Source organism: Panthera tigris, chromosome A2, assembly GCF_018350195.1.
Source record: "Panthera tigris isolate Pti1 chromosome A2, P.tigris_Pti1_mat1.1, whole genome shotgun sequence".
Classification (NCBI taxonomy): Eukaryota; Metazoa; Chordata; class Mammalia; order Carnivora; family Felidae; genus Panthera; species Panthera tigris.
This window is the reverse complement of record NC_056661.1, coordinates 64,393,055-64,631,267: the sequence shown is the minus strand read 5'-3', so window position 1 is coordinate 64,631,267 and position 238,213 is coordinate 64,393,055. Positions and strand designations below refer to the sequence as shown.

Sequence of the window (238,213 nt, the reverse complement as noted above, 5' to 3'; positions counted from 1 at the left end):
CCTGGCAGGGGATGAGGTCCTGTGTGCCCACAGAGGGCGGGCGGTGACTCAGAGATGCTCTGATCCTGTCACCCACCTGGGTCTGGCTTGCCAGTGTGACTCACCCCTGGGCCAGCCCCGGGAAGCCTCTGCGGGCCCTCCTCCACAGGACGGGAGCTTCCTGTCACTGGGTCACCAGGCTGTGGGCTTCTCCTGCACAACCCACAGGCCTCGTCACCTCCCTGGGTCAGGGCGGACTAGCTATTTTTAAGCGGCGATCAGTTGCTGGAGGTCCAAATCAGTCTTGGGGGTCGGCTGTCCCTCTGTTCTTGGGGGCAAAACAGTGTGATGGGCTTTCCAACTAAGACAGTCAGCATTTATCCAGTAATAGTGAGAGAAATCTGTGAAATCTAATTTCCTGGAGACAGAGTGCGTCTCTGCTCAGGTGATGGTGACGATGATAAGTCACCTGTTCCCCCCTATTCTGTGACTATGGATGGGGGGGCCAAGGTGGGGTAGGATTTGAGGGTCCTGAGGAATAAGGAGAGGGCCCAGCAACATGGCGGCCATGCTGGGCCTGAGAGCGAGCCGCAGGGGTAAGGCTGAGCCATGCCAGGACCCGGAACAGCTGCCACCGGCTTTAAATTCTCCTGTCTACATTGCAGTCCTCTTATGTTAACCTCAGACCTGAGGAGCAGCGTTAGAAATGACAGTCTCAGGGCACCAGGATGGCTCAGTCGGTTAAGTATCCGACAGCGAGGAACCTGCTTGGGATTCTCTCTCTCTCTCCCTCTCTCTGCCCCTTCCCCCACTCGAGCTGTGTCTGTTTCTCTCAAAAAAGAAAGGAAGAAAGAAAGAAAGAAAGAAAGAAAGAAAGAAAGAAAGAAAGAAAGAAAGTTACAGTCTCAAGTTTCGCTGTACTTTGAGGCTAAGAGGAGTGAACTTGAACAGCATTTCCATGGAAAGTGAACTGGAAACTTCCAGAGGCTAAAAGCCCGTGGCAGGGAGGGCCCAAGGAAGGCAAAGGTTTGGAGGTGGGGGCTGCCCAGGTGCTTGCTCAGGGGATGGTGGAAAAGGTGGGGGTTCCTAGGGGGAGGTCGGGTTACACTAATTCTCATCAACTTCGTGCCATTCTAGAGGAAGTCCATCAGAGATCAGATGTCATGGTGTCCTGAGCTTAAGGTCAATTCATAAATAACACTGGTACAGAAGCAGGATTAAGAGCACATCCCTTGAACATCAATTCAACCAGAAAAGCAGACACACCCAGAGGCCCCGGGGGGAGCCCTGAGAATGGAAGGACAGGGGTGTGTGGCCGAGGACCCCTGGGGAAGGAGAAGGGCCAGACCAGAACACTGCAGATTGTCTGTGGCTGGAATTAACCTGTAACCCATACTTAAATATCAACTATATGGCCTCAGCAAACTGACCTTTCCACCTAAGTTAATCACCAAGACCTACTGTAGAAATGGAGTGTCCACATCTTCACTTGATGCAATTGTTAATTATATGTGTCAACTTTGCTAGGCTATTGTGGCCAGTTTTGGGTCAAATGTCACTCTGGACACGTCTGTGAGGGTGTTTTGCTTTGCTTTGCTTTGTTTTGAGATGAGATTAACATTTAAACCAGTAGACTTGTAGTGAAGATTACCCTCCCTATGTGGGTGGGCCTCATCTAATCAGTTGAAGGTCTTCAGGGAGAAAACTGAAATCCCTCAGGGAGAAGGAATTCTGCCTCCAGACTGTAATCAGACTTGAGCTGCAACCCCAGCTCCTCTCTGGGTCGCAAGCTTACTTACCTGCCCTGCTGATTTCAAACTTGCCAGCCTGTAAATTCACATGAGCCAACTCTGTAAAAAATAAATCTCTCCCTATATATAGGCGCATCCAATTGGTTCTGTTTCTCCAGAGAACACTGGCTAATACACCAAATATCTGTTACTTTCCCTGGTCTGTCCCTTGTGCCCTTGACTGTACTTTTCTCGATCTTTATCTCTCCTTGTCCTCCTTTACTTGTGCTTAAGACCCTCCCTTGTCCCCTTCCCTATACACCCACCTTGTTGGACGCCCTTTCATGGAGTGTGACCCACCTGGCATAGGCAATGCCCATATCAAATGACAGGGGATTGGGGCTCCAAGCTTGAGTCTGCCATGAACTAGCACATGGCCTTGGACATACCAATGCTCCAAAACTCACTTTATCAACAAGGTGAGAAGCTCGGACCAAATCAGAGGTGGTCAACGTGGGTTCATGAATCTCGGAACTTGTGTAGGAAAGTTTGTGTTGTTTCCAGATTTTTCTAGGGAGAACAATCAGGGTTTCATCACAGTAGAATCATCAGATCCATTAATCTGAAGAAATAGAAACAGCCATTTCCCACAATTAGAGGATCCAGCGATATGCACTAATTTCCAGGAAAATGAAACTTTCAGTGATGTATGCGTGCATGTGTACACAAGTTAATGAACTTGTGCTATTTTGAAATTTTGGGGTTGAATACGTTGGATGAATAAGAATTTAAACTGATGACAATAAGAAGTATTGGGGGCAAGGGGCGACTGGGTGGCTTTGTCACTTGACTGTCCGACTCTTGATTTCGGCTCAGGTCATGATCTCACGGTTGGTGGGTTCGAGTCCCATACCGGGCTCCAGGCTCACCAGACAGAGCCTGCTTGGGATTTCCTCTCTTTCTCTACCCCTCCCCCACCCAAGCTTGCGCTGTCTCTCTCCCTCCCTCTCTCTCTCTCTCAAAATAAATAAATTTAAAAAAAAACAACAACACTTTTGGGATGAGCACTGGGATGGAAACCAATTTGACAATAAACTTCATATATTGAAAAAAAAATAAAATAGAATAAAAAAAATTTTTAAAACGATAAAAAAATAAAAATAAATAAAAAAAACCAAAAGGTCGGGGACAATATTTTAAAACCTGATGTATGTGCAATAGCACGCATACACACACACACACACACACACACACACACACACACTTCTCCATGATAATAAAATAGCCCCGAAGATGGCTGGACACTAATCCCTGGAACCTGTGAGCATGATTCACTACAAGGCCAAAGGAGATTAGAGAACATAACACAATGGTTGCTAATCAGTGACCTTTTTTTTTTTTTTTAAGTTTACTTATTTATTTTGAGAGGGACAGCACAAGCTTCAGTGAGGAAGGGGCAGAGACAGAGGAGAAGAGAGAATCCCAAGCAGGCTCCGTGCTAACAGCACAGAACCTGACGCGGGATTCAAGCTCACAATCTGTGAGATCATGACTTGAGCCGAAATCAAGGGTTGGACGCCTACCCGACTGAGCCACCCAGGCGCCCTGCTAGTCAGTGATCTTAAATAGGGAGCGTAACCGGATTTAATCATGTGAACCCTTACGAGCAGAGAACGTTTTCTGGGCAGAGGCAGGATTTGGCCCAGAAGAGGAAGTTGGAGAGAGAGTAGACGTATGCGGGGGGGCCTTGACCCTTGTGGATGGAGGCACCTGGAAATCATGAGCAGGAATCCAGCAGCATCTAGGAACGAAGGTTGGCCTCACTGACAGCCAGCAAGAAACTGGGAACCTCCGTCCTACTACCACAGAAACCGAACTCTGCCAACAGCTTGAATGAGTTGAATGCAAATTCTCCCCCAGGAACCTCCAGAGAGCCCAGCGCAGATGACACCTTGACTTTGGCCTTGGGGTGCACCTGAGCAGAGAAAGCCATGAAGATTCTGTTCCAGTCCTTCCAGGCGACCCCGACCCACCCCCTTCCCCAGGAGAGGTCTCACCAGGGTGGTGAGGGGCTCCAGCCACAACCCAAAGGGCACGTTCTGCTCTCATCTAATAAAACCTCTTGACACAATATTGTGTTGACGGTATTCAGCACCATGCCACGTTGAAGCTGCTTTTTTCTGCGGGCCTCTGTGGACCTTACATTTATGCGTTCCCTCCCATCTCGATTCCTTTCCATTCTCTGTGTCCACATGGAAACATCGTTGGGCCCAACATCTCTAATCTGGGTGTCTCTCTTCCATACCTTCTCTCACCTGAACTTCACCCACCTCCATGGATCCAAGTACCATGTTGGTGCTCATACCCCCAATTCTGATGGGCCAGATCTGGGCTCTCCTGGAAATCCCAACTCATACTCCCCCTACACACCTGGAATGTGTGTGGGGACATCTCCTGGGCTTCTCCATGTATCACGGCCCCAGAGGAGCCCTCGGCTCTCAGCTGCAGCGAATGGACCTTCCTGTCTCGAGAAACAGATCCACCGAGGCGCTCAGGCCATAAACAGGCATCATTCTTTCTTCTTTCCTTCTCTACTTGAATTCGTAACACCTCTATTGAGATATAACTCCCTACCCTGAAATTCACTTATTTAAATGATACGATTCAGTGCATAGTTTTTTAGTATAGTCACAGCTGTGCAACCATCAACACAGTCTAAGTTTAAAATATTTTCATCGCCCCTCAAATTAAGTTCCTACCTACTGGTGATCACTCACTCCTGCTCTCCTCCCCTAGTCCCCAGCCACCTGTAACCCACTTCACAGTTCTACAGATTTACCTGTTCCACACATTTCATAAAAATGGAATCATATAATATGTGGCATTTGTGTCTGGCTTTTATATATATGTGTGTGTGTGTGTGTGTGTGTGTGTGTGCGTATACACACACACACATACATATGTATATATTTAATGTTTATTTATTTTTGAGACAGAGAGAAATAGAGTGTGAGTGGGGGCTGTGGGGAGGGCAGAGAAAGAGGGAGACACAGAATCTGAAGCAGGCTCCAGGCTCTGAGCCGTCAGCACGGAGCCCGATGTGGGGCTCGAACCCACAAATTAGGAGATCATGACCTGAGCTGAAGTCAGACGCTTAACTGACTGAGCCCCCCGGGCGCCCCTATTCATTTATATTTTTATTTGAGAGAAAGAGAGAAAGAATCTTAAGTAGGCTTCATTCCCAACACGGAGCCTGACACAGAGCTTGATCTCACAACCTCGAGATCAGGACCTGAGCCGAAATCGAGAGTTGGACGCTCAACTGACTGGAGCCTCACGGCTTCCTTCGCGGACAATCATGTCTCTGAGGTTCATCAACGTATTGACACTTCTTTCCTTTTGCTGCCCAAATAATACTCCATCTTGTGGCTAGACCACACATTCAGTTATCCGTTCATCAGCTAATGGATATGAGGGTTTTTTAAATACTGTTTGGCTGCCGTGAATTGTGCTGCTATGAACGTTTGTGCTACAAGCTTTTGTGGAGGGGCGTTGCTGGGTCACGTCGCAATTCTGTGCTTAACCATTCGAGAAACAGCCATACTCTTTTGCCCCACTTTGCACTCCCACCAGCAGTGTCTGGTGGTTCCAACTCCCCTGCATCCTTGCCAATGTTTGTTATCGTCTGTCTTTTGATTCGCGCTGCACTCTCGGTGTGACGGCTTTGGTGTGTGCCATTAACCGGATACTTGTGCCCAGCCCCCACCCCGAATTCATGCGTTGAGATCCTAACCCCCCAATGTGATGGTGGTAGGAGATGAGGTCATGAATGAGATTCGTGCTCTTATAAAGGAGCCCCCCGAGAGGGTCCCGGCTCTCTCTCTGTCACGTGAGGACACAGGAAGAAGATAGATGTCTACCAACAGAAAGCGGACCCTCGCCGAATGGCAAGCCAGCTGGTACCTTGATCTTGGACTTCCAGCCTCTCGAACTTCAAGGAGTACGTGTCTGTTTTTTAAGCACCCTGGTCGATGGCGTGCTCTCGACTGAGCAGACAGCGTGCGATGCTTTACTGTTCCAACCCCTGCCGCCCACGCTGGGGAAATGGTCACGCACGGAAAATCGTCACCCACCAGCGATGTCTCCTGAACGCCTACTCTGGGTAAGTCATTCTGTCGGTACTCCGAAGAAAAGAGGCGACCGAGACACCACCCTTGCTCCGAAGTGACTTCCAATCTTGTACACTAACGCATTCATCCTGACGGGGGTTAGGATCAGATCGTACAAAATCCGGTCGAGGGAACCAGTGGAGGATTTTTCCAGGACTTGGCATCTGAGCGGGTGTTGGAGGCTGGAGGACATTTCGGTAGCTGAGGATGGGAGGGGAGGGCGTTTCCGGAGGAGGGAGGAGGGTGAGAACCCGTTCACCCTTCCACAGGGTTTGGCTCCGACAGTCTGGGTCCAGCGTGGGACCCTCCAATGGCATCCCGCCGCCTGAATTTGGAGGCTGCCTCCCCAGACGTGCCGCCACCAAGACGGCCATGCCGACGGCTTCCACAGTGGGGACATGTCGGTGCTCATTGCGGTTCTGTCCCTGACGCCTTCCCCGTCTTGCATCTCACCTCGTTATCCGACTCCCACTTCCACACTGCGCCTTATCCTCGTCCGGCCCCGTCCCCCACCTCACAGCCAGAAGTCCTGCGTGAGCTCCAGCAAACAAGTGGCAAGACTCATATTTAGGGTTTCTCCCCAAAGACCACATAAAACAGATTACGTCTATAAAATGCCACTACCCAAAGCTCTCGCTTCAGGTCCTTCCTGAAGGAGGGCATTGAAGGGATTGCCAAGCTGACGGGGAAGTTGCCCTCGCAGAAGGTTCTGGGTTGGGGGGAGGTGGGCTGGCGCTATGCTTCAGAAAACTGACCTGGCAGCAGAGAAGGATGGTCGGAGAATCAGGGCGAGCAGGCCAGGTAAGGAGCTGCCGTCCCAGCTCAGGTGAAGTTCACTGGACTCTCATGGGGAGGGCAGGACGTGACTCTGGACGGGCTGGGCTTGCGGAGGGATGGGAAAGCCCAGAGGATGCCTACCGACACTTATTTTTCTGTCACGTGTAAGGAGGCACTACTGTTTAAAACAGTGGCTAGCTGGTTTTTAAATCTTATTTATTCGATAGCCTCTTCCTGTGGCGGAGGCAGGAATCCACCTTGGAAAAGATCTGCGTGAAAGAAGGAGTCATATGAGTAAAATCTGTTAAAATGCAGGAGGATATGGTGTGACTTTTGATTTGACTTCAAACCTGGTCCCCTCCATGTGGGTTCAGAGCCCAGGAGGTGATGATATGGGGTGAACTGGCCAGATGTCCCGTTCTCCATCCCTCTGCTTGGAACGTGGATGCGAGACTGGCCCCTTGGACCACATCAGCCTCAGTGGGGATCTTCTTGCTCATAACAGCAGGTGGGGAGCTCAAACAATCAACAAGGAAGTGACTCAATCTGTACCCCAAGCTGAGAAAGCAAGGCCAGATAGCAAACAAGAAAAAAAAAAGCACAAGACACTCTCTTCTACCCCAATATGTACAAATAGCTTTGCTTCTTAAAATGTAGCTAATGGACCACGGTCACTCATGATCTGTGGAAAAGGTAGTGGAAAGTCTACTTTTTTTAACATTTATTTATTTTTGATAGACAGGGAGAGACAGAGCACGAGCCGGGGAGGGGCAGAGAGAGAGGGAGACACAGAATCCGAAGCGGGCTCCAGGCTCTGAGCTGTCATCACAGAGCCCAACACAGGGCTCGAACTCATGAACTGTGAGATCATGACCTGAGCCGAAGTTGGACACTTAACCGACAGAGCCACCCAGGAGCCCCAAGTCTACTTTTTTTTTAAAGTTTATTTATTTGTTTTGAAGAGAGAGACAGAGAGAGAGCGATCAGGGGAGGGACAGAGAGAGAGAGAGAGAGAGAGAGAGAGAGTATCCCAAGCAGGCTCCACGCTGACAGCACAGAGCCCGACACAGGGCTCGATCTCACAAACCTTGAGATCATGCTCTGAGCTGAGTCGATCACTTAACGGACTGAGCCACCCAGGCACCCCAAAAAGTCAGCGTTCTTACATTTTGTATATTGTGCGAGGGAATCATCTGTGGGTACTGACTGTAGAAAGCTAAGGAGGGACTAAAATCCGAGCTGGCTGTGTGCTGCCTTTCTCTCCCCGGATGACACCCCTCCCCCACTGGCTGGGTGGCTTGAAGCCCAGCCCCCACCTTCGGGCCCCCTCACTCTGGGGTGCACCGTATACATGGGGCACAGGTTCCGCGGCTCTTTGTCCTGCACCTGCACCATTCTCCTTGTAATGGCCACATCTTTGCTATCAACAAAGAGGCCAGCCTGAAAATCGGTCCCCAGGTTGATGGTCACGGTGTTTATTGTCTGAAATCTACGCGAAATGATATCCTTTCACTGGGCTCTGCTGTCTGCATTGAGGGGATGCGTGAGGCTCAATGAGACAAGGAGAGGGGATCACCTCCCTTCTCACATTACGGCCTGCTTGGAAATAGTTTGTCAAATTGTATTTATGGTTAGACAGGTTCGCGCAGTGCCTTTAGAGTTACCCGCCTGGAACTATATTGGAAATGGAAACCGAGGGAGCAAGAGAATAATAAAGGGTCAATTAAGCCTCCAGGGAAGAGAGGAGGAAAAAAAAAAATCAGAAAGAATGTTAAAAGGAATCAGAATTTTTTTATTACCAATTTAAAATATCAAGGGGAAGCAAGGCACAGAGAGAAAGTGTCTCTGTCAGTAAGTGGAGAAACCAAACAGAGGGCAGTCAGCAGGCACGACGCTCGCTGTACGTGTACCGGAGCCCGTGTTAGCGTCCCAGTTTCGCAGGTGGTGACAGTCGGGCCGGGGAGTTTGAGTAATCTGCCCCGATTTACCCAGAAGTCCCTGGTGGGCTGGTATTCGAGCCTATGGCTTCCGCTCCTAAGCTTTGCGGTTTCCACTGGGCCACTGCCTCCCAAGTGGAGGACAAGAATGGACACGCTGTGGCCACATGCTGGTCCTTCCTGTATGCCATTTGGGAACACCACGGAGCCCCGGGGCTGTTAGCTCATGGGAATCCAGCAGTGGCACAGGTAGGGGTGGCCAAGTCATCTTCGGAGAGAGCCCGCTGTTCCAGGGAACCAGCCCAGATTTCCAGCAGCCCGCAGAGGGAGGCAGGCAGAAGCAGGTGATGTCAGCAGCCCCGGTGGGAAGCTGGCTTCTGGCTGTTGGCAGCGGCCGGGGGAACAGGCAGGCGGCTTATGGGGTGGTAGGAGCTAGGACACAACGGGTGTTGGACACCCCTGTTACCAGTCCAGGAGGAGACAGAGTGACGTGTTACCCTCCAGGAGAGTCCTCTCCCACGAGACGGTAACTCCCACCCGGCTAGAGGAAGATCGGGGGAAAGTGGTCAGCATTGCCTGCGAAAGCTCCGAGTCATTTCCAGGTTGGGCCAATAAGTCTTGATCACATCTGCACAGGGCTTCATAGTTTATAAAGTGCTTTCACGCCCACTATGTCGTCCCGTCCTCCTGGAACTCTGTAAGTCGCTGCTGAGAGCCCTGTTGCACCAAGGAGAAAACTGAGCCCCCCGCCTCCCCCCAAAGGCTACCCCACTGTTGAGGGAGGGAGTACAATTCCAGCATTCTTCTCTACTAAGCTCGTGTACCATTTGCCCCTCCGTGCATGTGTTTTTCCAGATGTTAGTGAGGTGTGTTTGCAAACACAACGCATCCCCGTTGCACGGGGTCGACTGAGCAAGCAGTGTGCCCTGAAATGTGCGGCTGGGGGTTTGGGGAGAGGAGAGGGCGATGGCGTAGGTCCTCCCCAGAGGAAGGCATTCCTCATTCTCTGTTCTCATTTTGCATCCCGACCAGACAGTGCTCGATTAACGGCATTGCAAAACAGAGTCGTCTGTTTGCAGATTTCACGGCTGATTTTGTGTACCATCCTGACTCACGTACCGCATCTCTTTCCTGAGCACCTGGTACATGCCAGACGCAGGTGCCCGCTAGCGTCCGTAGCTCCATGACAGCCCTTACAGCGTGGGGCCAGCGTCCCCGCTTTGTGAATGCAGAGGGGCTGAGTGTTCCCCAGGCACATGTGGCCAGCAGCCGGCTGGCCGGGGATCTATGGCGAGTGGTGGTTCCACCTTCCCTTTGGAGAGAGAAGGAGTGGAACACCTTTGGGAGAAGTCACCCCTCCCTCTTTGGGAGGAAGCTACTTGCTCCTGTGGAATAACCGGTACCTCTGTGCTGGGAACAGTGTTCTCTGCCTCTACCCTCGTGTTCTACCGAGGCTGTCCCCCGGCTGGAGCCACGGGCCATCATTGCCACGAAGTATTAGCTTATGTTTATTGAGCACATACCATTTTCCTAGATCGTCTTCTTTATCTCCCAAGATGGGTGTTACTATTGCTTCCATTTCACAGACCAGGAAACCAAGACTTCCAAGGGGCTTCCAAGGAGCGCCTGGGTGGCTCAGTCAGTTAAGCGTCTGACTCCTGATTTGGGCTCAGGCCGTGACCTCATGGTTCATGGGTTCGGGCTCCTCATCGGGCTCTGCGCTGACAGCACGGGGCTTGCTTGGGATCCCCTCTTTCTCCCTCACTCCCTGTCCCTCCCCATGCCTCTCTCTCAAAAATAAATAAAATAAACATTTAAAAAAAAAAAAAGGAGTGGGTGATGTGATTGAAGTTTTGTTCCAAAGGATCACTGGTCTCGGGGTTGAGCGGGGACAAATGGGTCCCTCTCCATCGGTCGGCAGGTGTTGGGTTTGTCGGGAGGAGCTGCGCTGAGCTGTGGGTGCTTGTTCTCAGTTGCAACAGGGCCGGCAGTAGAGGCCGAATTCCCACGGACTAGAAGAGCCCAGGAACACCACACACTTGTTAGCATTTAGGGGGTGGAGACTAGCGTTTCCTGAGCATTTTCTCACCGCGGCTCCTTACGTGAGAGATCGTGCGGACCCCTCACTGTGCCTGATCTCACGACTGCCCTGCAACAACCCTGGATGTTAGCTGCGTTCGGCCAGTGTCCACCTCAGGCGTTGAGTGCAGAGGTGGAGGGTCTGGTCCGCGAAACTTCCTCCTCTGGAGTTTCACTAAGAGGAAGACACCTGAGCGTGTGTCCGTGTGGGTCTGACACGTCAGGGAGCCGGCACGTTGTCGGAAAGGACAGAGTATTTTAACAGGCGTGTATCGTGGGTACGAGCAGTTTACTGGATAGTGGGAGACAGAGGGTCTAGAGTGATGAGCAAGTTCCCCTCTGGCACCTTCTCTCAAATAGGAGGTAGGTGTGTGCGTAAATAACAAGGGAATGCGTGGGGCAGCAGGGCCAGGGAGGAACTGACATATACCTTCCTAGGTTCTAAGCCGTGGCCACCCCAGCTGATGGCTGGGAGAGGACAACCCCCTGAAGATCTCAGCCAGGGGCCCTTTGAAGGTCTTTGGGCATTATAGACCCATTGCACATTAAGACCCCATGCCTCCTAGATTTTAAGAATTCTCTCTCTCCACAACCGTTGGAAGGGAAATCATCATTCTTATAAATGCTACACATTCCCAATCAGGCCGTGAGGCTTTGCCAGCTGATGGTCTGTGTTCTTTTTCCCTCCTAAGACGAGAGATTACAGACGCAGGTGTGACTGGTCTTAGCCTGATTCTGGAGGATGAAAAACTTTCTAAAAACCTCTTATTCAAAATCGTGGCATTTGAATAATTTTGGAGCCACCGAACAGAATTTATTTAGGCTAGTTTAAAGGCTAATTGATCCAATTTCAATTTCAAATTGAAACACTACTTATCATGCATTGTCATTCACCTTAATGGGTGTTAATGTGGAAACATAATTTGAGACTCTTGGAATAAGAGCATCGTTAACCTCGTTATTGCTGATCAACGCGAGGAGATGTGCAAACACGGCTGCTTGTCCAGTGTGATTGGAAGCACAACCTGGTACCTCCAATTACAAGGACTTCTGGACGGAGAAGGAGCCATCCAAATACTTAGGCATCTCACCCTTGGATGCTGAAGAAATAAACAAGAAAACACGGGAAGCGCCCAGCATCGCGCCTGGGACACACAAAGTATTCAATAAATAGCTTCTGCTTCTCGAGTGGCGTGTAAGTTTTAGTGCTCTTCTCCAAGAGTTATATTTGTTTATTTTTCCTGAGACCCTCGGTGATGCCCACCGGATCTAGAATATATATTAGAATATATATTAAGCTACACAGAGCATCTGAGAATATGTATTCATTACAATTGTCACAAGCTGTTGAATTTTCTGGTGCACAACATAGTGATTCGACAATTGTCCACATGTCGAAATGCTCATCGTGCGAAGCGTAGGTACCACCTGTCACCGCACCAAGTTATTACAGTATCACTGACAACATTCTCTACGCTGTACTTTGACACTGAGGTTTGAAGGTGTTAAAAAGTCCCCAAATTCACACGGGGTGCCTATTAAGTGGCGGGGCTGAAATTTCATCTGGCACCGTGGCCCGTGCTCTGGACGATGACACTGCCAGGCACCTGGAAGGATTCCCAGGGACGGTGGGTGGACCAGTTTCTGCCTCTGGCCAAAGCACATAGACGCCAGGGTTTTCACAAGAGAAGAGTGAATTCACCCGGGCTTGCTCTCTGTCGGGACAACCACTGCCTTCTCACTTCCCTTTGCCTCAGACCTCCTCCACCCCAGGGGCCCAAGCCCACCAACTGTGACCATTTCCCTGAATTGACAACCCACTGCTTCCTCACTGTCATCAAGGTCTTGGAAGGTTCCAAGTGTCAAATTCTGAAGCATTCCTGAGGACTCAAACGGTAGGGTTTATCTTTCTAGATAGTGTTTTTGAAAGTCTCTTCGGACAGCAAGGGCCACAGCGCATGGGGATCTAACCCTCACCCTCTGACGTCTTCTCATGCTTGTTGATGAGGGTGGCATTCAATGCCCCCTCGTGTAAGCTGGCCAAGCCTGGCTTCAACGAACCACTGAACCCACGTTTCTCCACAGCGTGTTACATAGCATGGCTCCCAGCTCTGGACACATGTTCGTGGAAAGATACAGCCTCTGATATGGAGCAGATGACTATAGTGGAGGACAGAAGTGCAGGTATAAACAATACAATGCCATAAGATAATTGCCGTGATAACAATATTTAGTCTTTATTGAACACCATGTGGTAGGTATTGAATGCATGGCTTCAATCAGCCCTCGCAGTGAACCCTACGAAGTGGGTACTGTTACTGTACCATTTTACATGTGGGGAAACTGAGGTCTAGATAGGTGAACGGACTTCCTCCGTACCATTTGGCCATCAGGTGATAGGGTCCGGATGTGTATCTCCTTAGTCTGACCGCAGAGCATGAGCCTTTAATGGCTCCAGGGTGGATGGGGGACAGAGGGCAAGTACAAAGGGAAAAATCAGAGGAGGCTGCATGGAGGAAGCAGCATTTGATCGGAAGCTGAAAGCGTGAGTGAGAACTCAACGCAGTGAATATGCAGAGATGAAAATTCCCAGCTGAAGAAATAAGTATGCACTAAAGCCTGAAGGTCAAGGTCATCTCATGTTTTGGGAACCTCATGTGGTGTTACCCAAGTGAACTTCCTGGTAAGGGGTGGGGCAGTAAGACAGGGAGAGAAGGGGAAGTGGCAAAGCTGATACGGGGGTCAGGTCACAGAGGGCCCTGTGGGCTCTGCAAAGCCTGGAGGTTTGATCCTGCTCACTACAGAAGCCCTTGAAGAAGGTGGGAACTCGGACGTGGGGTGATCAAATGTGCACGTTAGGAAGGGCACCGAGAGAGAAGATCGGCTTTTAAGGCCGATTTCATGGGTAGAATGACGAGTCCTTGGTGAACGAGTGGATGTGCGGGTGTGGAGGGGGATGGTTTTGAAGGTGTCACGCTCTAATGACAAGCAGCAGAAACTGACTAACTCAAGCCGAAAAGGGTCTGTGTCTGAAGGCGGCTGGGTGCACAGCTCAGAGATAGGAGGAGTTGAAATCCCCATGTCAGGGGGCATGGCCAGAGCAGCTAAAGCCCTGGGGGAGTGGGGGAGAGTGTGGTAGATGACTTTCTGGTCTTGCTCACGACTGGACTGGGTAGGAAGCTCCATTCACTTGGACAGAACGGACAGATAACACGTCTGTGGGAGGCAAGGAGGGCATGGAGAGACCAGCGTTGAATCAGACTGGGTAGAGGATTTGACGGCGTCCAGCCAAGGGTCTCCCGGGATTGGGATCCAGCCCTTCCTCCTAGGAAAGACCAAGATGGGCTTAAAGCAAGATAAACAGCCTACTCTCTAATGAGTGAAGAGAGATTTAAGATTTAGAGCAGGTGAATATTATCTCTGCCTGCAAAATACAAACCAATCTCTAGAATTACTGCCCACTCCCAATTTAAAGGGAAGTTCATCCACGGCAGAAGTTCTCAGTGTTGTTGAGTGTGTACTGTGGCTCTTTCCGGGACTGGGGGCATCAGCTCTCTGGACGATGCCCATGGAGTGTCCTATACCCAGTAACTGCAAGAATCAGAGGACCGGGGGGCACGACCGACCACAGTCAGTGTGTGCGATGCATGGGGCATGGGCGTAGTGGGATATGCATACGACAGATCTGGAGTCAGTGAGCCTGGGCTGTCACTCCAGCCCTGACACTTCCTAACTGTGTGCTGTTGGACAAAACTACTTAAGTCTGAGTGTCAATGTCCTCAGAAATTTCAGCAGATACTTCTGTTCCAGACCCCACCTCCTTAGCCTCTGATTCAGTACGTTGAGTTCCTAAAAAGTTGCATGGGTCACAGGATGAGAACAAGGATGGAGAACTGATGGACAGGAAAACCCGAAAGCAATCATCTTGCAAACTCGTTTATTCATTCATTCACTCATTCATTCAGTCCTGTTTTCCAAGCACCCACTACAGACCAGGGTCTGTTCTGGGCGCTAGGACCACAGTGACGGGTGAGACAGGACCCATTCCCTCGTGGAAGTTAATGCCTCAGATGCAGCTGTCAGTAAATGAGCCCAATCAGAGAAGGAAATGCCATCACATGGGTCCAGGGTGGTTTCTGGCTATCACCAAGCTTCCTTGGAATCTCCTTAAGTCCTAAATTCCTAATCATTTTTTTGTTGGCAATTCTGGACCTAGGAACGGTTTCGGTGTGCTACAGACACCCCAGGTCACTTCAGTGGCAAAAGAATACGACAATCTTCGGCTCTCACGTGTCACTAGTGGGCATTTCAGAAGACACGAGCAGGGGTGGGAAAACTTGGGTCTTAACTGGGGCTCTCTTTCCAGCTCACCGTTTCTCTGCACGCAATTTTGAAACCCTAGTGAGACACGACAGTCTACCCGCTCTGACCGTGATGCCCATCTGGAACAGAGAACTGAGCCTTCTCACAATCAGGAAACCCGATGGTAGCAAACTGGACTCCCGAATGAATCCAGCGATGAGATGGTTAACCGGGAGCCATATGCATTTCTGTGGGGGCAGAAGTCAGGAGCCACACTCTGGAAAGAGCCTGCCCCGGTGAAAAGAGGAAGCCGTGCCTTGTGCCTGTGTGGTCGGGGGAGGGCGGGGCAGGGAGAGCCAGGAAAGCAGCGGCCAGGACTTGCAGGAGTCAGTAATAGTTTCAGTGACAAATGAAGTGATTGGAGAGACTAGACGTTTTAACGCAGGTCCACACGACCATGTGTCCCCTGCAGGTAACGCATGAACTGTGTTCCGTTGGATGATTTTTTTTTTTTTTTTTTGGTCTGGCGTCCCTGAGGGTTCTAGCATCCTCGGTGCCTAGCGTCTGACCTCTGGCAGGTGTCGGGAGCCATTTGTGAATAACTACCTGGCTGGCTGGTTGGAAGGATCCAGTAAATCATAGAGTCCTGACTATAATAGCATCTAGACAAAGCAATGCCAGCTGTCACAGCTGGCTTTGGGACACTGTCAAAGCAGTTGGGATCCAGGTGTGGTGATGGCCCAGCCCTCCCTGCGGCACAGCCTAGCGGCTCAGAACATGGACCCCCGTGCCCGCCGTCTTGGGTTCAAATCCCAGTTCTGCCACTTGCTAACTGTGGGGCCTTGAGTGTGTTACTTTATTCTCCGTACTTGGGTTTTCCCAACGGGGTAATAACAGTACTGTGCGCGCGTGTGTGTGTGTGTGTGTGTGTGCGCGCGCGTGGGCATGCGCACATGTGCACGAGCACGTGTATGAAAGGAATCAATATATATGTGAGAAGCTTAGAACCATGTCTGCTTAGCGTAACGTCTCTGAAGGTATTGGCTTTCGTTATGAGTTGTAACAGTAGCTGTATTTGGACGCTTATGTAACCTAAGCCCCAGACTTCTCATCTGCACAACATGTATCGTCATATCCTCATATCCGCCTCACAACGGGGCTGCAAGAAATAAATGAAACACTGTGGCCAGCGGGGGCCCGGCACAAAACCTCCCTTCACGTTTATCACTGGACTGTTTCAGGCAGAGCGCCTGGTTGCCATCCCGTGTCGCCTGCGTTTTTGCTTCCTTTGTGTCCCTTGCAGCTTACAGATAAACACAGGCGAGTGCAAATGTGTTCTCAAATAAGATTATATTTAAGATTTCAAAGAACAGAGCAACTCCCAGAGAGAGGTGGCCGTCTAGCAAGGGTCGAACGCACGGTTCTCCTGTCGGATAATCACAGTGTTTGGGACATTTTGGGCATTTATTCTCCCGGTGGGCAGAGCGGCCCTCCCTCCCAGGGGCCTGCACAGTCGTGGCAAAGCACCCCGATTTTGGCAGAGGTCGGCACACACGCAGCCTCAGTGTCCACCCTGAACCGCTGGGAAGGATGAAGCCACGTCTGCAAGGCAGAATTCCAGAAGCCTCTGAGGCAGGACCACCGCAGAGGCCCACCCAGCCCCCAGCTTCCTCAGCCGCGGGAGAGGGGGAATTTTCGGTCGGGACCCTTGGGCAATCCCCCGGCTGTTACCCAAACAGTCACAGGGCCTGCCGCGGACACAGGACGCCGAGGGCTTCTCTGAAAGCCTCTCCTCGGAGGAAATGTGACAGGGCAGAGATGCTGGATAAAGGGAACTTCTGGGCTGGCTTTGTCCAGAAATTTCCTGTTGAGTGTTTCACTTCACGTTTAGGAAAGGATTGAGGAACTCTTGGGAATCTAGTTAACGAGGTTAGATGCGGTGAAACGAAATTCTACCCCCAAGTCTCTGTGTCCGGGGGCCTCGGGGACGCACGGCCTCCCGCGGGCCAGCGCGGAAGAGACAGGGCCTGGCTTCCAGAAGGTCCCGGGCTTCACAGCTTGTCTCTGTGCCTCAGCTTTGTGGGGATCCTAACCTTGCACCTGGCACTGTCCTCCCCCCAACCACACCACCACCCACGCCTTGAAAAGAAAAGCAGGAAATACCAGAAGTGGTCTCTCTCTCTGCATGCACACCCTTGATTTTGCAGGGGACACCAAGTAGCCTCTGTCACTCTGTCCCCAAACGCTTTCCCACCTCTTCCGGTGCTTTCTCCCAAAAACTTCCTCTGAGCAGCACCAGTTGAAAGAAAAGAACCAGGCCCGGCTGGTTAATAAAATACTTATATCAAAAGGGTGCGTTACAAGAGCACACAGGGAAAAAAATAATCACAGTTTTCAAAGTGGGCATCTTCTCAGCCCTCATCCGTGGGTGTTAAAGAGGAGATTTTGGAAGACAGGAGAGGGAAAAAAAAAAAAAAGCACTGGATTTTCTTTTCATTTCATGGATCCTTAACCCATATTTAATGCAGACTCTGGATTTTCGACACAGCTAGTGTGCTTGTAATTATTTCGAACAGTTAAAAAAGCTAGTTAATGATGTTCAACATAAGTAATCATGTTAAATAGTAAAATTTAATTTCTTAAAAACTTAAATCCTCATATCTTCTGGAATGCATTGTACTGTAGGATGTCTGAGTAAATTAAATTCTCTCCCGCACACTAAAGCATCAATTTCCTTATGGTAATTATCTGCTAGATTGGATCTGTCAGAGGCAGAGAAGCAAGGCTGACATTATACCCTCTTTACAAAAAATGATTACAAAAAATTAAGACGAATGAGTAAAATTAAGGCTGCGGCTGGTAAGCCTCTATAAAGCTCTCATGGATCACTCTACATAAGATACCATTGTGCCGGGGACTAAGCTTTTAATGACTAGCCGTATAATCGGGGGAAGTCCATTAAAGGACAGCAGAAGTAACCGATCACAGAGATAACCACGAGAAATGATTTTCCGCCAAAGAGAGGCAATTTATTACACACAAAAACGCATTGCTAACGGAAACGCCCGGATAGTGGAGAAACTCGCTGGATAGTCGGCAGGATTCCCGTCCCGGGAAGTTGGACACACGTGGCAACACGTGGGGTCCGGTGGGGTCGGCGGGTGCCCTCGGGGCTCCCTGGGGGGGTTCCGGGGTTCAGAGGCTGGGAGTGACCGGGGTCTGCAGAGCATGCTGGTTCCCGGGTGACCCCCGCTCCGGGCTCCCTGGCCAGGATTCCGCAGGAGCCGGTTCAGACGCGGGGAGCCTCGGTGCTGGAAGGGACTCACACGGGCTGCGCCGGGTCGTTAATCCGCCGCCGGTGGGAGAGCCAGCCATGTGTGAAAGCACCCGGGGGCTATAATTGCTCGGCTATCATGGCCAGCACATTAGTTTAATTAACTCTCAGGCTAAGGAAAAGGCAAAATCCCCATGGAATCTCACGGAAAGCTGCCCCATCTCTAAGCATAATCTTGGCGTTCAAGGCCCCGGAGGAGCCACCGTCCATGTTGCCTCCTGCCCTGCCCGCCAGCCCTGGTCATGCCTTTGTCTGGGCTTTCCCTTCGGCCCATTCATTTCAAAGGACACCCTCTTCCCTTTGCAAGGACGGGGGCTGCTGGTTCAGTCCCCGCTCTGCTCCGCGTCTGTCTTCTGCACGATTTTCTGCGAGTTACCTATCTTCCCTGGGGCCTCAGTTTTCCCATCTGTACAATGGGAGTGTTATGACAGCACAACCTCTCGGGCATGAAGGGAGCACCGGGCCTGACTTGCGGGGGGACGTACCAACCCCAGGTGCGGTTCTTGGCAAACCGGGCATCGTCTGGCTTCGTCACCAGGTGCACCTGTCACCCGCCCGTTCTCCCATGAGCTCTGTGAACAGAGAATGTGCTTTGCTTTTCATTGTGTTCCCAGCACCAAATACAAACACTGACAGGTGGGAGGTGCTTTAAAATGATTGTTGAGGGGTCTCTGGGGGGCTCAGTGGGTTAAGCCTCCGACTCTTGATTCGGCTCAGGTCACCATCTCACGGTTCATGGGATGGAGCCCCACATCGGGCTCTGTGCTGACATCGCGGGGCCTGCTTGGGATTCTCTCTCTCCCACCCTCTCTCTCTGTCTCTCTCTCAAAATAAATAAATAAACTTTTTAAAAAATGATAAAAAAAAATAAAACGATTGTCGAATGGCAAAGTGAAGAACTGGAATTTTTCTCGTCTTGAGTGAAACCCAGGGGCAACACGTTCTCATTCTGAAACCTCCGTTTACCTGCGTTTTGAACACCCCGGAAAATCTGGTTCATGCCTTTCCTGAGGGTCTGGCACTATCTGCACCCAACAGTTTGTGAGTGACCCACACGCCCCGGCCTCTGGCCTGGGCAGAGAAAAGCTGCAGCCTTGATCATTTGGGACCCCAAATCTTATTTGTCAGGGGCACACGCAGCAGTTCCCGAGGTGAGCCCTGGTGGCATCGCGTCAGGCCGGGCAGCCAGGCCCAAGCCACAGGCTTCCTGCTCATTCTGCAGCTAACTGTCTCCATGCCGGCCTCCCTGGGCTGCTCGGGAAAATAAACTGCCTTCACCGAACTCCGTTTAGGTTCCCAGGAGAGCGGTGACGAAATTATCGTGCCGGCTAATTGGCTCTGCACCTGTCTCCCCAGGCAGTTAGCTAGGGAGGGCACAGGGTGTATTTTCTGTTCTCCATTTATACCCAGATGGTCGGGAAGCCTGTCTTGGTATAAACCAGCACCCAAGAGAAACATCAGCGTACTCTCAGGTGCCCACGAATGTACCAGGCATCCAAGGGATGGTGTGAAATACGTGCGTACCTGCTGATCAAGCGAGACTCCTTCCCTCTAAACCCTGGCCCCAGGGACATCTGCCCACTGCTCTCTGAACTTCTCCCCTCTGTCTTCCTGCTGCCAATATGGATCACATCTCATAGCGTAAGCTGTTTTTATTGTGGTAAAATACACATCACGTAACATTTGCCATCTTAACCATTTTTTATTTTAAATTATTTTTTAACATTTATTTATTTTTGAGAGACGGGGGGGGGAGAGGGGCAGAGAGAGAGGGAGACGCAGAATCCAAAGCAGGCTCCAGGCTCTGAGCTGCCAGCACAGAGCCCGATGTGGGGCTCCAACCCACGAGCCACGAGATCATGACCTGAGCCAAAGTTGGATGCTTAACTGACTGAGCCACCCAGGCGCCCCTGCCCATTTTTTAAAGTTATTAAAAAAAATTTTTTTTTACATTTATTCATTTTTTAAAGACAGAGAGAGACAGAGTGTGAGTGGGGGGGGGACGGGGAGGGGCGGGCAGAGAGACAGGGAGACACAGAATCCGAAGCAGGCTCCAGGCTCTGAGCTGTCAGCACAGAGCTCAATGCGGGGCTTGAATTTATGGACCGCGAGATCATGACCTGAGCCCAAGTTGGACGCTTAACCGACTGAGCCACCCAGGCGCCCCAATTTTTAAATTGAGTTACTTATTTTGTGGTTGTTGAGCTCTAAGAGTTATTTATAAATCCTGGATATTAACTCCCTCCCAGATATGTGATTTGCAAACATCTCCCATTCTATAGCTTGCCTTTTTCACTCTGTCCATCACATCTTTTGACGCACAGAAGTTTTTTATGTTGCTATGGTCCCACTTATCCACTTTTAATGTATTTTTTTTTTTGCCTGTATTTTAGTGTTCAGTCCAAGGAATCATTGCCAAATCCAATGTCGTGAGGTGTTTTCTTCTAAAAGTTTTCTAGCTTAGATTTTATATTTAGGTGGCTCATCCATCTGTGGTAACTTTTTAAATACGATGTAAAGTCAGAGTTCAGCTTCTCTCATAGCGGATGTTCTGTGCTAACAAGTGGTAATCGTTATTTTATTTTATGTTTTCATTTACAAGATTTCATTTACAGCTTAAAGGAGAGGAAAGTTTAAAGATGAGACGAATGTCCTGAGGGACAAAGACCGTCTCACCCTGCCATATTTGTATCCACCAACACCCAGCTAAACAAACCTTCGTACAGAGTACAGATCGAAGTTGAGTACAGATCGATATGGGGCTGAAGAGAAACTCATGTGGTGTGTTTGTAACATAGTCTACTCTGCTCGAATGCCTTGCATTTGGACCAGAAACTTGCTCCTTAACAGGTATTTCTGCCAGGTGAACACTCCCATCAACCTCGTGGGGCCGGGGCATGAGCGGGGAGTGCCCTTTTCCAGAAGGTCTGAAATGGGTGACCAGAATCAGTGAACACAAGCCAAGTTCCTTGAGACTTGGAGAGGATTAATGTGAGTTGCTGGTCCACAGCATAGCAGTGAGACTGGAAACAGGAGGGGGCCTGAGAGTGGACAGCTGTGAAGAAGCAGGAGCCCATCAGAACAGGCCAAGTGGTTGTGTGCTGACCGCGGGAAAGCCCACTAATGCTGCGCCCTTGTGGGCACCTCTCCAGGAAGGTGATGGGCACCAAGCCCTTGGATCCTGGGAAAGATGGCAGGGGCAGCTCCAGGGATCAGAGATCTGACCAACTGGGCTCCAGGTCTGGGCACGGGTTCTCGAGAACCGCTGGCATATAAACACGGCTGAAGCTGACTGCATACCCCCACTTTTCTCTCGGCCGTCCCGCCCCCACTCCTCAAATCCCCACTCAGTGACCCATTGGGTGGGGCTTGGGCACCCTTAAGATCGTGACCTATGCCCTGAGGATGTATGAAACTGACATCCAAGTTCAGTGAAACTCTGTGGCCCAGCTTCGTAGCCAGCGTGCTGCCTGTGAACTCCTCCTGCATGATTCTGCTTCGGGAAGTAGATGGGTAATCAGAAACAGGACAGACATTAAAGTAATCATTGGCCACACGTATCTATAAGCCCGACAGGCACCTGAAGCGGGCCATATAATCCTTACCGGTGCTTCCTTACAGAGTGGCTGTTATGGTCAGGGTGGATATAGATACTGACGGTATCCTCAACATAGAGATGGGCAAGAACTTCGAAAATCCTTGAAATCGCACCCTCAATCTGCACAGGGCAGCTGAGGCCCGGAGGTGCCCGGCGACTTGCTTGAGATCATGCAGCTGGCTGATGGCAGACGTTGCTGACCCGGGCCATCTTTTCTATGTCTTTTGTGCTCCTGTGATTCCTTATAAGCCAACTAACTGGCAAGATGTAAGAATTTCTGAGGCCACCATAAAAAAAAAAAAAAGCATGCTTATCATAACAAACACTCTGCTTAAATAATTGTGTGCTATTTACCTAAGTTGTAATTATTTAATTGACTTTAAAGCATTTTAACGGGGGAGGGGGCACCTGGGTGGCTCAGTCGGGTAAGCGTCCGACTTCGGCTCAGGTCACGATCTCACGGTTCATGGATTCTAGCTGTCATGTGCTGACAGCTCAGAGCCTGGAACCTGCTTCAGATTCTGTGCCTCCCTCTCTCTCTGCCCCTCCCCTGCTCATGCTCTGTCTCTCTCTATCTCTCAAAAATAAGCAAACATTTCTCCACAGCTAACTTGACGATAAATTATCTACCTATATAATAAAAAAAGAAAAAAATGGAACTGAAAGATATGTGTCTCAAAAGTGAAAGACTGCCCTAGTGCCTAGAACAGTAAATAAAATATGTAAAACTAAAATAAACAAACATTAGAAAATTAGAAAAAAAAACCATTTTAACGGGATGGCTAGGCACACAAAGTACTCCATTGTTCTGCAGCCAAGCTACTAACAGAGAAGCACAAAGTGTCTTCAAAGTGAAGTCCAGAATGGTCTAGAATGTTCAGAAGGGCTCTTGCCTATGACAGGAAATCAAGGGAGCTGGTTTCCAGCTAATGACTGCAAGATGGGACTCTTCTTTTGAGTTAGAATAGCAGAAAAACAGCTGTATATGGAAGGATATGGATGGATACGCCAAATTCTCCCACCTGAACCACCTGTGAGCTGTATGTGAGAAAGTGACCCTTGGTGGCGGTACGAATTCTTGGGGCATACAGCTGGTATCTAGCCATGAAATCCAATTTCCCCAGCAGCGCACGGCATCTGAAACCAAATGCATTATATTTTGATTGGCTTCCTCTTCTGACCAGCTCTCTCTGCCAGACTCAGAGGGGAAACTCCTCTATTTTATTCTAAAATAAGCTAAAGCAGGGGTGTGTGGGTGGCTCAGTTGGTTAAGTGTCCGACTCTTGATTTCGGCTCAGGTCGCGATCTCATGGTTTGTGAGTGTGAGCCCCACGTGTGGCTCTGCACTGACAGCATGGAGCCTGCTTGGCATTCTCTCTCTCTCTCTCTCTCTCTCTCTCTCTCTCTCTTTCTCTCTCTCTCTTTCTGTCCCTCCCCCGCTCACATGTGCACTCTCTCTCTCTCTAAAATAAATAAACTTTAAAAAATAAAAAAATCAAAATTAAAATAAGCTAAAACAGCAGTTACGGTCGGACAGATTTCACAACCGCCCTGCCTGTGACCCTCTACCCACGGACAGCCCATCCCTTCCCTGTTTACACCTTCATGAGCACCTTCAACATGCAAACGTTGACAATTCAGTACACAATTGTCCATTCCACGCAAAATCCTCACATGCTTGCATATATGGCCCCAGGTCAGCCTTCTTTCTAGCCACGGTGTGTCTCAGGGCTCATTTCTGTCTGGGTACAGAATATGGGGCAATTTTTCCAGGCGACTGTGGGTTTTTAATAAGTGTTTCCTGAAGTAGTGACAGATTGAAGGAAATGCATTTGTAGTGTTTTCCACTCATCTTCAATGTCCTAGGGAATCACGTCAGATAAGATGGTGGAGGTGTAAATGGATCCCTCCTTCTATCTTTCATGCCTACGAACTTCAGTTGACTATTTCTAACATGGGTTGTGTTCCCAATATGTGTCAGGCAATGTTTCTACCCTTATGGGACATAGTGTCCAGACTTATGGGCAAACAGGCGTATAGATAAACAATTATGAAACAATTCATTAGGCAGATAGCTATAGGTACCAAGTGCAATAAAAATGACAAGGACGGAAGAGTTAATTCCCCAGGGGGTTAGGGAGACCTGGGATATTATCATTGGCTCTTTAAGGTTACGGTGAGGGCTTTGGCAGGAAGGGCAAGAGAGTCTGTGAAAAAGTGTGGAATGAAGGCTGGCAGCCTGCAGGGCAGCAGTGTGGGATGGCTTGGTGGCGGGCAGAAGATGAGCCTGGAAAGAAGGACAGGAGCCATGCCGTGCATGAGCTCCGCTGAGAGCGAAGGACTTCTTCTGGGGCTTCCGGGGCTCTCTCTGAAGGTAGAAGGATTTCTAGCAAAAAGTTACATGGGCAGATGTGTATTTTAGGGCCAGCTTCTAGCACCACTGAGGAAGATGAATTCGCATCGGGCAGAAGGAGAGCAGGAGAGTGGGTGAGAGAAACCATCAGAGGACCGTTACAAAAGCGCCAAGAAGCAATTGATGGCCTGGGCTGGAGGCAGATGAGAGGTGGGAGTGGACGGAAAAAAGACACTGAGAGACATTAGGAAATGCACTCAGTGGAACCCGGGGCAGCCCTCGCATGAGTGTCGGTGTCCCGGGAGCAGAGGCGGGGGTTTGGAATGTAGGACCGTGCTCAGGTAGCCAGCCTAGGCGACTCCGTGCAGGATGACACACACACCCTCCACCTGCGAAGTGAAGGACAGAAGCCGATTTGAGAAGAGCGGGGATTGGGAGGATATCAGGCCAGAATATGCAGAGTTGAGTGGCGTGCATGACAGCCAAGTGGAGTCGTCCAGCTCAAGTCAGGAGAGAGACCCCGGGCCCCGACTAACGGATTGGATCCCTGTTTTTGTGGCTCATGGGATGTCTATTCAAAGCATCCTGTACCCCAGTTCAAGGGAATCTTATAACACACATTTGTTCACAACCTTCACTGCCTCTGTGATACGGGGAAAAGTCCCACGTCCTTATGCCTGCCCACTACGGGCCCTTGGGAAGGACAAGGCAGTGCTACAGAATGGCCATTGCCCCCCTTCCGCCTCTAACTCTGGGGAGAAAATTTCCTTTATAGCCCATCCTAGGAGGACACATTCAGGGAGAGGAGTTGACAAAATGGGCGACGGACCAACAAGCAAGTTCCGCACCGTCAGCTCAGAGCCCAGCTCAGGGCTCGATCCCATAAACCGCGAGCCCGTGACCTGAGCTGAAATCAAGAGCCGGACGCTTAACCAACTAAGCCACTCAGGCGCCAGAACCCTGCAACTGATCTCGAAGAAACTACCACTCATGGATTTTTAACAGTGAGCCAATGAAAAAGAGCACAATGTTCTAAAAAGGCTGTTAAAACACACGTCTCCTTACCAAATATCTATCTTCACAACTTTCCTGTACTTCAACCAAAGACACCTATTTCCACAGATTTGCAATGCAGAAGTAGATGCAAGAATCCAGCTCTCTTTTAGCAAGCTGGACACTAATGAGATTTGCAAAAATTAAAACAATAAAACACATTATTTTTTGGTTTTTTGAAAGATATAGTTACTTTTCATAAAAAGTGGGTTATTTGTGTTCATGTCTAATGGCTTTATTTCTGTGGTTTTAAAGTGAATTGGGGGCACCTGGGTGGCTCAGTCGGTTAAGCGTCTGACTCTTGATTTTGGCTCAGGTCATGATCTCATGGTTAGTGGGATTGAACCTCACATTGGGCTGGGTGCTGATGGCAAGGAGCCTGCTTGGGATTCTGTCTCCCTCTCTCTCTGCCCCTCTCTCATCTCTCTCTCAAAATAAATAAAAATAAAAACTTTAAAAAAATAAAATAAAATGTATTAGGGGGCACCTGGGTGGCTCAGTCAGTTAAGCGTCCAACCCTTGATCTCAGCTCAGGTCTTGATCTCAGAGTTGTGAGTTTAAGCCCTGTGTTGGCCTTCATGTTGGGTGCAAAGCACACTTAAAAAAATTTTTTTTTACTTAAAAATAAAAACAATGAATGAATACAGAATTTTAAATTTCTCACTTTTAATTTCTAATACAATAAATATCAACGACTTAACCCATGTGAATAAATACAGAACCTTAATCATTTTCAAGAGTGTCAAGGAGCCCTGAGACTACTGTTCTGGAGAACCGCCAGGCCACACAATGGAGGAAGTCATCAGTTTGGGTCTCCAGTCCAGCCACATATGTTCCTTCCTTGCTCCGGCTCCCATGTTGCCTAGAAGGTTCTCCCCTCTCTCCCCTTAGTGAATTTCATGGCATTCTTCAGGGCTCAGCTCAAGGTCATGATCCCTGGAAGCACTGTCTACTCTCTCCTCTGTTAGAGCTCCTTAGTCACACCTTGTTGCGTCTAGAACCCTGTCTCGCCTAATGCTGTTTATCTCTACAACTGGGACGTATCACACCCTCCCCCCCAGGAACCCAGCTGCACTGGAATGAGCCCCCGCAGGTGTGTTAACTGAGTAACCAACCAGACCAGTTGGCACTGTGCCCTCAGATCTGTGCTAAACCCTGAGACACGCACTGGAGCTTGATTAAAGACAAAGATGGTGGATGTTCATAAATTCCGGCTGGAGGAGCTTACTCTCAGAGAAGCAAGCTGAGGACAGTCATTTTTCTTGAGATGGAACACACAGAGTAAGAGGTGGCTGTTTGGAAGGAATTCGACAGTTCCGTCTGACTTAGGAGAAATCTGAACTGTAGGGTATCTTCACAGAAATGGTTTCTTCTCTTTCAGTCGTGTTTAAAAGGAGTGGTATTTGATTAAATATAGTTCATAGTAATTTGCAATCAGAATCTCAATTATCTGAGCCTGGTTGGAGGCAGCCAACCACAGAGGCCAACGGTTCTGAGGAAGTCCCACCTCGGCTACAGTCTTCATCCTCCATGAGTTAGTGTGCAACCCTGGGCACCTGTCTGAATTCCAGTTCCTCATCTGTAAACCATACAAAAGAATACATACCCTGTAGGTAGCTGGAGCGATCAGATGAAATATTACTTTGACCTCGTGCACAGGCATGTTAAAAAGGTTTCGGCTTCCTCGCTTCCCTTCCCTTCTGTCTGCCCAGCCCCTCGTTGAAATTGAAGTCTCTAATTAGTGGGTTCTGCATGCACTTGTGATGTTGTTTGTATCTTCACTTGGCAAATTCAGAGGAAGTGTAACAAAATGATTCAAGGATCCTGAGAATTGGGTCCAAATAGTGAGATTGTACTGGACACGAAAAGAAAATCTTTAGAAATTGACTTTGGAGAACTTTTTGTATTTGTTTTTTATTTGAGAGAAAGAGAGCAAATGGAGAAGGGGCAGAGAGAGAGAGAGAGAGAGAGAGAGAGGCAGAAACCCAAGCAGGCTCTGTGCTGCCAGCACAGAGCCGGATGCAGGGCTGAGACTCATGAATCGTGAGATCATGACCTGAGCTGAAATCAAGAGTTGGATGCTTAACCCACTGAGCCACCCAGGCGCCCCAACCTGTTTTTGTTTTCATTCAGGTTTTAACTCCACATCTTCATCTTACACAGTCTCTCCCAGCTGCCCTGATCTACAAGTTTCTTTATTTTCTCTGAGGCTCTAAAATGTGTACAGTCTACACTACACAATTTATCCCTTAGTGGGATATCATCTCATTGACAACCAAGATTCTTCAACTAAAGTAGAAGAACGTGATGTGTTCTGTGTCCCAGTAGAATGCATGTGTACATGGAAAAATGCGTGTGAACCATCATCCATCCAGCTATCCATGTGTCCATTTGTCCACCCATCCACTTATCCATCCATCCATTTGTGTGTCTATCCAACCATCCATCCATCCATCCATCCATCCATGTGTCTATCTATCTATCTATCCATCCATCCATCCATTCATCATCCATCCTTCCATTCATTCATTATACAGATACTTTTAAATAGCACCTAATAGGTGCCTAGCTAGGTATAGGACTCTGGCTGATACTAAGATAAATAAAACATGATTCCAGACTACAAGGAATGAAAAAGAAACTATATAAATGGATCTTCTCATCACAAAAAGATAATTGCTATCATATTTTACATTAAAAAACAAACTAAGGCAATATCAGGAGTCACGGAAGTAAGGGGACTTATTTGACAGCTATACTGATAGAGAGACAAAGTAGAATCCAAAGTAGATGTAGGATGACTCTCAGCTTCTGGCCTTGTCACATGGGTGAGTCCTGGTGTCACTGGCTCATCAAGACTGACTGAGGGTGAACAGGGTCAGGGGCCATAGGACATAGGGCACAGGTGCTTATTACATGGATAGCACATACAGCAGAAGAAGGGGAGCCATGATCTGTTTCAGAGGAATGCTATTTTTAATAATAATGGTGTCATTATGTATCGAGTGTCTCTAATGTGTCCGGTATTTATGTATGTTCTCTCCTTGAACGTCCTCAACAACCCAACATTTTTCTAATATGAAATGGGAGAGCATCAAGGGCATAAATCTCCTGCCATAAGTCAAGGTAAGTGCAGGAGTCTGTGTACCTCCCCAACCTGCACTTGAGGGGACACTGACTTCAACATAGGCCCATGAGTCGGCTACAAGAGTAGGGCCAAAGCATACAACCCCCCTTTCTAAGGGAAGAGGTCACAGTCTTCATGGGACATCCATGTGACTTTAGAAAGTTAGAGAATTAGGAAGATAAATATTCCAAATGAGGAGAAAGCTTTGACCAAGAGTAATCAAATACCCTGGTCCCACATTCAGCGGCCAGACCCCAGAAAGGGCAGTGGTGGGAATTTGGGGTCCCTCCATACACGAACGGCTTCTCCCCGTTTACCCCTGTGAAGTCCCTGTCCTGCCTCTCCCTGTAACCCTCTGCTTCAGCACCCACTGCTTTCTCCTCAGGCAGGAAGTTAAAGTGAGCAACTTCCTCCCAAGAGGTGCTTCTGATGGAAAGACCACATCTCTAGAGGGCCTGGGAGGAAGGAAGGGGCTGAAGCTTTCTCTGAAGAGTAGAACCTTCTTCCAGGAGCCCGAGACTCCAGGCACCCTCAAGGACAAACCATAAAGAAATCAAAGAAGCTATGGTCAAGCCACAGTCCACATGAACAGCATCACTCCCTACCTTAGCTAGTGTCACCTTTTAAGCAAAAGAGGCACAGGGCTTTGCAAAGATCCCTGTGCTTTGGAAAAATACCAGGAGGTCTCACCTCCATGGTTCAATGATGTCTACTCCTGAGCTCTTGGTTCCTTCTCCAGGGACATCCTGGCATTTGGGGGCATGGCGAAGCCTCCCACACAGGACTTTATAGACCCCAGGCTCTGGTTGGAGGGGCTGGAGGGCTCCCCCACTGTTCTGTAGAGCCATGAGCTGACTTCACTGCATAAAAGATCAGAGCCACCCAAACAGGCAGCGGCCAGACCTCCCTGGGTGACATGGAGCCCCATCTGTGTCTGCTGACAGGAATCACATGTGGGGGTGTCTCCGCCAGACTTCCCCTCCAGAACACGGGGAGTAGGGCACACCCCACACCTGCTAACCCGCCATGCACCTTGCAAGCTCTTCTTCCTCACATGCTCCTTCAGGAAACGATTTTGCCGTGTCCCTGGGCTGTGAGTAAGGTCCAGATCATTTGGGGCCACCGCTTACCCCCCAGGGTGTGTGGACATCACTCACCTGTCCCCTTGTTCTCAGAAGCCTCCTTGAAAGTCCACAGTCCCTGTGTGTATTTCACTGCTATGTGTATAAGGCTGACTCCAGAGAGGTCCTTTTATTTCTCAACTGGTAAATTCATTATGAAATAATCCTTGGAGAGATACAGGCCACTGGTTTTCTGCAATTTGCAACACCACACTTTAACTTGTGTTGAAAGCTGAGCCTTTTGGTCCTCTTGTCTTAGAAGTATATTAATATTTCCGTGACCTTTACTAGATGGCAGTTGAGACATATTCTTTTAAATAGCAAAACCCAGAAAACCAATAACCTAAAAACATATTACTGACCCTCATTTGATGAGCAAATTAGGAGAGATAAGTCTTTTCCTAAAGGAAAGAGAAAGTCAAGGGAACCTGTAAAGTTTAAGTAGAATGATTATAGATACATGGATGGGATGGATGGATGGATGGATGGATAGATGGGTAGGTGATAGATTAGACAGCTAGTAGATAGATAGATAGATAGATAGATAATAGATGCACTTATGGATGGATGGATGGATGGGTAGGTGATAGATTAGATAGCTAGTAGATAGATAGATAGATAGATAGATGATAGATGCACTTATGGATGGATGGATGGATGGATGGATGGATGGATGGATGGACAGATAAACAGATGGGTGGGTGGGTGGATGGATGGATGGATGGATGGATGGATAAACGGACAGATGCATGGGTGGGTAGATAGATAGATAGATAGATAGATTCCAATATTTTCATACAAGGATTCAGATTCTGATTTGCTGTAGCACTTTAAATACCTTTAAATTCTAGATTATTTTAGGTAATTTACTTGAGTTTTTAAAGGATTATACATTTAGTGTGTATCTAGATGACAATAAAGGTGAGAGCAGAAAGCCATCTGTCAGAGTGCCAGGCAGCTGTATTGCCACGGGGCATGCTAGCTTGAGCATGTCACTGGCTTTGAGGCTGAATGCCCCTCCATTTGCATTGGTGTTTGTCATGGCGGTTAGTACCTCATAGGTCCAAATCTGCCCTCGAAACATGGTCGATGTTTAGAACCGTGAACCTCCTCCCAAGTCGTTGAGTGCCAGCATTTTCTCCCACCAGGTCCACGTTGTGGGCAGAGTCCAGTGTAAAGTGGATGGAAGCCCCTAGAGCTGAGCCCAAGTGGAGGCCACACCACCCAGAATAACGGAGAACAGAGAGGACAGAAGGACTGTTGTTCCCTTAGAAACCAGTCTGCATCCTCCCCCTCTGGCATCAAAAGCAGTTGTGGATCTTGCCCTCTTAGTCTTCCTCCAATGTCTGAATGCGGCGTCTGCCATGGCTCACAGTGGCCTCATAGCCATCTCAGGAAGGACCCACAAGACCCCTGGCTCGAAGCGCAGTGACTTAGTAACCCTCTCAGGGAAGATTTTTGCTGCCTTTGTCATCTTAAGTAATTGAGTATATTCAAGTGGCCCTAAACCATTAAATGCTGGGGGTGTTTACCCAACATGCCAGTTTGGGTTTGGACTCTCTCATCTGCAGAAATTATGCCACATGGTTCCAGGACCTCCTCTTTCCAGTTCGTCTGACTGGGTTTTCCCTGGCCCTGCTTTGACCTGCCCGGAAGCTCCCAACCCTGCCTGGGGGCCTGCCTAGACCTGGATCACCCCCCCTCCCAACATCGATCTTCCCTGCAGACCCCCTGGACACTTCCTGCCAAGGACCTTACGACCCCGGGGACCCCGCACCGGCCCCCTCTGAACCCCCCAGCACATTGACGAGCCTCCTCTATGTTGTATCTTGTGGCGCTGCCTACAAAAGACACATGAAAACAGTCTGCCAACACTGGAAACATAGATTTCTACTGACACTTCATGGCTTTTATGTCCAAAGTGTGAAAGCGAGGCGGTAAAGCTGTTTTCATTTACGGTTGACAAAGTAGAAGATGTGGGGTTTGCCCCGGAGACCCACTCTGGGTGGGCGGCACAGGAAAGCAGCCTCTTCCTGTTCATCATGACCAGCGGGTCCCGTGAACAGGGCGGCACGACCTTTCAGTGTTGGTTTTCGCTAGAGTGTGAGGAACCAGCTTTGAAAGATGGGATGTGCTCTGCAGAGGGCACTTGTGAGCACGTTCAAAACCAGCCAGAAGGAAAACATACAAGTGCTTCGAGAAGACCGCAGTAGAGCATCTAGATAGAAAGCATAAGGATTTGCCGTGAACACAAAGTCAGGAAAATGGGTCTGTCGGGCTGCTGTCCTTTTCTTCTCAAAGGCTGTGTCTCGGGGCAGGGAGGGGTCACCTGGAGAGTGTGGGAGCTGAGACTTGGAGCCCATTCAGGCTGATTCTGAAACCTTCTTCACTGAGACTGGAAATGAGAAAACACCGCCTTCGAAGCAGATGTTTAGAAAATTGATGCTGGGGCGCCTGGGTGGCTCAGTTGGCTAAGCTCAGGTCATGATCTCACGGTTTGTGAGTTCAATCCACAAGTCGAGCTCTGCGCTGGCAGCGAGGACCCTGCTTGGGATTCTCTCTCTTTCTCTCTCTCTCCCTCTCTCCCTGCCCTTCCCCACACACTCTCTCAAAATAAATAAATTAACTTTAAAAAACAAATTAATTAAAATTAAAATTGAAAATTGATCCTGAAAATATGTTTTGCAGAGAAACACACTGGTCCCTTAGTTAATTGTAACTATTTATTTATTTACTTTTTTAATATTTGTATTTTGAGAGAGAGAGAGAGAGAGACAGAGTGTGAGTGGGGGAGGGGCAGAGAGAGAAGGAGACACAGAATCCAAAGGGGGCTCCAAGCTCTGATCTCCGAGCCCGACACGGGGCCAGACCTCATGACCTGAGAGATCATAACCTGAGCCCAAGACCGACGCTTAACCTACTGAGCCACCCAGGCACCCCAGTTAATTGTAACTATTTAGCAGGTTTCTTCTTTAGCGGTGTATTGATTATAATGCAGAACTCTGTGATTCCCAGAGATGAGAATAATTCGTTCTGGCCTAGACTAAGGGGAACAAGTAGAGCTCATTTAGAAAATTTTCATTTAGGGGTGCCTAGGTGGCTCAGTCGGTTACGCATTCAGCTCTTGGTCTCGGCTCAGGTCATGATCTCATGGTTTTGTGGCTTCTAGCCCCACATCAGGCTCCTCTGGGCTGACATCGCAGAGCCTGCCTGGGATTCTCTCTCTCCCTCTCTCTCTCTGCCCCTCCCCCCCCCCCACTCCCACTGTCTCTTTCAAAATAAATAAACTTAAAAATGTTTTTAAAAAGAAAATTTTCATTTATTACAACATAATCCTGGGTGGTCAGTTTAGGCCTCCATCAGGTAATCGGCACCTCTCCTGGTGACAACCTCCTCCCAGCAGCATCAGGGCGGGAGGGTGATGGACCACGAAGACAGTGGGGTAGTTTTCACTGCACTGCCCAGGCATGGGTTTTCCTTCCATGGGTCAGTGCTCCCTCTGGTGCGGGGAAACACTAACGAGAAACACGTTAAGCATGTCTAATGTGATCTGTGACCTATCGATTTCCCCCAAGGGTTAGGCATCTCCTAATATCAGGGGGATCTTATAATCGAAACAGGAAAATCTGAAACTCTGTGGTGAGGGGAAAAAGCAGGTACGGAGTCAGGTTCTCAGACGGCAGCACGTCCCAGAATGACTCAGGAGGCTCCTTCGGCTCTCAGTTTTGAACGTGGAACCCTGACTTGAGTTTGTCAGCATCTCTGAGTTAATCTACTGATTGAATTCGGCCTTGGGCTTCCTGGCAGACATGGGAAAATGGAAGCACTTTCCATTTTAGCATTTTCCATTTAGGGTAACTATGTAATTTCACACCTACCTATATGACAAACCACCAAATTTTAGAAAAGGTTGATGTAGGTGGCTTACATAATTCTCCTACTCGGACACCAGTTCTGCAGGAGGGACAAATATCTTCCTGGTACTAAATTCATAAAGGAAAAATTCTCACAGTTTCTGTTTTAAGGGGTTTTGGAGAGTTTTAGGGATAGGGTCTTACAACTTTTCAAATTTTCCAGTTTTAAAGAAACGCATGTCACTACAACAGTATAAAAATACAGAATTACTACTAATGTGTTTTACATCTCCCCACATTATTCTGCATAGCCATTTGAAATGAAAATGAGATAATTAAATATGTACTATTGTAAAATATGCTTTTAAAATTATTTATTACTGTTTATTTATGAGAGAGAGAGAGAGAGCGTGAGCGGGGGAGAGGCAGAGAGAGAGAGAGAGAGAGAGAGAGAGAGAGAGAGAGAGAATTCAAGCAGGCTCCAAGCTGTCAGCACAAAGCCCAACGTGGGGCTCAGACCATGGACCGCAAGACCATGACCTGAACTGAAATCAAGTGTCGGATGCTTAAATGACTGAGCCACCCAGGCGCCCTTCTGTAAAATCTGCTTTTTACAGGTACCAATAATTGCATGTATATCTTTCCATGATAATATAGACGTCCACTATCTTTTAAACACATATATTTAGTTTATTCATGTAGCACAATTTATTAAATTTTCTCTCAATTGGTATTAAGTTGTTTCTAATTCTTCTCTGTCATAAGTTGCCACACTTTCAATTTCTTTATATAAACATATTTACTCACTGGCGTAATTACTTGCTTGACAAAATCCTAAAAGGAAAATTGCTGAGTTTGAACCTTGGCCACTTGGAAAACTCTGGAAACATCTTGCCAAGGGCCCTCTGGAGAGGGGCTTAGCTTTGTCAAATCCTACTTACAGAAAACAAAGCTATGGGTCTTTTCTTACCAGTACTGATCCGTGGGTGGAAAATGAAATACCACATTTCTCTAATACTCCTGAAGGGTCAATATTTCTTTGTCCATTGGCCATTTATATTTCTTTTCTTCTTACTGTTTACTTATTTTGAGAGGGAGAGAGAGTGTGTGAGCAGGAGAGGGGCAGAGAGAGAGGGAGAGAGAGAATCCCAAGCAGGCTCCATACTGTCAGCGCAGAGCCTGACGTGGGGCTCAATCCCACAAACCGTGAGATCATGACCTGAGCCAAAATCAAGAGTCTGACGCTTGGTTGACTGAGCCACCCAGGCACCCCGCCATTTATAGTTGTTATTTTTTTAATGTACTTGTTAATGTCTTTTGCCTTGGTTGCCTTGTTTCTATTGGTGTAGTCTTTTTCATTCCCCAAACATGGACTGTTTTTACAGTGAGGATATGAAATTTTGTCTGACATATTTTGTCAACAAGTTTTTCTCAAAAAGATTTTGGTGTTGTTTTTTTAAGTTAAAGTAGTTATTTTTTTTCTTCATAATTTCTGGCCTCAGTGGTCTTTGGAAAAATTTTCCTCCACCTAATAAACCAATTCTCCTGAAATTCCAGGTAATCTGAGGCTGTAAATTACCCATTTGAAGCTCTATTTTTGATTTATGGGCGCAACTTACTTTTGACTTACGGGTGGGACCTGGATGGATCTATTTTTCTGTTTTGATTCTATGTAGTTGTCTCAATATCATCTATCCAAACAAATATATCCTGTACTCGGGGGGTTAACATAATTTCTTTATCCATTTGTTTCTAGATTTCCTCTCCTCTATCATGGGTATCATACTTTTCATATTATCGAGCTTGAGTAATGTATTTATAATAGTTTATAATTGTCATATCCTTTTCTTCTAAAATATGCATTTTAGCATGCATTTTCTGTTATGGGTGAAAGATTTAAAATTTTTTGAACATTCTCTGCCACCTAAGTTTTATGGAAACTTTAAGGTTCTCTGTGTTTGGTCCATCCCTGGGGATAGATAAAAGCCAAGAGAGTAATGTAGGGCATCCTGTGCTGTAAGGAAGGGAGCCAAGGGAAATGGCTCATCTAAGCAGGTGTAGATATGTTGGCTCCCAGTGCATCAGAATAATCCAAGACCAGAGTTCAGATCTTGAAGAGCAGGTGACTATCCCTGAAGCCATTGCCCTTGATTTTTATGAGTTTCCACTGAACTCTGACCAGGGAAACCCAAATAATACAACTTACCCTCACAAGCACAGGCCAGGAGTTTCTAGCAGCTGGTATTTCTATGTCGGCCTGGGATTCTAGATCTGTGGTGAGCAGGATTTTAATTGTCTTCATGAGAAAGCAGACTGAGCTAGTTTTTGTGCAAACAGAAGTGCTTCCTCGTCTCTCGTGCTGGCTGTTGCCTGAAGATGCCGCGGACAAAGCCAGCATCGTTCTAGAAGCAGCTTGGAAGGTGCTCGGCGCTCTGATAGGTGTCCGGTTACCTGCACTGTAGAGGATGGAAATGGTTATCGTAGCCTGCAGAATGCCAAGATCAGGTGCCACTGGTGCTCTGCCATAGAAAAGCCCAGAAGAACAAACAGGTGCCTCAGACTTTGAGCGATAACGCCTCCTGACAAAGTGGCCTGCCAGGGATGTTTACCACAAAACGTAATCTCTGATACCTGCATTAATCTATTTCCTGGACAGGGCTAATCCTTCCCATTTGTGTTTGGGTGAGAATCTTCCAGAGATGAAGATTTCTGTTTTGGTCTGATTTTTTTTTTTTTCAAACAGAATTGCTTGTTCTGAGAATAATTAGGCCACGAGATTAGGTTCAGGTGAAGTCATTCCTTTTCTGTGAAAGCAAGTCAACTTCCCAGGACAAATGGACGCGTGCCTTCCTGCCTGTTCTGGAAGGAATGGCAGCTCATACAGAGGGTCTGGGGAGCCAACATCCAGATCTGTAGAGGTCGACTGAGGCAATACCCCATCCCCAAACAAAAACAGCCAATTTTGCCCTTTTTCAAAGGAATGAGCAGAGCTTATACACGTTTGCTTGACGTGCTATCTCTTGGAAGCCCTTGGAAGAAGAAAGCAGGAAGAAACCCTGAAAAATCCTTCTGAAAAGCCTAGGAACATATAGGAACATAGGGTGAACTCCCCACCCCCCCGCCTTTTTTCTGTTTCTCTTTGTTTCATCAAGTAGCAAGGTATTTGTAAAATGCCTGCTGCAGGGGGTTGTGGGGTAAAATGAGCTAAGATTTGAGAGAGCACGTTATAAACTCTTGACAGGACCTATGGATATGGGTAGGCAGATATAAATAAACTTTACATGTATACCAGTAAAACTACATTTGGGAGGCTGGAGGGGTCCTGTATGGCCCACATTCACCCTTGAGTGATTCTGGAGCTGGTGCTCTGTCTGGCCAAGGTCCACACACTGACCCTAAAGTAGATGGGACTGGTCACTTCTGTCCCTTGGGCCTCATGGAGCCTGCGGGGATGCTTTTTTTCTTTCTCTTTTTCTTTATAAATGTTTTTTATTTTTGCATTTTATTTATTTTTGATAGAGAGAGACAGAGCACAAGTTGGGGAGGGCAGAGAGAGAGGGAGACACAGAATTGGAAGCAGGCTCCAGGCTCCGAGCTATCAGCACAGAGCCCGATGTGGGGCTCGAACTCACAAACCACGAGATCATGACCTGAGCCGAAGTCAGACGCTTAACCGACTGAGCCACCCAGGTGCCCCTGCTTCTTTTTTCCTGAAAGAGAAATACAACAGCCAGGCAAGGGATGGTTCTGTCCTTTATCCTAGATCTTGCCCCCGTGTGATGCCCTCTATGGAAGGAACACCCCCACTTTCTCTCCCAGCCACTCAGTTTTCCCATTCAGAACATATGGGGTTTTGATTGGATAGTCTATGGTAACCAACTTCGTGATCTATGCTCTACAGTTACAATCACTGCATTAACTTGGTCAAGACATGAACCCTCTAGGTAGGCCTGGCATTCCAACTCTAAAGAGGAATCTTCTAGAAATAGAACCATTGCTACTGATGGCTTCCCGAAAACCTTGGCTGCCGTCATGGAGTGCTGGCATTCCAAGCCCTGGTCAGGCAAGGAACTGAGGTTGGGGTCCAGGACACTCTGCCTCAGGCAGAAAAGAACACCGGATTTCATCAGACCTCTACAGACACACCCAGAACATGCCTGGGTTTTTTTTATTTCCCCATTGCACCATGCACAGTGCCTCCCCAAGGCTGAAGATTGTAAGTCCCATTCAGAGGGCAGGCATTTGTCAGTAGCCTACACTTTCCTTGTCCTTCTTATTGAAGGGATTGTAGGGTTTTACAGTTGTGACCATTCGAGACAGCGGTGCCTGGTGACGGAAGAGGTCAACTGCCATTTCTTTCCGTAAGATGCTGTCACAGGGTGGCAGGGGAAAAAAAAAGAAAGAAAATGACCCATACGATAAACATAAAAACACATAACCTTATCTATTTTCCAGTGAGACACATGTTCAGGGTGGAGAATGAGGGTCAGGAGAGCACACGGAGACTGGGAATGATTCATCCTTGTGTGCATCGTTTCGTTTATTTCCTTTATTTGCCTTCGGTTTCATTTGTTGCATTATGTGCGTAGCATTGCAATCAGTTTCATCGACTGAAAGTCTACTCTGTGCCTAGAATTACAGTAGGCACTAAGAATATAGAAAATGTAGTCAAAAGGAAGTAATCAAAAGTTACAGCACGAAGCTTCTGTGCGGGTGAGGCTGGGACAACGGGAACAGAGAGGAAGAGTCACCTCTCTGGGCTGGGGAAGGAAGTCCTCCCCACCTTCCCCTCCCACAGTCTATGTCAGGGAGGAGTTAAGTGGGTTGTGATGAAAGCAGGCTGGTAGATGAAGAAGGGGTACAGGGAGAGTGGCGTGGGAGGGCACAGGGCTCGTGGGGAGAGGCTCAGGGCAGGGTGGGACCGGCCACACGCAGGGCTGGGATTCGGTTTCCCCCTGCCAGCAGGGTTAAGCTGACTGCTCTCACAGGACATGCTCAACCTCACATGTGTCTTCGTTGGCTCATTTACCCAGCGGGAAAAATGCTCTCTGTGTTGCAAGAATTGAAAGAAGATAACTAAATACGTAGAACGCTACACAAACAACGCTTTCCCAATCACTGTTCATGCCCAGAGGTGGTCTTCCCAGGGTGGACACAGGCCATGCTAACTCTCTTGAATGACTGCATACAGCCAGGGTCACTTTTGCTGCCGTTTGAATCACACACACACACACACACAGAATGCGGTGTTCATACGTGGCAAAAGTTACGGAGCGCACAGCAACTCAACCCAAAGTGGCTTTTTAAAACACGCTATGATAGGGGTACCTGGGTGGCTCAGTCGGTTGAGCGTCCAACTTCAGCTCAGGTCACAATCTCACGGTTCGTGAGTTCGAGCCCTGCGTCAGGCTCTGGGCTGATGGCTCAGAGCCTGGAGCCTGCTTCTGATTCTGTGTCTCCCTCTCTCTCTGCCCCTCCCCCATTCATGCTCTGTCTCTCTCTGTCTCAAAAATAAATAAACATTAAAAAAAATTTTTTTTTAAACATGCTATGATTATCGCGAAATCATGGTTTTTTATTGTGTCGTGGAAAATGGCTGCTGGGGTGCAAACTCAAGCTTCTGTGAAGGTGGCCTTGCGGCATGAGGAAACGCACAGGGGACGCTGCCCTGTGATGGAAGCGGCAGGCAGGAGAAGCCCCTGTGTGCTTTTTCATGCTCTCCGAATGGGAGATTCACAACCCCTGTCTCATCCACCCCTGCGCTCTCCCGCACTTCAGTCTCGTCCACTCCTCTCCCTCCTTTCTGTTCTGCGTCTCATCTCAATATCACTCTAAAATGCAACTGGGGGCCTGTACACCTGGCTCAAAACCTGTTACCGGGACCACATGGACGTCAGCCCCTTGGCATTGGCATTCAAGGCCTAGCTCACTTAATCCCAACCCGGCACAATGGTCTCCCACCGGGAACTCTGCACCATGAGGGGTGCACGGCCCCTCCTCTCCTGGTGGTCTTAACCAGCCTGCTGTCTGGGGGCAGGTGCATTTTGGTTGACAGGCGATGTCTGCATGCAGACTGCAGGAGCATGAGGGAGAGTGGGTGGGGAGGGTGTGGGAGGCAGACTGGAAAGGGAGACTAGGTGTTTCCCTCCGAAAGAAGCTTAGAAGTGAGAGGAAGGAGGGCAGAGAAATGTCTGCTCAGAGAGGACATCTTTGATTTCTACAGCACAGAGGTGGCTGGGGTGGGGGGTGGGGCGGGGGTGGGGGGAGGGGGTGAGGGGGTGGAGGAAGGAGCTGGGGTGGGGAGTGGTGGCTGGGTTTCTCCTCAAGCAAGAGTGGGGGGGCAGGGCTAGAGAGGGCCAAGCGCTCCGAGGGAAGGATGAAGCTTTTGGAAGAAAGAACTCGTCTTGGAGAGGGAAGGAGATGGAGGCCCTGGTGGGAGAAAAGGCTCTGATGTGGGAGTGGGGGAAAGGCCAGGGGACCGGCTCGCCTGGGGGTGGGCTGCAGGCGCCCACGGGGCAGCGGCAGAGGTGGGCTCCAGGCCGGCAGGGAGGGTGCATGCCGGAGCCGGGGTCCAGGAATGCCCAGCACGTGCCCGTGTGCATGCAGCCTCTCAGAAACAACAGAAAAGACGCAGAGGGTCAGGCAGACGCCATCAGGAGGAAGTCAGCTCACTCAGTTCTCAAGATACTCATCAGAGACCTGACCGGGACTCGCACTTCCACAAGAAAGTTCTAGCAAAGTTACAGGACATATGGTGTCACAAAATTGAGAGGACATATTTCATGACGGAGAATCTCCAAGGTCCGGTTTTCTCTGATCACGGGTGCCTCCTCATGTTACAGAATGCTTTCTATCTTCATTTATTTATTTTTATTTTTTCAATGCTTATTTATTTATTTTGGGGGGGGGGAAGGGGGGAGAGAGAGAGAGAGAGAGAGAGAGACAGAGAGAGAGAGAATCTCAAGCAGGCTCTACACAGTCAGTGCAGAGCCTGACATGGGGCTTGAGCAGAGATCAAGAGTCAGATGCTTAACCCACTGAGCCACCCGGCACCCCAGAGAGTGCTTTGTAAAATCTGAGCACCCCACCGCTTCCTCACTGCCAAGCCCCAGTGCCTGCAGGTGCAGCCATTAGGGGTGGGCACAGGGATGGAGATTTGGGCACCTGGCCCAACAGGAGTTGGTCGCTTCCTTGTCACCCTTGGGTGCTGCCTCTGTGTCTCCAGAGCCTCTGTGAACCCCAAGAATAAGAACCCCAGAGAAGCTGCCTCGGAGGGTCCTCGGTCCCCACTCTGAGGCAGCAAGATGACAGTGGTGTGTGTGCAGGATATGGGGGGCGAGTGTGGGGGCTTCCCGGGGGGTCAGCAAGGGGCCTAAACCTGGGCTGGAGGGTGTGGCCGAAGACTCAAGTTCTTTTCTCAAGTAGGAACAGCAGTAGTAACATTAGCAACAGCAGGAGCAGCACTGGTAACACTAGAAATAGTCATAACAGTAGCAGTAACAGTGGAGGATGTTTTCCACTTAGAAATACAGGCTTCAGGGCACCTGGGTGGGTCAGTCGGCTAAGCGTCTGACTTCAGCTTGGGTCATGATCTCCTAGGTTGCGAGTTCGAGCCCCCCGTCATGCTCTGTGCTGACAACTCAGAGCCTGGAGCCTGCTTCCGATTCTGTATCTCCGTCTCTGTCTGCCCCTCCCCTGCTCATGCTCTGTGTCTCTCTGTCTCTCAATGGTAAATAAACATTTAAAAAAAATAAAAAAAGAAATACAGACTTCTTTGGGACATAGTAGAACACTGGACAGCTAGATCCTGTGGCTGTGGAAACATGCTATACCAACAGGGCGTCAGGGATGCGGCCCGAGACGTTTGGGGAGAGAAGGTGGATCCTGAAGGAAGAAGGCAAGAGATGAATAAGGTTGGCATTGCCCTGGGAAAACATCATCAGGCCTCTCCTCCATCATTAACCGCTCAGACACGGTGTGTTTTTCCAGCCTTCTGGGAGCTACGTCTTTACGACAGACATTAGGATGCATTTAATTGTGCCATTGCTTCCTTGGGCCCTTCAATGAAATAAAATTACACTAATTGTCTCAATTTCTGTCAGTCCTGCCTTTGCGACTGGACCTGTGACCTTTGAAAATGTGTCTTGAGAGAAAACTGGTTGGATGCAAAACACTAGCCTAGAAAGCCAATGTCCTCCTTCAAAATGCATCTCGTCAGATGGCCCAGAGCCTAAGCAATCAGCAAACCCAGAATTTAGATCAGTTGAGGAAGCCCTGTGTCAGCAGGCACGTCCCCCTCTTGGTCCCTGCCTGAGGAACCGGGTCCTGTGCACAGGGTGTGGAATGATCTGGGTGCCTCAGACACAGGGCCACACGAGGCTCTCCTGTGGTCCACAGTTGCGTAGTGAGGGCCTTTGTGTGTGGGATCCCTGGAGGAAGCCAGCCTTGCCACACGCAGCCTGGCCCCCCAAATATCTATGAGACCAAGGGCCCTCATCCAAAGTAACCCTTCCTCCATGAAGCCTTCCTAGAATTCGCCTAGAACCTTGTGTCTGCCTCCCTTTCCTCACCCATAAAACGGGAAAACAAGAGCATCTTCCTCACAGGCTTTCTGGGTTGGGGAGGTGGGTCAGTTAAGCGCAAAGCACTTGGGTAGCCCGGTGGAGAGGAAGAGCTCACCCACGTCAGGGACACGATTGTGGTGACACTTGTCATTCTCAGACTCCAGCGGTGTGTTTCTTGCTCACCGCTAGCCCGTGAGCTCCATGCAAACTGGGTCTAACTCCTGTGACTTCCTGGGGACTAGCACACAGCCATACCAACTGCCCACCTGGGCCCAGGAGTCCCTTTACCCTTGCTGCCTTTCAGAACAGGTAAGAAACCCGGGAGGACACCCACCTGAGGGTCACCTCCTCAGAAAGCCCTCTCTGACCGCTGAGCTAAATCAGCACCCTGTCCAGGCACTGGCTACAGCATCTCCCCGCCTTTTCTCCTTCACTGCACTTGCTGAAATCATCTTATTCCCCCAGTGACTTGTGGGCGTCTGTGCCCTCCGTCGGTCACACCGGCACATAAGGTCCTGAAAGCGAGCCTCGTGTCTGTTCAGCCCGTGCGCTCAGTGCCTCGAACAGCGCCTGGGCCCAGAGCAGATGCCCAATAAATGTTTGCTAAGACCAAAAGGAGAAAAGGCACCCTCTGGGGGGTAGCGAGGGAGCACCGCCTCCCTCCGCCTCCAGGATGCACAGGGACCTACTGGGGTAGTTTATTTCTTTGCGGGAGCCAGCGACTGGACCTGGTTAAGACCTCTGAGTTTGCATTTTTCAAAACCGTCATCTTGTTTGTGAGGCCGGGACTTCCATCAAATGTTTTCAAATTTGAGTCATAACGAGCAGCAGCGCGCAGCTCCTCTCGGGAAGCTCCAAATGACGGGGTCGGCGATAACCTTCTATCCAACGTCTCCGGCTTTCAATTTGCGAAACGATGTTTAAAACCGTATGTCGACTTTCGACAGAATGTTGTCTCTTCTGAAACGGAAGGCGGCGATTCGGGGGAAGCGAACGTGCGTCTCATGGGGTGTGTTCCATGCACCCAGGCGTGTTCCGGTGTCGATGCAGGAGGGTCGTGTGTGTGCAAAGCTGTGAGTCCAAGAGGCAGGCCTGCTGTTTACCTAACACGGTGGAGTGTCTTCCTACGGGGCTCCTTTTCGCCACCACAGCAGGGAAATGAACTCTTCTGTCTTTTGGATTTGACACCCTGATGTAAATTTGCTCTTTGTAGTTAATTGTTCTTTAGCGGAACGACCATAATGAGGACCCTCCCCCGCCCCGCCCGGAGTCTCTGAACGCCCTGAGTGATGGGACTTAATACTCACCGGTGCACTCCTGAGTCTGGCGATGGCGCCGTTGATGGAATATCAGAATTTGCTGGGTGGCTGGCTGTGAAATGAACCTTACCGGTGTATCCTGGAATATTGGCAGAGCTGAAGGAAAGAGTTAAAAGGGAGGGGGAGAGAGGGAATGAAAACAGGCATTTGTGAACGAGTCCTTGTCACCAGCACCCACGTAGAAAGGTGCAAAGGAAGGTGCTGGAAATCGGGCCGGCAAACAGGAAATGCTGACTTGGAGATGCCCCAATAGTGGCCCTACTCTAGGACCGTAGAAACTTCTTTCCAGCCGTGTTTTCCTAGTCTTTGAACTGGCATGTATTTTACAGACGTGATTCGCGGCTGAGCTGTCTCCCGTTGAAGGCAGACGTTGGTTCTTTGCAGGACAGCCAACCTGTGCCCCACACGTGACTCTGTCGTGCTGACTCCAGCACTAGGAGACACATGACCGTGATTTGAAAATAATATGTTCTTGTCGCTATTATACTGCATTCCTGATTTCATGAAATTTCGTTTTCTTTAATTTATGTTGAGAGAGAGGGTGAGTGAGCAGGGGAGGGGCAGAGAGAAAGGGAGAGAGAGAATCCCAAGCAGGCTCTGAGCTGCCAGCGCAGAGCCTGATGTGGGGCTTGAACTCACAATCCCTGACTTCATGACCTGAGCTGAAGTCAGACGCTTAACCGGCTGGGCCACCCAGGTGCCCCTACACACAAGTGCCTTTAAGTAAATTATTTGCTGAGGGAGAGGTGAGGCTGGAGCGGGGCTGTGTGGGTTTAGTTCCCCCCTGCTGCTTAAGACCTGTGGCCTTGGCCTCAGGAGCGAGGGACAACAGGGAATTTAAACTGTATTTCAAGGGGGCGCCTGGGTGGCTCAGTTGGTTAAGCGTCCAACATAAGCTCAGGTCATGGTCTCATGGTTCATGAGTTCAAGCCCCGTGTCAGGCTTTGTGCTGTCAGTCTGTACTTAGACTCAGTCTGTACTGAGTCTGTACTTAGATCCTCTGTCCCTCTCTCTCTGCCCCTCCTCCACTTGTGTTCTCTGTCTCTCGCAAAAATAAATAAAACATTTGAAAAATAAATACATAAACTGTATTTCAAGGAGCAAGAACCTACTGTGTGCAAACCTTGGCTCTCACTCAAACATGATCTTTGTGGACTCGAGTTCCGAGCATCCTTTCAGGGCTTAAAGGGAGGGAGGACGATCACCACCACTGATGTGCTGGAAGCAGGGACAGGGCCAGACAACAGGTTGCCCTTCTGCTCACTCAGCGGCTGGCGTTTCCCATCCCTGGGCCACTCCTTTGAGAGTATGACAGGATGTTGGCGCGGTCCCTCATTCTAGATGGACGCACAGACGCAATGCAATGCCGAGCCTCTGTCCCGGTCAAGGGAGCGGTTCCTCCGGGCGCATTGCTTGCATCTGGGGCCTTCCCACAAACCCAATCAACCAAAGGAGATGTCCAGGAACCATTTGCCTGAGGAAAAATTTTCAAAGCACGGGGCTTCAGGGACGTTGTTTCTTACAGTGGCAGGGGAGGGGGCAGACGGCGGAGAGGGGGCGGCGACGCGGGTGTGTGCCCGAGGGTCAGGGCCCAGATTCGAACCAGGGGAATCGGCCCATCGGCTCGCAGGTCTGGACCGGAGACGTGATCTCTCGGTGCCTTAGTGCCTCCGCCACGAGAGGGGGTGAGGATGCCAGCTATAGATGTGTTTGGTGGGGACGAGATAGCAGTTCCCACTGCAGATGTTGGGTGTCCCCCCCAACCCCTGGACGTGGGTCGTAGTGTGGCCCCTTGGTATCTCCCCTCTAACAGAGTGAAGGGAATTTACGTCGATGGCAATAGCAGAAGAAACCGTACACGTTACTGGATCCTGGGAGACTAGGTAAATGAGGTGATGGAAAAGCACGGGGACCCAGGCCTCCCTTCCAAGCCTGACGTGCCCCTTAACCAACTGTGAGATTTTCCTCCAGCGAGGGAAGCCCTCCAGCCTGGTCACCTGCAGCAGGGATAGGACACCATTCACCTCTTTAAGGCTCCTCCGGGATTCAAGGGATTCAATGAATGTGAAAGCAACCAGAGGATCTTCAGCACTTAGGTGGGGCTCAACTCATTTCAGTTGAAATACAAGATTTTAAAGCAATGAGAAATTTCTAAAATAGGAGCCCGGTAGGTGGAGCCTATGAGGTTTATCCAGCAGAGGCCAACTATATAGATGTTCAGACAGTGGTTTCCAAATGTCCCCACATACTGGAAACTCACGGGGATTTTTCAAAGGTACCCATGCCTGACTCCCAGCCCCCAGACGTTCTGATTTCACTGGTGCGGGTGGAGGGGGAGGGCGGGAGGTGACTTGGGAATCAGGATCTTCAAAATCTGTCTAGATAATTCTAGATAAGCTGTGCATGGAGGTTTGGAAATCCCTATTTCAGAGTTGCATTTTCAGGTCTGTTGGAGGGACTTGGGTGATCAAATCAGTGCTGCCAAATTCTAGGAAGTGCCCTTTAGGATTTGCTGGAATTTTCTTCAAGAGTAGCTGTATGTCAGGGAGAGGTAGCAAAAACCGAGGCAGAATTATTCATGCGTACGTCTTTCCCCCAAACCTTCTTTAAAGCTTCCATGCATGTTACAGAGGAAATCCCCTTCCTCTGTGTGAGATATTTTTTTCCACTGCCCCTAAAAACACCTGCAGAATTGAAATGCCTCTAAAGTCATAGCCCTTCCATTAGAGCAGTTAAGAAGTCAAAGATGGAAGGGAACGGTTTTGTCAATCGAAAGAAGAACTTGATAGAAAACATCATACAGCTATACGTGCCTTGTGGCGCACGGGTTATTGACGCCAAGTGGTATTAGACATTACATTATAATAATGACATAATGTTACGTTACATCACATCCAATAACAACAAACCATGAGCCAGGAGGCTAAATTAAAGAGAAGCCGCTTAGGCTTAAGAAAAGAATTCAGCTGCTCAATACACTGCCAAATATTTGAAAACGAAAGTCCTCACCCACTCCGCTTCTAAATCTGCTCAAATTGCCCCTTTTCAGGGATATCACAAGGGGACTTTTTTCCCACCTTGAGTGCCACATGTTGACCTTCTGGCAAGAATAGAGTCGCCTCCGGGGGACCCGGCCCTGCTGCTGACAGATGACATGATTTTCTAGGGGCAGGAGACATCTATTCAAGGTGCTACACTATGCAGGCTTTCGCGTGGACTTCTGGGTTGGTTCCACGTTCAAAGACCCCCTTCCGCCACTTAGGGAAAGCAGAGAAAAGCAGGAACTCATTTAAAAATAAGAGAAGTAGAGGGGCGCCTGGGGGGCTCAGGTCATGATCTCACAGTTCGTGAATTCGAGCCCCGCGTCGGGCCCTGTGCTGACGGCTCGGAGCCTGGAGCCTGCTTCGGATTCTGTGTCTCCCTCTCTCTCTGCCCCTCCCGCCTTGTGCTCTGTCTCTCTCTCTCTCTCGTTCTTAAAACTAAATAAACATTTAAAAAAATCAAATAAGAATAAAAATAAGAGAAGTCTTCATTTTTTTATCTTTCTCCACAACTTCTGGTCCTTTAAACACCTTCTTCCGTACCCCGGAATAAGCCTGGATTTTGTCCATTAACGGGCACATGTGAAGAAATTATTGCCTAAGTTTGCAACTAACTGCTTTGGCTCAACCTGGCATGATAAAATACAAATTAAATAATTTTAGAACGTAAGGAATTTAGTGAGCCTCTTAGATAAGAAAGCACAGATGGTGTGTAATTAAAAGTTAAACAGCAAATAAAGAAAACGCAGGGACAGCGTGTTGTATGTGGCACACAGGCAGGGTGTATGTGGGTTGGGATTTCAGCACGCAGACAGCTTCTTCCCCGTCCACAGACAGGACCAAAGCCCTGTGAGCGCGCGCTGTGTCCCAGCCACTGTTTTAAATGCTTGTGCAAACGGACTTAATTCTCGCCAGACCCTGCGTTGTGGATCCTAAGGATCATGCCTATCGTATGGATGCTGAAAGTGAGGTTTTAGAGAAAGTCTAAGTCCCGGGTCGTAGCAGGTGGCAGAACCAGCTGGACCCAGGAGCCCCGGACAGATTGCTGGGAGATGCCCCTGTGCCCTCACACCCAGGGCCCCCAGCCCAGGCGGGACAGCTCAGCTTCCTTCCGCTGCTGGGCATTTATTCAGGGTGTGGGTGCACGTTCAAGTTCAAATTGACCCGACAATCTTGCCCTGAGAGCCGTTCTGTGTCAGGCACACATCCAGGCAGAAATCAACCAGGCCCATTCCTGATGGCTTTCGCATCAATGAGAACACTTTTAATGCACATGTAGAGGTTGGAAAAACCCGAGTGGGGCAAAGACCACCGATGAAAAGTAAGGCGGGGGTGGGGGTTCGTGTGAGAGGGAGACAGAAGGCAGCACAGGGTCAGAGGTCAGAGAGGCTGGCCGTGAACTTCAGGGCCGCCCCTCCCAGCCATGTGACCTTGGACCACTGAACTGAAGCTCTCTGAGCCACACTGCGCTGTGGTCAGGGGACTGTAGCTCCCCTGTAGGGGGCGGGGCACGGTGCAGCAGGAGGGGCAGAGGCTGGGCAGGGTCAAGGCTGGGCCCTCAGGGAGGGCTGAGAGAAGGCGGCTGAAGGACCAGGATCATTTTGGTCACGGGGCCGTGTTTCTCAGAGCGTAACACGTCATGGCCCCAAGATCTGTTCAGCAACTGTAGGTTTATCATTATCCTCGTCAAGTGCCTATACTTGTTCTTTCTCTGGTCTTCGAATCTCTCCAAATGGAAGCAGACACAGAAACAGCCGGAAGGCTTCGTTTGTCCACAGGCTGGAGCCCCGGAACCGCTACTTCCCCGGAGGCAGAGGGCGTGTCCTTGTGGGAAGAAGGCCCCCCCCACCCCCGGAGCTCGCCCGGGGGGGTGGGGGGTGAGAAGGATCTGCTCTTGGCCCCTCCCAAGATGACTGACCTGTGGCTTTTTCACATCCTGCACTCAGGCCTCGGCCTCCTCATCTGTGAAATGGGGAGAGAACCTGTTGGCACACCTCTGGCCTCCCCACACTAGTTTGAAAATCAAATGAGAGCGTAGACGGGAAAGCCCTCCGAAAAGGCAGAAGTGTCGGCTGGCCAGCGTAAGGAACTACTATTCATAGCCCCATTCTCTAACCTGGATTGTGGTAAGGCTTTGGGGGTTTTTTGTTTGTTAAAGGTGCCACACGCCACGGCAACGGGCAGGAAGGCACCACCCCCCCCCCCCATACACACACCCTCTTCCATGTCAGACCTTGGCCAGCACCTGCCTGGGGATCCATTTTGGACAAGTGCTCGTTATTTGCAAAGGCTTCATCGCAGGGATGATTGGGTGAAGGCACAGTAAATGTGAAACCCTGCAAAGTTCTGAAATGAAGGATTACAGCCTAGTGGAAGACAGCCCAGTCGGGGGGCGGTGGGGGGTGCCTGGCTGCTTTAGGAAAACAGGCCAGCGGTGTCCGGAAAGCATCAGGCGTGGGGGCGGAAGGCACGGGTTCATGGCCAGCTCGTCTCCAGTGGGCTCTCCCACCAGGGCATGCGTGTCTCCTCCCCTGCGCCTCAGTTTCCTTGTTGGTAAGACAAGGGGCTGGACCAGGTGAGATGCAGGACAGGGTACCCCAGGAGCTCCAACAGCTGGTCCACTGCAAACCCATTTCCAGCCGCTCTCTCCATTTTCTCAGGAAAGGGCAGGGTTTTGGATTTTGGATCCTGACTTCGCACAGGCTGTTCCATAGCACGCCGATAGTTATGTGCTTCGAGTATGCTTTTGTAAGACAGTTTGGTCCTATTTTTTATCATCACTAATTTTTCTGTATTTTTTTTTTTTTCTGTAATGATCAGATCTGGTTCTACAATAGCTTTTAAGCTTTTTTTTTTTTTTTTTTTTTTTTAACGATGAGTACAATCACCAGCAATTTGAAAACCCCGGCCATGTCAGATGGCTTGGTAGCCAGGAAACAAAATCAATTAATGAGGGAAGTTTGACAAACCTTTGCTCTTTTCTGGGAGATCGGTGATGCCAGCAATGGAACCACCTGAACTAGGAGTCGGTGGCCTTGACTGTCTGAAACGTGGTTTCATATTTCCACCATGACTAAGTATCATGAATTGTGGGGAGAATCCTAAAAATAATATCAGGAAGACATTTTTCTTTAAGAAAGTTTATGATGAGAAAGTAAAGGAAGAGTGATACTTGCTTTTGAATAGGACGGTGCTTCCACATCCTCTCCTTAGCACAAAGTTAGTAAGTTTATATGTTTCTGGGTTTTGGATTTTATGCAAATGGCATCATATTGAATTGCCTTTTGGCTCAATGCGGTATCGTAACATCAACAAAATGTTTTATGGGGCACCTGGGTGGCTCAGTTGGTTAGGTATCTGACTCTTGATCTTGGCTTAGGTCATGATCTCAGGGTTCGTGAGTTCAAGCCCTGTGTCGGGATCCGTGCTGACAGTGGGATTCTCCATCTCCTTCTTTCTGCCCCTCCCTTGCATGGGGTCTCTCTCTTTCTCTCTCTCAAAATAAATAAATAAAACTTAAAAAAATATATTTTGTTTAGACATCTACATGTATGTAGTAAAACTAAAAAACAAAGTAAGGAAAAGCACAAAGACTCGTGGCTTCTGGGTTGGGAAGCGGGATCCGGTTGGTGAGGCTGGGAGGCACCCACACATGGCTTAGAAGTCATTAGTAAAGTACTAAAATAGTCAAATACTATTTCTTTAGCGAGGCAGGAAAACACATACTTTTATTTGTTATTTCACTTTATATGTTACCTATGACACTACATATTTATGTATCTATTAATATTTCATAATAAAAGTGAAAACCATTTCTTTGTGTTAAAAGGTTAAGAGGACCTTAAACATGGAAACCGGATTCGAAACAAACTTTGCGAGCCTGGTGGCCCTCTAGTGGCCAAATCGGACAAGTGCAACCAACGTCTTCAATTTCTTTTCCGGGAGCCACGCTTAATTTCACTTCCTCAGAAACAGAAATCCACAGCAAGCCGAGGTAGACTGGCCCAAAGTTATTCAGGCTAAATAGGATGTTTTACATCAAATTCTTACAATGCTTGCCAAACCCCTCTTCATTCTCTTGGAGGAATGACCCAAGAGAATATGTTTGGATTCTTTGGCCAGCATGTCTCATAAAATGTTGCAGAATTTAAAGGCACATTTCAAAAGAAAAAAACAAAATAAATCTTTAGACCTTTAGACCTGTAGGATATTTTTAACGTGGTTCCATCCTCATATCCTTTTAAAATCTTTAGAATTACTCTGTTTAATAGCAGTAACTCCCTTGCAAAATTTATGGAAGAATCACACCAACTGATCCTTCCTCAAGACTCAGCTCAGACGTCACACGCATCCCGTGTGTCTCACGAGTGAAAGTGACCTCTCTGTGCTACTGAGCTTTGAAAACGCTAAGCTAACTTTTGGGGGGAGTTCTTTCATCCTGCTTTTTATCGTAATTATTTGTGTACAGCATTTATCTGCCCTTCAGATTCTTAAACTACGTGAGGGCCAAGTCTTTGTCTTTTGTATCTTTATGTTAACCACAGTTCTTAACACAGTGCCTGGAGCATTTTACAGGCTCTCTTGCCTTTTCCTTTGGGTGTGTTATGTAGAGAGTTAAGTGAGATAAGTTACACAACTATATTTTAACACCAAAGTTAGATTCGAAACATACTTCATAGTTTGCCCAAGTGGTCAAAAACTTTACGTAGTCCGAAAAGGTAACAGGGACATTTAAGACCATTGTGGGAGACGGCATTGCTTAAATTTAACCGGCAACAGAGTAAGTTCCAAGGACAGCTGGTGCGAAATGCAACTTGTTTGTCTCATGGGAGCAACTGATGTTTAAAAAACAAACAAGGAATCAATTAACATTGAAAATACTGTCGTAGTTCACACTTTGGCTTTGCATGAAATCTGCACGTTTGTCTGTCTCTCCCCGCAGAAACTGCTGGGATAATATCCATGGCAGTCAGCAACTCAGTGGCTTATGAAAAGAGCACAGGATTTCAACTTTCAGCTGTATCTGGTGAGTCCTAGGGAAGTGACTGACCTCTGAGCCCCCATATTCCCATTGGTGAAAGCAAATATATATGTATATGTATCTATAGATATCTATAGATATCTATAGATATATATAGATATATATAGATTATACATAAACACATTATATATATAGCTTAAAATAGTATACATTAAATGTAGTTATATATTATATATTAAATATATTTTGTATTTATTTTATATAAGATATATACTATGTACAATATATTATATAATATGATATATGTTTTATATATAAAGTTATATGTCATCTTATAAATTTCATATATAATATATTATAAATTATGAGTTATATATTATAACTTTATGTTATATCCTTATGTATAATATATTGTATATCGTAAATTATAAGTTATACATTATCACTTTTAAATTATATTATATCATATCAAATTAAATTTTTATATATAATATATATTACATGTTATAAGTTATATATTATATAAGTATATTATATAGAAAAATATATTGTTGTATATATTATTTGTATATTATAAAATATAGATGATATAATATACTTATACCATATATAATATTTTGTATATTATGAAATATATAAATTTTAAATATACAAAATATTTAAAATATATAAAATATATAAAATTTATATTTATAAAATATTTAAATTTTATAATATATGAAATGTCTTTATAGCTTATGTGAATATATTTTTTACATGCATGCAAAACATGGAATATTAGATATATTACATTATTGTGCATCAAGGCACCCCGGTCCGTCAGTGCACAGAATTATGATCTCATTTGTGGGGAGCTACATTTCTTTTGGGACAGCAGGCGTCTTTCTTCTTAAACTATATTCGATGGCAGGCCATCTTGTATTCCCTCATTTATGATAAAGCCCATCACCATGTTTCACCCCAAATGGCACTATAAGGGGAGTAATTACAAGTGGAACTCACCGACTTGTGTTTGTATAAAGAATCCTGGAGCCCCGAGGCTTGGCGAGAGATGTGATGTCTCCAAAGGGGTTGTCAACATCATCGGCATTTGTAGACTGCACACAACCCCTGTTTGCGTGACAAGAAAAGAAAACGTGTGTTTCTTCATAAGAAAAACAGAAGAGGTAAACAGTGCCCTAACATTCAAAGGGAATCTTATTTGCTAAAATCGGTGAAAAACTGAAACAACAACAACAGCAACAATAATAATAATAACCATGATGGTAGAACAATTTGCCTTAAAAAACTATGAAAAGAGATTTCCTCTTTTACAGAGTAACACCTGCCAGGCTCTTGTGATCTGAAGTTTGGGCCAGAGTGAGAGGAACAGGTGGGTTGTGTTCTTGTGCAAAGAAAGAAGCTGTTTGTGCAGCCCAGGAAGGCTCCTTCACAGGAGGCTGGCCCCGGGGGGCAAGGCAGGGACCGGCATCCGCCAGAACCAACCGGGCTCCTGTTGGAGATGGGAACCTGGGCAGGTGCCCGGGAATCCGGGGCGCCCAGCCATGTGCCTTCAGGGCCCTGAGACAAGGCGGAGGTGCTGTCAGCCAGAGGGCGTAGTGTCCTTGTCCCATTGCTGGGGCCACTAGTTGGAAAGAGTAGTCAGCTCCATCGTAGGGCAGAAGAGGCAACAGTAATGGCGGCAGCAAGGCCAAAGATTAAAGGCCCAGGACCTCCATTTTCTTGGATTTACTCTGTTCCAAGGCACCATGACCTGAAGGTTTATGCTCCTCCCGTATTCCTGTGTTGAAATCCTAATGTCCAAAGGTGACGGGAGCAGGAGGTGTGAGGAGCTCAGGTCACGAGGGCGAAGCCATCGGGAGTGGGATTAGGGGGCCCACACAGCCCTACTATTGTGAGGACACAGTGAGAAGTCTTGCGACTTCTCCATGGAGAGCCACATTTAAACTCAGAAGAAAAAGGAGACACATTTTTCCGTACTTAGTGTTAGGGAGCACGTCGTATCTTCCGCATCGAGTATAAAAGCCTTTCTGGTTGACAACACCCAATATTAGGAGCATCCAGGGTATTTTACTTCATAAAATAACCAATTTGGGGAAACAGAAAAAATGCCGCTCCCCCTTTCTTTCTTTTATCATAATCTTTAACAAATCTGTGATGAAAGTCCTGACATTAAGCAGGCTCTGGGCTGGCAAAACGTTAGAACTCTGTTCGAAAGTATAAATTGTCTTAAACAATAAATTACAGACATGACTGAGCTGAAAGCAATTACAATTTAGATGTAAATCTAGTAATTTTTAAAACATTAAGAAACGGTATCACTTACGTATAAAGAGGGATGTATTTGCTTCTGGAACTTGGGCTCACACTTAGAGAAAGAGAAAATGTGCACAATGGAATTAGTGATGTTCACTTAATAAGCATCCAAGGGTTACAGTATTTCTCTTATTGATACCTCCTGGGATTTAATCTCTTTGGAGATACCTCCTGGGAATTAACCTCTAAAAGTTTGTAATGTAGGGGCACCTGGGTGGCTCAGTCAGGTAAGCATCCGACTCGGGATTTTGGCTCAAGTCATGATTCCACAGTTGTGAGTTCAAACCCCATGTTGGGTTCTGTGTTGGCAGTGTGGAGTCTGCTTGGGATTCTCTCTCTCCCTCTCGGCCCCACCCTAGCTCGCTCTCTCTCTCTCTCTCTCTTTCAAAGTAAATAAATAAACTTAAAATAAAATAAAATAAAATAAAATAAAATAAAATAAAATAAAATAAAATAACATAAAATAAAATAACATAAAATAAGATAAAATAAAATAAAATAAAATAATAACATAAAAGTTTGCAATGGTAAACAGAGGTGATTTAAAGATGTAGTTTTAAGTGAAAAGCCAAAGCAGGATAAACTGACTCCAAGTGTCATGGACACACATGTCTTTGCTTGCTCTCTTTTTTTTTTTTTTTAATTTTTTTCAATCTTTATTTTTGAGAGAGAGAGACAGCATGTGAGCAGGGGAGGAGCAGAGAGAGAGGGAGACACAGAATCCGAAGCAGGCTCCAGGCTCTGAGCTGTCAGCACAGAGCCCGACACGGGGCTTGAACCCACAAACCGTGAGATCATGACCTGAGCCGAAGTCGGACGCCCAACCGACTGAGCCACCCAGGCGCCCCTTTGGTGGCTCTCTTTAGCCCTATTTCAGAGGCTCCCCTCTTGGGTTACCCCCACCCCCTATTTTTTAAGGAGGCTTCACGCTTAGCACAGAGCCCAACATGGGGCTTCAGCTCATGACCCTGAGATCAATGCCTGAGCTGAGATCAAGAGTCAGACACTTAACCGCTTAACCGACTGAGCCACCCAGGCGCCCCCTAGGTTTCCCTTTTGCTGCACACCTCCTTAGTGATTGGTGGGGCAATATTTGGCAAAGCCCCTGGTTTGCTGAGACACAGAATCTTCACGTTGAGTGGATCCTACTGACCATCCAGTCTAATCCTCCATGGTGGAGATGAAACGGCCATAGCACGGAGTTCAGTGACTTGCACAAGATCCCCGTTATTTACAGCCTCACAAGGAACTCCAGGTCTGTTTTGTATTTTCCCCACACCCACCCCAGAATCAGCCATTTCTCCAAGGGTCTCACAATTTCTTTGATCGGAGAATGGTGATTCAAAGCCAGCATGTGGGTGCTAGATATGGTTGTGGCTGCTGGGGTGTCCCTGCTCCCAGGTCCTCTGAGCGGACAGAGCTAGGGATGGGTGGATGTGTAGGAGTCTGTGTATACCCGCATATTTATGTCTATTTCTGTATCTGCTATCTGTGTTAAAGTAAACGTGAGTTCACAGGATACGTCCTGATCATCTCTTAGCCTTTCTCCCCTACTTACCCGTATTTCCTCCTGACAGCGTGAAACTTGCCTCCTGTTACCCACCAAAAGTTTCATTTTGTTCAACCCTATGTCAGAAGTATGAGAATCACCAACCCACTTCCCTGCGGGAACACACCCTGCGGGTACACACGTACCACCTGGAGTATAGCGCTTATATACCATGCATTCCTTTTGTCTTTGGCCTTACATTTTTCGGTCAAAATACTATTTCCAAATTTACTAGGGCCCAGCCTTTTTTAAGACCACCCAGTTTTGCCCCCATCCACTCAAGTGTAGTCATGTCATTTATTTGTAGCACAGATTCATTTGTCACAATCTGCATTCCATCCTGGATTCCCCCAGCACCCTGGGCAGGAATGTATGTAGATACGTATCGGTGTTTCCATGTACGTACTTAGTTCACGTTGCCTTCAATAAACTTTGTTCTTTGTGGTGGTTAGTTCTCTGGGTTTCACAAACACAAAGAGTCATGTGGCCACCATCACAGAACCATACAGAACAGTTCATGACCCTAAATGTTCCCCTTATAGGCTCTCCATGCACATCCCTTTCCCCCTTCCCAACTCCTGGCCGCCATTTTTCTATCCCCTTCCTGTGGTTTTGCCTTTTCTAAATGTCATATAAATGGAGTCATACAATATGTGACCTTTTCAGTGTGGCTATTTTCACTGAGCAAAATGCATTTAAGATTCACACACACCGGGGCGCCTGGGTGGCTCAGTCGGTTGAGTTCAACTCAGGTCATGATCTCTTGGTCCATGAGTTCGAGCCCGACGTCGGGCTCTGTGCCGACAGCTCGGAGCCTGGAGCCTCCTTCAGATTCTGTGTCTCCCTCTCTCTGGCCCTCCCTTGCTTGTGCTCTGTCTCTGTCTTATAACTCTCTCTCTATTAAGAACAAATAAACATTAAAATATTGGTTGTATATTCATGTATATGTTTATCCAGTGTATACTTTTCCACTGGCCTGTTGAAAGATAACTTTGTTGTTTCTAGGTTTTGGCACTATGAGCATAGCTGCAGAAACATTCCCATACAGGTTTTAGTGTGGGACCCTCAGTGCAACCTTTGCATAGACGAAGGTTGCAGGATGAGCGGCATTCTTGAAAGTTCAGAGATGTGGCCTACCGACTAAGACATAAAGCTTTTCATTCATCGGATGGTTTCTTATTTAAAAAATGCAATGATTCGTACAAACCGGAATACAAATTTTTATCATCTGCGTGAGTGATCTGCCATTTCACCACATGATGTAAATAAGATGCTAATAAGGTATTTTTGTTAGCGCTCATGTAATGTAAGAACGGGTACCAATGCCTTCCATCTTTATTCTTTTAAAAGATATTTGAATATGATCACCAGCAACATCAGCTTGCTTTGTTTTTGAGAGTCTTATATATTTTTTTTTTTTTTTAAATTTTTTATATTTATTTATTTTTGAGAGAGAGAGAGACAGACAGCGTGTGAGCAGGGGAGGAGCAGAGAGAGAGGGAGACACAGAATCCCAAGCAGACTCCAGGCTCTGAGCCGTCAGCACAGAGCCTGACGCGGGGCTCGAACCCACAAACCGTAAGATCATGACCTGAGCTGAAGTCGGATGCTTAGCCGACTGAGCCACCCAGGCGCCCCAGAGAGTCTTATATTTTTTGAGTGTCATACTCTTTTTAAAAAAAATGACTGCCATTCAACATATACACTGGAATTTATTTCTTATATTGAGATGTTTTACACATTGGCAAAACATATTTTAAACGATCCTTATCAAGAAAATTACACATTATTTTTGGAATACGGCTCGGCAAAATCTAAGTTTGCTGACAAGACAACATTTTTCTCAATATTGTCACTATTTGTAACAGTAGACGCGGCAGATCAACTCGATTATAATTTGGCACACTTTCACCTCATCTTTTTTTTTTTTACTGATATAAAAATTCATTTTTAAAGGACAATTTATTTTTAAATAGTTGTGGTATATTTCATAGTCTAAATTTTAAGGAGGTGTAAGAAAAGGCAGACAGGCATTGCTGAGCAACTGAGACAGATTTGGGTTCTCTTTCCTGTCCCAGGGATGGAAGTCTGAGGTCTCTGGAATATTCTCCAGAGGATACGCCCCTCAGCCCCTCTCTCACCCGTGGGCTGGAGCACCAGACATATTTTTTTTTAATTTTTTTTAAATGTTTATTTATTTTTGAGACAGAAAGAGACAGAGCATGAGCAGAGGAGGGGCAGAGAGAGAGGAAGACACAGAATCTGAAACAGGCTCCAGGCTGTGAGCCATCAGCACAGAGCCCAACGCGGGGCTCGAACTCGCAGACCACAAGATCATGACCTGAGCCGAAGTCGGACGCTCAACCGACTGAGCCACCCAGACGCCCCATGGAGCACCAGATATATTAATGACAAAGATGTTTTAGTGAAAAATTTAGTAACGAGATCATGAGGAGATAAAACTTACAAAGTCACTGGCTTGATGGGTACCAAGAAAGATCTTGTTTGAAATCTGTCCCAGAGTCCACCAACCATCTAAAATGGGCATCAAAATGAAGGACATAGTTAATGAACAAGTTACCGTAAATTCTCGTATATAATCTCCAGCGCTCTTAACAGTCCCCAGCGCATCAATGGTAAGCCCCAGGCTCCCAACAGAACGCACTCCCCAAGCATCCTTAACACTTTGGGGGTTTGCCCCAGAGCCCCTCTGGTCTCTGCTCTGCTCTCAGACCCACAGTTTCCTGGTTTGTTTTCCCACAGCTGGAATCTGCCTCATCCAACTCCTTTGGATTGAAGTCCTGACAAAGGTCTCATTTTTTTGTTTTTGACATTTTAATTTATTTTTGAAAGAGAGAGAGATAGAGCATGAGTGGGGAGGGGGCAGAGAGAGAGAGAGAGAGACGCAGAATCTGAAGCAGGCTCCAGGCTCCGAGCTGTCAGCACAGAGCCCGATGGGGGGGCTCGAACCCCCAAACTGTGAGATCGTGACCTGAGCCAGAGTCGGACGTTTAACCAACCGAGCCACCCATGTGCCCCAGAAAAGGTCTCATTTTTGTTTTCATCCCAGAGATTATGTTTCACTTGGATCCACCTAGGTTCACTCTCTGCGGCCCCAGGCTGGTCTCCCCTTTTCAGTCCTGCCCAGACCCTAAGCTTTGAACCTCATCTTGCCGGGGAGAACTTCCGATCCTGGTATGATTAATTAAATGCCAAAGATACGTTGAAAAAGTGACTAATTTTCAAAAGATGTAAAAATATTTTAAAGTAGGTGAGAGATTCTTAAAAACAGCCGTAAGAATCAAGGCACGTGCGAATCCCGTGCCGAGACTTTATATTATTGTAGCCATGTTTTTCCTCTCTCGCTGCCATTTTTCTCTATAAAAGCCAAAAAAGTTTTTCAAAATAATGTGGGCTTCTCACCCTGTGGTTCATGAACCTCTTAAGAGCCCCTGGTTAGAACCGTATGTCAATAGAATAATCTTCCTCTTTAGTGCTATGCTATTTTACATCGGAAAGAGCTACATTATGAGAGGTGGCCCCAGTGCTTGTCAGACTTCTGCAGGGCGAGGAACAGAACCAAAGGAAGAGAGGTCAATGGAAGGAGGAGCTAGATGCTTTGCAGGCACAGAGCAGGGACATCTAATCCAGGGTTGGAAAGGTAAAAGTGAGGTCCAAGATAACACCTGAAAGATTCACGGGATTTAGCCTGGAAAAAAATGGAATACTGAAGGCAACGGAGCCCTGTTTGCAAAACAACATGGCGTGTTGAGGAAGAGCATGGCCCATGAGGACTCCACTGAGGTTCCGCGTAGAAAGTGACGCGGTAGAGCGCGGTGTGGGGGTGGGACTGGAGAAGCAAGAGGAACACAATGTCGGGGGGCGGGGCGGGGGGGGGAAGAGGGGAGGCTGAGTGGGGGCAAATAATAGAACTGGAGACATGGCCTGTCAAGGAGCGTGGCTTTCACTTCATAAAAGTGATGTGTTGGCTCAGTTGGTTGAGCATCCAAGTCCTTGATCTCGACTGAGGTCATGATCTCATGGTTCGTGAGATCGAGCCCTGTGTCTGGCTCCGCACTGTCATGGAGCCTGCTTGGGATTCTCTCTCTCTCTCTCTCTCTCTCTCTCTCTCTCTCTCTCTCTCTCTGCCCCTCCCTCGCTTGTGCCGTGTGCTCTTTCTCTTTCTCAAAATAAATAAACTTTAGAAAAAAGTCCAACATAGACAATGTTAAAATATCAAAACAGGGAACTCAGTTCCATAAGTGTACATATTTATGCGTGCTTTCCATATTTCTTACAATAGAATGAGTATTAAAGTTTTGGACTTCAGCTTAGAAATAAATGCATGGTTGCGAAAATGCAACTTTATACATAGGAAAAGGAATGATGCCTGTGCAATTAAGGTCCCTGATCACTGACCTGGGTTATTGCTGGTACCCCTTCATATCTTTTCCGTGTAAAGCACTGTGAAATCGGGTCAGCAGCTTTTTCCACCGTTGTTTCTTCTGGATCGAGTTTCGGTGGTAGCATCTTATCCCAAAGAACAACTTCATAAGCTCTGTGAAATTAAATAATGATATTTTATGAAAAATGCATATTGCAATTGGTATGAGTCATCGTGGTCTCATGGCAGGCAGGTAATTCTAAGGTGTCCCCTAAGATTCCTGCCCCCCAGGGGTCCATGTCATATATAACTACCTCCCGTCTGGCGTGGGCAGAGCGGGTAAGTATGACAAGAGGTCACTCCTGCGATACTTTGTATGGCAACTTTATATGGCAAAGGGATTGTGCCCATGTGATTAAGTCCCCTAACTGGTTGACTTTGAGTGAATCCAAAGGTGGGCTTTCCTAAGTAGGTCTGACCTAAACAGGTGCCCCCTAAAAAGAGACAAGAACACATCAGACACTCTTCAGCTGTCCTTGAAGACACATCTCACGAGCCCAGCAGCTGGAACGAATGGAATTCTGCCAACAATCTCAGTGCTCCTGGGAGACAAGGATCCAGCCCCCACTGACTCTCCAATTCTAGCCTGAGAAACCCCAAGTCTTGAACCCCGTTGGGGCACGCTTACATTCTGACCACAGTCTTATGGTCTAAAGCTGATTTATGTGTGGTCATCTGCTATACAGCAGTGGAAAACCAATGCACCTATTTATATACATCTTATAGTTGACAAAAAAGAAAAATCATTTGACCTTCGCAGCAGAGCCGAAAGACCATTAACAAATAAACAAACGATGGCTTAGAGAATGGAATTTGTTTGCTCAAGGTCGCTCAGCTACTGGTGGTCGACGTCAGGATGCAAATGCAGATTATCCGCCTCTGAAGAGTGAGCCACGTTCCCGTTGTCCCACCACACCAATGGTACAAGGAGTCCAGCCATCTTAGTAAGTGCGAGGATTGTATACGTAGGATTTAGATCTAAAGGTACCATCTTTAGATGGTATTTCAAGTTTTGAAAGTTCTGCTCTTTTTGACAGATATACATGACCGATGCAGTGAAATAGACTCCAAACAAATATTTATTTGGAAATTACTATATTTCAAGCACTGTGCTAGGTGCTTGGGATAAAAGAGCAGATAAGAAACAACATACAGGGGCTCCTGGGTGGCTCAGTCGGTTAAGTGTCTGACTCCGGCTCAGGTCATGATCTCACAGTTCATGGGTTCAAGCCCCATGTCAGGCTCTGTGCTGACAGCTCAGAGCCTGGAGCCTGCTTCGGATTCTGTGTCTCCCTCTCTCTCTGCCCCTACCTGCCCCCCTCAAAAATAAATAAACATTCAAAAAAATACAATAGGGGATAAAATCAAAAGCCAGAGAGGAAATCAGAGGCCATTTAGTTGTAATCCTTCATTTTTAAGATGAGAAAATTGAGGGCCCAAAAGACTGCAGGCTGCCAAAGCCCCAGAGATGGCAGGTAGAACCGGCGATCTCACCACCGGCCCCCAGGCTGTCGACATCTTCTCCAGAGCTCTTTTCTCAACTTGCTCCATGGTTCCGGAATCCAGCTCCATATCATGTATTTCTTCTTTTTTCAATGTCAATGAAGTTTATTTGGCTTTTTTGAGTAGTGCTCTTAAAGCATCGCAGCTTGGTAAACAGTATAAATTAGTACGGTCATCTTCATTAGAACAGTCATATGAATTAGTACAGTCATTTGTTTTCTCATGAGTTGCTAAAAAGATGCAGCCTATTTTTTTTTAACGTTTATTTTAATTTTGGGAGGCTGAGAGAGAGAGAGAGAGAATGAACGGGGGAGGGGCAGAGAGAGAGGAGACACAGAATCCGAAGCAAGCTCCGGGCTCTGAGCTGTCAGCACAGAGCCCGACACGGGGCTCAAACGCATGGACCGTGAGATCATGACCTAAGCCGAAGTCAGACACTTGACCGACCAAGCCACCCAGGTGCCCCAAGATCCAGCCTATTTTAACAGGATAGATATTTTTACCACTTGGAATTAATGAAGGCTCACACACGAACAACGTTCTTTGTAAGGAAAATAAGAAGCTGTGGCCGAGATACCAATGAAAAGAACTGTGCGGAAATGAAGGTTCCCGTACTTTTTGAAGTCGTTTTACAATGGGGAGACAATGCACGTGATCTTGTTGCAAACTTGCCATACAGACTTGTAACACCCATGGTCTACACAAGCGATTTAGGCCAGGGGGCGCTGACTTCAGACAATGCGGCATCCTAATCCCAACAACGAGTTAGCAATTTTGCTGACTCATTATCTGTTGTAGGCTGAAATAGGGGTTAGAACGAAAATCATCCCTAATTAAAAACTGGCACTGTTCACAGAAAAAAAAAAAAAAGTAGGATTTTGCCTTTGAATCTGCAAGTGTATGTTCAAATCGAATTTGCCTCTCCTCCCCACAGCTCAGCCGCAAAACGGGCTTGAGGTAACATTCTTTACAAAGCGTTCATTTTCAACTCGATGCAAGCTAAGCAAAGATGATTGAAACCCAAGCTTGCACAACGGACGGGTATCTCCCAGAACATTTCTTAGGCACAAAACACACAAGAGGAAGGGCTACTCAGTGACATTTTCATGAACAAAATGGCATCATGTTCGTCAACAAATACCCCGATGCTGCTTTCTTCTGCTAGCAAGAGTTGCAGAGAAAGAGAGAGAGAGAGAGAAAGCATGATTCTGATTTTGATCCCACGTTTCTTATATACTCTTTATATTTTTATAAGCCGCCTGGGAAAATATCCGATCATATGTATATTTCATGAGCCTGTTGGGTGCTGGGTGTGCCATCGGTAGGAAAGAAAACCACGAAGCTGGAATCTGCAGCACGTCAGTGGGGTTCAGCACAGCGTCGGGAAGGAGGGGTTGGGGAGGCGGGTGGAGTGCTTTGCTGGGTGCATACACATCCTTGTCGGTTCTCCACTCTCTGTGGCCCTGCTGACTTCAAAAAGCCCACTGGGCAATTGCAATCACCCCTTCCCAGTGCTCGTCGTACTCGGCCATTTGCAGTTTCACTCCCTACACCCTTTGCGTGCCTGCCAGTTCACACCTGTCTCTAGGCCATGACCCCCCCCCCCCCGCCCCAACACACACACACACTTATTTCTCTAGCTTGGACCTTTCTCCCAAACCCTAGACCCACACACCCCACTGCCTACTTGCCTTAGCCACTTGGATGTCTCATGAACATCTTTATATTCAGCACTTCTAAAATGTGCTTCTGACCTTTCCCTCCGAACCCGCTCCCCTGCTTCCAACCGTGTTGAAGGAATGGCAATCAATCTCATGTCCATCCGGCTGCTTAGCCCGAAGCCTTGGAATTGTTCTTGACTCCTATTTCCCTGACACTCACGACCTCCAATGTGGACATCGTGTCGGCTCTACTTTTAAAACACATCCAGGAGCCAGCCATGGCTGACACCTTCCTACCACCTTCCCAACGAGCCGCCCTTACCTGACCTCTAGAGATGCCTCCCAATTCTCCCTGACCCAATCAGTTGGCTGGGGACACAGCGGCCACCATGTTGCTTTCCTGTGCAAGTCTGATCTTGCCGCTTCTCTGCTAGACCTTCACTTCCCTCACAGGTAAAGCCCTGGTGTTTACAGTTGGTTAAAATGTCGGGGCCCCTGGCTGGCTCAGTCGGTTAAGCATCCGACTTCAGCTCAGGTCATGATCTCACAGTCTGTGAGTTCGAGCCCCGCGTCAGGCTCTGTGCTGAAAGCTCAGAGCCTGGAACCTGCTTTGGATTCTGTGTCTGCCCCTCCGCTGCTCATGTTCTGTCTCTCTCTGTCTCAAAAATACATAAAAACATTAAAAATTAAAAAAAAAATGCCCCTGGACATCTGCTTCTGGGCACTCCCTGCTTTTTGCCATCTTCTCTTCCTAATGTCCCCCTTACTCTCTGTACCAGGTACCCTAGCCCCCCTCTCTTCCCTGACCCTATGCACACTTCCGACACAGGCTTTCCAAACGGCTGTATATTCCCTCTGCCTGGAAAATGCTCGTTCCAGACATCTGCAAGTCAGTCCCTTATGTCTTCCGAGCTGCTCTCAAACCCCATCAATTAAGGAGCCCCCCCTCCCCACATCCTATTCACTACGGAAGCCTACCGTCCATACACAGGACGCTCCAGATGCTTCTTCCCATTCTACCTTTTCTCTTCTATGTTTCCACAGCCTCATCATCTTCTAGGATATGAGCTATTTATGTGTTATGTCAGTCCTTATTGTCCGTCTGCCTTTAGAATGAGAGCTCTTTGAGAGCAGAGATCTCCGTCCGCCTTATTCCCTGATGAGCCTCACAGCCTAGGGCACAGACACATCGCAAAAGCTGAATATGGTTTCTGACTGCGTAAATGAACCCCTTCAGGCTTTCTCTGCTCTTGTTTTCTATGATGCTGTACTCTTATCTCCTCCTCTCACTGACCATTTCTTTTATGTTTTGGTTTTATGCTTCTATTACCCGTAGATTTTCTTTAAGACTCTCCCTTGACCTGTTTTATTTCAGCCATCAGTGTGAGTAAATATCTGTGTCTGATGTTTTCTGAATTACTCACAGCATCCAGGACATTGTGGACACAAAGGGGGACGTGTCACAAAAGATGAAAGAAATACCTTATTTTTAATTTTAATTTTGTTATTTTAGAGAGAGAGAGTAGGGGGAGGGGCACAGGGAGAGAGAGAGAAAGAGAGAATCCCAAGCAGGCTCTGTGCTGAGCGCGGGGCCTGACTCGGGGCTCGATCCTACAACCCTGGGATCATGACCTGAGCCAAAATCAAGAGTCAGGCACTCAACCGACTGAGCCACCCAGGTGCCCCAGAAGAAATACATTTTTAAATCAAAACTCTACTGGGAAAAATGCTTACTTTTGTGTCGAGGACTTGTAAAATGAGTCCTTTGCGTTATATTTCCTGTTTGGCTGTAAAAGTGATTCTCCATCCTCCTAGAAGTTGTGAATAATAAGTGAAAGGAGATCAGATACACATGGGAATTGCTAATGTTTTCTACAACCATGCTTTCTTTTTCCCTTGTTCTCCATTTTTCTCCTTTCATAGCACCCCTTCCACAGACCAGGCTTAATGCTTCCCTACTTTCTTCAATTGTCTTGGAAACTTACTTTCTATGTATGGTCTCCTAAGTGATTAAGCTAAAATTTACAACATGTGTATTCAAGTTAATGGAAAGGCACATTTTTATGAGAAAGCTCTTGAATTTTAAATGCTGGCAAATGATGTTTTTAGCACCATGTAAATAAAACATCTTAAAAAGTCTAGGGGCGCCTGGGTGGCTCAGTCAGTTAAGCGTCTGACTTCGGCTCTGGTCATGATGTCACAATTCATGAGTTAGAGCCCAAAGCTTGCTTTGGATTCTGTGTCTCCCCCTCTCCCTGTGCCTCCCCCACTTATGCTCTGTCTGTCTCAAAAATAAACATTTAAAAAAACTTTTTTAAGTCTTGTGTGACTTGTCTTTTAACAATAGGACATTAGCTCTGATACACTTCCCCTTTCCTACCTTTTGTCTTATTTCATTGAAATTCGTTGATTATTATAATTATTAATATTAATTTTAACTATATAATATATATTATATTATATAATATATTTTTATATAATATATATTATATATACTATCTAATATAATTATTATATTTTAATAATATATTATATATGTAATTAAATATATAATATATTATTATTATATTGTAATTGTCATTAGAATCTTTAAGTATTACTATTCATTTAAATTTTCCACAGTATTTTACCAGTGGTTCTTTGTCTACTTCTGCTTCTGGTACCCAATTTGTTCTTTCCTGGTTCCACTCTCTTTGGCTGGAGTTCAATTTTCAGTAATTCTCTCAAGGATACAAACTTCTAGCTTTGTTTCTTAACTAACTCATCCTCACTTTTTAATACTGTTCCAGGTGAATTTAGAATTCTAGTTTAATGGCTATGATTCTTTGGTAAACTACCTACACCTCATTGGCTTCTGGATGGTTATTGTTGCTTTGGAAGTACACGGAGTATAATTGTCTGCAAGTATTCTGCGTCCCCGTCCCCACCCTCCGGCAATATTTAGGATATTCGTCTTGATTTTCCCACGGAGAAAATGTGTTTAGGAGAAGGTATATTTTTTCAGCTGGCTAAAGACTCGTTATGTTTCTTTAACCTCAGAATACATAACTTCCCCCAATTTGGACAAATCTCCATTGTTACCCAATCCATTGTTACCCAATCCATTGTTGCCAATGGATTCTCTTTATTCTCTTCTTAAGAAGTTCCCATCAGGCAAATACTAGACTTTCTCATTCTGTCTGCCATCTTTACCTTCCATGCTACCACTGTCCACTTTCCTGTTCACAACACTTCCTCCTTCCCCTATTTCTAGTCTCTGTTTAAACCTGTTTGTTGTATTTCTTTAAATTTCATTAAAGCTACATCCAGTGAGGCGCGCCTGGGTGGCTCAGTCGGTTAAGCGCCCGACTCTGGCTCAGGTCATGATCTCGCGGTCCGTGGGTTCGAGCCCCGCGTCGGGCTCTGTGCTGACAGCTCGGAGCCTGGAGCCTGTTTCAGATTCTGTGTCTCCCTCTTTCTCTGACCCTCCCCTGTTCATGCTCTCTCTCTCTGTGTCTCAAAAATAAATAAACGTTAAAAAAAATTTTTTTAAAAAGCTACATCTAGTGAAATCATGTAATCGTTCTGTTGCTAGGCTGAATTCTCTCTATATATTTTTTTCATTTAGAAATTGTTTTTAATTTTAATATTTTAGTAATTTTGCTGTGGAAAATAAAATTCCATCTTAGAAGAAAGAGAAAACTCCTCAAGACCACTCTCTGGCATCTTTATTTATGTATTACAGTGGGCCAGCCAGTGAAAATCCTGGGCCTTCCATATGGCTCATGGCTTAGTCATGATATTGATAAAAGAGGGTTTAGTTGTGTCTGCCACGCTCTGGCTCAGTGAATTTTGGAGTTCTTCTGGCGCTTGTACAAGATACTCTTTGCCTCTAAAAAACACAGTTATAACTCGCTTATAATGTGAGTTTGGCAGAAGACAGACTGGAGGGGCCACTGCAGTAGCATCTCCAAATATTAACATTTCGTTCCAAGCGTCCGCGCCGACACTTTGACAAATTCCATTGTGAATCACCACCAAAGGTACGAATGGCAAGTTGTGCCTGCAGATGGTTTCCACTTCGGTGCAGAAGACCCCAATACACTGTCTCCTTCCACGCAGAAGACCCACTGCCCTGGGCTCTATCTTGGCCAACGTAGAGGCTGCAATGGCCAATCCCAAACCGGCTCCCATCGTTCCCAAGGTGCCAGCAGCAAGCCTGTGACGAGGAAGGGCATTTGGAAGCACAGTGCGTCCAGCGTCCATTATATTTGCTCCTTCATGTACCACAAAACAGTCTCTGTGCACCTGTTCTTGCACATGGGAGAAGGCTGTGTAATCACCCACAGGCAGGGATTTGGGAGAAGCTAATTCCTGTGCTATTTTGGCCCGTTGGAGGTTATACCCAGCATGGAGGAGGCAGCCCCCTATATTCCTCCATCAGACAAGACAGGCAGATTCCTTCCATCCTACATTAACACATTTCTTGGAAGCATCTTCCCTGCTCTTCATTTTTTTTTTTTTTTTTTCCTCCCAGAGTTTTCCACCACTTGCTCTCTGGAAGACACTGCCCTGGTGTTTCTATCAAATGGTTCTAAAAGCTGTTTGGTGAACATTGGTGACTCCCAGCAAAGTCACAGCAGGCCTTATCTTATCCCCCAATTCTTCTGTACAGATATCAACCATGTGATTTCACTCACAGGTGGAATTTAAGAAGCAAAACAAACAAGCAAAGGGGGGAAAAAAGAGGCAAACCAAGAAACAGACTCTTAACTATAGAGAATATACTGATGGTTACCAGTAGGATGAATTATTACTGATTGAGTTTTGAACGTTAAGGAAATATTTTCACTCTTGACATAAACCTCCTTTGATCATAATATACTGACCTTTTTATATATCACTGGTTTTGATATGTTAATGCTTGGTAATAATTTTTGTGTCTCTGTACATGAAGAATATTAGTCTGTAATTTCCTCTTTTTTTATTTTTGTAATGTCTTTGTCTGGTTCAGAAATATTAGTTAAGTCAGACCTCTAAAACTAGTTGGAAAGTGTGCCTTCTATTTTCTGAAATAACTTACATTAGACTGATGTGATTTCTTCCTAGGATGTTGGACAAAATTCAGCAACGAAATCATCTGATTCTAGGGTTTTCAGTGTGGGAAGATTTTTGATCAGAAAAATTAAATTCCTTTAATAAATCGGGGGCATTCATTTCATAATCAATCGGGGGTGTTCCATTTTATTTAGTATCAATTTTGGTAAGTTGTATTTGTAAAGAAATTTGTTCATTTAACCTAAGATGCTAAACGAATTGGCAAACTATATAGTTTAGGATATTTTCTTATTTTGCTTTCAGGATCAGTAGTAATAAACTCTTTAATTTCCTATGTTGCTAATATGTGTTCTCTCTCTTTTTCTTGATTGTACTAATAAAATGTCTTTTATTGATCTCTTTCGTTGATCTTTCTAAAGAAACAGCTTTTGGTTTAAAGTTTTCTCTCATGTAGCTTTTCTCTTTTCCACTGATCTCTACTCTTTAATTCTCTTTCCTTTTTAAGAAAATTGTTTAAAATGTTTTTTTTCTTTTTTTTGAGAGAGAGAGAGAGAGAGCACAAGGTGGGGAGGGGCAGAGAGAGAGGGAGACACAGAATCCGAAGCAGGCTCCAGGCTCCGAGCTGTCAGCACAGAGTCCGACAGGGGGCTCGAATTCACAAACCATGATATCATGACCTGAGCCGAAGTCAGACGTTCAGCTGACTGAAATACCCAGGCTCCCCTCTTTCTTCTTGTTTAATTTAACAATTCTTTTGTCTTAATTATTAACTACTAATTTTCAGAACCTCCTTGTTTTCTAATATAAGGATAAAAGGCTAATATTGTTCTTTTCAGCAGTGTTTACTGCATCATACAAGATTTAATATGTTATAGTTTCATCATTGTTCAGTTTAAAACATTTTCTAATTTTTCTTGTGATTTTTTTCTTTGGCCCATGGATAGTTCAGAATTGTGATGTTTAATTTTAAAACATTTGATGCTTTCCTGAACATCTCATGGTGAATTATTTTTAATTTAACTCTGTGGTGGTTTGAGAACACAAGTAGAATTATTTCAATACATTTAAACATATGAAGATTTGTTTTATGCTACACATATGATTACAGTGAATATATCACGTGCATCTAATATGCTTTCTATTCACTTACTTTCAGCTGATCTGTATCTTCATACTGAAAGCGTACCTCTTGTAAATAGCATATAGTTGTGTCTTGCTTTTTTAATCCATTCTGATCATCTCTGCCTTTCAGTTGAAATGTTTAGTATATCACCATTTTTTTTTTTTTTTAAGTAACCTTCACCACAGTGTGGAGCCCAACGCAGGGCTTGAACTCATAGTCCTGACATTAAGACCTGAGCTGAGATCAGGAGTGCGACGCTTAGCCAACTGAGACACCCAGGCCTCCTTGACACATTCTTTAAAAATCAAATGACAATGTAGTAGATGGCTCCGTTTCTGGACACTGTTTTCCATTGATGGGTTTGCCAATCACTTTGCCAGTTGGTGCTGATTATTTCAACTTCACAGTCAAACCTAAAATCAGAGAGCACAAATCCTCCAACTTCATTTTTATTCAAAATTGTTTCAGCTATTTTAGGCTTTTCATGTCATAGAAATTTTATAATCCGTCTGGTCAATTTCCACAAAACATCTTCTCAGGATTTTTATAGGGTCTGCATTGAATCTAGAGATCAATCGGGGAAGTTTTAATAAATTAACAAGCCTTCCAGCCAATGAACCTGGCTTACTTTCCATTTATTTGTGTCTTCGTTAATTTATGTCACCCAGTAACATACTATAGTTCTCAGTGAAAAAATGCACGTGTTTTATTAAATCCTATGCGGTTTTTGGTACTATTGTCAGTGGAATCTTCTAAACTTTCATTTTCCAGTTGTTTGCTTATGATACTTAACATTACAATTGACTTTTGCATATTAACCATAAGCTTATGCCTCCCATGAAATTAAAGATTACATGCAGCAGTTGGTTTGAAGATTTCTGAGGATATTTTTTAATAAATACCATCATGTCATCTCTACCCAGAGATGGATTTATTTCTATTTCTTTTTTTGTTTTGTTTTTTGCTTTTCTGCAATAGCTCTCTCCTCCACTAAATGGAAGTTGATAGTGGTGAGAGCAGACACTTTTGTCTTATTCCTGATATTAAGGGAAAAGCATTCAGTCTTACATCATCATTGCTTTAGCCTCAGGGCTTTCACAGATGCTTTATCACAGATTGAGGAAGGTCCCCTCCAAGTCTCCAAGTTTGCTGAGAGTTTTGATCCTGAGAGAGTATTGATTTTTTTTTCCCTTTTGTTAGTAACAGTCTTGGTCGTTTCTGATCCTTTGCTTTTCTGTATCCTTTTTATAAAGCACTTCTCGAACTCCACGTGGATACAGACAAGATATTGATTTGGATGGCACTGAGACCGCAAAACAACTTAGTAAGAAAACGCGCATGGTAGATATTGTCCCATCCCACACTCGTATCTATTTCTATTTACCGTGGTTTTCTTGTAGTCAGCATATAGTTGGGTATTGATTATTTTATCCAACATAAACATGTCTGACTTTCTATTTCTATTTACCATGGTTTTCTTGTAGTCAGCATATAGTTGGGTATTGATTTTTTTTTATCCAACATAAAAATGTCTGACTTTCTATTTCCTTACATTAAATTTATCTAATATAACATTTGACATAATTTGGTTTCAATATAGCTTTATTTACTGTTGGTTTCATCTCCTCCTTTTCCTTTTCTGTTACTTTCTTTTGTATTATTTGAGGTTTTTTTTTTCTTTGTAGAATTTCATTTTGTCTCCCCCTATTAGCTTATTGCCTATGATTGATTGATTGGCTTCTGTTATTACTGTCACTCTAAGACTTTATACGTCTTTAATTCTAGGGTTTAAAGTATAATATTACACCACTTCATGAATAGTGTAAAAACTTACAATATCATACGCCTATTTTCATCCTGACCTCCCGGGTGCTATTGTTATATGATGGACTTCTACATGTGCTGTATGCCCCAAATACATTGCGACTGTTGTTGCTTTAAACATTCGATGATATTTTTTGGGGCACCTGGGTGGCTCAGTCCGGTAAGTGTCCGACTCTTGGCTTCAGCTCAGGCCATGATCTCACAGTTCGTGAGTTCGAGCCCCGCATCAGGCTCTGTACTGTTAGTGGGATTCTGTCACTCTCCTTCTCTCTGTCCCTCCCTTGCTTGTTCTCTCTCTCTCATGCGCGCTCAAAATAAATAAACTTAAAAAAACATTAAAGGATATTTTGCAGTATTTCAAAATGGAGAATAGCGTTTTCTATTTACCACGCATTTACCGTGTCTCTTGACCTCAATTTCATTCCATTGAACAAACTCAAATTTCCACCTACACTATATTCTTTTGTCTGAAGAACCTCCTTAGGTCGGTTGGCAGTAGATGCCTCAGGTTTCTTTTTCTGAAAATATCTACTCTGCCTTCCTTTTTGAAATTTGTTGTTGCTGATGAATGTGTTCTTAATGAACTTCTTTTGACATTGCAAACATGTGTCCATTTTCTTCTAGCGAGCACAGATTCGGACAAGAGCCTGCTGTCATTCTTACCTGTGCTCCTCTGTGTATAATGGATTTTTTTCCTCTAACTGCTTCAAGATGTCCTTTGTATCCCCGTTTTCCAGCAATTTAACTTAGGTGCACAGTGTCCTTTATCTTTCTACAGCTTGGCGCTTGTTCAGTTTCTTGGGTCTGTAGATTTAAATCATGAGGAACAACACTGGCCACTGTTGGCCCAAATATTTCCCCCATTTTCCATTCTTTTCTGCAATGCCAGTTACACGCGTGTTAAACGGCCTGCTATCATCCCCAAGCTAACTGGTGTTTTACTTATACATTTTCTGTTTTACTTTGGATAGTTTCTGTTGCTACATTTTCAACCTCGCTGATCTTTTAGCCTGCAGTGTCTGATCTGCTTTGAAACGTGTATCCATTTATCTTTCATTGTATCGTGTTTTTCATGTCTAAATGGCCTCTTGAGTCCTGTTTACACCATGCATTTTCCTCCTGTCTGTGGTTGTGGTTTCCTTCACCATCTGAATGTATGGAACGTGTGTGTAATAGCTGTGTTTGCACACGTCCTTGTCTGCTTGCTCCTTCCTGTCCACCACTTCCAGGTCCCGTGTTCTTGATTGACCGTTCCTCCTGAGTATGGGAACTAGTCCCCTACTTCTTGGCATGAAAATTAATTTCTATTGAGTACCTATTTTAAACGTTGGGTTGTTGGTTGCTAACACTTGTTTTATTCTTTGTTTTTAATGTTGATGTATTAATTTTTGAGGGAGAGAGAGGATGCACAAGCAGGGAGGGGCAGAGAGAAAGAGAGAGAGAGAGAGAGAGAGAGAGACAGAGAGAGAGAAGGAGACACAGAATCTGAAGCAGGATCTAGGCTCTGAGCTGTCAGCACAGAGCCTGATGCAGAGCTCGGACCCACAAACTATGAGATCATGACTTGAGCTGAAGTTGGACGCTTAACCAACTGAACCACCCAGGCGCCCCATAACTTGTTTTATTCTTTTTTTAAAAATATTATTGTTTTTAAATTTACATCCAAATTAGTTAGCATATAGTGCAACAATGATTTCAGGAGTAGATTCCTTAATGCCCCTTACCCATTTAGCCCATCCCGCCTCCCACAACCCCTCCAGTAACCTCTTGTTTGTTCTCCATATTTAAGAGTCTCTTATGTTTTGTCCCCCTCCCTGTTTTTATATTATTTTTGTTTCCCTTCCCTTCTGTTCATCTGTTTTGTCTCTTAAAGTCCTCACATGCGTGAAGTCATATGATATTTGTCTTTCTCTAATTTCACTTAGCATAATACCCTCCAGTTCCATCCATGTAGTTGCAAATGGCAAGATTTCATTCTTTTTGATTGCCAAGTAATACTCCATTGTGTGTATATAATATATATATACCACATCTTCTTTATCCATTCATCCATCAATGGACATTTGGGCTCTTTCCATACTTTGGCTATTGTTGATAGTGCTGCTATAAACATGGAGGTGCATGTGTCCCTTTGAAACAGCACACCTGTATCCCTTGGATAAATACCTAGTAGTGCAATTGCTGGGTCCTAGGGTAGTTCTATTTTTAATTTTTTGAGGAAACTCCATACTGTTTTCCAGAGTGGCTACACCAGTTTGCATTCCCACCAGCAGTGCAAAAGAGATCCTCTTTCTCCGCATCCTCGCCAACATCTGTTGTTGCCTGAGTTGTTAACATTAGCCATTCTGACAGGTGTGAGGTGGTATCTCATTGTGGTTTCGATTTGTATTTCCCTGATGATGAGTGATGTGGAGCACTTTTTCATGTGTCAGTTGGCCATCTGGATGTCTTCTTTGGAGAAATGTCTATTCATGTCTTTTGCCCATTTCTTCACTGGATGATTTGATTTTTGGGTGTTGAGGTTGATAAATTCTTTATAGATTTTGGATACTAACCCTTTATCTGGTATGTCATTTGCAAATATCTTCTCCCATTCTGTTGGTTGCCTTTTAGTTTTGCTGATTGTTTCCTACCCTTCACTGTGCAGGAGCTTTTTATTTTGATGAGGTCCCAGTAGTTCATTTTTGCTTTTGTTTCCCTTTCCTCTGGAGACGTGTTGAGTATAAGTTGCCGTGGCCAAGATCAAAGAGGTTTTTGCCTGCTTTCTCCTCAAGGATTTTGATGGCTTCCTGTCTTACATTTAGGTCTTTCATCCGTTTTGACTCTTTTTGTGTATGGTGTGAGAAAGTGGTCCAGGCTCATTCTGTGTGTCGCTGTCCAGTTTTCCCAGCACCACTTGCTGAAGAGGCTGTCTTTATTCCATTGGATATTCTTTCCTGCTTTGTCAAAGATGAGTTGACCATACGTTTGTGGGTCCCTTTCTGGGTTCTCTACTAACTTTTTTATTCTTAAGTAGTGTTAGAATATGTTCCAGCACAAAGTTAAGTACTGGAAGTCCATGGATGTTTTTGAGAGTTGCCTTTAACCTGTCAGAGCAGGTCCACAGGAACCTTTGGAGTAGGGTTAAGAAAGCCTGACTACAAAAGTGACATACTTCTGAAGATCCTGCCTGACGTCCTGTGTCCTCCAAGGTATCTTCATTCCAGTTTTGTGGGCACTTGAACCATCCCCCGCGCTGTTGGAGCTTCAGAGAATGATCATGCAGTTCTCTACAGCAGGTCTGGTCTTTCCCAAGTTCCAGTACTTTCCTCTTGGCAGTGCACAGATCAGTGCTCACAGGGCTGCACATTTTCCTCCCCAGCTCTCCAGAGCACTGTCTCTGCAGCCCCCACCTCTCTGGTGCCCTGGTCCACAAACTTTTGGATGCCCCAGAGCCCCAATCTCTGTCTCCTCAACTGAACAAGAGCCTAAAGGTGTGTATGGACTTCCCTTCCCTTGACTGTTGCTCAGAAATTGCCTCCAGGGAGTAACCTGGTGAAATCGGAGGGTTCACATATTTTCCCTTCCTTAGAGATTGCAATCTGTCACTACCTTTTCTCTAGTGTTTACAAACTATTATTTCTCATATTGTGTCCAATTTTCTCTGTTTAAGGCAGAAAAGTAAAGGCAACAGCTGCTATTTCATTTCATCTACACTTCACTCACTTTCTTCTCTTATTTTTTAAAATTTCTTGTTGTACTTTCTTTTGGTTTACATAGCTGTTCATTTTCTAACTTTGGAGAAAGGATTTTCTTTTTTTAATGTTTATTTATTTATTTTGAGAGAGAGAGTGCACATGAGCGGGGAGGAGTAGAGAGAGAGGGAGAGAGAGAATCCCAAGCAGGCTCTGAGCTGTCAGCACAGAGCCCGACATGGGGCTCGAACTCATGAACCGCGAGATCACAACCTGAGCTGAAGTCAAGAGTTGGGTGCTTAACCACTGAGCCACCCAGGTGCCCCTCAGTCAGATATTTTTAACTGATTCTTCATTTCCAGTTTTCTCTTGGGCGATTGCCTGCCTTTCTTCAGTGTCCTTTCTTACATTTTTATATGAATATCTTTTCCTTTGGGCATAGTGCGATCCTTAGCTTCTGAATGAATTTTCCATTTCTTTCATTTTTTTTCACTGTCAATTTTATTTGTATTTAAGTTTCAAAATCTGTATCAAGACAGCTTTTCATATCCTCAGATGCTTGTTTGAAACACGTAACTCAGTTTGGAGTGTTACAATACAGTTTTCTTCTGTTTTATAGTTGATTTGGTATGTTGTATTCTTACTAAGGTATTTTGGTTCTTATTTCGATTCTTTTGTTATAGTTTCTTCGAATAGATTTATCACATTTTCTTTCATTCACTTGATGGAATTGGGGTGGTTCACGATATTCTTAGTTCAATGCTGCCCTCTTCTGTCCGTGTGGCGAAGTACAGCATTTTCTCTAATAAAGTTGTTTTCTCCTGGAAGGCAATTGTTTTTTGTTTAAATGTTCATTTATTTCTGAGACAGAGAGAGACAGAGCATGAGCGGGGGAGGGGCAGAGAGAGAGGGGACACAGAATCCGAAGCAGTCTCCAGGCTCCGAGCTGTCAGCACAGAGCCCCACGCGGGGCTCGAACTCACAAACCCTGAGATCATGACCTGAGCTGAAGTCAGTCTTTCAACCGACTGAGCCACCCAGGCTCCCAGGCAATTGTTATCAAAGGGGTTGTGTCACCTCCACTCAATTCATTCTTTGCCTTTCAGAATACTAACTTTCCCTCTTTCCCTTATTTATTTATTTTTTCCTTTTCATCACTCAACCTCCAAAGGGCGACTCTCTTTTCTTTTAAACAATTAATGCCTTTCAAAGACTGCCACCTCAAGTCGTGCATGCTTTTAAATTCCTTCTCTGCAGACAGAGTCTATCTTTCTAGCGATGGTTGTTAGATCAGTAGTAGGCCGGCTTCTCTCTACCACGCGTTTTCCAAGACTGTCCTCATTTACCAAAAAAAAGGCTTCTGTTAAGGGCTTGAAGCATGACTTTTTAGGATTTTATGTTTTCTTTTTTTTAACTTGCAGTCATTCAAAGTTTAGTATTTCTCTGTGTCCTAGACATGTTGAAGGTGCGGGGTTTGTACGTTATAAAAAAAATGGATTTTGCCATGTTTTACTAACTTGCTCAGTTTTTGAATTTTCAGGTTTTCTTCTGTTGTTACATAACGATCAAAGATTATATATTTTCCTCTAGGCATTATTATAGTTAATTCCCACACATTTTTCTATGATATTGCTGTTATCATTCCATTCAAGACATTTTCCATTTTCCTTATGTTTTTCCTTTGGCCCATGACTCATGTCCATAAATACATTTTTATATTTCCAAACGCATGATTTTCTAGGGTTTTTGATCTGTTATAATGGTCTTGTGGTCAAAGAACATACTCTGTGTGATTTAAAATATTTGAGGGGCACCTGGGTGGCTCAGTCGGTTAAGTGTCTGACATCAGCTCAAGTCACGATCTCACGGTTTGTTAGTTCAAGCCCCGCATCGGGCTCTGTGCTGACATTTCAGAGCCTGGAGCCTGCTTCAGATTCTATGTCTCCTTCTCTCTCTGCCTCTCTCATGCTCTGTCTCTCTCTTTCTCTCAAAAAGAAATAAACATTAAAAAATAAAATAAACTATTTGAGTAATGTAAGGAATTATTGAATCACTATATTGTACACCTGAAACTAATACAACACTGTGTGTTAATAATACTGAAATTAAAGTAAAAAAAAAAATCTAAGCCAAAAAATTTAAAAATGAAATATTTGAAAATTTCCAGGTTGTCTTATGATACGTGGTAATTTTACGAATGGTCCTTGCAAGAAGGTATACTTGTGTGTGTGTGTGTGTGTGTGTGTGTGTGTGTGTGTATTATTACTAACAAGTTGCCCCAGTATATTTATATTTATATTTATATTTATATTTATATTTATATTTATATTTATTAACTAATTGTGCTGCCTTATTCTACTATATGAGTTTTGTCTATACTAAATCCCCCAATATCCTGTTGTCCTATTAATTGCCACACAGTTTATAGTGACTCTTATCAGCAAGAGTCATGAACAGATATTTCAGTGTCTTTACAGATTAAAAAAAAATCTATGTTTAACATAGAGGTCATCGAAGTCAACCTACCATTGTTAGTGTTGTACAATAGTATGTATTGGATCTTTGCCAAATCAACTGTTGCTATATCATTGATGTAATTTCTATGTCTCTCTTGAACATGTAAACCTTGGTAAGAATAAGAGCTGTGTTACAGGCAGAACAAACAAGCACGTAAAAACAATGGCTCTCCTGGCAAAAAGAAGGCATGTGGGAAGGCAAAAATCACATCAATTTTTTTACTTCTAAAAAGTACACTAAATTAGAATTGGCCACGGTTCATTTAAAATATCTTTTATCTCGAACTTTGCAGAGTTCATGAGGTCTGTCACAATCACCTGTGTCCCGTGGGTCATGTCTTGATAAGGTTGGTGTGTAATGTGTGGGTAAGATTGGTCCTCCCCTTGAAGGGGCCAAGATTCTGAAATCTGTGCTCTCTTCGAGTTCTTCAGCATTTTGGTATATCATTGATACCATGGTATCATCTTTCATTGGAATCTGGATTTTTCTCTAAAACCCATTGCTTCCAGTTCCTGATAGGCCTTATAAGCTGCCATTTCTATATGTTACATATCTTCAATTTCTTTATGAAACGTTTGCAGATCCTGAAGTTTATTGTTTACACGGTTTTCTCAAAACTTTTTTTTTTAATTTTTTTTAATGTTTACTTATTTTTGACAGAGAGAGAGACAGAGCACAAGTGGGGGAGGGGCAGAGAGAGAGGGAGACACAGAATCCGAAGCAGGCTCCAAGCTCTGAGCTGTCAGCACAGAGCCCGACGTGGGGCTCGAACTCATGGACCATGAGATCGTGACCTGAGCTGAAGTCCGATGCTCAACCGACTGAGCCACCCAGGCGCCCGTCAAAGCAAATCTTTATAGAAGCTTTTCTCTTGCTGGCGAATCTTCTATTTCTAGTCTCTGCATGTTTTGTGTGTACTGTTTCGTAAGGAAGGGACTACATTTCCTATTTGAATTCATCAGTGTTCTTGAAGTCTGACTCAATGGAAATTTCTCTACAAATGCCAGATATTTCTTAGGTTCTATGACAAGACATTGAAGGAGATGTTCCTTTATGTCCTAATACTTCAGCATTGTTCATCCGCATTAAGATCCTTCATTGCTGTCAACATCATAAATGCCTCAACTTCCTAGAATTTCTTCAAATTTCACAAGAGCTAACAAAAAAAGACTGCTGAGGTCCAGATTCTGAGCAATGCAATTACCATAAACAATGTGAACAAAATTTTCAGGAATTTCCTATTTCTTTCCATTCTTGTGTCTTCCATGTTTTGGATCTCTCTCTCTCTTGAGAGAGATGGGCTGCCATTTGCCGTGGTGCTGGGAGGAACACTGACAAGCTGTTGCTGTGGGATCTGGTGCTTGTGCGGGGCTTTAATTCTCCATGTACAGCAGGGAACATGAGGGCACCCTCCAGGAACCCCCCAGAAATGGGCACACAGTAGATACAGTAGTTACATCTTCACATACTGCTTCTGTCCTATTCGTCTATACATTTGGGATTTCAAATAAATACACGTTCCTCTTTGTCACTGTTTCCTATACGTTTCTTACTCTCACTTCGTATTTTCCATTTTTTTGTGCATTTTTGCTTTATCATGAATGGTGTCTCCTCATTTACCTATTAGCTCTCCAATTCTCTCCACCAGCGTCAGATCAGCTACTGTGCTCACTTGCCCTGTTCTCTGTTTATGATATTTTTCAGTTCTGGAACTCCTTTCCCCTCAATTTCTTAATTTCCCATTTCGTAATTTTTAATTTCTTTACAAAAATTCTGAACTCACCTTTTCTCTCCTTGCATATTTTCAATGTCTAGAATCAATGTGTGTCTTTCTGTTTTCTTTCATTCTGCTGATTCTAATTCACGGTGCCCTTTCTCTTTACGTGTTTGGTTACTATTGATTGTATGCTGGACATTTTATTTTAAAACATTATTGATGGAAATAATTTAAGGCTTAGTCACATATTATCTTTCTCCAGAGAAGTTTTGTTTCTATCTGCCTGCATCCTGGGAATGATAAGAATCTAAGATCACCTCGATACCAGTTCAAGACTTAGAGTTTTCTCATTTACTCGGACCAAGCCAGGCTTTAGTCTGGTTAAGGGCTTTTTCCTATTGATGCATCCTTTTTCTAAGAAACCAGCCTCCAGGTATTCCTCCCAAAGCAGTGGATTGTTTTTCAGAGATCAGTTCCAACTTTTGATCTTTTATACTTCTGAGACCACCAAAGATCCGGCTCAGAGTTTTAGCTTTCCCTTCTAGAATGGCAAATTCCTGTATGGCCAAAGTGGCCCTGAGTGCTAGGCTTACGTTTTAAAGTTTCCATCCTTTCTCTGACCCAATCACTTCTACCTTATTAGCTTTTTGATATTTTTTTAAATTTTTTTTTAACGTTTATTTATTTTTGAGACAGAGAGAGACAGAGCATGAATGGGGGAGGGGCAGAGAGAGGGAGACACACAATCTGAAACAGGCTCCAGGCTCCGAGCTGTCAGCACAGAGCCCGACGCAGGGCTCGAACTCACGGACCGCGAGATCATGACCTGAGCCGAAGTCGGCCGCTCAACCGACTGAGCCACCCAGGCACCCCTTGATATTTTAATAAAAGCGAAATATTAATCTAGTTGTTTCCCATTAGAAGTATTGCCCCATGTTACCTGGTTAGTTTCTACTACTGGAAATAAAATATCCAGATTTATTTTCTGCGAGAAGAAGTCTAAACTTATTTTGAATTTAAATAAAGATGCTAATAAGCCTTTACATGACAAGCACTTACTTCAGTAGTCTAATTCTAAAATAGGTAACTAGATAAAACATGGAGACTTGCCATGAATTTGCAGCTTAAATGAAAAACAAAAGGCACCAATGCCTTTCATTTCTTAAAATGTTTACTTTGATTTGCTCTCAAAGGACTTACCTACAGGAGCAATGGATTCTTTGAAAAGTCTGGAGATGGAATGAGTGAAACTAGTAAGTACAAGTTTTCTTGATCCTTTCAACCACATTCCGCATTTTATCTGAATTTAGAATGGCTCAAAACAGGCCAAATTACCCCCCGTTTCTTTTTTTTTTAAATGTTTGTTTATTTTTGACAGAGAGAGAGATAAAGAGAGAGACAGAGCATGAGCGGGGGAGGGGCAGAGAGAGAGGGAGACAGAATCTGAAGCAGGCTCAGGCTCTGCCCTGTCAGCACAGAGCCCGATGCAGGGCTCGAACTCATAAGCTGCGAGATCATGACCTGAGCTGAAGTCAGACGCTCAACCAACTGAGCCACCCCATTTCTAAGGGCAAGATTTTCTTATAAAGAAAACTCTGTAGACAAGGAAAAGCAGGAAGTCCGGCATGGCTGGATGGCATCTAGATAAAAGAGGCACTGATGATATGGATTTTGAGGGACCCTTTTGGTTCCTTCGCCACTCATTGTGGTACAACTGACAGTTGTGGGACGTGTGCCCCAATCCCCTCTGTGGCCGAATCAGTCTCTGCAATCGTGAAGGAAGACATGGGAAAAGTAGAACTAAATCTAACACGACAGTTACAGATAAATCCACAAGCAGAGATCAATTGTGGAAAGGAATACATATGGGGGTCATGGAAATGGACACTGATTCCTTAGAAGTATTCACATCTTTACTTCTAATGGCTATGGGGTTTCTTTCTGGGGAGATGAAAATGTTCTAGAATTAGATTGTGGTGACGTTGCTCCATTTCGTGCGCACCTTTAAAAATACATCAGTCGCTTTAGGGCACCTGGGTGGCTCAGTTGGTTGTGTCCAAGTTCAGCTCAGGTCATGATTTCATGGTTCGTGGGTTCAAGTCCCACATCAGGCTCTGGTGCTGACAGTGCGGAGCCTGCTTGGGATTCTTTCTCTTTCCTTTTCTCTCTGTCCCTCCCCCACTCACACTTTCTCTCTCTCTCTCTCAAAACTAAACTTAATTTTTAAAAATGTAAAAAAAAAACATTGAACACTTTAAATGGATGACTTTTGTGGTATATGAAATGTGTCTCAATAGAGCTGGGGTTTTTTCTTAATTTTTTTCTTAATGTTTATTTATATTTGAGAGAGACAGAGACAGAGCATGAGCAGGCGAGGGGCAGAGAAAGAGGGAGACACAGAATCTGAAGCAGGCTCCAGGTTCTGAGCTGTCAGCACAGAGACCGATGCAGGGCTCAAACCCAAGAACTGTGAAATCATGACCTGAGCCGAAGTCGGATGTTTAACCAATTAAGTCTCCCAGATGCCCCAAGCTATTTTTTAAAAAAAGAAAAATCCTTGAGCTGTCTGTATATCCCTTGGGTATTCTTCCAGTCATTGAAATAGCAAGAGTTTAGAGCCAATAAAATCCACATAGAAAAATGATTAATAACATAATCATTAAATTCAGAAAGATACCCAGGTTTAAACTTTGGTTTCATACTTAGTGTGCAGTTAAAATAAGAGACTCTTTTTTTTTTATAAAATTTTTTTAACATTTTATTTATTTTTGAGACAGGGAGAGACAGAGCATGAACAGGGGAGGGTCAGAGAGAGGGAGACACAGAATCTGAAACAGGCTCCAGGCTCTGAGCTGGCAGCACAGAGCCCGACGCGGGGCTCGAACTCACGGACTGTGAGATCATGACCTGAGCCGAAGTCGGCCGCTTAACTGACTGAGCCACCCAGGTGCCCCAATAAGAGACTCTTTAATACAGAGAACAAACTGAGGGTTGCTGGAGGGGAGGCAGGTGGGGGGATGGGTTAAATGGATGACAGGCAATAAAAGGAGGGTACTTTTCAGGGTGAACACTGGGTGTCATAGGTAAGAGATGAATCACTGGGTTCTGCTCCTAAAGCCAAGACTACACTGTATGTTAACGAACTTGAAATTAAATTAAAAAGTCAGTTATGTAACATCACTGGGCATTAGCTTTCTCAAGTAAGGTGGGAATAACAATACTGCCTTGTCCAGAAGCAGGGATGGAAGCAAGATTTTCACTCAAGTAATACACTGTCGGAGCACCCTAGGGGGAAAGAGGTTAGTGAGAATGTGGACCCAGCTTAGTTTCAGGTGTGTTTCCTCTAGGAAGTCAGTCAGCCATTGGCCAAAGTCTGAGGAGACCGTGTAGGAGGGCGCAGTCTTCCAGGCTGGTGGCCATCAGGCATTTGGTGGCCACCACTCATGGCTACTGGAGGAGGGTGCCCTTGCCAGGAAAGGGCATCTGGGTTGGGCACTACCAGCATTTCCTGCTCTCTCCTCCCCCACAGTATTGCTACAGGACGACAAACGATAACACATGACACACAATCATTGTGAAGGGCTACACGGTGCCTGGCACGTAAGAAGTACTTTATAAACAGTAGCTATTTTTTTTTCCAGGGCATAAAATATCAAATACACAGACAATGAAATGAATTGCAAATATTGTGTAACCCCATCCCATAAGACAATCTTACCGTGCATGATGGTTCTTCATCAAATACATATGTGTGATTTATTGAGCACGCTTCGTGACGAGGTGGTAAAGGAGTAACTTTCAGTGGGCTTGTCCAACCTGAAAAAAAAATAAATGTATGTACTTTGGGTTTTTAAAGGTGTACTAGAAATCTTTTCTTCCGCCAGAAGTATTTCCTATTAGAAATGACGTTAATTGACGTTTCGGTGGAATACCTAACAACTTTTCTCAGCAGTGAGAGCTGAATTTCCATCTTAGGGTAGTTATAACGATGTGGAATTACTTGGTATGTATCACTCATTACTAGAAGAGGCCTGTTAGGTACCATGAATCTGCAGATGAGTGTGCGGTCGGGGACGGTGGCCACACAAAGGAGTCTAGTTACCATGTAGATAACTTACCTAACTGATAGAAGTTCTAAGACACTAGCAAATACACACACAGACTTCAACAAATATCTACTGCGCCGTAAGTGGAAATAGATACGCAGAGACAGAAGAGGGGGTTCCTGGGTTTGAGGTGCTCCTGAACAAAGAGCAACGACAGTCGTGTAAGTAGATCATTGCAGTGTCGTGTAGCAACTGTAAGGATAGTTGGGCTCTGAGCTCTGTGGGCGTGTGGAGGAAGAATACTGGCCCAGCCAGACTGTGGGGAGTTGAGACTATCTCCCCGAAGACAACTCTTGATCTAACCTTGACAAAGGGGAAGTCAGAAAGATTAGAGTCTGAGAAGGCCTGGACACACCACTGCTGACTTGGAAGACAGAGGAGGCCTCGTGAGGAGGAGCACAGGTAGCCTGAGGGAGCAGAGTGTCCCTGGCTGTGACAGCTCTGATGCCTGGAACCAGATTCTGCACAAACTGAATGAGCCTGAAGTCGATTTTCCCCAGACACTGTAGGCTTCAGCAGTTAGATCTCCTGAATAGAAAACCCAGTTGAGGGGTGCCTGGGTGGCTCACTCAGTTACGCGTCCAATTTCAGCTTGGGTCACGATCTTGCTGTTCATGGGTTTGAGTCCCACGTCAGGCTCTGTGCTGACAGCTCAGAGCCAGGAGCCTGCTTTGGATTCTGTGTCTCTGTCTCTTTTTGCCCCTCCCCTGCTCTCTCTCTCTCTCTCTCAAAAATAAACATTAAAAAAAATAATTTAAAAAATTGAAAAATTAAAAAGAAAGAAAACCCAGTTGAGTCTGCCTAGACTTTCTCACAAAACTGGGTGCTAATAAATGCGTTTGTCAGGCTGCTAAGTTTGCGGCACTTTGTCACCGCAGGAAGAGAAAATACAGAGGCAGAGGCAGAGGCAGAGGCAGAGGCAGAGGCAGGAGGTCAAGGCCAAGTGAGAAAGGTCGTGCTGAAGCCCATGGTTATTTCCATTTTGAGAACAAGGATAATTCTGTCGGTGACAGCCAGCTGGCCAAAGGAAACCCTCCAGAAGACCGTTGTGCCCACTGCAGCAGGATGGCACTCTGTGGTGTCCTTCCGATTTGCTGTCATTGACCAAAGAGGAAAGTAGGAAAACAACAAAACCTAAAATGTGATTTTTAAGGCAGAGTAGGAGACAGGAAACAGGACAATGAATCTCAGCTGCGCACGTCAGGGTCGCTATGCTCACATCTAAGTAAGACGATGGCATTGCCGTTACCTTGTTTCACACTCTGCGGCTGCAGAAGAAACCACTCCAAAACCTAGTGTCTTAAAACAACCATTCATCATCTCCCAGGACTCTGAGTCCAGGCAGGGGTTGTATGTCATGTGGCGTAGCTTGGGAGAGCTCATGCGGTCCCAAATCATCTCCCTCACATGGCTGGCCAGTGGGAGCTCAGCTCGGCCTGCTGACCAGTGCCTTGTTTGTTTGTTTGTTTTTCCTATGGGCCCATGCTGGATTTGTCACAAAATAGTCACTGAGAATCCGGAGGAAGAATCCCTAGAGGACTAATCCCAATGTGCAAGTCCTGAAGTCAGGCTCCACTTACATCATGGTTGCTAATGATGTCTTGTAGGCTAGAGCCCAGAGACAACGTGGGCAAGAAACAGACCTCATGCCCTGGTGGGGGAAAGGGCAGGCACACACTGAAAGCAGTGAGCTGCCAAAGGCCACATTCAGGAGCAGCGATCACACACCTTTTCTTCATTACGCATAGTCTCATTTCACCACTTTCATGCCACCAAACAAGTATCAAGTCCCTTGTCAAGGAAGATGTTGTATTAGTTCTTCCCTTGTTAGAGAGGGGACATGTCTGCGACTGTGATATGGTCATTGTGAGTTTTGTGCAACACATGAAAGTGTATGAGTTTGGAGGCGTCTGCCACAAATGGTATTTTTCCATAGGACCTATCATTTTTATCATAAAATACTTCTATAATGTGATGGTTTTAAAGAAACAAAACCTTAAATTTTTCTTAATGTTTATTCATTTTTGAGAGAGAGAGAGAGACAGAGACAGAGCATAAGCATGAGCAGGGGAGGGGCAGAGAGAGAGAGAGGGAGACACAGAATCCAAAGCAGCCTCCAGGCTCTGAGCTGTCAGCACAGAGCCTGACGCAGGGCTCGAACTCACCACCGTGAGATCATGACCTGAGCCGATGACCTTAACCGACTGAGCCTACCCAGGCACCCCAAGAAACAAAACCTTAAAAGAAATATTTAAGGAGTATTCTCTGTATATTTTTTATCTTTTTTTTCTTGGAAATATTTATTTAGTTATTTTGAGAGACAGAGTGCGCAAATGATTGGGGGGGTGGTGAGAAAGAGAGAGAGAGAGAGAGAGAGAGAGAGAAAGAGAGAGAGAGAATATCAAGCAGGCTCCATGCTTAGGATGGAGCCCAACTTGGGGCTCTATCTCATGACTGTGAGATAATGATCTGAGCTGAAACCAAGAGTCAGACACTCAACTGACTGAGCCACCCAGGCTCGCCTGTATATTTTCTTATTCATGTGTTTTCCTCCTCTAATGGCTAGAGATGTGTTTCTTCAACATCTAAAATATCCTTGGTAGTGGTCTTCTCTGAAGTTTCTTTCTCAACATAGCTAAAGGTAGGTCAATTTTGTCATTCTCAAAGAACCAATTTAAGGTTTAGTTGATTTTTCCTGTTCTTGTGTTTTCTACTTTATACTTTATTTATATGCACCCAACATCAGACCTTCCAAGTACATGGGCAAATACTGACAGAATCGAAGGCAGAAATAACTCTATAATAATAGTTGGGGACTCCAACATTCAACTTTAAATAATGGGGAGAACAACTAGACAATGATCAATAAGGAAACACAGCACTCAAACAGTAACAATTTGACCCAAAAGACATATACAGAGCACGCCAACAGAATACCCAAGCAGAACACACATTTTTCTCAAGTGCACATGGATATTCTATACAATGGATTACATTGTAGGCCACGAAACAAGTGTTCATAAATTTTAAAAGACCAAAATCATACAAAGGTATATTTTCTGGAGTAGCCAGATTCTGAGACAGAAAGAAAAATGGTGATTGCCAGAGGCTGGGAGAAGAGGAGGAGATAAGAAGTTAATATTTAATGGGTACAGAGTTCAGGGTTTTTAAAAAAATTTTTTTTAATGTTTATTTATTTTGGAGAGAGAGAGAGGGAGGGAGAGAGAGGGTGGGAGGGAAAGACAGAGAGAGGGTGACACAGAATCAGAATCCAAAGCAGGCTCCAGGCTCTGAGCTGTCAGCACAGAGACCGATGCAGGGCTCAAACCCAAGAACTGTGAGATCATGACCTGAGCTGAAGTTGGATGCTTGACTGACTAAGCCACCCAAGCGCCCCCAGAGTTTCAGGTTTTTAAGAAGAAAAGACTTAAGGAGATGAATGGTGGTGAAGGTTTCATAATAATGTACTTAATGCCAATAAACCATGCACTTAAAAATGGTTGATTGTTATAGAGCAAAGGTTTGGATGCCTCCCAAATTCACATGTTGAAACTTTTACCCCCAGTGTGATGGTATTTGAAGGTTGGGCCTTTGGGGGGTAATCAGGTTTAGATAAGGTCTCGAGGGTGTGGTTCCCATAATAGGATTACTATCCTTATAAAAAAAAAAAAAAGAGGAAGAGAGACCAGAGCTGTGTCTCTCTCTCTGCCAAATGAGGAAACAGGAAGAAGCATGTCCTCTGCAAGCCAGAAAAAGGGATCTCACCAGGAACCAAATTAGCTGGCACCTCTATCCTGGACTTCCCAGCCCTTAGAACTGTGAGAAGTAAACACGTCTTGTTTAAGCCACACATCCTATGGTATTTTCTTTTAGTAGCTTGGGCTAAGCCAGTGGCTAAAAAAGGTAATAAGATATACAAGGAGTTAGAAGTATTGATATTAGGAAGCTGAATGTAGGAAAATCAAAGATGTGATACAGGCAACCTCTATTTTCTCTGTGATAAGGAAGATGTGTCATCTGTTGTAATTAGAGGCAAAAAGACCAATGAAGCGTTTGAATATAATTAGGATAAGTTTAGAATACCTGACTAGTATATGATAAAGAAAGCCAGCTAGGAACAAAAAAGTATTGAACCCAGTTAAATGTCTAGACAAAGTCGGAATAGGGCAAGAAATCGGCAATATAATCTTTTATGATATTGTTTTGGTATTTATGAACGCCCACCGAAAAGCGTACTGGTGTGTGATATAATTAATTCTACAAATATGTCCTTTATCAGAATGTATTCGACATTATGTGTATTTGGGTTTGCTAAAAACTGAAAGTACTTACTAGTGATAATTAATGATTATTTCCAAGATCTACAAAATCGTTGAAAATTTGGACAAATTATATCAAACCCAGTCCACAGCTGGCCGGTATTACTCCTTGAAACTCTAATAGCCAATATTAACAGCTACTATCAACTGAATGCTTGAACTGGGTTCCAGGAATTTTGTTTCGTGCTCTACATGTCTTAATTCATTTAATCCTAATGATTTTATAAGAGAAGTACTCTTATTGCCAAGGAATTGAGAATTCTGGACTTTGTAAGAGCTAACATTTATTCGTCCATTCCTTTATGCCAGATATCTTTATGCGAATTATATTAAATAGTCCTCATTATTACCTTATTAAATAGTACTAGTATGTGAATTTATATGTATATCCACAGGCATAAAGAGATTAGCAACTATTCCCGGATGATAGGGCAAGTAAGCCTTCTCTTAGGATTCAAGCCTAGACAGACAATTGAACTCTGTTGTACTGATTCGGGCAGTGAGTTCTACACTTGGTTCTGAACTGTTGGTGCAAAGTCCGTTAACCCTATTTTAGTTTTAAGTTAGCTTCGATGAATTATTTCTTCAACGTGTAATTTGTTGGAATAATGTTCCAAGAGTCCAAGCTTAGAAAAACCTAATGAAACAAACCAAAAATACGGCTCTTGAAACTTACACTAGGCTGGGGTTTACTGCTTGTAAGCAAAGTGGTATACTTGTCTAAAATAGGACTCTTATAAACAACTTCAATTCCTTTAAACATACTCTTAACAATGACTATTATTTTACACGGAAGCATCAGCAAAAGATTGAGCTCAAGCTCTTTACTTGACAGAGTCGAAAAATAGTCACTAGCTCTGAATCAGTGAGATGTCCTGTGTCTGCACGACAGACCCGAACTCAACGGTTCGGGGCAAATTACGTTAGCTTCCAGTCTAGATGGCATTTCAAGTGGATTGTAAAAGACTTACTTCTTAAAATAGATTGCTGGAACCTCATTCACATTCTTTACTTTTTTCACTCATATTCTTTATGTGGAAATGCCAAACTAGAGAATTCCCCCAAGCCCGCCTGCTGAGTCCACAGCTGAAGCACACGTGAAAAAGCCTAGCTCTTATCGTCTGCTTCTCTCTCTCCGAACTGATCTTTCTTACTCCGTGTGCCTTTGCTTTGCAAGTGTTTCTCACCGTTTCTTCACCAAGCCTGTGACACTGTCTGCGAGTTCTTACAGAGAAACCATAAAGTGTATAGCTATCAGTAAGGGGTCAGTTCTGTATCCAAGGCTACGGAAGGATTGTTTCTTACCGGACCCCCAAATCGACTTCCAACTACCTTCCCATTTCATTTTGGTTCTTGGGACCTCTTTCATAACCATCAGCAGACGTTTTTCAAGGGAGAGAGACAGATAAGGAGGTATGCTATACAATCATCCAAACTAAACATACATTCTCTTGTGGAAAAATTAGGTTATCTACATGTCTAGAATAAATTCTCTGATATACACTTTGTGTTGGCCACTTATCCTAATTAAGGCACGTTTTAAAAGCCATTTTTTTAGGGGCACCTGGGTGACTCAGTCGATTAAGCATCCAACTCTTGATTTCGGCTCAGGTCATGATCTCACAGTTCGTGGGATCAAGCCCTGTGTCAGGCTCTGTGCTGACAGCATGGAGCCTGCTTGGGATTCTCTCTCCCTCTCTCTCTGCCCCTCCACTTCCCACACATGCACTCTCTGTCAAAAATATATTTAAAAATACATTTTCTTACAAATAGGTTTATAAAAGGCTTATCATTCTTACTACCTTTTCCTTACCATCTATAATTTAAAAAAATAAGAATTCCTTATTCTGTATAATTTTAAGTTTAAAATACTGAGTCTTATATTCATGCTCTTCTCTCTCGTTTGAATGTTTAAAAATTATAAAGCCCAGGGGCACCTGGGGGTCTCAGTCGGTTAAAGATCGACTCTTGATTTCAGCTCAGGTCATGATCTCATGGTTTGTGGGATCGAGCCGCAGGTCAGGGCTCTGTGCTGACAGTGCAGAGCCTGCTTGAGATTCTCTCTCTCTCTCTCTCTCTCTCTCTCTCTCTGCCCCTGCCCTGCTGTCTCTCTCAAAATAAATAAGTAAACATGAAAAAAATTATAAAGCCCATGCCACTTTATTTACCTCCAAGTCGTGCTCTGATGGAAATGTCCGGTGTTGCCCTGGAATCCCATCTCCTGTCTTGTTTTAGTTCTTCTAATAAAATTTTTTGCCTTTTCAGTGTTGTTTGAAATCCTGTGTCTGGCCTGGGAACTCGATGCTGCGGTTTCACGTCACTGAAATCCACCAGGTTTGGTATGGTTCTGCCAATGCCAGGTTTTAAATCAGCATCACCACCAGGACTCAAAAACCCTGAACAGGGATCACCCAAGGGCACATCATCCCGAAGTGGAAATAGTGGATAATCTTGCCCATATGGCGGGGGATAAGGATAGTGTAAATGATAGTCTGGCATGACTGAAGGGGGATAAGGGTGAAACTTAAGAAAAGTAGGATTGCATTTCTTTTCAATTTTGCCATGGTCATGTCTGTCCTCGACGCCTTTCACAAAAGGCATGTTCATTTTTCTTAAGAGATCGCAGTAGTGTGGGTAATCTACATTCTCAACAGCCTTTGCTCCTGGAAGGATGGACCTTTCAGAAATACTGATCTTTCCAGGTGTGCACTGTGAATCCATATCCACGCTCTTTAGAATTTTGGCTGACTATAAATGAAGCTCTTCTGATGACGCCTTTCTCTTTTACTATAAAACTTACTATTTCCAATAATTGAGGATTGGTTAATCTAACCTAAAGTTGTTGATTTGGTTTTCTAAATGTTGATAGAGTAGGTTTTCTTCTTTTTTTTTTTAAGGTAGATATTTTTTCCCTACCAAAAGAAGTAGATAGGGCAGTAAGGGATGAGGACAGAAAATAATAGAACAAAAGAGAGTCCTTGTTGCTTGGCAACAGCTAGAACTGTAACACATTGGACCAGTTAGTGTATATGTCATAATTTAATTCTTAGGAAAGACAAAAATGGCCTTGTTAGTAGTGTTTTCATGATAGTTTCCTCCCCACTGCTCAGGAAAATGGTGCTCAGTTGTCACTTATTTCTAAATTTTTCCATAACTTGACATTTTATGGGTAAATGATATTCAATAAAGAGTTTAAAGCAGCTAATCAACTGACAATATATTTTTAAAATCTGGGGCGCCTGGGTGGCTTAGTCGGTTAAGCGGCCGACTTCGGCTCAGGTCATGATCTCACGGTCCGTGAGTTCGAGCCCCGCGTCGGGCTCTGTGCTGACAGCTCAGAGCCTGGAGCCTGTTTCAGATTCTGTGTCTCCCTCTCTCTGACCCTCCCCCGTTCATGCTCTGTCTCTCTCTGTCTCAAAAATAAATAAACATTAAAAAAAAAGTTTAAAAAAAAATTTAAAAATAAATAAATAAAAATGAAAAAAAAATAAAATCTGTATCTAACTAAAATTTTTACCTTATAGACCTAATAAATTATAAAACTCACTACCTGAATAAATGTAAATGTAAAGCAAAAAATGAACATGTATTATATCATAGGTAACTCAGTGCACATAATTTTTAAGAAACATAAGTAATTAAAGTCAAAGCACAAGTTCATCTTTAAAATATCTATTTATTTTTTTGGGAGAGCACCAGCAGGGGAGGGGAGGGACAGGTGGACAGAGGATCTGAAGCAGGCTCTGTGCTGACAGGCTGACAGCAGTGAGCCCGATGTGGGGCTCGAACTCACGAACCACAAGATCATGACCTGAGCTGATGCTCAACTGACTTGAGCCACCCTGGTGCCCCACAAGTTCATCTTTAAAATACACTAAATTATTTTGCATTTTGCTACCAATGTACAGAATAGGAACAATGGAATTTTTCAAAGCATTTCTGAAAAACAGAGTAAGATACCAGTTATTAGCTCACATACGAAAAAGGACACCATTATTGTTAATGGTGTTGGTCATTTAAAAGCTCATTTCAATGAGATAATTTGGTCTTGTATGAAAACTGTTGCCACAGGAATTCCAAATATTGGAATTTGGGCACAGGGTTCACAGCATCCCTAATGGAGAGAAAAAAAAATGCAAGTATGAGTGAGAAAGCTACTTTCATATTTCTTGCAATCAGCTTTCCATCTTCATAATCACACCACACATTAACTACAACCTCCAATATTACATCCTACTCTCAGGTTGAATATTAGGAATTTACCCAGTAGAACAAGGTAGGAGGGATGATGAACTGAAACAAATTCTCAATGGCAGAAAACAAAAGCCAATAGCAGCCACAAGTCCAGTTGGCAAAAATCATATCTTTCAGGTTTACCAGTTTATAAAAATTAAGAGGAGTTTTAACAGGGCATATACCGAGCCATAGTGATTGGGGACACTATTCAGTAAGATACAACCAAAATGCTGGCTGGATCCAAATCATACTGAAACATGCTTGAGAACACTAAATTTAATTCAAACCTGTATATAGATTAGAAAGTCTTTTGGGGGGCAGCTGGATGGCTCAGTTGGTTAAGTGTCTGACTTCGGCTCATGTCATCATCTCATGGTTCAGGAGTTCAAACCCCAAGTTGGGCTCTGTGCCAACAGCTCAGAGCCTGGAGCCTGCTTCATATTCTCTGTACCTCTCTGTCTCTGCCCCTCCCCAGTTCCCACTGTCTCTGTCTCTCTCTCTCAAAAATAAACATTAAAAAAAGTTAAAAAAAAGAGTGTTTTAAAAAAGAACTAAAAACAAAGTTTCTAAAGATGTAAATCCACTCAGTGAAATAAACTGTACTGTATACAGTTTACCAAACAATTAACACATGCATAAAAATAGCCAGAAAACTCAAGGAACATCCTGGTGCTTTTCCAGAAATAGCCTTTGTTCCTTTCTGCTTTGTTCTGCTTTCTGCTTTCTCCCTGGACCCCCCTCCCCCTCCCCCTCTTTTTAAGTTTATACCTATTTGAATGCCTACTGTATGCCAGGAACTGTCTTAGGAGTGAGGTTAAAATGGTGGCAAAACAGACAAGAGCCTAACTACGAATATGTAAATCAGGGCAGCTGTAAGACAGCAGGGGGCAGTGATATCTGTGATCAGAACACTTGGAAAGGCGTTAAATCTTTGGGATAACACTAGCAACCAAGTGAGGGGTTTAGGTGGTTAGGCGGTTAATTTTAAATCCCTCCACTGCAGCCCAGCATATCCAGGGACTGTTTTCAGTCCACTGAGGAGCATTCATTTCTTCCTGTTAAAGCGAACACTACACGTCACTGTTAGACACTGTCCTCAGTGGCTTATGCTTCATTCATTGATGTGTTTGCATCAACTGCATAAGATGTATTTCTGTCGTAGCGCTGCTCGCGTTAAGTGACTCCTTCCAGCTGCAGAAAAGCTGGGCGCGATTCTCTTAAACACGTTGCGGCCATAAATGCTCATAGGTGGTGTCACACACTCTCCTGAACTTGGGTGATAAAACACAATCTTCCAGGCTCAGTGCAGCACAGAAGTCAACCTCCTCTAAGGTGGTTTCCTCTGTTCTTCCCACGAAGCTTCTCTCCGGGGCTGCGAGGTCTTACTTTCGATCCCACCTGGTGCGTGTGCACTTCCCTCCCAATCAAGCGCCATCTGTCCATCAAACACCAGCAGCTGACATGCGACACCAGGCTGTCCTCGGCGGGTGGTCGTGCGTCCCACTCACTCAGTTCCCACCGCCTGCTGCCCAGGGCTGGCCCGGGTGCTGAGCCTCACGAGGCGGCCTCGCTCGGCCCGCCAACGCGCACTCAAAGGGAGGGGCGCGGGCGGGGGGTGGGGGGCGGTCCGCGGTTCTCCTCCCGCTCCAGAACCTTCAGCAGGGCGCTCCCCCTCCCCACAGCTCCCCGGGCGGCGCCGAGGTCCCCGGGGCGCAGCCGGGGCGCTGCACGGCGGGCGGCACCGCGCCCCAGAGGTTGGCGTCGAGGGACGCTGGCCACGCGGCCGGCCCGGCCCCGCCCCAGGCCCCGCCCCGCGGAAGCGGCGACCCGTCCTTCCAGCCTCCCTTCCGGTCCGGGCCGGTGGGCGCGCGCCGCTTAACGACCTTCTGCGCCGACGGTCGGCAGGCGGCGGCGGCGAGTGGATGGAGGCCTCGGGCCCCGGCCGGGCGCGGCGGGGCTGGCGGCGGGCCCGGGCCGCGGGCTCCCCGCTCTCCCGGGCCGCGGTCGTCCTCCTGCTCTCCGCCTTCGTGGCGCGGGCGTCCTCGTCAGGTGAGGCGCCGGCGCCCGGGCGGCGGGCTCCCCCCCTCTCCTCCCCGGGTCACGTGCGCCCGCCGAACCGAAGAAACTCCGGTACCGGCCAGGGTGGGGGGTGTGTTTTCGTGGAAACCCGCGGGGGAACGCGCGTTTGCGCGGGGCAGCGGCTGACTCCGTACAGGCAGCAGGGCTCCCGGGTTTGAAGTCAGATGGGCTGTGAAGCAGCTCCCCGATTGGCCCCGGGCGGTTGTCGGCCCCACAGGGGGTTGGTTGCACACGGAGCTTTGTGATCATCCGTGGTCGCGGGGCTCCATCTACTGGTTTTAGTCGTAAAACGGGGGAGAGACTGGGATGTTCAAGGGTTTGACGTGTTCCCGCCGCCCTTTGTCGCCCTCTTTGTGCCCCAAGAAGTTCCATCCTGTTTTCAAAATGTTATTTCGGTTATTGGCCAACACAAAAGTGAAGCGGGAGTTTCAGCCAGTGTCCTGTAACTGGAAAGGTGGTGGCTGCGTTGTTTAGCCTTCAAATGTTGGACTCTTTTTTTTTTTTTTTAATAAAGTCTCTCCCAGAATCGAATAATAAAAAGCACAAAAGGGAGTTCCTTAAAATGCTACAAGTTGTACAAAAGAAGAGAAATGAGAAAAGAAGTCCTCCAGGAATGTAATTGTAGAGGGACTGTGGAGGAAGGCATGGGCTAAGGAGGAGAAAGGAAAGAAATGGAGTGAATAGACATTCCGAGGTATTCCAAAGTCTAGGCGTCAGGGCTCCTAAGGTTCTAGGATATGTAAGGAGTAGTCCGTAACCTTTAATTACTCAGTAGGAGAAGGATGCTTCTTGACCCTGACCCCTGGTCTTAATGCTAGATGTGATGGGGTGTGTGTGAGCTACCTGTTGATCCGATGACAAGATCAGACCTGAGGATAGAATAAATAGAACAAAGCAGGCAGTGTCTAGTATGTAAGCTCTGAATAGAAAAGACTGATATTTACATAGCATCTGATGGTTTGGGTTCAGCCCCTACAGTAACTGTAAATCTGCAGTTCAGTCCCATTTTGCAGATGAGAAAACTGAAGATGCTAGAGTTTAAGGTGCCTTTCCTAAGACCAGTAAGTGGTTTTCTGACTTTGAATATCATACTTGTTTCTTTGCACTCTCCTCCCTCTCTGTTAAATGTTTTTGGGTATATGCCTTACTGTGTTTTTTTTATAGTGCTCCTACGACTTGATCAGTGCACACTATTATGCCCATTTGCTCATTCAGCAACGACTGAAGAATATCAGAATATATTGTACGCAACTATTATTATTTAGTTTGTACCATGTGCAAGATGCTTGGTACTGGTTCTTCATAGGTTGACACAAACAGGTTCTACCATCGATGGAGTCTATAACAAGAAAAATCACATGTGTACATAAAGAACTGTAATACAATGTACAGTGTGTGTCATTGAAGAGGTGCTGGTGATGGAAGCGAGGGAAAGTAAGTGATCAGGACATACAGGTTTCAAGGAAGAGGGACTTGTGATTTGAGTCTTGAGGCGTGGGGCATTGGGACTTTAAAAACAGAGTTTTCTGAGTGGATGTAGAAAAAAACCAGGGATGAGATATAGTAGGGGGAAGCAGCGAGTAGAGTAATTTCGCTGGCATCTCTTCAACCGAGATCAAATATACTCTACTAAAGAATACCCTGGAATTTCTAATGAAGCAGATTGCTAATCGTTTGTTTTTGTTCTTGATAGTTGGATATTTGATTCGATTACCAAGAGGTTTTCGCTTGACCCAGGATACAGTGAAAATAGTGGGATCGTCAAATTTTCCAGGTATTAACGAATAGATGTTCAGTAATTTTAAGAAAGTATTTATCATTTGTTTAGGTTTTATCAATCTCGTCCAAAAGGCTAATGTTGTCCAGACACCCTAGTCTCCTAAGGCTCTTTTCCTTCTATGGAAATGGATTTGAATTGTTTCCATATAGTTTTATTCATCCAGGTCTGATTCTGTTTGCTGTAATTGCTTAAGTGGGCCAAGTATACTTATTTCTAGAAGTCATGTAATTAAAGTTGCCTATAGTGTTTCTGCTTGTTATTGTATAATTTTAGCCATGATATTAAATGTATGCAGTTCAAATATGCTACAGTTTTTTCAGTTGAAAAGGGTTTTGGATTTATAAGCTTTTGCAATAGTCACATGAGAAGCATAGCAGCTAAAACTTTTTTTTTTTTAACTGAGGTAAAGTCACATGCCTTAAAATTCCTCCTTGGAAGTGTACATTCCAGTAGCTTTTAGTATATTGACAAGGTTGTGTAACCATCAGCAGTATGTAATTTCACAACATTTTGGTATCTCCACAAAGAAATGCCGTGCCCATTAAGCAGTCACTCTCCAGCTGCTGGAAACCACTAATATCCTATTAATTTGCCTATTCTGGACCTTTATATAAGTGGAATCATACACTCTGTGCTGCTTTGCATCTGGCTTCTTTTACTTATTATAATGTTTTTGAGGCTCATTCATGTTATAGAAAGTATCCACACATCATTGGTTTTTGTGGCTGAATAATATTCTATCCTATGGATGCACCATGGTTTCCACTTTTTGACTATTTTGAATAATGCTGTTACAAACATTCCTGAAAAGTTTCTGTGTGATCACGTTTTAAAAAAATTTTTTTTTCAACGTTTTTTATTTATTTTTGGGACAGAGAGAGACAGAGCATGAACGGGGGAGGGGCAGAGAGAGAGGGAGACACAGAATGGGAAACAGGCTCCAGGCTCCGAGCCATCAGCCCAGAGCCTGACGCGGGGCTCGAACTCACGGACCGCGAGATCGTGACCTGGCTGAAGTCGGACGCTTAACCGACTGCGCCACCCAGGCGCCCCAACGTTTTAAATTCTTAATATACACCTGGAACATATGGCAACTCTATGTTTATTTGAGGAACTGCTGAACTATTTTTCAGAGAGTCTTCATTATTTTACTTTCACATCAGCAAGGTATGAGGACTCAAATTTTACAGCATCCTTCCCAGCATTTGTTATTATTCATCTTTTTCAATCATAGCTAACCTAGTGTCTGTGAAGTGGGTTTTCATGTGGTTTTGAGTTGCATTTCCCTAATGTCTAATGATGTTTAAGATCTTTTCATGTGTTTAATGGACGTTTGGTTATCTGCTTTGCATAAATGCCCAAGTCCTTTGCCCATTTTTTAGTTGAATATATATATATATATATATATATATATATATTTTTTTTTTTTTTTTTTTTTTTTTTTTTTAATTGAGTTGGAAGAGGTTTTTTCTTTTTTTTTCTTACATTCTGGATGCTAAACCCTTGTTAGATATTTGATTTACAAATAATTTCTCCAATACTATAGATTGTATTTTCTTTTTTTCCTTAGTAGAATCTTTATTATTATTTTTTAATATAATTTATTGTCAAGTTGGCTCACGTACAGTGTATACAGTGTGCTCTTGGTTTTGGGGGTAGATTCCCGTGATTCATCAGTTACACACAACACCCAGTGCTCATCCCAACAAATGCCCTCCTCAATGCCCACCACCCATTTTTCCCTCTCCCTGACTCCCCACGTCCACCCTCAGTTTGTTCTCTGTATTTAAGAGTCTCTTATGGATTCGCCTCTCTCCATCTCTGTAACTATTTTTTCCCTGCCCTTCCTCCATGGTCTTCTGTTAAGTTTCTCAAGTTCCACATATGAGTGAAAACATATAATATGTGTCTTTCTCTGACTGACTTACTTTACTTAGCATAAGACCCTCCACTTCTATTCACGTTGCTGCAAATGGCAGGATTTCATTCTTTTTCATTGCTAAGTAGTATTCTGTTGTCTATATAAACCACATCTTCTTTATCCATCAGTTGATGGACATTTAGGCTCTTTCCATTTTTTTCCAACATAATTTGGCTATTGTTGAAAGTGTTGCTATAAACGTTGGGGTACATGTGCCCCTATGAATCAGCACTCCTTTGGATAAATTCCTAGTAGTGCTATTGCTGGGTCGTAGGGTAGTTCTAATTTTTTGAGGAACCTCCACACTGTTTTCTTAGAGCGGCTGCACTGTGGATTGTGTTTTCACTTAAAAAATTTTTTTTAAAGACTTTAAATTTTAATTCCAGTATAGTTAACATACAGTGTTGTATTAATTTCAGGTGTACAATATAGTGATTCAACAATTCTATAAATTATTCAAAACCTATCAAGATATGTGTACTCTTAATCCCCATCACTTATTTCACCCATCCCCCCAATGCACCTCCCTCTGGAAACCATCAGTTTGTTTTCTATAGTTAAGAGTCTGTTTTTGGTTTCTTTCTCTCTCTCTCTCCCTCTCTCTCGTGTAGTTTTATGGTTTTATTAACACAAACACGATGTGCACACAAGTTGTCTATTCATTTTCTTTGCTGCACAGACTGGCATTGGGATTTGTGACTCTGATGGCCAGCTGGGCTGCTCTTTCCACAATGGCTTTGCCATTCTTAGAAGAGACATTGGGAGCAGTTTCTGCACATAAGACTAGTTGCACGTCAGCAGCTCTTCAAGCTCCTTGACGTTGTGGACCAGGAACTTCTGGAAGTCACTCCAGTGTTGGGCATCAGGATCTGGCCCTTGAATCTCCTGCACACCCTGTCCCGATCCCCTGGGTTTCTGCTATTGCACTTCATTTTGACATATCAGTCTGACTGGTGCTGGATGAACTTCATGGTCCTCTTCTTAACGATCTTGGGCTGCACCAGGGGTCTGAGGGTGGCCTTGATGACTGTGCCAAGGAAGAGTGGGGGGAGGGACTTCTTTGTTCATTTGTAAGCAACCCAAATGACCGTTGTTAGATGAATAGGTAAAGGAGATGTGATACATATACACAATGGAATATTACTGAGCCCTAAAACAGAATGAAATCTTGTCATTTGCAAGGATGTGGATGGAGCTAGAGAGTATAATACTAAGTGAAATAAGTCCGTCAGAGGGAGAGTCAAATACCATATGATTTCACTCGTATGTGGAATTTAAGAAATAAAGCAAACGAACAGACTTTTTTTAGTTTTTTAATAGTGTGCTTTAAAGCACACATCTTAAACTCTGATAAAGTCTGGTTTTTATTTTTTTCTTTAGTACCAGTGTTTTCAGTGCTATATCTTGGAAACAGTCCTCTAATCAACAGTCATAAAGTTTTATTTCTGTATTTTCTTATAAAAATTTTATAGTTTTGGCCCTTACATTTAGGTCTTTGATCCCGTTTTGAATTAATATTTGCATATGGTACGAGATAGGGGTCAAAGTTCATTCTTTTGCATGTGGACATCCAGTTGTTCCAGTACCATTTCTTCAAGAGACTTTTCTTTCTCTGTTGAATTTTCTTGGTGCCTTGTTGAGTAGAAGTTTGCCATAGATGTATGAATTTTTTCTGGACTCTAAATTCTATTTCATTGCTAGCGGTCCTTTTGCCGGTACTATGCTGTCTTGATTGCTGTTTTGAAATCATTAAGTGTGAGTCATTCAAATTTGGTCTTTTTCAAGATTGTTTCGGCCATTCTGGGTCTCTTGCAATTCCATATTAATGCTAGAATCAGGTTGTCCATTTCTGTAGAAAAGCCCATTGGGATGTCAGTAGGAATTGCATTGAAAGTGTAGATCAATTTTTGTAGCGCCACCAGCTTAACCATATTCGTGAACATAGGTTGTCTTTCCATTTATTTATTCTTCAGTTTCCCTCAGTGATGTCTTCTAGCTTTCAGTGTACAAGTCTTGTGCCGCTTCTGTTAAATTTATTTCTAAATGTTTTATTCTTTTTGATGCTGTTGTAAATGGAACAGTTTTCATTATTTAGGTTTTGGATTGCTCATTGCTATTATGTAAAAATATAATTGAATTTTTCACATCGATGTTGTGTCCTGTCACCTTACTGAATCATTTATTTAGCTCAATTTTTTTAGTTGGTGGGGAAGTCATTTCTTAGGATTTTCAGATAGAGATAGTTTTATTTTTTCCTTTCCAGTATGGATGCCTTTTATTTTCTTGCCAGTTGCTCCAGCCAGAACCTTCCGTTCCATATTGATAATAGATATGTGTGTCTTAGTCTTGATCTTAGGGGGAGGGAAAGGTTTTAGTCTTTCACTATTAAGTATGGTGTTAGCTGTGACTTTTTAAAAAAATTTTTTTTGTTAATGTTTATTTTTGAGAGAGACAGAGACAGAGCATGAGTGGAGGAGGGGCAGAGACAGAGGGAGACACAGACTCTGAAGCAGGCTTCAGGCTCTGAGCTGTCAGTACAGAGCCCGACGCAGGGCTCGAACTCATGGACCGTGATATCATGACCTGAGCCGAAGTTGGACACCCATCCGACTGAGCCACCCAAGCGCCCCAGCTGTGACTTTTTTGTAGATGTTATTTATCAGATTGAGAAAATCCCTTCTGTTCCTAGTTTGTTGAGTGCTTTTATTGTAAAAGGGTGTTGCATTTTGTTAAATGCTTTTTCTGCATACATTGAGATGATCGTGTGTTTTTTGTCCTTTATCTTACTGACATAATGTGGTATTACAGTGATTGATTTTTGTATTTTGAATTAGCCATGCATTCCTGGGATAAATCCTGGTTTATTATGAAGCATAATTCTTTTTCATGCTGCAGGATTGGCTGCTACTATTCTGAGGCCTTTTATGTCTATATTCTTAGGGGAAGCAGTTCTATAGTTTTCTTGTGTTGTCTTTGTCAGAATTTGGCTTTAGGGTAATAGTGATTTGATAAAATGAGTTGGGACATGTTCCCTTCTCTTCTAATTTTTGGAAGAGTTTGTGAAGTATTGTTGTTAGTTCGACTTTACTTGTTTGGTGAAATTCGCCAGTGGATTCATCTGGTGCTGGGCTTTTCTTTATAGAAAGAGTTTTGATTACTAATTCAGTCACTTTCCTTGCTTTAGGTCTATTCAGACTTTGTTTTTCATTGTTTCTGGTGAGAAATCAGCTCATTTGAGGACCATATGTATGTAACAAGTTGCTTCTCTTGCTGCTTTTAAGAGTCTGTCTCTTGGGACTTGGGCAGATGATTATGATGTGTCTGGATGTGGATCCCTTTGAACCTGTCCTAGTTTGAGTTCATTGAGCTTTTTAGATGTGTTGATTCATGTTTTTCATCAGTTTGGGGGATTTTGCCATTGTTTCTTCAAATATCTTTATGCCTTTTGCTCTCCTCTCTTCCATGGGACTTTTATTATGTATATACTGGAGTGTTTGATGATTTCCCACAGGTCTCTGGGTACTGTTCATTTATCTTTATTTTTTTTTTCCCCTCTTTCTTACACTGGATACTCCCCAATTGATCTGTCTTGAGGTTTATGGATTCTTTTTTCTGCCTGCCTACATCTGCTTTTGATTCTTACAGTGAATTTTTCAATTCAGTTATTGTACTTTTTAATACAGAATTTCTTTTTTTTTTTTTGATAACTTCTGTTTCATTACTGATAATCTTTGTTGGGAAAGAAGACATTTTCATACCTTTTTTTTTAGTACTTAAGACATAATGTTCTTTGATCATATTTAAAATAACTGTTCAGTAATTCCAAAATTTGGGCTTCCTCAGGGACAATTTCTATTGATTGCTTTCTTTTTTTCCTACCTATGACTATATCTCCCTGGTTTTTGTGTGTTTTTTTTTTTTTATGTTTCATATTTTTGGTTAAAAACTGGACTTTTTAAGTAATTTAATGTGGCAACTCTGGAAATCAGATATTGATGTTGTTGGTGTTTGCTGTTGTTGTTTGTATGTTTAATGACTTTTCTGAACTAATTCTTTACATTTTGTGTTGTTCGTCATGTAGCCACTGAAGTCGATGCTCAGTTAGCTTAGGCCAATCATTGGATGGAGATTTCATGAACACCACAGCCAGTCTCCTGGTCTTTGCAGAGGCTCTGCGAGCTGGTTGGGGCACACCCTAAATATTAGCTAGCCAGAGCGTCAATTTCAGCCACACATTAAGAACTTAAGTTCTTGTTCTTGACTGAGCATGCTGAGTCTTAGGCATGCACCCCCCACACCCTGCCCTCTGCCCCATGCATGCATGTATGTGGTCTTCTGCTTTGCTAGGAATATGTTAGAACTTTCAAGCTCCTGTGGATGTCATTTCCAGCTTTTCCTCATAAGCTTATTGGTTGCCCTGCTGTTTAACCCAACTGTTACCCACTGCATCAGGCATTTATAAAGTTAAATGAAACTCTCTAGTTGCTTTTGAAAAATACTTTTTGGGAAAAGGCTTTTTATAGTGGTTGCGCTTTGCATTAGATCCAGCAAAGACAGCCTTGTAGGAAACTGCCAGAGAAGTCCAATAATGACAGTTCTCTGGGAAGGAAGCATAGAAGTCTCGCCAACTCTGTTGGCCCTTCTAGTGGCTACCAGGGTGCTGGTTCTTACAGTGATTGGTGTAGCAGTGGGCAGAGCTAAGGCAGAGCTAGGGAGGGGGGTGATGGGAATAAGGAAACTTACAGTGCTACCAGCGCACCTGGATCCTGCCACAAATCGCCACACAGTGGTTGGATTAAACAACACAATTTTATTGTCTCCCAGTTCTGGAGGGGAGAAGTTCAGTCACAGAGACAGGGTTGATTCTGCTTGAGGGCTGCGAGATCTGTACCAGTTCTCCTTTCATGGCTTGTGGGTGGCCATCTTCTTCTGCCTGTGTCTCTTCACATCACATCCCCTCTGTAATTTGTACGTGTGTCCAGATTTTCCCCTGGATAAGGGGTATTGGATGAGGCTTGCCGTAATGACTTCATTTTAACTTTATTACTTTTCTTTTTTTTTTTTTTTTAATGTTTATTTATTTTTGGGAGAGAGAGACAGCAAGCAGGGGAGGGGCAGAGAGAAAGGGAGACGCAGAATCCGAAGCAGGCTCCAGGCTCTCAGTTGTCAGCACAGAGCCCGACGCGGGACTCACACCCACAAACCGTGAGATCATGACATGGGCTGAAGTTGGACGCTTAACCTACTGAGTCACCCAGGCACCCCTAACTTGATTACTTTTCTAAAGACACTATGGCCAAATAAATTCACATTCTGAGAACTTATTCTGGTGGTTAGAGCCTAAACATATGAATTTGGGGAGAGGCATAATTCAACCCATCATGCCAAAGATTCAGTTGTTTTTCTTGAGTAAACTTTTCATGAGTTGCTTCAAGTCTTTGAGTAATTTCCAGAGCTCTGAAAATGTTGATCCAGACAATTTCTGTCAGTTTTTGTATTACCTTTATGAAGGGGATAATTTTTAGAGTTCCTTACTCTGCCATTTTCACTGATATCACAACTTTTTATCACAGTTTTTGTTGTAAAACTCTAATTTCTAAACTTAAATTGTAAAACATGTATCACTGATTTCTTTTTTATTGCTTTTTAAATGGGGTATGATTACATTTATTCTTAATAGATGGACATTTCAGTTCAGTGTGGATTTCTTATAGCACATAGATTATTCTACAATGTTTTACTACTTGTGCCTACATCTTTATTTTAACATTTTTTTGTTTTTGAGAGAGATTGAGAGAGAGAGAAAGTGAGCAGGGGAGGGGCAGAGACAGAGGGAGACACAGAATCCGAAGCAAGCTCCAGGCTCTGAGCTGTGAGCACAGAGCCTGATGCGGGGCTCGAACCTACTAACTGTGAGATCATGGCCTGAGCCAAAGTCAGACACTTAACCGACTAAGCTACCCAGGCATCCTATAGAAAAAAATTGCTTAAAATTTAACAGCAATTAATGATAAAAAACAAATAATTTAAGCATACAGGGAACTTTCTTAACCTATGGAAGAATATCTATATCTAATAGCTATATTCAGGGGAGACTGGTTCAGTTGGTTAAGGGTTGGACTCTTGATTTCAGCTCAGGTTTCATATCAGGGTTGTAACTGTTGAAGCCTACTTAAAAAATGAAGGAGTGAATGAAGGAGTTCGTGAATGAAAGCTGCATTCAGTAACCATCACACTATATGGTGAAACTTGAGAGACCGTCTCAAGTTAGGCAGAGTTTTGATTCTTAGATACAACTCTTTACTGTACTGGATCACAAAAAGCTTTGTATTTGGTGAATCAGTGAAATGTTGGCATGCCAAAACCGTTTCTACTCATAAGCTGACTTATGAGTAAATTCAAGATAATTGAATCTTTACTGTGTTCCTTTTGTATCTCCTAAAGAATATAATTTTGGCTTGTTTAATGATCAGGATTCTTTGAATTTTAAAGCAAAGTGGGAAAAATGCTTAATAAAATCAAAGCATATATTTATTTTTTGACTTTTTAATCACATTATAACTTTCAAATTCAGTACTTTGTATCACATCAATGTGAATAGTTATTTTGCTAATATAAACAGATTTATTGGTTCCTTTCAGGTTTGGTGTCTTTGCAAAACAGATACAGTCTAGTATAGACTAGCTTTAATACTTTGTAATTAAAATAATATCCTGAGAATAAAATAAGTTAGTGTTATGAACTCTGCATAAAAGCCCAATGCATTATTTTCAGATTGGTAAACCCGCATACACCCCCAAATATAATACATGTGTATATTTTTGAGTATTAGTGATCATATGGAATGCAGTGAAATTTAGTCCTTATCAAGTAATTGCAGTTACCCAAAGAAAAGTTATAAAAACATGCAACGCAAACTACAAAAATGTGAGGCATTATAGAGCATAAAATGATACAAAATATTATTGGAACATTTTAATGTTGTATTTTCAGTGAAAGTATATGTTATGCTTCATCAAAAGAGTCCACACGTGTTATGTGTAACCCAACGACTGCGAAATTCAGAACTGATAGATCCATCATTCCAGTGGCATGGGCCAAAAGGAAAAATTATTTCAGGTAGGCTTTTGTTTCTATTATAATTCAATGGATATGTCTGAAATATGCTCAGAACACAGAATAGTCATGTCTCATATATATGTATATGTTTCCTCACTTGTTTTTTCCTGTGATTTCCCTTTGGAACAGTGCAGGTGGTATAGACATTTTTCACACATCTTAATCTGAGATAGAGACACTTGATGACTGTTTAAGAGTTTGGGGAATTCTCTGAGCACCTATATTCCACAAAAATGTTACTTTTTAAAAAGTTCTTAGAGCCATTTTGGTTTCTTCATTCAGACTTCTGTTAGTCAAGTGTGTACGAAGAAGCAGATATAATTCTGGTTTTTATTGACAATACAAATGAGCCCTTTGAGCTGCAGATTTATAAACATGGTTTTGTCTTAAACAGCACCACGTAGGGACAGCTCAGGTCTTTACTAGTAGAGTTTTTACATTTTTTGATCTTATGTTTCTTTCTGACTAACAACCATACCAATGTGGATTATATTTGAATTTAATTTCAATATTAGAATCTATTAAAAAAAAGATCGTATTTAGCTTTTCATACTTTGGTATTAAAAACATGCATTTAGATATACTGCATGGTTTGACCGTGATTGTGTATTAATGTATGACTGGTGCTGTGCTTACGAAAGAGGAAACTTAGTAAATCAGTTACTCATCCAGAGGAGAAGACAGACTCGAGAGACACTGTGAATGGTAGCTTTATGGTTTCAATAAATTTTTGAGGAAACAAGATCTTAATCTCACGAAAGTATTTTTGTTCCACATAGAGATTACTGTTGGTATGACTGGTCTGATCAATATTTTCTCCATTCAACTTCTTTTGTTATTTTGAAATGCATTATCTTTTTTCTAATCTTTCATTTGCTGGTCTGTTTTTGCAGTGTAGTTTAAAAAATATAAATCAGCTTAGCTGTTCTTGTGTTCAGCCTTGCTAAATACCAGCTTAATGAATTTTCATCCTAACTATGTGTTCAATGAAGCGCTTAATCATTTTCGCATACCATCCGGGAAGTTGTCTTTATTGCTCTGTTTACATCTGTTTACATTTTCTTTTTTCTTCCTTCCTTTCTTCCTCTCTTTCTCTCTCTCTCTCCCTCCCTCCCTCCCTCTCCCTACTGGTATTTGGAGTGAGTGCCTGTAGACGGAAACCTGGGGGTTTATTTTGTTATGGTGGTTGGGGCAAAGCATTATATTCATACCAAGACTTGGCTGAGGAAACATTCATAGGAAATACTTGTTTCGTAATATGTTTTAATTCATGTTTTTATATAATTGAATAATCTTAGCCGTACAGTTCTGAACTATTTATGCTGATTCTGAAGAAGCTCAAGGTTTAAATAGTTACTCCTCTCTAGGTGAGATGGTTCTTCAGAGTGAAGTACTCAGCTCTTAGTGAGAAGTACTCAGCTCTTAGTGAGTGCCTGCCTGGGGGCTGCGCTGTGCTAGGCTTTGTGTAATGTCTCTGCCTCATTGTACTAACATAGTAGGAATGGATTAGCAGAGATCAGTGACAAAAAATCCCAAGAGATCGGGCACTTAATAGAAATCAATGAAATGGGCCAGGTATAGAAGCATCCAGTACTGATGATGTGATCAGATTTTATTTTTACTGCTCTGTGATAATAGCACATTATGTAGTACAAGCGTGGAGGTTAGTATATTTTACATTTGGTGTTAAAACTCCGTAAGTTCAAAAATAGAAGCATTTAAGTATTGAATTGTTCTTTTACAATTTGTTACTCCTTTGATTCGGAAATTGAAATCTGAAACATTTTCTTCTCTAAGATGTGTTGCCAGTCTTGTAGTTTATCTTGAAAAGTATAGTATGTGATTGAATTTTGAGTCCTGCAACTAAGAGCAATATTTTATTTTACTCACTTTCATAATGGAAAATAGATGTTCAGATGTGTAGTTATTTCCAAGTAAGGATAAAATCATGTTAGTACAGTGTTTGTTTTTTTTTTATTTATAAAAACTATTCTCAGGAAATTCTGGTGTTGACATCATCATCATATTTGAGATTTCAGTACAGGATCACATCATAATTCACTGTCTACCAGTTTGCAGGCTCATTAGTTCTATCATTATCATTTCAGAAAGATCTGGAAATGTCTAATTTTCCTAAAGCTTGAAAAATGGGAGAATCTTTTTGGACACTTATGAATATTCCAAAGATAGTTTCCCTAAAAGTTAGCAAAAGAAATCATGTAATTGTGTAATTACTTGCACATGCCCCTGGAGAGAAACACTCCGATTGTTTAGATGGGTTGTAAAATATAGGGGACCTATGTTAGATTTGTTCGGTCCCCCCCCACCCTGTCTCCCTACCTTCTCTCCCTCTTTCTCTTCTCGCCCCCACTCCTCCTCTGTTTGTCTTCCCATATTTTTTATTCACAAACAAAATGCATTTTTTGCAAAAAGACTTGTACGTCTTACCCCAACCCTGATCCCAACCTGATGAATTAACTCTTCTTGGTGGGTGGACTTCCCCACTTTTCTAAATATATCTAAGCACATACACACACGAGTTTTACCCTGTAACTACACTCTTATTATTCTTCTTGAGATTGAAGATGACATTCTATCCTTCCGTACTATTTTTTATTGAATGAATCACATCATGTGTACAGATGCATATAAGATATATGCAAGTCACGATACGGTAAAACAGACATCCTAGAACCTGCAGGATACACCATTACGAAGACCGTTGCACTCCTAATAAGATGCTTAAAAATCCCATTTTTCTGTCCCCAAACACTGGTCAGGTAAACACTACTGTGAACATTTACAGAATTATTCCCTGGCTTTTCTTTATGTGTTTGTCATGTGTATAAATATACCCCACAGACACGTTTATCCATACTGACCGCCCTCTGCAGTAAAGTACAGTCATTCTGTCCATTTTGGGTGTGAAAAAACTGAGACATTGAGAGAATAGGATGCTTACTGAAGTCCTGGGCCTCTGAAGTCCAGCTTCAGAGTTCACAGATACAGTCTAAGTGAGGGAGGAATGGGATTTTGATTTTCCCTTTTCATCATTTTGTGAGTTTTTGGTTTTTTGTATCTTTTAAAGAATTTGCCCAATTTAGAGTCTTCTTTCAACTTGTTGAATTTATGTGCATAAAGTAGTTACGATACTGTCTTACTTTTTTTTTAATATATTCAGGATCTATATGATGTGCCCCATTCTGCCTGATGTTGGCTCTGTCTTTTCTCTTTCATTTTGGTCTCTCTGGATACAGGTTTAAAAATTTTACCAGTCTTGGGATGCCTGGGTGGTTCAGTTGGTTCAGTGACTTCAGCTCAGTTCATGATCTCAAGGTTCCTGAGTTCAAGCCCCATGCCAGTCTCTGTGCTGACGGCTCAGACCCTGGAGTCTTCTTTAGATCCTGTGTTTCCCTCTCTCTCTGCCCCTCCCCTGCTCGCACTCTCTGTCTCTCTGTCTCTCTGTCTCTGTCTCTCAAAAATGAATAAACATTTTAAAAAAATGTTCTTACGAGTTTTTTCAAGGGACCGGCTTTTGGTTTGATTTATTTTTCTCTCTTATTTTGTTATTTTTTACTTTCACTGATTTCTGTTTTTATTTTTATTATTTCCTTTCTTCTGTTTGCTTTGGGTTAAATTTGCTTATCTTTTGTTGCTTGTAGAATTCTGGATTGACAGTTTATTTCTTTCAGCATTCTAAAGATGGCCCTCTGTATTCTTTTTGCTTGCATAGTTCCTAATGAGAAGTCTGCTGTTATCTTATCCCTGTCCCTCTGTAGACAGCATGCCATTTTTTTTCTGACTGAATTCAAGATTTTTTTCTTTGCCTTTCATTTTCAGTGATTTGAATTTTACGTACCTCTTTTTTTTTCTTTGTATTCTGCTTAGTGTTCTCTCAGCTTCTTGGATTTTTTTTTTATTTTTTTATTAAAAAAAATTTTTTTTTAACATGTATTTATTTTTGAGACAGAGAGAGACAGAGCATGAATGGGGGGAGGGGCAGAGAGAGAGGGAGACACAGAATCGGAAGCAGGCTCCAGGCTCTGAGCCATCAGCCCAGAGCCTGACGCGGGGCTCGAACTCAGGGACCGCGAGATTGTGACCTGAGCTGAAGTCGGACACTTAACCGACTGAGCCACCCCGGCGCCCCGATCAGCTTCTTGGATCTTTAATTTGATGCTTGCTGTTAATTTTTGAAAATTCTCTGCCATTATGTCTTCAAATATTTATTCTTTCCCATGCTGTCCCTCCTCTCCTTCTGAGATTTCTATCACCTATATGTAACGCTCTTTGATATTGTTGCACACAGCTCTTGGGTCTTTCTTCCTGGTGGTGGTGGTGGTTTATTTTTTCTCTTTGAGATTCAGATTGGGTTGTTTCTTTTGACCTATATTGAAGCTCATTGATTCTTTCCTAAGCTGTATCGATCTTTTTATGTTTTTGTCCATTTTGTTTTGCTTTTAGTTCTGGCATTTTCATTTGATTATTTTTTGTAATTTCAGTTTCTCTGCTAAAATCTCCCATCTGGCCTTGCATATTATCTATGTTTTCTATTCAATATTTTAATACTTTTGTCATTGTTATTTTAAATTAACTGATATTTTTGACATATATGTCACTTAAGAGTCTGTACATCGCCTGGTATTTTGGAAATATGTCTTACTTTTCTGTATGTCTCCTTGTTTTTTGTTAAAGTTGGAAATATTGAATAAAATAAGACTATAGATAGTAAGGATTTTTATGCTTTGAGATAAATACCTTTTTAAAAATAGCATTAATGGGGCGCCTGGGTGGTTCAGTTGGTTGAGCGACCGACTTCGGCTCAGGTTGTGATCTCACAGTTTGTGAGTTTGAGCCCCGTGTCGGGCTCTGTGCTGACAGCTCAGAGCCTGCAGCCTGCTTCTGATTCTGTGTCTCCCTCTCTCTCTGCCCCTACCCCACTCATGCTCTGTCTTTCTCTGTCTCAGAAATAAATAAACATTTTAAAAAATAAAAAAAAATAGCATTAAGTCTTTAGTATTAGAAGTTTGTGTTAATCTAGTCAAGAATTTATCTTGGTTTAATATTGGTTGTTGCTATGGTTATTGAAAGCTTCAGTCAGATAAAGTTAAAGATGTTTTAGGTATAGGCTGGTTCATGAGAAGTTCTTTTTCTCCAGTGTCTTTGGAGAAAAACATTTCCTTTCTTGGCTTTGTTTTCTCCTTTTTTTTAAAAAAAAAAATCTCTAGAATCTCTTATACCTCTTCTAATTTGATTATACTACATTTTGACTAGACTCTTTTACTGATGGGTCATTGGGAGAGAGGGACAGTCTCTGATGTTCGGTTAAGCCTGGTCTTTGGCAGGTATGGTGTCCCTGGGACTTGTGGCCGGGGTGGGGGCAGCCGTCACAAATGCTCTAACCCCTTCTCCATCTGTAGTGTTGGCCTAGTACTTCTTGCTGACTGTTCCTCAAGGATGAGACTCTTTTCCCTTTATGTTTACTTCCCCAGTGGCAATAAGTCTCCACAGAGTCCTAGGTGACTATTTTTGTTCCTTCTCTCCCTATACATTAAATCATTGTTGCATACCAGGAAGTAGGGGAAATGGGTGTGGGTGGACTTTTGGCAGGGTTGCTGGGCCCCTCCTTGAGCCAAGTCTGGTGGGAGTCATGCCTAGGATTCCCCTGACCTTCTCTTTGATCAGTCTGAGGTGTTCCTGAGGGTACACCCTATAAGAGGGTGTAACACCTCATCTCCCCCCACCCCAGTATCTCTGGTCCTCAGAAGTTTCACATGTTCACACAGGTTGACACTTGGCTTTTAGTAAATCATCGAGAACTTTCAGCTGAGTCTTCTTAAATGCTTGGGTCCTGGTTCTATCCACAGGTCACTGTCCCTCCCCAGATTTCAGGTTTATTGGTTACCCTCTCACCTCAGTTTTTTTGATAGGTTTGAGATAAATTGTTAACTGACAATTTGTCTTTTTCCTTATTGTAATAGTGGGGTCGATGTTCTTGTGGTCAGTTTCCATATCTGAGCAGAAACTAAAAGTGCAAACTTAGTTTTTTTGTTAAATAATAAGTTATAATGAAATTGTGCTTAAATTTTGCCGTGTAATTTTAGAGTTGTAAGTCATGAACTAGAAGTCTAGTCCAACTCTAAAGTTTTAGATGATCGAGCTAAGTTGTAGAGAAAGAAGTATTGACTTTAGTTCAGTTATTCACGGACTGTATGCTGTTGCCTGAGTTGTTCCTTTGCCTACATGTTTCTTTGGCATCATGGAATTCACATTTAAACATTGTTACTTAAAGGTCATTTGTTAAGTGGTGTTGTAGCATGGCTTTTTCTGTTGGCTGTGAAATCCTCTGAGTATCTTTTCAAAATGTGCCGCTTTTAATTTTTATTCATTCATGCATGCATGAATTTAAATGCATGCATTTAGAGAGAGGGAGTGCATGAGTGAGGGAAGGGCAGAGGGAGAGGGAAAGCATCTCAAGCAGGCTCCACGCTCAGCTCGGCCCCAGTGTGGGGTTCAGTCTCAGGACTGTGAGATCATGACCTGAGCTGAAATCAAGAGTTGGACGTTTAACCGACTGAGCCTCCCGCGCACTCCCACTTTAATGTTTTAAAAATAAGAAGGTGAGAGGGTGCTTTATCATGAATCATGTCCTACGTGATTTTCTGGCCATCATAATACTTAAATTGTAATAGGTATTCAGATATGTATTAGTGCACTTATACTTCTAGTTTGGGAAAATTATAGCCAAGAATGCATAGCCTAATTGACAGCATGATATTCATGGTGTTTAAAATCTATGGACATTTTATTTTATAGTTTGAGAAGAATCGGTATTAACTCTTCTTTATTTAAAAATTTTTTTTGAAGTTTTTATTTAAATTTCGGTTAACACACAGTGCAATATTCGTTTCAGGTGTAGAGTGTAGTGATCCAGCCCCTCCGTATGACCCCCGGTGCTCGTCACAAGTGTGCTCCTTGATCTCTGATCACCTGTTTCACCCAGCCCACCACCCACCTCCCCCATGGCAACCATCAGTTTGTTCTCTCTTGTTAAAGAGTCTCTTTCTTGGTTTGCCCCTCTCTCTCTCTTTTTCCCCTGTGCTCATTTGTTTCTTAAATTCCACATACTAGTGAAATCATGTGGTATTTCTCTTTCTTTGACTGACTTCACCTTTTATCATATTTACTATAAAGCATTTGTCTCTGCTGAAATCTATAGCAAACACTTGAAAACTTGTTAATCTGTTTTAGAAAAGAGACATTTTATGATAAATATGTAATCTTTCATCAAAAAAGAAATGAGCATTACAGTAGGAACATAGTCACAATTTATAACCTCTTTTTCAGCTTCATCCAAGGATTTGGAAATGGGAATTCTTAAGGCATAATATTCTGTGTAAATTCCTTGAGGGAGAGTATATCCATCTCTATTCATTTCTCCTTCGGTATCTGAAGTAGGACTTTGCATGTACTAGAAACCCAGCAAACTTTTAAAAATGTTTATTTATTTATTTTGAGAGAGAGAAAGAGAAAGCATGAGCGGGGTAAACGGGTAGAGGGAAAGAGAGAATCCGAAGCATGCTCAGCATGGAGCCCAGTGCGGGGCTCGATCCCACCACCTGGGATCATAGCCTGAACCGAAATCAAGACTCAGATGCTCAGGCAACTGAACCACCCAGGCGCCCTGAAACCGAACAGATTTTTATTGAGCAAGTTAATAATGAAAATTTCATCACTAAGAACATTCCTGTTGTGTCTTATTTTGAGGAAATACATTTATTCAAAAATAAATTTCAACCTGAAATTTATAAGCAATATGTTATTTATTTAAAGTGGAAAAAGATAATTATTTGCTGGGATAACACTTTCCATTCTAATGAATGGCATATGAAATTATTGAATGAGTTTTAATATAAAAATTTTCAAATGCAAAACTGATTATGCACTTTCAGAATAACGACTTGAATTACTTAAGGATTTATAGCTTTTTCAAGTAATTTAAGTTGTATTTGTTACAGGAAAACAATTCTGTGAGATATGCTGTCGTATATTATGATTCTTTGTTTTACAAATGATGGAGCTGGACTTAAGAAAGATTAAGTGATTACCCTCGGGTTACAGTTTATGAGAAAGAAAGGTAGACCTGAAACCCATGTCTCAAGCCTCTAAATCACACCTCTTTCCTGTTACACAGCACAGCTTCCTCCCAGTGTGGTACTTAAGTAACAAAGCACACGGAAGTCCCAAGGGCTCTTAACATCCAGTCCTCGTTCTCAACACTGCAGCTCTGATTGTGTGACTTTGGGCAGGTCGGGTGATCCAGTCTCTTATTTTCTCTCTTCTGCAACCCTAAGGTTATAACCCAGCCTTTCCCTGGTATCCTGTGTAATGACTAGAAGTACCTAGTTATTAGTATCTTGGGTTAGTCTTTGTTCTGGATACATTGTTTCCTCCCTTTCACATACAGTTTGTAAGCTTATGGAGAGCAGAACTTATCAATCAGTACACATACATATGTGGATATATAATTACTTTATAGCATATGTAAATAAATGCTGCTTTTATACACATGCGAATATCTGATAGAGTTCATTTCAATGCAAGGAGATTAGGAGTGCATGAAGTACATGGAATTGTCAGTCTCCTCTGCCACTTAGGCAGCCGCACAGTTGGTGACCCCTGGTTAGTCCAGTTCACACACTAAGAAGGTCATCCTGGACGCAATCACTAGTTATGCCCCCGACAAACTTCAGTGATTCTGTAGGTAAATTTTGATGGTTTTGCTCTGTTTAGAAAATATTTTGTTATTTTATCTCAGTGTCGTGTAATTTAATTACTGTGTTATTCCTTTATTAGAAAACAGCACTACACAAGTAACATCCACAGGAAGCCTTATATTCCAGAACTTTGAGGAGGGAATGAGTGGAGTTTACACCTGTTTCCTGGAGTATAAACCTACTGTGGAGGAAATTGTGAAAAATCTTCAACTAAAATACGTTATATATGGTAAGAAGTGCATTTAGTTGTATGTTAACATTTCTTAATGTTTTCAAATATTTAAATATCTTTAGGTTTGTCTTAAAGGGACTTTGTTATTTTTTTATTTTTTGTCTTTTAAAGAAAAACTACTACTTGCCTCTATTTTACAAAGTGCTGCGTAAGTGTTAGTGGTGAGGGCAGACCTTGTTTTCTTCGGGGGAGTGTTGATATGAATGCAGATAAATTTAAACCGCTGAGTGAAAATGGGGCTGGAAATCATGTTTTCAAATTTTTACAATATTATAGTTTATACTGCTGTTAAATTCTGAGTTTCATGCTTGGTGGCACATTGCCATCCCCCCGGACGGGAGCATGAAATGCCACCATAAATCCTTCTCTAAAAGCAGTGTGGTCTGTGGAGGTATGAGATGGGGAGAGCTGGGTGGGTTACTCGAGTGGCCGGGAGAGCAGCGTGAGCAGAGGTTGCTTGTATGTCCCCTTTCACCGGGGGAACCTGCATGTGGTGGATGGAATTGGGGTCCTCCGGGATGCACCTGTCTGATCTCCAGGACCTGGGCCTGTGTTGCCTTTCCGGACAGAAGGCTCTTCGCAGGTATCGATTAGCTAAGCATCTTGAGGAGAGGAGGTTGTCCTGAAGTCGCTGAGCAGGCCCAGCATCAGGGTCCTTAGCGGAGGAGGCACGAGGGCCATGGACACATAAAGGAGACGTGATGGCGGAAGGAGAGGCCCCCGTGGTTTCCTCTGAGGATGGAGGAGGGGCCACGGCCAGGGAGAGCAGGAGGCCTCTAGAAGCTGGAGCTGGAGGTGGAGGTGGCAGAGGCCTGGAGCTTCCAGAAGGAGTGCACCTTGTAAGATTCACTTTGGACTTCTGGTCTCCCAAACTGCAAGATAATAATATTTGTGCTATTTGAAGCCACCGCGTCTGCGGCGATCTGTCACAATAGCAACGGGAAACTAACGTACCATCCTTGTCACAGCTGGGTTGCGGAACGCGCGGCAGAATTATTAGTGGTTTCCTGATGATTTTCAGTCACTGATGAAACACTGTCCCATATATCCAAAGAAAGACATAATTTTTTTATGAGAAACTATGTTAACTTTCTTAGGCAAAAAATGTTTAAACTTTTGAATGTGTCACACTTCCTTTTTGTTACGTAGTTTTCCCCATCTTGTTATTTCACTTGTTTAAAAGGAATATACTTTGAAATCTCTTCTAAGGGTATATTCACACATGCCTAAAATGAATGCTGGTTTATAGTAATGATAGGTGTAGCTAATATTTACTGAGCGTTCATTATGTGCCAGGCAGTGCTGTGTTTCCGTGGGATTAGGGCATTGTTTAAAGTGCTGTATTTGTATTCGACTCACTGAGTCCTGCAACAGACCTGTGCAGTGCATACTGCCATGTCCTGTCTTGTGCAGAAGCACTGAGGCACGGAGTGGTGAAGCGACTCACTCAGGGCCTCACTGTGAGAATGGGGCGGAGATTCAGATTTGAATCTAGGAATTCTGATTCCAGAGTTGGTTCCACAGAGACCGCAGGATGAAGCCTCATTTAATAAAGCCTGACTTTGGAGACCTGCTATTCTTGTGCTTAAAACAAATCATGTAATTCGTTCTATTTCAATTATGGAAAGAGTCCAAATGTCCCCTCAACTGACGAATGGACAAAGAAGATATATGTATACAATGGAATACTACTTGGCAATGAGAAAGAATGAAATCCTGCCATTGGCAGCAACGTGGATGGAACTGGAAGGTATTAATGCTAAGTGAAATAAGTCAGTCAGAGAAAGACAGATAATATATGTTTTCACTCATATGTGGAACTTGAGCAACTTAACAGAAGACCATGGGGGAAGGGGAAAAAACAGTTACAGAGAGGGAGGGAGGCAAACCATAAGAGACTCTTAAATACAGAGAACGAACTGAGGGTTGATGGGGGTGGAGGGGCGAGGGAGAGGGGAAAATGGGTGATGGGCATTGAGGAGGGCACCTGTTGGGATGAGCATTGTGTGTCGTATGGAAGTGATGAATCAGGGGAATCTACTCCCCAAGCCAAGAGCACACTGTATACACTGTATGTTCTCCAACTTGACAATAAATTATACTTAAAAAAAAGAAAAAAAGATCCACTTTAATCTTTCTAATGGCCACATGGTATTCCAGATTTGATTACTCCTCAGTTGGTGATCGTGGAGTTTGTGTCACATTTCCCTACTTCAAAGGGTACTGTATGGAACAGTTGAATAAATCCCTCTCCCTGCTGCCCCCACTGTATATGTGTGTGTGTGTCTTTTTGTCTCTCTCTCTCATCTATTTCTGTGTAAACACACAACCCACACATTTTACGTATGTATGCATGCATGTACGTATGTATTTGTAGTATTCCACCATGAGGCACACTTTATTTTTTCCAAATTCAAAAACAGACGAAATTAGGCTATCAATGGAGAAACAATGGGGATAATCACCTGTTTATTAATTAGTTTTGATAGAATAAGTTTTAATCCTCGAAGACTTGTTTTAACTTAACGTTGGACTATATTACTGTGGTCCAGTATATATATATTATAGGTCCGTATAGTTATTACCATAGAGTTAATGAGATCCCATTTTATCAAGCCAATTACAGGGGGTGAAGATTTAATTTCACTTAGTTTTCCTTTTGTTAGAGCATCTCTACTCAATATGAGATATTTTAAGGCAGTGAGTACCACGACTATGGCAAATTTAGGCAAGGCTACAACTTAAGTGAGCCATACTTATTTTTCTCTATTTTATATTTATGATTCTAATATTACGGAGGGTAACATGTTTAAGTTTAGTTGGTTCTCCAGGTATAACCATAATTTGAGCCTTCTTATTAAGTCTATAGAGTTTGGCCATTTGGCACATTTTAACAAATGTTAACATAAATTTATATTAAACAGGCACAAAAGCCATCAGAGCCCTTTTAAAATCTTTTTATATGTAAAGTTCTTTAGTATATACATTTGGTATATATATATATTTTAATTTTTTTATTTTATTAAAATTTTTTTTAATGTTTATTTGCTTCTGAGAGAGAGATAGAAAGACGGAATGTGAGTGGGGGAGTGGCAGAGAGAGAGGGAGACACAGAATCAGAAGCAGGCTCCAGGCTCCGAGCTGTCAGCACAGAGCCCGATGTGGGTCTCGAACCCACGAACTGCGAGATCATGACCTGAGGCGAAGTCAGACGCTTAAGCGAGTGAGCCACCCAGGTGCCTCCCACTTTACCCATTTCTTGACCCTTCACTACCTGCCTGTGGCAACCACCAGTCTGTTTTCTGTATCTGTGAGCTTCTCTTTTTTAGGTTACACATAGAAAAGAAATCATACAGTATTTGTCTCTCTCTGTCTGACTTACTTCACTTAGCTTTATAAAGCCCTCAAAGTCCATCTGTATTGCCACGCACATGCACACGCGGCCCACAATTTCTTTAGCCATTCAATCAGCAGGGGACACAGTTGGCTACTGTCAATAGTGCTGCAGTGAATATGGGGGTGCGTATGTCCTTTTGAGTTAGTGCTTTTTTGTGGTTTTGGGGGGGGGGATAAATATCCAGAAGTAGAATTGCTGGACCATATGGTTGTTCAGTTTTAGTTTTTTGAGGAACCTCCGTACTGTTTTCCGTAGTGGCTGCACCAGTTTACCACCAAACAGTATGCAAGGGTTCTCTTTTTCCCACATCCTTTCCAGTACTCATTACTTTTTTTGTTTTTGTTTTTGTTTGTTTGGGTTTTTTTTGGCTGGTAACAGTCATTCTAACAGGTGCATTTCCCTGATAATGATGTTGAGCACTTTTTCATGTACCTGCTGACCATCTGTATTTCTTTGGAAAAATGTCTATTTAGATCTTTTGCCTATTTTAAATTGGATTGTTTGTGTTTTTGCTGTTAGTTTGTATAAGGTCTTTATAGATTTTGGATAGTAACTGTTTATCTGATACATGATTTACAGAAGTTTTCTTCTACTCAGTAGGATGCCTTTTTTATTTTGTGGATTATTTTCTTTGCTTTGCAGAAGCTCTCTAGTATAATATAGTTACACTTGTTTATTTTTGCTTTTGTTGCTTTTACTCTTGGTGTCAGGTTAGAAAACTTGCGAAGGTACTTATCACCTATATTCTTTTCTAGGAGTTTTATGGTTTCAGGTTTTACCTTCAGTTCTTTAATCTGTTTCAAGTTAATTCTTGTGTGTAGTATAAGATAGTGATCCAGCTTCATTCTTTTCTATGTGCATGTCCAGTTTCCAGCACCGTTTTTTGAAGAGACCAACCTTCCGTCATTGTATGTTGTTGGCTCTTTTGTTGTAAAATTAATTGACTGCCTATGTGGATTTATTTCTGGACTCTCTGTTCTGTTGGTCTGTATCTCTATACCATACTTTTTACATTACTGTAGCTTCGTAACAGAGTTTGAAATCAGGGAGCATGATGCCTCCAGCTTTGTTCTTCTTTCTTGAGATTGCTTTGGCTATATGGGGTCTTAGGATTGTTTGTTCTATTTCTGTAAGAAGCATCATTGTAATTCTGATAGGGATTTTATTGAATCACATTGATTTGGGTAGTGTGAACATTTTAGCAGTATTGATTATTATAATCCCATGTACATGGAATATATTTTCATTTATTTGTCTTCTTCAGTTTCTTAATGTCTTATAATTTGGAGTAGAGCTAAAGTATTTGAGTTTCTTGAGGTCTGGTTTATCAAACTTGGTTATTAAGCATCGTCCTATTTTTTCCTAAAGCCTGACAATGTCACTTTTAATGTTAATGCATTTTCAGTTGTTTTTTGTGTGAGGCGTGCGGTTTAATTTTTTTATAGGTGGATATCCACTTGCACCAGCTTCGTTTCTTGCAAAGACTGTTCTTCCTTTGATGGATTGTTTTTGTACCTTTGTCAAAAACCAGTTGAGAATATTTGTGAGAGTATTTCTGGGTTCTCTAATTTCTTCCCTTAATTAATAGGTCTGTCCCTCTGCCAGTACCACATTAATTAATTAATTACTATAACTGTATAGAACCATTCAATACAAGGTAAAGTAATTCTAATTCTCCTACTATTCATTTTTACGAAGATTGTTTTTGTGTTTTTTTGGGCCTGCCCCTTTCCATATAAATTTTAGAAGAATCTTGAATGTGTCTACAAAGTGTCCTGCTGGAATTTCTATGGGAATTACATGTGGGAATTTCTATGGGAATTACTCTATAGATAAATTTGGGGGGAAATTGGCACCTCTACTATAGTGATTGTTTCAATCCATGAACATGGTTTATCTCCATAAGTCGTTCTTCATTTCTTACATCTATTATTTTTCTATTTTTATTTCTTTCATGTATGTGTTCAGTATGTACCTAAGTATATTATTTTGTTTTTTGGAGCAATTTTAAATGGTATTAGGTTTTAAATTTTGGATTCCACATGCTTATTGTTGATATATAGCAAATGAATTATTACTTGTGTCTTAATCTTATAACCTGCCATTTTAACATAAGGTTAGTTAATAGTTCTAGAATCTTTTTATTTTGTAGATTCTCTGTGAGACAGTCATGTCATAAGCACAGAGGGCAGTTTTGTTTTATTTATTTATTTTTCAATTTGTATGCCTTATTTTTCTTATTGTGGTGACTAGGACTTCTAATAATTTGCTGAATAAGAGTGGTGAAAGCAGACATCTTAGCCTTGATTGTAAATGTGATGTTAGCTGTAGTTCTTACGTAGGTTCCCTTGATTAGGTTGAGGAAGTTTCCTTCCATTCCAAGTTTGTTGATTATGTGCGTGTGTGTGTGTGTGAGAGGGTGTTGGATTTTGTCAAGTGCTTTTTGTCTGCATTAACTGATAATATGTGGTTTTTGTTTTGTGTGTTATTGATATAATATATTACATTAATTGGTTTCCAAATGTTAAACCAACCTTGCATTTCTGGAATAGATAAATCCCACTTGGTCATGATGTATAATTCTTTCACTATGCTGTAGGATTCAGTTTTCTAGTGTTTTGTTAAAAGTTTTTGGCATCTGTGCTCATAAGACATTGGTCCATAGTTTTCTTGTGGTATCTCTTTTGTGTGGTTTTGCTATTAGGGTAATACTAGACTCATAGTATGAGTTGGGAAGTTTTTCTTCCTCTTTTGATTTTGGAAGAGTTAATTTAAAATTGTTGACATTTCTTAAAATATTTTCTAGAATTCTTGAGTGAAGACATCTGGACTATGGTTTTTCTTCACTCTGTATACATATACGTATGTATGTATGTACGTACGTATGTATGTGTATATATACTGGTTATTAATTCTCTTTGTTTATTGTAGCTCTGTTTAGATCTTCTGTGTTTTTATTGAGTCATTTTTAATAGTTTGTGTCTTTCTAGGATTTTTCTATTTTATCTAAGTTAATTATTGGCATACAGTTGTTCATAGTGTCCCTTTGTAGTAATTTTTTATTTTGTAAGGTCAGAGTAATTCTGCAGTAATGCTGTTTCTTTCATTTCTGGTTTTGAGAATTTGAATCTTCTCTATTTTTCTTGATTACTTTAGCTAAAGGTTTATCAATTTTGTTCATTTCTTCAAAAAACTAGGTTTGTTTCATTGCTTCTATTGTTTTTCTTTTCACTATACCATTTATCTCTGCTCTAAATTTTATTATCTTAATAATAATAATAATTTTCTTCCTTCTGTTTGCTTTAGGTTTAGTTTTCTCATTTTTTTCCAGTGCCATAAGGTTAAAGGTTAGATTACTGATTGGAGATCTTTCTTTTGTGATAAAAGCACATTATATGTACGCGCGCGCGCACACACACACACACACACACACACACACACTGCTAAGTACTGCTTTAATTGCATCCCATAGATTTTGTCTTTATTTTAATTTATATGATGATATTTTCTTTTTTTTTTTTAATTTTTTTTTTTAACGTTTATTTATTTTTGAGACAGAGAGAGACAGAGCATGAACAGGGGAGGGGCAGAGAAAGAGGGAGACACAGAATCTGAAGCAGGCTCCAGGCTCTGAGCTGTCAGCACAGAGCCTGACGCGGGGCTCGAACTCACGGACCGCGAGATCGTGACGTGAGCTGAAGTCGGCCGCTTAACCGACTGAGCCACCCAGGCGCCCCTATAACGATATTTTCTAACTGCTCTTTTGATTTCCTTATTTGACATATTGGTTATTTAGGATGCTATTGTTTAATTTCTGTGTCTCTGTAAGTGTCTCAAATTTCTCTTACTCTAATTTTATTCCATTTTAGAGAAAATACTTGTATTTCAATCCTTTTAAGTTTATTGAGATTTGTAGTGCAGTATCTGCAACATCTTTGAGTATTTGAGTGTGTGCCATGAGCACTCCAGAAGAATGTGTATTCTGCTGTTTTGGGTGGAGATCTGTAGATACTTGTTAGGTCTGTTTGTTCATGACACTACCCAGGACTTCTATTTCTTTGTTGATCTTCTGCCTAGTTGTTGTATCTATTATTGTAAGTGGGTGTTGAAATCCCCAACTAATAATTGTTGTCTGTTTCTTTTTTTATTTGTCAGTTTTTGTTTTGTTTTGGTACATTGTTCTTAGGTGTGTCTATGTTTATAATTGTTCTGTCTTACTGAAGGATTGTCCCTTCTAATAAAATGTTCCTTTTTGTTTGTTTGTTTCTTCTAAAGTCTCTCTAACCTGATAATTGTATAGCCACTTCTGCTTTCTTGTGTTTGCTGTATGCATAGTATATCATCTTTCACGTTACTACTTTCTATTGGTTTGTATTTTTTTTAATATAAAGTGTGTCTCATGTAGCCACCAGATAGTTGATACTGCTTTTTCAATCCAGTTTCACAGTCTGTGAAGAGACTAGACAGTATCATTTTTGACTGGATAGTGTCATTCCTTTACATTTAATGTCATTTTTATATCATTAGATATACTCTGCTGTTTTATTTTTTGCTTCATGTGCGTTCCTGTATTTCGCATGAATTCTTTGGAATTAAAAGAATAATTCCTAATGTAGCATTTTAAGTAGCGATTTTTCACTTTGTATTTGAGTTTTATTTCCTTACTGATTGTTCTGAGGATTACCACATACATCTTAACCTACCTTACAGAGTCAGCTTGACATTTATACTAAATTCCACTGAGATGTAGAAAAGTTACTCTTACATATACATATTCCTTTTCTCTGCTTTTTGTGGTATAAATATTATGCGTGTTATATTTGTAAATGTTACACAACTATCAATAGATAGCTCTTATTTTGCATAGTGTTACGTGTTTCTGAAAAGCCAGAAACAGAAAGAAGAGCCAGTGTGTGTTTGTAGGTTTATAGCTTACTAGCCTTTTTGTCGCTCATTTTTTATTCTCTTCATTTGTTCCCATGTATTCAAGTTACCACCTGTAGTCGTTTCCTTGGCCCAGTGTAGGGGACCAGTGGACCATCATACACAAATCCTTTACACAGTTGCTTTTTCTATCAGTAAAAGGAAAAAAAGTAGAAGAAATATGCACTTATTCTGTCTTTGTAATGACATAATTACCTTTACCGGAACACTTTGTTTTTGGTGTGGATTCCGATTACTGACTATGGTCATGTTCTTTCACTCTAATCTGAAGAACTGCTTTTAGCCGATTCCTTCTTCTGCCAGATCACAATCTACTCTTGAGCCCCTGAGTCCATTTTTCCTTTCAGTGCTTTCATTTTTCAACTGCAGAATGTGCACTTCGTTCATTTTTTATAATTTCAAACTTTACAAATATTAGCTTTGTGAAATTCTCATTATACCTTCCTTCTTTAATCATAATTTCCTTTCGTTATTTTAACATATTCATAACGGATGCTTTGAAATCTTTATCTTTTAAATCCCACATCTGATCATTCTCGCAAGTGGTTACTGTTTCCTACTTTTTTCCAGGACATGAGTCATTCTTTCCTGTTTCCTTGCTTGACTCAAATTTTTTTCAGAACCTGGACTTTTTAGATAGCCTGGAACCTGCCGCCCTCCCCAGGCTTGTAATTATTTGATGTTTGTTTAGCAAGTGCCTAGATCATTTCCGTGAAGTTCGCAAGTGTCTAGATCACTTCCATGAAGTTTGCTCCTCACTCACCATAATGTGAAGCCCCCCACCCCCAGCCCCTAGTTTGTTTTAGGAATGGCAGCAGTTGTTTTTTTAGCAATGCCCTGGGCATAAATTCCTCTGAAGGCTGATCCAGTGAAGTATGCCTTCCTTTGAGGGGATATTCCCCTGGTCAGTGTTTGAGACTCTCTCTGACCCCAGGATTGCTGCTTGCAGCATAGACTTCCGGAGTTGCTGTCTGACAGACTAGGCAGCCTGCGTGCAGTTCACCTGTCCCCCCCCAGGGAGTCTATAAGTCACCTCCCCATCGTCTTTCCCCAGACCTCCTGGGTTTTTGAGACTGCCCCGAGGTTCCAGCTTCCTGGCACTTTATCTCCAGTGATGCCTGTTCCTTCCAGAAGAGATTCTGAGCTCTCTGCTCTCCCGCCTGCTCCTGCCCCCTGGCACATCCTCCCACCTGACCCGCAGTCTGGAGCTGGGGTGAGGACACGAGTGCCCCCCTGCTCTAGGAGCTTGGCGGCCGGGGAGGGGTAGCAGCAGCATCCCTGGGACCCCTGGGTTTGCCGCTCCAGCTGTGGACCCCTCACCGTGAACTGGGCCAGGGCAGTCAAGGGCAGCGAGGGCCCCCGGGGGGCATTGTCAGCATTGCCACAGCCAGTGTTGAGCGTCCGTGGCATGAAGTGCTGGCCAGTGGAAGAAGGGAGTCGTCCCCTCCCAGCTGTCTCAGCCATACTCACCTGCACCTTCCCACCGGGAGCAGGTAGTTCCGCTTGGCAGGAGAAGTGCTGACCCCCCCTGCCCCTCCTGGGGGGCTGCTGTCTGGGGGCTGGGGAAGAGGGCGCCCCACATTCTCATCTGCCCAGTCTGGAGTGCTTTCCATCACTGGGCCGAGAGGGGAGGGAGGTGGAAGGTCTGGGTTCACCACCCCGGACTCCCTGTTCTTACTGACTGTTAGGAGATTTTTTTGAATAAATATTTTTTCACTTTTCTCTTTGTCCTAATGTCCCCCAAAACTCAGTTCCCCTCTTGGTGGGTGTTGAGCCTAAAGGCACAACTGAGCCAAGAATAGGAAAAGGAAGGGTTTTACTAGCAACAAGTAAGGAGAACATTGGGGATCTTTCCCAAAGCAGAGTCTCCCCGAATTGGGGTAAGTCACCAGGGCCAGCAGCTTCCTCAGTTCTCTGGCTTTGGTGGGTCCAGAATCTGAGCACTCGGAGGGCTTTAGATCCCGCAAAGGTACCTGAAGCGTGTGCGGCAGGTCAGGCTTCACTTTTGAGTCTGCACTGGGAGTTTTAAATATGGGTTTGTTTTTGTTTGTGTACAGATTTTTTGTTTGTCTTCCTACCGACAGTATTTCCGTTATCAGAAAAGAATAGTAGATAATAGTTTATGAATATCTTCTGGCTTTGTTTAGTACAAGAACATGTTTAGTCTGCCCTAGTTTGTGCACACTTTTTCCTCCCCAACCGGCGCCTCAGCCACCAGCCTGTGGATTGGTCTAGGATTGTGTTGGCAGGCAAATGGCATTTCACCTCTTTGGTGGTGCCTCATCTCCCCTACTGCCACCCAAAAGTGTGTTTAAGTCGCTTGGCATTCCCCTCCAATAGCTTGCAAGTCCACAAAATGAGTGGCTTTGGACTCCGTCTCTTAGCTGTTTTTCAGCTTTGACGTTTTACGTCGATTCTTTTAAAAGCTGGTGATGGATGGGGCGCCTGGGTGGCTCAGTCGGTTAAGCGTCCGACTTCAGCTCAGGTCACGATCTCGCGGTCCGTGAGTTCGAGCCCCGCGTCGGGCTCTGGGCTGATGGCCCAGAGCCTGGAGCCTGCTTCCGATTCTGTGTCTCCCTCTCTCTCTGCCCCTCCCCCGTTCATGCTGTGTCTCTCTCTGTCTCAAAAATAAATAAACGTTAAAAAAAAATTAAAAAAAAAAAAAAAGCTGGTGATGGAATAAAATGCAGTGAACTGCTGTCCGCTCATAATTAATTGAGATATTTGTCAGAACTAACTAGCACCGGGAGTTTTATCACCGATTTATTGTCACTGATATTGGTGCGGTTTTGGAGTGATGGTGGTTCGGAGCTGTTGGCCAAGAAGAATTCTGGAGATGTCTTTGGTGCAAAAAGGTGATTTTTTTAAAGCACGGGGACAGGACCCAGGGGCAGAAAGAGCTGCACTGGGTTTATGAGGAGTGACTGGTTCTATACAGGCCTCCAGAAGGACTTCGATGTGCTAAAGAGGACTCATAATGTCCCTGAGGCCTTGCTGTTGTCAGGCTAAGGCTGTTTTCCCTCCAGGAAGGCATTAACATTAAGACAGTTGGGAGTTTATTGGAGGAATGTTTTACTCTGCCTGTCTCAAATATTTGTCAATGGGCTATACTATTGACAAATATGTGTAACATTTGAGAAACATTAAATATTGTCAATGGGTTATAAAGAAATTTAATTGGGGGCACCTGGGTGGGTCAGTCAGTTGGGCGTCCGACTTCGGCTCAGGTCATGATCTCACGGCCCGTGCTTTCGAGCCCCGCATCAGACTCTATCCTGTCAGTTCGGAGCCTGGAGCCTACTTCGGATTCTGTTTCGCTCTCTCTCTGCCCTTGCCCCACTCATGCTCTGTCTTTATCAAAAAAAGGAATAAACGTAAAAAAAAAATAAAATAAAAAGAAATTTAATTTTATTTACCATTTCCTTCTTGTCTTTGTTTCCCACATCACTGTGGAGAGAAGGGTGATGTTGGGGCTCCAGGAAACTAAGTCTATGGGTTTCTGGAGATTAGGCTATTGATAGGATTGCCTTTTTCTTGTCATTTACTAAGGTACTTGTAAACTGGTGGAGACTCATGTCCTGCGTGACTGTGATCGCTTATCAGTTAAATTGTTTTTTCCCTTTCATTTGTTCTTGGGCGGTCAGGAGTGCCCCAGGAATGTCACGCAGAGCCCACCTTACTGGGGGTGGGGGGTGTTTGCCGGGTGTCAGCTCGCCTGATGCTCCCTCAGCAATCATTAGACTGTCTCCTGGCCTGTTAGTTCCTACACTCTTTCCTAGGCCAGCAGGGCCTAAAATAACTTTTCACACGTCTCGGAAACTGTCGTTCTTTTTCTGGGAACCCCTCTCTCTTTCTGCTTGCATTAGGACCATTTTCAGAGACTATAAATGGTTGTTTTTTAAAAATAATTTACGTTATTTTTCATTGGGATGTGGGCTTCTGTTTCTCCAGCTGTCATGTCCTGCTACTATAATTGTTTTAATAATATTTTTAATAGTCATTACTTTATTAGATGTACCATTTGTTATTTAGTCGTAGTTTGTTTTCAAATGTTTGACGGATTTTATTTATTTAAAAAAATTTTTTTTAATGTTTATTTTTGAGACAGAGACAGAACATGAGCAGGTGAGGGGCAGAGAGAGAGAGAGAGAGAGAGAGAGAGAGAGAGAGAGACAGAATCCAAAAGCAGGTTCTAGGCTCCAAGCCGTGTTTGATGGATTTTAATTGTTGATTTGCATTTTGATTTCTTTGTGTCAGAGCATGTGGTTACATAATATATGTAATTATTATGGATTTCTTATCATCTTTATTTTTTTGTGTCATTTCAGTTATATATTGAAATGGGCAGGAATAACGTCCCCCATTTCAGATATTGTAATGGCACTCGATAAAACTGGTAGATTTATGAGAAACATACTATTTGTTGCTTATAGCTGGTAATTATATGACTATAGTTTATTCTAAGATGAATATTAAGAGAACTTTCATTCCTAAGTTTGAGGAAGAATAATATATTGGTTAAGGGCATGGAGTCTGGGGCAGGTTTCTCCGTTAGAATCTTAGTTTTGACACCATAGGCATGGGAGTGTGACATAACCCCCGTATCCCTCAGTTTCCTCAGGATGGATATAAAAATACTATGAACTTATTCCAAGTAATGATTTCTCTTGAGTAGTTGCAATGCATTTGAATTGCTTAAATAACCGCTTTTGTGTTACTCTGTTTAATTTTTTACAGCTTATCGTGAGCCTCATTATTATTACCAGTTCACGGCTCGATATCATGCAGCTCCTTGCAATAGTATTTATAATATTTCTTTTGAGAAGAAACTTCTTCAGATTTTAAGCAAATTGGTTCTTGACCTTTCATGTGAGGTTTCTTTACTGAAGTCTGAATGCCATCATGTTAAAATGCAAAGAGCTGGTTTGCAGAATGAATTGTTCTTTACATTTTCAGGTAAGTAAACACAGTCCTTTACAGAAAACGAATAGCAAATTTTAAAGACATGTGAATTACCAACAACATTTTTAGAATGTAAATGTTATAGATTTGAATACTTTTCATGTTCTCTACTCTGGCTTAGTTCTGATAGGCCCCCAAATAAAATTCTACTGATTTACGTGCTCAGTGAAAATTTTGCACTCTCAAATAACTAAACCTTGCTATGGTAACTTATTAGAGAATGGAGTTAGTATAAGGAAATGCCTATCTTGATATTTGACTACAGGATTTAATTTGCAAAAAGCATCTAAGTGCAATAAGAAGAGTTAATATAGATCAGAGGGACTGTTCTAACAGCTTACAGTGCTTTTCCTAATAACACAGAGTGGAGGCCCAGTATTTTCTGGAAATTTCAATGAATTTCGAGGAATTGATTTTAGACTTATATAAAGGGCTTGTTGATGAATGAGCACTTTGGAATAACTGTCGGTGTATTTTACTGGGTCCCATGGCAATTGACTCCGTCCCCTTTCCATCTCAAATGATCTTGCTTGCCGTACTCCTTTCTTTCTTCTTTACTCTGTCCTTGATTCCTCTCTTGCTGGTGTTTGTATTCACCCCTCTCTCTCTCTCTCTCTTTTTTTTTTTTTTTGGACATCTAGGATTAAATTTTTAGACACACCTGAGAGGTGTGAAGCTTTACAGGAAAAGAAGAAGAGAAGTTCAGCCCCATTTTCACTGTCTTTTTTTATCTTCCTTACTGCTTTTCTCCTTCTCCAGAAAAATTGTGAAAGTTATTCTGCAGCTGCTGAGACAAAGTATCACAGTTAGACTGGTTCTTCAGCTCTTCAAGGACCCACTGTTAGCATTCATGAGTCATGAGGTCTTTTACCCAGTGTATTTAATAGGTGCTGTTATTAGGCATTTAATAGTCCTTAGAAAACCTTGGAAGTATAGTTGAACCTATAAGAGAAAAATGATGGTAATGGAAACAAGGCACGGTGGGCTTGAGACGCATTTCTCTAATGACTAATGATGCCGAGCACCTTTTCATGTGCTTACTAGCCATTTGTGTGTATTCTTTTTTGGAGAAAAGTATATTCACGTCCTTCATCCAGTATTTCTTTTTCCAGCTTTACTGAAATAAATTGATACGTAACATTACGTAAGTTGAAGAAGTAAGGAATAAGGATTTGATACACATATATATTACAACATGATTACCACAGTAAAGTGAACACATCATCTCACATACAGTTTATTTTATCTTATTATTTTATCGTGGTGAGAACTTTTACAGTCTGCTCTTATAGCAACTTTCAAATATACCTTATTGTTAACCGTATTCACCATGCTCTATATTATATCCATATGCTTATTCATCTTCTAACTAGAAGTTTGTATCCTTGGTCTAACTTCATTCATTTCCCTCAGGCCCTACCCTCTAACCCAGCATCCACCAGTCAGTTCTCTGTTCCTATGAGTGGTTTTTGTAGATTCCACATGTAAATGAGATGAAAGTATTTGTCATTCTCTGTTTGACTTAATTTCACTCAGCACAATGCCCTCAAGGTCCATCCACTTTGTTGCAGATGGTAGAATTTGCTTTTTCTTCACAGATAAATGCTGTTCCATTGTGTCTGTATGGATACATCCTTACACACAATCGTTTCCTCTACTGTGAAGAAGTTTTCTAGTTTGATATAGGTCCATGTTTTGGTTTGGTTTCATTGCTTGTGCTTTGGCTGTCATATTCATAAAGTCATTGGCATGTTCACTAAAGAGCTTTTTTGTATGTTTTCTTCTGGGAATTTTATGGTTTAGGTCTTACATTTAAATCTTCAGTTCAAATTAATGGTTGAGATTGGCATGAGATCAGAGTCCAGTTTAATTCTCTGGCATGTGACTGGTTTTCCCAGTACAATTTATTGTAGAGACTACCTATTCTCCATTGAGTATTCTTGGCTCCTTTGACCTTATATGCATGAGTTTATTTCTTGGGCTCTCAACTCGGTTCCATAGATATGTGTTTTATGTCCATACCATACTCTTTTGATTACCGTACCTTTGTAATATACATTGAAATTAGAAGTGTATTGCCTCCAGTTTTTTTCTTTCCCTGAAGTACATTGGTTATTCAGGATTCTTTGTGGTCCCATAAGAATTTGAGTGTTTATATTTCTGTAAAAGATGCTGGTGGAATCTTGATAAAGATTGTATTGAATCCATAGATTGCTTTGGGTTGTATGGACATTTTAACAATGTTGATTCTTAACCTTATGAACCTGGGATATCTTTCTACTTATTTGTGAGTCTTCAGTTTCCTTATCAATATCTTACTGCCTTCAGTGTACAGATCTTTTTACCTTATTGTTTAAATTTATTCCTAATTATATTGTTGTTTTTGATATTATTATGAGTGGCATTGTTTTCTTTATTTCTTTTAAAGTAACTTGTTACTGTATAGAAATGCAATTTATGTTTGTATGTTGATTTTGTGTTCTGCAGCATTACTGAATTCATTTATTAGGTCTAACAATTTTTTTGGTGGAGTCTCTTGCATTTTCTGTAAGTATGATTGCATCATCTGCAGGCACAGACGTTTTTACTCATTCTGTTTTGATTCAGATGCCTTTTCTTTCTCTTGCCTGATTGCTCGGGCCAGGACTTCTAATGCTGTTACTATAGGAATGGTGAGAATAGGCCTCCTTGTCTTGTTCTTGATCTTAGAGAAAAATCTTTCAACCTTTTACCATTGAGTATGATGTTAGCTGTAGGCTTTTAATATGTTGGAGTACTTTCCTTCTGACCTGATTTGTTGGGAGTTTTAATTGTGAATGACTATTGAATTTTGCCAAACACTTTTGCATCTACTGGGATACTCATAGGATTTTTTTATTCTATTCATGTGATGCATCATACTTGTTGATTTGCATACGTTGAACCATCCTTGCATCCCAGAGATGACTCCTACTTGATCATGGGGTACGAAGCTTTTAAGGTGCTATTGAAGTTGGCTTGCTGGTGTTTTGTTGAGAATCTTTCCTTCTGTATTCATCAGGGGTATTGGTCTGTAGTTTTTTTTCTTGTAGTGTCTGTATCTGGCTTTGGTATCAGGGATAACAGTGGCCATGTAAAATGAGCTTGGGCATGTTACCTTTTCTTCAGTTTTTTAAAAGAGTTTGAGAAGGATTGACGTTGAGGTTTTAAAAATATTGGGCAGAATTTGCCAGTGAAGCTATCTGGTCCTGGTATTTTTCTGTTTGGGGAGGTCTTGGTGACAGATTCAATTCTCTACTTGTTGTTGATCTGTTCAGATTTTCTGTTTTGTCATGATTCAGCCCTGTTAGGCTATATGTTTTTAAGAATGGATCCATTTATTTTAGGTTGTCTAGTTCTTGGTGTATAGTTATTCATAGCCACCTTTAATGATCCTTTGTATTTCTTTGGTATCAGTTGTAATGTCTCCAGATTCATTTATAATTTTATTTATTTGGGATCTGTCTTTTTTTTTTTTTTTTTTTTTTTTTTGCTTGTCTAGCTAAAGGTTATCCATTTTGTTATTTTTTCAAAGAACCGGGGGCACCTGGGTGGCTCAGTCAGTTAAGCATCATCTGACTTCAGCCCAGGTCATGATCTCACCATTCGTGAGTTTGAGCCCTATGTCGGACTCTATGCTGACAGCTCAGCATGGAGCCTGGAGCCTCCTTCAGATTCTGTGCTTCCTTCTCTCTCTGCCCTTCCCCTGCTAATGCTTTCTCTCTCTCTCTCTCTCTCTCTCTCTCTCTCTCTCTCTCTCTCTCAAAAGGAAATAAACATAAAAAAAAATAATTCAGAGAACCAGCTCTTCTTTTTGTTAATAATTTGTTTTATTTTTCATGTTCCCTATTCCATTTATTTCTGCTTTAATTTCTTTTGCGTTTTTATTTAATTCCAGTTAGTTAACACATAGTGTTATATTAGTTTCAGGTGTACAGCCTAGTAATTCAACTTCCATGTATCACCTGGTGCTCATCATGACAAGTGCACTCTTTAATCCCCATCACCTATTTAGCCCATCCCCCCATCCACCTCCCCTCTGGATTGGAAGAACAAATATTGTTAAAATGTCTATACTACCCAAAGCAGTCTACACTTTTAATGCAGTCCCTATCAAAATACCAACAGCATTTTTCGTAGAACTAGAAGAACCAATCCTTAAATTTGTATGGACCACAAAAGACCCTAAACAGCCAAAGCAATCTTGAAAAAGAAAGGCAAAGCTGGAGGCATCGTAATTCCAGACTTCAAGTTACATTACAAAACTGTAGTGATCAAAACAGTGTGGTACTGACACAAAAATAGATACATAGATCACTAGAACAGAATAGAAAATCTGGAAATAAGCCTGATGGCTATATGGTCAATCAATCTTTGACATAACAGGAAAGAATATCCAGTGGGAAAAAGACCATCTCTTCAACAATGGTGTTGGGAAAACTGGACAGCTACATGCAAAAGAATGAAACTGGACCACTTTCTTACGCTGTACACAAAAATAAATTCAAAATGTATTAAATACTTAAAAGTGAGACCTTAAACCATAAAAATCCTAAAAGAGAACACAGGCAGTAACTTTATTGACATTGGCTATAGTAACTTCTTTCAAAATATGTCTCCTGAGGCAAGGGAAATGAAGGCAAAAATGAACTATTGGGACTACATAAAAATAAAAAGCCTCTGCACAGTGAAGGAAACAATCAACAAAAACTAAAAGGCAACCTACAGAATGGGAGACGATATTTGCCAATGATACATCTGATAAGTGGTCAGTATCCAAAATTTGTAGAGAACTTGTAAAACTCAATGCCCAAAACCAAATAATTCAATCAAAAAAATGGGCAGAAGGCATGAATAGACATTTCTCCAAAGAAGATACCTGCTTTAATTTTTCTTTTTGTCTTTCTTCTAATGTGAAGACAAGTTTTTTATTTTTATTTTTTCTTGTTCCTTGAAGTGTCATGTTAGGTTGTTTGTTGGAGATCTTTTTTGTTGATGTATACTGCTTTGTTTTCTTTCAAGAATTTGAAATTTTATCTTCTAAATGTCGAAGATTCATTTTGAGTAAATATTTTTTATATACTGTGAAATATGGACCCAGTCTTCACTTAAGTGTGGATGTTCAGTTGTCCCAGCGCCATTCTTTGAAGAGCCTGTGGTCTTCCCCATTGCACTGTTATGGCACCTTTGTTGAGAGTCAGCCAGCCACCGATATATGGGTTTATTTCTAGACTCTTCTACTTCATCGTTCTGTATGCCTGTCCTTAGACCAATACCACACTGTTTTTGTTGTGTTTTGTTTTTAATGTTTATTTTTGAGAGAAAGAGTGTGAGCAGGGTAGGGGCAGAGAAGAGGACAGAGGATCCAAAGTGGGCTGTGCGCGAGCCTGATGCAGTGCTTGAACTCACGAACTGTGAGATCGTGACCTGAGCCAAAGCTCAACTGACTGAGCCACCCAGGTGCCCCGCTACACTGTTTTGATCATAAGCTTTCGATAGTACTTTGTAGTGAGATTTGAACCTTGGAAATTAGAGTCCTCCAATTTTGTTCTTCTTTTCAACGTTGGTTTGCCTAGTTGAAGTTGGTTGCAGTTCCATGGGTTTTAGCATCTGTCTTTCCATTTTTGCCAGAAAAGGCCATTAGGGTTTTGGTAGGGAATGCCCTGAACCCACCAATAGCTTTAAATAGTATTAACACCTTAACAGTATTAAGTCTTCCAATCTGCGAATACAGGATATCTTTCCATTTATTTAGGACTTTGTCTTAGACTGTTGAGCTGCTGTAACAAAATACCGTGGACTGGGTAGCTTATAAACAATGGAAATGAGGGGTGCCTGGGTGGTTCAGTCGGTTAAGCGTCTGACTTCGGCTCAGGTCATGATCTCGTGGTCTGTGAGTTCGAGCTCTGCGTCGGGCTCTGTGCTGACAGCTCAGAGCCTGGAGCCTGGTTTGGATTCTTTGTGTGTGTCTCTCTCTCTCTGCCCCTCCCCTGCTCATGCTCTTTCTCTCTCTCTCTCTCTCAAAAATAAATAAACATTTAAAAAAATACAGTGGAAATTTATTTCTCACATTTTTGGAAGCTGGAATTCTGAGATCAGGGTGCCATCATGTTCAGGAAGGATGCTTTTCAGGTGTGCAGACTTCTCATTATATTCTTACATAGCAGGAGAAGCCAGGTATCTCTCTGGAGGGACTTTTGCAAGAGTACTTGTAAACCCATGGCTAAAAGCACTACTCTCGTGACCTAAGAACCTCCCAAAGACCCCCACCTCCTAATATCATCACATTGGGCATTTGGATTTCAAGAATCGAATTTGGGGGGTGGATACACATATTGAGGCCATAGCAGATTTCTTTAATTTCTCTCAGCAATGTTTTGTACTTTCCAGTGTATTAAGTATTGCACCTCTTGATGGATTTATCACTATGTACTTATTTGTTCTTTTTGATGCTGTTGTGAGTGCATTTTGTAATTTATTTTGACATTGTTCATTGCTAGTGTGTAGAAATTCACTAATTTTTGTGTGTTTTCTTGCATTTTGGTTGAATTAATTTGTTAGCTCTGTGTTTTTTTGTGTCTGTGCTTGGAATTTTTAGCTTTTTCCATATAGAAGATAATGTTACCTGAGGATAACAATAGCTTTGCTTCTTGGTTTTCAACTTGTATAATTTTTATCTCTTTTTCTTGCCAAATTGATTTTGCTAGCCTGTCCAGTATACTGTTTATTAGAAGTGGCACAAGTAAACATCCTTGAATTGCTTGTAATCCTAGAGGGAAAGCTTACATCTCACACTATTGAATATAATATTGGCTATGGGCTTTTCATAAAAGTTCTTCATCAGGTTGAAGCAGTTCATTTCAATTCCAAGTTTGAGTGTGTTTATCATGAAACTGTCAGATTTTGTCAGATGTTTCTTCTTTATCAAATGAGATTATCCTTTTTTTTTTTTTTTTTTACCCCTTCTATGAATGCATGTGTTATAATTTTTGATTTTCATATGGTGAACTGTCTTTGCATTCCTGGGAAATATCCCACTTAGTTAGGGTTTAAATTCCTTTCGTATGCTACTGGAATTTGTTCATTACTATATTATGGAGAATGTTTGCATTCATAAATTGGCCCAGAGTTTTCTTGTGATGTCCTTTTCTGGCTTTGGTGTCAGGGTAATGTTGGCTTCATGAAATTAGGTAGGAAGTGTCCCTTTTCTATTCTTCCAGAAGACATTGAGAGTTTCTCTAATTACTCTTGATAGAATATACCACTGAAGCCATTGAATCCTGGGCTTTTCTTTATTGGGAGTTTGTTAATTACTTATTTGATCTTTTCTTGTTGTTGTTATATGCTTATTCATATTTTATGTTTCTTTGTGACTCAGTTTAGGTGGTTTATATTTTCATCTCTTTCATCTAGGGTATCATATTTTTGCATATAGTTATACATAATATTCTCTTATAATTCTTTTTATTTATGAAAGGTAGATAGGTAGTAATTCCTGTCTTTAATTTCTTTTTTTCTTTTTTTTTGTAATTTTTTTTTAACGTTTATTTATTTTTGAGACAGGGAGAGACAGAGCATGGACGGTGGAGGGTCAGAGAAAAAGGGACACACAGAATCTGAAACAGGCTCCAGGCTCTGAGCTGTCAGCACAGAGCCCGACGCGGGGCTCAAACTCACGGACTGCGAGATCATGACCTGAGCCGGAGTCGGACGCTTAACCGACTGAGCCACCCAGGCGCCCCATAATTTCTTTTTTTCTTTGGTTAGGTGGTGATCAATATTGTAGATCTTTTTAAGGAACCAACTTTTTTTGTTTTCCTTGATTTTATTGTTTTTTTCTATTCTCTATTTTGTTTATACCTGTTCTATTTTGTATTGTTTCCTTCTTTCTGCTGTTTTTGATTACAGATTTTCTATACGGATTTTCTGATTTTAATTTTCTTGATTTCTGGTTTTTGGTTTTGTTTGTTTTTGGTTTTGTTTTTGCTTTTCTAATTCCCCTGAATTTTATTATTGATTCCAGTTACTCAGTGTTTTTAAATTTTTTTCTAATTTGCATTTTTTTAAGTTTTTATTTAAATTCCAGTTAGTTAACATATGATGTGTAGTATTAGTTTCAGATGTACAATATAGTGATTCAGCACTTCCATGCAACACCTGGTGTTCATCACAAGTACACATTCTGAATTTTATATTTCTGTTCTTCTGATTGAATTTGTCCTTTTTTGGTTTCCTTAAGATAAAAACTTTAATTATTTAATTTAAATTGTTCTTCTCTTAGGGGCGCCTGGGTGGCGCAGTCGGTTAAGCGTCCGACTTCAGCCAGGTCACGATCTCGCGGTACGTGAGTTCGAGCCCCGCGTCAGGCTCTGGGCTGATGGCTTGGAGCCTGTTTCCGATTCTGTGTCTCCCTCTCTCTCTGTCCCTCCCCCGTTCATGCTCTGTCTCTCTCTGTCCCAAAAATAAATAAACGTTGAAAAAAAAAAAATTAAAAAAAAAATAATAAAAAAAAATAAATTGTTCTTCTCTTCTAGTATTTGAGTTCAGTACTATAAATTTCTCTCTAAGCCCTGCTTTTACTGTATCCTACAAATTTTGATAAGTTGTATTGATAAGTTGTATATTTACTTTCATTTGGTCCAGAATATTTGAAAATTGATCGGGACTTATTTTATTCATGTGGTATATATTGGTCTGTTGTTTAAGGTACAAGAATCTTCCAGCTCTCTTTCTATCATGTATTTCTCGTTTAATTCCGTTGCAGCCTGAGAGCATGTATTGTATCGTTCCTCTTTCAAAACATTTTTCAAAACGTGTCCAGTGGTCTGGAGTGTTGTCTGTTGTGGTGAAAGGTGCATGTGCTCCAGAAGAATTTGTATTCTCCTGCTGGATGAGGCATCCTATAATTGTCAGTTGGATGCATTTGATTGATGTTGCTCTTCAGGTCCACTGTGTTGTTACTGATATTTTACCTTCTGGATTTGTCACAGATTGATCAGAGTTGTTGAAGTGCCCATCTCTATTAGCAGAGTCCTTGTGATTTTATTAGTTTTGGCCTCCCATTTCTACATACTATGTTATTAGGCTTGTACTCGTTAAGGATTGTCTGTCTTCTTGGAAAAATGACACTTTTATCACATATAATAACCTTAATTGTGATAACTTTTCTTTTCCTGATGTTTTATCTACAATGAAAATTAATATTACTGTTCCAGCTTTCTTTTGATTTGAGTTTGTGTGTATATCTTCCCTTACCCCTTTAATCTTCATCTACCAGTGTCTTTGTGTTTAAAGTGGGTTTCTTGAAGATGAGATATAATTAGGTGGGGTTTTTTTTGAAAATTCATTCTGACGGTCTTTTTAATTGGTATATTTAAACCGTTGACTCAAAATCAGTATGGATGGGGTTGAATTGAGATCCGCCACATTAGTTACTGTTTTGTGTTTGCTGCCCCTTGTCTTTTGTTTCTTTTTTTGTCTTTACTTTTTCTGTGTTCTCTGCTTTTAATTGAGCATACGTATGATTCGGTTTTCTTATAACAGAATTCCCAGATTTGTTCTCCCTTCCCCTTACAACAACACTACTGTGTACTTAATTGTCCCTAAGCTTTAATCCACTGTACGATGTTCACATTATTTGGAACAAGCTATTTATTGTCCGTTTAATGTTAATATTACTTTCACTTTTTACTTCTCTAATGATATTTATTTAGATACAAGTTTTGGACATATGTTGTTTTCCTTCTCTGCGAAGAACTTCTTTTCACATTTCTTGCCAGGCAGCATTTCTGGTGACAGATTTTCTCAAGTTTTGTTTATCTGAGAAAGTCTTTTTTTCTTCTTCAGTTTTGAAGGATAATTGCACTGGATTCAGCCTTTTAGTTTGGTGGCAGTTTTTCTTTCAATACTTAGATTTACTCACTCTACTCTCTTCTTGCTTGCATGGTTCCTGAAGAGAAGGTTGGCTTAATACTTTTGAAAATAGTTTCTATTTTTTATTGTGGTCCAATACACATGACATAAAATTTGCCCTCACTATTTCAAATACACAGATAAGTGGTATTAAATACATTCATGGTTTTGTGTCATTGTCATCATCATCCATCTCCAAAACCCTTTTCATCGTAGAAAACTGATTCTTTATCCTCATTAAATAAAGTCCCTATTCTCTTCGCAGCCCCAGGCATCCATCATTCTACTTTCTATTGCTGTGATTTTAATGATCTCATATAAGTGGAATCATACAGTCATTTTCTTTTTGTTACTGGCTTATTTCACTTACTGTAATGTCCCCACGGTTGATTCATGTTGTTACATATGTCAGAATGTCCCTCCTTTTTAAGGCTGAGTAATATTTCATGTACACACACACACACACACACACACACACACACACACACACACATTTTGCTTATCCATTCATCCACTGAAGGCCCTTAGCTTGCTTTCAAGCTTAGCTGTTGTGAATAATGCTGCTTATGAGTGTACGCGTATCTCTTTGAGACCCCGCCTTCAGTTGTTTGGAGTGATACTTATAAGTAGATTTGCTGGATTGTTGTAAGTGTATACTTATAAATGTAGTAATTCTGTATTGATTTCTTTAAGGAACTGCTTTAGTTTTCCACAGTGGCTACAACATTTACCATTCTCAATAACAGTGCGTAGGAGTTCTCATTCACCATATCTTCACCAGCACTAGTTCTTTTTTTTTTTTTTAATGCTTATTTATTTATGTTTGAGAGAGAGAAAGAGAGAGCACAGAGAGAGGGAGACAGAATCCGAAGCAGGCTCCAGGCTGTGAGTTGTCAACCCAGAGCCCGACACAGGGCTTGAACCCACGAACTGTGAGATCATGACCTGAGTCGAAGTCAGACACTCACCTGACTGAGCCATCCAGGTGCCCCATTTTTTTTATTTTCATAATAACCATTCTAATGGGTACGAGGCAGCATCTCATTATAGTTTTGGTTTGCATTTACTTAATAATCAATGATTCTTGAATACCTTTTCATGAGTTTATTGGCTGTTTGTACATTTTCTAGAAAGAAATGTCTGTTCGGTTCCATTGTCCATTTTTGAACCAGGTTGGTATCTTTTTATTTAGTTTTATGATTTTTCTGTGTATTCTGTATATTAATCTATTATCAGATCTCAATTTGCAAGTAGTTTCTCCCATTCTGTACATTGCTCTTAACTCTACTAATGTTGTCTTTTGATGTACAATTTTTCAACTTTTCATGAAGTTTGTCTAGTTTATTTTATTTCCCATACCTTTGGTGCCATATGTGAGAAATCATTGCCACATCCAGTGCTGTGAAGCTTTTGCCCTATACTTGCTTCTGACAGCGTTTTGGATCTTACATTTAGGCCTTTGATCTACTTTGAGTTAATTTTTGTATATGGTATTAGGTAAAGGTTCAAATTCATTCTCTTACCTGTGGATGTCCATTTTCCCAGCACCGTTTGTTGGAAAGACTTTCCTTTCCCCATTGAATCATCTTGGCACCCTTATCAAAAATCATTTGACTGTATATGTGAGGGCTTTCTTCGTGTCTAACTCTTCCACTGGTCCGTATGACTATCTTTATGCCAGTTCCATGCTGTTTTGGTTGCTATAGTTTTTTTAATAAGTTTTGAAATCAAGAATTGTGACGCTTTCAGCTTTGTTCATTTTCAAGATTGTGTTGGCTATTCCAGTCACTTGTGATTCCATATGAATTTTAGGGTGGGTTTTTCTATTTTTACAAAAACATCATTGGAATTTTGGTATGATTGCACGGAATCTATAGGCTGCTTTGTGTGGTGTTGACAGTTTAACCCTATTAGGTCTTCCGATCTGTGAACATGGGCATATTTCCATTTATTTTTGTCTTCTTCATTTTCTCACATCAGTGCTTTATAATTTTCATCATGTAAGTTGTTCACCTTCTTGGTTAATTCCTGAGTATTTTTTTATACTATTGTAAATGAAATTGTTTTCATAATTTCTTCTTCATACTATTGGGTGTAGTTTTAGAAATGCACCTGACTTTGTATCTGGCAAGTTTGTTGAATTTATTTGTTTGTATAGTTTTATTTCTGGAATCTTTATTTCTACATATAATGTTATATCATCCGTGAATAGAAATAATTTCACTTCCTTTCCAGTTTGATACTTTTTATTTCTTTTTCTTGCCTTACTGCACTGGCTAGAACTTCTAGTACTTTGTTGAACAGAAATGGCAGAAGTCCACATCCTTGTTTTTTTCCTCATCTTCAAGGAAAAGCTTTTAGTCTTTTACCACTGAATATGATTTTGGCTGTTGTTGGTGTGTGTGTGTGTGTGGGTGTGGGTGTGGGTGTGTGTGTGTATCTTTTATTATATGGTGGGATTTTCCTCCTGCTTCTATATTGCTGAGACTTTTTTTCATGAAAGGGTGTTGAATTTTGTAAAATGGCTTTTTTGCATCAAATGAGATGGGCATGTGTGTTTTTAGCCCCTTTGTTCTGTTAATGTGGTGTCTTACATTGCTTTTTGTATGTTGATCCATCCTTGCATTCTGGTAGTAAATCCCACTTAATCATGGTGTATTACTCTGTGAATATGCTCCTGAATTCAGTTTGCTAGTATTTTGTTGAGGAATTGTGCATCAGGGTTTATTAGTGATACAGATCTGTTATTATTTTCTTTTCTTATAGTATCTTTGTCTGCTTTTTGTGTTATGGTGATGCTGGCCTCATAGGATGAATTTGGAAGTGTTCCTTCCTCTTCCGCTTTTTGGAAGAGTTTGAGAAGGGTTGGTATTGATTCTTCTTTAAATTGTTGTAAGAATTTGCCATTGAAGTCCACCAATCCTGGGTTTCTCTTCTCAGTTCTGTTTTCCTTTAGAAATTGTCATAGTCTGGTATTAGGTACATGAATTAGGTGCATACATGTTTATAATTTTTACATATTACCACTCTATTAAATCTATTATTAATATATAATGTTCTCTTTTATACCCTTTTTTGATTTCAAGCTTATTTTGTCTCATATTTGTGTAGTCACCCCTGCTCTCTTTTTGTTACTGTTTTCGTGGAGTATCATTTTCCATCCTTCCACTTTCAGTGTACTTGTGTTTTTGTATCTAAAGTGAGCCTCTTGCAGAGAGCACGTTGTTGGATTATGGCTGTTTTATTCATTCTGTCAATCCCTGTTTTTTGAGTTGAGAGTTTAATTCATTTACTTTTAAAGTGATTACCCATAGTACAGGCTTTACTTCTGCCATGTTGCTTCTTGTTTTCTATTTTGTTCCTCATTTTCTTCATTATAGCCTTCTTCTTCTTCTTTTTTTCTTTTTTAAGTTTATTTATTTTGAGAGAGAGAGAGAGAGAGCACATGTGCAGGTGGGGCAGGGGCAGAGAGAGAGGGAGAGAATCGCACGCTGTCAGCCCAGAGCTGGACACCAGGCTCCATCTCACGAACTGTGAGGTCATGACCTGAGCCTAAGTCAAGAGTCAGACTCTTAACCAACGGAGCCACCCAGGCACCCCAATTACAGTCTTCTTTTGTGTGTAGTTGACTTTTTGTACTTAAATGTTTAAAGCTTGCTTTATTTTCTTTTGTGTATGTTCTATAGGTATTTTCTTTGTTGACAAAATGGGAGTTACATTTAACATCCCAATGTCATAACGCTAATTTGAATTTATACCAGCATAATGTTAGTACCGTCTGGAAACTCTCCTTCAACAGTTCTTTTCCCACCCCTTTCAGTTGTTGATGACATAAAATTATGACTTTACATATTGACCCAAAATATAAACTAATAATTATTTCAAATGAATTTAGTCTCTCAAATTGTTTAGAAAGTAAAATGTGAAGTTACAAAACAACGTTGCAGTCATACTACCTTTAGGCTGTTTTTTAATCATGTCAATATTACTGTTATAATCCAGTCTTACAATAATAGCAGCTTTTAGCATCACTCATACATTGACCTTTATTGAGATCTTTATTCACATGGCTTTGAATTTCTGTCTCGTGTCCTTCCTTTCACCCTGTACGACTCCCTTGACCATTTCTTGGAGGGCAGATCTAGTGGTAGCAGAGTCCCTCAGCTTTTGTTCATCTGGGAACGTCTTAATTCCTCCCTTACTCTTGAAAGACAGTTTTGCATGTTGCCAGATTCTTGGTTGACATTTAAAAAAAACAACTTTTAGCACTTTTATTATATCAGCCCGGGACATTTGGCCTCTAAAAGCTTTTATGTGAAATCTGCTCAGAACCTTATTGAGGATCCGTTGTATGTGACAGGTTACTTCTCTCTTCCTGCTCTCATGATTCTTTGTCTTTCAGAAGCTTCATTATAATGTGGCCTCATGTGAGTCTTTTTGAGTTTACCTTACTTGGTATTTGTTGAGCTTCTAGATGTTTATATTCATGATTTCATCAAGTTTGAGAAGTTTTAAGCCACTGTTTATTAAAATACTTTCTCTGTCACTTTCTTTTCCTTCTGGGACTCCCACAGTGTAGATTTTGGTCCATTTGATGATGTTCAAAAGTTTTCTTAAGTTCTGATCACTTTCCCTCGTTTTTTTTCTTTTCTTTAGATTTGATAATTTCTAATGTTCTGTTTTTAGGTTGGCTGATTTGTTTCTTCTGCCTGATCAAATCTGCCTTCAGATCAGTTATTCACTTCAGTTCTCATACTTAGCAGCTCCAGGATTGCTTTTTAGTTTCCTGTCTCTTCAATATTTCCATTTGTTTGTACAGAATTTTGACTTTATCCACACCTACTCTGATTTTTTTCCTCATCTTCAGGAGGGTTGTTTTATACGGGAGAACCTCTTGGGATGAATGGAGGCCTACACTTACGAACCTGTGGAGGACCCTGTAAGACAGAACTCCCCTAGAGTTTCTGATACTTGAGTTTGCTCGCTGTGAGCCTTCAACAGATTCTGAATTACAGTTTTCTTACTGGTACTAGTTCCCCTGGCCGGCTCTTGGGGCTTCTCCTGGTGAGCAATAGTTAACCTGTATCCACCCATTTTTCTCTACAATTTTGTGGACAGCAGTTTTCCCGGAGACCTTACTTACTTGGTGAATCAAAGAAGAGTTTGTGAGTTTCAGTGTGTGTACCTCTTACGAGGATGGGAGTGATGGCATCCAGGTTCCTTTCATGGTGGACTGTAAACGAGTAGTTCTCTCAGATCTTTTTTGTTTTCTTAATGCTTCTGTTACTGATTTTTTTGTGTTTAATTGACTATAAAATACCATTTTGGTTTTATTCTCATTTCCTTTTCTGAACGTATCTAGTTACTCTCTTGGCAGCCACCGTGCGTTTTACAATTAACATCTTGAATGTATAACTATATAGTTTGGATTAATACTAGCCTAGTATGAGCAGTGTACCAAAACTCTGCTCCAGGATAGTTTGTTCCTTCCTCTCTATGGTGTGCTCAGTGATTGCATTTTTATATACGTTGTTTACCATTAACATAGATTTATGACTATTGTCTTATGTATTTATTTTTAATCATATACATGAAAAAAGTGGAGTTAAAAAATAAAAATACAGCAATATTGCCTTTCACCTGTGTAGTTAACTTTACAACTGTTATTTATTTCTTTGTATAGCATCAAATTATTATCTGTTGTCCTGTTACTATCTAATGTCTCAAACACTGTGTTTGGAATATTTTACTTTCTTCTTCATTTCTGAATGCTAGTTTTCCAGGATTCTTGGTTGAAAGCATTTTTTCTTTTAATGTTTTAAATATGTTATCTCACTGCCTTTGAACCTCCATGGTTTTTTTTACAAGAAATCTGCGATTAATCTTTTTATGCACTTGAAGTGACAAGTTTTTTTTTTTTCTTCTCTCTCTCTCTCTCTTTCTGCTTTCCAGATTATCTCTTTGATTTTTGACAGTTTGGTTATAATCTTTTTCACTGTTGAATCCCTTGCATATATCCTGCTTCAATTCCATTGATCTTTTTGGATATGTGATTCATGTCTTTTATCAAATTGGGACACTTTTGTCTATTATTTTTTCAAGTGTTCTTCAAGTCTTTTTCTTTTTCTCTTTCTTTTTCTTTTTCTTTTTTTTTTTTTCTCAACTAGGACCCCCATTATGCTTATGTTAGTACACCTGAAGTCCAACAGTCTCTTAGGCCTTCAGTTCTTTTCCTACTTTTTCTTCCTGCTCCTCTAACTGGACACTCTCAGTTTTCCTATCCTCAAATTCACAGGTTCTTTCTTTCACAAGATCAATTGAAAACCTGTAGTGAGTTCTTCATTTTAGTTGTTGTAATTGTTAGTTCCAGAATTTCTGTTTGGTCTCCTTTTATGTAATCTTTTACTTTATTAATATGATATATTTGTTGAGAAATCATTTTCCTTTTTGTTGTTGTTCTCTGTTCATTATTTCCTTTAGCTCTTTGAGTATATTCAATCCAGTTGGTATGGAATATTTATTTGTCTAATAATTAAAATTTCTGTGCTTCCTCAGGGATAGTTTGTTTGTTTTCGTGAATGGTTCATACTGTCTTCTTTCATTCCTTGTAATTTTTTTTTTTTTTGAAAACTGTACATTTTTAATATTCTAACCGGTAGTTACCATGAAACCAGATTCTTCCACCTCTTTTGTGTCTGTTGTTATTGTTTATAGGTGTTGTGGTTGTTGGTTTAGTGACTTATCTAAACCACCTTTGCAAAGACCGTTCTTTGTTGTGTGTGATCTCTCAGGTCTCATGTCCTTTAGCTTGATGTTAGTGTTCTGATAAGAGATTCCTTAAGTGCTGTGCTTAAGTCAACTTCCCTTGATTCAGGTTCTTTTGAATCAATGATTCAGAGACCATTGATTGAAAAACCATTTGATTCTTCTAATTGTAAAAATTCAGCTATTTTCCAGAGTTTCAGCAAAGTTGACTCTGTTTTGGGTTATTTTTGTCAGCATTTCTGTGGTAGGACATGGCTTGAAGTATCCTAAATCACCATATTACTGACATCGTTTCTTTTTCATTGTTTCATTTGATAGAAAGTTTAATCTTAAAAAACAAAACAGGGTGCATAGTTTCATACAGGGTGAGGTTAGCCATCTAGCCTAAGTAAAGCAGGTATATCATAGGCAGGAGTTCAGGAAGAAATTGTGCTGTCTCAGATCCAGAGAACTGATTGAGTGAACTGATCTAGGGAGTGTGAGCGTTATGTGGTTTATCTAACGTGGTGGAGGAAACTATACTGCCCGTTGGCCCTTACTAGCTTTGTACTGGATTTTAACTTAAACATTCTACATGTTGGTGACTTGATTGATCACTGTCCGTACTGACTGATCCTGAAGACTGGATAATTTCTGTTGATTCTGTGTTACTATTTCCAACAATTTTGATTTAGCGTAATAAATAGTAGATTTTAATGAATTTTTTTATTTGCCTTAAAATTTTTATAAGGATTTAAATTAAAAATAAAATTGTGGGAGCACCTGGGTGGCTTAGTCAGTTAAGCATCTAACTTCAGCTCAGGTCATGATCTCACAGTTTGTGAGTTCAAGCCCTGCATCAGGCTCTGTGCTGACAGGTCAGCTCAGAGCCTGGAGCCTGCTTCGGTTTCTGTGTCTCCCTCTCTCTCTCTGCCCTACCCCCACTGGCGCTCTGTCTCTCTCTCTAAAATAAACATTAAAAAGTTAAAAAAATAAAATTGTGTATCTTCATGATGATCTGATCTCATAATCATATTATGTTAAATTGGTAGACTCTGGTCTACCGTCTTCTGAATTACTTCATGAGCAGTGGCTTCAAAAGCAAGCATTACCTTGGGTGAATAATATTTTAAATATTTGGCTACAATTTGAAAATGCTTTCTTTAACTCCATTGTATATTTTTGATACATACATTTAGAAATTTTACATTTCCTGGGTCTGGTTTTAGGATTGCCTCATTTTAAAAGGATTTAAAGTAAAAATAGTCCATAAAAAAAAAAAAAAAAAAAAAAAAAACCTCCTTTTTTTTTTTTTTCCCCCTCCAAATCTACAACCCTACTTGGAGGTCTCCTTCAGCTCAAACATCTTGTTCTGTTTGCTTTTATAAAATCACCCAGATGTGGTTTGTCTTTTTTGTGATATTTGATAATTCTTTGTGATATTAATTCAGATGAAAGCAGGGAAGTTACATAATGTGTCTGGTTTGGGGAGAATACTGAAGGGGCGCCTGGGTGGCTCAGTTGGTTAAGTGTTCAACTCTTGATTTCCACTCAGGTCATGATCTTGCGGTTCGTGAGATCGAGCCCTGCGTTGGGCTCAGCACTGACAGCATGGAGTCTGCTTGGGATTCTCCTTTCCCCTGTCCGTGCATGCTCTCTCTCAATTGTAATTGTCAAAATAAATAAACTTAAAAAAATAAAAATAAAAAAGAATACTGAAATAATGAAGATTGCCCAATATTCTACAAGTGTATTCTGCATTTATTAGTACTTCTGTGGTCAATTTTATTACCTTCGTATCAACACTTATCCATCCAACATATTTTACATAACATATCAGGCAAAGTCAATAATATAGAGCAAGGATCTTTCTTCAAGAAGGTCATATTCTACTTAAAGGAAGATGTCATGTAACAGTAGTATAGCAAATACTGTGGCGGAAATTCCAGGTGTTCTTTGGGTGCTATGAAAGTAGAGATGTCATTAGGAGATAAACAGTTAAGGAGACCCATGAAATTATTGGTGTTTTAAAAGAATTCCATGCAGAATAGCAACTTAAAAGTCATGTATAAAGACAACACAGAGTATATCTAGGAAACATTCTAGAATGGCTAATGGGTAGGATATGATTGAGAATTTGGAGAAAGTAAAATAAGTCATGATTGCTTGTGGTTAGAGAAGAGCTTAGATTGTTAAGAGCGACATATTTATATTTAAAAAATTTTTTTAATGTTTGTTTATTTTTGAGAGAGACAGAGACAGAATGCGAGTGGGTTAGGGACAGAGAGAGAGGGAGACACAGAATCCAAAGCAGGTTCCAGGCTCCGAGCTGTCAGCATGGAGCCCGACATGGGGCTCGAACTCACTTGCTGTGAGATCATGACCTGAGCTGAAGTCAGACGCTCAACTGACTGAGCCACCCAGGCGCCCCTGACATATTTATATTTTAAATCTTATTTTTACAACTGGAAAGAATGTCAAAATCATAATATTTAGCCTGTTGTTTTACAGAGCAGAGAGCAGAAGTCTCAAGGAGATAGTAAATAATGTGCCTGGGTTTCTTGGTGATAGACCTAGGGGTAGAAATCAGACTTTGTATATTTTGGTCCATAGTGAAGTAACTGAGGGTTTTAGAACCCTGGTAATTAGGTTGATGAGGTAATTTAGAAATATTATTTAATAGAAATCTCTAAAGTTCTCTTTTTCTTACTCCCCTTTTGGTTTTTATGTCTTTGCAAATTTTTTATATCTTCCATATTCCTCAGTCAAGTAAGGTATAGTTATTCATGGTAGTCTCTTAATGATCCTTTGAATTCCCATGTTATCGGTTATAGTGTCTCCTTGTTTATTTATAATTTTGTTGGTTTGGGACATTTCTTTTTTCCTTGGTTAGCTTTCCTAAGAGGTTGCCAATTTTGTTTCCTTTTCAGAGGAGCAACTAACTCTTACTTTGGTGAAGCTTTTCTATGATTTTTCTGTTCTTTATTTCATACGTTTCTGTTCTAGTCTTTATTGTTATGATCAGGCATTGTTATTGTTACTATCGTTATTATTAATTCTTAGGATCAATGTAATAGTGAGGTTTTCCTGATTCATATTAAAAAAACTTTTTGGCTTAGGTTTGTAGCTAAAAAGAGTAGTTTAACATTAGGAAAATTGCTTAATTACGAGTGGAAGAGAAGTATTAGATAAATCATCTGTTTTATATTTCAAAAGCCAGTTTTAATATTATGATACAGTACTTTGGGCCCATGATAAAATAAAATGTATTTTCTCAGTTTCATCTCTAGACACTGAAAAAGGACCTAAGCCATGTGCAGACCATAATTGTGAATCTTCCAAAAGACTGTCTAAGGTATGTTATGTGAGGCTGGAGAAAGAAAACACCATGAACATGCTCAGTGTGTAAGTAAGCACTTCAGCTGTTTTAGAACACGTCAAATCCAACCCTGCACTTAGGAAGTTCAACAATAAAAATAAAACTTCAAATAATAAATGACAATAGAGTTATTTTTATGAAAAGCTTTAGAATTTAGCATCTTGTGACTATATTAAGAAAGATGATTTTTCTACTTATTGGCCTTATTTGTTGTTCCATGTAATTAGTGTATATGTATACATACATATGTTAGTATGTTATATATACTATGTATATGTATATATGTATATTAGTGTGTATGTGTATATCTATGTAATTATAATTAAATCACATAGAGTCCTCTCAGTGCTTAGGCTAAAAATTATGCTGAAACTCCCAGCAGGTATTTTAATGTACTTTTCTCTCTAACATTATACTCTACGTATGTAACATACAACAGTGTTTTCCTGTCTCTAATGACTCTTCAGTGATCATAAGCACTTTGTAGAAAGGTGATATGTTTGAATACTTAGAATATAAAATTATTTACATTATGATAGTTGTAAGGGTTTCCTGTTCAAGGTACAGGTATTGCATATTCAGGTCAATATCCATTACTTTTGCTCAGTGAAATTGATTGAAGGGGATGATTTCTTAACTTGCGCTTAGTAAGTATGTTTTCAAGTATTTCCATTTAAAATTTTTCCTTAGGGGTTATCTTTCACCTATGGGATAATTTTTTTGTTTTTTTGGTTTTTTTTTTAACTTTTGAAATAGGAGTTATGTTATGGGGCACCAGGAACAGAGAGCAGTAAGTCTTATTTTTTTAATCTTATTTCTTAATCCATGGGTACTGTGCTAACCTTTATTATTAACACATCTTTTAGACTTCTACCAATCTTCAAACTTTTACATAGTCATAAACCTTCATTTCTTTGGTGATGGAGTGGGAATGTGTGTTCAAGCCTGGGAATTAGGAGTAGGGAAGGAAATGGACACATTTTATTAATTTTCTTCAAGGTGATCTCATGGTGCTACCCATTTGTAGTTTCCTTACGTCATTTAACATTGAGAGTCAATTTTATTTCTACTTTTTAAGTAGAAACAAAAAATCAAATTCTGCAATCCATGAAGCTTGTAATAAGAAAGGTCTGCAATTTTATTAACTCCATTTGTTCGTTTAGAATGTTATTTGGTTATATTAGGTTGCCCCTGGAACATTCTGCCCTGTGACTTTTCCTTTCATTTGGATACTTTTTTTTTTTTTTTTGCTATTCATCTGTCCCTTTGCTTCCTTTTTTCTCTTCTGTCCTCCTTCCTGTTGTCCTTCTTTTCTTTCTTTTCTGGGCATAAAATGGTCTCTTTTTGTTTATTATCTCAAAATAAAGACTGGTGCTTTTCTGGCTTGATGGTAGTGTAATAGCAGTGTAATGGTTAGCATAATAATAAAAAGATTTCAGTAGCACCTGGGTGGCTCATTCCTTTGAGCATCCAGCTTCACTTCAGGTCATGATCTCCTGGTAGGTGAATTTGAGCAGGCATCAGGCTCCCGGTGTCTCCCTCTCTCCCTCTGCCCCTCCCCAGCTAATGCTTTTCTCTCTCTCAAAAAATAAATAAACTTAAAAAAAAAAAGAATTCAGAATTTCCAGGCCAAAGTATTTTCAAAGAAGCATTTCTGGGGCCTTCATTTGCAGATCTGAAAAATTATTTAATATTATCTGCTTTAGTGTTCATTTGATTCGGTTTTCAACTTTAGGGCCTTTTCATTTTGCATTAGCTTCTTATTTATTACTATAAATACACTTCTTTGAACTTAGAAAGATCTAAGTAACTTGAAATTTTCCCCCAACTATGGTAAATTCAAACTTATCTTGGCATATTTGCTGCAGTGAAGATCTGTCTATCTGGCTCTTTGAAGATTTGATCCGAGTATGTTCTGTTTCTTCTTAGATGCACTGTTTTTCCACTGTTCTCTTGCATTGATCTGTTTGTTAATCCTGTGCCATACTTTCTTCATCACTGTACCTTTACAGCAAATCTGATGTCAGGTAGTATAAGTATTTTATCTTGGTTCCTTTTCAACATTGTTTTATATTTTCTAGGTCCTTTGTATTTCCAAAAATGTCTATTTTTTATTTTTTTAATGTTTTTATTTTTGAGACAGAGCACCAGTGGGGGAGGGGCAGAGAGAGGGGGGCAGAGGATCCGAAGCAGCTAGGTGCTGACAGCAGTGAGCTGACATGGGGCTGGAACTCAGGAACCCCAAGATCATGATGGCTGGAGCCTAAGTTGGACACTCAACCAACTGAGCCACCCAGGTGCCCCTGTTTCTAAAAATTTTAAATCAGCATGTCAAGTTTCTAAAAACAATGAAAAATGCCCCAGATTCTGATTGGAGTTTCCATATATCTCCCAGTCAGTTGGTGAGAAGTGAAATTTTAATAATACGAAGTTTTCCTATACCTGATCATGTTAGTTTTTCCATGTTTATTTAGGTTTAAAAAATTCACTTTTTTTTTTTTTGGCAGTTTTTAGTTTAAATGCCTTGCATGTTTTCTGCTAAATTTATTCCTAAGTATTTTGTAGGGTTTCTTTTTTTTTTTTTTTTGGTACTGTCTTAAATGGAATATTTAAAAAATTCATTTGTCAGTTTCAGTTTTCAGTAGATGTTTGCATGTTGTATATTTGCGTATTGTATTTGCCACCTTGTTAAATTCATTTGCTATAGTAGTTGTTTTAAAGATTACTTAGGATTTTCTATATAAACCACCGTGTCATATGCAGATAGAGACTGTGTTTTTGTTTATGTTTTTTTCCTGATTTTTATACCTTTTGTTTCTTTACTGATCCTGTTTGAATGGCCAGATTTTACAGTATTTAGTCATAAGAGTAGGTATCCTTTTCTTGTTCCTGATCTTAGGGGAAAAGCATTTTAGTCCTTCACTATTAAATACATTGTTAGCTCCAAGTTTTCATAGATGCCATTTACCAGATCAAGGAAGCTCCTTTCTATTTCTAGTTTACTGAGAGATTATGTTATGGATATTTGTTCAATTGTGTTAATACTAATTCTGCCTTTATTGAAAAAACCCCATATATCTTCATTATAAGTTTAGCAGAAAACATGGAAGACCTTCAAACTAAAAACCACAGTTTGTGCTTTTATCCTTATAAAATGTCCCCTTTAACCCTTGCTCTCAAATGTTATCTGAAATTAATATTATTAATTCAGTGATTCTGTGCTTACGGTTTGCCAGGGATACGTTTCTAACCATTTGGTTTCAATTATCTATGTCCTTATATCTAAAATGCATGTTTCTTATAGACAACATATAATTGACCCCTTTCTATTCTCAATAAAAACGTCTTTAATTGGAGTATTTATTCCAGTAAAGTTTAATGTCATTATTGATATAATTGGATTTATGCCTATTATTTTACTATTGTTTCCTTATTTTCCCTTTCTTTTGTAATTTTGTTCCCCTTTTTCTTTTTCATTCTTTGTGTGTATTTTCAGAGTTTCATTTTGTCTATCTATGTTTATTTATATTGAGATACAACTGACATGTAACGTGATACTGCTGTCAGTTTTAGGTTTACAACATAATCACTTGATGTATGTATATATTGCAATACTATTATTACACTAAATTAACATCTATAACCACACAGAGTTGCTGATTTTGTGTGTATGTGTGATGAGAATTTTAAGATGTATTATCTTAGCAACTTTCAAATATACAGTACATTTTTGTTACCAGAGTAACCATGCTGTACATGACCTCCCCAGACTTATTTATTTTATACAGTTGTCTTACCACATCTACGGTTTCACTTTCCATGGTTTCAGTTACCAGTGGTCAACTATGGCCCCAAAGCAGATAATTTTCCTTTCTCATGTTTGTCAGTAGGTCATTAGTGTCACAATGCCTGCATTATTCACCTCACTTCATCTCGTCACATGTGCTTTTGTATCATCTCACATCATCACAGGAGAAAGAAGGGGGCAAGTAGAGTGCAATAAGATATTTTAAGAGACAGATAAAGAGACTACTTTCACATAACTTGTGTTATAGTACATTATTATAATTGTTCTATCTTATTGTTGTTGTTAATCCCTTATTGTGATATAATTTATAAACTCAACTCTACCATAGGGATGTATGTATAGGACAAAACATGGCATACGTAGGGTTGAGTAACAGCCACAGTTTCAGGCATCCATTGGGGATCTTAGAATGTATCCTCCATGGTAAGAGGGGACTCCTGTAACTGGAGCTTTGTGCCATTTGATCACCTGTTGACACATCTCATCCCCTGCCCAACTTTGATTGTTTTAAGATTGCACATATAAGTGAATTCAGACAGTATTTCTTTCTTTTTCTTAATTTTACTTAGCATAATGCCCTTAAGATCCGTCCATGTTGTTGCAGATGGTAGGATTTCCTCTTATTTTACATGTGTGTATATGTGTGTGTTTACTTAATGGTTGCATATATGTATATACATACACACACATATATACACTGTGTGTATATATGTGTGTGTGTATTTACATATATATATATACACATATATATACGTATATATACACATATATACATATATACGTATATATGTATACATGTATACATATATACGTATACATGTATACATATATACGTATATATATGTATATATACATATACATATATATACACATATATATGTATATATATGTAATATATATGTGTATTTACATATATACACACATATATATGTATATATATGTAATATATATATGTGTATTTACATATATATATACACACATATATATGTATATATATGTAATATATATGTGTATTTACATATGTATATACACACATATATATGTATATATATGTGTATATATATATGTGTGTGTGTATATACATATGTAAATATATATATATGTAAATACACACACACACACACACACACACACACACACACACACACACCGTGTTTTCTTTACCTGTTTATCCATTGATGGACACTTAGGTTGTTTCCGTGTCTTGGGTGTATAAGTAAATGCTGCAGTGGACATGGGGGTGCACATATCTTTCTGAGATAGTGACTTCCCGGATATATACCTGGAAATAAAATTGTTGAATTATCTGGTGGTTCTGTTTTCAATTTTTTGAGGAACTTTTCTGTGGTTTTTAGTGGCTGTACTTCCATTCCCACCAATAGCCCACAAGGTTTTCATTTATCTCATCATCTTTGCCAGTGCTTGTTATTTCTTGTCTTTTTGATAATAGCCTTTTTCAACAGGTGTGAGGTTATATTTCGTGGTAGTTTTGATGTGCCTTTCTCTTATCATCAGTGACATTGAGCACCTTTCCATGTATGGGTTTGCCATTTGTAAGCCTTTTTTTTGTTTTTTGGAAAAATGTCTGTTCAGAACTTCTGCCCATATTGTAATTGTGTTTTTTGTCATTGTTTTTATTGACTTGTAGGAGTTCTTATATATATATTTTGGATATTAACCCCTTAACAGATACATGATTTAAAATTGTTTCCTTCCATTCCATAGGTTGCCTATTTATTGCTGGTGTTCTTTGCTATAGAGAAGCCTTTAGGGTTGCTGCAGTTTCACTTGTTTATTTTGGTGTTTGGTATCAAATCCAAAAAAGTCATTGTCAGAACCGATCTCAAGGAGCTTACCCCTTATCTTTTCTACCAGGAGTTTTATGGCTTCAGGTTTTACATTTAATAAGTGGATTGCTTTGGGTAGTGTGGACATTTTGACAGTATTAATTCTTCCAACCCATGAGCATGGACTGTTTTCCCATTTATTGTGGCTTCTTCAGTTTCTTTCATTACTGTCTTGTAGTTTTCAGTACGTAAGTGTTTCACCTCTTTGGTTCCATTTATTTTTAGGTATTTTATTCTTTCTGATATATAATTTTGTGTGGGATTGTTTTCTTAGTTTATCTTTCTGATGTTTTATTTTTAAAGTACAGAAATGAAGCTAATTTTGTATGTTGATTTTATAACCTGCAACTTTTCTGCATTCATTTGTTTTACAGAGTTTTTTTTCTTTGTAGGTGGAGTCATTAGGGTTGTTACATATAACACCCTCCCATCTGCAAATAGAGTCCTTCTTCCTTTCCAGTCGAATGCCTTTTCCTTCTTTGATGCCTTGAACTGTTCTGTATCTCCTTGCTCTGACTGGTGCTTCCCGTACTGTGTTGAATCAAGGTGGCGAGAGTGGGCATCTGCCTGGGTTTCCCATCTCAGAGGAAGACTTTGAAAGTTTCACTGCTGAGTATGTCAGCTGGGGGTTTGTCATATATGGCCTTTGTTATGTTGAAGTTCATTTCCTCTGAACCCACTTTATTGAGAATTTTTATCGTAATGGATGGTGAATTTTGTCATGATTTTTAACCACCTATTGAGATGGTCATATGATTTTTATCCTTCATTTTCTTAATCCGGTGTATTGTACTGATGCATTTGTTTATGTTGAGGCTTCCTTGTAGCCTTGGGATAAATGTCACCTGATCATGATGTATGATGCTTTTTTTTAAAAAAAATTTTATTATTTTAATGTTTTTATTTATTTTTGAGAGAGAGACAGAGTACTAGTGAGGGATGGGTAGAGAGAGAGGGAGACACAGAATCTGAAGCAGGCTCCAGGCTGTGAGCTGTCAGCACAGATCCCGACGTGGGGCTTGAACTCACAAACTGTGAGATCATGACCTGAGCCGAAGTTGGACACTCAACCGACTGAGCCACCAGGCGCCCTGATGTATGATCCTCTTAATGTAGTGTTGAATTTGGTTTACTAATGTTTTGTAGAGGATTTTTGCATGTCTGTTCATCCAGGATAGTGACCTCAGTTTTCATTTCTGGTAGTGTCCTTGTCTGGTATTTGTATCAGGTAATGCTGGCCTCATAAAATGAGTTTGAAAGTGTTCCCTCCTTTTGTATGTATTTTTAAATAATTTGAGAAAAATTCTATTAATTTGAGAAAAATTGGTATTAATTTTTTCTTTGAATTTTTGGTAAAATTCACCAGTGAAGCCATCTGTCTGGTCCTGGACTTTGGTTGTTGGGAGGGTTTTTGATTGTTGATTTAGGCCCCTTATGAGTAATTGATATGTTCAGATTTTCTCTTTTTTCATGATTCATTCTTGGTAGGTTGTATGTTTCTATATATTTATTCATTTCTTTTAGGTTGTCCAATCTTGTTGGTATATAATTGTTCATAATAGTTTCTCGTGTTTTGTATTTCTGTGGTATGGTATGTAATGTCTCCATTTTCATTTCTGATTTTATATGCTGGAATCTGCTCTCTTCTTGGTGAGTGTAGGTAAAAGTCCATATTTTTTGTGTTTTTTTTAACTGCTTTTTGTTGATTTTTTTTATTGTCTTTTTGGAATCTTTATTTTGCTCTGATCTTTATTGTTTTATTCCTTCTACTTTCTTCTTTTCTTTGGGCTTCGTTTGTTCTTTTCTAGTTCCTTGAGGTGTAAAGTTAAGTGATTTGAGATATTTCTTGTTTCTTAAGCTAGGCATTTATCACTATAGACTTCCCTCAAAGAGCTGCTTTTGCTGTGTTCCGTTAAGTTTTACTGTGTTGTATTTCAGTTTCCATTTGGTTCAAGATTTTTAAAATTTTTCTTTTGATTTCTTCTTTGACCTATTGCTTATTTAGTATCATGTTGTTTAACCCTCCTGTATTTGTTAGTTTTCCAGATTTCTTGTGGTTAGGCATCTTGTTCATTCCATAGTGGTTGGAAAAGATGCTTATAGTAATCATAAGATTTCAGTCTTCTTAAATTTCTTTTGTGGCCTAACATATGTTGTGTTCTGGAAAATGATTCATGTTCACTTGAGAAGAAACTGTATTATTATGCAGCTATTTGGTGGAATGTATTTTGTATGTTAAGTTTATCTGGTCTATTATGTCTGTTTCCCTATTGATTTGTGTAATTCCTTTTTTCCTTTTTCTCTTGCTCACTTTCCTTGTGATTTGAACATTTTTTATAATGTTATGTTTAAATTTGATTGATTGATTGATTGTGAGAGTGTTAGTTGGGGGAGAGGCAGAGAGACTGGGAGAAAAAGAGTTTTAAGTAGGCTCCATTCCCAGCATGGATCCTGACCCAGGGCTCTATCTCACCACAGTGAGATCATGATCTGAGCCCATTCAAGAGCTTGATGCTTAACTGACTGAGCCACCCAGGTGCTCCTGTAATGTTATATGTAGATTTCTTCCTCTTGTGTGTACTTACTGTAGGTTTTTGCTTTGCTTTCACAGATTATTACATAAAACATCTTATAACATCTTATTTTAAACTGCTAACACTTTAAGTTCACATGCATTTTGGGTGCGCCTGGGTGGCTCAGTTGGTTAAGCACATGACTCTTGATTTCAGCTCAGGTCATGAGCCCCGCATTGGGCACTGGACTGACAGCATGGAGCTTGCTTGACATTCTCTCTCTGTCCTCTGTCTCTGCCTCTGCCCTGCTTGTGCTTGCTCTCTCTCTCTCTCTCTCTCTCAAAATAAACATAAAAATTTTTTTTCAATTGAGAAAGTTTCACATGCATTCTGAAGCTCTCTATATTTTTACTCCCCTTAGTGTTTTATGTTTTTATGTCTCTATTTAAACTTTTTTTTTTTGATGTTTACTTAATTTTGAGAGAGGGAAGTAGCAGGGGAGTGGTAGAGAGGGAAGGAGAGAGAGAATCTCAAGCAGGCTCCACACTGCCAATGCAGAGCCCGACATGGGGCTTGAACTCATGAACTGAGAGATCATGACCTGAAGTGAAATCAAGAGTCAGATGCTCAAGCGACTGAGCCACCCAGGCGCCCCTCTATTTAAATCTCCTTACCTTGCGTGTGCGTTAACTAATTACTGTATTTATTATGATCATAGTTATTTTTTTACTATTTGTCTTTTGTTCTTCATACAGTATTTGTAAGTGATTAAGCAGTTAACACTAGATTATTCAGAATTCCACTGTACATTGACCTTGAAATGTGCACTTTCACATGTTTTCCTGGTTACTAATTAGCATGCTTTCCTTTTAGCTTAAGGCACTCCCTTAAACATTTCTCATAAGGCCAGTCTGGTGGTGAGGAACTCCTTCAGCTTTTTATTTTGCATGAAAAAATTGAGGAGAGTTTTAAGTAAAATAGAGCTGTAAGAATATTCCAGAGAAATCCCTTGTACCCTTTGCCCAGTTTCTCCCAATGGTGACGTCTTGCAACCGTACCGACAGAGAACAGTCTCCCAGGAGGGGGTATTGACATTGGTAAAATCCACTGCTGTCCTTTTTCTTTGGCCAGTTCACTTGTATTCATTTCTGTGTGTTAAGTTCTGTGATGTTTTATCATTTGTGCGGAGTCATATATCCACCACCATAGTCCGGATACAGATACTTCGGTCCTGCAAGGGTTCCTGTGCTGCTTTTTCATAACTATGCCCTCCTCTTTCCTCACCCCTCCCACCCCTCTCCTTAATGTGTGATGTTAATTCTTAATTAATTAATTCTTAATTCTGCCCTCCTTTTCTAAAGTTTCATCATTTTAAAAATTACAACAAAGGAATCTTGGAGAATGTAACCTTTTGCTGTTGACTTTTTTTCCCCCTCAGCATAATTTCCTACAGATTCATCCGAGGTGGTACATCTATCAGTAGTCTGTTCCTTTACTTTACTGAGTTAGTGTCCCACAGGGCATATACCTATACAGCTTGTTTAGCTTTTAATCTGTTCTAGGACATCCGGACCGATCCCAAGTTTTGACTGTTAAAATTAAAGCTTTTGTAAACTTTGTGTACAAGTTTTCATGTGAAAATAATTTATCGTGTCGGAAGACTAATTGTGGGTGATATTACAGTTAATTTTCCGTTCCCATCAGCAGTGCGTGGTCCAGTTTCTCTGTGCCCTACTCCGCATGTGGTATTGTGTAACTGTTGTTGAGTTTGTCTCCATGAAAGTTACTTAGCAGTATCCCATGATGGTTGGCATTTGCATTTCCCTAGTTGCTAATGATGTTGATCAGGTTTTGTTATGCTTATTTGCCACCTGCACTTCCTTTTTGATGAAGTATCTGATGCTCATTTTCTGCCTGAATTGTTTGCTTTTCTACTGTTGAGTGAGGAGGGCTCTTTGTATATTCTAGATGTAGTCTTTTTCTGAGAGGTTGTTTGTAAATATTTTCTCCTAGATTTTAGCTTCTCCTTTCTTCCTCTTCACATGGGTTTTTAAGGAAAAAAGTGTATCATTTTTATGAGTTCAAGTGTATCAATTGTTCCTTTTATGGGTTGTGCTTTTTTTGGGTCAAATACAGGAACTCTGCATAGTCCTACATTCTGAAGATTTTCCTCCCTTTTTAAATTTTTTTACATTTTCCATTGGTATCTGTGATCATTTTCAGTTAGCTTTTGCTTTATACATGAGATTTAGGGCAAGGCTATTTTTGTTGTTACTGTTTTGCCCCTGGGTATTGCATTTCTTCCTCATTTGTTAAAAATGCTGTCCTTTATCCACTGAATAGCTTTAGTACCTTTGTTAAACCATAGCTGAGAGTATTTGTGTGGCCCTCTTTCTGGGTTCTTTATTATTTTCCTGTCTTTGTGTTTATGCCTCCCTCAATACCTCACTGTTTCAGCCAAGACAGCCTTAATGACGGGCAGTTATTCATCGCATTGTATTCCTGTCTTTTCAGGATTGCTTTCACTATTTTAATATTCGTGCTCCATTAAATACATTTTACAATGAGTTTGTGTATGTCTGCAAAAACCTTTGGGATTCTTGTAGGAATTCTGCTGATCAGTCCTGCCCAGGGGCACCTTGTTGTGTTGGCTTTGCTTTATTGCGCTTCACAGATACTACGTTGTTTTTTTGTTTTGTTTTGTTTTGTTTTTTACAAATTGAAGTTTCCAGACTTAGGGGAAGAAGCCGCTGCAGAAACAGCAAGAGAACTGGAATCAGAAGTAGAGCCTGAAGACCAAATTGCTGCGTCTCATGATACAAGTTGAACAGATAAGGAGTTGCTTCTCAGGGAGGAGGAAAAAAGTGGTTTCTTGAGATGGAAGCCACAGCTGGTGAAGATGCTGTGAAGATTGTGGGAATGGCAATAAAGGATTTAGAACATTCCATCAACCTGGCAGGTGAAGCAGTGGTGGCCGCGTTTGAGAGGATTGATTCCAATTTTGAAGGAAATTATGTGGGTAAAATGCCATCAAACAGCATCACATGCTGTAGAGAAATCATTTGTGAAAGCAAGAGTCAGTTGCTGTAGCAGAGTTCATCGTTGTCTGATTTTAAGACATTGCCACGGCCACCGCATCCTTCAGCCGCCACCCTGATCAGTCAGCAGCCGCCAGCATCGAGGCAGGACCCTCCACCAGCAGAAGTGCGACTTCCTGATAGTTCAGATGAAGGCTAGTGTTTCTTAGCCAAAAAGTAATTTTTAATTAAGGTACGTACATTGGTTTTTTAGACAGAAAGCTGTTGCACACTTAATAAACTACAGTATTGTGAAAGTACAATTTTTTCTATGTATGCCCAGGGAAAACAAAAACTTCATTTGACTCATTTTTTTGTGATATGCACTTTACTGTAGTGGTCTTGGAGCCAAACCCACCTTTGTAGAAGTTTGGGAATAACTTAACACTTTGACTGTGTTCGTTCTTCTAATCCATGAACGTGCTGTCTCTATATCTCTTTAAGTCTTCTTTAATTTTTTAAATCACCTTCCTGTAATTTTTAGCATACATAACCTGCTAGCATGAACTGTGTCTTGGGGTCCCTGGGTGGCTCAGTTGGTTGAGTCTCCAGTTCTTGACATTGGCTCAGGTCATGATCCCACAGTTCTTGGGACTGAGCCCCACATTGGGCTCTGTGCTGACAGCGTGGAGCCTGCTTTGGATGCTCTCTCCCCTCTCTCTCTGCCCCTCTCCTGCTCACGAGCACATACATGCCTTCTCTCCCTCCCTCTCTCTCTTTCTCTCTCAAAGAAACTTAAAAAAAAAAAAGGAAATACTGTGTTTTAATTTTAGTTTCCTTATGTTCACCGTTTATGCCTAGTAATGCACTTTATCAGTATGTGTTGATCTTGTTTCTGAGGTCCTTGCTGAACTTGCATATTAGTTCTAGGTCTTTTGTATTGTGGAGTGTTTTATGTTCCTTGAGATTTCCTTTGCTGACGATCCTGTCATCTCCAGTTTCATTTTTTTCCTTTCCAGTCTGTGCATTTGCCTCCATATTGATTTTTTTGACTTCTTGAAGTAGCCAAAGCATCCAGTGCTTTATGAGTTTGAATATGAGTAGTGAGAGTAGATTTCCTTTTTCTGAGCTTATGGAGAAAGCATCCATTCTTTCAGCATGAAGTACGACATTTCTTATAGGTGTTTTATAGATGCTTTTTGTAAATGATTTTGAGACCGTGCCCCTGTAATCTTACTTTGGTAAAATTTTTATTAACAGTAGGTATTGGATGTTGTCCAAGACTTTTCTGAGTTAATTAATTGTTATGATCATATGATTTCTCTTCTTTTACTTGTGGATTACATTGATTGGTTTTAGAATATTGAAGCAACCTTGTATATATGAAATAAATCACACATGGTCATGTTGGATTTAGTTTAATATTGAGAATTTTTGCATGTAAGTTCATGAGAGATATTAGTCCATAGTTTTCCTTTAATTAATTAATTTTTTTTTTAGTGTTTATTTACTTTTCAGAGAGAAAGAGACAGAGAGAGATACAGAGCATGAGTGGGGGAGGGGGCAGAGAGAGAGGCACAGAATCCTAAGCAGGCTCCAGGCTCTGAGCTGTCAGCACAGAGCCTGATGCGGGACTTGAACTCATGAACCATGAGATCATGACCTGAGCTGAAGTCAGATCCTTAACTGACTGAGCCACCCAGGTACCCCTCCTTTAATTTATTTTTTAATGTTTATTTATTTTTGAGAAAGAGAGAGGCAGACTGAAAGTGGGGGAGGAGCAGAGAGAGGGAGACATGGAATCCAAAGCAGGCTCCAGGCTCTGAGCTGTCAGCACAGAGCCCAATGTGGAGCTTAAACCCACGAACCATGAGATCATGACCTGAGCCAAAGTTGGATGCTTAACCCACTGAGCCATCCAAGAGATTTTTTAAATTCAGCATTAATTTTTGAAAATTTGTTGGAATTTTATGAAACCTGGATATTAACATTTAGGGAGCTTTTTCTTACATGTTTAGTTCCTTTACTAGTTACAGAACTGTTCAGATCATTGTTTTTATTATAGTTGAATTTTTATAGTTTGTGGTGTGTGAAGAATTAATCCATTTCTCAGTTGTCCTTCGCTTGAGCATAGAGTTGTGTGGAATTTTCTGTTATTGACCTTTAATGTCTCTTAGTGATACTCTCCATTTCATTGCGGACATTTCCATTGGGTCTTCTCTTATTTTTGTCACTCACATTAGACCTTTATTAATTTTATCGATCTTTATGAAGAATCAGCTTTTTGTGATACTGACTTTATTGTTTTCCTGTTTTCAATTTCATTAAATTTTGCTTCCACCTTATTATTTCCTTTCTTCTGTTTGTCTCCTTCCTTGTCTTACTTGTAGCTTCTTGAGACAGGTTACTTCTATTCCTTTGTCTTGTCTCATAGAAAGGTTCATGCTGTAGATCTCCATTTCAGCTTGGCTGTAGCTCTGTCTCACGTATTTTGACATGTTATTGATTTTATTTTATTTCTCCAAGTTTTTATTTAAATTCCAGTTAACACACAGTGTGATAATCAGTTTCAGGTGCAGAATTTAGTGGTTCATCACTCTCCTACATCACCCAGTGCTCATCACAGGTGCCGTCCTTAATCCCCATTCCCTGTTTCCCCCATTTCCCTACTTCCCTTCCTTCTGGTGACCAGCAGCTTGTTCTTCATGGTTAATAGTCTGTTTCCTACTTTGCCTCCCTCTCTGTTTCCCCCCTGTGTTCATTTGTTTTGTTTCTTAAAACTTTCAAGTGAGTGAAATCATAGAATATTTGTCTTTCTGACTGATTTTGCTTAGCATAATACTTTCTAGCTCCATACACATTGTTGTAAATGGCAAGATTTCATTCTTTTTTGTGTCTGAGTAATATTCCATTCTATAAATATACCATGTCTTTATCCATTCTTCAGTCGATGAACATTTGGGCTCTTCCTATAATTTGGCTATGGTAGATAATGGTGCCATAAACATTGGAGTGCATGTATCCCCTTCAAATCAGTATTTTTTTTATCCTTTCACTGTTTGCAGATGACATGATACTCTATATAGAAAACCTAAAAGACTCCTCCAAAAAATTGCTAGAATTGGTAACACGAATTCAGTAAAGTCGCAAGGTACAAGATCAATGTGCAGAAATATTTTAACATTTCTATACACCGATGATGAAGCAGCAGAAAGAGAAATCAAGGAATCGGTTCCACTTATAATTGCACCAAAAACCATAAAATTCCTAGGAATAGATCTAATCAAAGAGGTAAAAGATCTATACTCTGAAAACTATAAAACACTGGTAAAAGACATTGAAGAAGACACAAAGAAATGGAAAAACATTCCATGCTCATGGACTGGAAGAACGAGCATTGTGAAAATGTCCATACTACCCAAAGCAGTCTACACTTTTAATGTAATCCCTTTCAAAATACCACAAGTGTTTTTCATAGAGCTAGAACAGATAATCCTGAAATTTGTGTGGAACCACAAAGACCCTGAATAGCCAAAGCAGTCTTGAAAAAGCAAAGCAAAGTTGGAGGCATCACAATTCCAGACTTCAAGTTACATTACAAAGCTGTAGTGATCAGAACAGTATGGTACTGTCACAAAAATAGATCAGTGGAACAGAATAGAAACCCAGAAGTGGACCCACAACTATATGGTCAATTAATCTTTGACAAAGCAGGAAGGAATATCCCAATGGGAAAAAGACAAGTTTCTTCAACCAGTGGCATTGGGAAAACTGGTCAGGATCATGCAAAAGACTGAAACTGGACCACTTTCTTACACCTTACACAGAAATAAAATCCAAATGGATGAAAGACCTAAATGTGAGACCTGAAGCCATAATAATTCTACACAAGCAGTAGTTTCTCTGACACAGGCTGTAGCAACTTATTACTAGCTATGTCTCCTGAGGCAAGGGAAACAAAGCAAAGATAAACTGTTGGGATTACATCAAAATAAAAAGCTTCTGCACAGTGAAGGAAGCAGGCAACAAAATTAAAAGGCAACCTACAGAATGGGAGAAAATATTTTCAAATGACATATCTGATAAAAGGTTAGTATCCAAAATATATAAAGAACTTCTCAAACTCAACACGCAAACAACAAATAATCCAATTGAAAATGGGCAGAAGACAAGAAAAGACATTTTTCCAAAGAAGAGATGGCCAACAGACACATGAAAATATGCTCAATATCACTCATCATCAGGGAAATGCAAATCAAAACCACAATGAGATACCATGTCATACCTGTCAAAATGGCGAAAATGGACAACACAAGAAACAACAAATGTTGGCAAGGCTGTGGAGAAAGGGGACCCCTCTTGTGCTGTTGGTGGGAATGGAAACTGGTGCAGCCACTCTGGAAAACAACGTGGAGGTTCCTCAAAAAGTCAAAGAACTACCCTGTGATCCAGCAATCACACTACTGGTTATTTACCCAAAGGATGTCACTGATTTCAGTACTTTTAAATTTGTTGAGCTTTGTTAGATGGTTCAGAACATGATCTATCTTGGTAAATGTTGTGTGAGTACTTGGAAAAAAAAGTGTATTCTTGTTGGGTGGTTTTTTTTTTGTATGTAGTTGATTATATCATGTTGGGTGATAGCATTGTTTATATCTTTTTCTGGTCTTGGGGGTTTTCTGTGCAGTATTTCCACCAGCACCAGTTGCTGGTCAGGCGTGTTAACTCCCCATTTCCCCTTCTCCAGGTCCTGGCAGCTACCATTCAACTTTCTGTTCCTTTGAGTTTGACTCTTCTATATATTGCATATAATTTCAGTAGTATAGTAATTTTTGTGATTGGCTTATTTCACTTAGCATAATGTTCTCAAGATTCATCCATATTTTACCATGTCTTACAATTTTCTTCCTTTTAAAGGCTAACATTCCATTGTACATTTATGCCAAATTTTGTTTATCCATTCATCCATTGATAGACATACAGGTTACTTTCACTTTTTGGCTCTTGTGAATAATGTGTCTGAAAACATGAGTGTTTATGGAATGTTTAATATATCTGTTAAATCTGTTTGGTGTATAGTGTTGTCCAAGTCTGATGGTTCCTTATTGATTGTGTGTCTAAATATTCTACCCGTTATTGAAATTGGAGTATGAAGTCTTCTAATATTATGTGTTGATGTCGTGTTTTTTCTTCAGTCCTGTTAGTATTTGCTTTATATGTTTATATAAACGTATGTGTTTGGTGCATATATATTTATAATTGTTACATTGTCCCTTTGAATTGACTCTTTAATCATTACATAATGCACGACGTTCTTTGTCTTTTATGATAGTTTTTTATTCTGCGAAGGGGATTTTTTTCCCAGATGTAAAAACAGCATCCTTGCTGCCTGGTTTTCATCTGCATATCTCTTTTTATCCTCCACTTTCTGTGTGTGAATCCCCTTAAATATAAAGTCACTTTCTTGTACGCAGCGTAGAGTTAGTTGCATCTTGTTTTATCCACGAAGCCACTCTGTGCTTTTTGACGAGGGGGATTAATCTGTTTATATTTAAAGTAATTATTGTTAGGTGGGGGTTTACTATTTCCAGTTTGTTCATTGTTTTTGGTCTGCTGTGTAGTTCGTTACTCTCTTCCTCTGTTGCTGTCTTCCTCTGTTTTTTGATGAATTTTTTGTACTGATATGCTTTGATTCTTTGCTTGAGATATTTTCTTTGTCGTTATCATGAAGCTTGTATATAAATCTTACATTTATAACAGTCTGTTTTAGTGGATAACGTAATTGCATATGAAAACTCTATATTTTTGTCCCCTCCCCTGACACTTTGTTATTGGGGTCACAGTTTACACCTTTTGTATTGTACATCCATGAACAGATTTTCGTAGTTGCATTTATTGTTAATACTTATGTCTTTAACATTTTTACTAGCTTTAAGTATGATGTGTGCGTCACCCTTATAGTATTCCGTTATTCTGTATTTGCATATATATTTACCTTTACCAGCGAGATTTACACTTTTCATTCTCTTTATGTTGCAATCTAACATCGTCTTACTTCGTCTTGATGAACTCCCTCTAACTTGCAAGGCAGTGCTCTCCCTGAGGTTCTGGGGCTTCTGGTGGTGTCAAACTCCTTCAGTTTGAAAAGTCTCCTCTCCTTCATTATTAAAGGGCAGTTTTGATGGGTATGGTATTTTTGGTATTGTTGGCAGTTTCTTTTTCTTCCTGAACTTTGAATATATTATTACACACTTTTCTGCCTGCACGGTTTCTGTCGAGAAATCCACTGATATCCTAAGGTGGTAGGGGTACCCCTTTTTTGACTGGTTGTTTTTCTCCAGCTGGTTTCATAATTCAGTCTTGGTGAACTTTGACAATTTTAGTTATAATATTTCTTGGTGTCCTTGGTAGTACTGATTAGTACAACCCTTTTGGGATTCTTTAAGCTTCATGAATCTGGATGTCTGTTCCTCTCCCCAGATTTAGGAAGTTCTTTGGTTTTATTTCTTTAAATTAGCTTTCTAATTTCTTTGTGTTTCTCTTATATTATGGGACCTCCATAATGCATATATTGATTTAGTTGATGATGTCAAATGAGTCTTGTGGGTTTTTTCACTTTTTCTTTTCTCTTAGACTGGATAATTTCAAATGATCTGTCTGTGAAGTTTGCTGGTTTCTTTTTTTTTTTTTTTTGGTTTTTGGGTTTTGGGTTTTTTTTTTTTCTCTGCTTCATCAAATCTGCCTTTGAAGCTCTCTCTTGAATTTTTCCATTCAGTCATTGTGTTCTTCATACCAGAATTTCTGTTTGGTTCTTTTTTATGGTTTCTGTCTCTTTGTTGAAATTTTATTTGTTTATTGTTTCCTGTTTTGTTATTTCTCAGTGTTTTCTTGTAGCTTACTGAGCTTCTTTAAATTTATTTTGAATACTTGGTTAGGCAATTCATGGATCTTCATATCTTTGTAGTCAACTATTGGAACTTTTTTGTTGTTGTTGTTCCTTTATGGTGTCATATTTCCCTGATGATTTGTGATCCTGGTGGCTTTGGCTGGTGTCTGAACATTTAAAGAAATTGCCACTTTCTCCAATCTTTGTGGTCTTGCTTTAGGAGAGAATGACCTGACTAGAGATTTGGTGGGGCAAGGTGGGGAGGGGAATCTCTTAAACCTTTTCAGTGGATGCACTTGCTGAATTCCCCTAGCTCTGTCTCTTGGGGGAAATGTATTAGAATTGTTTCCCTTCCTCGATCCGATAGAGCCATGCTGGGTACCGAGAACCATATCAGGTATTTAGGGCAACTCAGTCCTTTTCCCTCTGGCGATGGCCTGAAATGCCAGGGCTTTGTGTGACAGTGCCACTTTTCTCCCTCCCTACTGAAGGAAGTATTTTGATTATTTTGCCCCTGTGTAGCCTGTGGAGTCATGCCAGCTGCCCAAAGGGTCACCTTTCTCTTTTCCCTGAAGCAGTCCACTTAGATTCTTGGCCGATGGGTACGAGTGCCATTTCTCTCCCTCTTTCCTGAAAGGGAATTTCAGGTTTGTATACATTTTCCACATTTTGCAGAGTTAAACTTGTTACTCAATTTCACTCTGGTTGCTTAGCTCTGCGTGCCATCTGTTGGAGTTCATGGTGTCCTGGCTCATTCCCATGAGACTCCATCCCTTTTCTTTGTTCGTAGCTTTCCCTAGATGATCCAGCCTTGCTGATTTCCTCTGAGTTCTGGGTGCAGACAGAGAAGTAGACCTCCAGGAGCAGGCCTCATGGACAGTGCTCCACAAGGCTGGGAAGCCAGACCTTCACATGGCACTGTCTCTCCCCCGTGGGATAAGTTGTGGGCCAGAAGGATCTTTCCAGGTTTTGAGTTTTGCTGGCCCCCAGGGGAGCAGTGATGTAGTCAAAGTGAAACTGTTCTTCTAACCATTTTCAGTGTATCCTATCTTGGGTTTTGTGGTCCATGGGGATGCTGGAACATTTCTAGTATATATTGAAGAGTTCTTACAAAGTGTTTTCACCCACAGATTACTGTCCAAACAGTGTTTCTGTGTAAGGTGAAAACTGGGACTCCTGTTCTGCCATCTTATTGATGTCTTTCTTTTGGGGGTCCAAATTAACAATCTAATTAACAATCTTTTAAGTCCAATTAACAATCTCTGCTTTTTAATTGGAATATTTAGACCAGTTACATTTAATTTAATTACATTTGGATTTAAATACAACACCCTTCTATGGGGGGGGGGGGTGCTTCCGTCTATTCTTTATAACATTTTCCCTTTGATTCTGCTTTCTTTCAGTTGATTGTGCCTTGTGCCTTGTAAAAAGAAATAATTCTGTTTCATATCCTGCCTTGTCCATTGCCTTATTATTTTCAAATAAAACGACTGCTTTATGTGGATTGGTTTCTATCATTCCACTACATACCAGTTACACTGGTTTTCTATTCTTCAGGTTTTGTTCCTTCCCTATATATATTTTTTGGATTGATTAAACTTTATCTTCCCTCTGTTATTTGGATGTTATACATTCTTTTCTTACTCTTTTTGTGGGTTTGCTTCAAATTTTAAGATGTATTCTTTTTTTTTTAATTTTTTTTTAACATTTTATTTATTTTTGAGACAGGGAGAGACAGAGCATGAACAGGGGAGGGTCAGAGAGAGGGAGACACAGAATCTGAAACATGCTCCAGGCTCTGAGCTGTCAGCACAGAGCCTGACGCGGGGCTCGAACCCACGGACTGCGAGATCATGACCTGAGCCGAAGTTGGCCGCTTAACCGACTGAGCCACCCAGGCACCCCAAGATGTATTCTTGATAGCAGAACCAAAAGTTACTTATTTTAGTTTCCAAAAAAGTACAAGGGACATAAAGACCTATAACTCTGATGACCTGATCATTTTTATGGGTTTTTTTCAACACTATTTTAGTTCTTTTAAAAGTTTTTCTTATTATTATTAATATTGTTTCAATATTTCAATGTCTATGTAGATAGATCCACAGTTTTATCCATTTCCTTGTTAACTTTTCCTTCTTGCATCTCTGTCCATCCTTCTCATGTCATATTTTTCTCCCAGAATTTATTTTTCCATTGAGATCTGAGGATTCATTGCCGTCATCCTTTCTGGAATGTTTCTGCTGGAATAACTTTGAAAATTACCTTTTTGCCCCATTTGTTTCTCTAGAACTTCTATTTTTAATATGTTTTAGATGATCTCATTGATTTCTCCATATTTCTGCTACTGTCCTACTTTTTTCTTTTTTATGTTCTGTATTGAGTAATCTCAGATATTTATTGTATTACATTATTTTGCCTCCCACTGGGCCTATTCTGATGTTCAGTCTGTCCATTGAGTTTCTAATTTCACTCCAGTTTGCAAGCCATTTATCATTTGTAGTTTAGGGAGGTTGTTTTACAAATGTACTTTACCTTGTTTTATGGTATAAATTTCCTTTTTCATGTTTTCATATCACTTTTGTGTCTTTATGTATTTTAAACATACTGTATATCATTTTTGTGTCTTAGGTAACTGAAATTCTGTTGTGTGACTTTCTCGATGTTCTAATTTGGCGGTTTGCTGTTTCTCCTTTTGCTTCTCATTTCATCCTTTTCCTTATAGTTCTGGTTGCTGAAGTCATGTTTATCAGCCTTTATTGGTAGATAGTCCCTTTGCCTAAGTTGTGGGTACGCTTCTGCAGGATTTCTGGGTTTGCTTCTGCCTAACTCTCCAGGGTTGTTCTCAAAAAAAGCCACATTTTATGTTAACTTCTAGTTTGGGGATCTTATACCACATAGAAAATGCAATAAAAACCCAAACCCACTTGAAAGCAAACCATTGTGTAGGAATTCCCAGAGGAGTTTTTGCTTTCCCCAGCCCTCCACTCCATAGTCCCCTTCCAACACCCTTCCTCCCTCAGCTTTGGTAAAGAAGCTTTCTTGTTGATTCCCTTTTGTGATTGAATGTTTTTCTTGGCTCAGTTTTTTACAGTCTTTTTTTTTTTTTTAAACAGGTTTAAGACTTTTTCCCCTATGTCTTTAGGCTGGTAAATTAAAACACTCTGGAATACTCAGACTGGCATGAAATGAATCAGGAATCTAGCTACTATTACATTTGTAGTTTTTTCCTCATTTTTGGCCTCCCTCTCTGTCTCTTCCTAGCCTCCTCCTTTTATCTTCTCTCATTGTTGAAATATATTCAGTTAGGTGATTTTTAGCAGGAGGATTTTTCAGGGTATCTAGGACGCCATATAGTTGAAAATGGAAATTGTTTCTTGTACTTTTCGGGGGAGGGGAGGGTGTGTGTGGGGGAGGGGCAGAGAGAAGGGGACAGAGGATCCAAAGCGGGCTCTATGCTGACTGAGAGTCTGACAGCAGTGAGCCAGTGAACCATGAGATCATGACCTGAGCCAAAGTTAGACACTCAGCCAACTTACCACCCAGGTGCCCCAGTTTCTTGTATTTTTAAATGTGTTTTCCATACTCCCACTGCCTGCAACTTGCTTTTTTCAATTAGTAATATACTACTTTAAAAATTCTTAATATGACCATTTAAATCTCAATAATTTCAAAACATGAATTAGTTTGCCTTTAATCTTTCTTCCTTAAGAGCCTTGTGTTCCAGTGCAAGTTTTAATCCCTCTGGAACAATCAGTACTTCAGTGGCATCGCTAAGTGAAGAGTAGATTCTTTGGTCTTTTGCTGCAGGGTTGAAGTCATCTCCACCTTGCAAATTTAACCTTTTCTGTTCTGAAGTGCTGGGATTCAGTGTGCATCTCAGGAACGGGTTCCAACTTCTATGGATTTCACACTGTTATATAAACTTGTACTTTCCTCCTCCTGCTTTCGGTCCTGCTTTGAGACTGAGCTTTATCCCCTAGTTCTGTGCCCAACTCACTGATGTGTACACAGTACCCATGTTATAGTGTTCCTGCCACGAAGACGACTTTGTATTTCTGTTTAATCATTTTTTATAGTTCTCCATTGGGACCTTCTCTTGTGAGATAGGATGTCCTTTCTCTCACTTGCTCCCTGAGCACTAGTATCTCTGATCTTTTTTGTGCAAATTCACAGCTCTGTCCATTACATCCAAGACACCTTTAAGCTTCTGTCTCCATTTTTGTTTCTTAATTCCATCCCCAATTGATGACCATAGTTATTTTTTCCACAGAGGTTTCCAAATGTAGGCGTTCACCAAGAGTTTCTAGAGGACTCTAACTTACAGGTGTAATACCCTAACACCTGGAAGATATTAGTTCTCCCCAGTAGATATTGGAGCTCCAGTTGGACTCTAGTCTTATACAATGTATGGCATGTGTGATCTATTACAGAACTACCATAATGTTAAGTAGTTACTGCCTTCTGGGCTAATGTAATGCTTAATGTATTAAGCAGATAGGACAGCCTTTCCAGTCACTTTTGTTCACTACCTAACTTGGTTGGCATGGTCAGTGGAGCAGACTGTGGTATTTAACATAAGCTGTTCAACTTCTCTCTGTAAAAGTTCATACACTTTACAGGCTGTTCATTGTTGAGATAGTAATGGCTTCTCATTCCAGCCCTGTAATTAATGACCAGTCGTTGTAGAACATAGTCCTTCCGTATATGCTTAATCATTCTTTAAAGTTTTTTGAGGGTGGTGAAGGAAGGAGTAGCATGGGCTGGGAAGTGTGGTATTTATTCAGCCAGGTATAGTCTTTATATCTTAGACCAGATGATTAATTTATGGAGGGTTTCTATAATTACAGTTTCTTCTTATATCATCCACACTGATTCAAAAAGTTTTATGTTAAAATTTGTAATCCTTACCCACTCAGAGAATTTGTCAGTTTCACCCTTTGGTATAAGTAATTAACCCCACATCAACCATCAACATACTTACTATAAAAAATTTAATTAATGATTCAAACAATTTTTTGCCTTTTTTTTTTTTAATCAGAGATCTATCCTTATTCTTTTTAGAGGGAAAATAGGAAACAGGAATCTAATTTATCTGATCATTTTTCTCCCTAACAGGTTTTCTCATGTTTAGTTGCAGTGATTTAGTTAGTTAGTTAGTTAGAGGTGGTGTTAGGAAGCTGAGTGATTATGTTTGTGCTCCTGTAACTTTTAATTATGGTCTGGCATTTAAATATGGCTAATCAGATACCAGATTTATATCTAATTAATTCTTAAGTATTTCCTTACCCCAAATTTATGTTTAACCAAATAAACAGTAACAAATTTACCAAAGTTTATCAAAAGCAAAAACAAACCATTTAAACTATAGAAAGCTGGTAAGTAATTGACGAATAGAATATTTGCCTTAAATGCAGTATATTGAAAACATTGGTATAATTATTTAGAATGAATTTTCATGCAAGGAAAATTTGCAAGAAATGCGAAGAAGTCAGTAAGTTGAGGTACACCTTCAGTGGTTAGAGATCAGCATGAGTCCATTCATTTGTGCTCCTGACCTGATTCGAAGTTCCCAGTTAGAGTGGTAAAATTGAGGAGAACTTACTGGCTTGTAGAGGGTTTGAACTCATGCCCCTATTTCCTGCTTTAACACTGAAAAGCATAAAAATCTCTTGTTAATTTTAAGACTCACACCAGAATAATTATTACAGGCAAAAAGGTAATTAATTATAGATCAGAATGATGCCTTAATTATTTTGTTAATTTAATTTTGGGAGCACAGAAGTGGAAATTTTAACATTTGCTGTATTTCCTCTTGATTTTAAACCTAATTTTTCTTTGTGGAAAGAGTAGAGGTTATTCCTTTTTAAAGGAATGCTTTTTAAAGATTCTTAAAGTACATTTTTAAAGCACGTTAATTGTTGGAGTACATTTCTTAGAGTATATTTAACTCCACAAAGAGCTGTTTTGATTTTGCTCATATGCCCATTCATATATTATTCAAAATCCAAAGGGGCCAAAATGCTGGTTATATATCCAAATGGTTTCTTTGTAGCTGTATTTGAAGTCTATTTGGAAATCTGATGTTTATAGGTGACATTTTCAAATTTTTATATGTTATTTATATCCTGTGAATGCAAGAATAAATAAGGACCTCAGGAATTTGTTTTCACTGCCTCTAAATATGTAAGCACCCTTATTTGTTCTAAAATTAACTTATTTCTGGTAATAATTTTCTCATATTGTATTTCAATTTTAGGCTAAAAATCTTATAGAGAGATTTTTTAATCAACAAGTAGAAGTTCTAGGCAGACGTGCAGAGCCATTGCCCGAAATATACTATATTGAAGGTACTCTTCAAATGGTATGGATTAATCGCTGCTTTCCAGGGTATGGAATGAATACCCTAAAACATCCAAAATGTCCTGAATGCTGTGGTATGTAATGAACTATAATTTCATGGTTTATATTTATGAAACCTTCCTTCTTTTCATGACCCTAAGTGAATGCCTAGTATTTATTTTTACTATCACTTAGATCTTTAGCTGATTTTAAGCAGTGTGTTTGAAAAGACTACGTGAGCTTGAAGATACAAAAGAAAAAAAAGCTGGCTTAACTTGGGCCTTGTATTAATATTCTAGCAAAGAGGGGTTAGGGGCGTTAGGCAGTTGTCTGGGAGGACACACAGATAATGGATGTGAGTCATTTACTTACCCTAAAAAGAGACAAATTCTATTTTTTAGAATCCGTTATTGATGAGTTTACATTTGTACAGTTTAGACTAGCTATATTCTTACTTTCTCTTTTTTGCAATAAGTATATGAATTATTTTCTTATCAGTTGTTTTTTTTCTGACTTTTGATCGGAGCTCCAGGGCTATCTGGAGCTATCTGTGCTATCTGGCTTTCATCTGTCTTTTCCTTATTAAAGAAGAGAGTTCTATAGCGGCTGTTTAGAATAAGTTAATTCATGGATTCAGAGTCTTTGAATTTCTGTTTTCAAAAGTTGAATGAGGCAATTAATCTTCAGTTTTAAAAGGCTTTCTAATAGCAACATCAGTAAATTAGTACCATTTTCATTCAGTCTTCTCTGATTGTTCTTTTCTACTCTCTATCTTAAGTTAGATCAAAATCCTTTTAGTATAATAGAGCACTAAATTTTCTTTTTCCTTTGCTTGACTTAATTGGTAGATAATACTTTTCCTTTTTTTTTCTGATTGAGTTTTTGGTTAAGGATATGAAATTTGACAAAATGTACTTGAAAAATTATCTTAGGAAATATGACACAGATTTAACAAAACACATGTACCAACTGTGTAACTATTTTGATAATCTGTGATTATGTATATCACTTTAGAGCACAGATAATGGTGAAGAAACCCTGGAAATACCAAACAGTGAGACCAGAACCTGGTAGTTTAGCTGTCTATTAAATGCATTTATATTTTCACTTTATAAAGACCTAAGATAAACTAAAAAGCTTAAATATTTGTATGTCATTAATTCCAAGAATTTTGAAATAGTTAAGCATAGCTTTTTCAAGTGAAATAATAGGGTTGAATCTCTGAGAAGCATAAAAATTTTACTACTGAAAATTTTTTTGCATTTATACAATTTTGGATAATACAGTTGTCACATTCTCTCATTTTGCCATGCAATTATAACATTCAGTCTGTTATGCATCATCCTGTTTGATCAAGTTCATTAAAATAATTGTTTTATTCCTGACAACAGACCCCATGGGAAGTATGTAATGAAACTTACAAGTCTCAGAAGTATTTCCTGCCTCTGTTATACTATTTTGTTCTCCCAGACATGGGGTCTGTGCCCACAGAGTTTACAGACACAGGAAATGCATTCGTAGAACAGTTAGGGAACAAGAGGCATAGGGAAGAGAATGAAAAGGAAATGATATAAAGGAAACTGAGTTACAGATAGGCTGGGTCACAGAGGATGTCATTAGACATGGCTTTCTGGGTTGATGTGAGACTTGAGGTAGGACTTTGAACATGCAGGGATAGCAGTTCTAGCCAAGTCAGGGGCCTGAAGGAGCATCAGGTTGGGGGGGGGGGGGCGGGGAGGTTGCATAACCAGGGCTAGAGGGGTGCTGTCAGAAGAGCTCTGGGTTTAGCTGGGCTTGGAGAGGGCAGAGTGGAAGGGTACAAATTTAATGTGGCAGCAGGAGTCCTATCTTTGAGTGGAGGGGAGAAAGAACATTTTTTTTTTTTCATTTTTATGGGATCATTATCATTGCTCAGTATACTTATTAACTAGTGATTTGCTAAATTTCATTTTATGCCAACATATGGTAAATAAATGTTTTAATTTAGAATTACCTTTGTGCTGTCATCATTTCTGTTACACGAATGAAGTAAGACTGAGCTGCCTTTTTAAAACAGAACTCATTAAGTATAATGTGACCATCGCATACAGTACTTTTGTCTATATTACATGAGGCCATCGCTCCAAAATTTTTAGAGAGCAAATGCTACCCAAAAAGATATTTAACTCATCCTTTGAATTGGAAGCCGGTATTAAATGTGCCATTAGTTACAAGACAAAATTAGCATACTAAATGAACTTAAATCTACTTGGTATAAAATGGAATGCTAGAGAGAAGCAAATGAAAACATGAGGTACTTTGTAAAACAACTTATTTCCAAAATGAAGAGACAGCAAGTTTATGTTTAACAAAGAGGATTGATTGGGACATGAATGTGAGAAAAATACGTTTACTTTCTCAGCAGTAGATTAAGTGAACAGCGGGTGTTTTCTTCTTTTTTGGATGTCATACTTTACTTCTGTGATTTTACTTCTAGATGACAGATAAAGATTGCTTGCTTATAAACTAGTGGAGGCTTAACATTTTTACCTATGTTATCTTTCTCATTTCTAATTCGTTTAGCATTTTAAATTAATTTTCACTGTAAAATACTTCTCTCATTTCATATTTAGCATTGCTTAGTTTTGTCATGATTTTGTCAATCATTTTGATGCTGAAGAAAGAAGATTCTAATTAAGTCTGTGAATACTAGATGTCTCATACGTTCATAGATTATAAAGATAATATAACCAAAGACCAGCTAGAAGATTATATTGTTTTCTAATATAATTTTTTTTAAAACACAGATTCTGAAATTTGATTTCCTGGATGATTTCTGTAGTTTGTATTATTTCTGTAAAACTCTTATCTTGTTTTTATTTTTCTCCATTTTATTCGTATTTAATTGCCTTAGAAAAACACCTGAATGTCAAATAACGTTTTTTGACATAATTTCCCACTACACCTTCTTTTTCTTCTTAAACTTTGGCAGTGGTTTTAAAACTCTGGTGTGTATCAAAATTACCTGAAGATTTTCTGAAAAATATATCAAGGTATGGGAAGCAGACATCTCCTTCTGGAATAAGCATTTAAGGTGATTCTGATACACATGGAGGTCTGAGATTCCTGAGTATTAGCATTGGTGTGGCAACACCTTTTTTAAATGCTTGAATAGTAGCACTGATAAGCAGTACCCAGATAAGATAACTTTCCTTCTACTGGGAAAGCAGACTATTTTTCACTGACTGTTGCAGATTGAATGTATAGCTCAGTAACAGTTTATGTAATATTGTCAATTTCTGTTGCTTTCTTTGAACATAAGATTTGCTGCTTTACATTCCAAGCTCCCAGGGAGCTCTTTGTTAGTGATATCGTGTCTGTGAGTAGTCAGAAATAATTAGGTTGTAGGTACAGTATTTAAACATCTTGAGATGATTTTATTGATAAAGTATACCTTATAAAACACCTGTGTACTTTATGCAGTAAAAGTGAATTAAACGATACAGTTGTTTTTAATAAGGTCTTTTAGACTCCAAAATTTATCTTGCTCAGATATGCAACCCTGAACCTTTGTTTTAATTTTAAATCAAAGAACCAAGAAAAATAATAATAATAAAAAAGCTGATATTAACAAAACAGGATTGGCAAGAAGTCTCACTAGATACACAGAGGGGCATTACATGATGATAAAAGGGTAAGTCTGTCAAGAAGATATAATAATGTAAGATTGCTAAATTTATGAGTGCTTAATAACATGGTTTTAAATATGTAAAACAAAAAGTGTCAGAGAGGTAATACTGGAATGCCAAGCCATAAAGAAAAACAATGAAATTGGACCCAGTTTAAAAAGTCACAATCACCTCCGGACGTGTTATAGACATAAATACATATAAATAGTAAATATGTTAGAATACAGTGTAGAGAAATATCATCATGTCTTCAGCATCAGAAAATGATTTTCCAGGGCACCTGGGTGGCTCAGTCAGTTGGGCAACCGTCTTTGACTCGAGTCGTGATCTCACAGTTTGTGAGTTCAAGCCCCGCATCGGGCTCTGGGCTGACAGCTCGGAGCCTGGAGCCTGCTTTGGATTCTGTGTCTCCTTCTCTCTCTGCCCCTGCCCCACTGTGCTCTGTCTTTTCTGTCTCTCAAAAATAAATAAATGTTAAAAAAAATTTTTTTTAAGTGATTTCACAAAAGAGACACAAAAATCACTAACTTTAATTAAATGGTTGATAATTTTTTCTACTAAATTAAGTACTTCTGTTTATCAAGACACTGCAAAGAGAGAAAAGGTAGTCTACAGAATGGGAAAATTATTTGTAATGGATATAACCAACAAAAGACCACTACCCAGAACATATTTAAAAATTTAGTACAAAACACTTTTTAAGACAGATACCATATGTTTTCACTCTTATGTGGATCCTGAGAAACTTGACAGAAACCCATGGGGGAGGGGAAGGAAAAAAAAAAAGAGGTTAGAGTGGGAGAGAGCCAAAGCATAAGAGACTCTTAACTGAGAACAAACGGAGGGCTGATGGGGGGTGGGAGGGAAGGGAGGGTGGGTGATGGGTACTGAAGAGGGCATCTTTTGGGATGAGCACTGGGTGTTGTATGGAAACCAATTTGACAATAAATTTCATATATTAAAAATAAAAAAATAAAAAATAAAGTAAATTAAAAAAAAACACTTTTTAAAAAAGACAAAACAATTTTCAAAAATGGGAAAAGATTTGAACAGATGTACTTAACAAAAGAGTAATTCCAGGTCATCAATGGGTACATGAAAATACGTTCACACTTTCTGTAATCAGGGAAATGTAAATTCAAGACAGAATGAGATCCGACTACACAGCTCTGAGATTGACAGGAAGTAAACAGTCAGGGAATACTAGGTGCCGAAAAGGAGTGGAGGCCCAGGAGCAGCCGCACTCTGCCTGTGTGAGTGGAGATCATGCCACTGTGGGAAACAGTTGCATGTTGTAGTAAATGTGCCGTGCACGCATTCTGTGACTAGCGTTTGACTTGGGGAAATTTCATCACGGCGTATTTTCTAATAGTCCCAAACTAGAGACAACCCAAGTGTCCACTAATGGTAAGACGTGTGAATAACTAGTGATCTATTCATACAATGGAATGCTTTACAGGAATGACAGTGAATGAATGGGGATTACAGTCATATGGGTGCATTTTATTAACTTACAGGAAAGAAGCTAAACACCACGGAATCCATGTAGCGTAGGCATAGTTCAACTCTTTTATAGAGATATATTCATGAATGCTGAAACTAGAATGCAGTCCAGGGACAGTATTACCACAAAACAGAAGAGTGTTGACTTCTGGAGGGATGGAAGGGAGTGTGATTGGAGGGGGCACAGGAGGAATTTGGGGGTGATGGCAGTTTTGTGTTACAGCCTAAACTGTTTCCAGATAGGTTTCTGTGCAATATTCATTATATTGTACATTTATGTCTTTTTCTCTCTTCATGTGTTATATTTCATAATAAGATGTAAAGATACTAAATTGTCCCCTAAAGCTCGAACACCACTGTTAAAGGCACTGTGAAGAAAAGAAATTTACAAGGTTTTTTTTTTTTTTCTTTTTGTATGGTATCACTTGATTTTTGTCTTCATAAATTTACAATTCTAACAGCTATTAGTAATGGCTCAGTGGGAATAATGAAATCATTATGATTTACTTTCTTTTAACCATTAAGTTATAAACATAGTTCTGTATTATTCTGCTGTCTTCAGACTGGTTTTATTTATTTAAAATGGATAGCCAACAATAGAAATTCAGACTGGTTTTATTTACTTAAAATGGATAGCCAAGCATTCCTATTGTTACCATGATATTAAAGATGATTTACCATTACAATTATTCAGCTTTTATTTTTTGAGTTATTTCCTTGTATACATTTACAGAAATGTGACTACTAGTTTTAAAAAATGAGCATTTTGACTTTGGATATTTTTGGTTATTTTATCAGTTTTAAATGTTCACACCGTCTCCAGCGTCTCTCACAATAGAGATGGGATTACAGACAGTTTGGAACTTCTTTTGTTGGACTGCAAGCATCACTTTTCAAAAAGTAAAAAGCAGACTTTTACAGCCATACAGAGTTAGGCCGCGTCACTCCCCTCACCGCAGGCTGCGTCGGCTAATTCCCTTTAGTCTCCAGGGATTTTACACTTGCCACTCAAGGCCCGTTCCCCAGACAGCCTTCCATGGCCTCCTCTTAACTGTTCTGTACCTTCTTTCTCCCTCTCTGCCCACCTGCAGTTAAATCCTCCTTTAGGTCTTTCTCCCAAATTTATCTTCTCGTCTCTATTCCTGTTACAGTCGTCTAATTTGAATTCCGTGTGTGTGTGTGTGTGTGTGTGTGTGTGTGTGTGTACGCGCATACACACTCATGTGGAATGATTACGTTCCCTTCCTAACTGGGGAATTCTTCTTCTCCTCTTCAGCCCATATCTCACATAGCTTTCAGTTATACCCCTAAATTCCTAATGTAATCCCTTCGTTTTTTACTTTAAAACCTTCAATAATAAGATGCTGGCTTCATAGCATAACTTGCTATTCCCATCCTGAGCCATTTCATCCTTATCTTTCAGCAACTCATAAATACCTTCAGTATAGTAGCGGCATTATTTTCTATTTTATTCATCCAGACATGTGTTAGAATTCAGAGATATATACAGTGGCTTATTGCTAAACGTCAGACCCTAGGGATACATTGATGAATGAACTGAAAAAGTGGCTTCTCTGATATTTAAGTTTATCAGATCAAACAACCCTTAAACAGAAGAGTTAATAAAATCATTGCACGTGGTGATCGGCACAATAAAAACATTAAACAGGGTGATGTGATACGCTCTAGCGTATCAGTCGGGTTCAAACAGGAAACACTAGTATATCCAATAGCATTTAATGAAAGTGCCGCAGTTGGAGGTTTGGGTGGAATGCGGGGGCCAGTAAGGTGTGTTGAAGCATCTAGAACTACAACGCCTTGAAGCTGGTATCACGTACCATCCCCAGGCTTGAAGGAGGACGAGGAAGGAGCCATGCAGCCTGTAGGGCTGGAGCTGGGGAGACGGACTGCCTGGGGCAGGCTGTGGGCATATGGCAAGGTGGTCACTGCGGACACCCAGCAGCGAGGCAGGGGGTAACGAATGCCCTGTTGTGCAGACCTCTAAGGGAGCCTCCTTCCAATCAGACACAAAGGGAGGGACCCTGGGTGATAGGGAGTCTCTCAGTATTAGCTCCAAGAAGCATAGCACAGGGCACAGAAGGGTGGGAAGTGCACCAGGCTGTGGGTTTAAATGGAGACTGACCATCAGAGATAGTAACTAGGGTTTACTAATGATGGAGGACCATATCATTTGGATTTTGAGGAAGACTTGACTCAAAAAGTGACTCCTGAGTCGAGCCCTGTGTGATGAGAAGTATGTCATAAAGATTTGTGAACAGAGTTTTCCTGGCAGAAAACACACACGAAAGCAAGACTGAGCATGGCCTAATTAATAACTGAGTCATGCCCATGGCAATAGAGAAAGTGGATGGATTTAATATATTTAAGGGGCACAGTCAAGAAACATTATTCGTGGATTGTGAAAGCATGAGGAGGACAGGAGGAATAAGGTATAATTCTTAAGTTTTAAGTGTGAGTATGTGCTTTAACTGAGATCGCAGTTGAATTGTTTCATATCATGTAAAGTTGCAGTGTGATTTTATCTCCTATTGAATGCCCAGTTTCTCAGGCCCATTTATTGAAAAGCTCATGCTCTCCTAAAAGCTCAATTGAAGTGTCTGTATAGGTAGAGGTGGGTATGTTTTTTTAATCCCCAGTATGGTGGTGTTTGGTGGTGGGGCCTTTGGGGAATTGATTTTTGTATACGGTGGCAAGTCAGGGTCCAGTGTTATTTACTTACATGCGGGGTATTCAGTTTCCCAGAAATCTTTTATTAAAAAGGCTATCCTTTATACATGGAATGCTCTTGGCTTTCTTGTTGGACGTCAGTTGATCATGTAGGGGAGGGTTTGTTTCTGGGATTCTCTCATGTCCCATTGGTCTGGATGTCTGTGTTCATGCCACGCTGTTTTGATCAGGAAATGTGATTCCTCCAATTTTGTCTTTTTTTTTTTTTTAATATTTTCTGGTTACCTGTAGATGCATGAGTTTACATATGGATTTTAAGGTGAGTTTTTTTATTTCTGAAAAAAAAAACATGGTTGGGATTTTGATAGGGATTGCATTCAATCCGTAGATCACCTTGTGTGGCATTAGTGTTTTCATCTTAATAATATTAAGCCTTCCAATCCATAAATACAGATGTCTTCCCAATTATTTGTGTGTTCTTTCTTTTTCTTTTTTTCCAGCAATGTTGAAAGTTGTAGTTGTCAGTGTACAGGTCTTCTATCTCCTCTTTTAAATTTATTTCTAAACATTTTATTCTTTTGGATGCTATTGTAAAATAGTTTTTTAAATTTTCTCTTGAATTGTTCATTGCTGACTTAGAGAAATGCAACTATTTTAGTGTATTGATTTTATATGGTGCAACTTTGCCGAATTTGTTTATCAGATTCACAGGGGTGGGTTTGTTTTTTGTTTTTTTTTTTTTTGAGTCATAAGATCATGAGCAGAAATAATTTTCTTCTTCACTTACAGTTGGATTCCTTGTATTTCTTTTTCTTACCAAATTACTCTGTCTAGAACTTGCACTGTGGTGAATATAAATGGCAAATGTGGACATCTGTGTTGATTTTGGTCTTGGGGGAAAAGCTTCAGTCTTTTATTGTTGAATATGATGTTGCTATGAGTGTTTCATTTTTGGCCTTCACCATGTTTAGAAAGTTTTCTTCCCCTCATAGTTTGTTATTTTTATCCTGAATGAGTATTAACACTGGGAAAATGGTTTTTCTGCATTCATTGGATGAGCATGTGTTGGATTTTTCTCCCTTTATTCTGTTAATGTGGTATATTACATTGATCAAGTTTTCATATGTTGAACCATCCTTGCATTCTGGGAATAAAAACCCGCTTGGTTGCTGAATTTGGTTTCTTTGTATTTTGTTGAGGATTTTTTCATCAGTATTTTAAGGGTTATTGGACTGTATTTTTCTTACAGTGTCTTCATCTGGCTTTGGTACCGGAGAAGTGCTAGCCTTGTAGAATTAGGAGGTTTTCCCTCATTTGCAAATTTTTGGATGAGTTTGAGAACAGAATTTGTGTTACTTATTGTTTAAATTTTGGTAGAATTCATTGGTGAAGCCATGTGATCCTGGGCTGTTCCTTCTGGGGAGGTTTTTGATAACTGATTCATTATTTTACCAGTTACAGGTCCATTTGGATTTTTTACTTCTTTATGGGTCATTTTAGTATATTATGTGTTTTTAGAATTTTTTCCATTTCATCTAGGTTATTCAGTTTGTTGGTACATGATTATTAATAGTATAGTTTTATATTCTCAAAATCAGTAATACTATTCCTACGTTTTTGTTTGTGTAAAATCAGTAATGTTCCTATGTTCACTGATACTGTGATTTTAGTATTTTGAGTCTTCTCTCGTTTAATCTTACTCAAACTAGCTGAAGTGGTCAATTTTTTTTGTTTGGGCTTTGTCGATTTTTTCTATTATATGTATTATATGTAGTATATAAAATATATATATTAACTTCACCTTTAATCTTTATTATTTCCTTCATTCTGCTGGCTTTGTGCTCAGTTTGTTTCACTTTTCCTAGTTCCTTAAGTCAGTTTATTAATTTCAGATCTTTCTTCTTTTTTGATGTATATATTTAGTTATAAATAACACTCTTAGCACTTATTTTGCTGCATCCCTTAAGGTTTGGTATATAGTGTTCTCGTTTTTATTTGTCTCATGATATTTATTTCCTTTGTGTTTATTAACTGATTCATTGATTGTTTATATTGTTTGATTTCCAAGCATTTGCGAATTTTCCAGTATTCTTAATATACTGATTTCTAGCTTCATTCTTTTGGGATCAGAAAGGATACTTCATTGATTTTAATCTTTTAAAATTGATTAAGACTTATTTTTTTTGTGATCCAACACATGGTCTGTACTGGAGAATGTCCCATGTGCACTTGATAAAAATATGTATTTAGTTATTCTGGTGGAGGCTTCTGTGTATGTCTCTTAAGTCCTTTTGGTTTATAGTTTTGTTCAAGGCCTGTAATGATCTTTTGTCTGCTTGTTATTATTAAAAGTGGAGTATTCAAGTCACTATTTTGTATAACTCTTTTTCCCTTCAGTTCCGTCAGTTTGCTTTATATGTTTTGGGACTCTGTTGTTAGGTGCGGCACATGTATGTTTATAATTGTTGTATCTTCATGATGAACTAAATTGTCCTTCATCAGTATGTACTTCCCATCTTTTTGTGTTGTTGTTGTTAAGTTTTTCTCTGAAAATCTATTTTGTCTATATTAGGATAGCCACTCCAGCTTTCTTTGGTTATTATTTGCATGTTATAACTTTTTTCCTGTTTTTTTACTTACAGCCTATTTGCATCTCAGGCCTATTTGGGTCTCTTGTGGATAACGTAATTGCATCATTTTTTATCATCTGCTCTGCCAGTATCTGTCTCTTGATTAAAGAAGTTAATCCACTTACATTTAAAGTTACTGCTTAAAAGGAGGGATGTCAGTTTTTTTGATATTTGTTTTCTGTATTTCTTAAAACTTTCTTTTTCCTAATTTCTTCCATTGATGTCCTTTTCTGTTGAGTTGATTTTTTTAATAGCGACACTTTTTTGATTCCCTTCTCATTTCCTTTGTATCTATAGCAGGGCTATACAATGGGGATGACATAAAACAACCTGACTTTAATTTTAGCTGATACCAACTTAAGTTCATTCAAATATAAAAGCTCTACACCCCCTTTGTTTGTGTCACAAATTGTATCTTTAATATTGTGTGCCCCAAAACAGAGATGTGTAATTATTTTTCTGCATTTTTCTTGTAAATCATTTTGAAAATAAAAAAGTGGTTACAAATTGAAATAATAATACCCACATTTATACTCCTCATGTATTTACTTTTACCAGAGATCTTTATATTGCCTCCTGGCTTTGAGTTACTGTCTAGCATTCTTTATTTCTACCTGAATGACTTCCTTTAGCATTTCTTGTAGGGCAGGTGGTTTGGTAATGAACTCCCTCAGCTTTTCTTGATCTGAGAATAGCTTAATTTCCCCCTTGTTTTTGAAGAGCAGGCATTATTGCCAGATGTAGAATTTTCAGGTGACCCTTTTTTTCTTTTAGTACTTTAGGTATACAGTGCTACTTCTTCCTGGCCTACAAGATTTCTGCTGAGAAATTGGGTGATAGTCTTGCGTAGGATCTCACGTACGTGATGAGTTGTTTATGTCTTGCTTCTTTCAGTATTTTTCTGTACTGTTGCCTTTCAACAGTTTGGTTTTAATGTGTGTTGCTGTGCGTCTCTGAGTTTATCCTACTTGGATTTGTTAAGTCCTTCTATTTATAAATTCATGCATTCAAGTTTTTGACCTTTATTTCATTGCCTTTCCCTTCTCCTTCTGGGATTCCCATAATTTCCACCTGCAGATGTCCCACAAGTCTTCATTTTTCTTTCTGTAACTTAGACTTGATAATTTCAATTTTTCTATCTTCTGATTCACTGCTTCATTCCTATTTTTCATTTCAGTTTTTTTTTTTTTTAAGATTTCTCTCTCTCTTTCTCTCTCTCTCTATGTCCTCCATTTCAGTTCTTGTATTCTGCAATTCTGATAGGTTCTTTATTATACATTCTCTCCCTTTCTTGAAGTTTTCACTGAGTTCTTATGCCCTTCTCTCCAACCCAGTGAGCATCTGTACAATCATTATTTTAAATTTTTTATCAGGCATACTGCTTGTCTCTGTTTCATTTGGTTCTTTTTCTGAGGTTTTGTATTTTCCTTTCTTTTTTGAGTATATTCCCATCTCCTCGTTTTGATTGACTTTTTGTGTTTCTGGGAGTTAGGTGGAATGGACAGCTTCTTGTAAACTTGAAGGAATGGTCTTGCATATGGTCCTTCTCTCGGTAGACTGTGTGTTCCTGGTGACTTTGGTTGGCTGGCTGTAGCTGTGGCCGGCATGGCTGGGGGTGCTCTGGAGGGATGGGTGCTCTGGAGTTGAAGTTGGTGTGGAGCAGGTGGTCCCAGTGCTCACCAAGCAGAGAGTAAGTGCCCTGTCAAGACGGCTGAAGTGTATGGAAGCCAGTGGTCCCAGGGCTGTCTGTACAAAGGGAACCCTGGGAGGACAGCTGAAACTGAAGTGGCTGTCCTAGGACATTCTGTGCAGGGGGTGCCCTGGTAGGGTGTGGGCGAGGGGTTCTGGGGTTCTCTGCACAGGGGCAGGCAGAGTGAGGTGGGTCATGGGGTGGCAGGGGGAGGCGTTCAGAAAACAGGGTCACCCTGGCGGGACAGCTGTTGCTGTAGTTCTTTGTTTTATTTGTTAAAAATCTTAATTTTTACCCGTTTGTTCCTTTTCCATGTCACTACCCAACTGCCAAAGGACACTTTTCCCTTTTGTTTTTTTCTTTTTTCCTCCTCAAAAAAAATATATGCATCTTGAATATTTGGAGATTTTCAAAATGTAATTTGATATTGAGTTCTGATTTAATCTACTGTGGTGAATGAAAATACTGTGTTAATTTAATCCATATATTTATAGTTATTTTATTGGAAACCATGTGAATCCTGTAGTTGTTGAGTGTATTGGTCTGTAAGTCTCAGTTTTGTTCATGTACTTGATAATGCATGTTTGTTAATATAGCCTATATTCAAATGGGATTTTTGATCTACTTCTGTGGCTCTTTGTTCTATTCAGTTTTGTCACTTACCAGGAAAAAAATGGTCAAAATTCTCAAATATGATTGTTTTTAAAATTAATTTTTTGATATTAGTAAAACCACTCCAGATTTTTGTGTGATGTTTTCTAACCTTTTCATTTTTTGAAAGTAATTAATGTGTGTCAGTCTTATAGATGAACCTTCAAGTTTTCATCCATTTTGACAATGTCTTTTAATTGGATTTTTAATCCTTTTATATTTAATCTATGGTTTGGATTTAAGTATACCATAGTATGCTATATTATTCACTTAAGTATAGTGCTTTGATCAGTTTCAAAGGTATTAGGAGTTAACACTTAGATCTGTCTTTTTGAGGGACATAATTCAACACACTGCAATCTGCCCTTAGCCCTCAAATATTCTTGACTGTACCGCTTTCAAAAATCCATTCCCCCATCCCAGCATCCTCTAAAATTTCATCCCATTACAACTTCACCTCTGAGTCTAAAATCTCACTCAAATATCGGTTCAGAAATTCCAAATCCCCATTATTTAAGTCCTCCACATTGTGTATGGTTGTCACTCCACTGGTGATCCATCTTGGGGCAAACTTCCTCTCTGTCTGTGGACATTTGAACTTAGGAAAAAAATTACCTGCTTCCAAAATAAACTGGGATAGGCATAAGAAATTGCCAGAAAGAAAGGAGTCAGCAAGTTTGAAACTCAGGAGGGAAAATTCCTTTAAATTTCAGGGCTTCACCATAGTCCTTTGTATCTCAGGCCTTTTCCCGGGGGACACACAGAGGCACGGATTTCTGGGTCCACGGAGTCCATGGCTGCAGGTTCCAGGCCCGTGGCTCTCACTTGGTCAGCCTCTGGGCCTGGGATGCTCTCCTGCCAGTCATTCCTCCCTTTTTCCTCAGAGGGGAACACATGTTTGCAGATAATAATACCGGCCCATTGCCTGCTTGTAAAATTTTGGAACTCTAACAGCCCTCTTTAATTTTATCCTGTCTGTCCCCTTTAGTCCACGTGAGCAGTGTTTCTGCTGTAAAACATTCTCAGAAACCTTGCGGGTGTTCTGTTTGTGTCCTGGATGCTCACACCATTAATCAAAAATCTTGTGGAGGCACAGATCTTTTCTGAATAACTGTGAATATCAATTCCAGGTTTTGGGGTGGTTGAGTGGATCTATGAGTCACATACCTAATTTCAGTAACAAAAGTTTATCTGGCCATACCATCATTGTCCCCACAGCTTGCTTTTCTGCTAGCGAATATCCCGATTTCAGCGTGTTTTGCAATGTGGGTAGGCCAAGAACCTTTCAAATGATCACATGCTGGTTCTTTTTGCCGAACAGTGCAGTCCTCAGTTTCTCTGCTTCCTCCTGCATTTTACTATAAACAGCAAGGCAAAGCCAGAGTACACCTTTGATTTTTCTTTGTTGGGATTTTTTTTTTTTTTTTTTGTCTTTCGTTTTTTGCTAAAAGTTCAGTTTTTGAAATACATATGGCTGTTCAGGTCATTTTTTTTCTTGGCAACATTTGGCTAATTTGTATCCTTCAGTACCCTAGTATTGCTTTAGTAGCGCTGAACAGATTTTCACATGTTGTATTTTCATTTTCATTCACTTCAAAATGCTCGTTTCTCTTGATTCTACTTTAAGCTATCAGTTATTTAGAAGTGTGACATTTAATTTCTACATGTTAAGGGGATTTCTAGATGTGTTTCTTTTATTGAAACCTAGTTTAATTCAGTTGTTGTCAAAGAACATACTTTACATGACTTGAACACTTTATTGAAATGTTTTATGACCCAGCAAATGGTATATCTTGGTAAATGTTCCATTCGTACTTCAAGAGACTGTGTATTTTTCCCTCATTTGGTAGAATGTTCTTCTGTAAGTATCAAATCAGTCAGTTTGTTGATATTATTTGAATCTCCTATATTGCCCCTGATTTTCTATTTTATTTCTGTCTATTTTATTCTATTGTTTAGAGAGGGGTATTTATTTACCTTTCTTACTAAAGTGATTGAGTTGTCTATAGTTCCATTAGTGGTTTTTTTTTTTTTTTTTTTCATTTCTTTTGAAGTTCTGCTCTTTGGAGCATAAATGGTTAACGTTATCATATCCTTCTATTTATGATAACACCCTTATCATTATGAAGAGTCCTTTATTCCTTGTAATGGTCTCTCCTCTGACTTGTACTTTGCCTAATGTTAATATTGCCGAATAAGTGAGATTTCTCTTTATTAATGTTAATAGGGTTTATCAGTCAGGGTTCCACCAGAGAAATAGAATCAATAAGATACAAGGATATTTAGAGATTTATTGCAAGAAATTGGCTTATGTGATTTTGATAGCTAGTTAATTAATTTAAAGTCCATAGGGCCGGCCCTCAAGGAAGTTATGCAAAATGTGCATGGCCCCCAGCCGGCAGCTCAAGTTCACAAGCAGAATTTCTTCCAACTCAAGGGAGTCTCAGTTCTGCTCTTAGGCCTTTTAATGGAGTAGATCAGTTCCCCCTCCCCCTCCAGAATATTATCTCCTTTAATAGAGTCAATTGACTGTAAATGTTAGCCACATCCACACAGTACCTTCACAGCAATGCCTAGATTAGCGTTTGAGTAACTAGCCAGTAGTGCTTATAGCCAGGCTGACACATAAAACTGATCAGTACACATGCTATGCTGTACCGTTTACTATTTCCTTACTTTAAATGTGTTTTTGTTATTTAAGATGTATTTATTTCAGCAATGTATAATTTGATTCTGCTTTTAAAAAAATCTAATCTGACAATCTCTACCTTTTAATTGGAATCTTTAAACCCATCGTAATGTGACAATTCATATTGTTATGTTTAAGAGTATCATCTCACTGTTTTCTATTTCCCTCTTACTTTTTGTTCCTTTTTTATCTGTTTTTTTTCAGTCGATTAAATCAATTGAATATAACTTAAGATTCCATTAATCTTGCTGTTTATTAAGTACAAGTCTGTGTACTTTTATTTTCCTGGTTGCTTTAGGCTTATGATGTATATCATTAATTTATTGCCGTCTGCCTGTAAGTAATATTCTACCCTTTTCACATAAGTGCTAAGCATCATACGTGGTATGTTTCCATTTCTCCTCCCTTGACCTTTGTGCTAGTCTTGACATCCATTTTAGTTTTGTATGTATCACAAATCTCACACTACATTGTTACTATTTTTATTAGCTGATGTCTTTTAGCAGGACATAAATAATAAGCAAATCTCATGTATTTACCCATGTAATTACCATATCCAGCAGTGTTGATTTCTCATGGAGACCCACATCCATCCGCAGTTGTTTTCAATGGCCTGGAGGATTTTATTTCTTTTCTTTTGGTGTGATTCTGCTATTGAAAATACTTCATCTTTCTAATTTCTGAAAAGAGTCTTTCTTTTTCTTCATTTCTGAGCTACTTTGTGTACTAGATATAGAAATCTAGGTTGATAGTTTTTCTGTTCTTTATACATTTTTCCAGTGTGGCCCGCCCCTTGTCTTCTAACTTGAATTGCTTCCAATGTGCAGCCCTCTGTCACCTCTTTGTTCCTCGGTACAGTAGGTGTCTTTCTTTCCGAGGATCCTTCTAAGAGTCTCTCTTTATCACTGCTTGTGAGGAACATACATGGGAGTCACCTCCATGTAGTTTTTTCTTTGTGATTCTTGCCCTTGGAGTTTGTCTTTGAGTTTATTGGATCTGTGGACACTCTGTGCTCTTTGAATTCGGAAAATTGTTCAGCTTTATTTATTTAAATAACTTTAACCCCCTTCTCCTTTAGAGATTCCACTTAAAAGCACGGGAGCCTGACAGTTTCTCACAGCTTTTTGTTGATCTCTTCACAGAAAAAGTCTTCTCTGTGTTTATTTTGGAGTTTCTATTGTTTCGTCTTAACACTTCACTAATCTTTTCTTTTGCAACATCAAATCGACCATGAAGCGTACCCTGTGTAGTTTTTCATCTCACGCATTCTTAGGTTTTGACTTCCAGATAACTTAAACACTTTTTATATCTTCCATGTCTTAAGTTTTGAACTTAGGGAATATTGTTATATTAATTGTTTTAATGGTCTCTTCTACTAGTTCTTACATGTTTGTTCACAGTAGCTTGCAATTCATTTATTTGTCTTTTTATTATGAATCCTACTTTTTTGCCTCAGGTACCAGTTAACTTTTTACTGAATGCTATATACATTATGCGTGTTTTGTTGTTTGTTGTTGACTATTTTTGTATTTCTGTGTTTTTATATTAGTGAGTTTTGTTCTGGGACACACTGATAAGTTGTTGGGAGACAGTTTGACCACTTCTGATCTTGCTTTTAAGGTTTATTAGGCTGAACCAGAGTTTAGTCTAGGCTGATTATTCCCTACTATTGTGAGAATTTTCTGTTGACTGTGGCCATATGCCTATCATTCTTGAGGGTTTCCATACTAACTAAATATAGTAATATGCACTAAAACCACCCTGTATGAGCACTGGGTACTGTTACATTATAGTATGGCAATAGAACCTAAAAGCTCATGTCCTAAGGAAACAGTGGAAAGCTATGTGTTTTATGACTAGCCTCAGAAGTCACCTCGCTTCACTTTTGCCATACTCACAAAGGTCTGTGCAATTTCATAAGGAGGTAACACAGACTACTGCTCAACAAAGTCACAATTGAAGAATGTGTAGGATGGGATACATTGTGTTTGTCATCTCTGGAAAAGTCCTTTGTATTTCCATATACATTTTAGAGTCAGCTGGTCAATTCCATTTGCAGTAAGCCTGATAGAATTATGATTTAGACAGAATGTGGCTTTGTATTCATGAGCTATTTCATTTTTTTCACCATTATTGTGGGATAATTGACAACATTCTACATAAGATGTACAACTTGACGTTTTGATATATGCATACATTGTGAAATAATCACCACAATCAAGCTAATTAACATAATCCATCACCTCCCATACCTCATATAGGTACCATTTGTGTATGTGTGCATGGTGAGATCACTTAATATCTACCCCATTCGTGAATTTCAAGTATGCCGTACAATATTATTAATTATAGTTACATCGCTATGTTTTGAGCTCTAGAACTTAATTCATCCTACATAACTGAAACTATAATATCTCCTTATTTCTCCTTCCTACCAGCCCTTGGCAACCCACTGTCCTACTCTCTGCCCCTTTGAGTTTGACTGTTTTAGATTCTGCATGTGAGAGAGACCAAGCAGTATTTGTCTTCCTGTGTTTGGTTTATTTCACTTAGTGTAATGTCTCCCAGGTTCGTCCATGTTGACACAAATGGCAAAATTTCCTTCTTTTTTAAGACTGAATAATATTCCATTGTATATATAAATCGTATGTTCTTTACTCTTTTATTTGTCGATGGGCATTTAGGTTATTTCCATATTTTGACTATTTGTAAACCATGGGTCTGATAAGGGGTTAATCTCCAAAATATATAAGGAACTCCTACAACTCAATAGCATAAAAACAAATAATCCAATTAAAACACAGGCAAATGACCTGAATACATATTTCTCAGAAGAAGACATACAAATGGCCAACAGGTGTATGAAAAGGTACTCAAAATCACTAATCACCAGGGAAGTGAAAATCAAAACCACAATGAGATCTCATCACGTTATTATCAATAAGACAAAGAGACCTTAGGTAACAAGTGTCGGCGAGCATATGGAGGAAAGAGAACCCTTGTACCCTGTTGGTGGGAATGCAAACTGCTGTAGCTATTATGGAAAACAGCATGGAGGTATCTTTCTTTGGCTTCTGGAAGTACTCTCATGAGTATTCTGTCATTTTCAGTGAGAATGTCTTACACATTTTTGACTCTATTTTAAATTGGATGTTTTTTATTGAATTTTCAATTGCTGACTGTTAAAAAACAAATACTAATTTGTATGTGCGATTTATTTCCTATGACCTAAGAAACATAGTTATATTTGTAGACCCCTCAGGTTTGTTATGTAAATAATCATATGGGTTAGCAAATAAAGTATCACTTATTCCTTTCAATCTTTGTGCCCCCTATTTCTTCTTTCCTGTTGCAGGGGCCTTAAGTAAATATTTAATATAAATTATGAGAAAAAATATGCTTATCTTTTTTCTAATCTTAAGGGGAAAACATGCCATATTTCACCTTGAAGTATAATGCTAGCTGTGTTTGTTTTTATACGTCCTTTATCGGACCAAGAAATTCCTATTTATTCTTAGTTTATGAGCTATTTTATTACGGATGAGAGTTGGATTTCGTCTACTGCTTTTCTGCATTTATTAAACTAAAACAAAATTATACTTAATCTTTAAAAATATTTATTGAGCCTTACATTCTTTGGACAGACTCCACATCATCATTATATATTGTCGGATTTAACATGCTCATATTTTAAGGAATGGTGTTATTTATATTATGCATTTTATTATAATTTCTTTCTCAGTTTTAGGATCATGAATATTCCAGCCATGAAAAAACAAGTTGGCGATGTTCTTTCTTCTGCTGTATTTTAAAAAATCACATGTATGGGTATTATGTATATGTGTATGATACATATGTTCATGTGTATATATGTAATAATAATATTTTTTTCCCTTAAGTATTTTATCGAATTCACCAAGGAAACCATTTGGGCTAGGAGCTTTATTTGTGGGAAAATATTTCTTTAATCAACTTTATGAAAGTGTCATTAATGCACACGTTTTAATTTTAAATGCAGACATACTAATTATACAGTTCAGTGAGTTCTGGTAAGTGTTTTCATCCATTTAACCAGTGCCACTCGGAGGATACAGAAAGTTCTCTTGTCCCAAATTGTTCCCTTATTGCCACTTCATAACCACTCACACCTACTTGTTAAAGATAACTATTTATCCATTCAACTTTTCATAGGCATTTGGGTTGTTTCTAGTTTTGGCTATTGTGAATAAAACTTGTAAGCACATCTCTATGTGAGTTTTTGTGTGGAGCTACATTTTCATCTCTCTTGGGTGAACATGTAAGAGTTAAGGTGTAGGGGGATATGGTAAGGTACGTTTAACCCGTTAAGCAACTCCCAAAGTTTAAAGAGAATTGGTTGGATGATTTTCACACCCGCCAGCAATGTATGAGATTTCTGCTTGTTTCACATTCTTGCTGTCTTGATATTGTCCATTTTTAAAATTTTAACCATCTCAACCAGAGTATAGTACTCTGCCATTTGTAGTACAATATACGGTTACCATACAGCTGATACCAAGTACCTTCTCGTGTTCCGTTTGAGCACGCAGACGTATTCTTTTGTGAGTTGTTGTTCAAATATTTTCCTCTACCCTTTTGTCAAGTTATTTTTCTAGTGAACATTGGTGTATGAAGGTTTATTCATATATTCTGGAAATACATCCATGTGTTTTCTCTTTGGACTTTCTTACCAGTGTCTTTCAAATACCAGAAGTTTTAATTTTGACAAAACTAAGTTTCTCAGTATTTTTCTTAATGGCCCAAAGATAATTGTGTTCAAGAAGTTTCTGCTTACCCCAATTTCATGAAGAGTTTTTCCTATTTTCTTGTAGAAGTATTGACTTCATATAGTGTGGCCTTGCCAAACACTGCTACTGTGCTAAGAGTTTCTTTTTTATTTTTGAGGATTTTTTTCATACCTGATCGTGTCACATGGGAATAAAGACACTTTCACTTTTTATTTACAGTTCCCACCCCCTCTGTTTGTATTGCCCCGTTAGTCCGGCTGGCATGTTTGGAAAAGCACGCAACAGAAGTGGTGAGAATTGGCATCTTTTTCCTGTTCCCTTGTCACAGTCCACAGGCTTTCCCAGTTCAGTGGGATACTAGTTAGAGGTTTTTTAGAGGTTCCATGGCTGGATGAAGGAAATTCTCTTCCATTCCCTGTTTATTTCAATTTTGATTATGAATGAGATTGAGTTTTGTTACGATTTTTATACACACTGTTGAGATAATCATATGGTTTTTATCTGTTATCATATTTTATGATGAATCGATGGATACATAGATGTTGAACTGACCTTGCATAAGCTCACCTAATGTAAACTATGTGTGATCATCATTTACCATTTCTGGTTATCTCTGGGTTTTATATGCTTACTATTACGGATATTTGTATCTATATTCATGAGGGACTTTGGTCTGTAGTTTTGTAAATACTTGTAAAAGTTTAGTAGTAGGGCACTGCGGGTTTTAAAAATGAGTTGCAATCATTTTCTCTTCTTGCTTTGTCTAAATAGTTTGTAAAATTTATGTCATTTTCTCTTCAAATGTTTAATTCTTCATTGAAGCTATCTGTACCCGGAGGTTTATTTTTATTTGTTTGGTTTTGCTTTGGGGGGGCAGAGAATTATTATGGCTGTTTGGAAACAGATCTTTTTCTTATAATGGTATAATGGTGTATTTCAAACATCTAGAAGCCTATAAAATGATACTGCAAACAAGTACGCACATGTATCATTGCAACAAGTAAACAAGTAAATCTATTCAAACAGGTTTTATATTGTCACTTATTTCATATTCTAAGATTTGAAGCAATTTAAATATGAAACAGCTGAATCCTCCTATAAATGAGGCCTCCATAGTCCATCGTCTTTCCTTTCTGCTTTGATATATCTGTTCTCAGAATCTGGTATTTTTTATACCACTTCAGGATGTTTTACTTTTCACTTTATTTATTGAGGTAATCAGTAACCATAGATACTATTGGTTTGCATGGTAATCACGAAATACACATTGTCTTACCTTAACCTTTGTGACTTGTTTTGTTTGGGCTCAACATTGACTTAGAATTAACTTCTCATTTTGAAATCATACAGTTTAATAACTTGGACATGCATGCATCCATGAAACTATCACTACAGTCCAGAAAAAGGTTTTCGCCATAACCCTGAATTCTGTTTCTGCCTTTTTGTAATTGAGACTGCTTCAACATTCATTCCGAAACAAACACTGATCTGCCTTGTGTCACTGTGTATTAATTAGCATGCATTTTTATAGCTTTCTATAAATGGAATCATGCAGTATATAATGTTTGTCAGAATACTTTTCACTCAGCATAACGATTTTGAGATTCATCAGTAGTATTGCATGTCTTAATGGTTTGTTCTTTATTGCTGAGTAGTATTCCCTTGTATGGATATACCACATTTTGTTTATCCATTCACCTGATGATGGACATTTGGGTTGTTTCCAGTTTTAGGCCATTACAAATAAAGCTGCTATGAAAATTCCTGTACAAGTCTTTGTGTGGACATATGTTTTCAGTTCTCCTGGGAAAATACGTATGACTGCGATTGCTGGGTCATGGTAAGTGTATGTTTAACTTTATAAAAAAAAAAAAGCCAAATTATTTTCTTCAGTGGCTCTACAATTTCATGTTCTACCAGGAAAGTTGGGGACTTCCAGTTATTCTAAATCCTTCCAAAGCAGAGTATGGTTACTCTTTTTAATTTTAGCAATTCCAGTATGGGTGTGTGCGTGTGCATGTGTGTGTGTGTGTGTGTGTGTGTGTGTGTAGTGGTATCTCATTGTGGTTTTAATTTTCAGATTCCTTTTAAAAAGATACTTTCAAGTTCCCATTGGATATTGGTATTTTGTTTGTATAGTGTCTGCTCAAATATTACCTTTCCCATTTTTTTAAGCTGGTTCTTGTCTTACTGAGTTGTAAGAGTTCTTAATACAGTATAGACAAAAGTCATGTTCCAATATACAGGTTTCTCCGCTATCTGAAACTTCACTTTATGCCACTTGGTTTTTAGTAACGACCTACCTTAGAAACCGTTTTCACTAACTGAAGAAACTTGAGGGGATTTCCACTTCTAAGAAGTGGTAGTTGCTTCTTTGCTTGACACCATTTACGGCATTCCAGAATGTTTCATAGGAATGCCCTGCTTTCAGATAGACGGGAACCTGTATGTGCCACGAATGTGTCGTCCCAGACTGGCCTGCATTTCCGTTTTCAAAGAAAAATGTTGAAGTCCAACTAACTCATTTTTATCGTATGGCTCATGTGTCTTAATAAACCTTTTCATATTCAAAGACCACGAAGATTTTCTCCTGTGCTTTTTGTTCCGTACTTTGGGTTGTACATCTAGGTCCATGGTCCATTTTGAGTTCATTTTTGTGTTTAGTGTGAGGTAAGGGTTGATGATCATTCATCCTATCCTGGTGATCCAGCACCATTTACTGAAGACTTTTCTTCCTCCATTAAAATGTCCTTGGCGCCTCTATCAAAATTCAACTGACGATGCTCGTATAGGCTCGGTTTTGCTCCGCTTATCCACACATCTATTATTTCACCAATACCAAAGTGTCGGTGGCTCTACTTTCATAGTAACTATTATATTACATTTTAAACATTTCTTTGGTTATTCTGTTTTGTGCATTACTGTGTACATTTTAGAATTAGCATGCCAGTTTCTGCAAACAAGCCTGCTGTAGTCTGAATAGATTGTATTTATTCTGGAGACAAAACTGATAATAATTAATCATCTCAAACATACTCAGTCTTCCTGACAGTGAACACGGTTATTCTCCATCTGTGTAAATTATTTTAAATTTGTCTCAAGGATGTTTTGTAGTTTTCAGTTCTTTCTCAGATTTATTCTTAAGGATGTTAAAGGGTTTTCTTGCTCTACTGTAAATGGAATTCTTTTAATGACTTATTTTCCAGTTAGCTTATAAGAGTGCAGTTGATTTTTTTAAGAGGATATTAAGGCATTTACTGATTACACATGATATATGATGCACAGGCTTCATTCCCATTTATAATTTTATCTGATACCATCATTCAATTCAGATATATGACATAGGATATGCCAAAAACAACCAAGTAAATTCTGTGACTGCGCTTGGGTGATCCTTTTAATAGTGAACTGCAGGTCACAACAGTGAATGTCAGCTCACCTGTACCAGAGTTTCTGGAGACCATGGCTTCTGTGCCTGAGCAGGTGGTAAATAAATTTTGAATGGAACCTGGAATGACCTTGAAGGAATTCTAACTTCACATTGTTGGGATAGTATACCAAAATGGCTTCAGAGTAGACTAAGTTTATACAGCACAAATTTTAAAAAGACACACTCGTTCAGCATCATGATCAGACTATTACATTTAACAATCGACAACGTAGGTGCAAAAAAAAAATCTACACTGAAACCCTCTGTTGGAATGCTTTACACCCTCCCTAGAACAGAAACTAAAGGGGTGCCTCGGTGGCTCAGTTGGTTAAGCATCCAACTTCATTCAGTTCAGGTCATGATCTCACGGTTCCTGGGTTCGAGCCCCGCATCAGGCTCTGTGCTGACAGCTCAGAGCCTGGAGCCTGCTTCGGATTCTGTGTCTCCTTCCTGTTCATGCTCTTTTTCTCTCTCTCAAAAATAAACATGAAAAAAAAATTTTTTTAAGAAACTAAAATAACCTGTTGTACAATTAGTTGCAAATACAGCCCTCAAGACTTTTGTCCATGCATGTGAGTATTGTCTAAAACAGGTCTTCTTTGTAGCAGCTGGGCCCCGCCACCACTGTGTGTGACTGAGTTCACACATATCTTGTAACCTGTGACTTCCCTGTCACTTCTGTCTCTCCTCTCCTGCTCAGCTTTATTTTCTGACATGAATTAAAATCTTCTGCCACTGTCATAGCTACAGTTCCTGCTGGAACCACCACAGCCACCTTGGCTTCGTGGTTTGGCATGGTACTGGCCTCGACCACCATAGGGGCCAGGGCCTCTGCCTCCAAAATTCCCTCATTTCTTGGGTCCACAATTAGAAGATTGATTGTTGTAGTTGACTCCACTGTAGTTTCCCTCATCTCCAGAATTGCTTCCATCATCACAGTGTCCATTCACGCCACCCCCACTGCTTCCATATCCACCACCACCTGGACGGCCACCACGCTTACTGCAGTTTCCTCCGTGACCACCACCAAAGTTTCCAGAGCCACATCGATCTGGCATCTTTTACTTAGATAGGACTTTCCTTTACTTCACAGTTGTGGGCATTCACATCGAATGATAAGCTTGTCTCCTGAACCGTGAGATCACAACCTGAGCCAACTAAGCCCGCCAGGCACTCCACAGCATGCTATTCCTGAAGTCAGAGTCATCTAATGTTAACAATAGCAAAGCCTCTCTTCTTGCCACTGCCTCAGGCAGTCAGGATTTCAGTCACTTCAGTTTCCCCTTACTGTTCCACATACTCTCTTAGATGACATTCTTCAGTGTCTTCTTTAATGGCACCAACAAACTCTTTTTCACAGTGAAGTGGGGCCCGGATCTTTGAGAATCTCCTCTTGAGACAGCCTCTCCCATCCACCTTGTGTGGCCTTGCCTTCATGGCTGCACCCACCTCCTCCGCAGTGGCCGACACGACAGATGAAAGCTGTGGAACACTTGGGTGTTTGGATCTCTCGTTACTGCTCCGTTCATGAATGTGCCCCAGCCTCGCAGTGAACCCTCAGCCTCCCCTCGGCTGGTTCAAGTATGAAACCTCTGATGAAGAGCTTCACGGCCCTTTGATATCTTAGACTTTGACTTAGACGTGATGGCGGTCGGAGGGGAGACTCTGAGGATGCTTACTCAGTGGTGCCCACAGGTGCAGTGGATTTGTAAATTCTTACCTGGGTCATGTGACCCTATTTAATTCACTAATTGGATCTCGTAATTATGTATGCTCTGTGTAGTTTTACATGAGTAAACCTATCCTCTGCAAGTAACATCAGTTTTACTTCTTATGATTATACCTTTTTTTTTTTTTTACTAGCTTTATTACAGTCACTAGATTCTCCAATATGGTGTGGAATAGAAATAAAAACGGGTTTTTTCCAATATTAGAGATAAATAACTTTTTACTTTTAAGTATGATATTAGCAGTTGGATTTTCTTAGATGCTTGTTGTCAGTTTGAAGCAGTCCCCCACCATTCTTAATTTGCTGAAGTCTTGATCATGAGTCGTTAGTGAATTTTGTCCTATATTTTATCTGCAGCCTTTGAAATAATCATGGTTTTTTTCCTTTCTTATGCGAGTATAGCAATTTGCATCGATTGATCTCCTAATGTTGAAACAACCTTGCATTTCCAGTGTCCCTTTCGATGTATCCTTTATCCCATCGGTCTATTAATAGGGTGTTAATTTCCACATATGTGTGTGCGAACTTTCCACTTTTCTTCATGTTACAGATTTCTGGCCTCATTCTGTTGCGATTGTAATAATATGATTTGTACGCCAGTCTTTTAAGGTCTGTGTTATGGCCTAAAATATTCTCTATGCTAGAAAATATTCCATGTGCACTTGAGAAAAATGGGTATTCTATCACTGTGAGTGGAGTGTTTTTGTATATCCATTAGGTTTAATTGGCTTATTGTGCTATAAGCCCTCTGCTGATCTTCTGTCTAAAAACTCTATCCATTATTTGAAGTGAGATAATGAAATCTCTAATTATTAAACCGTAGAGCTGTCAACTTCTCCCTTAATTCTTTCAGTTTGCTTTATATATTTTGTGTGCCTATCGTTTGTCGTATATATTTTTATAATTGTTATATCTTGGAGAATTGACCCTTTTATAAGTATATAGTTTCCTTCTTTTTCTCTTATAACAGGTTTTGAGTCTTCTATTTAGTGTGATACTAGTATAGCCATGCAGCTCTCTTCTCATTACTATTTTCATGGAATATCTTTTTCCATCCTTTTACTTTCAACCTGTTTTTTTCTTTTGATCTAAAGTGAGTCTTCTCCAGATTGCATAAAGTTATATCATGTTTTATTTATTCATTCTGTCAATCTCAGTCTTCTGATAGTGGAATATAATCCATTTACATTGAAAGTAATTACTGACAGGAAAAGATTTATTTCTGCCATATTACTAACTGTTTCCAGTATGTTGATGGTTTTCCAGAGTTCTTTCAGCGTTAACTCTGAGAGTTTTTGTTTGATTTTTTTCAGGTCTTTTTGGTTGGGACAACCTTTTGGAGCTGCCAGTATTTTTGCTGATGTCACTGCATTCATTTTTTGAAACTTTTGTGTCTCTTTATTCTATAGAATGGGCAATTCCTGTTGGTATGTCTTCATATTTACTGACATATTCTACTTTTGTTGTTATTTTGCTGTTAAACATATCCAGGTTTGTTTTGTTTTGTTTTGTTGTTAGTATTTCAGTTTGGGGATCTAGAATTTTCTTTTATATGCTTTAGAGCTTCCATTTCTCTGATGCAGTTTTCCAGTCTGCTCACTTATTATGACAGTGTATTCCTTTATGTCCGTGAATACATCTGTGCTAGCTGCTTTGAAGTCTTCATGTCTGATTACCACATCTGTGCTTTTTCGGATCTGTTTCTACTGATCTTTTTCCTCTTGATGAGTCACAGTTTTCCAGGTCTTTGAAAATCTAATAATGTTTATGATACACTAAACTTGATGGATAGTGCTGTATAGAGTCTTCTATGCCAGATTCAAAATCTAAACTCTCTCCCCCACCATAGGCATCATCTTCTCGGTTTGTTCAGCCTTCCGACTCTTGCTTTTGCTGAGCGTGCAATATCATGGGTACATGTGAAGGTCATACATTGGCCAGTTATCTGGGTGGAGTTTACATGCAGATTTTAGAGCCCTTGACGCTGTTCACTGAATTTCTCCTGTTACTTTCCATGTCTTCTAGTGGCCTAAAAGCCTATCCTTATACTTTTTGAAACCGGTAAGACTGGACTGCTGCTTCAGTTTTATCTACTTGTGGGCTGCATGGACTGACAACTGCCCGCTGCAGAAATCTAGAACAGTTTTATGCAGTACAGTTCTCTTCTTTCAGGAGTTAGCGTGCCTTCGGTATCTGCCCGCCTTTGCCACCTCTTCAGGGCTGTCCAATAGTGTGCTGCTTTTTCCAGACTTTATCAACTCTTACTGCAGATGTGTGAATTTAGTACAGTCTAGAATTGGAATTCTAACCACCTGTCTTTTTTTTTTTTAACATTGTGGACACTGTTTTTGGTGCATGTTTTTTGTCTAACATAGTCTAAGTCTCATTGCTTATTTTCTCGATATCTTTCTCACAGTCATGATAAAATTCTTTTTCTAATAATTTATTTCATTAATGTCAAAGTTTTTCCTTTACCGTCAGATCTAAAAATAAGGGTACATGCCTTATACATGTCTTTTAAAGGGTTCTCTCTTGTGTTGTACCGATCTGCAGTAATTCCTATTAAACGTCTTGATGTCTAGAGAGGACAAACCACTTGATTTATTCTTTTTAAATGCTACCAGTTTTAAATTGTCAAGTTAAATAAAATAAAATTGTGGTTGAGGTTTTGAGTTACAGCTGATATAAATTAATTTGGGTAATATTTATATTTTTGCTTTAGTAACGTACAATAGGATTTTTAAAAATCCAGCCTGGGAATCTCTCTAATGGTAGCCTGTTTTAACTGATTCACATTTTGTAGACTGTATTTGTGAGATTCATCCATATTTTTTGTGGTTATAACACTACTTAAATTTTTTTTATTTCCATATAATATTCTATTATGTGAATATATAAAGGTGTATATATCTGTTTTATTGTTTAAAATGGGTTCATACTTCTGAGTTTTCTTGCCATGAAGAACAATGCGGTTATGAATAGCTTTGTGTATATAGCCTAGTATCCAAGATTTGTCAAAGTGTTTACCTAATACTGGATCAATAGATATGTAATTCATTAAAATACATCTGTGTCTTTTCCAAATTTGGTGTGTTAATTAACACTTTTACAACAGCAGTGCGGGACAAATCCTGTGTGCAGTTCTTGGCATAATAACGCTTTAAATATTTGCAATCTGATGACCCTTATGTCTTGTGTCACATTTTTTAAAATTGTGGTAGAATATACATAAAATAACTTAATCTTTTAAGCATATTTAAATGTACAATTTAGTGGCACTAGGTACGTTTACATTGTTGTATAACTATCAGCACCATCCATCTTTAGAACTTTTTTAATCTTCTTCATCTGAAATTGTGTACCTATTAAATGATAAGTCCCCATTCCCTTCTTCCTTTAGTCCCTGACAGTCACCATTCTGCTTTCTGTCTCTATAAATTTGCTTACAATGGGTACCTCGTATAAATGGGATTATACAAGTATTTGTCCTTTTGTGATTGGCATGTTTCACTTAGCTTCTGTGTTGTAGCATATGTCAGAATTTCCTTTCTCTTTAAGACTGAACAGGATTCCATGGTACGATGGACCACATTCCCATTCCCTAAAATGTGTGGTAGGTGACCAGGACACAACCCCATCCCCTTCCACGTTACTTTGCATGGTTTCACGTTCCCACGTTGGTTCACGTTAGTTCACCTAACACGTATGTACCACATCTTTTTTTTTTTTATTTAATTCTACAATTTTTTTTTATTTCAACATAGCAGACACACAATGTGACACTAGTTTCAGCTGTACAACATAGTGGTTCTGCAAGTTTATGCATTATGCTGTGTTTACCATGAGTGTAGCTACCGTCTGTCCCTTCACAAAGCTATCACAGTATCATTGACTGTATTCCCTGTGCTGTGCCTTTTGCTCCCATGACTTACACCACATCTTCTGTATCCATATGTATGTAACCACATTTTCTTTATCCACTCATCTGTCAATGGAAATTTGGGTTGTTTCCACCTCTAGGCTCTTGTGAATAATGCTATAGTGAACCATGCATGTACAGATTAAATCTTTGAGATCCTGCTTTGAGTTCTTTTGGATACGTTAGTTAGTTCTATGTTAGTTTGGGCTTCCGTAATGAAATTCCGTAGATTGGATGGCTTAAACGGTACATTCCCCCCCCCCCCCCCCCCCCCCCCCACACACACACAATTTTCGAGTCTATAAGTCCAAGGGTAACCTTTTGGCTGATTCCATTTCTGGTGAGTGCTTTCTTGGTGGCTTGCAGATGCCATAACATGCCACCTTCTCATTATGTGTGCAGAAAGAGCAAGCAAGCACTCTGCTGTCTCTTCTTATAAGGACACTAACTGTCAGATCAGGGTCCCACTCTTGTGACCTCATTTAAGCTTAAATACTTCCTTAGAGGCCCCATCTCTAAATAGAGCCACACTGGGAGTTGGGTCTCAACATACACATTTCAAGAGAGGCACACACCTTCATTCCACCTACTTATACCCAGAAGTGGAATCACTGGATCATTGGTTTTTAATTTTTAGAGGAACTGCCATATTGTTTTACACAGAGACTACACCATTTTACATTCCCACCAACAAAGCACAAGGCTTACAGTTTCTCTACCTCTCGGCCAACATTTGTTATTTTACCTTTTTGTTTTGTCTAATAACTCGCCATCCTCATGTGTGTGAAGTGGTGTGTCATTGTGGTGTTAATTTGCATTTCCTTGGTGGTTAGTGATGTTGAGCATCTTTTCATGTATTCGTTAGTTATTTGTGTGTCTTGTTGGGAGAGATGGCTCCTCAAAGCTTTTGCCCATTTTTTAATTGGGTTAATTTTTGTGGTTGAGTTATAGGAGTTCTTTGTTTTTATTATTGGGGTATTAACCTCCTTGTCTGATATATACTTTGCAAATAATTTATCTGTTTTTCTTTTGTACATACTTGCTTTTGGTGTTATATAAACAAATCATTGAAAAACGTAATGTCATGAAGCTTTTTTCCTGCGTGTTCTTCCAAGAGGTTTACAGTTTCATCTCTTCTTTTTAGATCTTTGATCTTTTTAAGCTAACTTTTATGTAAGGTGTAAGGTCAGAGTCCAGCCTCCTTCATTTGCATGTGGATATGGGCTTACCTGCTACCCTTGGTTGAAATGACTGTTCTTTCTTCATTTGAATGATCTTGGTACCTTTGTCCAAATCATTTGAAAGTTTTTTTCTTGGCTCTCTACTTTATTGTCTCTCACTCTGTCTTTATGCCAAGACCACACCATTTTTATTATTGTAGGATTAAAATCCGCAAGTGTGAGATTTCCAGCTTTGTTCTTCTTTTTTTCAAAATCGTTTTGGCTATTCTTGCTCCCTTGAGGTTTCAGTGAATTTTAGGATGGATTTTTCTTTTTCTGAAAACATTGTCACTGGGAGTTCAATAGAATTTGCATAGAATCCATGAATGGTTTGCAGTAGTATTGACAGCTTAACAATAGTAAATGTTCCCGCCCATGAACAGGGTGTGTCTTGTCATTTATTTGTGTCTTTTTTGATTTCTTTAAGTAATTTTTAGTAGTTTTTGGTATACAAGCATTATGCTTTGTCAGTTCAGTTTATTCCTAAATATTATATTTTTATTTTATTTTTATTGTGAACAGGACTGTTTTCTTTATTTCCTTTTTGGATTGTTCATTGTTAGAAACACAACTGATTTTTGCATGTCAATTTTGTCTCTCATAACTTGGGTGAATTTGTTTATCAGGTAAATTGGGGGAGGGGGAGTTGGTGGATTCTTTAGATTTTTTTTGCATATGAGATCATACTGTCTGTTGACAGGCTAACATTACTTCCCCTTTCCAATTTGTATTTGCTTTTTTTTTTTTTTTTTTTTTTTGCCTTCCTGCTCTGGGTAAGACTTCCAATATTGTATTAAAAAAAGGAGAGATAGTAGTCCTTCTTATCTTTTTCCTGATCTTAGGGGAAAAGCTCAGTCTTTTATGATTATGATATTGGCTGTGGGTTTTCATGAAGGCCCTTTATCGGGTTGAGGAAAATCCATTTTATTCTTCTTCTTTTTTTTTTTTAAACATTACATAAGTATCTATTCTACCCACCGCCAAACGTGGTTCTATTCTACTATTCACCACCACCCTCTCATGATGTGAGAGGGAATTATCGAGAACACAACACAGTTTTAGCTTTTAAGGAATGTATCCTCTAATTGGGTATAAATCTAAACATATGAAAATATAAGTAACAATGACTGAATGTGGTTAGGGCCAGACAGATGATACAGATTTGCTCCCAGTGCTCAGGAATGAAAAGAACACAAGACTGAGTTCTGTGCATATGATACTGAGTGTTGACTGTGTTTCAGGCACAGTCACAGAAATACACATTTCACATTTCATGAAATCATTAATCATTAATCATTAATCATTAATGTAAATCATTATCATGATTTCTTCATGATAATAGCTGAAGCTTTGCTGAAAGTCTGGCCACTGTTTTCTTAAGCATCATACATCCCTTTGATGTAGGAAGTATCCTAATTTTGTAATCAAGGAATTTGAATCCTGGCAATCTTAGGGTACTTGCATGCGTTCATGAAGATATTAAGTGAAAAATTCAAATTTGAAACCAAATTTGACTCACTGCAGAACTCCTTTTTATTTGGCAACTTTGCCTTCTGTTCCTTCACGTATGTTCCTGTGGCATCTGTCTTCCCTGTTGAGGTAGAATGGACAAAACTGTAAGATGCTCACAGTGTACCCTGTGATGGTTTGGTATGCATTTGAGAGGATTTCCCCCATCTGGTTAACTGGCACCCCCACCACCTCACACAGTTATCTTTTATTTTATTTTATTTAGTTTTGGGGAGAGCATTTAAGTCCTGCTTTCTTAGGATCAAACCTTCAGCTAGAAGATGGATAAAGCCTAAGGATCTAACATATCACGTAGTAACTATGGCTGATAACACTCCACTACATAATTGAAATTTGCTTAGAGTTTTCACCATAGCGTGATGGTGGATTTTGCCAAATGCTTTGTGTGCATCAGTTGAGATGATTGTTTGGGGTTTTCCCCCTATCAGTCTGTTAATGTGATGTATTGCATTGGTTTTCACATATTGAACTGTCATTACATTTTAGGAGTAAGTCCTAAGTGACCATGACATATAATATAATCCTTTTAATATGCTGTTAAATTTGGTTTAGTGTTTTGTTGAGGACTTCCATCCGTATTCATAAGGCATATTGGCCTTTCGTTTGTTCTCACGTACCGTCTTTGGCTTTAGCGAGATGGCAATTCTGGCCTTACAGAATGAGTTTAGATGTTGTTCCTCCTCTTCAGTTTTCTGGAAGCGTTTGAGAAAGATTGGGGTTCGTGTTGTGTTTTATTTTTTTATTTTTTTATTTTTTTAGAATTTGGTAGAATTCACCTGTGAAGGCATGGGGACTTGGCCTCTAATTTGCTTGGAGATTTTTGTTTTCTTATGTTTTGTTGTATTTTTTAATTTTTAATTCTGGTTTAAAAGCACATAACATAAAATCAACTACTTTAGCCATTTTTAAGTATACCATTCAATGGTCCTAACTTTACATTGTTGTGCAACAGATGTCTAGAACTTTTTCATCAGCTGGAAGTGCATACCTTTTGAACAACTTCCATTTATTCCTTCCCTCGGCTCCTGGAAACCACAGCTCTTTTTGTTTCTGGAGTTTGATATTTTTAAATACTTCTTGGGGCACCCGGGTGGCTCAGTTGGTTAAGCATCTGACTCTTGAGCTTGGCTCAGGTCACAATCTCACAGTTGGTAAGTTCAAGCCCCACATCGGGCTCTGTGCTGACAGCGTGGAGACTGCTTGGGATTCTGTCTCTCTCTCTCTGTGCCCCTCCCCAGCTTGTGCACTCTCGCGCTCTCTCTCTCTCTCTCTCTCTCTCTCAATAAATAATTAAACTTAAAAAAAATACTTCTTGTACGTGGGATTATGCACTGTCTTTTTGTAACTGGCTTCATTTCACTTAGCATAGTATTCTCAGGATTCATCCATATTGTAGCACATCACAGGATTTATGTTTTTTAAGCTGAGTAATATTCCAGTGTGTGTGTATGACACATTTTCTTTCTCCATCTAGCCAATGAGGGACGCGTAGATTGTGTTCACCTCTTGGCTGTGGTAATACTGCAGCGAACAAAGGCGTAGGGCATCCCCTCCCATCGCAGTGGCGCCTTCTCACATTCCCACCGATGGTACGAGGCCTCCGGTAGCTTCGCATCTTTGCCACCACTTTTCTTCTCCTCCTCCTCCCTTTTGTTGTTGTTGTTGTTGTTGTTGTTGTTGTTGTTGTTTTGATAGTGTCCATTCTGATGGGTATGAATGAAGTGATACCATATTCTTGTTTTGACTGGCATTTCTCTAACAGTTATTGAAAAGATTGAACACTTTTTCATGTTTGGTCCTATGTGCTTTCTTCTGATTCTTCTGTATACTTGGCTGCATTTATTTATTTAATTTCTTTCTTTCTTTCTTTCTTTCTTTCTTTCTTTCTTTCTTTCTTTCTTCCCTTTCTTATTATACCTTGCTGTTTTTAAACATCTTCATTTCCCTGAGAGTCTGCACCCCGCTCCTCCTGTGGCCCTTGGGTGTTCTCTGTGTAGTCCTCAGTCACCAGTCTCTTGCCCCAGGTGTCTGTGGGTCTGTAATCACTTTGTGGTTCTCAGAATGTGCCCAGGGCTGTTCCCGGCCAGAGATTTGCTCTACGTCTGAAACAAGCAGCGCTGAGACCAGTCCCTCGGGTGGCCGTCAGACAGGTGGCCAGTCCGGTCTGCCCTGCCCTCTGGTTTGTGGGCTGGAAGGGAGCACTGGCTGCTGCTCCCCTGGAGGCAGCCTAGCCTCCCCTGTGAGTCTGCATGGGGGAGGAGCTCTGGGGCAAGGGCGAGCAGAAGTGCCACAAATTTTCCACCATGTTGAGCCTGCCTTCTTCTTGATGGGATGTTCGTCTGGTTGCTGTTGGTCTCTGACTACTTTCCACAGCTGCTACAAGGTTGTTTTAGCCAGTCTCTTGTTGTTTGTTTAGCATTTTCCTTGGGAGCCTGGGGGCCTGGAGCCGTCATCTTGCTGAAGTCACTCCCAGTATATTAGTTTGATGCTTATTCACATTTCCCAAATTCTTTCTTTTGTTTGAATGAAGTAGGCTCCACGCCCAACCATGGGGTTCGAACTCACGACCCTGAGATCAAGGGTCAGATGCTATACTGACTGAACCAGCCAGGTACCCCACATTTCCCAAATTCTTACTTTCTTTGAGTGCTTTTTTTTGGTGGCTCAGTCAAATTGACATGTATATTTTCTCTTTTTTTCCTATTTTTAAATTGGTTTTCTGTCCTTTCCTCATTGATTTATACAAATTCTTTGTATATTCTGAATAGTATTCTATTGGTTATTTATCTACAACTGTGCTCCCAGTTTTGTTATTTGGCTCATTACTTCTATGATTTTGTAATTAAGTTCTTAATTTTGATACCACATGTAGCATATGTTTTGTATTCTGGTTGGTTATTTCCCTTCTTAAGGAAGTATTCCCTGAAGGTTTTGTCCCCCACCTCTCATCTCTTTGCACGTTGGTACTGATTAGTCACCAATGCTCCACCCCGCTTCGTGACACAATCAGGATCTCGTCAGGTCGCTCTCATGCCCGTAGCCAGGAAATACTCTGCTCAGTGAGACTAAAAGCTAGAAGACAATTTTGCTAATCTTCTCCTTTAAATGTAACTAGCATTTTAGCATTTTTCCTGAATTCCACATAAAAGGGAACATGACATTTTAGGATAGACCTTAGGAGAGAGGCCTGCAGACAAGTTCTCCGAGGTATTACAGCACATACGGCATCATGAAGATCTGTTAATTCTGAGAACATTTATTAGAAGATCATATGTATTCAAACTGGGGTTTAGACAGTTTCATGCCAGTGTCTGCTCTGCTGGTGACCCTGTGTGTAAAGTGTATGTAAAGACTGCCCGCAGATTCACTTTTCTCTGCTCCCTGTGTAATGACTTAACACTGATACCTTTTCTCAGCATGTCCATATTGTGCGTCAAGAAATATTAATATGCATTTTGGAAGAAAGTGTACTGCGATCACACATCTTTGGAAAGCATCACATCATTACGGTTTTACCCTATACATCACCACTTTAAACACTGTTGTTATGACCACAGCAAAAATCGATTTCACTTGGTCTAACCAGTATTTTTTACATAAAAGATTGATTCAAACTTGAGGAAATCTGCTGAACCTAGAATGAAAAATACTTCATCTGAGTAACAGTTAAGATATTTCCCAGTTTGAAAGAATATTATTTGAAAGAAAGATACGAAGTTAAATAATGTAATATGACCCAGATCCAGACAGTGACCTGCATTACTGAATCATGGTGCTAGAAACAGAATCTTCTTTGATGGCCCATAACAGCCATGCCTTAGACATGCAATTTTTAAAAAAAATTTTTTTAACGTTTATTTATTTTTGAAGGAGAGAGAGCACGCGAGGGATAGAGGGACAGAGAGAGGGGGAGACACAGAATCCGAAGCAGGCTCCAGGCTCTGAGCTGTCAGCACAGAGCCCGACGTGGGGCTCAAACCCATGAGCTGCGAGATCACGACCTGAGCCAGTCGGACGCTCAGCTGACTGAGCCCCCAGGCGCCTCACTTTAGATGTGCAGTTAACATCTTTGTGAATCCTTGGCTGACTACATTTGCAATAGGAAAAGGAGGAACAGGATAATCAAAGACCCCAGCCCAACGAGAGTCCTTGGCATCACATGACCTTCATGCCCCTGCCTCAAATGGAAGTGTAGGGAAAAGCACCGGTCCCACCGAGGGCAGAGCATTTATTGAAGGCTTGCGGTGTTCTGGATGCTTTTTCATCTATGTCATGTGATTTCAGTCCTCATGTCACAGCATAGACTTGTTTGTCACTGTGCCTGTTTTACAAATGAAGAAGCGAGAACTAGGAATCGACTGCTTACCCAGAATCCCAGAGTCAGTCCATAAGAGAGAGTGTATTTGCCATTAGATTCTTTCTGCCATTAGGTTCTTTACTTCCTGCCGCGCAGAGACAGCTGTGGCAACATATTCATTATATACAGGGATGATCGAACCACGTTAAGTTAGTAACTTTTCCCAGATTAAACATTTAGCAAGTGACAAATAGGAGTTGACGTCACGAGATTATTAGAAATAAGCTGCAGGTCCTTGCCGTGTTCAGGGCTGTCTTTATGTGTCGGCATATGGACCGTCTTCACCTCCTGGCTTCTGGTGAAGCACACACAAAATGACCCCGCCGGCTTTCTGAACTCAGCATTATGTGAGGAGTAAGATTGTGTGAGCTCGTAGTCTTAGTCTAAACCAGGATCACAGTGAAAAGTTACAATTTTTCGTAGAAGGCATTTAGAGTGGTCTAAATAGAAACAGCTAGTAGATGGTTGCTGTCAGAGGTTATTGGTGGGAAGGGGGATGGAGAGATACTTAATGCAGATAGAGTTGCAGTTCCTCCCAGATGAAAAAGTTCCGGAAATAAGTTGTACGACAAGGTGAATATACTTCACGCTATCGAAGTGGACACCTAAGAACGGTTAAGATGGTAAATTTTATCTTACGTGTATTTTGCCACAGTTACAAAGGAGCATGAGTTATAAAAAGGAATAAAGAATCTTTTTTGAAAATGTATCCTCCATGTAAAATTAATTTATGTGGCATTTGAGGAAACTGTTACCTATTGACTTATTCTTTATTCACAGTGATCTGCAGTCCTGGATCTTATAACCCCCGTGATGGAACTCACTGCCTTCAGTGCAACAGCAGCCTGGTGTATGGAGCTAAAGCGTGCTTATAGGGCCATTGTTCTGAGTTCTTTGGTGGTTTATTAAACACAAAAGTATATTTTTGAAATATTAATACATAATAAATCACTATTATGCCAAAATTAAATATATTAGATTTTACAAAATCTGGTGTCATCATTGTCATTGAAACAGCGTATGTCCAGATGCTCTATGAATGGAGCACCCACTGATCCTTAGCCATCGGTGCCGATCCCACACACGACTTCAGAGTGTTTCTTGGATCGCTGCTTTTTAAAAATAGTTCCAAATATGCTATATTGGTGTTACCCCAAAAGATACTTCAGGATTATTTTAAAATCGCCCATTCTGCACTTACTGTATGTTGACTAATCTCAGGCCACCATGTTCTTCCATAATCGTTTGATTCCAGCTCGTTTTGTTCCTTTGAACATTTAAATTGGTGAGCTGTTCCTTCTTCTAGTTTGATCTTTCATAGTTCAGCGTCACTTTTTAAAAGGCCTGTGCATCTTATTATTGCAAACTTTAACCACTGTAGTGTAAGGCCAGGTCCCAACGACACCATGAGTTTTTAATAAAGTTCAGTGTGGTGATCTTCAGCTTTTCAGTATAAAGGCCTTTAAATTACCTTTTTGACATTTTAGAATGGAATAATCATCTCGTATGTGCCTACATTAACCTTTGAACTTTTCACAGTGTGGAAAGAGAACCTCTAGGTTCTTGCCCTGAGGACACCTCTAGGCAAAAGTATCAAACAGTCATCACATCTTTTATTTCATTTCCTTTATTATTACAGTTGTTTTGTCACAGATACTTCTCCCCACACCATCATACCCTGTCTCACTCTGGGGTGCTGTATTTGAATTTGGAAGATTACCCAAAATTTAAAGATTTAATTACCAGTACATTACATGAGTAACGTACGAAATTAGTAGTTTCTCAATTTTTTAATTATTGTTCCATTTATATTTGTAACACTGTCTATGCTCTTAGACATGCTGTTCTTTTCCTTCATACTTCCTTTCTGAAGACAAACATTTGTAAATGGCAAGCACACAGGTTGGATGTAGGCACAGCCGGGCAGCACATCGACGGGGAAAAGGTCTCTCACACCTGGGCTCCACCTGACTGTAAAATTGACCACTTAGTCTCTCGTTTGCTCATCCCCTGGACAAATCAGCACCCTGGAATTCTCACATCAGTGCAAAGGGAAGTGAATTCATATGACATTTCTTTGTTAGCCTTGGTGATTTTTTTTTTTTGATTCCTTGTAACTTTGATAATCATGACATCACTGTTTGCATATGGTTTTTAGAGGTTTTTTTAATTTTTTTTTACGTTTATTTATTTTTGAGAGAGTGAGACAAGTGAGAGTGGGGGAGGGGTAGAGAGCGAGGGAGACACAGGATCAGAAGCAGGCTCCAGGCTCTGAGCTGTCAGCACAGAGCCTGACACGGGGCTCGAACCCACAGACCATGAGATCATGACCTGAGCCGAAGTTGGACGCTCAACCGACCGAGCCACACCCCTTTGTTTTTGTTTTTTTTTAAAGCCTTCTTTCCTATATAGTAAGTCACATATTTGCCGTTACACTGTTGAGGAGGTTATGAGTGTTAAAGTACCTATTTTTTGTACCTAGTAAAAGACCTCCTCACTCACCATCTCTAAAAGCAGCGCAGCTCCCTAAAGCTTTCCAGATTTCTTAATCGTGTAGTAAGATGAACTGAAATACATTTTCTCTTGTACTCCCTAAGTTTGGGTTAGTTTTTTTCCCTAGGATTGAAAACTGCTGAGGAATTTAACTTCTGACACATTTTCCTAGGGATGAACGATACCAGCTCAGTAGCTAGTCAGCCTGGGGAAGCAGAGCAGAGCCATAATTATAATGGTGGTGCTCTTACTGGAGGTCAGAATCCAGTCAGGAAGAGAAGGTGATCTGGGATAAGAGTAGACAATAGGAGAATAGTGAGTGTGAGTCCTGGAATCATCCTATGAGAATAAATATTTCCGTACTTAACAGAACCATTGCATCTATTAACATACAACACAGAGTGTTGGAAGTTGTTTTCAGCGATGACAATGCGTACAGTAAAAATGACGAACTGATCCCTGAGAGAGGCCAATTTCAAGTGTTCCTTATTTTTGTTGGCATCAGAATATCTTCCACTTATATAATGCCTTAATTTTAACAAAACATTTTTTCATATTAACGCAATGTGATGTTTACACCGATCTGTGAAGTTAGGGAAAATACGATTCCCGTTTTGTAGTTTATCCGAGTTATCCGTTGGATTTTTTTCTTACCGTAAACATGTAATTATGTGTTCGTTTGGCAACATGTAAAAAGAGCCTTATAACAAGTTGGGTCCAGTAATTTTACCTTTAAAGGAAACCATCTTAAGAAAGTAAATTAGAAATCAGGTGGAATATTACTCCCAGTGGTGTTAATATCCACATTCTATATATGCATGAAAATGGAATTACCACCGATGAAGTTAACATCAAGAGAAGTGGTTGAATAAATTATGCTAGTTCCATAGGAGAGAACGTCAGGTAGTGTTGTTTCAAATTTTCAAACGAACCCAATGTTAACGGTTGTCTTCTGTAATAGGATCATGTCAGCAGGTGTTTTTGGTACCCTCTTTTCCAAATGTTCTATAGTGAGACAAATTAGTTTCGAAATCTTGGAAGCAATAGACACACTTTGAAAAATTAAAACAGTAGCGGTTGGAAGAAGGCATTATTGCCCACCTCTCTGATATCCATTCATTTCTGCCCATCTTCCCAACAGAGCGCCAGGCTTGTTTAGCCCAGAGAACAAGCCTTTTTTGAACCCGTCAGCACATGGCTTCTTTAGGGCAACTGCTGTGTTGAAAACCCCATGCTCCAGGACGAAGCCCACACTGAGGATAGGGCGGAGGTGCCCACGATGATGTCGAATCACTGCCCTTGTGTCTGAACCCCAGGCTGCCCTAGACTTGCGCAGTTGTGTGAGAGAAGAAGGCGCCTTGTGTCGAACGAAGCAAGTTAGATTCTCTGTAACCTTGCAGTTGAAAATATCCTAACTGATAGAGTATTCATTACAGGAGGGGGAAATACCACTTATAGTTTCATAACCCAGATATCAGCAGTGTTGTTAACGTTGTGGCAAATCTCTTATTTCTGTGTGATTTTTTTTATTCATGCCGTAGATACTCCTATTTCCCTTACAATTATGGTGTATTTTGCCTAGTATTTTATTCACCTCATTAACGTAATTTTAATTAATATTTGATACATTTTGGCGAAATTACTGTGGTTAAGTATTTCTAATTTGTGGACATTTCTATTGCTTTCCGAAGTTGCACTGTTCTATGGAGCATTAGAGCTAACGTCTTCTTTCTTACTGCTCTGTGGTATTTTGAAGTCTTCTGTAGGCTGCGTACCCAGAAGTAGAATACTGGGTTTGGAGATGTCTAATCCTCTGGACCATTTGCCAATTTCCTAAAGAAATGTACCAATCTACAGCCCCACCAGTAATCTATCTGAGGACCTACTTCACCACGCCCCCCCCAACATCACTTTTTAAATTATTTCGATATATGGAATAGTTTCCCAAATTCTGAGTACTGGTGAGTACTTTTCTCATCTATCAGTGCCGCTGCCGTTGCCGGCGATGGCTATTTATCTACAACTTACGATGTAAAAGGTGTTGTCTGAAATCCTTCATATAGATTTTCACATTTACTTTGCCCAGCTCTGTGACTGTTTATTATTCTCTTTTTATCGACAAGAAAAAGGAGTCACAGCAGTTACGTAACTCTCCCAGTTCACACAGCTGGTAGGTGGGAAGATGTGTGCCAGTTTCATTCTGGTTCTGCTGCGAGTTACAGTGTCCTGGTCTGGAGGTTTCCTTTCTCACATCGGGCAAGGTTGGTTTAGAGCTGGTGCAGTGGCCCCACGGTGACATCCTCCCGTCAGGCCTCAGGCCTCTTGTTTTTTCTCTGCTCCACCTTCCCTAGTACAGCTTTTGCCCTCAGGGTTGTGCTTCTAGGCATTGATTGACCTTCAATTCAGAAGTGAAAGGGGAAAGTGAAAACCCTCTATAGACTTCTATGTTCTATTGAATGGGGTAATGTCACAAGGCCCTGACACTATAAAGGAGTGGAAAATAGATCCATTCACCTTTTATTCTCAGTAATAGAGGAAAAGGAATATAAGACATATACTTGGAATGGGAGTTAGTGAGTCAAAGTCTTTATCTCACACAGAGCACCTCTTTAACTAGTCTGTATCGGTACACTCCCTTCACATGACTGGTTCCAATGAAATGTTCATTCTTTCCCCAGTAGTACAGCCTCCAACTCTCAGCCAGTGACCGTATCCAGGTTGAAATTCAGACTCAGGGAAGATGTACAGAAGCTTACATGCGGTCCAGGGCCCCTGTGGTGTAGACCGTTCATTTGCCTCCAACCTACCCGATATAAAGTGGGTGAGAAGGAAGTGAGTAATTAGTTTAAAATATCCATTCAGAAAAGAGAGAAAAGAGAAACACATCCTAGTCACCCATTCAAGTGGACAAGATACAGTGAGATCTTCCCACCTTCAAACTGGTGTAAGTTCTTCGATTAGAATCTGGTTCTAACCTGTGGTTATCTTTCTTGTCCGTTATATTCCGCTTTCTGCTTTCAGTTCACTCTCTCCTAGCAGTCAGGGACCCAGAACACACAGGCTGACACAGGTCAGATTTTGATATCCACGGGCCATTGTGTTGAGTTCTGTTGAGTTCTGTCATCACGGTCCAGTGTGATGACAAAAAATGCAGAGAGGCCTCAGTGGCTCAGCTTGTCCCCACTCTCTTCTGCCCTGCATGCCTCTCGCCCTGCCATTGCCTGTTCTGCAGGCCACCGGTGACCTCAGGCATGCCACCCAGTGCTCAGTGTTCACAGGAGGAGGCTTCCCGGACATCTCACTTACCACAGACCTGTCTTCTTGCAGATTTAGAGATCATATCGACTCTGTTGCTGGTGGTAATTCATGGTTTTCGGTAGCAGAATATCATTTAAATCAATATCTGTTATACCCAGGGTCAAGTGCCTATAGAAGACAGGGCTTTCACATCCAAGCAGCAGGGGAAATAATGCATTTTAATGACGACAATGAAGTGTAAAGACTGGGTGAAAAAATGGTGAGTTTAGGGCTTTGGAGAACCAGAAATCTATGCCATGAAAGCAGCTCTTTTTTCCTGCGGCTACACAGACTTCTGACAAGTTCTAATCAGATGGTGGGCTGGATTACCAAGGAGCTTGAATTCACAACCTAAAAGTGTTTCTCAGGTTAGAGATAAGACATTGACTGAGAAGGAGAGTAGGATCCTCAAAATGGAGCTGAGGGCCTATGGAAGATCCCGCTGAAGCTGGGTACATCAAAGCCAACACTGTACTAGGCTGCTTTTGTTGATGCAAGGGGCCCTTTGCCCTTGAGAAGGTTAGTCTTTCTCTTGTCTGAAGAACCTATTGTCTCTCCTAAAATAGTTGTCTTGCTTCCTTCCCAAAACCATCATCATTTTTCATTGCTTCTGAACCTATACCTAAACTTGAATCCTGACAATGCCCAGGCTTGTTTGGGTACCAAGTGTTACCTACCATTCATAGCAAAAGAATTTCAATAGCTAGCCAGTTTATATCAGGAGATATCTGGGATATACATATGCTGTGACAGACACACACCCTAGGGGGCCCTGCCCCCAATGAGTTGTTACATCTTGTATATTCCTGTCTTGAGTGTGGGAAGTACCCGTGAGTCAAATTTAGACAATAGAAGATGTCAAAGGTGGGGTGGTCACTTGCATGATTACCTTATGTAAGACTTTCTATCATCTGACTGGAGCAACAGATTCTCCAGCTGGCCCTGGAGAAGTGAGCTGCTGTGCCCTGATGGCCTGTGAGAGAAGCAACAGGCAAGCAACTGCTGCAGGCCGTGGACAGTGAGAGCAGCCTCTGCTATCAGCTAGCACAATTGTACAACTGCAAGGAATTGAACTCTGCCAACAGCCATGTGAGCAAAGATGAGGACTCCATACTCCAGAATGGAGCCCAGCCCAGCTAACACCTTGGCTAAAGCCGAGTCCCGCACAGAGGACCCAGCTGAGCCATGCTCAGAACCCCCCGCTCCACAGAAAACTGAGATAATAAATGGGTGTTGTTTCAGGTCACAAATTTTGTGGTAATTTGTTACACAGCGATAGAAGACTTCTAACTGATACAGACGGGAGTAGATCCCAAGTAGACTCCGGATGGAAGGAGTGTAGGATTGGACTGAATTTATTGAGATGGATATAATTATCAGAGATTCCGGATTCAATGCATTAGCTTGAGCAGCTGAGAACAGCACTAAAAGTATGCTTGTCTGAGTGACGTGGGAGTCAGTGAATCAACCTGAATCCAGCAGTGGATGATGCTGAATGGAATTGACAAGGCTGGAACTACTTGGCATGCTGAGTACAGTGTCTGAAGGCTGGGGAGACTGGAATGCTGAAGTGGATTTTTTCTGTATAACATCTGCCTACCCACTTCCCTATTTCCAACCCCTGATAGGTCTAGACACTCCTGTCACCAGAGCTTGGAGGAGTTGTTGGTGAATGGAGTGGTGGCTTTCTTGGAATCTCTGTAACGGAAGTTCTCTGTGTTCCAGTAAGGAGAGCTGGGTTGCTGTCACTGAAAGGGGCTCCACAAATGGGGATGATGGACAGATGGCTTCTAGTAGTTGTGCCAATAGGAGGTGAAAGACAGGTGGCCCACAAGGCTGGAGCAGTGATCAGAAAGATGTGATCCACTGGGATCTTTGGCATGGGTCTGATGTTCACGGTGTCCTAGGGCTGAAAGAAATGGATGGCAGTTCGGTCCACCATCGTATTAGAATCTAGGTTTATTTGTTAGAGCTCCAGGCCTGTTTCAAAGAAGACTGACTTAAGTCACAACAGTTGGGCGATGACTTCTTAGCTAATTGTCAGAACTGAATCACAGACCCAGAGCGGTGTTTACACCTTGAACAGAGTAGGGCAGAGTCAGTTTACAGCGACTCTTGAGGAAGGACCCACTATTCTGCCAAATATTTATGCTGCAAGGCTTTCTGGCCTTCCCTAAAGAGACCGATGGCCACCGGATAGGGGCACTGCCTAAAAGGGTCATGAAAACCAGCAAATATTTTGGAGATTACTCGCCTTTGGCTCTTACCTGATGCTCCTCTGGGAACCAAAATACCTCTATGCTCAGGTACAGACTAATGAAGGAGTTTAGGGTCAGGCTTACCTCCCAGTGATCCCCTGGCCTGCTGCAAGTTCTGGAATACATAGTTGGTCTAAGAGCAGCCGGACATATTCTTGTTCCTGGTTCCATGAACTATGGAGTTAACGGCAATTATACAAAAGGCCTGGTGGAAGCCCCTAGAACAGTCCCTACCTACCACAACAACAAGCCAAAGCAGTACTGCATTTTTGGAGGCATTGCAGAGATTAATGCCATTTCCAAAGGCTAGAAGGATGGAGAGACAGTGATTCCTTTCACATCATTATACATCTCGTCTCTTTGGCCTGTGCCAGATAGATGGATCTCGGAGAATGACCGTCCAGCATTCTGTGGGGTCCAGCACAGATACTACTTACTAGAATACATTAAAATAGTCCCCAGTCTATGGAATGCAGCCGAGGACCTGGTGAATACTTTCTTCTCTATGCTTTTAGGTAGAGACCACCAGAAGCAGATTGTTTTCAGCTGGCTGGCCAGAAGCCCACTTTCACTGTCCCACTGCAGGGCTGTGTTGTATTCTAGCCTCTGCCCTAATCTTGTCTTCAGGCAATTTTGCCACTTTCCCATTTTGTGGTACACCACCCTCATCTACTACATTAAAGGCACCATTATGATTGTTTCCGGCACAGGGGAATTATCAAATCCTGCATGTCAGAGCATTGGATATAAGCCCCACAAAAATTCAGGAGCCTGCCACCTTGGTAAAAATTCTAGGGATCCTGTGATCTGGGGTATGTTGCTATCCTTCTATGATCATGGACAACTTTCTTTATCTTACTTCTTCCACAAATCAAAATGTGCATTGTCTAAGAGGGGAGTTCTTGTGGTTTTGACGTCCGCATTGATTTCAACTGAGTGTGTCATTTCTGCGCATTTACTAAGTAACGTGAAAGGCCACCAGCTTTGAATGAGGCTCAGAGCAGGAGACGTCCCTGCAACCGTCCCAGCCACTGCACAAGCCGCACCCCAGGTGAACAACGTGACCTCGGCAATCCAAGCACACGGGAAATGTCGCAGCAGATAAGGTATAGTGTGGAATCTTGGGCAGGTTTGTAGAGGTGAGGTGAATCACAGTGCGAACATTTGGGTTGTGAGAGAAGGCCACGCTGTCCTCTTCACATTAACTCTTCTCCTTTTGAGAAACGGCTTCTGGATTGTCTCTGTGTTCTAGAGTTGGCTGCCAGCAAAATGGTTGTGCTCTAACACACGGATCTGTGGCATTGGGCGTGCACAGCAGCACTGTCAGCCAGTGGGACTATGAGTGTGAACTGGGCTCAGGCAGGGTCCGAAGAGCATGGTAAGTTGCACGAGGACTGGCTCAGACTCTCATGGTTCCTAGTCCTGCGTCCTCACTTCATCCTCCATCTGTGACCTCAATGTGGTATTCTCCATGACAAACTTACTGGGGGAGAAAAGGTTTGATCCTAATTAGTTGTGCACCAGTGGTCCTCACTGGGGTGGTCCTGAAGGGGAGTGGCAAAGGAGAATCTTCGCCACAGGTAGAACTTCAAGCAGTGCTCAAATTTTCTATAGTGCCAGGAATGAGAGATGACTAGAGGTACAGGTCTACACGGGTTTTAAGCAGTAGTAAGTCAGCAGTTTGGCTCACTGATCAGAGACTTGGAAGGAATGAGATTGGAAATTTGGTGACAAAGTGTTAAAAAAAATGTGTATGATCTCTCCAAATGAGCACAGAGTTGAAGGAATGAACACTAAAGAGAAACTCAGCAGAGGGGAACCTTCATAATCCAGCGGGCATCATGACCCGTCCATGGATAATGGTCAGCTTCTCCCTTCCTTGCCAGTAGGCTCATGAACAAAGTGGCCATAGTGACAAAGATGGGAGGGTTTGCTACGAAGGCACGGTCTGGCCACAGCCACTTCTGGGTGCCTGTCCCTTCAGCAGCAGAGTCCAACAGTGAGCCCCCAGTGTGGCAATATTTACCTGAGAGACGGCCGGCCAGCCACCCAAAGAGTAGGTTGGTTACATTGGACCAAGGTTATTATGAAAGGTGCAGCCCTTAGTTCGCACTCGAACTGGTATAGATTTGCCTTCCCTGCATACCATATCTCTGCCCAAACCACCATCTGTGGATTTACCAAATGCCTTTATTGCTGTCATTATACTCCTCACAGCATTGCTGCTGATCAGGGAACTCGTTTTGTGGGAACTGAAGTGTGGCCATGGGCTCATGCTCATGTAATTCACTGGCCTTACCATGTGCCCCATCACCTTGAAGCCATCTGGACTAAAGTTGAAGACTTTTACGGTGTCAGCCGAGTGACATCACTTACTGAGGCTAGAGTAATTGTCTTCCTGGGGGTGATGATTTATGCTCCCACTCACCAACTATTAGTGAGTAGCTGCATTGCCCTCATTGATTTTGTGCCTGTGGAATTACAGTACTTCTTGTAAGATGGGCATGGTGGGAGGCCCTAGAACTGTCACTACCTGCATGACACTAATATACCATGTTGTCACTTCTATAGTTAAGACTCCTGGGTCTCAGAATTGTGTGTGTGTTGGGGTAGGTGATGGGAATGGCTTCTCATGATCACCCTGTCTATTCACTAGCAAAACATTTGCTTCTTGTCTCTGCAGCTTTGGATTCTGCTAGTTTAGAGGGATTATTTGCCAAGGGGAGAATACTTCTATTAAAGTGTAAGCTGAAACTTCCGCCTCGTGCTCTTGAACCAACTGGTAAAAAGTTGGTGACTGTACTGGTTTGGATGGATCGACCTGGTCATCCAGGGGGAATTGGGTTGCCATAACACAAAGGAGCAGGAAGGAGTCCAAGAGATTCTCCATCACATGTCCGAGTACTCCCTGGTCCTGTGGTAAAAGCGAATTGAAGACCGTAGCACCCAGTCTAGGTGGGGCTGGTGGTGGCACAAGTGTGACAGCCATGACAGCCTTCTACCGGAAGGAATAACCAACTGATGGCCCCACGGCTGCCTTCTGAATCCCCCCCTGCTTGCAGTGATGCTATGCTTCCCACAGAGTGCTGCCACCAGTGACCGAGCATGGGGTCATGATGCAGACCCATTATCTAGGTCTGTGGGAGCTTCCTGATGGGCAGCTGGGGTTAGAGGACTGCTCACCAGCCCAGCCACCTCCTTCTTAAGACTGTACTACAGTCTACAACTCTGCCTAAGCCCTGCCTATCTGCTCTCCTCATGGGGTCCAACCTGCATCATTACATGAAGGCTCTCTCTGCCTCTTCCCTCTTCCTCTCCTTTTTCTCTCATAGACACTTTCCCAAATTAATCTCTTACATAACTAAACCTGCGTTTGTGGCTGTTTCCTAGAAGATCCAAACTAACCCCAGTTAGGCCAGGAGCCAGTCTGAGAATATGAGGCAGGAAGATGGGGCTTCAGTAAATGTTTTCTGATGACCCCGTGGGCAGAGGGAGTGCTCCACTGAATGGCATATCCTTGCAAGTTCTGATGATTTAGTTCTTTGAAATATAAGGGGACGGTGATGTCAACAGGTTAGCAGATTGATGCTTTGAAAAGAAATTATGTGAAATGGAAGGCCTTTAACAAGCAGTATAAGACCATGTGTGAAAGCCAAAGCCCTCTTTGGTAGCATACAGAAAGACCCTGTTACTTGTACTGCCAGGAACCAGGGGGTTGGAGTTTGAGGGTATTTGATCAAAGGAACTGGAATGTACAACTGTGAGAGAATTCATTGACTAGGACACTTTTCAAGGGAGGTGCTATTTAACCCTCTGGCAAAGTACCCCAGGTTATGGGGAAACTTACTGCTAGGAGGGTTTTTCAATGTCTAGAAAAGGGGGTGGGCCACCCTGAGCAAAGCAGAAATGCCAGAGCTGCCTCAGGAGATGGTAGAGGAAGGAATGCTGGGATTGATAAATTATGTGAGGCTAGAAGAAACCAACACAGCATTATGTTCCACAAGAGACTTCAAGGACACACCATTCATGGGGCCATGTGGGATGTGCTGGTCTGAGCATTTGTGGGTTTCCTGTAATGGGAGGAGAGGTAGCCAGAGCAATACAAGTAAAGTGTTATGGAACGCCTAACTGTGGGGCACCAAGTGACCATGAGCCCAGAACTTTCCATTATGATGGGTATGTTGTGTCTGCACTGACCCAGCAGCAATCCATTGTTAGATGGAAATGGTACACTGAGAACTGAGTCCAGGTAAGACCAGGTGGGCCAAGGAAGCTGTATTAACTGGTAATCCAGACCCCCGCATATCACCAACAGCAGGTGTACCATTACTCTGCTCTAAGCTGACATCAATTCAACCAGCTGAAGGATAAGGAAAAATCCCAAGAATGAGGAAATCCCAAGCTTGACTTGCGAGTGGATTGGCTCTCTGTGGTTGCAAGCCAGAATTTGAGAGTGGTTATCTCATTTCAGAGGTGGCCCTGCAAGATTGGAGAGGGTAAATGATAGACTGTTCGTTCCTAGGCAGTGGAAATAGCCTGGCTGTAACGAGGGTCCTAGAAGGAAAAAGACTGAAGACTGGAGAGAAGATCTGGGGCAGAGTACTATGGGTGGACATATAGCTTTAAGTACAAAGACTTGTTTTTTTTGAGAGAGAGCAGGAAAGGGGCAGAGGGAGAGGGAGAGAATCTTAAGCAGGCTCCATGCTCTGTATGGAGCCCAACACGGCTCAATCTCCCGCCAGTAAGCTCGTGACCTGAGCTGAAATCACGAGTCAGACACTTAATCAGCTGAGCCACCCGGGTGCTCCAAAGTGCGAAGGCTTTTAAACACACATTAGCATCCAGCAAAAGGCATGTGACCCTTAGAAGAGGTACTGAATGGCCCAGTGATAAAATGTCTCAGCCAGGTGATATTTGCCAGATTTAATCATCAGCTGCACTAGCGCTCCATATGGACACATAAATAGAATGGCCAGAATAGGGTGGTGGGGCTATATATGGGCCCGATAGCATGGACTCCCACTTCCCCAGCTCTTCTAGCTAATGTCAACTCTGAATGCCAAACCTATCCCAAACAGAGACCACTAGTGGGTCCCTGATAGGGCACTATTCCTTAAGGACACTAGCCATCCATGTGGTAGCAAACTGATGACATCCAGCTCTTTCCAGTGGCTCAGTGCTTGCAAGGATGTGTACCTCCCCACTATATATACAGCACCACTGCCCAGGCTGACAAAAGGCCTGACACCCAGGCATGGGATTCTGCACAGAAGAGTATCAGCCAAGGTTTGGACCGCTTCACGATGTAGGAGGGGCAGCAGTGGGCCCGACACCACCCAGCAGGGGCATGGGAGTGCCATCTTCTGCAGGGTGGAAGGTGGGTGAGAGGACAGCTCCCGGTGGGACCACTAAAACCAAGGGTGGAGGTACAGGCTTCCCTTGTGTTGCCTGGAGTAGGGTGTGTTTACAGCCAGAAAGGTCTTCTAATGTTAGGTCATCTTTTTCCCATCCTCTTGCTTTTCTTGGAGCATTTTCTGTGTTTGTTGGTGGTCCTGGGATGTATGGGAGCCAGTAAGGAAACCGGGGCACTCCTGCAGTGGCATTCTTCAACTCCTTAAGTTCTTAGGCAGCCTCCTCCCCCCTCCTCCTTTCCAACTTTCCAAGGTTTCTTAAGCTTGTTGTGTCAAGGATTTTAGAAGTAAGAGGGAGGATCTTGGAGAAATGGGGATGCTTTGTTTTGGCAGGACCACAAGTCCCCTGTAATATGATTTCACTATCTTAGTATCTTCAGAATCTGTTGCGATTTTGCCTTTTCCATTCCTGAAATTGATTCTTTATGCCTTCTTTTTCTTTTTCTTTTTGCTCAGTCACATCAGATTTATTATTTCTCTTGTGACCTCTCCTTTGTCCTGTGGGATATTTGAGATTCTGTTTCTTGATCTACAACATAGGGAGAGCTTTTGTTTTAATTTTTCATATTGATTTACAGTTTAAACTGTTGTCAAGATTTATAACCTTTATGATGTCAGATTACAATATGTCGAGACTTCATGGCTCAGTTTAAAGTCATTGTGTGTAAATTTTCCACACATGTTCTTTTAAACATGTGTGTTTAAAACATGTTCTTTTAAAAACATGTATTCTGCAAATTTTTTAGGAAGAATCATGTGCATGCCCAGTACATCAGTTTTATCAATTTTGTTGTCTAGGTCCTTCTGTTATCTTTTATGTCTCCTATTTATTCCATCAGTTACATATAACAATATTACCCTGTAGATTATACTATATGTATCCTTATCAAGATCTAATATTTATATGGTCCTCTTACCATTTTATCTGCTTATCTTTTAAGAATGCAGTTGCTATAAAGATATTCTCAAACGAAAACTGGAAAAAAAAGTATCACCAGTAGAAATTCACTAAAAGAAATGCCAAAGAGTGTTTTTCAGACAGAAGAAAAAGTATTTCTTTCAATGAAAGATGAAGGAAGGAGTAAAAGCCACTGAAATGGCAAATATGGAGATATAGCTGAATGGTGACTGAAAAATTAGTAAAGACTTAGTAAATTTAAAATAAGCAAAATTAAAGCAATCATAACAATAGGTGTTTCTATCCTTTTGTCTTTTTGTCTTCCTCCTTCTGTAGCTTTAAATATTCACTACATCCTTCACTCTCTTATGCTTCCTTATGCATTTCCTATCTGTGCTTCTTTTCTTTTGTTCTGTTTTCCAATTCATTATTCTCTCTTATACTATTCTAATATTCTGTGAAACTTATTCAACTGAATCTTTATCATTTTGAGGTCCAAAATTCTTACCTTTCTTTTTTTTTTTTTTCAATTTTGCTCAGTCAGTTTAGGTTTTTAATCCTCTGCTGAAGTTTTCAATTTTGTCCTGTACCCGCTTGAGTGCAGCATGTCTCTTTATATTCTGGATCTGATTACTGCGTCATGATAGAACCTGCGATTCTGCACCTGTTGTCCTTAATTTCTGCTCCCTGTGTTGATGCTGTCTCAGCCCTGTGTGCCTCTCTAGCTTTGGCAATATGCTTCGTGTTTTTAAAATATTTGTAATCATAATTTGGAGCCAAAGTGTTATATACTTCCAGAGAGGAACCAGAGACAGCAGCCATCTAGGATCACTTTAACCCGGTTTTAGCAGTTGTGATTTTCTGGAGGAATCCAATGATTCAGAGATGGGCTGCGGTTAAGATAGCACCTGGTTCACCCTCAGATCACCTGTGCACCTTGCAGGCAGCCCACTGGGGTCACAAACTGCAGTGTGGGGAGATGACCAAGGTCCCCGATCTTTGGTGCACCCAGACTCCAAATTTTTCCCTGATGACTCAACCCACGAGATGTCAAAATTGCTCGTCAGTGTCTCAGTATACTATCCCAAATAGGAGTTGTACTCGGCGAAAGTGCTCAGAATGCCAGGCTACACTCTGCACTTGTGCCTTTCCAGCTCTCAGTCTGGTAGTTTTTCCTAGGTCTTTAGGTCACCAATCACTTCAAAAGGGATTATATATTCTGTCCAGTTTGTTTTATCGACTTGGGCAGGAAGATTTTTCTACGTTACCTAATCTGCCAATTCAGGAATGTGAGTCAAGTTCTTAGTTTTAAAAAGACTTTTTTTTTTTTTCAAATTTATTTTTATTTTATTTTTTTTTTAATTTTTTTTTTAACATTTATTTATTTTTGAGACAGAGAGAGACAGAGCACGAATGGGGGAGGGTCAGAGAGAGAGGGAGACACAGAATCCGAAACGGGCTCTAGGCTTTGAGCAGTCAGCACAGAGCCCGATGCGGGGCTCGAACTCACATACCGCGAGATCGTGACCTGAGCCGAAGTCGGACGCTTAACCGACTGAGCCACCCAGGCGCCCCTCAAATTTATTTTTAAAGAAGACTTTCCTTCAGGCCACACGAAGCAAAGGAAACTAGTGAGGGTCCATAAGAAGTACTTGAATTCAAGATATTTATTTACGGTTAGTCTATATTTCCAGGTATTTGATTTAAGGAGCATTGCATTTACTTTTAGAAATGACAAAATGAAAATGTACCATCATCACTCCCATGCTGTGGGCACGGTTATATGATAGATATTACTTCAGTGTAAAGCAGTGAAATCCTTCACTTAAGTAACAGGAGTGGAAGTCAGAATATATATTTGAATAACCTCCAAGGATTATACTTAAATAACTCAAAATAATTGTCAAATTTTGAGTGTTTTAATGATACACATTTTATTCTTGTTTAATCTAGTTTAAAAGGCCAGAATACTTCAAAGGTATTCTCTTACACGTGATTCTATCTACAAGTGCAAAACCCAGTTTAATAAATAGTTTATTTTATAAACCAGTCCAACATACATACCCATGCGACAACATATACAGATTGGGCCTAATCATTAAATTCAGATCCACAAAATATTAAGGTTATTACAAAACACTTTCTGGCAGGTATTATATATAAATGGGATAAAAGCTACGATATGATATAAATTATATGTTTTAAATTTAAACACAGGAAAAAAATGAGTCCTAAAGTGAGACATTCACTTGCACTGATTTAGAATCTTCCAAATGTTTTAACTTCAATATTCTCACATTTCCAATGTGTTAAGTAATAAACACTTTTATATGGAACTTGTGCTTTATCAATATTATCTATTCTAGTCCGTGTGGTTTCCAAATATTAACTCCTTCAATGATCTTAGGGGTTGGTACCACTTCACCAAAGAGCAATCTGCAGTACAGAGGTAGGTATCATGTACCTGATCAACAGTCAGTAGGTTGGTAGGACTGGGTTTAGAACCAGACGTCCGATGGCCAAACTCTTTACTGCTAAGTTACATAAAGCAAAGAGATTGCAAATATTTATTTTTTTTTCGAGGATATTTACGGCACGATTGTTAAAAGGATGTTTTGGCCTTGGTCGTTAGCCATTGTGGTCCTAGACCTGTGGAGTAAGGCCCATGCCAGGGATGGAAACCACTTGCCTACGCCTTCTAACTCCCGCCATTGTCTGCTGCTGCCAGAGCCATCCTCTCCAACCAGCATGTGCTAGCCCTTGTTCCCTAAAGCATCATGGGTGTGCGGTCTGGATCAACGCCTTCTCTTTCCCCCCACCTGGAATTTCTCTTGGTAGTTTCAACACTGAGCATAATCTCCACATGTCAGATAAGCAAGAAAAATGGTGGCTGAAGGGTCCTTCATTGTTACGCTTGGTAGATAAAACTGATGTTGTTGGACCCAGGGCATGATCACTTACTGGCAGACTCACTTTCACAAAAGGACTTATAAAAATATATCATTGTTCTCAGTCTATACAAAACTGTAATTCATCAATGTAGTATTTTAGTATATCTTTTCCTACAACATCCTGTTAAAAATGAAAACACAATGATACAGTCTTCTATATATCTGAGGCCTTGTAAAGCATCCCATATATTTGTAAATGATGCCATTTAAGATCTTTGCTTTTTTTCGCTTTCAAATACTGGTTCCGTGGGATAAGTATTTAAAATTCTGCAAGAAAATAAATTCAAACTATAAGTAGTAAATAACGCTATTAAATACATATGTGTATATACACGTGCTTATATTTATAGCTATGTACACATAGTTACAGGCTTCATGAAGCTGTATTTACATAGATAAATTTGAATGGCAAAATCGGCTGAAGAGAGTCTTTCTCTGTCTACTCCAGTGCACCTGTTACTGCTTATATCCAGCTTTCTTTGATATCTGACTTAAAAGGAATGTCTAGCCAATGATGCCTTGCTTCTTTTGTCTTTTGTTTGTTTCCTTTTAAACATCCCCTGCTTGTATGTATATTTTAGACCATGGTGAATTCAGAAGGTAATTTTGCCCATTTGTATAAATGCATGCATATATAGAAGGAAAGCTTCCAACTGGAAAATTGAGATGCTTTTGAAGAATAAATTGAGGAAAAATTATCTCGCTCATCGACCACTTTTATTATTTTCTTTGTTGCCTTAAGAAAGGGGTTCATTATGTATTTTTGAGTTTTTAGGAAATGCTTCTCAGTATTTTAAAGGTTTCTAAAACATCTTTTGAAATTTATATTACTCTAATATTACTCTAAATTTTGAGTTTTCCATTTTGGGTCCCATATCCAAATTAACCACTCCCTTTATATTCCCCCAATTACTACATAACATTATTTGTCCTTTCAAGTGTAGGTATCTGTTCATTGTACTAAAAAAGCCCATAGTGTTTCTTTTAAAGACATTTTGTTTTTTGCAAAGGACACATTTTTATTCTCATTTCAGTGTTGCTGTTTATAAGATCTCTATTTTTTATAGTATCAATGCCATAATTAACCTACAGCATACAAAAAGACACATGGAAAATATTTTTATATCAAGCCCCTTTATTACAATGATGCCTTATTTTATTTTATTTTATTATTTTATTTTATTTTATTTTTAGAGAAAGAGAGTATAAGCAAGGGAGGAGTGGGGGGGGGCAGAAAGAGAGAGAGAGAGAGAGAGAGAGAGAGAGAGAGAATCCCAAGCAGGCTCCATCCCAGGACCCTGGGATCATGACCTGAGCTGATATCAAGAGTCGAACACTTGACCAACTGAGCCACCCAGGTGCCCTGTTTTTTTGTAATTTTATTTTTTGCAATAATGCCTATTTTTAAGCGGGAATGTTTTCTTCTAGAGGAAAATGCAAGGGAGGGCAGGGGGAGCAGACGGATCAGCCTGGCCAGTGGTCTGCAGCTGGCGGCCGGAGGGCCCTGTCACTCTTGCAACAACCACTTCTCCCATCTCCAGGATCGTTTTCAGAAATAGCATGTGCTTTGAAATCACTGATTTAACATTATGTAACATGAGCAGAGTTTACTTTATAATTAATTCCTACTAAACTGGAGTTTGCGAGGCTAAAATGGAAACTGTGTGCAGACTATCCTGTGGAGAGAGCATAACTAACCCGAAAAGGCACTTGATTGTTTTAAAGACATTGGTTCCATACAACATGAGCCTCATCATTCGGTCACTAGCTAACACGCACCAGGAGGTAGCAAAACTTTGTTTTCAATTATAAAAGGTGTTACTGATGCAAGTTAATGAATTTAAGACCAAAGTTCAAAATGGCCGAGATGCCCCCCTGTGTAGACTGATTTAAGCGCCTCCGTTGGTGTACTTGACTAAGAGCTCCATGGACCTCAGGACTATATCTTTCCTAGTCAGCGAGGCCTAAACCATCCTTGACACACAGCATACACCCAGAACATATCTGTAGAATGATAGAAATGGTCAAGTGAGGTCAACAGCTACTGTGGCAGAAGAGTATTTGATGCAGGTAGTCCGATCCATCCCAGCCCTGACCATGCCCCATGCAGGATAATGGGACCAGGGGGAGCTGGCCCCAGTTCTCTCCCTGACATCTGAACAGGTTACCTACCACACGTTAATTTCCTCATCGATACAGAGCTCAGGTGACAAAAGGAAGAAACCAAAGGAAAGAATTTGAAGGGCCTATTGTAGTGCTTGTCCTATAATTGGCATACAATAAATGGCAGTTTGTTTCACATGGCTTCAGGAAGACTGGGTCATAATATCTGGTCATATTTTGTAAATCTCAGTGGAAGGACCATACCTACAAAAAAGATATATAAAACACCATTGATGCTTGAATACAATTTTAACCAGAAATCCAGATATCATTCGGTTAGGAATCAAAATATATGACCAACGTTTAGACAAGGGAGGTCATGATATTTTTGTGAGGATCTACCCTTCACTTCATTGAGCGTCAAGATCGCCAGAGCTGAATGACGGGGTTAGGGGGCCATCCATTCCTTGTATCTGTGGGGAGTACTGTACAAGAGCATTTTGAAAATCTGGTCATAGAGGCCCGTGTTCTAAAAGTGAATGATAAGACTTCAAATCCCAGGACCTAGTGTAACGCAGAGTTTGGTTCTTAACCCCATCATTCACTAGCCTGAAATGTAAACCTATTTTCCAACTTCCCCAAGCCTACATATACTTCTCTGCAAAAAAGGGGAGAATATTAACCTGTGAGGCTAAATGAGGTAATAAATTAAAGCACCTAGCATAATTCTTGGCTTAGAGTTTATGTTTATCAATTGTCTAACAGCGGGTTTTTAAAAACTATTTAATAACCTATTTTGCTATGTATATATGTATATATATATGTATATATATATGTATATACATATATACACACACACACACACATATATATATATATATATATATATATATATATAACATTAATGGTTTCATAGAAAAGCATTACTTACTGGATAGTTTTCACTTTTAAAATTCTAATTTGCAAGAAATACATGCTTAGGAAGGGAATAATGCCTGAAATCAAATAAAAATAGAATGTATTGACTTGATAACATAAATATAATATATAAAGGAAAATGGAAAAAGGAATAGTTCCATAAAGTGTATTTGAAAACAGTTCTGCCTAAGATTTCAATTGCAGGAATTTTTGAAATAGAAAAGTAATCATTAAATATTACTAAAGTTTAAATGAGGTTGAGAAATGTTTACATTTCCTGAAAATTGAATTTAAACTAAGGCAGCAATACTTACAATTGCTTTCACTCATCAGACTGTGTCAATGATATCCTAACGTGACTTCATTTATATCCTTTGATTGCTGTTGGGAATTCTGAGCCTGTATAACGCATAAGTCATAGGCTTTGTGTACTTCTCTGAACTCACAGGAAGGAGTTATCAATACACATCTCTTGGGCCATCAAATGTCCATGTGCCAAGCAGAGTGCATTTTCTGTTAAACCTTCCTAATCTGATTGACCGTTTGGGTGAACACGTCTAGCATGAATGTCAGCGTCACTTAATGTTCAACGGGATTTATTCCTTTAAAAATGAGGCATTTGGCACCCAAAATAATAGGATACCTAGGAATAAACCCAACCAAAGGGGTGAAAGACTTGTACTCTGAAAACTAGAAGACACTGATGAAAGAAACTGAAGACAACACAAAGGAATGGTAAGACATCCCATGTTCATGGATTGGAAGAACAAGTATTGTTGAAATGTCTATATTACCCAAAGCAATCTACACATTTAATGCAATCCCTATCAAAACACCAACAGTGTTTTTCACAGAACGAAGAATCCTAAAATTTGTACAGAACCACAAAAGACCCCACATAACCAAAGCAATCTTGAAAAAGAAAAGCAAAGCTGGAGGCATCACAATTTCGGACCTCAAGTTATATTGCAAACCTTTACTGATAAAAGCAGTATGATACTGGCACAAATATAGACACATAGATCAGAACAGAATAGAAAACCCAGAGATATATGGTCAAAATTAATCTTTAACATAGCAGGAAAGAATATCCAATGGAAAAAGACAATCTCACCAACAAATGGTGTTGGGAAAACTGGACAGCAACACGCAAAGGAATGAAACTGGACCACTTTCTTACACTTCACACAAATATAATTTTAAAATGGATTAAAGACCTAAATGAGAGACCTGAAACCATAAAATCCAGAAGAGAACACACACAGAAACTTCTTTGACAGTGGCCATAGCAACTTCTCTCTAGATATGTCTCCTGAGGCAAGGGAAACAAACAAACAAATAAACAAAACTAAAACCAAAATCAAAATCAAATAAAAAGCTTTTTCACAATGAAAGAAACAATCAACAAAATAAAAGACAACCTATGGAATGGGAGAAGATATTTGCAAATGACATATCTGATAAAGGGTTAGTATCCAAAATATATAAAGAACTTATCAAACTCAACACCCAAACAACAAATAATCCAATTTAAAATGGGCAGAAGACATGAATAGACATTTATCTAAGAAGACAGCCAGATGGCCAACAAATACACGCAAAGATGGTCAACATCACTCATCACCAGGGAAATGCAAATCAAAACTGCAGTGAGATACCACCTCATTCCTGTCTGAATGGCTAAAAAAACCCCAAAATACAAAACATAAGAAACAAGGGTTGGTGAGGATGTGGAGAAAGAGGAACTGTCTTGCACTATTGGTGGGAATGCAAACTGGCACAGCCAGGGTGGAAAACAGGTGGAGGTTTCTCAAAAAGTTAAAAGAGAACTACTTTATGATTCAGCAATGGCACTACTGAGTATTTACCCAAAGAATACAAGAACTCTAATTCCAAGGGATCCATGCGCCTTGATGTTTATAGCAGTATTATCTACAATAGGTAAGTTATGGAAGCAGCCCAAGTGTTGAAAAGCTTTAGTAATCAAAGCAATATGATACTGGCACAAATATAGACACATAGATCAATAGAACAGAATAGAAAACCCAGAGATAAACCCACAACTATATGGTCAAAATTAATCTTTGACATAGCATATACATATATATATTCCATTGACATAGCATATACATATATATATTCCATCGTATATATACTCAGCCATAAAAAATGAAACCCTGCCATTTGCAATGACTTGCATAGAGCTAGAAAGTATTATGCTAAGCCAAGTAAGTCAGTAAAATATGATTTTGCTTATATGTGGAATTTAAGAAACAAAACAAATGATCAAAAGGAAAAATAGGGAATCCAAGAAACAGACCCTTAACTAGAGAGAACAAATTGATGGTTACCAGAGGGGAGGTGGGTGGGGGTGGGAGGTGATGGAGTTAAGGAGGGCACTTGTCGTGATGAACACCAGGTGATTTATGGAAGTGTTGAATTATTATATTGTATACCTGAAACTAATATAGCATGTAACTAATTAGAATTAAAAACATAAAACAAAAAATAAAAAATAAAATAAAAATTAGGTGTTTGGGCTTAATTTCTACATTTTTGTGTTAAAGTTAAAACAGCAGGTGCTTTGCAAAGCTCAGAGGGAATTCTGCGGTGGAGTTCAGACAACCACCACTTTCTAACATGTCTCCAACTGCTTGTGGAAATCTGTGTTTTTGCAGAAATGACTCAGTTCACTGGTTTATGATTTTATTAGATACCTATCGAGGTGTTTAATTATGTTATGTAAGAAGATTCAAATATGCATATAAATACTGGACAGTGAAAGTCTAAGGCAAGAAACTTATATTCTAAAAGTTGGAACAAAGTAAATGAACGCTGCAAATAACAAAACTGTTAAACTTGACCTGTTTTATTGTCACTAAGCACCAGTGTCTCCTCGGTATAAGAAATGATGTTCAACATGACAAATTTTACACCAGAAACCATTTGTTTCCTGACCTGCATCAGAACTGGCCAGTGGCCGTGTAATGGCTGTTCACCATAAACCCTGCAACAGTGGGCATTCGTATGTCTCAGGATGCTGCAACCCGGACATTCAGGTTTGCAACTCAACCGAGAAACCAGGAGACAACAGGGAAGGCAAACAGTCATGGGAGCTTTGAGTTGCTCTTGAAGATGTTCACTGGCCTTAAGTAAGGACAGCAAAAAACTCCGAGTTAATATATTGAAAACAAGTCAGCAAGCCTTTAACATAAAGGTATACTAGATGATATTCTGGGGACCGAATGTTCCATAGCCTGAAATAAAGAGAGCTTAGCATAAATAGTAGAGCATACGGAAAAAATAAATTGTGATGCAAAAGTGTGATATGATCTCTACATCATGCAAAGGTAAAATGCCAAATGAACAGTATGGCAGGGGCATAGACAGTCCGATTAAGAGCAAAGAATTCTTCTCAGCAGTGACGGCCCTTAAATTGGATATTGGAAAATGGCTAATACCTCAAAATGCTGACAAGGCAGGGACTTGGGATGTAGCGGCCATGTTCGAGCATGGTTGGAAGCACCCAAAGCCTAAGGCTCTAACGGCCAGTGGTAGACAGGGGCAGGGTGTGGGGCTGTAACCTCACAGTGAAGATTCCAGTCCATACACTGAGTTTGGCTGTAACTCTGGGTGCAAGTGGCGAAATTCAGTCAAAGATGGCATCTGTGTTTAGGAAACTCAACTGGGAGACTGGGGAGTCTGGTTTGGAATGGGAAGGATGAACCAGCTGTATGTGGGACAGTGAGAAGTGGCCCCTGGCATGGAAAACATATGGGTTGTGAACTCCCATTTATTCTGGGAGGAGCGAATTGCTGTCTCTGAATATGAGTCTTCAGAAGTGACTGCCCCAGCCACCCACAGCGGCTACCAGTGGGAACAGAGTGGGTCAGAGTGGGTGGGTAAGCCTAGTAAGAACATTATGTTGCAAGTTATACTGGCCAGTGAAGCCCATATGCTGGTGCCATAGGTGCCCTGACTGGTATCTCTGCAACGGCCTCCTTACTCAGATGACAGGGAGCCTCCATCACCTTTCCTTATTGTTTTTATGTGAACTATAACCCCAATGTGGGGCTCGAACTCACGACCTGAGATCAAGAGTCACATGCTCTACTGACCGAGCCAGCTGGGTGCCCCCTCACCTCTCCTTATTACCTTGGGTTGGAGAAGACCGTCTGTAATTAATGGAAGTAGACTTGATCTCTTGCCTATTAAAGCAAATATGGTACATTGTTAATATTTGTTAAATTTGGCTTGTGTCATGTACCAGTTCTAGCACTTTTTGGGTGGACTCTTTCGGGTTTTCCATGTAGAGCATCATGTCATCTGTGAAGAGTGAAAGTTTGACTTCTTTGCCAATTTGGATGCCTTTTCTTTCATTTTGTTGTCTGCTGACGCTTGGACTTCCTACACTACGTTAAACAACAGTGGTGAGAGTGGACATCCCTGTCGTGTTCCTGATCTCAGGGGGAATGTTCTCAGTTTTTCCCCACGGTGGATGATACTAGCTGTGGGCCCTTCATATACGGCTTTTATGATGTTAAGGTAAGTTCCTTGTATCCTGACTTTCTTGAGGGTTTTAATTAAGAAAGGTTGCTTTGTCAAATGCTTTTTCTGCATCTATTGACAGGATCATATGGTTCTTACCTTTCTTTTATTCGTGTGATGTATCACGTTGATTGATTTGAGAATATTGAACGAGCCCTGCAGCCCAAGAATGAATCCCACTTGATCATGGTGAATAGTTCTTTTAATATACTGTTGAATTTGATTTGCTGGTATCTTGTTGAGAATTTCTGCATCCAGGTTCATCAGGGACATTGGCCTGTAATTCTCTTTTTTCCTGGGGTCTCTGTCTGGTTTGGGAATCAAGGTGTAATGCTGGCTTCATAGAAGGAGTCTGGAAGTTTTTCTCCCCTTTCTATTTTTTGGAACAGCTTGAGAATGATAGGTATTATCTCTGCTTTAAATGTCTGGTAGAATTCCCCAGGGAAACCCTCTGGTCCTGGACTCTTATTTGTTGGGAGATTTTTGATAACAGTTTCAATTTCTTTGCTGGTTATGGGTCTGTTCAAATTTTCTATTTCTTCCCTTCTGAGTTTCAGTAGTGTGTGGGCATCTAGGAATTTGTCCCTTTCTTCCAGATTGCCCAGTTTGTTGGCATATATTTTTTCATAGTATTCTCTAATATAAAATTAATGTACAGAAATCAGTTGCATTTCTATATACCAGTAATGAAGCAACAGAAAGAGATATTAAGGAATTGATCCCATTTACAATTGTACCAAGAACCATAAAATACCTAGGAATAAACTTAACCAAAGAGTAAAAGATCTGTATGCTGAAAACTATAGAAAGCTCATGAAAGAAACTGAAGAATACCCAAAGAAGTGGAAAACCATTCCATGCTCATGGATTGGAAGAATATTGTTAAAATGCCGATACTACCCAAAGCACTCTACGTATTCGATGCAATCCCAATCAAAATAGCACCAGCATTCTTCACAGAGCTAGAACAAACAATCCTAAAGTTTGTATGCAACCACAAAAGACCCTGAATAGCCAAAGTAATGTTGAAAAAGAAAAACCAAAGCTGGAGGCATCACAATCCTGGACTTTTAGCCTGTATAAAAAAGCAGTCATCATCAAGACAGCATGGTATTGGCACAAAAACAGACACACAGACCAATGGAACAGAATAGAGAAAGGAAAATAGACCCACAAATATATGGCCAACTAATCTTCAACAAGGCAGGAAAGAGTATCCAATGGAAAAAAAGCCTCTTTAGAAAATGGTGCTGAAAGAATGGGACAGAAGCATGCAGAAGGATGAAACAGAACAGTTTTCTTACACCATACACAAAAACAAATTCAAAATAGATGAAAGACCTAAATGTGATACAGGAAACCATCAAAATCCTACAGGAGAAAACAGGCAGTAAACTCTTTGACCTTAGATGCAGCAACTTCTTTAAATTTTTTTTTTAACATTTATTCATTTTTGAGACAGACAGAGCATGAGTGGGAGAGGGGCAGAGAGAGAGGGAGACACAGAATCCGAAGCAGGCTCCAGGCTCTGAGCTGTCAGCACATGCCCCGATGTGGGGCTCAAACTCATGGACCACGAGATCATGACCTGAGCCGAAGTCAGACGCTTAACTGACTGAGACACCCAGATGCCCCTCAGCTGCAGCAACTTCATACTTGACATGTCCCCGAAGGCAAGGGAAATAAAAGCAAAAATGAACTACTGGGACCTCATCAAGATAAAAGGCTTCTGCACACCAAACAATCAACAAAACTAAAAGGCAACCAACGGAATGGGAGATGGTATTTGCAAATGGCATAGAGGATAAAGGGTTAGTATAAAAAATCTATAAAGAACTTACCAAACTCAACACTCAAAAACAAAAAATCCAGTGAAGAAATGGGCAGAAGACATGAATAGACACTTTTCCAAAGAAGACACCCAGATGGCTAAGAGACACATGAAAAGATGCTCAGCATTGCTCAAAATCAGGGAAATATAAATCAAAACCACTCTGAGATACTACATCACACCAGTCAGAGTGGCTAAAAGTAACAACTCAGGAAACAATAGATGTTGTCGAGGATATGGAGAAAGGGGAACCCTCTTGCACTGTTGGTGGGAATGCAAACTGGTGCAGCCACTCTGGAAAACAGTGTGGAGGTTCCTCAAAAAATTAAAAATAGAACTACCCTACAACCCAGCCTAGCACTTCTGGGAAATTATCCAAAGGCTACAGGAATGCTGATTTGTAGGGCCACATGTACCCAATGTTTACAGCAGTGCTATCAACAATAGTCAAATTATGGAAAGAGCCCAAATGGCCATCAACTGATGAACGGATAGAGAAGATGTGGTTTATATATACAATGGAATACTACTCGGCGATGAAAAAGAATGAAATCTTGCCATTTGTAACAATGTGGATAGAGCTGGAGTGTATTATGCTAAGTGAAATAAGTCAGAGAAAGACAAATATCATATGATTTCACTCCTATGTGAATTTGAGAAACTTAACAGATGAACAGAGGGGAAGGGAAGGAAAAATAAGTTATAAACAGAGAGGGAGCCAAACCATAAAAGACTCTTGAATATACAGAGAACAAACTGAGAGTTTATGAGGGGTGGGGGGTTGAGAGGTGGGAGGTGGGTGATGGGCATTGAGGAGGGCACTTGTGGGGATGAGCACTGGGTGTTGTATGTAAGTGATGAGTCACGTTAATCTGTTCCTGACACCAAGACTACACTGTATGTTACTAACTTGACAATGCATTTTTAAAAAATGGCTTGTGTCCTTAATTCTGTTTTCTATATAGTTAAACTATATTTTAAACTAACAGGCATAGTTTTCAACAAGTCTCGGCTGTTGTGTGCATTGTGCACATTCCAAATAATGGACACATTAAACACAGTTCACTGCTCAAAATCAAAACAAAACCCAAAATATGAAAACACCTGAATTCTGTGAAATTTTTGGTTTTTTTTAAACACTGTATATACATATAATGTTTGTATTAGGGGACTAGAGAGTTTCTACTTATTTATTTATTTATTTATTCATTCATTCATTCATTCATTCATTTAAGTTTATTTTTATTTTGAGAGAGAGAGAGAGTGCACAAGCAGGGGAGGGGCAGAGAGACAGGGAGAGAGTGAATCCCAAGCAGGCTCACACTGGCAGTGCAGAGCCCAACGAGGGGCTCGATTTCATGAACCGTGAGATCATGACCTGAGCTGAAGTCAAGAGTCAGAGCTTAACCGACTGAGCCACCCAGGCGCCCCAAAAGGAGATTTTCTTAAACATGTTCATGATGCTACAAATTTTAAAATGGGTAAGAAGTCATCTCTTAAACATGTTCGACCACACAAAGGAGATGAAGAAATTGAAAGTCTCAAAAAGTCGAAAGAAAAATACTGAAACAAAAGATAGTTTCGAGGCATATCAACCCCTTGCGGTCAAGGATGCTCTCGCCTCCGCATTTGCTCTAGCCTCTGGCCCAGTATGGATGCATCTAAAGTGTGCTGTGTGCAAGAATAAAAGGCAAGGTTTTAAAATTATGCAAGCTTCTGTGGAATGTGGAAATACTGACATCCATCAATGGCGGATGGGAGGGATTCTGTGACTGAAAGAATGAATCTCAATAGAAAGTCAGATTAGATCACTTCCAGAATCATCCTGTTGTTTACATAGGTCACTTCCCTTTTGCAGACACGCAAGTTGGGTAATTTGGAACAAATTCATGTAATACATTTTAAGCACAGTTTCTTCTTTCAACGTGAATAAGTCCCCTAACAATTAACGGGACTCGTGGGGCAGGCTGATTGGAATACTAAGAATGACGGCTCTCCATAAACGTCTGCACTTGAGCTTGGAGGCTCCTTGTTCAGGACTATGTCCAAACCAGAATATTTTGCAATCAGATAACTTGGACTTGTATTTCCCTCTTTATAATGCACGTATTAAGGTTATTAAACTCATTGAATAGTTTCGTTGTTAAAATCTCGGTAAAATGTTCTATGGGAAAAAAGAAGAGGAAAATAAAATTTCGACCTGCTATAGCTTTATAGATGTGGAAGTCTACGCTAATGGCAAGAAATAACCTAAGTGTAATAAGCTTCTCTTAGACAAAAATGCAAATCATATCATTCCATAATAAGGATATGCAGTGTCGTCAACCCGGGTTCTGCCATGTTTGGTTTCCATATTGTTCTTACGTGGAAAGAGGACCGTGGGGTTGAAACCAGAGACAGAGTTACTCTAACAACAGCCACTGCCCTCCAGCTCTCCCAGCCGTGCTGGGGACAAGGGTGGGTCACATGCCTTTACAGCAAGTGAGAGCCAGTTTCCCAAGATGGTCTCCCGTTCACTCTCTCTGCAACAAAGTACCAGGTTTCCTGAAATTCTCACAGCACTCAAGGTCCCCTTGCCATCACTTCAGAGCTCACCGCCCATCCGGGTAGGGGCTGCATCACCAAAGGAGGCAGGGAGGCTCTGCACCTCATCCACTGAGTCTCTAACGGCTGCATGCCTGATGGGGAGAGAAGAGGCTGTTTGTGTAGCATTAGCGATAGCTAGTGACCCACCTCCTCATGGGGACTGGTGCCCATTGTTGACAAAACCATCACTTGTAGGACCCTGTCTCAAAAAAAAAAAAAATCTACCTTTGGATAATAGAATGCTGATGGCCAATGCCTAGTAGGCTTTAGTGGCAAAGGTTAAGTTTTGGAAAGCAACTAGCTAATACTTCCCCTGAGTATTTTCTTGAAAATCTATGTGTGTGGAGCCCATATGGCCCACGATGTTCTTGATAGACAAGCTTAAAATTAAGTGTAAGCATACGGAAAGTTCTTGAGGCTTCGTTTAGGGCTGGCTTTGCATTTTTTAAGGTGCACAGCGGCTCACGTTTTCACTAATGACAAATATATCAATTTTTCTTGATTATTCTACCTTTAATGATTGAATGATTTCTTAAGATACTGGATGATATTTTGGTATTCTCTGGTCTTTTTAGGAAAGCTTTCCAACCTCCCTTTGCTGACCTCTAACTGGGCTCCTGCCACAATGCACTATAATTTCTTAATCATGTCATGCCAAGGGCCAAAAGCCCAGGAAGGCGAGAAACCATGCTTTATTTCCCGTTTTTGTCATCAAATAATTTATACTATTAATATGTGCTTAATTCAAGCTCTGGGGGTAAATAAAAGTATGGGGGGAAAACTTTACAGATTTCAAATCGTGATTATAATTTTCCTTTTTCACCTTACACCTTTTCAGACTGACAACCTTTTCACTAGTGTGCCAAGTGTCGATGCTAATGGCAGAAATATTCTCTAATAGGCCCTGCGCAAGGGTCAGGATTTGTGGCGGCAATTGAAGAGAAATCAAATTGATTTGGAATTACATGTTAACTACACAAAAGTCACAGAGCGGGCATTGCCTTTAGCACTGTTGTTTTCACATCCTGGATGGGACTCCCTTCACTCTGCTTTCGAAATACAGGGCTATCTTCTGATTTTACTCTGTCTTGTATGGAGGGTAGGTGATCATTCCAGTGAGAAACATGTGTCCATCTAGTGGAGAGCTGGGATCCCTGCACCAGGTGTAGACTTGTCTGGGGTCTGTTTTCCTCCACTCTGCCCCAATCAAGAAATCCCCCTCTCTCCCTGCATGCTTCAGCTTTACAGAACAATGCAAACTGTCCAGCCTACCCTGTTGCTTAAGTTATGAGATGACTAAAGGGCACGCTCAGAAGAGAAAGTAATGAACAGAGGATGAACCGTATGTGTGTGTCCAAGTACGGTCCCCAACGCGGAAGCATCGAAACATAGGAAAAGTGCATGCCTGTTGTCTTGGTATGATTCATCGGT

At 41.0% G+C, this 238,213-nt stretch overlaps 2 protein-coding genes, 1 long non-coding RNA gene and 1 pseudogene across 7 annotated transcripts; 1 reads left to right on the top strand and 3 right to left on the bottom strand.

Annotated features, from left to right (window-relative positions):
* Nucleotides 1-31,446: 31,446 nt before the first annotated feature.
* SPATA48 (spermatogenesis associated 48) lies at nt 31,447-90,094 on the bottom strand. 4 transcript variants are annotated; one of them, XM_042977380.1, is made up of 10 exons: nt 89,277-90,094; nt 82,402-82,499; nt 64,526-64,602; nt 59,603-59,741; nt 57,651-57,718; nt 53,645-53,686; nt 52,321-52,428; nt 43,285-43,392; nt 35,620-35,869; nt 31,447-31,777 (listed from the first exon to the last, which is right to left on the bottom strand). In XM_042977380.1, the coding sequence occupies exons 1-10, from the start codon at nt 89,827-89,829 to the stop codon at nt 31,721-31,723; spliced, it is 1,500 nt and encodes a 499-aa protein (XP_042833314.1). In that variant the 5' UTR covers nt 89,830-90,094; the 3' UTR covers nt 31,447-31,720. The 4 variants fall into 4 exon arrangements, 3 of the variants coding, with proteins under 3 accessions (XP_042833314.1, XP_007094827.1, XP_007094828.1); XR_006214473.1 differs by lacking the exons at nt 31,447-31,777; nt 35,620-35,869 and adding exons at nt 37,715-37,782; nt 42,667-43,166 and having other exon boundaries at nt 89,277-90,092; XM_007094765.3 differs by lacking the exons at nt 31,447-31,777; nt 35,620-35,869 and adding an exon at nt 37,547-37,782 and having other exon boundaries at nt 89,277-90,088.
* LOC102964196 lies at nt 66,503-67,456 on the bottom strand (annotated as a pseudogene).
* A 3,100-nt stretch (nt 90,095-93,194) lies between the features above and the next one.
* Nucleotides 93,195-208,477, top strand: LOC102965354 (zona pellucida binding protein). Of its 2 annotated transcripts, XM_042963221.1 has the most exons (8): nt 93,195-93,393; nt 95,117-95,197; nt 104,118-104,243; nt 113,100-113,249; nt 126,331-126,549; nt 146,508-146,584; nt 170,936-171,113; nt 208,269-208,477. In XM_042963221.1, the coding sequence occupies exons 1-8, from the start codon at nt 93,267-93,269 to the stop codon at nt 208,361-208,363; spliced, it is 1,053 nt and encodes a 350-aa protein (XP_042819155.1). In that variant the 5' UTR covers nt 93,195-93,266; the 3' UTR covers nt 208,364-208,477. The 2 variants fall into 2 exon arrangements, with proteins under 2 accessions (XP_042819155.1, XP_042819148.1); XM_042963214.1 differs by lacking the exon at nt 104,118-104,243 and having other exon boundaries at nt 93,196-93,393.
* Nucleotides 127,148-150,538, bottom strand: LOC122232820. The gene is made up of 2 exons (XR_006210229.1): nt 150,406-150,538; nt 127,148-127,672 (listed from the first exon to the last, which is right to left on the bottom strand). It is a non-coding gene; the product is annotated as an uncharacterized LOC122232820 (long non-coding RNA).
* Nucleotides 208,478-238,213: the final 29,736 nt, after the last annotated feature.

Coding starts and splice junctions, on each gene's coding strand:
- LOC102965354 (XM_042963221.1), top strand. CDS start 93,267: ATGGAGGCCTCGGGCCCCGGCCGGGCGCGGCGGGGCTGGCGGCGGGCC. Junction 93,394..95,116: donor GGCGCGGGCGTCCTCGTCAG/GTGAGGCGCCGG, acceptor TGTTCTTGATAG/TTGGATATTTGATTCGATTA. Junction 146,585..170,935: donor CTTCCAAAAGACTGTCTAAG/GTATGTTATGTG, acceptor TTTCAATTTTAG/GCTAAAAATCTTATAGAGAG.
- SPATA48 (XM_042977380.1), bottom strand. CDS start 89,829: ATGGATTCACAGTGCACACCTGGAAAGATCAGTATTTCTGAAAGGTCC. Junction 82,500..89,276: donor CATCAGAGCACGACTTGGAG/GTAAATAAAGTG, acceptor TTTTTTTTTCAG/GTTGGACAAGCCCACTGAAA. Junction 31,778..35,619: donor CCTGGCCTGTGCTTGTGAGG/GTAAGTTGTATT, acceptor CTTTCTATCTAG/ATGCTCTACTGCGGTCTTCT.